This window comes from Mesoplodon densirostris, chromosome 1 (genome assembly GCF_025265405.1).
Source record: "Mesoplodon densirostris isolate mMesDen1 chromosome 1, mMesDen1 primary haplotype, whole genome shotgun sequence".
NCBI classification, from domain to species: Eukaryota; Metazoa; Chordata; class Mammalia; order Artiodactyla; family Ziphiidae; genus Mesoplodon; species Mesoplodon densirostris.
The window spans coordinates 85,328,085-85,616,442 of NC_082661.1; the positions used below are offsets into that span (position 1 = coordinate 85,328,085).

Genomic DNA, 288,358 nt, shown 5'->3' on the forward strand with positions numbered 1-288,358 from the left:
TTTACATCTTTATTGGAGTATAATTGCTTTACAGTGTTGTGTTAGTTTCTGCTGTATAACAAAGTGAATCAGCTATATGTATCCCCAGGTTTCAGGTTTTTTTTTAACATCAAATGCATTTTAAAACCCTGCATTTGTATTCTCCTCCCTTCATGATTACTGTTTTTGATATCATATTTTACATCTCATTGTTCTGTGTATCTCTTAATTGCTTATTGTGGATATAGGTGATTTTACTACTTTTGTCTTAACCTCCCTACTAGCTTTGTGTGTAGATGATTTCCTAGCTTTACTGTGTGTTTGCCTTTACCAGTGAGCTTTCTCATTTTGTAATTTTCTTGTTTCTAGTTGTGGCCTTCTCTTTTTCACCTATAAAATTTCCTTTAATTGGTTGTAGAGCTCGTTTGGTAGTTCTGAACTCTTTTAGCTTTTGCTTATCTGTAAAGCTTTTGATTTCTTCCTCAAATTTGAAGGAGAACCTTGCTGGGTAGAGTATTCTTGGTTGTAGGTTTTCCCGTCATCACTTTAAATATATCATGCCACTCCTTCTGGTCTGTGGAGTTTCTGCTGAAAAATCAGCTGATAGCCTTATGGGAGTTCCCTTTATGTTATTTGTTGTCTTTTTTTGTCCCTTGCTGCTTTTAATAGTCTCTCCTTATCTTTAATTTTTGTCATTTTAATTATGGTGTGTCTTGCTCTATTCCTCTTCATGCTAATCCTGTATGGGACTCTCTGCACTTTCTGGTTTTGGGCAACTGTTTCCATTCCCAGATTAGGGAAGTTTTCAGCTATTATGTCTTCACGTATGTTCTCAGCACCTTTCTCTTTCTCTTTCTCTTCTCCTTGGAGTCCTACAATACAGACATCAGTGGGCTTGATGTTGTCCCAAAGGTCTCTTAAACTGTCCTCATTTCTCTTCATTCTTTTTTCTTTTTTCTGTTCAGTGGCAGTGATTTCCTCTACTCTGTCTTCCAACTTGCTGATGTGTTCCTCTGTATCATTTAGTCTACTGTTGATTCCTTCTAGTGTATTTTTCATTTCTGTCATTGTATTTGTCACCTCTGTTTGGTTGTTCTTTATATTTTCTAACTCTTTGTTAAAAACTTCTAACTTCTTGCTCTGTGCATCCATTCTTCTCCCGAGTTCTTTGATCATCTTTACATCTGAACTCTTTCTTGGGTAGGTTGTCTGTCTCCACTTCACTTAGTTCTTCTGGGGTTTTATCTTGTTTATTCATCTGGAACATAGTCCTCTGCTGCCTCATTTTGTTTAAGTTGCTATTTATATTTTTATGTATGTGGTAGGTTAGTTATGTTTCTCGACCTTGGAGAAGTGGCCTTCTGTAGGAAATGCCCTATACCTCACAACAGCACACTCCCCTCTTGTCACTCAAGCTATATGCTCTAGGGGTTCCCCCTAAGAGGGCTGCATGGGTCCTTCTGTTTTGATGGGCTGACTATGTGGGTGGTCTTACAGGTTTGGTTGACCCCCAGCCTGGTTGGTTGCCAGGCCCTGCCTCATGTGGATGCTGCTGGCTGCTAGTTAGTGTGGCCTGGTCATGAGGCGGCTGGCTGTAGAACCCTAGGAGGCCCTGGGGCTAGTCCTGGCTCACTGGTGGGTGGAGTCTGGGTCCAGAAGACTCCAGGGCTGGTGCCAACTCATTGGTGGATAAAGCCAGGTCCTGGGGTTAGTGCCAGATTACTGGCAGGCAGAGCCAGGTCCTGAAGTCTGGCTGCAGGGCCCAGAAATCCTGGAGCTGGTGTCAGGTCACTGGGGCAGGGGCAGGGGAGGGGGCACTGGTTCCTGACACAGTTGGGTATGGGGTCTGGGGAAGCTTGTGCTGGCCTGCTAGTGGGCACAGCCAGGGCCTAGCTTGTCCCAGGGTGGGGTCTGTCCTGCGGTGGGTAGGCTGTGTCCACAGGCTGTGTGAGTGTGGTTTTCTTGTGTCTCATGTCTGCCCCCTGATGGTTGAGGCTGGTCTAGAGGCTAATACAGGCTTCCTGGAGGGTACGGTCAGTGCCTGCCCACTGATGGATGGAGCTGGGTCTTGGCCCTCTGATGGGCAGGGCCATGTGTCGGGGAGTGTCAAGAGATGGCTGTGGGCTCAGGAAGTCTTTAGGAAGCCTGTCTGCTGATGGGTGAGGCTGTGTTCCTGCCCTGTTAGTTGTTTGACCTGAGGTGTCCAAGCACTGGTGCCCTAAAGGCTGTTGGGTAAGGCCAGGTTTTGGCACTAATGAGCTAGAGGGAGGCTCCCAAAATGGCGGCCACCAGCAGGCATGTCCGTGTGGTAGAAGGAGCTCCCCAGTGTGGCTGCCGCCAGTGTCTGTGTCCCCAGGGTGAGCCTCAGCCACCCCTGCCTATCCAGGAGACTCTCCAAGACCAGCAGGTAGGTCTGGCCCTGGATCCTATCAAATTACCGCTTTTACCCTGGGTCGTGGTGTGAGATTTTGTGTGTACCTTTTAAGAATGAAGTCTCTATTTCCCCCAGTCCTGTGGGGCTCCTGAAATTAAGCCCCACTGACCTTCAACACCAAATCCTCTGGGGGCTCATTTTTCCAGTGCAGGATCCCTGGGCTGGTGAGCCCCACATGGGGCTCAGAACTCTCACTCCTGTGGGACAACCTCTGCTGTATAATTATTCTCCAGTTTGTGGGTTGCCCACCTGGGGCTATGGGACTTGAGTCCACCCCTCCTACCTGTCTCGCTGTGGTTCCTGCTTTATGTCTTTAGCTGTAGAAGATCTTTTTTGGTAGGTGCAGTCTTTTTCATCAATGATTGTTCTGCAATTAGTTGTGGTTTTGGTGTGCTCATGAGAGGTGATCTCAGGGTCTTTCTACTCTGCTCTCTTGGCCAATCCTCTTCCAACCAAAAACTGCTCTAAAAATGGTCTATTAAAAGAACACACCAAAAAGTATTACATAATTCGTGAGTCCATGTGAGAGTGACTGTGTTAGACAGAATAATGGCCCCCAAAGATGTTCACATCCTAACCCCTGGAACCTGTGAATATGCCACTTTCCATGGCTAAAGGAGCTTTGCAGATGTGATTGTTAAGCATTTTCAAATAGGAAGCTCATCCTGGATTATATGGGTGGGCCAGATGTAATCATAAGGATCCTTATAAGAGGGAGACAGGAGTGTTAGAGAAGAAAATGTGAGGATGGAAGCGGGGGTCAGGGGGAGTGTGTGTATGTGTGACTGTGAGAGAGGGAGAGTGCTTTGAAGATGTTATGCTGTTGGCTTTGAAGATGGAGGAAGAGGTCATCAACTAAGCAGTGCAGGCAGCCTCTGAAAGCTCAGAAAGGCAAGGAAATGGCCTCTAAATGGAATGTAGCCTTGCTAACACATTTTAGACTTTTGATCGCCTGAACTGTAAGATAATAAATTTGTGTTAAGTTAGTACATTTGTGGTAATTTGCTACACCAGCAGTAGGAAACTAATACAATGTTTTTTTCAATGAAAATTTAGGAAATTGAATACAGAAGAGATATTTACATATTTCATTACCACATAAAAATCAATTCATGTTGATAGTGTTCAATTTCAGGAACCACCTGCTTGTGTTCTTTACTGTCAAATGTGTTCTTTGTCTCTAACTTCATAACTCCCACTGACAGAAGAAAATAGTGACTGTTATACTCACAGTGCTGTGGTCTTTAAAACCAGTTGTACAAAAATAATGTAGACCTTCTTGCCTCTGCAGTTCCCTGATACCATTTATTTATATTGGTTATATGATTACTTATGACGCTGCCTCATTCATTGTGCTGCCTGTGAATACTCGCTTCCAATGACTCAAAGTTTCTTCGTGTGCTTCAGTGCTGATTATCACAGATGCAAGTCTTAAACAGGATAGGCAGGAAAAAAATGTGAATGATAATTTCTGGTCGTGTGAAATTTACTTTTCAGAATTTTCCAATATAAAATAGAACAACATATCTTCCAACTATGCTTCTCTTGAATTCTTTAGTGAATTCACTGCATTCCTAAAATGGGATCTCTTTCAGTGTTGACTTCACTCCTGCCTTCTATACAGCCACCAGCAGGAAGGAGAGAGGAGGAAGATGTTCTTATTTGCACATTCTCTGTGCTCTCAAAGAGCACAGCTTACAAGCAGGCCCAGGAAGGCACTGATTTACCACATTCATCAGACGCAGGAGAGGACATTGATTGAAAAGACCCATTGGTATGAGCAACAGTCTCTAAACCCTAACAGGAGGTAGGCATAGCACTTCAAGAAAACCATGGCGACACTGGCTTGTGTGGAGCTTTGTGGAGGTGGTCCTGTAAATAAGTTCTTTTGGAGAGCATGCTGTGGTCAGATGGGTTTACTGACACTCCCTGCCTTGACCCCACCCCTCTGTAGGCTAGACCTTGGGACAGCTCACATACCGAACACACTTACCTAGGATTTTCAACTTGCACTGGATCAGGGTAGAAAGAAACGAATCCCCAGTGTTTACTGTTTTTATTAGATTAACCACACCCATTTTAGGACTGTGGACTGATGGCTCTCACCCTCCAGTCACATATCTGACTGGGTTAAAGGTGGAACAGGAAACCAAGAGTGTCATTTTAGGAGTCTTCCTTCATTTGGAAACACCAGAGTGAGGAGTCAATGATTCCTCCCCACCACCTCTATCAAAGAGTTCTGTTGCCTGAATTTCTTGGGTATCTGATCGTACAGTCTTGTGGCTTCTGACTTTGTACACTGTGAATTGTTTCCTCATGTATTTTGCAATTAGGAATTATGAATTTGTCTTTAGTGGCATTATTTCTGTGGGAATTTCATGGGCCTGTTTGAGGCTGTGTCCTTCCAAAGACATTTTGCCTTTGCTTTTGCCAGTTGTTCAGGGATATTACCTGCCTGAGACTTTCTTTTTCTGCTATTTATCAATAACTTGGGTAGTCCTGCATCACATTCAAACCCCAAATCTGTGTTAATGTGAGGATGGGCTCAGTGTTACAGTTTTGTTTTTTTTTTAAACCAGAGTTCAGATTAAGACAGGCATGCTTCCTTCAGTTGTCCTGTGTCTCTGAGTGAATTTTCCCCCCTCCCCTTTCTACGTGTTGAGAGCACAGCTCTTCAGAGTTTTCAGTCTTTCTTGGAGGGCCATTCCTCAAGTGCTTCACTGGATCTCAAGACCATGTTTCCTGGTCTGATTTAAAACCCCTTCATTATATAGATCTGCAAATATACCCAGGCCTGACATAGTATCAACTCACATGCTTGCTGATTGGGTTTTTAATTTGCTTTATTTTGGCCTGTGGGGATTTCTCTTATTTTCTTAAAGCTCAAATATACATTTAAAGGACATTAGCTGGAGTATAATATATAAAAATACTGAATCATCATGTTGTACACCTGAAACTAACATAATATTGTAAATCAACTACACTTCAATTTTTAAAAAGAGGACATTTGCTTTATTTTATATAACATTCATAAGTATTCATAATATTTGTAAATATATTTTTAACCCTTATCATTTAAAAATATAAAATTTATAATTATTTAAATAAATTGTGAGAAGGCTTTCAAGTTCTCAAGTTTGCTACTTCTAGGTCTTTACATGTTTTCTTCTGCCTAGGAATACTCTTCTTCCTTTTCACTTAGCTATAAACCAGTTGTCACACACTTAAAGAACCATCTGTAAACCCTCCACTCCCATCCTCAGTGCATAGACATGGCTGTCTCTTTGCCCTGGTGTGTAGCCTCCTCTGGACTAGATGCTTTGTGAGACCATGCCTATTAGTTTACCCCAGCCTGACACTCAGGAGAGAGTCAAGTATTTATGAATGAATGAACATCTTCTGTTGACTTTTGTTTGCTTATTTTTATTTTTAAATGTAAATCTTGTCTTTTCCGCAAGATCACTGGCCTCTAGCCTTTGTGAATTTTCCTTGGCTCCTAGCAATATGGTAAAACTCCCTGGGAGTAACTCCACCAATGGTTATCATTAAAGCCTGGTAACTAATTTTTCACAATAGAAAACAAATATTCTTACCCCAAATTGTTTTATTCAGTTTTTTTTTTTTTTTTTTTTTTTGCTGTACGCGGGCCTCTCACTGCTGTGGCCTCTCCCGTTGCGGAGCACAGGCTCCGGACACACAGGCTCCGCGGCCATGGCTCGCGGGCCCAGCCGCTCCGCGGCATGTGGGATCTTCCGGGATCGGGGCACGAACCCGTGTCCCCTGCATCGGCAGGCGGACTCTCAACCACTGCGCCACCAGGGAAGCCCCAGTTTTTTTTTTCATCTTAAAATTCAGCTCTTTTCCAACTGAGAATTTCTAAAAATGCTGTATTGAGTTTTCTGTTGTCCTTCATTGGAATTACCTTCTCCTTTATAAAAAATTCAATTTTACGTCAAATGGGAAAGGATAGAAATCTAGTCTTTCACTCAGTGTTTGTTGAGTACCTTCAAAGTACAAGACAGAGTACAGAGATGCTGGTGGGAGGGCTGTGTGATTCAGGTAGGTGTTCTTAGGGCAGGGGAGAATCAAGTATGTTTGAAGCCCTTATAAATGGAGCCAGAACAGAAAAAGAGAAGCAGAGGTTTAAGAAACAGAGGAAATAATGATAGGGCATGGTCCTACCTTTATACAGTCCTCCAAGTGCATTACTCATTCTAACAGACTTGGTAGAGCACCCTTAGTAACTACTTCTGTTGGCTTTTCTGGGGAGAGAGCAGCTGTTGAGCATGTTTTATGCTTTTCCTCCTTGGGTCAAGGTGCATCAGCGAGATCAGGGAATTTTTGACTTTCAGAGAGCTGGTTGGTAAAGGGGGAAGCTAGTGTCTTAGAGGAATATATGCTGGATTGGTGTCATATAAAGCCTAAAAAACACTCCTGTTGGGTAGGGGAAACAGTGATATGAAGTGAAATATGGCTCTAAAAGTAATATAGGGGATATTAACGTTTAAAGCTATTGTGATAGTTCATGTTCATTCCTTTTTTCTCCCCCTTAGCCATGCAATCTTGTCCCTTAAATTCACTTAGAAAGATGAATCCTAAAATGTGCCATTGGGATTCTGTCAGATGACTGAGTCAACTTAGTTCCTGAATATTTACACACCACACACATACACGCACATGCACGCTCATACGTACACTTAAAATGAGGCAACCATACCATTTAATTAGATTTCTTTTGATTCAAATAATTATTTTGATTCCATTCATAATTCTTGTGGATGTTTATTTTGAAAAAATGGGTTGTAAACTAGAAACATAGAGTTTTTCTCCTGCCAAGGCTGAATATAGCTTAAAATCAAGGAATATTCTCTGCAGGTTCAAAGTGTTTCTGTTAATTTGTTATATGCCTTAAAAAAACAGAAAATTATATACTGACATTTGCATATATCAAATATATATATCAAATATATCCCTGTTTGCTGAGAAGGCAGCACAGCTGATAGCAAGAATGTGGGTTCAAGAGAGTTGTCAAATGCCTCCCTTTTCTACAAGAAGGGATGATGTCTCTGTGGCTGGAATATTGAGTATCAATCAGAGAGACTTAAGGTGATCAGTTATTGTTTGGGGAAAATCTTAAAGAAATGATCCTGGACAAAGGAAAGTAAGCAAATCTTAATTCCCCATTGATTTTTTCCATTTGTTTTTCTTTAGCCGGTAAAAATCTTTTAAAAAGCAGTTTTATTCATTGTTTGTACCCAGTAAGATTACTTCTTTAAATACAACTGAAACTGTGGCGCACTCTAGTGATCAGAAGATCTAAAATATTGTTTTACATGAGCTTTCATTTTACTTTTGCCTTTAGCTTTGTGAATTAGGCATAGCCTGGATATTCTGCTCCACGTGAAGAGGGCTTGTCTAGTGGCAAAAGTAAATAATGAGTCAGAAATCTTGCATTTAATTATACCTCCATGCCTCTAGACTAGCAGCACTGAAGCACGGTGGTACCTGGGATTCTGTGACGGCATGGCATTAGCTATTACTAGATGAACTAAAGGAACATTAATCCTAAAATCCCAAACAAAACCAGATCTGCTGGGTGTGGGAAATCTTGTATCTAATGCTTCTAGGTAGCCCATTTGATCCTCTAAGAGTGGATTTGGGACCTTTTACTATTAAAATTCAAAAAGAGAATTAAGTGGAATAAATACCTGCTTTCAAACTAGACAGATCTGGGATTGAATCCAGCTCATGCCATTTGGCAAGTATTTAATTCCTAAGCCTTAGCTCCACATGCAACCTGAGGATGGTAACAATCATCACCCTCTATAGAATTGTTAGGGACTTGAGAAGTGGTGAGGTGTATGGAAAATGTTGCCCTCAAACTGGTAGCAAAGAATATTAACAAAAAGACTATTACTGAGGTGTCTAGGCTGAGGAAAGAAAGGAGTTTATTAAACCACATCTTTTTCAGCTAATAGAACCACAGGTTAGCTTGATTAAAGTCTCTCAAACTATTGGGCCCATTCTCCCTGCCTAAAATTCAGAGTCCCTAATAATCACACAACACTCATACCTGCTTGTTCACTCTTCTTTTTATTCTCACAAAGCATGGCAAAATGAGGAGGCAACTGACAAGCGAAGAGTTTGCGCAGTGGAAAACCACCCTGACCATCTCTTGACTTTATAGGGATCGTAGGTGGGTAAGTGTCCCTTTAAAGTGATCTTGTCATAGGAGAGTCACATGAAATGGTTCTCATGGTGGGGGGAGAGGAAAGACAAGAGATCAACATTCACAATTATTTAAAATGACTTAAAAGCTAAACATAATATACATAGTAACTCCTTTATCCTAGTACAAAAATAGTGCCAGAAACTATATATTTGTTCAAAGGTATTGAAAAGGTGTAAGAATACAAATAGATATTAACAGTGGCTAGTGATGATTCATAAGCTTTTTCTTAAACTGAAATAGAAATTTATATTTTCAACTATTTACATGGTGTTCAACATCTATTAAGATATGTTTACACAGACTTTTGAGAAGCATATGGAAGGGCAAAGTGAGCTTTAATACTTTCTTCCTCACTCTCCTACGCTGGAGCAGAAGGGGTCCAAAACTGTGTGCAATTTAACAGTCTAAGAGAACTCTTGAGTAATCTCTACCTGGCTAGCATATGGAGAAATAATCTACATAGTGGAATATATGACTCCTTACTTACATAAGGTGTTCTCTAAGCTATCAGCAGGCTAAGTGATTCATGCTTGCAAGAAGACAAGATGTTCACTGACTGACAGATTCTTAATAAGTTCCAGGTAAAGAAGGTCCTTGGAAAACTAAGTAATACATATGTTATAGATGGAAATGAAAGTGATAACTGTACCCTATATTTTCACGTTAAATCGGCAGGATCAGAAGCTGGTAAGTCTCTTATCCAGCACTCCCTGCAGAGACTGTGAGCTCCTTGAGGTCACTGCTCTCTCTCCCCAGTGGAGCACAGTGCATGACATGCAGCAGGAACTCAATAAAAGGTGGATCGAGGCATGTCTAACGCTGAGCAGTTACGTTATACCACCTTGTTTTAACTGGAGGTGTTCCCAGGAGAGGACAGCAGTTACATCCCTCCCCCCCCAACCCCGGCCTTCTTAAATCAATCTTGTAAAACAAAACAAACAGCATTTCTTTTTCTTTTGATGGCCTGTAAAGCTTTAGGAGTACAATCAGGTGGAAAACACAGGAAAATTGAACATCAGATTGGAGTAGGTCTAACATTTGTGCTCTGTGCTGAAAATAAAGGCACTTCACTGCTAGGCAAGAATATATCTGTAACTGGTCTCCTCCCACAATCCATTATTTCCAGTACACTTTCATACACTTTCTTTTCTCCAACACTCCTTTGGAAGGAAACCATTCTTCATAGTAAAGAGATCAGTGGTGAAACATCATCGTCCAGGGTTTGTACCGTGAGATGAGGTGCTCAAACAGCTCTAAATCTCACACATCTAGTGATCTGCATGAGAAGCCAAAGAAACGTACTATCTTTTTCTCAGTCTTGGAAACTCAACACAGGAAATGACTTAAGGGATTAGATACCTTGCTCTGTGGCCTGCTGTCCCATTTCTGACAGTGGTCTCCAGGGCCCATTAGGGCTTACACAGTAGCTGCCTTCTGTGACATCCTCCTCTGAGACAAGGCTTAGCCCAAATATAACTCCTTCAACAGCACAACTTGTTCACACTCACAGAGGTTAAAGAGACTTACACAAGTTCACACAGGATTGTGGCTGGCAAAGGCCAATCCTGTGAAAAGTACAAGACCAGGCAATTTTATAGACATCTTCTCTCACAACTTAGTAAAATAGTGGGAACTTTTGGGGCTGAAAATTGAAATGAAATGGTATCATGGTACTCAGCTATAATGAAAACAAACAAACTAATCTAGAGCAAGAACAACTTCTTGCTAGGTTACAGGTAATATAAACATAGGGTAGGGTGAGAGAAGACTACATATATATATATATTTTTTTCCAACTTGAGAAGATACTGAAAAGGAAATATTCACATAAGAAGAAAATGTGTGCCCATGTACCAGGTAATAATCCATGTATGGAATGATTTTCCTAAAAAATTAAGAATTATTTGAACCAAGTAACCAGTCTTAAAGAAGCACTCTTCTTCTGTATGAACTAAAATACCCAAAAATGAAGTAGGTATGGCACTGCCCCACTTCTTTCAGTTTCTAAACTAGTAAGGTAAAATAAGCCATTATCTAAAAGTAAACCAAAAATTTATAATCTAAATACACCTTCTTGCTTGTTAAAGTGACACAGATACAAATCCTCCATACATAGTCTACTGTGTCTTTAAAAATCTCAGTGACATATATTAGAGGGCACTAAACAAACTACTAAAGTATTTGACTACAGACTTTAGCATAACTGCTAAATCACAATGTGTACGGCAAAAAGATAGGTTATTAAAGACTGCTATTCTTCAGACAATTTTTCTATACTAAGGAATTGTGTCTGCATGCATAGGTGTATACCAGTATGTAGATACGTTACTCTAGTGACAGTCTTTGTAAGTTATACACCAGTGCCACCAAGAGGCAACCTCACAGATCTCATATGTATTACATAAAATAGAATAACATCTTGAAAATACAGGCGTCACAACAGTAATACATAGCCCTTACCGCTACAAAGTAATGGCAATACAATTTGTTTTGCTTTCTTTTTAAAACCTGAAGGGTAAGAATAAAGCCACTTTATGTCAAGATACATATACACACTCAGAATTTTAAAAACTTAACGAATATGTTGAATTTTAGGTAGTTTAGGGAACAAATGGTTATGAATGGAAAACATATTTTAACGAAAAGTCTTTGAGAATGCTGCATTACCATATCCCCAAGAGCTTTTCTATACAAACTAGTTATAGAAACTCAGAAACGTTATTCAGGGGTGGGGAAGCGGGGGTGAACAGATCAAACAAATACCTCTCTTCCTACTCTTGCCCACAAACATTATTGCATATTTAGAGCAGATTTTCTTTTCCTGAACTAGGTTCTCAGTTCATTATCTACTTCTCCAATATGTAATAAAAGTGTCTTTAGGGGCACACATGTACAGTGGGAATACAATTAAATGGGCTCAAATTCTAAGAAAATGTTAACATTTTCTAAATGTACTAAAAGCTGTGAGAAGTAGATACCACTACCTACAAGCTCAGGGCCAGTGTTTAGGGTGCATACCCAAACTTCTGTGATTCTGGGTTGACGAGTCCTGTAAACCCCAATATGGCAGTTTCTCAGTCACAAACTCAATACTGCTAAGTTTACTCAAGCTTAAGGTTTCTTACCATATTGTTCCCTCGATTTAATTTTTGACCCTAATATCAAGGATAGCCCTTTGCTGTTTGTACTTTTCTCTGTACTCCATTTAACAAACAGAAAAAAATATGATTCATTTTGTACCCTCTTATCCTATACAGTCATCTCTCACTTCAGGCCAGTGCTCCCATGATCACTTTTTCTCACTCTCCTGTTGAGTTTTAAAGTGTTGACTTATAAGCTGTGGCTTATAAGGTGAACGATAAGGAAGTTACTTTAAAAAGGAAGTTCAGTATTCAAAACACTCACTGACTGTCAGAAGTATCTTCCAGCAGAACGTTCTCTTCACTGGCAGCCATGCTCGGCTGTTCCATTTCTGCATCACACTCATCCCTCAATAAAGTCAGTGACTGGATCGTCTCCCAAGGTTTCCCCTGCTTTCCATCAGGTAGGTTAGATCAAAGCGAGTTTATGGGTAGCCTTTGGATAGATTTATTGCATTGAAATGAGAAATTTCTCTCCTGCCTGTTCTCTAACAACAAAAAAAGCAAAATAATTAAATAATGCCTTTTCTTTACAGTACTACCTTATAGTACTTTCCATTTGTTTAGAGTTTTAACTTTGTTTGTTAAGGTAATACAGTGTTGACAAATATACCCCATTCCTCTTAAAATCCACTCAGCCAATATTTTTCTCTATTCTATGAAGGTTTTAAATGTCACAGAATATATTCACTTTGCTCCTAGCCTGTTTTTAAGAAAAACGATTCCAAACGTTCTTGAAAGATTGGTAATTCAGAAAACACAAAACCAATTATTTAAAATCCCCAGCAAGAAAAAACAAAAAAAACCAGCCTCAGTGCAAGAATGCAACTTGTACCTCGCAGTACACAAAATATCACGAACTGAGCTCTTATCCATGTGCTAAGAGTAGGTGTCATTGATAATCTCAGTTCAGTGGCATAAAACAAATATACAGAAAATATGCAATAGTCCTCTAAAAACATTTCATGCTGTGTTGTCAAAAGTTGTGCAAAAATAAAAGTACAGCAGTGGCAAAGTATACACCAAATCTGTACAGTGTACAGCAAAACTAGGCATACTGCAGAATACGCCATCTGTAAACTTCAACTCTGCATGAATAGGCCACTCAGTTCCGCTTGGCCTGGCTGCTTTCCCCATTAATCAATGTCTTCTCCTGCTGTTCTGCAAGAGCCTGCCATTTTTGCCTGTTCTTTCTGCAGCCATCCAGCAAAGGGAAACAGTCCTCCGATACGTGGGTCAGGGCCTAAAGAAAGAAAAGAAAGCCAACAACTAGATGGCAGCTAGGAAATAAGCCCTCTCCCCAGGCCTGACGCAAAGGGCCACATTGTACGCTCACTTCATAAGCAGGCCCACTGTTGGGATTCTCACAGACTGTGTGAGCACAGATCGTTTATGAATGATTCCTCTTAAGCTATACAGACAGGGAGTTCATGCTGAGAGAGAGAGAGAGAGCAAACACACACATTCCAAAATAACATTATTGAGCTATGGAGGCAGATCTGTGTGGAATCGGCTTTGCAGAGAAATAATCCATTTGCTTTTATGTAGTGCAAATGGTTCTCCCGAAGTGTTGACTGCCTTGAGAGCTGCTTAGTTTTTCTGTTTTTCTATAAAATGACTTTATTCAATGTACTTAAGTAGATTTTTATCCAAGATTATAATAAAGGTTAACTTATAACTATATGTATATGTTTAATGTAACTAAACATTATTATTTACCAACTACAGTGCCATAAATATTTAGCTACAAGAATGTTCACTGCAGATTTCTTTGTAATAGACAAACATTGAAAATGACTTAAATACCCAACAACGGGGTTAGGAATATCGTGTTACTATTTGGCAGCCATTAAAAATGTCATAGAAACACATTTGAAACAGAAAGATGTATCTTATATTATGGATTGCAAAGAGCAATTTTTGTTAAATGAAAAATATATGAAAATGTCATAAAGCATATGCACTGAAAGGAGATAACAGTGGTTATCTCAGAGTAGTAGAATTATAAGTGATTCTATCTTTTTGCTTCTTTGTATTCTGATTTTTCTATAACAACATATTACTTCTGTCATAATGGTAAAATGCATGTCTATATCAAATAGAATTCAACAGGAGAGTCAAATAAAATGAATCCTTGCACAAATAGGAAATGTAGAAGGACGAAATCTATAATGGGTGATTTGACTGTTAGTTTGATTATATTTACAGGCATGGGGAAAAAAAGAGAGACATTAGTGTCTACAACTGAGGAACTATTAATCCAATCCACAAGAAAAGCATCTGTTATGGAAAGAATGAGATATTCAGGGATGTTGGAGACACTGCTCTGAACACACTTCTGCACAGATTGCCGAGAAAGGTGGGGAGACAGTGGTGCGGAGGCCTGACACCAGTGTTCTTCTGTCCTGTTTTCTTTTGCTGTCTCTTCTGTCCTTCCCTCCTCAGCCACAGCTTCTTTCTTAAATCCATCCACTGGCTAGAACCCTGGACTCAGGCTGAGAACTGGATTCTAGGTACAGTTCTCCCACTAACTACCTGTTTGGGACAAATATTTCATCTCCCTGGAAGTTGGACTTTTTACAGATTCAGTGATGGAATCTGTGAAATGTCTGGATTAGAAGATTTCTAGGGTTTCTTCTGGTCTTGACAGTCTATGATTACACCATGATAAATGTTCTTTTCCCAAATACTTAAAACTTAAGACAGTTTCCTGTTTAAACTTATGAAGACAAGGACAGCATCTACTTTCTAAATTTGGGGCATGAACATCTAAACTAGTAAATTGGATGTTTTAGGGAGAATATCTTTACCAAAAAAAAAAAAAATCAAAAAAAAAAAAAAAACCCAAAACAAAACTCCAAGCCAACAGGTATATGGAAATGGGAACCTGCAATATTCTTCTAGCCACCTTCTTTTAATCGTCATAAACATTTTCTTAAGCCACACTATGACAATGAGAAAAAGTCAGATAACTATTTTTCCTTATTTAGGCCAAGAGTCAGACTTACAAAGGATATGCTCTTAAGAAGAACATAGAGTATGCACAGTATACCTCCTTGAGAGTAGCACTGGCACGTGATTTTTCTTAGCATTCCCGACACCAAGCTGCTGGAGCCCAGCACGTGGTAGGCACGAGAAACAGTAAATATAAAATGTGTTCCTTATTCAGTACAAACAGCATGTTCATTAGCAAAAGAAATTATCCTGATAATTTTATTTCTAGTTTGTTGATTAAGATGCAAAAAATATATGCCTGGTGTTAGCCGCTTCAATTTACTTTAGGTTTTAATTCATAACTTGGTCAAAGTTTAGCAAGTCTAGTAGTTTTCATAAAAAATACCTCATACAGTTGCAAGCAGATGGCATCTATGAATCCAACTTGCATGCTTGGGATTTTGTTTTTCTTCTCCCTGTTCATTAGGTCCTGAAAACAGAAACAGACACACACAGATCTACATTTACTTAAAGAACACAATGCAAGTTGGCTCTAAAAAGATGAATCACTGGGTTAGCTGAGGAAGGCTAAATACCTGCCTACCTGCCTACTTACCACATTCAGGAAGGCCCTGGTCCTCTCTCCCATGTTCGCCCCGGCTGTGACTTTTCCCACATGACCCCCAGAATTGATCACTGACCTAGAATCAACTGCTGACTAACAGTCAAGCACTGACCTAGAGTCCACTGCTGACATGTATTTGGAGAACACACATGCTTTCAAACTGTCTACTGATGTGGAATCAAACACTCTCAGCTTTGTGGGAAAAGCCACTGAGGCCACAGTTGATTACAATTCAATTCACACAGAGAGCTTTTTGAGTGAAGATTATGCAGATGTCACTGCTGCTTATTCCCAGGAGCTCATGACTGGTGCAGCAAACGAGCCCAGCACCTCCATGGGGAGCAAAGAGTCTGTGTCAGTGCTTGTTTAAAATGAAGCAAATTCTCCATTAGCTGCGACCATCACTCTGCTACCCACCATTTTCTGAGAAGATTCTGAACTTCTGAACAAGCCCACTACTACATAATAGGAGACTGAATAACTGCAAAAGACTAATGAGACATAGGATGTACCCAGTGGAGGATAAAAAGCAGAGTGGAAGGAATGGTACACAGACGGAGGAGGGGCATCTCGTAACCATGTCCCATTTAATGTGGGCTCAATAAATGTTCATTTGAATTGAAAAAAAAGACTCTATGCTTCATTTCCAGGAAAAACTTCCCCAATGGTTTAAGAAGAATCTTCTTGTATTCGAGATTCCCTACACTATACAAAAAGGCAGTATGTATCAAAAAATCTTTAAAATCTGTGTGCCCTACAACACAGCAATTCTGGAATTTATCCTAACAAGGTAATGAAAAATGGCCCACAGATGTTTAGCAACAAAGATGTTTATCAAAGTGCTGTTTGTAAGAGTGAACTCTGCAAACATTGTACCAAAAAGTAAATTATGGTTACATCTATTTCATGTAACCATTATATATGATATATAAGAGAGCATCTGTTAGAATGAAAAATGGCTTATGATATTTAAATGGAAAAAGTAAATTACAAAATATAGGTACAGTATGATGACTTGTTATTTGCTTGTTTTCTGTAGCAAACATGTATAATCATCTAGTAAGAAAAGTTTTTAAAAATGAGAAATTCTGTTCCTAAGATCTCATAGAAGCATAAAAAGAGTCTACAATAAAAAATGTATATGAATAATTCCTACCAGCAAGGTCTCATACTTACAGCAGGCTCTATGTTGAGTTCTTTTCTCTCTCTGTCTCCTTGGTCAAAAAACTCAGTGGCAACAAGTTCTGCTATCTGAAATCAATAACAGACTAAGTTTGGGTAAATAAAAGCATATTACTCTGTAAAACAGAGACTTTAAATGAAGATAATAAAATCTATCAGAGCTGTAGCTTTCGACCACATCAGTAAAATTAGAATAAAGCAGTAACAACTAATAGAAATTTTATTTGTTTTAATGTGTACCTAATCACAAAGGCTAGAGTTTGTAATATTCTGTAATTACACAGAAAAAAGCAATATTATTTCAACTTCAGCAATCAGTGGAAAAAAAGTACCATGTGCCCATCTGTATGCATAATCAATGATATACAGTATCAAATAGGTCCATATACTGAGACTGATTGATATGCCTTTTAGGTTTCTTCTAATCCACCAGTTCCTCCTCTTCTCTTTTTAAAAATATTCCTTATAATTTTGGTTGTTGTTGAATAAACTGGGTTGTTTATCCTGCAGTATTCCACTGTCTGGATTTTGTTGATTGTGTTTGCATGATGAAATTTAATGTTTCCCTGTACCCTGTATCTCCATACACCAGTAATGAGATCTACACACTTGATTAGATTGAGACTTGAATTTTTTTTTTTTTTTTTGCCACGACTGTTTCACAGGCAGTGCCCTGTACTTCTCTCAAGGGTTGTATAATGCTTGGTTGCCTCTCTTTGTGAGATTAACAACCCTTCATGATCTTTGTCTAGATTCACTAATGAAGAGGCTGCAAAAAGGTAATATGCAAAGCAATCATTCCTTTTTCCTTTATAGCTGAAATAAAATAAAGTTCCCCATATCAATTATTTAGTTACCCTAAAGCAGCAGTCCCCAACCTTTTTGGCACCAGGGACCAGTTTCGTGGAAGACAATTTTTCCACGGACCAGGGTCGGGGGGGATGGTTTTGGGATGATTCAAGTTCATTACATTTATTGTGCACTTTATTTCTGTTATTACATTGTAATATATAATGAAGTAATTATACAACTCACCATAATGCAGAATCAGTGGGAGCCCTGAGCTTGTTTTCACTTGTCACTCACTGATAGGGTTCTGATATGAGTCTGCAAGCAACTGATTTATTATGGTCTCTGTGCAGTCAAACCTCTGTGCTAATGATAAACTGTATTTGCAGCCACTCCCCAGCGCTAGCATCACCTCAGCTCCACCTCAGATAATCAGGCATTAGATTCTCATAAGGAGCATGCAACTTAGATCCCTAGCATGTGCAGAGCATAGTAGGGTTCGCACTCCTATGAGAATCTAATGCCGCCGCTGATCTGACAGGAGGCAGAGCTCAGGCGGTAATGGGAGCGATGGGGAGCGGCTGTAAATACAGATGAAGCTTCACTCGCTCACCCGCCGCTCACCTCCTGCTGTGAGGCCCGGTTCCTAACAGGCCATGGACCAGTACCAGTCCTTGGCCCGAGGGTTGGGGACCCCTGCCCTAAAGTACAGTTTGTATAAGTAAAGCACAATAAAAACTTGATATTCTCTACTTTAGTTACTATTAAAAAAAATAATAACTTGGTTCTCAAGCATCCACCAAAGATGGCTATGGAAGGTTTTGTTTTATTGTTTTTATTATTATTTTGAACTCTTGGATTTAAACATATAATGTATTTCAGTCCTCACTGACACTCAGACATTGTTCCATTTTGGCCAGTTGAGAGCATATTAAGTTGGCTTCTTTGTTCTTTTAACATGGCTTCATCAGTCTTTGATAGCTTCCTTGCTTTCTGCTATAACAAGATGTTCTAGGCTCATCTTGTACATTGCCTGCTTTGGAACCGCAATCAGCCATTTCATTGTGGAGGCCTAATTCCTTTAAACTGAGGTATTTTGAAACCTCAATCTGGGCACTAGGTTCATTCATTATTACCAGGGTGATCATTATTTTGAAGCCCTTTTAATGGATGGAGCTAAGATACAACATAAATTCGTACAGTATTTCCTATTCAAATTCAGGACTACAGGATTTCTGCAAAACCTTATCCACCTTAGATCTTTATCTTTCCACTCATGCTGAAAATCCTACTTCTCAACAATACCAATATAATTTTTCATTTGCTTTTATCCCACATCACCCACAATGGTGACTGAATATCTATACAAAATTACCACTAATATGATTACAAACAGTTTTAAAGGTTTCTTTTTTTTGGAGTTCTTTTTGTTCTCAGTGTACATACATCTCATGAGAGTTATATGGTCAAATTACTGTTTTAATGTCACTTGGAATAAAACAGTCCCTCTCAGTGTGGTTCTACAACCAAAATCATTTTGTTTCATTTTACTTTCAAGGTTAAGTGATTTTTTAAAAATTCAATTTATTTTATAACTATAAGAGCAATTTACATGGTTCTAAATTAAATCTATAAAACAAGTACATGCAAGCAACTCTAGCTTATATCTCTGTTCCCTCTATCTTATTCCCTCCTTCCCCTGAGGGAAATAATTAACTTTTTTGTGAGTAATCCTTCTGTTTTTTTAAAATATAAGCAAGTATGTACATATATTATTTCATCTCCTTCTCAGATAAATGGTAGGATACCATACACATTTTTCTCTGCCTTGCTTTTTTTTTTTTTTTTACTTATATCTTTGTAATCATTCCCTAATAGTATATAGAGAATTCTCATTTCTTTTTGCTGTTGCAAAGGATTCATCATGTAAATGTACTACAATTTATTCAATCAGTAACCTATTAATGAGCATTTGGGTTATTTCCAGTGTTTGCTATTACAAATAGCACTAAAATAAACAGGCTTGTGTAAACGTCTTTTTATATTCTTGCCAGTACATTTTTGGGATAACATTCTTAGGAGTAATGGTAAATGAAAAACAGGTAAAAATATTTGCAGCTTTTATCTGATAGATAAATTGTGTATTCATATACTTTCAAAGGGTTATCGTATTTTGCATTCCTTTTTTTCCCACAGCTTCCCCAACAGAGTATGTTGTGAAACCTTTGGGTGTTTGCCAATCGGACAATTGAGAAATGGTGTCTCAGTGCTTTTTTTAAATGAAGTATAATTTGCATACTGTGAATTGCATAGACCATGGGTATATAGTTCAGTATATTAATAAATGCAAGTAACTAGGTAACACACACCCCATCCAAGAAACAGAATATTTCTGTCACCCAGAAGGTGCCCTCAGGCCCTTTCACAGTGAATCCCTGCACCTTCTCCCTTCCCTCCCCACCCAGCTGCTATCCTATCAATTAGTTTTGCCTCTTCCAGAACACCACATAAATGACATAACAGTATTCTTTTGTATCTGGCTTCTTTTGTTCAGTTTAGTGTTGATGAGACTAATCCATGTAGTTGCCTGTATCAGTTTCAGTTTCTTTTCACTGTTGAGCAGTACTCCACTGTGTGAAGGAGTAGTGTATTACAATACATTTATCCACGCTCCTGTTGAGAGACTTTTTGGATTGTTTCTAGTTTCTGACTATTAGGAGTAATGCTGTTATTGTAATGAGATTCTGTACAAGTTCTTTTGTGTCAGTGTAGTTTTTGTTTGTTTTGTGTTTTGTTTGTTTTTTTGTTTTTCATTTTTTTAAGGCCATGCCACATGGCATGCAGGATTTTAGTTCCCTGACCAGGGATCAAACCCCTGCCCCCTGCAGTGGAAGCACGGAATCTTAACCACTGGACTGCCAGGGAAGTTCCATGTGTCGGTGTAGTTTTAACTTGCGTCTTTCCTTATGATTGAGGTCCTGAGAACCTTTTCAAATGAGTAAGAGCCACTCACATTTCTTTTTCTATCAACTTTTTGTTCAAATCTTTGGCCCATTTTCCGGTAGGGTTGTTGGCCTTTTTCTTCTCTATTTTTAAGAAGTTCTTTAATATTAGGGATATTAACTATCTATCAGATAAAAGTTGCAAATATTTTTACCTGTTTTTCATTGTCTTTCTTTGCTTATAGTGTCTTTGCCATGCAAAAAATTTTCTTAATTTTTTAATTTTCTTGTAATCAAATTTGTCAGTCTTTTCCTTTATTGATTCTGCATGTTGAGCCATGGTTAGGAAACTTTTCTCACTCCTTGTTTATAAAAGAATCTACAAACGTTTTTATTTAGTACTTGTATGGTTTAATTCTCTGCACTGAACTCTATGCCCCATTTGGAAGTATGCAGAATAGATCCAATTTCGTCTTTTGCCATCTGGCTATGGAAGATGGGAAAATCATCCTAACATCCTTTATTTAGTAAAGTCTGTTTTCCCCCCAGTTATCTGAAATGGTATCTTTATTGTATACTAAACCTTCTATGCAATTCTCAGTGTTCTATTATGTTCCACTGGTCTGACACCAATACCAAACTGTTTTATTTATAGAGGCTTTATAGTGTTGCTTTTTATGTCTGGACCCCAACTTCACTGCTGTACTTTTTCGGGGTTTCATTCAGAAAAAAGAAAGAGTAAATGAAAAGACAAATTCTTCCCTCTTCCATTCTCTTTCCTATTTGGAAATGGGCATATAGTCTTATTTATTATGGAGCAGGAAGGTCTATAAAGACATTTCTTGAGTGCTTGTGGCATGTCAGCTTTGGCACATTGGAGAGTGCATTCCTGATACTGTTTTCTCAGCATTTGTTTCATGAGATGAGCCTGTCATTACTGGGCTCCAGGACTATGCAGCCCAGAGCTGTGACCAACAGCAGTGGTCAGTAATCTCAGGTAGTACATTTAGGATTCAAGTTGTAATCTCAAAAAACAAAACCACAACATACACATCATTGCATATATACCCACCCCTTCTTTTAGCTTAGGGCCTTTATCGCCACTGCAAAATGTTACAGCAGTTACTTATTTAGAGAGAGGATGTATTTCTAGCCTCCTAGCCACAGGCCCTGATCAGATCCTTCCTGACATCTTATATCAACACGTCCTATACTTCTAAGCACCAGAAGTGTTTAAGTTCTACTTGTTAATGCCTATTTAGAGTTGAGGTATAGCCTAATACGCTAACCATAAGAAAATTAAGTTTGCTTCTTCTAAACTTTAATATTATTAAAGGGATGTGTTAAAAAAAAAATCCCCAACTAAGCCAGCAGTAGTATTGGAATTAAGCTTTATCAACAGCTAGGTTTTGCTGTGTTAATATAGACGCTTTCTTTCTTAATATATCTTACAAATATTATTAAGTGCTAACGAGTCCTCTAAAAAAAAAAAAACCTGTTTATGTCCAATTATCTGCTTTTAATACTACTTAAAATTTAGATTAAAAGTTCCCCAAATACTTCAAAAACTACATTTAAGAGCAAAGATTTTTCTTATTTTGACTTTTTAATTATTACTTTTATCATCACTAAGCAACATACCCGTTGTTGGACAGGCCAGGGTTTTGTAATTGCAGAAAGATCACAAGCTGTCATCAGCATCGCTCTGTTAAGGGAAAAAGAAGCCCAATACTCCTGTTTACTTTTATGTGAATATAAACCCTAGTAAATAGTTACTAATAAAAAAGTTAAATTAAAACCCTCTAAACTACGAGGATGGCAGTTTATAGACTAAAGAAACAGAAATAGACTTTACCTAGAAGCAGGGCTGATACAGTGATATCACAGTGTCATTGTTTTGGTTACGCAGTGAACTACTGGAATTTGCATTCACACTGCCTCATTTATCTCCAGATTAGCAGCAGGAGGGAAATTATTAACCTTTGAGCAAAAACTTGCCTGCTATTATTATTTTTTTTACTTTGGTCTTCCAATCTCAGTGACAGTATGATGAAAACACATGATTACTAATAATTAACCATTAAAGGATAACTTCACCTGTCCTACTGATAAAAGTTCCGTGACAGCAAGAACTATGGTGGGTCATCCTAATTCACTCAACACATGTAGTGACTCCTATGTGAAAAGCCTGTGAATTATTGAACAGTATCTGCTGGAGAAAAGAGGGAAATGAAAGGATGATGCTGGTTATTCCTTTGCTCGTTAGAGAAGTTGAAAACCATACTGGAGTCTGGAGTCTGTGACAAGGCGCTCTAGAACTCAATACTATATAAAACTACTGTATGAAAATAGTTCTCTCTTTAGTGCAGTGTTTTCCCATGTCAGGTCCAAATACCTGCCATCGAATCCTTTTAATTTGTTTGAAGACACAGGCAAAAAGTCCATCAGTGTCATATAGAAGCACTCAAGGTAAAGGACTGTATCACTTGTCCCTCTAGGGAAACCCAACCTAAAAGTACATTCTCCCTAACCGTATTAGGCCACAAAGAAAATGGTTTTCTGCCTCTAATTCTATCTCTTATACCAACTCTCTCGCAAGTAATGAGTGCACCAGAGAAATCTTTAATCGTGAAGGATTTCAATAATACTTGCCAATACAAACTGCCTCCCCCAAAGAAGACTATGCACCTGTGTGAGCTTAACTACAATCTGGACTGTGAAGAGTGGAAGAGGCAACGCAAGCACTAGGTGTCCTGAGTGCTTGTCTGCCGAGAGGTCAGAAGTTAGGAGAGTGGAGCAGTGAAAACTGTGGCACAGACTTGGAATTGTGGTCAGATTCCACTTTTGTCATTGAAAAAAACTGTTCACGAATCACAGTAGCGTGTCTGTACTTTTCTAAGGCACTGTTCTAAAAACATGTTGAGACTCTTAGATGAAGCATGACTATAGAGAATAGACAGCTAGGCATTTGTATGTTTCCTTATAATTTGCATCTTTGTTTGCATGTGAAGTAATACCAATCTATTTAAAGAAATGTTGGTTATAAAACTGTAATAGAGCACTATCCTTAGTATTACTACCTCTATCTTTTCTTTATTATTGACACTTAGCTCTTTTTTATTGATCCAGTTCTTGTCATGACAAAGGCAGTGATAGCAATAGCAAGGATGGGAGGGAGGGACAGAGGAACAGGTGAGGAAAAACAGAAACCCTTAAGTTCTGACAGCACTACTCTGCTATCACGTAAGAGAAGTAAACACTTCACAGCCATGTTCTCGCTCCTACGTTCTTTAGGATGCTATTTTCCGGTCTTCAATTCCAAAGAATTGTGAGTATGAACAAGGGGGAACTCTATAGCCTGGTACTGATACACTACCGCATTTTAAAGGTCCTTCTAGGACAAAAGTGATTCATTCACTTGAATTTGCAAATGCATTTCTTTTCAAGTAAATCTTCATTTTTGTACAACACTCAAGAATTCTGACAGCCTCTGAGATCATCACATTGTAACAAATAATTGCAATAAAATTAATAAGGTAGCAAAACTTCAGCTTTAAGGATAGTAATCCTACTTACAAAAACAGTTCCTTTTGATGAGGATCTTCCAAGTTGAATTGATTTTTTCTTATAAGTTCAAAAAATTCTCCTCTCCTCCTTTAAAATAAAGAAAAATATTTCGTAGTTATGATGAGTCCCCCAAGCTCTTATCCCTTTGGTTTAGAAAGACTCATGGAGTAAAATTTTTGGGGAAAAAAATCTCTAATGGTTTTTTCTCATTAGAATCCAATATAAAAATCATCATTTAAAAATCTTAAACACCTTACCTTCTTCTCTTCTACCATATTCTTTGGTTGAAACATTAAATCCCACCTCGTTTTTAACTACGAATCACAAATAATGGAAATTTCAATTCTTGAACATGATTTTAAGAAAATGAACCAATATGAGTTAAAAGTCTGATGCCAAGAATGATTTAAGAAATTTTGCGTATGGCATAATAAGATCTATATGCTTTCAGTTTAATTTCATATACCTCATTCACATATATTATGGTATAGGGTAAAAAATGTTCATAATAATTACTCTGTCACTATAAAGTTGTGAAGTCCTTCTGAAGCAAAGAATGACCAAGTAAAGTATAAACTAATATTCATTCACTGTATAGTGAATACCTCTATGTGCTCAACATTGTTAGGTGTCTTGGGAAATTATTAGACATCAGTTCCTTTCACAGTGTTTAAAATCTAGTCAAAGACACAAACATAAGAGAAACTTACATAACAAAACTGCCTGTCTGTGACTAAGTACCAAAAATGAAAAGAGGTTTCAAAAGCGTTCAGAAGGGAGACCCATGTGGCCTGGAAAGGTCGGGAAATCTTTGTGGTTACAGGTATTTTTCAAATTCTTGGTAATTTGATAATCTTTATTCTGCAGTCATTTTGAATACACTGAAATTTATTGTATTTTCTTTTACCCTAATTAACTTTAAAGTGCTCCAAAATCCAAGGAAACAGACTCTTAGATGTAGTTACTTTCAGATGCACAGCAGTGGATATCTGGTATGTGGTTTTGTGTGTTTCTTCTGTTTGTTTTTACTTCTCAAAAGAGTGGCCAAAACCATAATGCACATCCTTGTACAGAGGGAGAGAGGCCCGTGTTCCTGGCAAGTCCCTTGAGTGTGACTGCCGGACTCCCCTCACTCCCAAACGTGCAGCAAAGACCTCGGTCTCTGTGTGGGAAATGAATGCTTGCCTAAAGGCAGCAACGTCTTTCCTTGCTTTTAGAAAGGCAGTTTAATGATGCAAACATACCTACATCCCTAATACACTCTAATGCATACTTTAATTTTTGAATCATTAACTTCATTAAAGTTCTGCATTAATATCCTTCTTTTGCCAAAATCCAATAAAAAGAAACAAAATTTACTTGTGTGGCACTCAGCTCCTTTTCCAGCCCATGTAAGCTTGGATGACAGTTTAAAGGAATTGTGAAATGGTCAGAAGTTGGGGGAGAGAAGGAAAGGAGGAAAAGCAAATGGCCTATATTAATCTTTAGGTTGGCCAACCCAGCTTGGAATGACCTTGAGAGGGTTATTTGCGCATTATTTCAGAGACAAACATCAGAAATAACTCTGTATTCTATAATTTCTATAGCATTAAGTAAGCAGAAGGAGTAGACTTTTCTGGCTTCCTTTGAGAAACTGCTCCATAGTTTGATAGCTTTGCCAGGACATTTGTCCTTATAATCTAAAAATACCCCAGTGTGGATTTTTAAAGTTTGAAACAATGCAAACACATCCAAGACCTATTTATCAACATATTTCTTAAAACTTACTTAATGTACAGTGCTAGGTCTGTGGCTAAAATAGCTTGCTTGATTATTTTCAGCGTGGTCTTATATTCTTCAATGGAGAGGCCACTGAGAATCTGATTGCCCTTTATTAAAAAAAAAGAAAACCATCATTAGCATTCCACCTGGAGAAGCTGCTGATAAGAACAAAATCTGAAAAAATAGTCACATCTCTTAAACACATGCCTAGTATTCTGCACTCAGGAAGATAGAGGACACCTGCTTACATAAAGTAAATACTGTGAAATAATGTTTCCCCTATATGCACCCACCCTCATCACCTTGTCATACAAGAAAAAACAGCTTCATGATGGTTCATGAGCCAAAGTATGCATGTTTCTCCAACTCTTCTACTCGTTAGGCTTTAGTCCAGGCCCCAAATCTAATAACTATATACCTTCTTCCTTTGGGCAGGCTAACTGCTATGATCTGAGAACAAGTAAAACTTTGAAAAATCAAAAACTGTATTAATAGAACAGGGTGAGGAAATTGTAAACGATTATTTTAAAAATAATTTCTCTATGGCTTCTGTAATAAATCCAAAAACATTTCTGGTGCAGATTTATATAATTTTAACTTCATATTGAGAACAGTGTGTATTCCTCAGGAACATGCCAATACAGTCGGGTAGAGGGTGTGAGCAATGATGTGCTTACTGGTGGTATAAAGAAAGCAAGAGTTGAAACATATATAAGGAATATTTCAAAGGTGGCTAATCCATGTGCAAGTTATCTAAAGTTTTTGCTATGTAACCATTTTTTATTTCTTGCCTGTAATTTAAAGCACAGTGACTCTCTAATCTTGAACTAAGTAAAACATACCTCGGGTAACCAGAATATACTCAAAACAACATCTGTAAATTGAGTCAGATGTGCTTCCTAAACCTCAGGGCTGAGAAAAAAAAAAGAAGCTTAGAAATAGGGTCTGGAGGTAAAGGATTTGTTCTGAAGAAAGGAAACTGCTGAGCCAGGTTCAAACATTGGTTAGAGGATAACTGATGCTGAAATTGTGGTATACGTCTAATGAATGAATCTGTGATTACAGAAGAAACATTATTTTAAAATATTAAGCCACTTTAGATTCTGGGCAAAACAAAACTATATTCTGATACTTTTATTTACTTTAAGACAAAACTATCTCAAGTGGAAAAGTAGAAATGTCTTTTGGTATTGTATTTTTATTTTCCCTTCCAAAAACAAAGGCTGTACATTCTTGTGTATTGGTGCTTACAAAGACGGAATATAGATGGGCCTTATAATGTGAGGCCAGCCATATATACAACCAGATTCCTTTTATGTTAAGTAATAATATATCACATAAGTTTTATGTTATCTAATAACAGAGAGAGCTGCGATAGGCATACTGTAAAATATGTTTTTTTTAAAAAGGTTAGCATATTTTCTTTAAAACTAAATAGGATATTAAAATGAAGTTTGAGCTGAAGGGCAAAGACAGCAAATTCCAGTGAAGGTACAGATATTGCTGCTATAACTCGACACACATGCCTGAGAAGTCTCAGTGCAGAAAAACCACACACTAAAAATAACATGGTTTGGGGGAGAAACAGTGTTGGGGCAGACCACTCAAAGCCTATGTAACTTTATAACCAGAGCACAAACCAAATCAAGAACTGGTACCTCTGGAGGTAACTTGGACAGGCCAGGCTAGCAAGTCTGGAGGCTTTCTCTGAGGACATTAAAGAAGCACAACAGCTGAGTGGAAATGGTGGTTTGTGGAGGCCCAGAGGCAGCACAGGGGGAACTGGATCGCGGAGACAGTGGGGTTGTATTAAGGGAGGTGCTGAAGGAAGAGCAACCTCCTTCCCGTGGGCCCAGAGCAGCCCAAGGTGAGGGAGGGCGCCTCAGGGCTAAGTGCCCATTTTCAATATTCCTAAAACAGAACCGAAAGGGTTGCTCATGCAGGAGCCAAGCAGAGGGCTTCTTCCTTCCTTGCTGAAGGTCAAAATTCAACTCCCATAATTCTGGCACCTTACCCAAGAGAACTTGTTCATGAAACAGTACAACTTATACATTTTACTGACATCATTCCCCTACCTCCCAATCATACATCAACTAATTCACGTTAAACAGTCCCATCTGTAGCAGTCTGTACTAGAGCATGTGCAGAATTTATAAGGAGGTGCCCAAACTGGCCACATAACTCTTATCCCTTCACCTGCACCAACAGGTGCGATTGCGTTCCCCTTCACTCAAGTAAGAGAGAGCAGCTTGAAGTCGCTGCGTATGCCTGCTGGAGTTTGCTGGGTGGGGTGGGCTCCAGTACCCTTGTGTCCACTTCCTGTCTGGAAAATCTACAAGGCAAGACACAGGCTGGCTAGATGCTCTGATGGAGCAGTGAAGGAGAGGTTGCTACCTTACAGGACGGCCTGCCTTCTCTGAGTTTTGCAGGCATGGGGTTGGTTTAAGCCCTGTCCTGTTCAAGAGGACCACAAAGAAGGCAAAAGAACCTTAGCAGAAAGCAGCTGAAAGCCAACAATCAGAGTTCCAGGAGCTGAGGAAGGAGCCATAAGGTGATAAACAGGACAGAGACGATCACTCATATTAAGGCGACGTCAGTGGAAAAGCCACACAGTTAAGGCACTCGGCCAGGATCATGGAATTACTCGTAAGAAAAGAACTTGGTTTAAACACCTACCAGGCACAAACGGGGATGCTCATCACACTACCAGCCTGTTGAAAATGTTCTTACCCCTCTTGTTTCCTATTCTCCAAGTCTGGGGGAGTAGTGAGAGACATGGGGGTTTGGGGGTGAGGAGGGAGTCAGAAGAAACAGAAGGGAGGGATGAAAGGAGCCAACCAGGGTGGGAAGAGAGAACCTGAAACTTTAAATCAAGCCCCCAGTCTGGACTACTACATAGGGCTGCACATTTTGGTTTCTAAATTGAGAACTGTATGCTATATTTTAGGACCTGAAGTAGTAACTATAGGGTAAAACTTATCAAAGAGTGATCACAAAAGTCATGGGCCGCCTGCATTTTCTGGGGCTCAGGGAAGAACTAGTGCCACTGGGCAAATGTAAAGACATGGAGGTAAAATTGCTTTAAAATTATATACCATGTGCTTGTGCTTGTTCAACGTAATCGTCTACAACTTTCACTGTTTTCTTATTATAAAGGTAATACACGCATACAATGGGTAATGTGAATAATGAACAACAAATCAAAATCAGAAAATAAAAAAAACATTAACAGTTTAACTAGACAAAGACAGCTGTTGCGAACATTTTGGCATATATCATTTTAACCTTATTTTCCTTAACATACATATGACTAGAGTAACGTATTATATGCTTTCTTACATTGATAAATATTCATTTAGCCAAATTGTTGAATAGCTTTATTCCTTAACGAAAATGTTTATTAGTGGTCAAAAGTTTCCATAAAAAGAGGAAAAGGTATTGCCTTATGAAAGAAAACCTTTGAGAGTAGTATAAACCATTTCATTTGACAAAAACAAAAACAAAAACAGAACTGAGAGCCATAAGATACCAGTTTTGTTTGTTTCTAATTTGGAATAACCAAATGGAGGTGAGTAACCAGTTTTCCCTTTTCAGGCAACATTTAGACAGTTTTGGTTTCTAGAGAAGTGAGGCTGCGAAGATCTCAAATGTTTTGGCTTTGCCCTTCTTACCCAAAAAGGAATAAAGCATGCTCAAGAATTTATGTTGCTGGGAATAAATCCAAAACTTAAAAATAAAACTGAATTTATAAAGCTCTCTGTTAAAATTCTACAACCATAAATTAGGTACTTACAGGACTATTAAGGATCATCAGGCACTGGTCAAAATGATGATGCTCCATGATTGAATGGCAGTAGAGCTGAGCAAGTGGGTGTTCACTTCTGGGTTTGTTGAAGAAAGGAAAAAAGTTTAAAAAAATTATCAATTTCCCCAGTATATCAGTTATCAATTTCTTCTTCTTATTGGTTAACTGAAAAAGAGGCTACTTCACCAAAATTAATCCAGCTAACAATTTTCTCTCCTTTTGCTAAGAAGAGTGAGGGAATCTCTGGGAAATACATATAAAGAGTCAAATTGTTTTCAAATACCAATGTTAACTGATGCCGGTTCAAAGTATGAACAATTTCATTGGTTTTAATATTTATTAAAATAATAGAAGGAATAAGGACAAAGGATTACTTTCTCTACACGTGAAAAAAATCTCTTCCATAAATTTCCATGCAAGCCTTTCTTCTGAAATAAGGCTGAAGGTCAGTGTTCCTATGTGTGCCTGTATATAAGAGTCAACTGAGATGGAATTAGCTGAGGTGTGAGTGATGAGAGGCAAGGAAATGGGGGACAGTGGGCGCACATCCCCTTCTGGAGGAAGGAAGGAGACAGCTGAGTCAGAAAAAGTTCCCCACGTGGGATCCAGGTTATTTCAATGCAGGACATCCTGGCAGTGCTCTAAAATGAACTTGGGGAAAACAGTTAAGACCATTTGGCTGAGTGAAGTGAGGGGAGGAATATTATAGTCAATTCATTATATGTAACAGTCACAAATCAAGTTCTAAAGCATGACAAGCAGAGTCCTCCACCTCCTATTTCTCATGACCCTTCACATGTGAACACAAAGCACCATTTCCACTCTTTTTTCTTTAAAAGAAAGACAAAAAGTTATAGTTCCTGAAAGTCTCTGTTTCTTGAATTAATAGGACAGGGGTTTATGAATTGTAAAGCACGATACAAGTGTTAGATGATACAATTGATTTGTTATTCCTCTGTACTAGTACATGAATCATTATTTTACTTTGCATTTAATTTGTTGAAGATAGAGAACCTACCCAAGACAAGAAATGTAACACAGGAAAAAATGAGTTGGAGTGAGAGAAGCTTAAGGGAAAACAAAAACAGTAAAATGAAAATAAAGGGAAGAGAATGGGTGATCTCATCTACTCCTAGTGTTTAACCCACCACGGATATTGCTGACTTCCAAACTGCCATGTTTTGTTGTTGTTGTAACCTTTCCCAAGTGAACTCCTGCCTTGTCTTTTTTGTTCCTTCCATATTTATTGAGTTGTACCATGGGTCAGATACTGTGCTTATCACTGGACAGTGGGAAGACAATGGATGGACTAAAATGAGCAGATTTGTAAGAAAAGATAAATTTGCTGGAACCAAGACTGGAGATGCATGGAGACTACTGGGATTTAGTTAGGAGACTAGTGGGAAACCGTTCTAGTAACCCAGGTAAGAGACAGCCTGGGTTAGAGTGGTAGAATCCCAAATAAAAAGAGCTGCTTAAGAAGTAGATTAGTTAGGAGTTGGCAATGAACCCTGATGTTGGGAGCTAGTGGGGATGTGGGAGATGAAGGGGGAAAGTATGGAGGCTAAGCCTCTGCTTTGTCATTTCTGACATAGGAAAAAAGGGAGAAGATGATTAGAGATGGGGGATGAAGGAGGGGAAGATGGACTAGTTGAGTGTTGGATCTATTAATTTTAAGGTGCCTGAGGTACAACCAAATGGGTATAACGGTCTGAACTCGGGTCTGGGCTGGAGAGAGAGATGTGGATCCCATCAACATGCTTGGAAATCCAAGCCACAGGAGTAGATGAGGTGCTCCAGGGAGACGGCCCGGGATAAAAGAGGGCCTAGCATAAACAGAACCGATGATCTCCCTCCAAATCCTGCCTGTATTCTATAGTCTCTATTTTGGCAATAGCATTTTCTCATCACTCAGACTGGATAAGCTCAAGTCAACTTCAGTACAGCTACTGCCTTCCTCATTCCCTTCACTTAGAAAAGGAAAAGCTTCTAGAGTATCTGTTATTTTCATTTATATGAGGAATCCAAGCACATCCAGTATTAGCTTAGTATCAGTTTTATTCTGCTAGGTGTTTATAAGTCTGTTACCTGTTAGACTGTATTCCTTTTGAGTTTGTTATCATTAGGGAAAACGAATCTACCAATTACTATTTACTGAGAGCCTATACCATGTCCAGCACTGTGCTAAGTAGTTTACATTTAATTTTTACAACAGTCCTCTGTAGGACGCTTCAGCTCCCCACATCAGAATCTTCGGTCCCACCTCTTCCTGCAGCCACTGATGTAGTGTCCAGCTTCACGCCTGCTCTAACAAACTGCACGAGGAGCCCGTCAGAAGGCGCCTGCCCTGGCCTGCCGAGAATACCTCTCACTTCTGCCCACAGGAGGGCTCTCTGCACTCACACTCGCTCAGCCTGGAGCGTGTGGAGTTAAGGCCTCTGGAGGTCCCCTGTGACCAGTGGGGTATGGCAGTCTGTGGAGCTGCCCCTCCCCCTGCAGTCTCTGTCCTTTTGCGAACGGTTCTGGGTTTCATGTCGTAAGACTTCTCAAAAGCGCCTGGTGGGACTGAGCACCAGCTGCCTGCATGGGTGGACAGCTGGATACCTCGTCCTTCTCCTGGCTTTCCCTTTCTTCTCTGTTTCCCACTCTCAGGCCTGCATTCCTGCTCCCTGGGATTGCAGGCGCTAATAAGCTACATGCACGCCAGCTTTTGTCTCAGGCTGTGCCTCCTGGGTGACCCAGGCTGAGACCTCTAAAACTGGCATTTTAGCATTTGTTTTTTAGATGACCAAAGGTTCAGAGAGATTATCTAACTTGTTCAAGGTCAACAGAAAAGGCAGAGCCGGGATTCACATGCATCCTTTTCACTGCATCCACTGGCTTGTGACCCACAGCACTGCACACAGTATCCACTCACCAACCCAGTTAGAAGCTGGACTAGAAATGCGATTAGGTGGATATAACACAGACATGTTTAAAACTTCGAACACACATTACATTTTTAGACAGTGCAGAAAGGACGGTTTCACATTAGAGAAAATTCTTGGCTTGTGAGATAGGTGAATGCAAATTATGTGTTTGCCTTTACTTACATTCTAAAACTATGGATTTATGAATCAATGAAAGGGTGACAAATTCCCCAAATTTCCCATTTACAAAGATATTCATGGAAACCAATGCATTCTATATCCTGCTACTTTTTACTCTTTCGAACACAAGGCTTCGTTGCCTCTCTATTTGAGGGTGTGTCACAAGGACCCATTAAACCACTCCTGCTGCTGGGTTATTCCCACACGTCAGTGAGCAGTCATGGGCTAGCACGCCCTCCCTGCATCTCCTCTTGTCCTGCAGTTGTTGGTCCATCTCTGAGAGTGGCATAGGATGCCAATGCAGAAATCAAACCAATGTCTCAGAAGTACAGAGCCTTAGAAATCAATAGCAAATGAAAGTTCTGTGAGAAAAACACAGCCACCCCAGCACAGTACTCCTTTTCACTGATTCTAACAACTGTCCTTAATCTGGCTTCTCATCCATGTATATTGCTCTGGGCTCAAATCTCTTAGCTACTCTTTGTGACCCATGTCAACCCATTTAATTTTTTTTTTTTTTGGTAATGTATTTATTTATTTTCAAATTTGGCATTAAAAATTTTTTTTATTATTATTATTTGGCTGCATTGGGTCTCTGTTGCTGCACACGGGCTTTTCTCTAGTTGCAGTGAGCAGGGGGCTACCCTTTGTTGCTTCTCATTGCAGTGGCTTCTCGTTGCAGAGCACGGGCTCTAGGTGCATGGACTTCAGTAGTTGCAGCATGTGGGCTCAGTAGTTGCGGCTTAGTTGCTCCACGGCACATGGGATCTTCCTGAACCAGGGATCGAACCCGTGTCCCCTGCATTGGCAGGCTGATTCCCGACCACTGCGCCACCAGGGAAGTCCCAACCCATTTAATTCTTAACTTCACAATTTCTATCCACATCATCACTATTGCCTTCTATGAGTCAGGGGTTATTTTATGTTCCTATTCTCTGTGATCACAGATATTCAAGTTGATGATTCATTTGACCTTGTGATCCCAGTTCTTGGCCCTCCTTGACTCTGCTGATTGTCCTTTTTTCACATCAACAATAGACAATCCCTTCTTTGTTCCACAGCTCCTAGCTGCTACTCCCTGTCCCTCCCTGGGGAAAAAAAAGCAAGATCTTGAACTCCTATCTGTCCTTAACAGTATCCCCCTGTGAAAATAGCTAAAACGTGTTGAGCATGTAGTCTGTGCCAGGTACTGTTCCAAGCACTTTACATCTACTTATACTCCTTAATCCTTATAAGGAACCCTGTGAGACAGGCACTGTCATTATTCTACTATACAGAGAAGGAAACATAGAGAGGGAGTTTAAATGACTTGCCCAAGGTCACCAGGTGAGAGGAGTCAGGGTTCGAATTTGCACCATAACCATCACAGCTCCTGCGTGGTCGTCTAAGGACCAAATGAGCTCATGTACATAAGTGCTAGAAGGAGTTCCAAATGCCATGGGATAAGAGCTATATTAAGTGTTAGCTTCTATTATTATTACTATTATTACTAGCGACTAGCTGAACTTGCACTTTATTCATATTCAGATCTCTAGTCTCTCAAGCCCTCCGACCTCACCAAGGATGATCTCACTGCTAAAACAGACTCTCCTCAGTGTGAACTTCACAGACTGTGATTCCTGTGCTGTCTTTACTGCTCTTTTAATTAAGCCTCTAGGAGCCTGCTGACCCTGTTACCACCGTGCCTATTCATGACCTTAGCTCACTCCCATTCCTCTGTCACAGAGCAGAGAGGACCATGGTACAGGGCAAGTTCTTCCAAGACAACTATACATGATCTGATTGTCGTTACCAGGAAATTTTTTATTGATTTTGCTGAATCTCTAATCTTGAAAAAAACATTCATTTGGTCATTGTACCTCTTCTAACCACCATACTATGTGTTACTTTCTCCTCATTTGCCAAAACTCCTTTCCCGTCCATCCTCCTGCCCAAAGGACACACACATGCATACACACTTCTCAGTTCTTCATGGTTATCAGTGACACCATCATTGTTAACTTCTTGGACCCGGAGTCATGATTTTCCCCCTTCCTTCCTGCATATAACTAGCTGTTCAATATTTAAACAATTTTCTCCTTCAGTCTCTTCCTTTCTCTAGCTAATATGTGATGTTCACACACACCTGGCTTCCCCTACCTAACAGCTTTCTGGCTTAACTCTGTGGTTCTAATTATTACCCATTGACCTTGTACCTTAACTTACAGACTTTTCTTCCTAAACAATGTCTTCATTACCCATTGCAGCAATGGCTCCTTGTCTTTCCACTACACCGAATATAAAATGCACGGCTTGGTTTTCCAGCTCTCCCTTGGAAGGGTCTTCTAACTTCCACTTGTTCATCCTCTTACTTTCCATCCCTAGTCAGTGAGCCCAAGACCAGTCAGACTAGCCATCACGTCTGTTCCATGAATAGGCCCACTTCATGGTGTCCCTGGAGTACCTTCATGCTCTCCCCTCTCCAAATCCTACACACATCAAAGACCCGGTTGCAGTCTCCCTTCCTCCATTAACAATAAGGATGGGCTACGTTGATCATCATCAGTCTCCTTCTCTACTGACCACGTACAGCCCACGTTACCAAACAACACAGGACTTACTAGATACTTTCTGGCATTAATCACCATTTTCATGAAACTACGAAAATTCCTTGATAACAGAAGCCGAATCTTATACTTTTATAGCTCTCTTTCTGCCTAGCAAAGTACCAGGCCCCAGGAACTGCACATTATCTCTTTGCCTAAAATGTAGGATAATTTCACTACATTTATAAAACACCAATCCTGAATCTAACCAAATAACTGCATCTACAAGAGTCCTCTTATATTGACTGCAGGCCTAACGTCGGGAAATTTCTCTACATAAGCAGATGTCTGCGCTTCAGCCATTTTGTTCCTATGACTGCCTATTTTTAAAAGAATAATTCAATAACTATCTGGAATCACTCTTCCTTTCATCCACCCATGTGGGAGAAGAAAGCACAAGCAATGAACTCTTCTCCCAAATATTTCACTGGCGGACTTGAAGCGCTCTTCATAATGGCAATCTTCCTAAGCCAAGAAGGAATCAAAGAATTAGATAATGAATCAAAACACAGTTTCCTAAACAAAGAATATCTTACTTCAATTTAATTTTCTGAAAAGATGTTCAACAAGAACAAATGACACAGTCCAGTTTCTAACTTTGCTACCATATGAGGGCTTTTTGTCTTTTTGATATATTACTTTTTGTGTCTTACTGTTTTGGTTTTCTTTACAGAGTGTTTGAATATCTGATGAGGTCTGGACACAGTACACCTTTTTAGAAGTTAGTTCTTTATATGGAAATGTTTCTAATACTCTTAGTCTCCAAAGAGTTCCCTGGTTAAGAAAATCCTACTGGAGGTATCACTCGTTTACCACTAAGGAAAGCAAAAAAAGAAACATCCCTGGGAAGTTCTTGGTTTCCTTTACTCAAACCACAAGGATGTAGGAAGAAATAAATATCTCTGAAACTCCTTTAATTTTTTTAAAAGTTATTATTACTTAGTGTAAGTCTGCTCTGCGGTGTATGTGAAAGCAAGATTGTGCAGTCTGACTTTTTCCCAGGACTTTTTTTTTTTTCAAAGAGAGGATGACGTTTCTCCAGATGTTTTTCCGGGTAATTATTTTTAAATAAACGAAGGAAAAAATAGCTTAGTGGTTTTTTTCACTCCAAAGCAGGGCAGTATGGCAATCCGTACACTAATAATCCATATCCTAATGATATGATGTTCAGTGCTGAGGTAGGAAGAGAAGGCAGCACCGCTGGCTCTTATCCTTAGGCTGTGCTTGACTCTGCACTGTAAATCTTTTCACGTCTGTTGTTTCCTTCCATAATTACTCCTGTGTTGATGTGAGGCTCAGGACCACAATCACATGACAAAGCACAGGGTACAAAGGACATGTCACCCAGTCAGTTCTCCAAAACATTAGACTTTAAAGAGGAGACAGCAAGCCTCTGATAGTCAGGCAAGAGCTTGCTATCTTTCCCCATCAAAGGTCAGCAGAGGACACGGTTGCTACATCGCTACAATTCTTTTTACATGAAGTTTTCCATTTACTGTATTTAGATAAAGGTAATGTGATTAGAGAGCTTTCTGAAATTCCCTCAAGATATCAGACATGTGGAATTTCCTAGAGAGATCTATGCATTAGTTGAATCACTTGCATACCTTGAAAATGCTCTGTAGTAAGAGATTTCACCATTAAAATGTATGCCTTTCAACTAACTTGCTTCAAGAAAATAAAAATGTCACAGTGGCTCAAAAATCAGATGAAAAGTGATATCACCTTTATTATCTCATTTGTCATTGCAAATGTTACTTAAGCGTGGTCCAGAAGGGAGCCTGAAAAGCTTGTCTGAAGAGTTAGTATCTTACTCACCAAATCAGCCAAAATGCAGGCTTCTGATGATGACAGGACTATCACTAGCATCTGCTCCTAAGATTTATTTAACACTTAGATATGTACCAGGCATTCTACCTGGTAGTGATGTGTGTTATGTCTTAAAACTTGTATGAACCCTATGAGGTAGGAATGCTGTTACCTCGATTTCACAAGCCAGGAAATGGAGGTGTAGAGAGATGAGTGTCCTGCCCACGGTCACAAAGGAACTCTGTGGCAGAGGTAGGATTTGAATCCAAGTCTGACCCCAGAGCCCAAAGTCTCCAACACTGTGTTCCACTGCCTTCACTAAGACCAAAAGTCTCTTTTTAGGCAGCACTTACTAAGTACTTAGGATAGAGCTAAGCACTTTTCAAATATTATCTTTTATCCCAGGGTGAAATTCTACCTTTTCTGATCTACTCTTAACAGTTTTCCAATGAAGCTCCTAAGCTGGGTGTATATAAACAAAAGCAAAACGCTTGGTAATTATCTAATGAAATAAGATTCTCAACATAAACAGTTTTTGAACTTCAGGCCAGAGATATTACTAACACAATATTGGACTTGCATTATGTTTTCCATTTCCCTTAAATAAAACCAGAGTATGCTGTGGGACCTTGACCAACTGAAATTTTGTACCATCAAATTATGCTGTGGCTTTTACTTTTAAAACTACAATTTAAAAGAAACAATCTCTTCTGTTGCTGGGGTGAATGCCTTACCGCTGTATGTAAGAGTTATTCACACCGCGGTGATCCAAATCGTGGCTTAAGGCAGCAATCAGCAGTGCGAGTATCTCCAGGTCAGTCAGCCTGTTCTGCACGACCGAAGAGTAGAAGAAAGAAAGAGAAAGAACAATTTGGTAAAGTGCATTTTACCACCTCTTCCCACCGATCACCTGGTTTTCTCCTTAGTGCTTTACATATGTGCTTTCTAGTCACATAGGACTCACGCTAGAATCCTACTCTGCAGGCAATCAGTTGTACTTTGTTTTCAGAATGGGATTATCATTATCAACAGAAAAAGTTCAAATGCCTCAAATAATCAATAACCTGTCCACCTATATAGTCAATATTTTTTTTTTTAAAGAAGATGTTGGGGGTAGGAGTTTATTAATTAATTAATTTATTTTTGCTGTGTTGGGTCTTTGTTTTCTGTGCGAGGGCTTTCTCTAGTTGTGGCAAGCGGGGTCCACTCTTCATTGTGGTGTGTGGGCCTCTCACTATCACGGCCTCTCCTGTTGCGGAGCACAGGCTCCAGACGTGCAGGCTCAGCAGTTGTGGCTCACGGGCCTAGTTGCTCCGCGGCATGTGGGATCCTCCCAGACCAGGGCTCGAACCCGTGTCCCCTGCATTAGCAGGCAGATTCTCAACCACTGCGCCACCAGGGAAGCCCTCAATATTTTTAATACTTAAAAATCTATATATATATATATATATATATATGTGGAATAATCCAAATAAACTTTTTTTTTAACATCTTTACTGGAGTATAATTGCTTTACAATGGTGTGTTAGTTTCTGCTTTATAACAAAGTGAATCAGCTATACGTATACATATATTCCCATATCTCCTCCCTCTTTGTGTCTCCCTCCCACCCTCCCTATCCACCCCTCTAGGTGGTCACAAAGCACCGAGCTGATCTCCCTGTGCTATGTGGCTGCTTCCCACTAGCTATCTATTTTACACCAAATAAACTTTAAATAATTGTTTTCTCTGTGATTTTCAGTTCCCTGCAGATTCTGCTGCCTTCGCTCTCTGTTGTCAGTTGTTATATCCTTCACTCTCTCCTATTAGAAACATAGACAATGTGAATATTAGCAAACAATAGGGAAAAAAAAGAGGATTAGGAATGAAAATTTGGCTTTGAAAAGTTGTGCAATATATTCCAAAGCCAAATAGAGGTTATTTTTTAATACCTGCCATTTGTATTATCTGCATGACTGTTCTCCTTCATTAGAAAGAAAACACAAGGTAAAACTATTATCAGCTGTATTCTGCTGCAACTCTCAACATTCTGTATAGTATGTCTACAACATACACAAAAATCACCATTTTGTTATTCTTCATAAAAATCAAGGACAGACTTCAGTGGTATAGTCCTTATGACCATCCCATACCACAAAATAGGTTCACCCTATTTCTTTCTTTTTTTTATATAAATAAATTTATTTATTTATTTATTTTTGGCTGTGTTGGGTCTTCGTTTCTGTGCGAGGGCTTTCTCTACTTGAGGCAAGTGGGGGCCACACTTCATTGCGGTGCGCGGGCCTCTCACTGTCGTGGCCTCTCTTGTTGTGGAGCACAAGCTCCAGACGTGCAGGCTCAGTAGTTGTGGCTCATGGGCCTAGATGCTCCGCGGCATGTGGGATCTTCCCAGACCTGGGCTCGAACCCGTGTCCCCTGCATTGGCAGGCGGATTCTCAACCACTGCGCCACCAGGGAAGCCCCACCCTATTTCTTATAAATGTTTGCTACGGCAGGAAAGTACTACTATGGTATCTGATATGGCTTCTTGGACAACAATCACTTTTTTTAGCTCTAGCCAGCTGAAATGTGTACTCTATGAAAGTAGAGACAGCGAATAACATTTTTAGAATTTATTAAATAAAAAAGAGCATGGAAGCTCTGAATTAAAAACAGTTTTATGATGTATGCCCGGAATCACTGACATAGAATAACTTGTCGATTCCCACTGAAGTTAGAATCTAAGGACAGAGATATGAAAAATTTGGCCCGGAAAAGAACGAATTACTTGAACGTTTTCTGCATTGATCTTCCTGTAAACAGTCTCTGGTCAATGTATATGAAACCGAAACCTTTTCCATGAAATAGTACTTATAAGATTAACAGAGTGCTCCAGAGAAAATGTGACAGAGAACCCTGGACTCATCTATGGAGCCAAGTTCAGGATCTGAGTGGTTTTTGAGGAATTCTACTATGGAGCAGGTTGAATGTGAACATGAGAAATTTGATACTTTTCTTATATTGTAGAGTTTTCTTCTGAAGGAAGCATTTATTTGCCCAAAGGCTATTAAAAGTTTAACATGAAGCTATTTTAAAGATTTTTAAAAATAGGCCATATATATTATATATGAAAGAAAATTAGAAATTATTTTGCCATACCAGTGTTCCCTAATTAACAAAATGTAATTTATTTTGTAAGTGGCATTAAATATTATTCTCAATCGTCATTAGTGCACATTAAAAAACACTTGAAAGAATATGCCGTATTCTTGCAGCAAAGCAACAGAATGTCTTAAATATATAAATGGCTCTAAGAAGTACCTGAATTTTGCCTGCTTTTAGTGCGGCAAACATGCACTGAGCTGTATTAAAGGCATGTCTCCAATTATGATAGGCGACATTCTTCCGATAGTTCTTCTTAACACTTAAAATCCACCTGCAAAGAACCTTTAGGAAATAAAGCGTAAGTAGTAAAAATAACTGCTGACGTTTATCACACATTTATTAATCTTCACGCACTGTACAAAGCATTTACATCTAACTCCCGGGACTCTGAGGGAGGCATTACCATTTTGATTATTGTACAGATGAGGAAAGTGACATTCAGAGACTTGCCCAAGGTCACAGTGCTTGTAAAGGGTGGGCCCAAAAGTCAAACCTCAGCAGTTTGACTTCAGAGCCTACCATGCAAACCACCATGCTAACTAAATTAGATGTGAAATGCAAGGCAGCTCAAAGAAAGGTACTTTTGTCATGGGTAGGGCACAGACTAGCTTTCTAAAAGATATTATGTCCATGTGTCATCAATTAGGAGAGTCCAAGTAGGCAGTCACACGTGCATGAATTCACTCTCAGGGAGCCATGCAAGCAGCCAGTCTCCAGGTCTTCTCATGCTCCCATTCTGTATGTCTGCAAAGGTAATTGTGCGAGGCTCTGGTGATGGCTTGGGGGCAAGGCACACAGCACATGTCCAAGGACAAACTGGAGCTCCAAGTCCCAATCTTTGTCCCTTTTAAACTATGCTTAAATATTCAGGCAGAGTTACTGCTTGGTTACCAAGAAGTAATTAACAAAAAGTAATATATGCAACATAAAGCCCTGGTGTGTGTGTGTGTGTGTTATACACATATTTTAAAAGATGGGGAAAAAAAGGATAGATTTCAGAAAAATCTCACAAGCTGGGTTTAATTCAACTCCTAAGTGGTGTATTCAGTAAAATCCCCAGGGACTCATGGGCTGTAAGCTTGATAATTTTGTGTTTGTGTTAGCATCAGAGTCTGCCTCTCTTCAATACTGAATGATTTACTATACTTTTGGGGATCTCTAAAAATAAATATGTGCTTCTCCCTACGTGTATCACTGGAGATATTTCAAACACAAAGGGCATTGCCCTGGGGAATAGAAAAAGTACCAGGGAAACGAATGTTGCTTTAACAATATTCAACACAGTTTGATTGGCTGTAAAAGTAGGCCAAAAACAAGGTTTCTTCTTTGTTGGTAGAAATTGTTTATAGAGGATTTGGCAGAAAAATCAATGCTTTCATATCCTCCCTTTTCTTTTCAGGTCTCTTTGTTCCTGTTCTATGACGCAGTTCACAGGGAATTCTGATAAAAAGAACCCAAATGTCCCCTAGCTCTTGCACCCCTGAGTAACCATATTTCCCAGAGGATTTCCGTATGCCTAAGGTTGATGTGCTAACCTGAAGTACACTGCAGCATGACCATTTCTCAACAAAGTCGACCCCGAAGATGATAGATTCATCTTACTAGGAGCATTTTAAGTAAGAGCAATTAACTTTCTTTGATATGCTTAGAAAGTGAAGTGTCATAGAAAATTACTGGTGATTAATTAAAGAGTCAAGGAAAATAAGCAGGAAAACCCAAAAATTTAACCTATGGACATCTCTCTTTACTAATCATAAATCTGTAGATATAATTAAGTAGGCACTTATGCATATAATGTGAAATAATGACCAAAATGACTCTATGAAACCTAATTCCTGATGGACTACTCTATTCTGCTTCTTCTTTTTTTTTATCTGGCCACGCTGTGTGGCTTGTGGGATCTTAGTTCCCCGAACAGGGATAAAACCCGGGCCATGGCAGTGAAAGCGCTGAGTCCTAACCACTGGACCGCCAGGGAACTCCCTATACTGCTTCTATGGAAACGGGCCTACTGAACTAGGTAACCCAATGGATACCCCACTGTATCTACTTAATAACTAGATTCAAGTACAGTTTTGGATTCTGTTATCAAATGTTCTTAACAGCATTTAGGAAAACTATGGTCAGATCTGCTTAATGCTTGGTGGATATGCCTGGTGTGTTCAAACTGTAGTACAATCTTTTGTACAGGACTACTGAATAATTATGTGCAGTTTGGAAGACCCTAGGGAGCATGCTCAATACACTGAATCAGTCTCCAACATTACAAAGGCTCCCTAAGTCCTGCACGGCATCCTTAAGATGCTATGGGAGAAAGCGAAGAAAGAAAAAACATAGCTCAGCTCCTGCCTTCAAGAATTTCAATCAGTAGTGAGTGAAAGTAACAAAAGTGCACATATAAAGGAAATAAGTTCACATAAAAATGGGAGCACAAGTTTATAAACTGTCAATAGCATTCCAAGTGGCATGAAGTCAATCCTAGGGTTCTCCCAGAAATAGAGATTTTGAAGTCAGGCTCTGAGGAAAAGTATGTTATGGCACAACATACTTGGAGCAGACTTGGAAGTGGAGCCATCCTGTCCATTCAGGGGAGGAGTGACATGTAAAAGACAGAAGGTCAAGGAAAACAAGTACAGCACACGCAGATTTGTTGGAGTAGAGTTGAAGAATCTGCTTCAGAGATCAGCAAGAATTACAGGAGAGTAACTCAAGATTTGGAAGCCAAGCAGAGACAGGAAGATCTAACATAACTTTCAGTAGGAAATATTCTTTGTCGGGGCACTTCATGATGCTTAACATCCTCTCTAGCAGTAACATTTTAATTTTATCATCCTAAAATTATATCTGAAATGTACAGTGACAATAATATCTGAAATAAACAAAACAGAAGAGTCACTAAGGCAGGAAGGCCAACCAGAATAATAGCAATGTTCATGTTGATGTTGGCCGGAATTAGAATAGTAGTTATTCAAACAGAAAAGGAGAGTAGATGAATGAGACATTGAGGAGAAATATCTGCCTAATGGATAAACATTCAAGGAAAGGTAAAAATAAAGACTGTAAAAGAAATTCTCAGTGACTATCTTCATACCCAACACTCAAATGCTATCTAAAAGCTTATGTTTTTAAGAAATAAGAAATAAATCAGCTTATATAAGAATTTCATAAATAGGTACAAGGATCGTATTCCTGTTCTGTCCAGGCCCTTTCAACAGAATCAGCACTAGTGTAAAGTATGGGCGATCTCAGGAATGGAAAGGGATTTGAGTCGCTATCTAGGTTTTTAAGTCCCATGACTAGCAAGAAGCATAACTGAGATCTGCATTTAGAACTTCTGGCTCTAAATGAGATCTTCATTCCATTAATAGAAAAGGCTTTTTAAAATGAGCCCTATAACCTATAACAGAGAAATCTGATAGGGAAATATAACCATGGTCAAATTTGGTCTAAGGAAGGGATAACTGACATGTACTCTACACCTGTGTATTAATCGAAATATACAAGTGTGCACACATACACATGCATGCAAATAGACAATCTCACAGATGCATGTGTAATTCTCACAGGACTCCCATAGGGGAGGTCATACCACTATTCCCAATTAACAGATTACAAAACTGAGAATGTGAGAGATTAACTGCCCCCCAAAATTAGAGGTAATCACTAGTTGAGCTATGACTCAAAATCCATGAACTTTCTACTCCACCATGTTATGTCAATTTCTTCATTTGTAAAACAGGGACAATAATAACCAAAGAACCTTTCTTGAGAGCTTCTTAAAATAATTAAATGATATGATATCTCTTAATCAACACGCTCTTACAGGAGTGAAGTATTACTAGAGAAGAGTCTACAGACAGTTGGTCTTTGTTTTCACCCAAGAGTAATATAAACTTCCGTTAAATTACAGAAAGAACTAGATTCGGGCCCCCAGTAATACCAGAAATGACACTGTATTAACCTTAGCTATATTAGCTCTCAGTTTTCATGCCTCAGTGAGGCTTTGAGAGCAGGGACGACTCATCACTGAAATGTGTACCTAGCACAGTACAGGATACACTGTTTTACTGTTAATAAATTTTCATATTATGAATGAATGGATTGTTGGATAGTGGAGGCCTTCAAGGTATTTACATTTCCAGATAGGAAATCTGTACAAGAAGAATAGACATTCAACTGACCAGAAAAAAGTAGTTTTAAAGGCAAATTACTGAATTTTTTTTCATATCGGCCTTTCTATTCTTCCTTATTCTTTGATGAGATACACGTAGCCATTATGAAACAGAATAGAATTCCCTGATATCTCCCAACTGGTATTAGAAGGTATTGATTTCAGTCTTGCTATTTTCTGAGAGGCAAATAAGGTAATCGACGGGGGTTAAAATCAGTTTTCATCTTCACTCCATATGGGTGACCCTGTTTGAACCAAGATCTTGGCTTCACATCAACCTCTTCACTCCCTCATTTCCAAAGGAGTTCACTCTGTTTTGGTCCTTCTTTCTACTGTGTTATCGTAACCTCTGCAATCAGATCATGTTACTTCCCTGCTTAAAATTCCTCAGTGACTCACCATTGTTTTCAGGATAAAATCCAAATTCCTCTGAATAGTGTACAAGGTTCTACAGAATCTGCTTCTTGGTTGCTTTTCTCACCACTCTCACCCCCTCAACCAGTGCTCCATGCCTCCAACCTCCTCTTTCTGTCATCCTGCCTTTGCACATCCTGCTCTCACTGTTGGGAATATTCTCCCCTATTCTTCAACCTGGTGCTTGATACATGTGGGAACCCAATACATGTCTTTTTAATGGTTGATAACTTTTCTTTAAACACCCTGGGTATGCATTAGGTGACAGTATATGAATCTCTGAAACTTAAAAATCCTTATTCCATACTAGCGTCCAAAACTAATTCTCTCTCTTACACACACACACACACACACACATACACACTTTCCAGGGGACATCACTGCATTCCTACCTCATGTTTCATCTGGAAGTTCTGCACAAGGTTGAGGTCAGTGAACATCCGGATTGTGCACAGTGCCGTTTCCAGGTCAGATAGCTCAAAGTCACTGAAGCTGAAGTCGGTGATTTTAAGGGTCTGGGCAGATGGTACCATGGCAGCCTTAGGTAAGGGGAGAAGAAGAAAGTGAAATAAAGCTGTTAAAGCAGCAGTGATTCACAGAGTTTTCTTGCTTTGCTATGGGGAAAGAGCACACTGTGTTTATTTTTTTTCCTTTTAATGTCATATACTCGAAATCTTTTAATGTAAAGTTACTCCTTTTTCTTTTCTTTTTTTTTAAACTGAGCACACATGTGGGTAACTAATAGGGTTCCAGGTAGGCCAGGTGGAGGAGAGAGGGTAACTGTACCTAGAACAGTAGGCAGAACTAAGGACTCCAGTGATCCTGCCCTTTTATACCTCCTCAGTGTTCAACAGATACTTATTGAGTAATTATTAGCCCCGTCCCAGAGGATAAGTGGTGAGCAGGATAATGATAATGTTCTAAGCATTTTACATTTAATTCTCAAGACAACCTTATGAAATCGATACTCTAGCTCCATTTTTCAAGTACAGAAACGTGAGCATGGATGAACACTTCCTTACCCACGGTAGCACAGCCAGGAAAGGACTGGAGCCTGGCTTCCAATGCAGACAGACTATGCTGCTCTCAGATTTGACACAATCTCTAATCTAGAGACCAACAGAACCTACTTTACCCAAGCCTGACCACAAGAATCACCTAGGGTGCCTATTAAAAGTAGAATTAGTGGGCTTCCCTGGTGGCGTAGTGGTTGAGAGAGTCCGCCTGCTGATGCAGGGGACATGGGTTCGTGCCCCGGTCCGCGAAGATCCCACATGCCGCGGAGCGGCTGGGCCCGTGGGCCATGGCCGCTGAGCCTGCGTGTCCGGAGCCTGTGCTCCGCAACAGGAGAGGCCACAACAGTGAGAGGCCCACATACCGCAAAAAAAAAAAAAAAAAAAAAAAAAATAGAATTAGTGATTCTGATTCAGTAGGTCTGGGATGGGTTAAGAAACTGGTTTTTTGGAGGGGGATCTGTTTTTTAATTAACATCCTCAGTTTTGATTTATTAGTCATTTAATTGTAGTAAAACACTTGCAATTTCTTCAAATACACCTTGCTTTTTTTTTTTTTTTTTAAATCAACGTTCCTTTTACCTCCTGCTTCTCCTACTTTCTTTAACTAAAGGACTTAAGACACAGTTCCCATCCAAAGAAGAGTTAAATGCCCTTCAGAGCTAAGCCCACCTTGGGAATACCTGTTTAATTACACGAAGTTCACTATAATGTAATTTTTGTTAATCTGTCTCCTAAGTACACTGCGACTGACAGGTGGGGCTGTACCTTATACATCTTTGTATCCATTGTGTCTACTGATGGATAGTTTTGATATGTTAATACGAATATTTATTAAATGAATGGAAGGGGAAAAAATCTTATTCCCTTCACTTAATTTGAGTTATAAGTTCTGGTTTTAAGGTCCCAAAACTTCTTAGGAGGGTAGAGCCCATTAACTTGAGTTGGAAAACTAGCAGACCTGGCAAATGCATTCCAATTTGTTTGGTTTGGTACTGAATATTTTTTAAAAACCACCGAATTTGTTATACTATTTAAAAATTGGGAGAGTTTTAACAATAAAACAGGATTTCTGGCGTCTCCTGGAAAATCCGGCCACGTTGAGCCCCAATTCCCATGAAGCAATGCTGGCCACAGCCGAGGCCCCCCGGCTCCCTCATACTGAGCAAAGCTGTCAGGCTTCTCTCCTAGATTTCCTGCTGCGCCCCTGCCAGCATGAGAACTTGTAAGAACCCCACTCCTCCATCCCCTTGACTATTCACTCTGCCAGAACTGTAACTGCCTGAGCCAGATGTGTCTGAGATTTACGTGATGAAAAGAGGCTTTAACTTGGTGTGGGGCAGAGGGAAGAAAACCAGGTTCTTTCCAATGTTTTTTCCTTGATTCCCTCCAAACCCCTTAAGTTTCTTCTGAGAATCTGGTATATCACTTCTCTGCCTTCCCTCCATCTTTTGTGAAGTAAAAAGGTCAATACTACTAAAACCTTACGGAGCAATCTAGAACTTTCCCTACCAGCCTGAGGGCGCGCGCACATTCTCTGCTCATCGGGACCCTCGCGTTTTACTTCCATATACCAGACCTGATTAAACTTTAAAAGAATGTCACCCTCTTCATACTCCAAACCAAGATTCTTTGCCCAAGCCCAAAATTCACGAGGAAATACGCCTTCTGTGCAGTCAATTCGACAGGCTAATGCGTGGGCTGAACTAGGGGAAGAAAGGAGGGCTGAAAATGCTCCGAGAAAGGGTAGCGCTGTTTACACCAGCCTCCAACACCGAGATGGAGCCGATAGCTTGAGGGGTACGGGGAAGTGTGGAGGTGGGAGTAGGCCCACCTTTTAACTCAGAGCAGATGACAGCTGCTTCCCTTAAACATTGCACAAGAGAACAGATGTTTGTTCCTTAGGGCATCATTATTCTTAGAGCAGGAAGTTTTCTCTCTTTCCTTCCACAAAGGATATTCTAAACACTACGGGATGAAGACGGCCAACATGGCTTGTGCCTCGCTCCATTATACACTCTAACTCCCGACCGCTCTCTCCTGAGAGCAAAGACGCTTTTCTTCTGCTTGTTCAGCCATGTCACACCACGACTCAACTTTCTAAGCTGACCTAGGGGGGATGTGCAGACATTTTCCTTCAGAACCTTGTGGTCAGTGATACAGAGGTTCGGAATTCTTGGGATCGATTGCTAATAAGCCATGAGAAAGTCACACATCATTTAAAGCTCTCGTAAACTGCTTCTCTGACCATCACAAGAGAATTCAACTTTCTGTCTGCCCTGACAGGGCTTGGGATAAAGGGGATTTTAAGTAAAAAATATTGCCTGTCATTCTAACTTACCATTTTATAAAACGAAATAGTCTACATCTTACGAATAGCACGGAAAAAAATATGTGGTATTTCTGGGAGAGGTTATGTATATACAATTCTGGATTTTTATAGCTTCTTTCACTGACCGTTTGATTTGTTAGAATTTGCAAAGTGAGACTTCTGACTTTGTTTTTCTTTGGGGGATAATATAACTTTTGCATCATGATGTTGAAGACAAACAAATAACATATTTTATAGATTCTGTAAAGCTATAAATGTGTATATGTATTATGGTTGACTAATCCAATTCGAACTTCTGGAACTACGATACCACCTAATACTGCACAATACTGCTTATTTCCCCACATGAAACCACAGTGCCTGTGAATTCTCAGGCAATAGCAATTAGATATTTTAGTGCTTCATCTGAATATAGTTAAGCCTTTCTAGGGTTGGGAGTTCTAATTTGTGTCAAATTAACCAAATATGGAATATAAAGAATATACAAAGCTCCCTGGGTTAAAGATTCAACCTGTCAGTTTGGTAGTATAAAGTCATTTTTCTTCTGAGTTCTTTAATTATATCTGCCACTCAAACTAATAAAGAAACTAGTTACCTCTCGTGACTCTTTAGAGGAAATTCTTCATTTAAGTCCCTTTTTTATGACTCTTTTTTCTAATGTCTTGATCCCTTTTCACCATTCTTGCAAAAATTTAAAAAAAAAACAAAACTCTGGAAGTGAAATTCACTAAGGGTGGAACTGGACATATCCTTGGGAATAGGACTGGATTGGGTTAAAGGAAGCAGTATTCAGAGCTATAAAAATACTTCAACTGCTCAGTGATCTGTAATGAAAACCAGCTGTTCTGAGTACCATCTGACTGATGAGGAGCTATATAATAAACTGATCACCAGCCAGCATTATCCTAGATCAGCTACCACATTTGCATTTGGCATTAGATAATGATCATAAAAAGAGAAACCTGAAAGCAAGGTGAAGCACATGGTAAAGGAGTGTTTGCTATTAGGGGTTCTAGTCCCGATGCCCCACTGACTTTGTCACCCTGAACAAGATGTTCAACCTCTGCCCATTTTCTCACCTGTAAAATGAGGGGGTTGTCTCTAAGGTTTAATTTATCTCTGTGTCCACAGGACTCCAGGATCTATAACTGCCTTCTCACTTTGGAATCCAAGGCCACCCTGTGAGTGGCATCTAAATCTTGCCAGTGACCTTCCTGTACAGGCCCAAGCTCCATCTCTGACTCTCTCACCATTTAAAAAAGTAAATGGATGGTGCTCCTTAGCTGTTACGGTTATACTATGCTTTTCATGCTTGATTCCTCACACGTGAGAGAAGGGATATTCCACTCCTCCTGGTTTAAACAGAGGACCCTAGCCTCTCATGAGTGCAGAGGAGGGTTAGACTGGGTACGTGGTAGCCTCTATACTTACTGCAATAATGCTCTAAATGAAAAATTGAGTTTTTGGAAATTGCCATCATTTGATTTTTTTATGCAAGGTGGGGAGAGGTGTCTATGTTTTTGCCATTTGTTTTCAAGGTTAATTAATGCTCTCTCTTTCACTTCTGGGCCTCTTTAACTGTTTCTCCTCCTCTGACTAGAATACACCCCCCACACACACACAAGTTTTCATATAGCTAGTTCTTTTCCATTTTTTTATGTCTCAGCTGCACCAGAGAAACATTCACTGGACTCTGTGGTAGATACTGTAGCAAGACTCCATTAACATAACATCTATTTCAACCTTTTCCTAGTGAGCCTTCATTTTCTGAAGAGTCAAGAAAGCTCAAAAATATATTTCCCTGACTCCCTTTCAGCTAGGGTTCCAGATGAAATTTGGTTTCTTCAATGAGGTATACTTGAGTGAGACCTGAATTTCAAACTAACACAGTGCCTACCACATGAGGAACCCGTTTTTCTAAAATGTGGTTCCAGCGGGTGTTATGCAGCTGTGGAGACTTCAGTTCTGGCAGCAGCTTTCTCACTCCCAAACTATGCTGCGATGATTGATTCTGGAAGGAGATGGCCTAGTAGCTTTCTGATTCTGGCTTACATGAAAGTTTCCAAAGTGAGCCAGATCTCGAAACCCACACACAATCTTATCCTGTAGGCTGCTGAATGACGGTGTAGGATGAAATCACAGACTTGCCGTATCTCTTATGTGAACATTAGAGCATTGATCAGGGGCAAGTGGGGCACCAAGAATGGAACTGAGACATTTAAGCAGATGTGGATAACTACACATATCCCAGACCATTCACTCTAGAATATGTCTCTATAGTATATAATTTCATGATGCCTATACTTTACAGTCATAGCTCTTTTTTTCTGATAATTATATAGTATTATATAATTAAGTTATACATATAGTCCTTCACTATTCTTTAAGTTCCAAGAGGACAGAGATTGATTACTTATTGTTATATTTGGAACACCTAATATAATGCCCACATAAAACAGGAGATAAATGTGAATGTATAAATGAAAAAATTTTTGTGATCATCAAGCACCTAATCAGTTCTTCATAATATTTAGTTTAATTTGGCAGAGCTATAACACAAACATTAGTAATGAACCATGCTGAGTGAGACACAATGGATAAATTACAGACTATGCCTTCTTCTCTTCAATTATTCACTTTACTTTTGAAAAAGTTTTTATAGCTGAATTCCCTCTTTCATCTGCACAATGAATACTTCGCTACTGTAATCTTAAAAACTCAGCTTCAGCTTGTTTTAAGTGTCATTAAATTTTGATTCATTCACTCGCAAGAACACTGGAAACTCAGGATGGGAAAGCAATGATCAAAAGTTTTCCACTTTTTGGCAGCTCTGGGTAGGACGTTACTTAAAATGGTCAACTCAAGATAACTCCCCTCAAGTAGAGAATTGGTTACACTTCACAAACAAAAGGTTTCCATTTATTTTAGAACACATGGTGCTTTTTCCTTCCTACCTGTTTTCCACCTACCTGTTGTTCTTTTTTGGCTAATTCGAAAATGAGTGCATACTTTTGTACAGTTGTTAGCATAACTGACACCATCTTGGGCCCAAACAGTTCCTCCTGTCCTTCCACTGACCCTCCCCAGGACTGTACTATATGGTAAATCATTTCTCCGTCACCAAGGGCTTTGTAGTTAATAGATATTTTTAACAATCATTAGGTCCAGGTGGCCTCTATGCTCTGTTAGCTCCAAACAATGATGAAGACCTTCACTGACGAATTCCCAGCGCCCCTGAGACTAGCTACCCATTCATAAATCTTGACTTAGGAATGCACTCCCTGTTTCCAAGCACATACCCATATACCCTAGATTAACCATAAAATTGTCCCAGCGGCCCCTCGGTGGTATGGAGTGCAGCTGTGAATGCTTCCAAATTGTTGTCCATCCGATCCTACCCCGTAAGTTACCCTACAATGAACTGATCCATTGATTGTATGGAGCTGCCTGCCTTGTTTTTCAGTCTCAAGATACCTTCTCAGTTTGGTGGGCACTTTTCATTCCCTCCATCCCCCAACAACTTTCTTGATAGTGCATAATTAGAATGGCTTGGGCAAAAAGGCTTGGAACATGACGGAGAAGATGAAGGCCTCAATGTTGCTCCTACTACATTAGGAGAACTGCTTTTCCTCCCACTATCACCACTACTAATAATAACTGACACATAATAGGCGGGGGAGGCATATGTACCAGGAACTCTGGTCACTACAACTCTCTGAGGTAAGTTCTTTCATTATTCTCCTTTTACAAATGAAGAAACTGAGGCTCAGGGAAGTCACAGATATGCCTGAGATCACAGAGCTGGAATCTGAACCTAGACATCTCTCTCTAGACTCACATTCTTAACCATCATGCTATATTCATGAAAATGAAAGCTCTGTGACCAGTTAGCTGCTGTTTTATTCATTTCTTCAACTATTAAGTTATTTCTAGCTTCATAATCACTTTAAGAAAAAAGAAAGCATAATCTTGTTGAATGCACTGAAGGATCGTGAATTGTGCTATTTCATGCTAGATTATAGGCTTCCTAAAAGTCTGAATTTTCCAGAATCATTCATTCAGTTATTCAACAAAACATGTAAACCAGGTTCCTGTTAAGCAATCACTAAATAGTAGCTATTATTATTATGACTCAAGAACTAACAGTCTGATGGAGAAGATAGACACACAAAAAATTGAAATATATCGTTTAAGTGCAACAACACAAGGATGCTTATAAGTTTGCGTAAGTGATCCCTAACAACACAATGACAGAGAATGTAAGTACACATTTAACTACCTTTTTTAGTCACTTGTAATAGTTAATTTTATGTCTCAACTTGACTGGCCACAGGGTGCCCAAATGAAACATGATTTCTGGGTGTGTCTGTGAGGGTGTTCCTGGATAAGACGAGCACTGGAATCTGTGGACTCAGTAAAGGAGACTGTACTCCCCAATGTGCGAGGGCATCATCCAATCCACTGAGGGCCCGACAGAACAAAAGGTGGAAGGAGGAGGAACGTACCCCTTGTTGCTTCCTCCAAGCCCGCTGGAATGGGGGTATCTCCTATCTTCTCAGGCGCTGGGCCTGGGATTTCAACAATCAACTCCCCTGCTCTCAGGCCTTTAGACTCAACTCAATGACATCGCTGGTCTTCCTGGGTCTCCAGTCTGCAGACAGCAGACTGTGGAGCTCTCAGCCTGCACAAGCATGTGAGCCAACTCCTCAGAATCTCTCTCTCTCATTTACGCACATATAAAATCTCCTTCTGGTTCTTTTTCTCTGGAGAATCCTGACTAGTAAAGTCACCTATTTTTCTAAAGTCAAAGAGGATCATTCCTGAGCTTTATCAGTACCTTACTTAAGACAAATGACAGCCCTTCTTTTATTCAACTATTTCTTATTATGAAATAAGTCCATTTACACAACAAAAGGGACACACTGGGGTCCCTTTTACACAAGCGTGGAAATGAAACTTGATAGGAAATAATACGTTTATAAAATGTATAGTCTCCTTGAAGCCCACAAATCACATGTTCATGGAAAATAATACACTTGGGTATGGTAAATATAAGGGTCATTTAAAAATTATTGAGTTTCATATTTTTGGTGGATGTCTCATGAAAAAGGTTTATATATTTAGCCTGTGGCAAAGTCTCTGGTAACCTTGGAAGAAAATAGACATGTGGCTACACAATTTGCTCAACTGTATAATCTTTACACAAAAAAGGTCACACTGCAATCAAAGGCATTCTGCCTGCCTGAGGTCTGAAGTATCAGATCTCAAGAGCTAAAATAGAAATTACAGAAACAACTCCTAATTGTCAACTCTTAAGAAAGGCCCTTATTCAGAAAGTTAGTTATTAAATTAAGTCTGAAAGAAGGGCAGTCACTGAACTTGGTCTTCCATAAAATGTCAAATTCTTCCAATTAGCTTCACTGTTTTATGAAGGCATTTTGTTACATTACTCCTTGATGTTTATTCAATACAGATGTTAAGAGGGAAGGAGATTTTCCTCAAGGATCCATTCTTTAAGGAAATTATTTTCAGGAATAAAGTTAATGTAGGTATTTGATGAGTTTATTGGTAGCCACAAGGAGAGATGCTCAGTCAGGTATTTTAAGTTCTCCTTATCAGTCCCCATCACTAGCCTGCCTATTGGGGCACTCTTTTATGCAGAGCAGTTTGGGTCTGGGTCTTTGAACAAAGCCACGCTGACAGCCATAAAATTACACTTTACAGAAGGCTAATGTCTTTCTTCCCCATATTTAACATGCACAGAAAATGTGTTTTCAAAGAAAAAACCCCACACAATTAGTTTACAAGGCTGTTAGAATATATCTTTCTCTAAGAAGGAATTGGATCCAAATATGAATGAGAAAGAAACCTACTAATACAAAGAGAGGTGAATATTCCAACTCAGCATGTGGAACCAAATCTTAAAGAGAATAAAGAAGTGAATAAGGCATAGCAGGACTAGATTAGTATATTTTCTTCAATAACTATATTAACATATTTTATTATTTTTCCTTCTTTCTAACATTATACAAATGGATTCCTTTAAATCTCAATAGGGAAGAGGCACAGACTATAAAAAAAACTTGAATAATGAGCATAAGGTTTTTCAAAACCATGTAAAGAAGGCACATAATAATGTCAAGATTCCAATAAAATACATATATGCTTATAAGTAAAACTTCAGAGAAAATGTATGACTACAATTGGGACTAATACACTCAGATGTGGTTAGCATCTAATTAGTATATAAGAAGCTCAAGAACAGTGCCACCATACTTTGGAGCTAAGACTACCATTGGAAGTAATCCACTAGTAAAATCAAAGCAAAATTGTAAGATTTGCTTGTCAAATGAAAGTAGGAAGAATCAAACAGAATCTATTAAATCTTGCAACGTGGAAAAGATATAGCCCAATTCATGTTATAGACGTCTATAAAAATGAATGCATCAACTGACAGTGTATGGGAAGTCCAAAGGACCCAAATTGTTCCAGAGTATTTCTAGCACTTTTTAAGGAAGAAGATGCCTTACTGGATGCCTTGTTGCTACAGTTCGGTGACACTAGTTATCTAGATCATAGGGTCAACTCTTCTTTATTATTATCTGTTCAAAATTTTCCATTTATAATTTGACTATCCATAGAGATTTTTCCCCAAAGTGAAGGAATGTGATGATCATCTTGACATAAGGAAGTGGCTCTATACTCTAACACTGCCTTAGGCAATACAGATTTGGGTCAGGTATCTGGCTCTGCCCCTTACTGCTGTTACCCGCAGCATTCACACACATGCCTGATCAGGAGGGTTCACGTGAGGTTTCTGGCTCTGAAAGGTTAAGGTCAAGATGAGGTATAAATTCTGTCCTAGGAAACCCTGCCTAAGTGGCCAGCTTTTCCCTCTCTCTCTGTTTGGATACAGAAGACCTTTCAGGATCACAACAGGGTCTCAGTTTGCTTTGAGATACATTATGTGTGATTAAAGAAACTGCTATAAAGCAGAAGCTGTAGGGATTGAAACTGAATCAGCACTGACTCCATGACAAAACTGAGAAGTTTATTTTAAAAAACTAAACTCTAAAACGTATTTATTTACTGTTCGTCTAGCAAGAGAAGGCAGAAAAGGCAATTAATCAATCAAATATTCAGTTACTTGTAATACATAAACATTTATTTCAATCTGATATCTTAACTAACAACTTTCTAATAATCATAACCAGGTCAGCTGGGGTCCTTTTATTTTTATCTCAGTAACTTGTAAGGATCATTAAAAGGTATATGGCAAAATGCTTGTTTGAGGCCCTATTTCTGCTACACCCAATTTTAAGCCAAGAGAAAATAAGATTAAAAATGGGATAAAAACTCAAGTTAAGCAAGGGAAAAAAAGGATTCTGAATTTCCTATCAACTTTGTTATACTTTTATGGCTAGAAAACTTTTCTGAACATAGGCATAAATATTTAGTATCCTTAAGCACATTATTTAATTCTTTCAAGAACTGATTTCTAAAAATAAAAATTGAGAAGCATTTGACAGCTTTTCAATTTATTTTAGGTTTTAAATTGAGATAAACCATCAGACACATGACTAAGACAGCAATTTTGGTAATTTCTGGATGATGCAGACACCTGTGTATTTGGGGCTGCAAAGGAATTTTTATTAGGATGATAGAAAACAGAATTGAAATCAGTTGCTGAATTCCAACCAATTCAAATGAATTATTTGACCTACAAGCTATGTTATCCTAAATTTCTCAATGCAGCTGCCAGAAATCTATTTTCCAAACAGAACAACAGATGGTTTTGAACAATACTGCAATATAGCAATTCTCAGTTTTTCCAAAGTGTTTTTCTCTGGCTAAAATTATTAACATAATTGAGAAAATAATTTTCAAAATTTTCTGAAAGACTATGCTATTTTCAAAGTAAAAAGCAAAGTTTAATATCCTAATGGATTTTTTAAAGCATTATCTTTAGAAATGACTCTATTTGCTAGTTTTTCTTTATCTAAAACAACAAAGTGTACCCTTGCCCTCATTTTAGAGCTAACTTAATAATCCCACAAAGCCTGCGAGCACTTCAAAATGTATCTCTCCATGTGATCATTTCCAGCTCACAGTATGCAGTTAGTTCAAAACTTTATCACTCTACGAGGATTAGACAAATGGGCAATTAAGCCTGATGTGAGAGATACTTTAAACCTCTAAACCTTTGTAAAAAATTGAAAAACGTCTCATTCCTTCAAACATCACTGTGAACAAAAGAAATACAGTCAATTCGAATGAGGCTAGCCCCTAGAGAAGCTTAATCTTTCAGATGAAATCATCTCAAGTTCCTTCAACTGTTCTTGGCAGATGACTCAGCTTCCTACTTGGTGATTTAATCAAGAACATCTATTAAGTTCTAATTCTCTTTCCTTCTTTCCTAGCTCACTCTCTCCAGTGCTGTGCAATGACGTGTGGGCTTTGGGTCTGGACTGCCTGGATTTAGTCCAGGCACCATCACTCACGATCTGGGAGATCCTGAGTAGGACAATCTAAACTCTCTCAACCTCAAATTCCATTTTCAAAATGCTAATACTGACCTATAGGATGGCTGTGGATTTAATACACTTAAGTTAACACACACAAAGAACTTCAAACATGCCAGGTAAGTGCTCAATTAAGTGTAGCTATTATTATTTACTATTACTATTATTATTATTATCCCTTTTCTCTCAGCTTGGCCAAAGAAATGTCTCTTTAATACCTAGGCCACTTCAAGGTCCAGACCTCTTTCAATTTCTTGAAAGAAATTGGCTAAATTTCTTAGTCTCACACTCACCCTGGACCTTACGCCTTTGTCCAAGAACATGCTGGCTTTCCTGCTTGTTAGCAAACCCTGCTCACAAACACAAAACAAAACAAGTAAAAAACTTCACATGATGCAGCAACACCTGTCTTAGCTATTTCACTCTCTCTTTCATACAAACCATATTTTTAAAAGTAGTCTGTATTCATTTCCTCAATTTTCTCACCATTTACTCATACCCTTTGCAGTTTCACTCCTGAAGTTGCCTTCTAAACAATCACCTAATCACTGAATCCAGCAGCCTTCTCAGGCCTATTTCTCAACCTTCCTATAACAACTGATGGGATCTCCTTTCTTGTAAAAACTGTTCTACCAGCCTTCTGTGCCACTGCCTAGCCTAAACCTTCCTCCCAGTTTAACTCCCACTTCTCTGCTTTAGCTGGTTTCTTTTCCTACACCTTCCATCTAAACCTATACCCACAAGAGTTCTGCCCACAGCCATGCACATCTTTCTGCACTGTCCCCAACTTGCTCCATTCCCAGTCTTTCACTACCATGGGACTCCCCCAGATCCCATGATTTAACTTCCAAATCACCGCCTGTAGTTCTGCCCACCAGCCCCTTCCCACTCTAGACCTGCCCTTCCTGGTTGTTGAACATGTCTATTTGGTTGTTCACTTACCTCAAACTTACCATGTTCTAAATCAAATCTATCTATTTTCCTTCTTAATATTTCCACTTTTGTTAATGAATGGGATGATTATTCTCTGAATTACCAAGGTCAGAACATCTGAAACATCTTTAGCCTTGTCTCTCCCTAACAGCCCATCACAGACAAGACAGTGATTATATGCATGCATTCTGGAGAAAGACAGTGTGAGTTTGTATCCTGACTCTCCACTTCCTGTCACTGTGACCATGAGCAAGTCCCTTGCTTCATAGCACAGCTGTCCCGTTTACGTGAGAAAATGTACGTAAGGGCACGGAGGGTGAACATTTGGTAAGCCATGATCATGACGACAAAGAAAAAGAATCTCAATGATCTCAATGACCCTTCTCATTCCTTACGTGACTCTCATCACATCTCATATAGACTTTATGTTGTCTCAAGTAAATTTAAACTCAGAGGGTCAGTCTTGGTTGTCAATGTGTAAGTGGCTCGAATTTTCATGAATCTCATCCAAGGCAATCTCAATCAAGACCTAGAACACGTGACATTCCACTTACATATCAATGTGGTTTTCTCTCATAGTATCCTAAATTAAGAATGTAGTGAGAATTCAGGAACTGACCTCATTTGAACCCAATTTCAAATAACATTCTGTAAGCCATATGGTCAGAAATTAAAATCACTCTCAATTCTTAATAACACAGAGTACATTATCAGTTACAAGCTATAAAATCTTTGTTGTTATTACTCTAACCAACCAACCACCTTGCAGTCGCCTGTCCACACTTCCCCATGAACTGAAAACTAAATTTAATTTTGGCTTAAGAAAGATGTAAAGAGTATAACAATTATTGGAAAAATATCAGAATCATATAATGTATTACAAAATCAATATGATGCTATCCTTTGCTCTGTGTTATCAGTGAGTTTCTAGCCCTGCAAGAAAGTAGATTTGATTAGATATTTTTATAAATGTCCATATAAGTATTTACCACATTTAATTAAATGTCTAGGGGACCATTACCAGTAGAAGCAGTTGTCCTGAGAGAAGCATATTTATGTATTAATTAGATGCCTCTAGTTAGTCATTTCTACAAAGAAAGAGGAGGATTACCGCTAAGGATTGGAGCTCTCTTGTTTCTTCCTCTGCAGCTGAAGCATGATATGACAGAACCTACAGGGCAAGGAAAGAAGGAATGCAGGTTATACAAGAGAGGACTACCAAACATAGACCACAGTTTCAAGCCTGAGATTCTGCTAAAACTTCCTGCAGAGACAGCTAGACTCCTCAGAACATCGTATCTTGTTTGCTGCTTTCTTCAACAGAGAGAAAATCCCAGACTTTGATTCAAATGCTTATTACGGAAACAGAAAGTTATACTCCCTATGTTCAAAGAAAACTGTCACTTTTTTTCTGACATTGTTGATATAACAAACACATTATTTGTAAGCCACACTATTAGGTCAAACTTGGCAGAAAATTTTGGGTCACTTTCTTTTAAAAATAACTGACTTTAGTTATTTTTACTTGTGTACAGAATCAAGATAAAAGACCTTTGCATAAACTGACATATTAACGTTGATATTTGGAAAGAAAGTAGTCTAGAAGTGGCTCTCAGATGGAACGTGTAACCACTGCAGAATTCATAAGGAAAAACTGCACAGCGGAGATATAATGTCACACAGATTCAAGGATCCTTTTACACTCATAGGATTCAAGAACTGAGAAGAGTAGGGCTGGTCTATAAATCTATCCATTAACAGCTGAGGACACCTAGGCTCAGGGATCCTCATGACTTGGCTGTGAGCTCACACTCAGTGAGAAGACAAGAGGGTCTAGAACCCAGCTTTCAACTCCCAATCTAGTACACTTCCCATCGCCCTAGTGAGTTAAGTTGTAAGAAGATGGTAAGGCAGGTTTACTATCTTCTTATAACTTAAAATGAGAATCATTCATTCCTATTTTCAAAAGTGATAACTTCTAAGTAATGGAATAATATTTTAGACATTCTTTTAAACCAAGGTAGTGATTGCATTTTAAATTGTCTATCATATTTTATTTTATTTTATTTTTTATTTTATTTTATTTTTTGTGGTACGTGGGCCTCTCACTGTTGTGGCCTCTCCCGTTGCGGAGCGCAGGCTCAGCGGCCATGGCTCATGGGCCCAGCCGCTCTGCGGCATGTGGGATCTTCCCGGACTGGGGCACGAACCCGTGTCTCCTGCATCGGCAGGCGGACTCTCAACCACTGCGCCACCAGGGAAGCCCAAATTGTCTATCATATTTTAAAAACACATTTTTAAAACTTCATTTTTGACAGAGTCAACACAGATTTACTAAAATCCCTCAAAGTTTTAGAATCAGTGATAAAAAGGTATCCCATTTTCAGACTTTAAACGGTGAGCCAAGTAATTCAGCAGCCCAAACTAGTTTTCCTTGAACTAGTTTTTAAATTTTTAAGCAATTCAAAATCTAGAGCCAAATGGTATATACATCTACTATCTTGTGATTCAGAATGTTATAATACTATGATACACCTGATTTGTCTTAGTGTTTGAACCATTAATCACTAGGAAACCTCAGGAACCTTGGAGTTGCTGTCTCCTGCTCCTGTGAAATTGACAGGTCACAGCTAAGCTGCTGCTGACACCACAGAGGTGGTTTGCTGAGAAAGGCTAAGACTATGACCATGAATTAGTCTAATATAAATCAGTGAAATGCAACATGGATAAGTGAATAAAGGAATAACATGACATTCTAAGTTAAAAAAATTAATTTCATCACACACTGAAGATAAAAATAGCACCTTACTCATAGGGTTGTATGTATTAATTTTGTTAACACAAGTGAGAACACAGAGCAAGCATTTGATAAAGGTTAGCTATTATTGTTGTTATTTTACTTTCATTATAATGATGTTTTCCAGGTCAAAATAATTCCGTCATAAGAAAACATGAGGGGTTTATGTCCCTAGCTTTTATCCGATACCTCAGAAGAAAAAAAATTTTTCAAGGTTAAACCTGTGATTGTACATATACCTTCCTATAATGAATTGAAATTGAAAAATGTATATATTAAGTGAAAGCCTAATTACTCATATTTAACTGAAGTAAAACTATAGTGTAAAAATAGAAATAAATCTCAATCAGGAAAATATTCAGAGATTTTGAACAAAATGATATGATATGTGGAATTTGCTTCAAAATAATCAATGGACTAATATGGAAGAAGAGTGCAGAGAAGTGAGCAAAGGTATGGATGGAATAATAGTAGCCATAGGTCAATAATTACTGAAGACAGCTAATGAACACATGGGGGTTCATTAAGCTATTCTCTCTACTTTAGCATTATGTTTGAAATTTTCCAAATAGGAAGTTTTTTTAAAAAGAGATAACTTCTAATTGATAGCTGGCTTAGATTCAATTCTTCAGTGCAAAGCCATGGAAACAGTAAAAAAAAATTCGCTTAAAAATTGTATATACACATGCAAACACACGTACATATATGTACATGTGTGCATATATGTAATTTGAAATATATGTATATTTATTTGTATATATACACACACATACATATGTGTGTGTGTATTTGAAACAGATTTCTACTGGTTTCTAAGCCAAGGTCTCTTATGTAACACTATAGCAAAACTATTAGTGTCATATATTCACATTAGAAAGTAAGGCATATCATCTTGGTTATTGGTAAATCGTGACATATATCTTTCTAGCTCTTTAGGTTAGGTATCTGTTTATTAGGGGTTGGAGGAAAAGTTAATGATCCATATCCCAAACATTGATTTCCACTGATCTCTACTAGCTAAGAGTAGGCAAACATTGAAGTATATTTCACACCAGTGTATGAAGGACTAAGTAATGCCCTTTATGAAGTCTATTTCCCTAAACTGGTCTATGATGTAAGAACTTTCCATGTTACACGAAGTGAATATCTTCAGGCAGTTAGTGAAATACATCTGGAAAGGGTTGGCCCACTTGAGTAGGCTTGTCCTGCTTGGGAGGGAGTCTGCCTGAGGTCAGTGCCCTAAGCCAGTGGTTCACATTCACAATCACCTGGGGGTGCTCTGTAATAATGCAGATTCCCAGCCTCTACCCAAGACTTACTGAATCAGAATTTTCAGTATTGGGATCCACAAATCTGTAATTTGAAAGACTTTCACTTTTCCTCATTTCTGATTCTGAGTGCTTAGGATTTCTGTTTCTGTTTTTTTAAAACGTGTGAATACAACTGCTCACAAGGAGAGATGGGGAGGCTCAGGCAATGGGGAAGGGATAGATGGGGTGCAGTGGCAGTAGACATCTGTGTGAATGGATTATTAAGGTCAAGGACTGCTTTTGGCTGAAAAAGCAGAGGACTGAAGGGACCAACGGCTGGAGCTTTGGTTTGGTCATAAGACCCTTGACAAGTTTCTAAAATATTCTGGGTCTCAGTTTCCTTAGCTGTTTAAATGAGGAGAGAAGGATCTGATCATCTAAAGCACATGATTGTCGTAAGGCTACAGTGATATAACAGACACCAAGAGCTGTTACAGGGAGAGGTGTAAGTTGAGAGTTTGGCCATAGAGACTGAGAAGTCCTGTTAAGTGTCAGCCCACCTCTAATGTGACCATCTGCTTGGCCATAGCTCTCTCCACTGCTTCGTACATCTGTGTGTTCTGGATCCCCAAGCCACAGAAGATGACAAAAGCTTCCAGAAACTGTTCATCATTTCGGTTGAAAGGCTTAATTTTGCCAGTGGCCTCCTCCATCTTATTAACAAGTTGGCAAACCCCTGTAACAATCCAAGAAATCAAGCAAATGTTACTATTCATCATCACAGTTCTCACTGACTTTAAGACCCCCCCGCCAAGACTATCTTACACTTTTCTCTTGGGAATGCTTGGTATCTCCAAATAAGCAAACGAATCCTCACAAATATAACCTAGAAAAGTCATCTGAATCAATTTACATGAGAACTTGTTTCACATAGTCCTAAATGTATGTTGTCTGTGTTCAAAAAATCCTAGAGTACTATTTTCTTCCAGACTCGGTTGCGAATTTCAGATCAGCTGAGTCCCCAAAGACAATTTGTCCTTTGGAGACTAATTGGATTTTTGTACACTTGCCAAGAGAGCAATTTTGATGCACATCAGAATTTTGGGTCACACAGACTGCCTTTCCTTACTGAGAAACCAGAAGTTAAAAAAACACAATTACATACAAAATAGAATGTATGAAACAGACAATTTACATAGACAGTCTCAAGTTTCAAATATGCACCTCTGCATCCAGGAGAATCATATTTCCAATCATTTTTGATACTACAAATAAATGCACATAGAAATAAATGACTATTTAGTTAGAAATAAAAGCAGAACTAATTTTTGGAGACAATTGTAACCTAACCTCCCAAATCCTGGCCTTTCTTAGAAAGTCAAACACGTAGTCGATATGAATGGAAGATTACATCAAATCTTGATTGAACTAGTTGTTCTATGGGACTCTGGGCCTAGTGGTCTCTGTGAGGAGTTTGATGACCTCCTACCTCTGGGTAACACACTGTTGTTAAAGTCCTCATCTCTTCTGTCTCTGCATATGTAATACAGACTTCCATCATGTGCATGTAGTGCACATGTGCTTTAATACACACAGGAACTCTAGTCTGCAGTTTTCACTGTGAGGAAGGTGTGCCCATGCCCATTTTTACAGATGAAGAAACTGAGTCTCAGGAAGGTTAAGTCATATGCTCCAGGTCGCTTAGCTAGTATGCTTATGTCTAAAATTGAAACCCCAGCTCAGCCTAGCCCCAAAGGCTAGCTTATTATCACACTGCTGCTCTGTGTCTTTTTACCCCCGTCAGATCATTGCTAGCAGTTCCCTGACTGCATTTTGCTTGTCCACACCTTTGCCTATGCTTTTCTGCTGGCCTATAATGCTCCCCACTGCTCTCTTTCCTGTTGTCCAATTGATCCCTTCATGCCCTTCACAGCGAGCTCCCACGAGCCTCCCACTTCCCGGGTGAGGCAGGCACTTCTCCTTTCTATCTCCTTAACTTTATCATTTGGAGTACCATGGGGGATTTTATTTCTGTCTTTCTTTCTAGACGTACATATCTTGGGCTTAGAGATTTTATTTTTTCAGTTCCACTTCCCCAGCCAGCAATGCCTGGCATATAGCAGGACTCAAAAAATGTTTACTGAGTTAATGAAAGAATGAAGGATTGCGGCTCTGACCAAACCACTTTCCCATGAAGACTATATTCTGTTATCTCTTATTTTTCCTGGAGCACAAAAGGATTTTATAGCGTCCGTGATGATGCATGGTTGCACATGAAATCCCTTTATTACCACTGGTGTGCACTTTATTTTTAACCCTACAAATTATCTGTATTCTCATGTTGCTCTTTTTTGTTTGTGGGAGTTTTTCTACTTTAGACAGTAAAGGCATCCTTATCTATCTGTATTAGTATGGCAGAGATTACTTCTCTAACACATTCCATTATCAAGGAAAATTTTAAACAAGACATAATAAATCTGGACACTGCAAGTAAAAACCGTGAGTAAATATGGCAATCGGTATTCATTATCTTAAAAGACCATGTCCCATGTACGGTAAAAACGCCTGGGTTATGTCCTCCAACCTTTGTGAATCCCCAAATTATAAATATGGAACTGTTTATATAGGGCTTCTGGCTACCTCCCAAATCACATTTTCTTGAGGGTCATGCATTCTGTGCCTTATCCTCACATCACAATGTAACTGCCTTTCAATTTTTACTAAAGTTTTCTCCTAGTTGATGGCCATTTTTCATAACCAAGATTTTTCATTTTATCACTGCATAAGATTGATTGCATGTATGGCAAGGAAGACAACCCTGAGGGGTTGAGACGTGGCCATCAGGCAGTCTGATGGGCCTGGGACCGAGGTAAGGAACTCTTTCCTGGACAGCGGTTCAAATCTGGGCCTCAGCCAACAGTCATTGAATGAATATATTAAGCGGTATTAACTAATACCGCAGGAATTGAAAGGTACTAAAATGGCATGTTAAGTGTACAAGTAGGAAGAGTTGGCTGTAACAACCACAGCTCAGGGCAGAACAGCTAAAGTGTGTCTGTGTCACAATCCACCTCTATAGATACAGACACGCAGACACAGAGTTAGGCTCAGGGCAAGAAAAGGGGTGAAGACAAACTATCCTTTTAGGAATATAATTTAATTCTTCTTTGAAAGCAGTCACATTTATACAGCATTCAAGACAATCCTGTTGATCTCTTTACACCCTTCATAAAATTTAATTCTATCAAACAAAAATACCCAAGTCGGAAAAAAAAAAAAAAGCTATGAAGAAGAAAAAAGTTCATAACAAACAAATAGGGTTCTTTGAGAAAATGTAAAGCTTGGGCCTGTTTACAGATAGTTTTCACAACTTACTCATTAAAGATCTGGAAGAGTGGATAGAGTACAATAATGAAATTTAAAACTGGTCATTTGAAATGCCACATCTACTAGTAAGTCATATAAAATCAGAATCACTTATATATAAAAACAAAGTAGTTATTGCAGAACCAAAAATAAAACAAAATCACTCAACAAAAACCAATAACTATATACAAAAATAAAACAAAACATTCAAAAATATATTAGGAGAAAACCAAGAAGTAGTACAGTTAGATAGCAAAATATCAGTGTTAATATTATTAGAGTTCACAAAGTACTTGTACAGACATTATTTCACACGGTCATCACAGCAGCTCTGAGAGCTAGTTGGCACTGAAGGCATCTCTGGAAATTATGCTGAAGGGACTAGACAGTTTCTAAACACACACTTATGTTTCCTTTTCTATAATTCCAGGGATCAGATGTTGTTACCAACCACAGTTTTCCTTCTGGCCTCTTGGCAGAGCAGGGGGTCAATTCTTATATCCTGCTTGTGGTCTCCTGTCCTCTCTCCTGCACAACATGGGCTCCAAAATTAGCATCCTGTCTTGTTAATGTGTAAGACTTACCCTTATACCCTTGTCACCTACCTTGCAAATAAGTTTTTCGCACTTGTTATTTGCCAATTATCTTAACTTAGGGAGAGTTTTGGTCGTAGAAAAGATTTCATTTCTCAAGTAACTCAAACAGTTATCTTTTAAGTTTTCAACTATAGTGTCTTGCTTTCAAAAGAAGCTTTCCGATTTTAAAATTACATACAAACCTATATTTTCCTCTGGCACTTTTACAGATTCATTCTATCACATTTAATGTTTTAATTCTACTTAATTTTTTCCCTAAATTGCTACTGGATTCTTGCAAAACTTAAATAGTTATCCATTCTTTAATAATTTGAATTGTCACCTTAAATAATAAATTCATACTTATTTCAACTATGTACTTTTTTCACATTTAAAGGTTATGAAATCAGTATGCATCCTAATCAATTGCTTGTCATTATGTAATTAAAATCATTTTTTTCTTTCTTAAAGACATACAAAATGGTGTCTTTCAACCAATGGCATCTTAGAAACAATGAAATATACTGTATTATGCACAATAACACAACTGTTTTTTCAGACTTGGGTCTGCATTTAGACTTTCTACTGTGTTCCATCAATCCTGCCATCTCTTCTAGCACACATATAATACTTTTAATAATGTTACTTATACAGCATTATTTTAATTTCTGACAAGGCAATTCTCTATCCATCAACTCTGATTATTTGATTATTTTTATGCTATTCTTCCAGATGAATTTTATGTATGTTGGTCAAGAACTCCTCTACCCCCTGAAAAAAAAAATCTTATGAGGACATGTATTAAAATTGATATAAATCTGATCTGCAAAAAGTTAACATCTTAAATAATAGATTCTTATCATCAGGAAATGTTATATCAGTTCACTTACTTAAAGATAACTTAAAGATTTTCAAGTTATCTAGTAGACTTTTATAGTTTTCCTCATATAGATGTTCTTATTTCTGACCAAGTTTATTCCTTGTTACTACTGTAAATGGGATGCTTTTTCCAGTATTATTTTCTAACAGATTTGTCTTGGCTTGTAAGAAAGTTATTTTCTTTTAATAATATGATAGCCAGGAACTTCTGCAACTCTCTTTTTAGATAGGTACCTTCAGCTGATTCTTTTAGGTTTTTTCATTCAACAATCGTATCATTTTGTAAGTTATTTTGCCTTTTCCTTTTCCATGCCTCACCTTATTTCATCCTTTCCTGTCCTCTGATTGCTTTGGTAAGAATTTACTTTGGGCAATAGTTGTTTTGTTTTGTTTTGTTTTTTTAGTGACTTTAAAAATATAACTTTCTCAACTACTTCTATTAAAAAAATTTAACATCTTTATTGGAGTATAATTGCCTTACAATGGTGTGTTAGTTTCTGCTGTATAACAAAGTGAATCAGCTATATGTATACATATATCCCCATATCCCCTCCCTCTTGCATCTCCCTCCCACCCTCCCTATCCCACCCCTCTAGGTGGTCACAAAGCACAGAGCTGATCTCCCTGTGCTATGCGGCTGCTTCCCACTAGCTATCAGTTTTACATTTGGTAGTGCATATATGTCAATGCTACTCTCTCACTTCGTCCCAGCTTACACTTCCCCCCTCCCCGTGTCCTCAAGTCCATTCTCTATGTCTGCATCTTTATTCCTGTCCTGCCCCTAAGTTTGTCAGAACCGTTTTTTTTTTTTTTTAGATTCCATATATATGTGTTAGCATACGGTATTTGTTTTTCTCTTTCTGACTTACTTCACTCTGTATGACAGATTCTAGGTCCATCCACCTCACTTCGTTTCTTTTTATGGCTGAGTAATATGCCATTGTATATATGTGCCACATCTTCTTTATCCATTCATCTGTCTATGGACACTTAGGTTGCTTCCATGACCTGGCTATTGTAACTATTGCTGCAATGAACATTGGGGTGCATGTGTCTTTTTGATTTACGGTTTTCTCTGGGTATATGCCCAGGAGTGGGATTGCTGGATCATACGGTAGTTCTATTTTCGGTTTTTAAGGAGCCTCCATACCGTTCTCCATAGTGGCTGTATTGATTTACATTCCCACCAACGGTGCAAGAGGGTTCCCTTTTCTCCACACCCTCTTCTATGAAAAATTTTAAACTCTCCTTGAGTTAGTATTGGTTATTACCAATTTTTATAGAATTTCTCCATTTCATCAAAACATATTATTTTTTTGGTACATTGTATTATCTAACATCTTTTAAAGTTTCTTCTGTATCTGTAATTACATTTCCTTTCTCATTCCTATTTGTGTTTCTTTTATTTCCCTCATTATCTGTGTTTATTATTATTGTGTTTGCCCATTATCTCTTGTTTTACTATCCCCTCTCATTTCATAAATTTATATTTCCAATTTCTTTGCTCGCTTTCTTCCTATTTATTTGTTCACTTTGGGGGCAGCATAGATGGTGAGAAAGAGAAAGGTGCTGTCTTTCTAATTTCTTCAGTTGAACACTTAGTTCAAATAACTTCATTATGTCCTAATTAATAATGGCAAACTAGTTAAAGCTATATAACTCCTATATATATAGCTTTGACCTTGTACCTTGAGTTTTTATGTTAAATTGATACAACCACTAATTTTCTAAAATGCTCTACTTTCATTTTGACTTTTGATTTCTTCTTTGTCATTTGGGAGAATGTTTTTCAGTTTCTAAGTGAGCTTTTTCCTTCCAATTTATCCTTTTATTACACATTTCTAGTTTTAATGCACTGTGATCCATGACAGTGGTTGTCAATTCTACTTTTCAGAAATGACTAAGTTTGTGTTGTATGTGTGTGTATCACAAATATTGTAAATTTCTGATGAATATTTGATAGGAATTTGTGTTTTTAAATTATGAAATATAAAAGTAAATATTTATATGCCAATTAAATCCATTTCATTTTCTGTATTAATCAATTCTAATGTTTCCTTATATTTTCCTGTACTTTAACATTCTATGAAAGACTCTCACTATGATCACCATTTTGTCCATTTCTCCTTGTATTTTTTTTTTTTTTTTTTTTTTTTTTTTTTGCTGTACGCGGGCCTCTCACTGCTGTGGCCTCTCCCGTTGCGGAGCACAGGCTCCGGACACACAGGCCCCGCGGCCATGGCTCGCGGGCCCAGACGCTCCGCGGCATGTGGGATCCTCCGGGATCGGGGCACGAACCCGTGTCCCCTGCATCGGCAGGCGGACTCTCAACCACTGCGCCACCAGGGAGGCCCTCTCTTTGTATTTTTAATAGCTTTGGTTTTTGTATGTCAATGATGTTATTTATTTACTTTATAGAAGCATTTATGACAATTACACTTTCCTCTGTGAATTTAACTTAATCAATGCAAAGTGATTCTGTATATTATATGTTTTTACCTTAAAATTTACGTTGTCTGATATTGATATTATTATCTCTACTCAAATTTTTCCCATTCTGTGTAAAATGTATTCTTACAAAGAGTATATTCTTCCTGTCTTCTAGAAATTCCTCAATGTTTCTGGTCCAATAAAGGTAAGCGTCTCTGTTTTCCAGGGCTACTATGAGGTTTCTCTTATTTTTCTATTTCTTCAATCAATTCTTGAAACTATAATCCTTATATTTATTTTTATTTTATAGATTTTCACTTTTATAATTTCAAGCTATAATCTCCTAGTTTTATTTTTTTCTCATTTTCTTCCCATTATTACTGCCCCTACAGCCTTATTTCCTGGCACGTCTTACCACTAATCATAATTAACAATTCTTTAATTGGGAAAACTGTATACTTTAAGCAATATAAGCAGTATGTACCATGGACGACACTGCACAGTGTAATTATATTTGCATTAGGAAAATCCTAGCAAATATTTTTAAAAACAAATGAATAGTTAGTGATATTGCCAAATGATATAATTTAATATGAAAAATAAAATTAAGAAGTCAAATTTAAACTTACATAATTTTACAATATTTATTTATGCCCTGGGATCATATTGCAACACATACATGAGCAGAGCATTAGGATGGTAATCATTTTAGAAAATACATTCAGTAAGAAATACATATTCCTCTCTCATACTTCACTGTCAGAAAACGTGTGGTATAACACTATGATTTTTATTACTTTTTCACTAAAAAAAAAAAAAGAGATGAAAATGTAAGCTATTTAAAGTGGAGATGTTCTCAACAGTATTTTTTGGATGGGAATGGAACTAATTTTGTCAAAATATGCCCTGAAATTGACAAGGAAAATAGGCATAAGAATTTCTAGTAAATATGATATGAGAAAAAGGCAAACTTAGTCTAATAAATAGGGGATATAATTGGTTAAAATAAGTGAATTTGAATGAGGAAGTATTTTCTTAATAGTGTTGAAAACAAAGTGGTGGAAACACTCTGTGTTAGCCAGAGCACTGAGAAAACATCTGATATGAAAAAGTACCTCAGGGAATACATTTGGTGATACAACAGGCCCCATACTGGTCTAATGTCTATAATTTCATCTAATTGTCAGTAATGGGAAAAATAAGGAAGGGAAAGAAGATTACCAAAAACACATGGGCCCGTCTGTCTTTCTGCATGGAACTCTGTGGGGATTCTGTATTAGAATTACATACTAGCATAATCTGGTCTGTGACATGTAAGAAAAATTATCTACGGCCATGATGTTTTTTCCATGCTGCATCTGTGAGTACAAAGTATAGTCAAGAATTCAAGTTCACTGTTTTGTCACACTTATAAAGACAGCAGGGAACACTGGAAATTTTCCCTCTTGAAATTAACCTGAACCCCCCCACCCACCCAGAAACCCCACCAGGGAAATCATTTTTTCTTTCTTTCTTTCTTTTTATTGGCAGGGAATTTTTCCTTTCCAAAGACAACATTTACTTACTTTTGACTCTGTTATCAAGCAGGGTTACACAAAATGTATGCCAAGAGAAGTCTGATTATTTCAACTGGTATTTCTTTCTTTGTTCACTTGTCTGAGACAGTGACAGGAACACAGAATGTGGATTCTGAAGGGATCTGAAAGGTTAGTGAGTTGAATAATGTGCCCATAACCTTTTTTTTTTTAAATAAATTTATTTATTTATTTATGGCTGCGTTGGCTCTTGCTGCGCGCAGGCTTTCTCTAGCTGCGGCAAGCGGGGGCTACTCTCCCTTGAGGTGTGCGGGCTTCTCACTGTGGTGGCTTCTCGTGTTGTGGAGCATGGGCCCGAGGCGTGTGGGCTTCAGTAGTTGTGGCACAGGGGCTCAGTAGTTGTGGCTTGCGGGGTCTAGAGTGCAGGCTCAGTAGTTGTGGCGCACAGGCTCAGTAGCTCCGCAGCTACTGAGGATTTTCCCGGACCAGGGCTCAAAGCCCATAACCTTTTAAATGCTTAAAGGGAGAGTGGAGCCAGCCGGATGTTGTGAGCCCTATTCCCATCCAGGGACCTTTGCACTTCCCCCAAATCCTCTTATTTATCACATGTGTAAAGTGATGAAAAAGCCTGATGTATAACTTCCTCCAGCCACTCCCCATTCCCAGTTATTCCAAAGAGATGCTGCTGAGAAAAAGCGAAGATGTGCCTTGATGTGGCAAGTTGCCACTCTGTCCTCCTTCTTATCAGAACTTATTAGTAAATGATGCATCACTTCTGGAATCCATTTCACATTTTCAAAGGTCAAAGGCAGCTGTGGTAAGCTCTATATCAAAAAGCATTTTAAAGAAGTGTAACATGGGAGATTGGGATTGACATATATACACTAATATGTATAAAATAGATAACTAATAAGAACCTGCTAAAAAAATAAAGTCAAAAAAAATTTTAAAAAAAGAAGCATAACATTTATAAAGTAGTTTTCACCTAACTCCTAAAATATAAAATTTTGTATCCTAAACATTTATGTAGTTTCATATTGTAGGGCACCCTTGTCAGTTTTCTTCTGTTGTTTATGTTAGAGATCTGATCGGTGATAATCTTGAAAAGAGAGCTGACATATGGGTTCACTAGGCCCTACTTTTTTCTCTGAGAGCTGAGAAGCGTGCAGGTGATGAACAGCCTTCAGAGAATCGCCAGGCTGGCTTCCAAGAGGCTTTATGAGGCAATGCACTGGAGTCAGCAAGCCCAGCCTTGTAGGCTTCCAAACTAGTTTACCATGCTGAGGACAGATCCCACTCTCTGGGGTAGAGAACAGTACCTAAGTTCACAAGACTGATTTATAAAACCAGAATAGTATCAATGTCCAACAAAAAATAGAACTGTCCCAGGAGCCCGAGTATGCACACCTGCAACTCAGCCCATTGTCTCAAGCCCAGTTCACCGATTTACAATAAGAAACAACTGGCAAAGTGGGCAATGTATTCGAGAGGGTATGAAGAATGCATTCTCTTCCTATGAGTTAACATATATTGGAAAGAAAATAATCAGAACAAGGGAAGTCAGACTGGTGGCTTGTTTAATGGCATAAGCCCGTGTATCCATCGCACAGTGAGGACGCATGCCAGCAAACGGACTGGAATCACTGAGCAGTACCAGCTACAACCTGCTGCATCCATCGCCACGCAAGTGCTGGCCTTGCTAAGTGGTCAGCATACCCTATACACTGCTACAACCTTCTTCATCCATCTCCATGTGAGAGGCAAAGGTTCCCTGACTACTGCACACAACTGGAGAGGCACTTTCAATATTTGTCCTTTTCCCCCCAATTTTCATGTACGATTACCGCCCCCCGTACCTTTCTGACCAACACTCTTCTTTAATAAAATTACAGTCAAATCTTACAACCTGGAAACTCATCAGAATTTTTAAGGTAAATTTATATAGCTAAGCCTTGCTTCGTTAGGGTTTTTATTTAAAAGTTTAGCCTCTGTTCTAAGTTCTTGGGAGAATATTTAACAGTTCAGACTGTTTTCAGTGTCAATCATGCATGACTGGCATATAAAACCTCACGTTTTCTGTTCTATGTTTAATATAACCTGCAATGCCAAGAAATAAATATGTCGATAATAGGAAACATCATCTCATTTTTCTGAGAATGCCTTCCATCATTCCCGCAGTAGACATATTTTACTAACCTTCATGTAAGAATGTAAACTCCCTGAGGCAGGGGTTTTTGCTTGTTCACTGATTTATCCCAAGTGCCTAAAGCAGTGGAATGTTCAATGAATACAACCTACAATCTAAACCATGTATTCAAAAAAGAAAAACCAGAAACCAAGAAGTGAGGCCCTAAAACAATATACATTATCGACTTCATCTCTCTCAGTTTGCTAACTTTCAACATGTCATTCTTAAACCAAACTTCTGTTGAAACAGGACTAAAATTACCAAAATACATCATAGTTAATAAGATATTTAACAAATGTTTGTTGACATTTATCAATATAAAATTATTTCAAAATTATTTTATCATTCCAATTTTTATCTTTTTTTCAAACATTTTAGTCTTTAAATTTACACTTGAAAGGAAGAAGTTTCTGAGAATACATGTTTTTCTTTAATAAGTGCAGAGTAGAGGTCAACAAAAAGGCTTTACCTATCACTTTATTCTTCTTTCCATTTTTTATAGGTGTACAAAGCAAACTTCTAATGCACTGCTGTTTTACATTTCCTGTGTTTTCATTCTAAACAAAAACAAAAATAAGACAGCTAAATATTATGAGAAGACTGTCCATTAGATGCTATAGAAACTGTATTGGACCTCGGAAGCCACTAATATATTCATCTTTTATTAGCTGGAGATAACTATATAGAGTGCAGAAAATGTGCAAATTATAATGAAGTTCACATAAATGTACTATAAAGCAATTAGTCTTTATATTATTAAAATACTAAATATCCTATTTTCTTTAAAAATTTTTTTTTCATATTCTCCATTTTATTTACTTGTATTTCTTTTATTTTCCATTTTAAACTCTCCAAGCAGCTTACAGTAATAGTAAGCAAAGTATTTATTCAGTTTCTACTATCCCTGTGTAGTGGATGTCTGAAATAACTTAACAAGAGGGGCAGAAGTCAAAAGTATTACACCACCTAGGACTCTACATGCTACAAATTTGTCCTTGTTTAATTTTACCACTGTTATCTATTGCCCATATTGCTAAAGTTCTAAAAAGGTCTCCTAGATAGGCAAATAACAAAGTCAAGGCAGCTGCCTCAAACTGCAATGCTTTTCTGAAGTTAGATGAGAAAAAATACTAGAATTCAAAGTTTTCGATGTCTGAGAAACTGACCGTTGTAGCTTTGCTCTCAAGGAAAACAGATATTCAGTTTTCCACAGAGCTGTTCACTGTGGTAGATTACCAATTACAGGCATTTAAGCCATATGAAACTTAATTTTTGAGGGTAAACTCAAGAACTCCAGCCATACTATCTAAAGAATGTCATTAAGTAGGTAATAGTTAAATTACCTCAAAATTAGTTTATGATAGTTCATTAATACATGTTGAAAAAACTAATAAAAGTACAGAGAAAAATACTCAAGTACAGCTGATAACCTCTCAACAGATGTTATAAGCTGTTTTATTCTCCTTCCTCAGATCACGGAAAGCACAGATCACTCCCAAAGACCCAATTCTAGGGCCAGTCCTTCAGTTAAGAGTAACTAGTTTGGGACTTCCCTGGTGGCACAGTGGTTAAGAGTCCACTTGCCAATGCAGGGGACACGGGTTCGAGCCCTAGCCCGGGAGGATCCCACATGCCTCGGAGCAACTAAGCCCATGCGCCACAACTACTGAGCCTGTGCTCTAGAGCCTGCGAGCCACAACTACTGAGCCCATGTGCCGCAACTACTGAAGCCCGCGTGCCTAGAGCCCATGCTCCGCAACAAGAAAAGCCACAACAATGAGAAGCCCGGGCACTGCAACGAGGAATAGCCCCCGCTCACCGCAACTAGAGAAAGCCCACGCAAAGCAATGAAGACCCAACGCAGACAAAAATCAATTAAAAAAAAAAAAAAAAAGAGTAACTAGTTTAAGTGCAGATCTGATAGGAAAACAGCCTTCAAGCTCCAAATCTAAAATTGGGTTACTTACTGTCCAGGGAAACCTTTTATCTTTACTGACATCTGGGATATTAAGTGGTTCCATAGTATTTTTGACATACTGAGCATACATGTAATTGATTCTGTTCGCATCACGTTCCCTGTGGAGATAACAGAGATGAGTTATTTCTGTGCAGTGAAAAAACGCAGGCAAAACAGAGTCAAATAGATGATTATAAGAGAAACATACCAGTCTTAAATTATAGAGCAAAGTGTATATCTTAATTGGAAAATGCAGCTTTAAACATATTTGATGATTTACAACTTTGGTAGTTACTATAACTGAAATGCTTTGAAAAAACAAAGACCCACAATTTTTCAGCTATCTAAAACAAGCTTAAAATGTCATTAAGTAACCTTATTACCACTGTTAATGGGCATGTTGATTTTTGTGCTATTTAACGTAAAATCCATATGAATTTTCCCTATGTCTTATTTTCTCATCAGATTATAGAATGACTAAAGTCTAGTGTCTGTTTTTGCTTCCTCAGTTATTTATTTAGTCTATCCATTCCAATAAAACAATCTTTTACACATTTCAGACCAAGGGAAAAATCGAGCAGGCCTAGAAGAATTTTATTAAGCTCTTCTCTCTTCTGCTTTAAATTGAAAAAAAATTTTTTTGAACTTACAACATTTTCCCAGTTTCTTGCTTAACAGGTTGAACATAAAAGGTTAACCTGATGTCACAGGGTTCATAAGTGCAGTGCCAGTAACGGAGTTGGGAAAAGAGAACAGAACGCATCTTTTCATCAGGAAACTTCCTATGTTCCTTGGTGATGGGGATGAATTCCGCAAAGAGGGTCAAGTTATAGAAATTTACTCCAGCCATAAGTATGTGTCTGTATTAACTGTAAGATCACTAACTGAAGAAAATAGGAAAGCCTAATAGTGGGAGACATTTCAAAATAAAATATGTGCCTCAGGAAAAATGTCCACTTGGTCTGAGTTCTCCAAGTGCTAATCTTTTCCTGTCTTCCATCATTCTCACTCAGCCTGCCAAACTGCTTCTAGGACAGTGGTTTCAAATGATGTTCTCAATCACTGTGATTCCACAAAGATTCCTGATTCCTGGCCAAGATAATTGAGTCTTTCTTTTCTTTGCTGTACATTTTAGGTTAAGCGTAATTTGGTCCAATCAGGTACTGACCATATGTCCAGTACTATATACAAGCGATAAAGAATGAAAGGGAAATGACAATAGTAACACAGGAATACATGAACTTCAGACTGAACATTTTCTGAGCCTAGATTGATAATGTGGGAAGGCATGCAAAATGTCAGACACATCAGACCTAGGACATTCCTGGGTTTCTATTTCATACGTATTATTTGGGTAGAATCCCAAGAAAAGGTTATAAGTGTAGGATTTAGGTTAACAAAACTGTTTTAAAACCACAAATATTTCATGGACAGCAAAAGTTTCACGAAAAGAAAACAAGAAACTACAGTAAAGATAAGAAAAATGAAAAGGTAGTTACAGAGAGAAAGAAATACACTGGAGAGGATATCTTTGTCCAAATCTCTTTTAAAATGATCATGATGATGATGATGACTTTTATTGTTCTTATCATCATCATTACGTCAACAGTGGGAGCCAGATGAAACCCAAATAGTTAAGCAACTTGCCAGAGACCATAAATTCAGATGTACAGGCATTGATACAGAGAAGCAGATGTATTAAAATTACTTTTAAATCAATAGAAACCTAACTCTTTTTTCAATTCCCTGAAAATTTTAAGTTTTCCTGATGGTTACTTTAGTGAAAAATTAGTATTCGATTTATTAAGGTTATGTGATAGCACCTTATTTCTTACTCTGTAAAAAGTGCTAATAAATTCTTACTTCCTCCCCTCAATAACAACAGACTGAGCACTTCGTCCATGAGAGGCACCCTTAGCATCATGGGGAGACAAACTTCTAGAGGTCAGTAGCTGTCATAAGGCGCTTGTAATCTAGCAGAGGACTGTGACAGAGAATGAATAATAATACAATGTCTAGTTGCATGTCCTCTTTGAGCAGAGTCTAGTGCAGAAGCCCCCAGCTGTCCCTCAATAACTCTTCTCCCTTTCTCTTTATCTAGACATATGGCCGCTGAGGATAAAGACTGCATTTATCAGCCACCCTAGTGGCTTGGGATCATCATGTGACTAAGTTCTAGGCAACAGGAAATGTGACTGCTTCTAGAAAGCTTACCTAAAAGGCAGCTGATGTATGCTCTCTGCCCCTTCTTTCCCTGTCCCCCATCCTACCATTTGAAACGTGGATATGAAGGCTGGAGCTGCATCCTGGACCCTGAAGGGAAGGGCCACTCCCTAGAGGTGCAGAGTAGAAAGCTTGCAGGTACCTGGGTCCCTGAGGCCTTTGTAGAACAGAAGCAGCAACACAGAGCCTGAACTGCCTGCCTCTGGGTCTTTACAGGAGAGAGTAATAATATTGCATTCTTATTTAAGCTATTTTTACTTTGGGTTTTTATGATTCACACTCAAACCTAATCCTAAGTAATACAATTGGTGACAATGAAAGCACCACATGTGGAGAAGATGGACAGATAACCCCTTGGTGGAGTGGGTTGGAGAAGAGGGGGTATTAGGGAAATGCGCAAAAGGCTGGTAAGATTTAAGGATGCATAGAAAGACATCAAGAATGAAAAGGAGGGGGAAAACAGTATAAAAACATTGCTGAAATGGAAGAGTTCTAGGTATATTTGGGAAACTAAATTAAACAGCTACAGATTGTTAGGAATAAAGTGATGGTTTCAGACTGAAGATGTTAGGACAGGTAGTGGATGATTTTGAAGGTGCAATGCCAAGGGATAGGATCTTTCTTTAAATAACAGGAATATTTTGGTAGCCTTGCAAATGTGCCTCTCAGACCTGCAACTGCAGGAGACCTAAATGACCAGTGTCTCCAGTCACTGTGCTCTGAAACCCAGGATGGTACTTGTACTGCAGACACACTTCCCAGGGCTGCTCCTGGAAAAAGATGGAGCACACACAGCAGGGACACTAAGGTAGCCCAGGCTTGGGAGACTCAGGATGCTTCTGACAGGAGGCTTTGGCTACAGAACTCCCCAACAGCCTGGCCAAACTTTCCTTAGAACTGCTCGGCTGACTAAGACACTTCCACACAATGCTCTTTCCTTCTTTACCCTCTTTTTCGCTCTGGGTCAGACTTGTGTGGAGAGCTCACGGCTCTCTCATCCCCTACCAGCTCCCTCTCCCTTTACTCTCACATGGGGTTTCCCTAATAAATGTCTTACACATTTAATCTAGTCTTGGCATCTGCTTCTTGGAAGGCCTGGGCTAACTCAGACCTCTAAGGTTTTTTGCACAGTGGGTATCAAGGGAGGTGTCCATGAGTACATCCTTGGGAAGACAGTCAGGGACACGAAGCTTGGAAACACTGAGAAATTTCTGTGCTTTTAGATGTAAGTGGGAATCACTTCAGGTTATGTGAACCAAAGACAGAAAAACACATCAAAGAGACACAGAAATACTAGCACTTACTGACTACTTACTATGTGCTGGAAATTTTCTGAAGCATTTTATGTGCATTAATTCATTTGGTCCTTTCTAAAATCCTGCCATCAGTATCTCCATTTTACAGATGAAGAAACTGAGGCTTTGAGAGGTTAAATAATTCACACAAAGCGCTATAGCTAGTAAGTAGTGGAACTTAAGTTTAAATACAATCAGTCTGATTTCAGAGTCTACACTCTTACACTCTGTAACTACCATTTTTTAAAGTAGTAAAAACCTTTCTACTATTTTAAAAATAGTAGGTGTTACTATATTTAACTATAATTGTTTTCCAATATAGTTATAACTAATAAGCATTAACTAGTATATGTATTCCAAGAAAGTCAGCTTAAAGGAGTAATTCTATGTATTTGTCATTTTATGACAAAATGTGCATTTAAAATTAATATGAAGTTAACTGATATGGAATTATAGCACTAAAATACCTATTTCTTAAAATTAAGAGCTAATGTAAACTGTACCCCATCACACTCACTTTTTCCTTCTAATTAGGTGGCTCTTTGAATCGAAGCATAGAAACTCTAAAACCTCCCACCATCTGGAAATGAGCTTCCCTTCTGAATTCTTGGGTGACCCAAACTCCAATAGTTTACTGTGCTTTATCCCGGTGATGATATGATTCTAACAGTTATGTATAATGTTCACCCTGAATATTTTTTATTTTTACACTTAACATTTCAAAACTGTCTTCAATAAATTATTTTAATTTATAAAAGGTAATTAGTGGGTTGGTTGGAAAAGTACCAAACTGATACATAACTGCCTAAAAAGGACGATTTGCTTACTGCTAACATCATCAAATTGCCTAGCACTTCATCTCATGGAAGAGTGTTTGGATTGACAAAGTGTTTAATAATGAGAATTGGAGAGGCCTAAATTCTATCAATAAGCAATTTTAGAAACATAATACAGAATCTGCTGGTCAAGTGTCAATACCAGGTAGTCCTTCAAAAAGCTGAAGTTACTAAACACCATTTTAATTTGGAGTTTTCACAAAATTAAGCCTGAAATCTATTAAAATAAAACCATATTTACATCACTAAGAGGACTTTTATTGAATCATTATAATAAAGGCTAACTATTAGCTAATGTAAGGCACTGGTGTTGAATGATTTTCATTATTGTAAAATCAGTTAATGAATCAGTTTAAATGATCCATGTAAATTAGTCTCTTTTAAGGTAACCACACTGACCTATTTATCTTTTATAAAACAATCTTTATACTAAGACTGTCTTGGTATAATTTTAAAAAGTGGAAAGATATCTTCCATTTTTCCTACAGAGAAGGAACGTGATATTCATCAGAAACAAAGTAAAAGTGCTAACAAAAGATCAGGATGAAAAAATAAATAAATAAATAAATACCAAGACATATATATAGTAGGACCTCAGTTTCTTTTAATTCATATTGACCAGTAGAGGTCACTATCATACCAAGTCACAGGCTTGTTCAGCTATCAGAGAAATAAGAGGACTTGTCTGACTTCACAACAAAAATCAAATGTGAATACATAAAATTACAAAGGCATATGCTGCTATACAAATATTCCAAGGTAAATGTAGATAATTCATCATTTTATATAAATATTTTTCTTTTTGGCCATGCTGCACGGCTTGCAGGATCTTAGCTCCCTGACCAGGGATCAAACCCAGGCCCCAACAGTGAAAGTGCCGAGTCCTAACCACTGGACCGCCAGGGAATTCCCATCATTTTATACATTTAATATGCATTATCATACTGATTTTCCTACTGTCCTCTGGGTATATGTAAATTCATAAATATACATGTATATTTTTTGTCTATATAGCAATTTATTATTTATGCAAGCCAAAAAGTAAAATAATCAAATATTTACATGTTTAGAAGCTTTCTAAAATGTTCTTTATAAAATTCAACAAAAATGTATGGTATCATAAAATCAAAATAGTATCTATTAATGCTCCTCCTGAGAATAAGACTTCATAACTGACCTAGGCAGTATAGCCCAATACCAGTATTTAAGAAAGATACATACATACTCACCAGGACATGTGCATATTATCACATATTCAAAAGGATTCAATTTCAACTAAAACAATGTCATATATGCCAGAAAATACACACACAGAAGCTTAGAAAAGAATAGATGTGGAGACGGGATATAAACTTCAGTTCACGACCAGCAATGCCAAGAGGGAAATAAAGATCAGCTATTCTGTTATAACTTTGTGAACCAAAAACTCCAGCATAGCAGAAAAATCTCTGGGTACAGATACCATGGTTTATGTACCCTGACTACCCATCCCATGCCCAAGTCACCCATCAAGGCCTAAGTCAGGTGTACCTTCTGAGTCAAACGCATTCCCCATCTGTCCCCAAGTTACATTTGCTCCTTTGCTAATTCCTGAAATTCTTTTAATAGAAGAAAAGGTCTTTCATATTGTTAAAATAATCATATTGTTAAAATAATAGTCTTGAAATAATGAGTTTTGATTTAAATATAATCACTTAAACTAACAACTCTAAATCACTGTAGTCAACGGTTTCTCCATCTTGATGGGGAACACGGAAGAGGACAGGAAATGTGAGAAAACATAAGAGGAGAAGAAAGGAAAGGGTACAGAGGGCAGAAGACAGCTTCTGCAGACCTCACACTGATCCATGGGGTCAGTCTTAATTAGGAGGGTCAGAACAAAACCAGGCTGTGCACTTAGGTATTTTGTTCTTGCAGTTGCAAACTCAGGCAGTTCTGCTTTATATGATCTACAGAGATGATTTTCATTTTACTTTGTTTCCAAGTTTTTATCACAAACATTTTCTTCCAATTTTTTATGATGAACTTTTGAAATACATAAGAAAGTTGAAAGTAAAATGAATATCCTATTCCTAGATTCAACAATTTTTAATGTTTTGCCATATTTGCTATATCTATATATGTATGTGCAAACATTTATTTGTTTAAGTACATAAATTTAGATATATTTACTTATTTATTTTTGGCTGAACCATATTTTATTTTATTTTTTGTTGGGAATTTTTAATTGAAGTATAGTTGATTTAAATGTCATGTTGGTTTCAGCACAGTGTACAGCACAGTGATTCAGTTATACATATACATATATATGTATAACTGATTCTTTTCCCTTTTTCAGATTCTTTTCCCTTATAGTTTATGACAAAATATTGAGTATAGGCCCCTGTGTTATGCAGTAGATCCTTGCTGGTTATCTACTTTATATTTAGTAGCATGTATATGTTAGTCTCGACCTTCTAATTTATCACCCCCACCCCCGCCCTGGCAGACCATTTTAAACTAAGGTGCAGACATCATAACGCTTCATCCTTAAATACACCAGCCTGAATCTCCTAAAAATAAGAACATTCTCCTACTAACCACAATATCTTCCTAATTCCAAAGAAAAGGTACCAATAATTCCCTACCAACACCTAGTATCCAGTCCATATTCAGATTTCCAACTGTCCTAACAAATGTCTTTGATAGCTATTTGTTTTTAACCAGGATTTAATCAAGGTTCACATACTGCATTTGGCTGTTAGGTCTGAGAACAGTCCTTGCCTCCATTTTATTCAATGACATTGACTTTTTGAAGAGACCAGGCCAGTTATCTTATAGAATGTTCTATAGTTTAGGTTTGCACAGAGGTTATTTTTAAAGTATCACCACCAAGGAGCTTGGTTACTGAGGACATTACTAACTGTGGCATCATTCACCTACATGAAATAATTCTCTGATAAGTCAACTGAAGAGTAAAAAATCTGGAACTTTAATGTCAAATAGTAAAGCTAAAATAATGTTCTATTTCCATGATCATATGAGGCTTTTAAGTTATAATATCAATAATTAGGAGTAATATAAATTGACACAAATTATTTTAGGGAGTGAAATAATTTGAAACAAATGAATAAGGAATAATGTGATAAAACCAGCATTATGCCCAAGAGTTCCTGACGCTTTACCCTAGCAGACTTATATTCCTTAGACTATCTTATTGCTTAAGCAAAAACCACCACTGTTTTGCTAAGGGCGCAAAAGGAAATATGACAAGAACACTTGGTAATTTACTCTAAATCCTTTTTAAAATTCTTCAGAAAGCAAATATACAATTGGGCTAGTAACAAGTATAACCTTGATATGTTAATACTTTCTATTGTTTCTGCGTACCAGTTAAAAACAACCAAAAAATGAATACTAATTTTAAAATTAAAAAAAAAAACATGAAAAAGAAATGAACGACAACAGAGATCTGGTCTGATTCTAGCCATAGGGTACATGTATTGGTGTGACTGAGATCACAGGCTTCCTTCTGGTGTTAGTTAAATCCTATGGCTGATTCCAAAGCAGAATAGACTCATAGAAAAAAATGTGTTCAGAAGCCTGTCAAATTTCCAGTGAGGTTCTAATATGCAATGAAAAAATATAATTGAAATATACTACTTGTGGGTCTTAAATGAGTCAGTTCACAAAACACACTGTACCCAGGCCTATACTAATTGTGACACAATTCACTCTATGAAAGAATTCTCCAACATGTCAAATGTAGTGGAAAAAACCCTGGACATATAACATCAAAAAAGTATTTTCACAAATGAAATTATTTGTGGGAGGAAAAAAGCAGCTGTAGCTTCTATGTCTTAAATTAAATAGGTCGTGAAATAACTATGTAGCCAGAATTACATACTTGTGATAAAGACAGACAGATAATTAAGTTTTCTTACCTTGTTAAAGTATCTGATGATTTTTCTAATTCTTCACACTCCATGTGAAACACACTAGAAAAAGAATCCTGAAAACAGAGCAACGACACAGACTGAGAAATAAGTTTGAGAATGTAATGAAAACTATCTAAATACAGACATATGAGCCTGTGGAACTGACTGAAGGCACCAATCCTCGCAATTTCTTTTCACTTTTTCAGAAAAAACTAACCTAAGTGCTCACGACATCCTCAAGTCTACCTCCTATTACTTAGAACATGCTGCTGTTGTTTCTGATACTGACTTGCAAAAATGCTTATCTGAGTTTTTGTTCTTCTGCCAGCTGTTAATACTTCAAAGCTTCAAACTTTCTCTATATTCTTTCAAAATCCTCAAGTTTTAGCTTTTATGCATACATTGATTGCTATTGTTGGGTCTTTTTTTTTTTTTTTTTCTTTTTGCGGTATGCGGGCCTCTCACTGTTGTGGCCTCTCCCGTTGCGGAGCACAGGCTCCGGATGCGCAGGCCCAGCGGCCATGGCTCACGGGCCCAGCCGCTCCGCGGCATATGGGATCCTCCCGGACCGGGGCACGAACCCGTATCCCCTGCATCAGCAGGCGGACTCTTAACCACTGCGCCACCAGGGAGGCCCTGTTGGGTCTTTTTGAAAAGACACCTAATTCAGTAATATTTTATGAGATCATTAAATTATGAAGATTTTAACAACATAGAAGTATTTTTGAAGTGAAATTAAAAAGCAAAATACACATCTGAACCCATACTATATTTACAACTGAATAAAAAATTAGAAGGAAACACAAATAAAACAATGATATCAGTTTAATTTGGGGACAGAAGAACTGAGTACATTTCTTTTCCTGTTCACATTTGGATTTTTGCTCATGCGTTGAAATATTTTTAATCAAAAAATAATTACAGTCTAAATGAACATCTAGTCACTTAATTGCTACACCCACCAAATTAAGTCATTAAAAAGCGAGCAAAAATATTAATGGGCATACTGCTGAGCTATATTTTAAAGCAACACTGATACCAGTCAGTTGCTGCCATGATAGGGGTTAACTGGATGAGTTGAATGTTAATTAAAGTGACATTTAAATTGTCTAAAAAAAACGGAGTGCCCTTATGTATAACTTTCAAAAATTAAATGCCAAAGAGCAGGTCACAGAGCAAAATTGATAAATTGACATACTGCCTTAAAGAGTTCTGACCTGAACTTTAAAAGGATAGTTACAATCTTGTAATTATCTCTATATTAAGGAGTTTATAACTGATTGAAAATATTAAGTAATGTCCATGAGAATACTATCTCATAGCATAGTGAATTCTTATTTGATTTCCTATTAATGAGAATTACACACACACACACACACGATGATTCAGATAATGTTGCATCACATAGTACGGTCTTACTATCTAATAAAATAATTAAAAATTTAAAATATAAGTTTTAAATATCTTTTATTATTCTACTTCCCAAAAAACCATCAATTCAGATATCATATGTGGACTGTAATTGACGTTATACACTTGAGAATTCCCATTCTTTTTCCTAACCCACCAATGAAGAGCCTGTTCTCAGGGCCTAAATGAAAAAGGAAACAAACAACTACATCAAAAAGAAATATACCAAAAACAGTGGTTCATTGGTTGAGAAGGAAAAGAAACTGCATAAAAGAAAACAACCTTGGGCTAAAGACCCTGATGCTAACAGCAAACTCAGTTGGCCTGTCTAGAAGTAACCAGCACTGTATGAGAACACTCCATCTTTCCACACACATCCTGTCTCTTTACATTACAAATCAATGGCTTGAGATCTACCAACCAGAACAGTTTAGTGGCTTTCCACGGTGGGTAAAGAATTTGGGACTAATAGGTACCTTTAGTAGCATTGCCTCCATTGGGCCATGCCTTTTGGTTTCTACATAATCGCTGGTAAAAAGAAATTTTTATAGCCAACCCATTCAGAAGGTGGTCTACCTGTTCATAGCAAGAGAGCACAACTATTCTCAACCAAAAAAGGTCTGCACACTGTAGTGACAATGTATTTCTCCATCAAGGTAGTGTAGCCATTGACAAAAGCAACACACTGACATTACCAATGGTAACTGTAATATTTAGTGGAGGGTCAACAGGTGAAAGGGTGCACTGAAGGCATCCTCCAACCTCACCTCTACCCCTTTTCAACCAGAACAGCTCACACTTGGATTGGCTTTACATAAACAACCATATTCAGTTGGATTTGAGAGAGAGTTCTGAGGCCAACCTGAGGTTTAAAGCAGAGTTTTAAGGAATATAAATTTTTGTCTTTCTAAAAATAAAAAAGTCATACTCTGTACTCACGGAGCAATCTTCATCCACTATGAAAATGGTGCATTTCTGCACCTGCATGAAAGAGATAATAGTGGCAGCTACTTTCTTTAGAATTACTTCTAATGATTGTTGTTCTTCAAAAATTAGGCTAGCAAGGTCAAGCAGCACCTAGACAAAAAAATTATGAGCTTACTATTAGTAATTGTTTGTAATTATTAAAGCAATACAATGATTTATATGGGTTGTAAGTTGTTTACATATAATCTAACAAGTTACAACCAAGTTGCCATTCAAGTGTTAAATACATAAGTCTCTGCTTACTAACAAAATTTCCCTGTTGATTGTTAGTACAATTAATACACTGGTTACGATCACAGACTCTGAAGCCAAAGCCAACCGTTTTTAATCCCAGCTTCCCCTCCTGCTAGCTTTGTGATCTAGGGCAAGTTTCTTGAAAATGGGGATAATAATAGTACCAAAATCATGGAGCTGTTGTGAGGACTAAATAAGTTAACATTTATAAAGCACTTTGAACAGTGTCTGATACATAAAATACACTGTTGTTTTTGGTGATCCAAATTTCTGAGATCAACATTTATCAACATTGCCAACATTTTCACAGAGCACAGCAAATATTGTCCAAAATAAACAAAGATTTAAGAGTTCCTTTTGTGTTCTTCCTGATAATTTCTCTTTTCTTTACTTACACAGGATTTCATCTAGTCTCACAAAGTATTTGTGCAAGGAGCGGGGGAGAAAGGGTATTATAGAAAATTTATCGGAGGTGATATTATCCTTGCTGAGGCCTGAAAGATGAGCAGGAATTGTTCAGGTGAAGTGGGGAAGGAAAATATCTCAATCAAAAAGAACTGAATTGAGAGAAAGTAGCATTTTGCAAGTTTTGATCAAGTTTTATGAGAATATAGAGTGTAAAGAGGAGAACTAGGGAGATGAAATTGCAGAGGTAAGTGAAGAAAGAACCTCAAAAGCCCTATCTTCTTTTCAAGCAGTTTGGACTGTGATGGATTGCAGGAGAGAAGTGACAAGAATCACAAGTATGTTTGTAAAAATGAGGACTGGATTAATGGGTGGCAAAAATGGAGCAGGGAGACGTCAGGAAGATGCTGAAGTTGAAGTCCACGGAAGGTCCACAGTCTTATTAACATAAGTTCTAAGCAGAGAAATTAAAGGGTGGGGGAGATGAATTATCAAAGAGATAATGAAAAAGAATTACATAAAACCCAAGGGCTTAAGTCTCCAGACTGAAAGGAATGACCAGGTACCAGCATGATGAATGAAAAAAAGCATCATATGGTGAAATTCAGTTACAAAAGCAACAATAAATAAGTAATCCAAAAAGCTTATAGAAAAAAAAAAGCACCAAGCATCAGAACAATATGAATGCTAGTAGAAGACAGTACTAACTTTAAATTCTGAGAAACTAATTTTTCAGTGCAGAATTTTATACCCAGCCAAATTGGTAGGATGGTACAATAGATATTTTCATACATGCAAGGACTCAGAGAGCTTACCTCACCAATACCGGTTCTCAAGTAGTTAACTGAGAATGTGCTACACTAGAACAAGGGAGTAAACTGAGAAAAAAAGAGTTCTGGGATCCAGTGGATAACCAGTGGAGTCTTTCTAAGAAAGCATTGAAGGAAAGTTCTATGATGACCCCTCTGCAGCAGGCATGGGGAAAAATAGTTTTGCTTGAAAGAAGAAAGAGAGAGAACCTCAATTTGAGGATTCTCCATGAAAAAGAACTCAAGAGAATGCCTAAATAATGGAGAGTTTGCAGGGGGAGGGGGACCAACAACATGAGGCTACACTAGAGCAAACAGTTCAAGGAAAAAAGAAGAGATTTCAGAAATAACAAGAAAAACTAAGTTATATAACAAAGGTAATATGAACAACAACATTTACATAATTAGTAAGAACAACATTTACATCACGGTACTTATAAACCCTTTATTTTAAACTGCAACTTTAGAATTAACCTAGACAAAGCTTTAGAAAAGTCAAGCATGGTTGTAGCACAATACCAGATCTTCCTCGATTTACGACGGGGTTACATCTTGATAAATCCATTGTTCAGTTGAAAATATTTAAATTTGAAAATCTGTTTAATACACCCAACCTACTGAACATCACAGCTTAGCCCAGCCTACCTTAAACATACTCAGAACACTTATATTAGCCTACAGTTGGGCAAAATCATCTAACACAAAGCCTATTTTATAATAAAGTGTTGAATATCTCATGTAATTTATTGAATACTGTACTGAAAGTTAAAACCAGAATAGTTGTGTGGGGACAGAATGGTTTTAAGTGTATTGGTTGTTTACCCTCGTGATGGTGTGGCTGCTGGGAGCTCTGGCTATTGCCACTGCCCAGCATCATGAGAGAGTGCCATGACATATATCACTATCCCAGGAAAAAATCAATACTAAAAACTCGAAGTATGGTTTCTACTGAATGTGTATAGCTTTCACACCATCGTAAAGTCGGAAAATTGTAAGTTTAACCAGTGTAAGTTGAGGACCATCTATATATATGTTATCAATGTGGGCAATACAAATGAAAAAGTCCAGATAAGAAAAGCAGAGGTAAGGAGTAGTAATTGGGAAGGAGAGATGAGGGATGCTAAGATCATCATTTTATAAAGCATGAACTAAGAGATGATGTCTCTATCAGTGTTCTACAGTGTTTCCTGAGCTTATTCCCATGCTTCTAGAAGTTCTCTACAATAATTTTCACATTTTGTATCTTTTGTTTTAATATGAATAATAAAATACAGAAGCATATTCTGAAAAAAAAAGAGATGATGTCTCTAATTGATAGAATAAGAACTAAAACTCTTAATATTACATGCACAGCTCATCCAATAACTTTAAACAGTGACATAAAAATACTGGTACCATAATGGCAAAGTAAAGGGTGGTATAAGTTAAATAAATCTTCATCTGTTAACAGTGATAAAGCAACAGCTCATGGAAAATACAAAATGGAAAAAATAACTATTAGAAGAAACAGTTAAAATATTTAGAAATTGAATCTGCACAGTTTGGATTTCTAATAATATATATATATATATATATATATATATAAAACTTGGATAACAATTTAACCATTTTTTAAGAAAGAATTTCTACACTCTCTCTTTAGTAATCAGACTTGCCTGATTTCTCTTGTTCTCCAGCAGTGAAGTCTCATAGAGTTGAGCATTATGAAGAACAATTCCACAAAATGCCAAGTAAGCAGCAAAGTCCTAGAAAACATGCAAGACAACAGCCAAATAAGAAGTGTCAATAACCTGTCTTGTTATATTGCTTGAAACACAAACAACATTCAAAAATATTTACAGTTCAAATAAATATTTGGAAACCAACAGTGTAGATGTTTATTCTGCATAAAATTAGGAACTGATACAAAACAAGTGTTAGCTAAATGGTACAACCAGTAGATGACAACTGTTAGCACAGTCTCCTAAAGTCATACAGTAGTTGGAAATTAGCAAAGAGAAAGAGAGGAGACACAGATCTCTTTACACCATGTGAAACTGAAATTCACTCTATGCAAAATTTGGTGTAGTCTCTAAATGATATTAAGACTTGGGTTTAAGTTAAGACTATAAAAATAGCCTGTAACTTATTACTGGGGCAAACTGAAAGCTCATAATCTTGTTAGGAGAATATTGGCAATAACAGTCCCATACTAAATTGCAAAGTTAGTATTAGTTTAAATATATCATTTTAAAGATGATATATCACCCTCATTATACTATACTAAGGTGATATGCTCACAATTATACTAATTATTGATGAAAGGAAATCTTTACATGGCATACTTTATTCACAATCATGGATTTATTTTGCCAAGAGATGACACAGCCTAAGAATGCAAATCTTTCAAGAGGGTTTTACATTAATGGACTATAAACAAATAACGGAATAAATAGCCAATCTAGAACCATGTTCCCCGCCAAATATCCTCAGATGTCATTAACAGAATAGGAGACTAGATGTCTATTAGACTGATTTAAAAAGGTACTTGCTATGTTCGGAAGCAATTAAGACACAGGGACCAACACTAGTGCCAACACAGCCTACAACATGAGACAAAAATAACTCTGTCTTGTTGGAATGTCTTCCAAAAGCTCCTACTAATTTTCAGGGGAGTGACAGAAATAGCAATGGGCTTCAATAGGAAGAACTCAGTGGGCTCCATGATATACATATAATTGCATATTCAAGAAGAGAAATAATAAAACCTATTGACAGAATGAAGTTATAAACAGGTTTAAGGGCTTCTGTCCTTAAAAGGAAAGCATGTCGATGTGGTGTGAAGAATGTACTCCTTCAGAGTTGGACGAGAAGGGTAATAAAATAATGCTGACTGCCACTCTTTCTGAAGCTAAATTCACATCATTCAGCCTGAATTCACACCTTGGCGCCCCACCGTCTGCGTGCAAAGCTTATAAAACATTCTGCATTTGCTTCACCAGGAGGCAATTCTAATTTTAAGCTGACCTGGAGCCCTGAACTTGGAGCAGTGCTTTAGGGATTTTACGTAATGTTGAATTTCGTGATAGCAGTGATGAAAGGTAAATGAGAGAGTTAGAACACCGTATCACCCTCCGGATGGCCGCAACATGCACATAGCCCCGGGGGAGGCCTGGTGCCATAGTGGGGACGGGGTTCTGTTGCCTGAAGACCACAACTACTCCACAACTCAGGTCAGCACTGATTTAGCCAGAGGCAAGAGACACTTTTGAACGTTTCGGATCATTTTAAACCATAATGTTTTTGTGATCAACAATTTCAGCAATCACTAATTCCAGAGGTCTATACAACTCTAAAGAGAAAGCATCTTCCTAAATTGAGATCATACCAGGCCCAAGTTTTGGTACCTTTTCATCTTTTTCAGTGAATGTCCCACCATTTCCTGATTTCTTGTTGATGGCCTGGGCTACACCAACAACCTGGTATAAAAAGAGAACATTGGTAATTTCATTGACTGAAATTATTGGTATAAATTCACCAAAGCGTGTTTACAGAATAATTTCTACATGTGCTTTAAAATAACAATAAGCTACAAAATCAAAACAAACCCTCAGCATCTGAACTAGTTCTGTATCATTTTGTACATTCTTTTTTCCTAATAAGAGTTCAAATGTTTCTAACTTCTTGGGTCCCAAACTATATTTGATTCTGGGATTTCATGCTGCCCTGTGAAAGAAATTATTGGCAATCACTTTTTACTTGAATATTTTTCATGGCTTTTGAATAAAAGATAAACATTAAATTTATATCACATTTCAAATAGAATATATGATTAAATGAATATTTTATATTGGTTTTAAATATAATATTTCAAATGGGCTAAATGATCTTTTACTAAAAATGAAATAGGACCAATGGCCAGTCACAGAGTTTAAAATACAGGAGGACCAATTAGGGTAAAAATAATTCTTAATGTAGGGATGTTGTCCAACTTCTTTTGAAATTTCTGAACTTGAAAATTATCTTACCTTCAATAGACTTACTTTGGTGGAAAGAAGTTTTATTGAAAAACAGACTGAGCCTTATTTCAAATCAGAAGGTGTTTGAAAGATAAACTGCATCTTAAGAAGACTGAGCTAAACTCTGGGAATATGTCTAAAGTTTCCACAAGACATTTATCAAGACTTTTAAGAACCTTCTCATCTTCCTACTTAAAAGTATATTTTACTTACCCATTTAGTTCCAACTTGAAGTTTGTGTTATTACCTTATTAGTCTTTTAAAGACCTGCAACTTACTTTTGCTTCCTCTTTACTACTTAAAAATTCTACTTGTTTCCTCCTTCTACAATATAATATCAGTGTAAAAAGCTATTATCCTCTAAATGGTTACACTTTAGAAATATAAAGTCCTGAGTTTTGTGTGGATGGTCCATCCTTTTTTCTCAGCTCACTCTATCTAGCCCCTTAGCTTTAAGAAATGGATATAGGGCCTCCCTGGTGGCGCAGTGGTTGAGAGTCCGCCTGCCGATGCAGGGGATACGGGTTCGTGCCCCGATCTGGGAGGATCCCATATGCCGCGGAGCGGCTGGGCCCGTGAGCCATGGCCGCTGGGCCTGCGCATCCGGAGCCTGTGCTCCGCAACGGGAGAGGCCGCAACGGGAGAGTCCACAACAGTGAGAGGCCCGCATATCGCAAAAAAGAAAAAAAAAAAAAAAAAAAGAAATGGATATAAAAAATTCCCTTCCAAGATAGCAGAGCAAGGACAGAGAAATACATTCTTGTCTGATGTAGTTTTCTGTTCTCAACACATTTCCTCCCCACCCTACGACAGAGTAAAGAGATGTTGATTTTAAAAAGCAGAATCATCCAATTATCCTGTACATATTTTACACTCTTTAGCTCTTGGCTAACAGATTTCTTGATGCTCCAATCTCAATGACAAAATGCCTACAAAAGCTTTTGTCTAAGGTCAAAACGTCTGGACTGCAGCCAGGCACATTCACTTGAATATAACTGATGGGAGCCTCTTGAGGGTCACTGGGGTCTAATACATAGTGCTACCAGTATAACTTAGTGAATTTATTTTAAGCATTCATTCATCTACTCAACAAATATTGTGGTGACTACTGTGTACCAAGGAGTGATAAAAACTGGGAGAAAGGCTACCCGGAAGGAGCTCAAGAATCAAGAATGGGTGATACATAAACATATTTACAGCACACGTATGATCACTTTGATGATATAGGCGCCCACAGATTGTTAAGAGCACAGAAGGGAGACCAAATATGCATAAAAGAGAAGGTTTCTCAGAAATGATGACATTTGAGTTTTTATTTGTCTTTAATAAATGGTGTGATAGAAGAGTTAAATTTTTAAATCTTCATTTTAAGGAAGAAGAGATTAAAACAGATAAAGAGACTGTTATGCAAACCTTCTCAGATAATCATACAGTATTAAAAGAAGCATGTATTGATGTGCTGTTTGTACCTGGAGCCGTGTGAGTCAATGCACTATAAGCAAGACGATTTTCAACCAATACAACACTGTTCACGTAGTTCAATAACTGTTCTCCATTTCGAGAATTTCTATTTGATTCTTTTCTCAAACCCGGCTCCTCCTCCTCCTTCCCCTCTTCCTCTTTCTTTTTATCCTTTAAATACTAGTGCCAGCTGTCCTTCATCTCTTAGAACATACTGAGTTTTGAGTGTAAGTTCACCCATAGCAGGGACTGTTTTCCATGGGAGCCCCATGTCCCCTGAGTCATGAAGTGTCAGGCATAGCGACTTGCTGCTTGTCTGGCACTGCACTGGTGGCATGAACTTGAACTTCATACCCTGTGGGGCACAAGCCCTGCTCTCATGGCTCACCGGTGTCTCTTCTTTGTCTCACAGCTGCAGGCAGAGGCAAGCTTTCCTCGTTGCTGAAAAGTTTTCCAGGCCTGGTTCCATGGATGGAAACTTCACAGACCTAGGCTTCCCCTGGGAGTTTAGTTTCCCCTCCCTGCCCTCACCGTGCCTGTGGAGGGGACGCACCACCCCTGCCTGCAGATGTTACCCACAGGCATTCACCCTACCATCCTGAATCTCACATCTCTGAAGCCCATCTGGACTCTGGTCATTCACGCTGCTTACCTTGGGTTCCCCTCTTTGTTTCTGATACCTGGGGATTTCCCTTTCTTGAGCTCATCTGTAATTTTTAAAATCGCTTTTGGTGAAACTTTATTCTCTACTTGTTTGCAGAATGGGGAGGTGGGTGGTGTTCTGCACCTGTTCAGTCTGGCAAACTGATCAGAAGTCTTGTTCACAGGCTTTAAACCCTACTTTGTACCCCCTGAACACCAGCTCTTTACTATATTTAATTTTGTTCCCCTAACATTAGAGCAAGATAGTAATCATTAGGCAACTTCATGGAATGAAGAATTTTTCATCCTTTTCGGTGACCAATTATTTCTCTGACTAGTAATTTTATAGATTTAGATATCAGAGGTTAATTTGTTTAAGGGATGATTATTTAAATATAATTAATTATTTTTTTAAAAAACAGGCAAGGGACTATTAGATCAGGAAAATATATATGGTACTCACATGTGCCTCAATACTTAGCTGGATGACATTTTAAAAATACCACTGATAAAAACAACAGATAAAAATCAGAGAAAAGGTATAGTGTTTGTCCAAGGTAACACAAGACAGTAAAAGACAAAAAGACTTTGATTCTCCAAATTTCAAGGAGCCTAGCAAAGCTTGCACCCCCCGGCCTCCTTGTGTTGATAAAAAGTCTTTCCTCCTTCTACCATCTATTGGTCCTTTAAACAAATTAATTTTCTTCAAGACAAGGTTTTTTTGGTTTTTATTTTTTTGCGGTATGTGGGCCTCTCACTGTTGTGGCCTCTCCCATTGTGGAGCACAGGCTCCGGACGCGCGGGCTCAGCGGCCATGGCTCACGGGGCTCAGCCGCTCCGCGGCATGTGGGATCCTCCCGGACCGGGGCACGAACCCACGTCCCCGGCATCGGCAGACAGACTCTCAACCACTGCGCCACCAGGGAAGGCCAAGACAAGGTTTTTAAATGTCAGTTTTCAAGGACAGCTTTTATGGCAAGAATTTGTCAGACCTCATATCTGAGAGGCAAAGCCCCTAAAAATTTTAGCTTCCATATCAGAAGCCCAATCACTTCTGTCTACCTGCTATCTACCTGCAGTGCTCTCAAACACCAATACTTTATGCTATTTTTTTTTTAAAGCACAAAGAAGCTTCTCTGTTTTCTATTTCACTGGCACTTTTCAGAGCATAAATGAATATTATGTCCTCACAGGGTCAAGTGTTCTTTTGGGAATGCAAAGGGCAAGACTTGACTCTCGCTGGGTGATCAGTGAGGAATGTGACAGCTGGTCGCTTCAGGGACAAGTGATCACTGCCAGAGCGAGCAATTTCTTCTTCAATCAGCAGCTGCCCCGACCCTTACTGAGGCCATACATCAATCCCTACTATACATCTCCCTGTTCCTAGTTCCAGGGGATGCTCAGCATGGAGGCTAAAAGCCAGGGAGAAAAGCAACAAACTCTACACATCTTAGCTATCCCTCTGTCCCACCTGCAGAATGTCTCTATTATAATGACAGGATTCTAGACCGTCTGTAACCTGAGCTGAAAACCTTACTTCACCAGGAAAACAAGAACTTAACGTAGACAGGAGCCAGTGGAAAATTCTTCCCAGTGCTCTTTTCAAACTTTCTCTTGACTTGGTCATTCATTCAGCAACAAATATTTATTCAACAAATAATTAATACGCACCTTTAATACACCAGTCACTGTTCTAGACAATGAAGATGACTCAGTAGTGAACAAGACAGACACAAATCCCTGTACTCATGGAGCTGACATTCTAGTCAGAGTGTTAGGCTTGGAAGGGAATCCCACCCCCATCCTCTTGCCCATCCCTGTTTTACAGGTAAAATGAAACTGAGAGGGTTGACATGACCAATCCAGGCTTTTCCCCCTCTCTTCCAAATCCTAGGCAATCAGCAAATTATGGTCATATTCCATGTGGTAGGCAAAAGAATGGCCTCCAAAGATGTCCTCATCCTAATCCCTGGAACCTATGACTATGCTGCCTTAAATGACAAAAGGGACTTTGCAGATGTGATTAAGTTAAGGACCTGGAGACAGGGAGATTATCCTGAATCATCTGGGTGGGCCCAACGCAATCACAAGAATCCTTATGATAGAAAGTGGGAGGCAGGAGAGTCAGACAGATTTTAAGATGCAGCTGCAGGGTTTTGGGGGATTTTTTTTAAAGATCTTTTTTGTTATTTTGATGTCGACCATTTTCAGAGTCTTTATTGAATTTGTTACAATATTGCTTCTGTTTTATGTTTTTTTGACCTCGAGGCATGTGGGATCATAGTTCCCCGACTAGGGATCGAACTGAACCTATACCCCCTGCATTCGAAGCGTGGAGTCTTAACCACTGGACGGCCAGGGAAGTCCCACGGCTGCAGGTTATGAAGATAGAAAGGGGCCACAAGCTATGTGATGTGGGCAGCCCGTGGAAGCAGAAAAAGGCAAGAGAATAGATTCTTCTCTAGAGATTACACATAGAAACACAGCCCTGCTGACCCTCTGTATCAGCCCAGTGAGAACTATTTTGGACTCTGACCTCCAAAACTCTAAGATAATACATTTGTGTTGTTTTAAGCCACTAAATTTCCAGTAGTTTTTTGCAGCAGCAATAAGAAACTAACATGTTCCATTAGAATTACTCATACATGCTCCCATTCCTTGTTCAGTCTTCCTGACCCCACATTATATCTTGTGTTTCACCATCTAAATCCTCACTTTCTTTGAAAGCCCTGGCATCTCATTGCTAATTATTTTCTTGCCTCAGTCCATCTATGACACTTAAGTCCAAATTTCCCTTCCTGGAACACTACTTTGCACATACAAGTCATCTGATTACTCAAAGCTTTTAATAGTTCCATGCATCCATCTATAGGACAAAAATTGAAGACTCTGATTCCATATGCTCAACTTGAACTAAAATCACTTACATGGGTCTTTGAAGTAGAATACTACAAAGACCTTTGCTCACGTCATTCCTTGAAATATTACCTTCTAGTTTCTCGGCTGAGGCTGTCTCCAAAAAGCTTCCCTTCAAAGCCCTCTGAAATTCTGTGTTGCAGCTGAGGGTGCTATAATCTAACAATGAGGTATTCTCATTTTAAACCTCATTTTCTCTGTTCACATCCAACTCAATTGTTTCCTAAGGACATGATTTATATCTTATATCTTAAGGACGCATCAGACTCTGAATGTACTCAATGCTTCACAGATATTTGTTCTTCATAATAATGGGAGAAGTGTCAGATATCAAAGTTTTATTTAGGTGATGTACTTACTGGAAAATTCACATCTGAATAATAGTCAATAAAAATTGCCCATTTTGATGTGCTTGGTGAGGCCTGCATTAAGGGAGGGCTCTGGGATGTATGGAGCGCATTAAGGACAGGTTTGGCTCAGGCTTTCAGAGGGGTTGTCTTGGACAGGCCTGGCCCCTCCTCTCACGGTCGCCCGGACCTGAGCCCCCACCTTCAGTGAGGTCGTAGATTTCTTTGGTCTGGGCCGGAGTGGTCACCCTGCTTGTTGATCTAGGAGGAAGTGAAATGGGCCAGAGAATGCTGTTCTCTAAGACAGCTTCCTGATCTGTATGCATTAGATTATACTCCATTTAAAGTTGTTACAAAGGGTGGAGTCAAGATGGCGGACTAGGAGGATGTAGAATTCGTGTCTCCGCACAACTAGAGCACCTACCAGGCACTGGTGGGGGACCATGGACACCTAAGGGGACAGGAGGAACCCCCAGCAACTGGTTTGCAGGATCTTAGTTCCCAGGCTGGAGGTCAGTCCTGAGCTCCTGTGCTGGGAGCTCTGAGTCCAAACTGCTGGACTAACAGAGAACCTCAGACCCCAGGGAATATCAGTCAGACTGAGGCTGCCCAGATGTCCTAATCTCAGCACCTAGACCCAGCTCTATCTAACTGCCTGCAAACTCCAGCGCTGGAAACCCAAGGCCAAACAACCAGTAAGGCAGGAATATAGCCCCACCCATCAAAAAAAAAAAAAAAAGAAACGACAAAAAAGTATGTTACAGACGAAGGAGCAAGGTAAAACCTTACATGACCAAATAAATGAAGACAAAATAGGCAACCTACCTGAAAAAGAATTCAGGGTAATGATCGTAAAGATGATCCAAAATCTCAGAAACAGAACGAACAAAATACAAGAAACATTTAACAAGGATCTAGAAGAACTAAAGAGCAAACAAACAGTGATGCATACACAATAAATGAACTTAAAAATATTCTAGAAGGAAACAATAGCGGAATAACTGAGGTAGAAGAACGGATAAGTGAGCTGGAAGATAAAATGGTGGACATAACTGCCAGGGAGCAGAATAAAGAAAAAAGAATGAAAAGAATTGAGGACAGTCTCAGAGACCTCTAGGGCAACATTAAATTCAGGAACATTCGAATTATAGGGGTCCCAGAAAAAGAAGAGGAAAAAAAGGGACTGAGAAAATATTTGAAGAGATTATAGTCGCTCTGACATGGGAAAGAAAAGAGTCAATCAAGTCCAGGAAGTGCAGAGAGTCCCATACAGGATAAAACCAAAGAGAAACACGCTGAGACACATATAAATCAAACTATCAAAAAGTAAATACAGAGAAAGAAAAAATATTAAGAGCAGCAAGGGAAAACAACAAATAATATACAAGGGAATCCCCATAAGGTTAACAGCTGATCTTTCAGCATAAATTCAGCAAGCCAGAAGGGAGTGGCAGGACACATTTAAAGTGATGAAGGGAAAAATCTACAATCAAGATTACTCTACCCAGCAAGGATCTCATTCAGATTCGACAGAGAAATTAAAACCTTTACACACAAGCAAAAGTTAAGAGAATTCAGCACCACCAAATCAGCTTTATAGCAAATGCTAAAGGAACTTCTCTAGGCAGGAAACACGAGAAGGAAAAGACCTACAATAACAAACCCAAAACAATTAAGAAAATGGTAATAGGAACATACATATCAATAACTACCTTAAATGTAAATAGATTAAATGCTCCAACCAAAAGACATAGACTGGCTGAATAGATACAAAAACAAGACCCATATATATGCTGTCTACAAGAGACGCACTTCAGACCTAGGGACACATACAGACTAAAAGTGAGGGGATGGAAAAAGATATTCCATGCAAATGGAAATCAAAAGAAAGCTGGAGTAGCAAGTCTCATATCAGACAAAACAGACTTTAAAATATAGACTATTACAAGAGACAAAGAAGGCCACTACATAATGATCAAGGGATCAATCCAAGAAGAAGATATAACTATTGTAAATATTTATGCACCCAGCAATAGGAGCACTTCAATACATAAGGCAAATACTAACAGCCATAAAAGGGGAAATTGACAGTAACACAATCATAGTAGGGGACTTTAACACCCCACTTTCACCAATGGACAGATCATCCAAAATGAAAATAAATAAGGAAACATAAGCTTTAAATGACACATTAAACAACATGGACTTAATTGATATTTATAGGACATTCCATCCAAAAACAACAGAATACACTTTCTCATGAAGTGCTCATGGAACATTCTCCAGGATAGACCATATCTTGGGTCACAAATCAAGCCTTGGTAAATTTAAGAAAATTGAAATCATATTGAGTACCTTTTCCAACCACAACACTATGAGACTAGATATCAGTTACAGGAAAAAAGCTGTAAAAAATACAAACACATGGAGGCTAAAGAATACACTACTAAATAACCAAGAGATCACTGAAGAAATCAAAGAGGAAATCAAAAAGTACCTAGAAAAAAATGACAATGAAAACACGATGACACAAAACCTATGTGATGCAGCAAAAGCAGTTCTAAGAGGGAAGTTTATAGCAATACAATCTTACCTCAAGAAACAAGAAAAATCTCAAATAAACAACCTAACGGTACACCTAAAGCAATTAGAGAAAGAAGAACCAAAAAAACCCCAATGTTAGCAGAAGGAAAGAAATCATAAAGATCAGATCAGAAATAAATGAAATAAATAAATGAAAAAGAAATGAAGGAAACAGTAGCAAAGATCAATAAAACTAAAATCTGGTTCTTTGAGAAGATAAACAAAATTGATAAACCATTAGCCAGACTCATCAAGAAAAAAAGGGAGAAGACTCAAATCAACAGAATTAGAAATGAAAAAGGAGAAGTAACAACTGACACTGCAGAAATACAAAGGATCATGAGAGATTACTACAAGCAACTATATATCAGTAAAATGGACAACCTGGAAGAAATGGACAAATTCTTAGAAAAGTACAACCTTCTGAGACTGAACCAGGAAGAAATAGAAAATATAAACAGACCAATCACAAGCACTGAAATTGAAACTGTGATTAAAAATCTTCCAACAGACAAAAGCCCAGGATCAGATGGCTTCACAGGCAAATTCTATCAAACATTTAGAGAAGAGCTAACACCTATCCTTCTCAAACTCTTCCAAATATAGCAGGGGGAGGAACACTCCCTAACTCATTCTATGAGGCCACCATCACCCTGATACCAAAACCAGACAAAGATGTCACAAAGAAAGAAAACTACAGGCCAATATCACTGATGAACATAGATGTAAAAATCCTCAACAAAATACTAGCAAACAGAATCCAACAGCACATTAAAAGGATCATACACCATGATCAAGTGGGGTTTTTCCCAGGAATGCAAGGATTCTTCAATATATGCAAATCAATCAACGTGATACTCCATATTAACACACTGAAGGAGAAAAACCATATGATAATCTCAATAGATGTAGAAAAACATTTTGACAAAATTCAACACCCATTTATGATAAAAACGCTCCAGAAAGTAGGCATAGAGGGAACCTACCTCAATATAATAAAGGCCATATCTGACAAGCCCACAGCCAACATTGTTCTCAATCGTGAAAAACTGAAACCATTTCCTCTAAGATCAGGAACAACACAAGGTTGCCCACTCTCACCACTATTATTCAACATAGTTTTGGAAGTTTTAGCCACAGCAATCAGAGAAGAAAAAGAAATAAAAGGAATCCAAATCGGAAAAGAAGAAGTAAAACTGTGACTGTTTGCAGATGACATGATACTGTACATAGAGAATCCTAAAGATGCTACCAGAAAACTACTAGAGCTACTGAATAAATTTGGTAGAGTAGCAGGACACAAAATTAATGTACAGAAATCTATTGAATTCCTATACACTAATGATAAAAAATCTGAAAGAGAAATTAGGGAAACACTCGCATTTACCACTGCAGCAAAAATAATAAAATACCTAGGAATAAACCTACCTGAGGAGACAAAAAACCCGTATGCCTGTATTCAGAAAACTATAAGACACTGATGAAAGAAATTAAAGATGATACAAACAGATGGAGAGATGTACCATGTTCTTGGATTAGAAGAATCAACATTGTGAAAATGACTATACTACCCAAAGCAATCTATAGATTCAGTGCAATCCCTATCAAATTACCAATGGCACTTTTCACAGAAGTAGGACAAAAAATTTCACAATTTCTATGGAAACACAGAAGACCCCAAATAGCCAAAGCAACCTTGAGAAAGAAAAACGGAGCTGGAGGAATCAGGCTCCCTGACTTCAGACTATACCACTAAGCTACCGTAATCAAGACAGTATGATACTGGCACAAAACCAGAAATATAGATTGATGGAACAGGATACAAAGCCCAGAGAGAAACCCACGCACATATGGTCACCTTTATCTTTGATAAAGGAGGCAAGAATATGCAATGGAGAAAAGACAGCCTCTTCAATAAGTGGTGCTGGGAAAACTTGACAGCTACATGTGAAAGAATGAAATTAGAACACTTCCTAACACCATACAGAAAAATAAACTCAAAATGGATTAAAGACCTAAATATAAGGCCAGACACTATAAAACTCTTAGAGGAAAACATAGGCAGGACACTCTATGACATAAATCACAGCAAGATCCTTTTTGACCCACCTCCCAGAGAAATGGAAATTAAAACAAAAATAAACAAATGGGACCTAATGAAACTTAAAAGCTTTTGCACAGCAAAGGAAACCATAAACAAGATGAAAAGACAACCCTCAGAATGGGAGAAAATATTTGCAAATGAAGCAACTGACAAAGGATTAATCTCCAAAATATACAAACAGCACATGCAGCTCAATATTACAAAAACAACCCAATCCAAAAATGGGTAGAAGACCTAAATAGACATTTCTCCAAAGAAGATATACAGATTGCCAACAAACACATGAAAGGATGCTCAACATCACTAATCATTAGAGAAATGCAAATCAAAACCACTCTGAGGTATCACGTTATACCGGTCAGAATGGCCATCATCAAAATATCTACAAACAGTAAATGCTGGAGAGGGTGGATAAAAGGGAGCCCTCTTGCACTGTTGGTGGGAATGTAAATTGATACAGCCACTATAGAGAACAGTATGGAAGTTCCTTTAAAAACTAAAAATAGAACTACCATACGACCCAGCAATCTCACTACTGGGCATGTACCCTGAGAAACCCATAATCCAAAAAGAGTTATGTACCACAATGTTCATTGAAGCACTATTTACAATAGCCAGGACACGGAAGCAACCTAAGTGTCCGACGACAGATGAATGGATAAAGAAGATGTGGCACATATATACAACAGAATATTATTTTGCCATAAAAGGTAACAAAATTGAGTTATTTGTAGTGAGATGGATGGACCGAGAGTCTGTCATACAGAGTGAAGTAAGTCAGGAAGAGAAAAACAAATACTGTATGCTAACACATATATATGGAATCTAAAAAAAAAATGCTTCTGAAGAACCTAGGGGCAGGACAGGAATAAAGACGCAGACGTAGAGAATGGACTTGAGGACATCGGGAGGGGGAAGGGTAAGCTGGGACGAAGTGAGAGAGTAGCACTGACATATACACACTACGAAATGTAAAATAGATAGCTAGTGGGAAATAGCTGCATAGCACAGGGAGATCAGCTCGGTGCTTTGTGACCACCTAGAGGGGTGAGATAGGGAGCCTAGGAGGGAGATGCAAGAGGGAGGGGATATGGGGATATATGTATACATATAGCTGATTCACTTTGTTATATACCAGAAACTAACACAACACTGTAAAGCAATTATACTCCAATAAAGATGTTAAAGAAAAATTTTTGCCCATTTTTTTCTCTGCTCTTTGCTTGACATTAAGAGATCTGTCCACATACAAAAACTTCATGTGTGAGTAAGAAATACATACTCTTAATAAGCCTTTACTTATGGAGTTGAAACTTATAGCCTAAAACCGCTTTGGGTGAGTGGGAAAGAAAAGCTTGAGATTGTTAGTTTTAATTTTTAATTTTAAAAATACAGTAAGTATCCACGTCCTTGTCATCTAGAACAGTGGTAAAATGGGGCTTGTTAAAACACAGCTTGCTGGATCCCACCCCCAGAGTTTCAGAGTCAGAGATCTGGGTTGGCGCCTGAGAACTTGTTTTACTAAAAGTTCTCAGGTCATGCCAAATGCTGCTGGTGTAGGGACAAAAAACACTTTGAGAGCCATTGATATAGAACTACTAAGCATTAATATTTGTTAATGTTTCCTCTTTTTTTAAGTTAAATTAAGATAACAACAAACTGGACTTTTTCCTTCCCAGTCTCATTGTATTCCATGCCAAATTTTGCTCATTTGATCCCCAAATGTTTGGGTTGTTTGCAATTTTTTGCTATTACAAATAATCCACATTGAACATCTCTGTATAGGTCTCCTTGTGCACATGTGCGAGAGCTTCTTTGATGAAATCTTCAAAGGGTTACAGAAATTTATATTTATCAGCAATGTATAAGGGTTCTTGCTAACCTCATGTCCTAACCAACCCCTAGTATTATGAGGCTAAATTTTTAACCTCTGTCTATCTGTTGGGTATAAAAATGTATCTCATTATTGCTTTAATTTGCATTTTCCTGATTACTAGAGAGCTTTTTAATTATTATTGCTTTTTAGTTATTATTGGCTACATTGGTCTTCTTCTTCTGTGTTGCCTATGTGTACCTTTGCCAATTTTGACCTTTTTGTTGTTTTGGGTTGTCTGGCTTTCATTAATGAATTTGAGAACCAAGGTTTGATATTTCTTTAAACGGTAAGACTGACTTTACTTGGTTGGGACTCATTTTATCCCTCTGTATGTACAGGCACTGCTACACCTATTTCTCGCAGGAGTATGTTTATCGATCTTCCAGGATTGGAAGACAAGACAGGAACGTGTATAGAAGTGGATGATTTTAGTTTATTCTCACAGCCTGGGTGTTCCGGAAGAGGGAGCCAAGGTGAAGGGACGCTTCTAGGAAGTTGAAAGATATAAAGAGCAGTGCCCTGAAGATAACTGGCATCAGAAATACATGACTGATGGTCAACGGCCCTAATATAGTTCATTAATAAACTTATTCACAGCCAAAAAGAAAAAAAAAAAGAAAGAAAGAAAGAAAGAAAAAAAACCTTATAATGCCAAAAAGTTTGCCACTTAAAAAAAGGAAAAGGGAGGGCCTGTTACGTAACAGGCACTTTGTCTGTTAATCCATCTAACCTTTGTCACAACCCTTTCAGGTAGATATTATTATTCCCATTTTATCACAAGGGCAGCTGATGTTCAGAAAAGTTAAATAGGTAGTGCAAGAATGTGCAGACCCAGATGCTCTCCAGGTCTGATCCCAAAGCTTGTGTTCTTCCTGCTACTCCCCCGCAGGGGAAAGTGAAACCAGCACTAGTGTATATAAAATACAGGTTCATAAGCACTATTGTTTACACTAGAGGAATCATGAAGACCACTGGTTTTCCAGTACATCCAAGACTGTCTTCAGACTGCATACATACGCTTAGCTTTTTAAAGCATGCTTTCATCAAAGGGAATGGAACAATTTCAAAACTATAACTTTAAGAAACAAAGACAGCGCTTCCCGGGTGGTGCAGTGGTTGAGAGGCCACCTGCCAATGCAGGGGACACGGGTTCAAGCCCTGGTCCAGGAAGATCCCACATGCCGCAGAGCAACTAAGCCCGTGTGCCACAACTACTGAGCCTGTGCTCTAGAGCCCACGAGCCACAACTACTGAAGTCCACGTGCCTAGAGCCTATGCACCACAACGAAGAGTAGCCCCCGCTCACTGCAACTAGAGAAAGTCCATGCACAGCGACGAAGACTCAACTCAGCCAAAAATAAATAAATAAAATAAATTTTTTTTTAAAAAGAAAGAAACAAAGACAAATCCAAAGTGGCTGCTAAAAGTTCCGCTTTGACTTCGATTATAAACGTTAAAGCCACATTTTTAGAGCCAAGAACTACTTACGTAACATAAAGAATCCTATGTTTCAGGGGAAAACAAGTAATAATGCAGTTTCAAAAATAAGCAGATTATTCAAGAAAAAAGCAGAATTAGTCTATGATGATAAAAATCAGAACTGTGTTGCCCATGGGTTGTGGGCATTGACAGAGGTGATGAAAGTGTTCTCTGTCTTGACTGGGGTGTTATACAGATGAATAAACATTTGTCAAACTCATCAAACTGTACATGAAGATCTGCATATTTCACTGTATGTAAACTTTAATTTGGTTTTCAAAAAGTATTTGAAAGTCTTAAAAGTAAATTTGTAATTGCTGATGATATTTGAAAGTGGTGGTCCACGTACTGAGTTCTCAGCTGTCCTGGAGCACGCTGAGGTCCTGACCATCTGCTCTGTGCTATCAGGCAGGACGGATGCTCCCCAGATGGCGCCAGGACAAATCCACCGCTGGGGGTCAGTAGCTATCCTGCCCTGGGAAAGTCCAGTGGGAGAGGTGCCAACCTGAGACTGCATTCCTTCCAGACAAGGGGATGCTGGGAATAATTCTTAATCCTAGCGTTTATTCTTATCCCTTTGTGCACGCGCATGCACACACACACACACACACAATTTCCTCTTCCTTGCCAAATACCAAACTCTCTGCCACACCAGCTTTTAAGCAATGAGGTGTAAAGGTCTTAGAACCACAGGGACCTGCTGCCTTCTAATCAGACCTTTCTGTCCATTGGGATACAGAGATTCAGGCCTGAGACAGAGCAGCACATAACCATTGTGAGTAGAGCCTCCTTCTATGCCCTTTAAAAACTGCAGAGACACAAAGGGTACATAGCAGAAAGGAGCCTGCTGTCTTTCCCATGGCACGGTACGCTCAGTGTTTACCGTTTTTATTTAACTTTCCATTCCTCTGTTTGTCTGGCCTTGCAACACTCCAAAGCGGGGGAACAGCCATTTTCTGAACCTCCACTAGGTGGCGAGCTCTGTGGTGGACACTGTCACGTTCCTTGTCTCACTATGACCACCGTCAAACCCCCCACTGTGTGTCTGTACCTCATGTTGAAACTTCACAGACAAGTCACCTTAAGCACAGATTGGTGAAGAAAGTTGCTCAAGGAATCACTGACCTTAAACCAGCACTCAAAACAGTTGTTTTGCTAGAGTCAGAACTCTTTCTTTCAAACTCTATCTCTCTGCTTAATTGGGAATAAGTCCAAAATAACAATAAAAAAATTGTGTCCTCAATATATACTGTACAAACTGCACTTTGTATCAGAATAATTCTATCACTGTTATGCCCACCACTACACATGACATTGCCAAAAATGACTTCAGAGCCTTGGATCTATTTAATAACTATGATTTATTTTCAGGGTGGTGTCCTGCGTTCCGCCAGGTGCTGGCCTGCAAAGCACACCCTGGACAGTGTTGTTGGATTTGGACTCTGTTACCCAGGATTGAGTTTGTTCCAGTACTGCCTGCACTTACAACAGGTCCATGCCTCTATACCCTGGCCAGGTGCTGTGCTAGTAAAGCTTCCTGATAATTACAGGGTAAAGGGGTGTGCTCATAAATGTGGGCCTAATACAAACAGAGGAGAAATAACACAGCAAAAGTGGCCAAAAGCAAGTTTCATGCATCAAAACACTGAATAGGCTGAATCTCACTTGCAAATTAAAGTTGGTATCAAAGGACCGCCATCTCAATGGGAGTTGAACTAAATGTTCAGATCAGTGTTCTTGCCTCTACTGGACCATCTAACTGCATCATAGCCAGTTAGATATTCACATCATAGAAGCTAGATATTCCTAACATTTAACTTAAGAGATCCAGGGGAAAAATGTATGTGTGTTTACAATTTTTTTACACCCAACAAATCCTTCGTATAGAGAATATAACTTATAATATTTTACCACTAAGTGCTTTTTCCTCCAAATGGAAGATGAGCCTGAACAGATAATCACATATGAAAGCTCATATCACATATGAAATCACATATGAAAGATGCAGACAGACACCAGTCTCACTAGCAAAACTCCTAGCTGTAGGTGTTACCAGCACAAAAAGACATGTCCTCCTCCACACAGCTATGCCAGATAATATACAAAGCAATTAATTTGGAATCATTGTTGGGAACTCTAGATTTTATCATTCTATTATTCCAGTCCATAATTTGCATTTTCAAAAACTAAAACAGTAAAAAGAGTTGGTTGGTAGCTTTTCAGGTACAATCATTAATAAAGATGAAAGAAGGTAATTATTTCACAGTGAGAAAAACACAGTCTTAGAATAAAATGACATGAGTATCAATTCCAGCTCTGCTACTTAATAGATATGGAATTTAGGAAGTTTCCTTAACTTGATGAAGTCCATATTTTTTCATCTAAAATGGGGAGGATAACATCAATACAGAATAGTTATTACTGATCTCTAAGGGTCGGCAGGAAGATTCTAGTCCTACTACTATTTACCACATAGCCTTGATTAAATTTCTACCTGAAATCCCTTAATTTGTCAACGTACTTTGGTTTCCATGCTTCAAGACAGCAGAGAAACATTTTTGAAAAAGAAGTTCTCAGGTCAGCTAGCATTACTGCATACCACAGATGCAGTTGAAATGTCACCTCCTCTGTGAAGCATTCTTGTTTCACCTTGCTCTCATGGAGCCTACAGTCTAGGGAGGGGAAACAGAAATGAACCCGTAAGTTAATATGTAGTATGTCGAATGGTGATTAAGTGCTTAAGTGTCATGAAGAAAACAGCAGGGATAGAAATAATGGTAGATAGTCAATAAGGATGGCCGAAGAGAGTCTTCCTGAGATGTCATTTGAGTAAAAACCTGAAGGAGGTGACAGACTGAGCCATGTGGAGAACTAGGCAAAGGGACTTCAGACAAGGAAACAGCAAGTGCAAAGGCCCTGGGGTGCAGAGAAAACAACAGTATGCTAGAGAGGATTAGCAGGGGGAGACAATAGGTGAGATCAGAGGGGCTTCAGGAGCCAGGTCATGGGGGATCTTTCTTAAAGAGTGAAGTGGAAATCCACTGCAGGGTTCTGAGCAGTGGAGGGATGAGATCTAGCATGTTTTCCTAAAATTTTGTTGAGAATAGACTGAAGGGTGTTAAAGGCTTGAAGCAGGGACACTAGTTAGGGAGGCTACTATAATAATTCAGGTGCTCCATACTGATGGCTCCACACTGAAGCTCCAGTGTGGTAGAAGTACAGGTGGGGAGCAGTGATTGAAGGGAAAGTCAAGAGTGTTTCCTGATCAGCTGGATATCTACTGTGGGAGAAAGAAAGAAGGAATTTAGCCTGATTTTAGCCTTTAAGGAATTTAGCCTGAATAGCTGGGATGGCAGTGAAGTTAAGTGTGGTGGGGATGAGTATAGAGCAGGTTTAGTGGGAAGGAAGTTTAGCAAGTCTGAGGTCCTGGAGAGCAAGTGAAGACAATCTGTCCTGGAGGAATGAGTGATCAACAATGCCACATGCTGCCGACCTGCCGGGTAAGGTGAGTACTGAGAAATGATCATAAGCTCCTGCCCTATGGACGCCATGCGACCCTGCCAAGAGTGGTTTCCACAGAGCGGTGAGGGTGAAGGCTTGGGTGGATTATGCTCCGGAGAGTGGGAGGAAATGGAAATGGCAAACGTGGACAACTCTTTCAAAGAGTTTAGCTCTGATGGTAATCAGAGAAATTGTGATCTCTGAAAGGAGATATGTAGTCCAATGAGCATTTGCTTTTGTTTTTAAGATGGGAGAAATAACAGCGTGATTGTATGCTGATAAACCAGTTTGGTAGAGAGGGGAATTTTGGTGACTCTGGTCACAGAGGGGAGAGCTGCTGAGCCATGTCTTGGAGCAGATGAGATGGGATGAGATCTGGTGCACAAGTGTGAGACTGACTTTTGCTATTTCACAGATGGTTAACATAAAAGGGAAACCAGAGGATGTAAACTCAGATGCAAGAGCAGGGGGAAAGAGAATGGGGAAGTTCTCTTGTGGAATTATTCCTGTAACTGCTTTACTTTTCACTGAAAGAGTAAGCAAGACCACTGGATGAAAGTGGAGATGGGGATACAACACTGAGACTTGAGGAGAGCGGAGAAAGGAACAGACAGTAAAACAACACCCCCCCCCAAAAGAGCTAATGGTTTTGATCCCCACAAACCAATTCTCTCCGTTGCATGTTTTATTTTAGGGAATATCAAAATTCTCCCCACTAGAAAGTTTTCTAGATTCTTCCTTCTACTTAACCCTCCATCAAATCAATCCCTCAACCACCTAAACAGAAGTGTAACAAATCCACTCCTAGTCTGGATTATGCAAAAGCCTCCTTACCAACTTCCCTGCTTCCAGACCCAGGACTTTCTCCGTGTATGAACAAATATGGAAATCAAAATCTAACAAGTGTCAAATTATGTGGCTCTGGTTAGAGATTAAACAAAGAAAACTCTTCACCCTTAACGCTATGGCCACACAGATCTTTAAATGACAGAAATGTTTCTTGGCTTAAAAAAAAAAAAAATCCAGCACCTCCTTCGCATGGCAGTTTGAGGATGCTTCATGATCTTGCCTCAGCTTGGCTGCACAGCCTCGCCTCCAGTGCCAAGGTATTTACTAGACAGATTCCCTCCAATCTTGATCCATGAGGGAGGCAGAAAACAATGGTGCAGAGAAATAATAAGGATGCACCAGTGAGCATTTTCCATGGGCATTAAGAAGCAAAGTGCCTAAGCTACACACAAACAGTGATTCATGAAGACCTGCATTTGCGACATAACATTTTAGAAGACTTTTAATACTTCGATGGTTTGCCGCAGCTCAAACAGCATCTTCCTCTTCTTCTCAGCCCTCCTCTTTTAATTCTACTTCCTCTTTTCCCTTTGATTCAAGCCAATCTGGCAGAGCACACACCCCAACTTGCCACCTTATTTAAACCTAGTCTGTGTTACCTCTGGTAGTTCATATTATTTTTAGTATATGAAAGGTTGAGAAGCGCTAATTTTTAAGATATTATTTTTTTATTGAAGTATGGCTGATTTATAATGTTTCAGGTGTACAGCAAAGTGATTCAGTTTATATATATACACACACACACTCTATTCTTTTTCAGATTCTTTCCATTACAGGTTATTAGAAGATATTGAATATAGTTTCCTGTGCTATACAGTAGGCCCTTGTTTAAGATATTATTTTAATTAACAAGCAGAGTTCCTCATTTATCATCTGAACAGTTTGTTTGTTTGTTTGTTTGTTTGTTTTTGCGGTACGCGGGCCTCTCACTGTTGTGGCCTCTCCCGTTGCGGAGCACAGGCTCCGGACACGCAGGCTCAGCGGCCATGGCTCACGGGCCCAGCCGCTCCGCAGCATGTGGGATCTTCCTGGACCGGGGCACGAACCCGCGTCCCCTGCATCGGCAGGCGGACTCTCAACCACTGCGCCACCAGGGCAGCCCCTTTGAACAGTTTTTTAAGGAAAGAGACTAAAGCCTCAAAATGCATAGTACTTTTGGTGGTTTCATAACATCTCCACACATTCTTTGATACTCTTCTCTTCAAGAGGTGGAGCCTAACTGCCCTCCCCAAGTTTGGGCTGGACCTGATGCCTGGCTTCTGATGAATGGTTACCGTGAGGCGAAGGTGAACAGGTCTGGGGACTTGGTCATACAAGGCAGTGCCGCTTCCTCCTTGCTCACTCTGCCACGTGCTGAGGTACACGGAGTGACTTGTGGAGAGGTCCGCTTGGCCGGGAACTGAGGCCTCCTGCCAAAAGCCACGCGAGTGAGCCCTCTGAGAAGTGCATGCTCGAGCGTGAGTCAGGCCCCCTGCTGCCTCCTGAGTGCGGCCACAGGCAGGGAACCTGGGCCAGAAGCACCCAGCCAGCTGGGCCGCTCTGGCATTTCTGAACCACGGAAACTGAGATAATGAAGGCTGTTGTTCAGAATCACTAAGCTTAGGGTAACTTGTTATGCTGTAAGAGATCACTAATATACTTACGATCATCAAATAATCTGTAATAATCAAATGTATCTGGAATTCTAAATCCAGGTCATTTTCATTTTATCACTGCTACCAAGTGATACAAAAAAAAAAAAGAAAAATATGCTTCAAAAATTTTATAAGATAAAATTTATAATTTTATTTAAATTCTGCCTAGAATATTAATTTCCACTCTATGGTAGAAGAGAAACAAGTAGGAACTTTTAGATGAGGATTTACTAAGAAGGAATACAGAGTACATAGTTTATAAAGCACTTTACCTATATAATCTTGGCTCTTAGATGAATATAGATGTTTGCATATATATATATCATATATATATATATATATATATATATAGAGAGAGAGAGAGAGAGAGAGAAAGAGAGCAGCAATTTCACTGACAACCACCATAACTCTTTAAGAATGCATGAAAATTATTTAATAATCAAAATCCATCCCCAGGTCTAATTATGTGGTCTGGGTCAGATATTATACAAAGAAATTGTTTTTGCTTATCTGCAACTCGTTCCAGACCTCTACTAATCATAATTCAGGATCTATATAAAAATTCTCAAAATTAAACTTATAAATGCTCTATCAAATTAAAAATGCAATGCATTCCAACAAGTGCTGGAATGGTTACTCTAAAACTACCAATGAAGATAAACCCCATATTGAATAAATCATAGCATTCAGTCTGAACCAAATTTTCTGAGCATTCAAAATAACATTTGGGTAAATATAGCCTACCATTAACTTAACCTTCAGTCTCAAGCTTTTATTCACTCTTTCTTCTTCTCCTGGATCAGTAGTGTAACCTCAGGGATTGAACCTACTAGCATTATGTTTTTCATCTGATGCTCTTGAGAAATGTTTTTTTCCTTAGGAAAGCAGTTACCGTCTTCTTTGTAAAATACACGTGTTTATTATTTAAAGGGTAATGTGGAAAAAGAAAAAGAAAAGATCTTCACCATCACCATATCAAGTCCAGAACCGACGGAAACTTTTCGGAGTATTTTTGTTTTGTTGCTAAAACAAAGCTACAAGAAAATATCACAGGGGAATAAATGCAATGGACAATTTATAAATTTTCAAAAACATGTAACTAGCCAATTCTTTAAGACTAAAATAGATCTAGATCAACTGACAGTCTGCAATTAAACTCTGCTTATTCTTATAGCTATATTTTCATCTAGTCTGACTTGGAATTGTAGGATTATGTATAAAGCTGTGATGTTCTTCATCTGTTCCAAGCTTACATGACAAGTTTAAGAAAAGCCCTAGTCAGTAGTGTGAGCAGAATATCATAGGCAAGCATCTACCCTGTCTCCACCCTCTCACAGAAAGCATGTTCAAGCTTCCTCTCTTAAGCCTGTGGGATAAACACAGCAGGGGTCTGCTGTATGAAACCACAGCTTTCATTCTTCCTCTGTGATTCCTCCAGTTCTTGAAATCCACAGACTTTCCTTTGAACTTGGGTGCTGAATATTTAACTCATTTAACATTTGTTTTGTTACCTTGTATTGATATTTGCTTTTTGGTATATAAGATCTCCCTCTTACTGAAACTGAAAAAAAAGTTTCTAAGTATCTTCCTTGCTTCATTTTTTTAATATCCTCACTGCCTAGACCAGGACTCTATATATTGCAGTGATTCAACAATTACTTTCAAAACAAGATAATTTGTGGGGGAGGGGGGGATGAGAATATTTTTAACTTGGGGGGGGATGAGCAGATAAAGTTATGTAGCTTAAATTCTAGAAAACATTTACTTTTATATAATGTAGTTGGAATTACACATTTGATTCCATTAATGCTTTACTTTATGATTTTTGGCAGGCATTAAATCTCTTTGATTCATCAAAGTATTATATTTATTTCATAAAAATCTCATAAAATTAGCTGATATTTTTTGAAGTTTTTCACTGTTCTTTTAAAAGAAGATATAAACAATTGGATATTTAGATAAAAATGCTCCTTTATTACACTGTAAAAAAACTTACCATAAATCTTTTATTACAACTGCTATATTTGCATCAAAGAATTATATCATCAAATATGATAAAATAAAATCAAAATGATAAAAACAGAGAAGGAGGATAAGAGCTCTGATTCCAAATTAGATTTTTACTTAATAACTGGAGTTGACATTCAATCAAGAGAAAACAGGTATCAGCCTAGCCTGACATTATTGGATATAATCTCTACCTCAGATCAATATGAAATTTTCACAGAACTTGCATTATTTCACAATGTCCTGGCTTCTACCTCATTGGTGCAGCCCCTATAAATTTAATAAAAAAAAAAAAAAAAAAAAAAAAGCACTCATCTCCACCATGTCATAATAAGCAATACTTCAAGAGAGGGCAGTATTTCAGAAATAGGTCATCTGAGCTAGAGAGAAAGAGTTGAGTTTCCCTGCACTTCTTTACTAAACATAAAAGAACCATCTGGTTATAGAAATAACTAATGCATGTGACAAAAATAAAAAACTGATCCAAGTGCCCAGGTCTGAAAAATCCAGTGTTAAGCCTGAAAGAAATTTAACAGCAGCTCTAAAAATTCACACACTTGCTGCAAATTTTTTTCATGATGCTTCCTGTGCATATCACAGAGCACACTGGCCCAGATTAACATCAAACATGCTTCTGTAACTCTTTTATCCCTGGTAAAGATTTCTTCTTGCTTACTGGATGGATTCCTCTTAAGACATTATTATAGAGGATGTGACTCTGAGCCCTCTTTCTCTCCCCCACCCCTGCTCCCTGCCCTTCTTTCTCCCTGCCACCATTCTCTCTTATTTTAAAGAGTCCTTCTGCAGGGTGGTTGCAACACTGAACTTTGAAGAGCCATCAGAATATAGCCAGTTCTCCTTGTCTCCACCTTCAAGCCCTGCTTCTACATGGAGCCACATGTCACATCAGTGCACCTCCCACCCCCAAATCAACAGTAACCTAAATGTTTACTGCAGTGGCTCAAGAAAACACTGAGGGGGAAGAAAGGAGAGTGCAGTCATCATCCACGGCAGAATTTTAAGAAACCCTCTTGCCTAGGTTTGAATCTCAGCTTTGCCAGTTTTTAGTTACGTGACTTTGGCCAAGTTCCCTAAATGTCCCGTGTCTCAGTTTCATCATCTGTTAAGTGGGAATAAAATAATGACTATCTTCTATGGTTGTTATGAAGATTAAGTGAATTAATATACGTCCAGTCCTTAGAATAGTTTCCACAGGATAGGCAGTTATTTCCAAAGTCCTACTCTGTTGTCCCTCAAGCCATTCTGTTATAGAGCCTGGGCTGGCTCTCTTCTCTCCCCAGACCCCTTTACTTTTTGTCTTCATTCATCTTCTCTAGCCAGTAGCTCTGTGACCTTTCCAAAATAAATTATTTCAGCTTCCTCTAGCTTCTTCGGTCCCCACTCCCGCCCCCCCACACACACACACTTCGCCGGTTAACGCCATTGTCTTAGAAGGGAGTAGGAGAGGGGAAAATTGCAAAACCTTATCCTCTGTGATTTAAAAAAAAAAAATTCTGTCACAGAAGTTTTAGGAATGTCTATGATCCTAACTTCTAAAAAGGCATTGCACTATTACACTTATGATTATAACACTAATGAAAAGAACTCCTGAAAAAATTTTAATTAGTTAAGATACTTCATGAGAGGCGGATGAAGTGATTATACATTTTACTGAATCTTAAAAATCTTCCTGAATTTTCTGGACTATGTTGTAGTTCAGACTTTAGTGTTCAATATTCAACTGCTCCCTTCAAGCAGCTCTCCAGAGTTGGTACCTTAAGTAACTGGGGTCACTAAAAGGTACCAAGATGTTTTATAAACAGTCAGTAATGACATTTCTTCTTAGGTTTCTTGGTAATTAGTTGGAATCAGTGTTGGCTTACTCAATACAATTGGACTAATACAAAGAGAAGAAACCAAATTTACTTTGCCTCATTTATGAGGAAAAACAATGAAAAGTATTTTTCGTTTACGCTTAAAGTTTGTTAGAGGGTAACAGACCAGTTAAGTCACGGACCATGCTGCTTGTCATTTGATCCCAGCTGTTTGGTTATTATGTGGCTGAGGACCTCTGCATACAACTTTATACATTCCTTGTTTCTCATAAGAGTTCAGTTAGTTCTATGTCTCCTTTAAAAAATAACAGCTGACATTTACTGATCACTCCCAGTGTGCCAGAAAGTATGGTAAGCCCTTTGCAGGCACAAACACATTTAACCTTTACAACAACCCTGTGAGGCAGGTCCTTTTATAACCCTCATTTTGCAGATGAGGAAACTGAGGATCAAAGGAATTAACCAGCTCCATCCTGGTTACTCATCACATAAGTGGTGAGGGATTCAAGCTCAGAGCAAGCAATCTTAACAATTACTCCCAAAAGCCTTACTGTGACTCTCCATTTTGATTTCAAAAGCTTCGTGGGAGAAAGAGTACTTTCTATTACGTGTACACAACAGCAAACATTGCCCTGAGTTTGTTTATGTAGCTATAAATTTAAGGATAATTCTGGAAGTCATATATGGCATCTTCTTAGGGGCCTTGGTTCTCGGTCAGCCAAAGTACTTTTTATACTTCAGCAGCCATGCTGAGAGTATGCCTGTTTTTCTGACTGTTTCTCTTCATTCCTTTTTTTCTGAAGAAATAATTCTCACAGGAAATAATTTCAAACCAGGCAGGGTGAGCGTGGGAGGAGAGGGAACAAGGGGGAGAGGACAGAGAATAGGGAGGGTCAGCAAGATGTTTAAAAAGCTGTTTGGAAAGCTTCCCATCAGTAAAGTTACTAAGACTCCAGTGAAGTTACTGAAGGTTGTTTACCTCATGAAATGCTTCATGTGAAAAAACTTTTGTGGAAACCAGTGAAGAGCTCAGCCTTCATATCAAGTCATCATAGGGTGAAACAGAGACAGCAGGAGAGGATGAGGGAGCATGGAGGAAGATAGCCCTGAGGATGCTGAGGAACCCAGCAGAAATCTTAAGGAGAGCTCTGGACAATCACAATCTGGGGACCTGCAGCTGAACCCAGTTTAATCAGGTCTGTAAGTGAGCAGACAACCCCTGACTGAGAGTGGGGTTATTCATTCATGCAGTCAAATTTAATGGCTAAGATTTTTTAAAAATTGACCATACCACGCGTTGCCTCGGATGTGAAGCAACTGCAACTCTCATACATTGCTGGTAAGAAAGCAATATGGTACAGCCACTTTGGAAAGGAGCTTGGAAGTTTCTTATAAAATTAAACATACACCCACCATATGACCTGGAAATTCCCCTCCTATATATTTACCAAAGAGAAATGAAAACATGTCCACAAAAAGACCTGTATGCAAACAGTGGCTTTTCTTCTAACAGACAAAAACTGGAAACAACTCAAATGTCTATCAACAGATGAATGGATAATCAAATTGTGGCACATCCATACTATGGAATAATCACTCAGCAATAAAAAGGAACACACTACTGACATGCAATAACATGGATGAATCTCACAAGCATTATGCTAAGTGAAAGAAGCCAGACACACATACTGTATGATTCCACTTATATGATTTATATGACACTCTAGAAAAGGCAAAACAATAGTGACAGAAAACAGATCAGTGATTCTCAGGGGCTGGGGGTTGAGGGAGGAGGAGGAGGTCAACTACAAGGGAAACATCTGAGGGGACAGAAATGTTCTGTATCTTGATTATAGTGGTGGTTACATGACTGTACATGCATTTGTCAAAAACTCATCAAATTATACACTTAAAATAGGTGAATTTTATGGTACGTAATTTATACCTCAATACAGTGGGGATTTTTGTTATTGTTTTAGTTTACATCATCCTCACTGGTAGTCATAAAGACAGATACACATGTATCCAGAGGATGCTCTCTTACAGAAGGGCAGTTTCACCTACTTCACCCTGGTGATTTTGTTGCACATTCTCACACAATCATAATCCTTGGTTTATAACTAGGGCAGCCAGATAAAATATAGGATGTCCAGTCAACTTTAATTTTAGATGAACAACAAATAATTTTTTAGTATAACTATGTCCCCAATATTGCATAAGACATGCTTTTTATTTGCTTTATCTGGCAATCTGCTTAAGAAAGAACACCACTGGTCCATGCATGGTCTTTTCAATTTTATTTATTCATTCACAATTAATTAACTAATTAATTATTTAATCTCATATGCATGTTGTAGCTGCAGGAATTTTTAGTAACTGTGGCTGTAACTACCCTCTTAAAAAACCATGTAGCAACTCTAAGGCACTGAGAACTTACCTTAGACTACTGATAAGTGACTGATTTAGGATCCTGCTCATCAAATTATCTGTAGACCCGGTGCATCAGCATCGACTTGTTGCTTGTTAGAAAAGAATCTCACTCAGGTCTCACCTAGACCTACTGAATTCAGAATCTGCATTTTAAGATTCATATGCACATTACTGTTTTAGAAGCACTGATTTAGAAAACCATGGTTTAGGAAAATTCCCAAGGGCATATGCAGGGTGGATTAAAGGGAAATTGACTTAAAGTACAGAAACCCCTTACAAGAATATTTTAAAAGTTCAGGCATTACTTCAAGATCTGAATTATGGTACAGGCAGCAGGAATGAAAAGAAAGAGATCAAAATGAGAAAGAGTAACAGAAAAAAAAAATCGATGGGACTTGGTAAAGGACTGGATGGAGGACAGAGAGGAAAGATGTCAGAATCTGAATATAAATCAAGTAGAACCAGCAAAGTGTTTCTTGTATCCCTGGCAGTGGTTCTCAACCTTAGCACCACATGATAACCACCTGGGAGCTTTAAGAAATACTGATGCCTAGGTCCCAACACCAGAGATTCTGATTTAAGGTGAAACCTGGGCATTAGAATTTCGAAATGCTCCCCAGGTGATTCTAATGTGCAGCCAAGGTTAAGAACCACAAATATGGGCTCTTTCAATCTATTTGTTTTCACTTAGGAAAATGATTTTCAACCCTGGTTACACTTTAGAATTTATTTGGGGATCTTTAAAAATGTATCCGTATCTAGACCCTGCCCTTAGAGATTCTAATTTAATTGGTAATATTTTAGAGTCTCACAGTTGATTGTAATGTGTAGACAGGGCTGAGGACACTCAATTGAAGCATTCAGTTTAAATGATGATTAACTATTTTTTTTCTCAAATAAATGTAAAATGAAGAGAGAATTCAGTGCTTACAGAATCCAAACCTTCTAGTTAGGTGAAATATAAACCAACCTATTTTCATTTGCTTGTTACAATTTCACAATAAATTTTGCTTGGTGTTATATACAATTTCTATTTTTTCAAAACCTCATTTTGAATCCGAACAAAAATATCAGCTGATTACCACTGCAATTGGATAACCATTTATGAAATAAGCATTATTCAGATGTGTAAAATATAACATGAAATAAATTGATTACAACCACAATTATACATCTTAGGATTCAGTAAGGTCCTCAGGAAAGAGGGGTAAAGAAATGACATGTCTAGGGACTTCCCTAGTGGCGCAGTGGTTAAGAATCTGCCTACCAATGCAGGGGACACGGGTTTGAACCCTGGTCCGGGAAGATCCCACACGCCGTGGAGCAACTAAGCCCATGTGCCACAACTACTGAGCCTGCGCTCTAGAGCCCATGAGCCACAACTACTGAGCCCGTGTGCCACAACTACTGAAGCCCATGAGCCTGGAACCCATGCTCCATAAGAGAAGCTACCTCATTGAGAAGCCCGTGCACCGCAACAAAGAGTAGCCCCCATTCAACGCAACTAGAGAAACCCCATGCACAGCAACTAAGACCCAACACAGCCATAAATAAATAAATACATAAATTTATTAAATAAAAAGAAATGACATGTCTAAAATTTATTTCTAAGTCAAAGTAAAGTATCAGGAGTCAACCCTATTACTAAAGTCTAAATAAAAAACATCAAGCAGAACATTTAAGCACTTTATATAGTTAACTTGTCACTATAGCATTATTTCATAAGTGTACAAAGTAAAAAATTTTTTTCAAAAAGAAAAATGTTTCTAAATGACCTTTTAGAATAAAATGGAAAATTGGCTTACCTCTTCCCTATGATTCTTAATTGGCATACAAAGAATACTTTGTGTCTTGTAGCCTGTAATTTGGTCAACTTCTGCATTGAACCGAGGATCCTAGTAAGGAAGAAGAAATTCAATTTAGTGACTGACCTGTTCAAAGATTGATTTGATTTTTCTGATTTATAGGATTAGAGAAATCTAATCGTCGACTCACCTTGTTGTTCTGAATGACAATTTTATTATTGTAAAAGGCATCAAAGCATACAAGTACATACCATCTTTGACAAAGATAAATTTAAGGGTTTTTTAGCAGCTAGTATTTATGAAAAAATACAGATGTAAACAAATGTTAAGAAACAAAGGAAATTCAAAATATTAACCAATTTAGTTAGCCTCACTTAAACTCAGGAAAAAGTGGCAACTCTCCTCCTCTATAATACAATTTGCCTATTCCTATCGCACTGATTCTTCTGAAAAAGAAAAGCATCTTTGGTCTGAAACTTTTCCTATAAAACCCACCACCTCCAAAATGACCTTTTCAATACTGACTTGACTTCCCTCGTAATGAGTGTATATATATATATATATTTCCTCAGTATTCTGTATTTCTATCTCAGGTGTTTCATAAGAATTAAAATCTTATCTTTTCTTTCTTTTTGTATATAATAAAACTGCATGGTCTTCATCAGACTATAAACAATTCCTCAATCTTTTGAATCTCTTTCCCCTTTTACAAAGTACATCTTCCCACATCCAATAATCACAAAGGACTGCTGAAAGGTGTAAAAGTTCTAAATGTGGGTTAAAGAAAGAAAGATACAGGTTATTTTCCATTAAACCAGATTGAGAAGATCAAAGGTAGGCTGTAAATTCTATGAGGGGCTTTTTTTGGTTCACCACACTGTATTCCCAAGATTAGCACAGGAACTGAAAAACATTTGTTAAACAAATGAAGGAATTCATTAACAAATGATATCATAGTTATCCAACATGGTCACTTTTAGCTTACTATAGTTCAAAGCAAATCTTATAGGTAGGAGGAAAAACATACTCAGGGAAATGGACACAGACCAGTATATGAGATACAATTAGAACGGAAGCAAACATACCAGAACATAAACATCTGAATGAATATTGTTCCCTTCAAAGCAATAGCCTTGGGAACTTACATGCTCAACCTAATAATAGCATTATTGTTATAAAAACTCTGCTTTTGGAATTCCCTTCAGAAAATATAGAACAGTCACACCGGAAAAATCCTCATCTTTTAAGGTCATTTCTTTTTTTTTTTTTTAATTAGTCTAAAGTCATGCAAAGCCAAAGCTGTGAATGAAGTAAATGATTACACTAGATTCCATCAACTAGGGTCAGAAATGAGGCCAATTTTCCCCATAAGAGGACCAAACATGGCATTAAAGGCAATTTCAAAAGAAAAGTTATAAAATGGTAGAAAATCAATGTAAATATTTTATATTATAAATATACACTACTGCATTTTAGTTTTTCTGCAAACACGCTCAAAGTTACACTGAAAGACAGAGAAAACCTTGGCTCAATGTTTCCAAAAAACAGTTCTTAAATAGCATACTATATTGCAAGGTATCTAAAGAAAGCAGACAGGATACTGATACGGACAAATTAAAAGAAGATAAAAATTATGAATTTATATAGTGAATTATTCTACAAGCTAATAATCAAAATATGAATAGAAATGCATCCTCAGCAATTATTTTGTTAGTGAATATCTGAATTACAAGACCAATTTATAAAAAAGAGGATTAAACCCAACTATCTAATCAAAGCAAGAGTCTGAAATTAGTAGCACTTTCATAGAATTTTTTTGTGCGTACTGGAAGTTTAAAATAAACAGCAGCCCTGGATTTCATTCTTCATTGAAGGAGGTAGGAGTAATGTATACTTCAAAATCACTTTAAGTGAATTTTGGCATCTCAAAGAATTTTTCCTTTAATAATGTACCCAGTGCAGGGGCTATAAACACATAGAGAACTTCTAACCCCTCTAGGTCCAGTAAACATTGCAAGAAAAATGGAGCACTATTATTTCATTATTACTGTGATTATTTCTTTCACTGTTTATGAGAACATGACAGTGTAAAAAAACCACAAAGCTTAGATATCCATCGCCCATACTAAAACAACTAGTACCAGACTTGCCCTCCTGCTGAAAAATACAAGATTAGACCAAATACATGCGATAACTAAACTACACACAGTGAAGAAGGGAATACACATGATTGCCTTGCAATAATTCGGTTCCTCCTGGGGGCAGGCAGGTGGTATCCAAGTAGAGTAACAGTTCCAAATAGAACTGAATTCAGGGCTTCTAAAGTGGCTGGTATGTGCACGGCAAAGTACCTGATAAGAGAGGCTGTGCTTTGGGTGGGGTTAGGGGTGTAAAGGAGGAGTGGCAGAAGAGTGAGTGGCTCGTCACTTCACAGACATGTATTTGGCAAGACTCTAAGAGACCTAGCAAAGACTACCTGTTGAAGGCTGAAAGTGAATGGTGATAACCAATTCTAAAAATGTTTGAAGACACTGGGGTTCTACCCACCAGAAGGGATACCTCACTAGGCACCTCAGGCATTCAGTTGAGACACAGAAAGGCCCCTCCTTGGGGGGTAAGGACCTGAGCAGCCTTCCCTAAGACTAAATTTAAAACTAAAGTAGATCCATCCTAACAAATAATAACACCAAACCTGACAGGACCGAAAGGAACTTCCAGTAACTCCACTGTCTACAAGAACAAAGGTCAGCTCTGTTTTAAAGGAAGTTGATATAATCCAAATGCCCTGCAACAAAACATTCGCAATGTCCAGCATACAATAAAAAAATCACAACGCATGTGAAGAAACAGGAAATTGAAACCCACAGTGAAGAAAAAAAGCAGTCAATAGAAAACGACCCTAAGATGATTCAGATGTTGGAATTAACAAACAGGGACCTTGAAGCAGCTATTATAAATGTATTTAAGGACTGAAGAGAAAATATGGTAATAATGAACAGATAGAAATCTCTGCAGAAAGAAAAAGTATTTTTAAAAAGCCAAATGGAAATTCTAGAACTGAAAAGTACAAAGTCTAAAACGAAGAGTTCACTGATGGATTTAATAGCAGATTGGAAACAATGGAAGGGTAAGTGAACCTGAAGACAGATCACAGAAAGTATCCAATCAAAAGGACTGAGAGGACAAAAAAAAAAACCTGTAAAAAGTTAACAGAGCCTCAATGTTCTGTGGGACAACATCAAATAGTCTAACATATATACAACTGGCGTTCAAAGAGAAGAGAATGGAGCAGAAAAAATATTTAAACACATGACCAAAAATTTCCCAAAGTTAGTGAAAACCTTAAATATATACACAGTGTGAAAATGATATATACTATGAAACATATAAGGTGAAAACTGAAGCCGAGCTGACTTCTCATAAGAAAATTGAAAACCAGAAATTTAAATGTTGAAAGAAAACTACTATTAACTGAGAATCGTCTAGACAGTGAAAATATCTTTCAAGATTACAGGCAAAATAAAGCCATTTTCAGATAAACGAAATCAGAGAATTCATCACCACCAGACCAGTACTAAAGAAATGTTAATGAGAGTTCTTCACCTTGAAGAGAAAGATAAGAGATTCTACAGAAAGGAGTAAAGAGCTTGGAACATGGCTTGAGCACATGCACAAATATATGAAGAATAAGGAAACGAATCCACAAAGATATTGCTATGATTTATGTCAACGAGTGTACTGCCTATGTTTTCCTCTAGGAGTTTTATAGTATCCGGTCTTACATTTAGGTCTTTAATCCATTTTGAGTTTCTTTTTGTGTATGGTCTTAGAGAATGTTCTGATTTCATTCTTTTACATGTAGCTGTTCAGTTTTCCCAGCACCACTTATTTTTTATTTTTTATTTTTTTGCGGTACGCGGGCCTCTCACTGTCGTGGCCTCTCCCGTTGTGGGGCACAGGCTCCGGATGCGCAGGTTCAGCGGCCATGGCTCACGGGCCCAGCCGCTCCACGGCATGTGGGATCTTCCCGGACCGGGGCACGAACCCGCGTCCCCTGCATCAGCAGGCGGACTCTCAACCACTGCACCACCAGGGAAGCCCCCAGCACCACTTATTGAAGAGACTGTCTTTTATCCATTGTATATTCTTGCCTCTTTTGTCGGAGATTTGTTATGTGTGTGTGTGTGTGTGTGTGTGTGTGTGTGTGTGTATTATGGAATATTACTCAGCCATAAAAAAGAATGAAATAATGTCACTTGCAGCAACACGGATGGACCTAGAGATTACCATACTAGGTGAAGTAAGCCAGACATAGAAAGACAAATATTATATGATATCACTTATGTGTAGAATCTAAAAAAGAAAAAAAAAGACATAAATGAACTTATTTACAAGACAGAAACAGTCCCTCAGACATAGAAAACAAACTTACGGAAAAGGGAGGGTAATAAATTAGGAGTTTGGGTTTAACATATACACATTACTATATATAAAATATATAATGAACAAGGACCTGCTGTGTAGCACAGGGAACTATATTCAATATTTTCTAATAACCTATAAGAGAAAAGAATCTGATAAAGAACATATATATATTACATATATAATATATATAATATTATATTATATATATTAAGAAAAGAGGAAGAAAAAATATACCTTGAGGTGTTAGATTGAAGTTGGAGGTAAGAATTCACTGTTTATCATATAGTGAGTAGTTAGATATAGGAATAAGTAAAATATAAGTGTATGTGTGTCTGTGTATATTTTTTTTCTAGCTCTGTCTGCTGATAAACTAGCAGCAGTGAGCACACCTACTGCCTAGATCCTGGTTTCTAAATACCATCCCCTCCACTGAAAGGAACCAGGGCTCCTTGGGAAAAAGAATGATCATAGGGCTAGGGCAGGGAAAGTAAAAGATGAGTCTGGAACATCTTGTTAAGCAGTTAAAACTTTCAGCTCCCCTAGAAAGCAAGAAAATGCCAAGAGTGATGGGGACATAACAAAAAGACATAGGAGCCGGTAAATCTGATATAATCTGAGAATTTGAATAAATAAAGATAGTAACAGAGCATAACTCATTAAACAAAATAAAAATGTCCATAATGATAGAAATAAATAAATAATGAATGAATAAAGAAGGCAAAGCTCTTCTTTACATTGGAATGCCAACTAATATATATAGAAGGCATTATGAAGTTGGAAAATCAGTGGATGACAAAACTGGTAAAGGTGCTGATGAGGAATAGAATATCTACATAATATCAAAATATCTCCTCTTAAGATACTTAATTACAATGGGAAAATTATAACTTTATAGTGGAAAAACCTAGTGGATACCGCTTTAACCAAGTTATCAAATTTAACATCATCAATACTGGGGTGAAGTAACATCATATGCTACCTGGTAACGTATGCTAAGAAGGTCTGTGGTATAATAAAAAATATATTGGTTTAGCATAGAGCTCCTCAAACCCTTGGAATTTCCTGAGTGATAGGAGACTCTTTTTATATTCATAACAAGTTCCTTACAACCATACCTGAGTTCATGCTAATGAGAAGACTCACGGGGCTGGGGGTGGGGTGGGGGGGGTGGCGGGTGGCCTCAAATAGCTTCAGGATGGGGGCTGGCTGCCAAGTGATTAGAGGATTAGAACTTTCAGCCCCACCACTGACATCTGGATAGGAGAGAGGGGGCCGAAGCTTGAGTTCAATCACCAGTGGCCAATGATTTAATCAACCATGCCATCAGATCTGAGGGAACTTTTGGGTTGGTGGAGATAACCGTGTGCTGGGATGGTGGTGCACCTCTCCCTTCCCCGGCCCCCGCCGAGAGGGCATGGAAGTTTTGTGTCCCCCCGTCTCGCTCCTTGCCCTATGCACCTCTTCTATTTGGCTATTTCTGAATTGCATCCTCTATAATAAAACTAATTTTAAGTAGTGTTTTAGTGTTTTCCTGAGTTCTGAGTCATTTTAGGACATTATTAAACCTTAGCAGGGAACCCCGGAATTTGTAGTTAGCCAGACATAAGTGTGGCTAGCCTGGGTAACCTATTTAGGGCTGGTATCTGAAGTGGGGACGGCACTGTGGGACTGAGTCCTTAACCTGTGGGGTCTGCACGAACTCCCGGAGCTAGTGTCAGAATTGAGCTGGATTGTAGGACACCCCAGCTGGTGTAGGAGAAGTAAAGAATTGATTGCTGTTTGTAAAACCAAACTAGGTCTCAAGATCAACATCTGTCATATTCCTGCCAAAACTGCCTGACTTGAATCAATTCAAGAAAAGCATTCTACAAGATAACTGGCCTGTATTCTTCCAAACTACATGTAAAGAAAGATAAAGAAACACTGAGAAACTATTCCAGATTTAATGGAGACCAAAGAGATAGGACAAGTATGTGCAATATGTAATCCTGAATTACAGTCTTGATCAGAGTGAAAAAAATAACTATAAAGGACATTCATGGAACAGCTGACCAAATTTGACTATGGAATGCTTGATAATAGTACTGTATCATAAAATTTCCAGATTTTGATAAATGTATCACAATTGTGTAAGAGAATATTCTTGTTATAAACTATACACTGAAATATTTAGTAAAAATGTCTCCAAATGGTTCAGAAAAAAATAATATGCATATATTACTTATATGTATTATATATAGGAAAAGGAAATAATAAAGCAAATGGGACAAAATATAAACAATTGGAGAATCTGGGTAAAGGGTATACACAAGTTTCTGATGCTGGTCTTGCAACTTTTCTTTAAGCTTGAAATGGTATAAAAATAAAAATAACAGGAAACAAAAAGGAAATAACACAGTAGACTTGCCAAATTATATGCACTGGTTTTCTTCCACAAAGTGGAATACCTAGAGATTATTAGAACATTGAACAAAGATATAGCAGTTCCCAAACTGTGTTCCCTGGGGCACAATTACACCATGACAAAATTATCAAATTTAATAATTTATCAAAACTAAAGAATTTATCAAAATTAGAACAGTTGCTATTGTTATCTCTTTCCTCTGAAATTCATTTTGGAAATAATTGTATTCACCAGAAATTCACTTGAGCAGCAAGTGAGACCAGCAGGATGAGAGATGGTGAAGATTTATTTACCTGGAAAAGGACTGAAAAGGGAGGAATGAAGTGCGAGTGGGAGGAGTAGCAGCTCCACGGTGAAGGTCACATGAGTGACAATGTGACCCTTCCCTAAGATCCTCCAAGTTTTCTCCCTAGAAATCATAGTATCCATGGAGAGGCTGTCCCATGGAAACAGGAGAAGAGCCCAAGTTTGCATTCCAGTTGACTTAGGAAAAAGAGGGTTGTGTAGACAACAGAAATCCTTTGATATAGGAAATCTTGCGGAGTCTTAAGGCTTCCATAAGACATGGAACCAGGGGTTCAGGCAATCTGTGATGGTTAATTTTATGTGTCAACTTGACTAGGCTAAGGGATGCCCAAATAGCTGATAAAACATTACTTCCAAGTGTGCCTGTGAGGATGTCTCCAGAAGAGATGAACATTTGAATCAGTAGAATGAGTAAAGAAGATCTTCATCAATGCCAGTGGGCATCAGCCAATCCCTTGAGTACCTGAATAGAACAAAAAAGGCAGAGGAAGGACAAATTTGCTCTCTAAGACATCCATCTTCTCTTGCCCTCCTGCTGTCTATCAGAGCTCCTGGTTCTAAAGCTTTTAGCCTCAGACACAGACCAGAGTTATACCATTGGTCCCCCTAATTCTTAGGCCTTCAGACTCTGAATTATACCATCAACTTTCCTGATTCTCCAGCTTGCAGATGGCAGGCAGACTGTGGAACTTCTAGGCCTCCATATCCAAGTGGCTAATTCCTACAGTAAATCACTTCTTATTTATCTCTATTTATCCAGCTGGTTCTGTTTCTCTGAAGAACACTGACTAATACACAGTCCAATCTAGATACTGGATGATATCTAGTTTTTATATATGAGGATAATGCCAACACTTTTATACAGTTGCTCTGATTATTGTGTTAATATTTTATTATTATGAAATGCTCTGTCATATTCAAGAAAGTTGCATGAATGATAGGCTGATGAAGGAGGAGATGATGTGTGATTGAACATCACTGGTATTTGTGATCTAATTGAGACTCACTCATCTAAGTTGTCGATCTTGTCTTATATTTTAAAATATGAATGTGTTATTTTATTAGTAATAAAACAGTTGAATCCCCAAGTTTATATCATTCTGTTACAAAGTTTTAAAAAGTGAATCAAATGTTGACCATTTCTTACAATTCATCTATCTAGGAGACTATTATTTTACTCTTAGCTTCAATCTGAGCACTACTCTATTTCATGGCCACTTTTTGGTTTTCTACTGCTACATTATAACTTTTAAGTGTTCTATGGTCACATAAGCTAAAGAAATGTGTCATTTTTACAGACACATATTTAAAGAAGTAGGACTCAGAAAACAGAATACACTTTGATATTCTGATTATTTTCACAAAAGGCTATGAGACAGTATTTTGACTATTCAAGCTATGAGTGGGCTGAGTAATGAATTAGCCATTAGCCAACTGACTTCCACTGTTAATACCAATGTAGATTATGTCACAGATCAATCCCACAACTTCTAATGAAATTCCTGGTACAGGAATAACTTCTGCAAGGCCTCTATAAACACAGATCAAGGGTGTCAAGGGTGAAGCACCAACATGAGAAACCCACAGGCTAAGAGGCTTCACCCTGGAGTCACTGCAAATCAAGGACACTGGGCCTATTTCAGATGGCAGTACAAGAATTAAATTATTACTAACTGCAAGACAAAAATCACACCATAAAAACTCTAAAGATGGTAAACAGATTAAATAAATTGTATATAAATGAAGAAATCCTCAGGGCTGGAGAAACTTAGGACCATGCAGACAAATGAAGGCTTTCTCAGCAAAGCTGAAGCATATTTATGGTCCTACTGTACTTGGGACTATAGTGCCATTGAAAAGCGGAAACCCAGCTGTCACCTAAGACAGGAAGGGAATTCTGCAAACTTGGCAGCGATTCTGCAGCTGTGTCCTTAATACCCCTCTTGGAGTCTGCCATGGTGTGATGTTACTCACAGAGCTCAAAGAGGTCATGGAGATAGCTCCGTGAAGAATCAAAATGGAAAAGACTGCTGGTATAGAGTGGATTCTGAAACCTATCTCAGGATCTAATCTATCCGAACTATCACATCTCTCCCCAGATCCCTGCCCTCAGTATTCCCCACCAGTTACCATTATTTATTCAACCAACTTCAAAACCGGAGTCTTCTCCAACTCCTCTTTTCTCCTCACTTCCATCTCCTATTAGCTGCCAAGTCTAGCAGATGCAGCTTCTTCATCACTAATCCATTCCCTCCTTTTGGTCCTGAAGGCCAGTGCCCTGGTTCAGGTCCTTACTTCCTCAGACTATTAAAATAACCTATCCTCCCAGTTTCCAGTATTTTTCCCCAATTCATTTTATGACCACCATATTATTCATCTTTCTAAATCACAGTCTGAATCATGCCAGTTCCCCTTTCAAACCATCTCCAGTTATTGCTCATAGCTCTGAATCAAACATATACTCCTCAGCTTGGCATTCAAGACCCCAGTAATCTCCAGCAGCTCCTCAACTATCACCCACACACTTCCATATGAGCACCACACGGTCCAACTTCCTGTCTCTTCTGCAAACTTCTCTTTACATCTGGATCTCACTATGCACACAACTCAATCTACTCCAATCTCACCCATCTTCCAGGGTCCACATCAATCACTGCTTCCTCAAAGAAACCTCTCTCCATCTCCCCAATTATATGTGATCTCCTGCTTCCCTGGACCTAACACATTTTCCCTGGATCTATTATGACCTGCTTTCCATTCTACTTATTTATCTCATCTACTATAATTTTCTCCCAATCACTATTTATTAAGACTTACCTATGTTCCAGGCACTGTCTTAGGCATCAGGAATACAGGGGTGACTAAAACATCTATGACCCCTCAACTTACACAGAGGAGCCTCAAGCTAGTATTACTATGGAACCTTCATAGTGTACCACGTGATAAGTAGCTAGAACATAATTCATAAACATACTAAGTGTCATTCAATTAAGATGCTTTGTTTAAAACCTCTATTTCTAGTAATAAAAGATTAATTTTAAATGGGAAATTTCAAGAATCATATAGTGTAATCTTTAAGTCCATAACTGAAGCAAAACTGGAAGAAATATCAAATCTTTCCACCGAAATACTGTAGGGCAAAATTTTCCATTTTTTGAAGCTATCTGTAAATTTCTTTGTTTAATAAAACAAATGAAAGAGTGGAAATAAAGAAAATCAGACTTTGTTGTCAATGGGAGTTCAAATGAATGAATATGATTAACTGAACGAATGAATTTAAAAAGACTATGGGTTTGGTTTTCTGATGGCTTTTGGACCTATCATTTTAGAATATCAGTAAATTCCCAGAAGTTCACATGGAGATAACATAGATAGGGGATATGTAGAGTGATCAGGTAAAAAGATGAAAGAATACAACTATGAGATGACCTATGTTAAATTATCATTAAGGAGAAAAACAGGACAAGACTCCTCTCGGGCCTCTATCCTTGACCCAGACGTTAGCGAAGAAACTCTGACATTTAAAAGATGGGAAAGTTCTTGCCATATGTTCCCATTTTATATAAGTACACACATTATTACGTCTCAGTGTCAACTATCCCCACGATTCACAGTAGCTGTCCAATGCCCCACCTATGTTCCACCCCTCACCCCGCCTCTGTTCCAACAGTTTCTTATTTACCTCATATGCATCTTTGATGTTCAAGGGCTCACCAAGAGCTGCCACGTGTCCCACGATGCCTTTATTCCACTCTAAGCGGATACAGTTATTTGAAGCTTCTTCCAGTGTTGAACCTTCTGCAACGTCAAAGAGGCGGCTAATAAGAAACTTGTCGTTGGCGCTGTCCTCACAGACGAGGAACAGGGAATAGCGGTCAGCGGAGATGAGGCCATGGATATGCAAGAAAATTTTGTGACATAAGGCTGTGACATCCAAGTGGCTAGAAATATCTTTCACTAATTCCAAGAGTCTCGAGCACTGGTCCCCTTCATCATTATCAAACCGTGGGGAGGTTAGAGGCATCTGTTTCTTCTTTTCTGAGTCAGAGAGGAAGCTCACAGTTCCCTCAGAATCCTTGACAACGATGGGTCTAAGAGGTCGATCAAATTCGGAGGCAGAGATTTTCCTGGTTGGTGTTCCAGGGACACTGCTCTCTGCACGGGGACTCTGCTGCGAGGGGCAAGAGCAAGACTCCACGTGGCCTCTGATGCCTTCTTTGCACACAGGGATGGTGTGAACTCTCTCAGCAAACCATGCATTGACCATTTCTCTGCAGAAAAGAACATGTAAACACAGTAAATACTTAAGGAAGAACACCCCTCCTTAAATATCGCTACCCCTGAAAGCTTCTAAAAATCCTCTCATGGTAAACTGAGGCAGTAATGGTTCAATCTGTCATAGAAAACAAAAACAAGATGGTTTATTTAAGACAGTTTTATTCTGAAAATCTGTAGAGGACAGTTGCTTCAATGAACACTTTGATAAAGCCTGACTCCTATATACATGTATTTTCAGATATCTGATTTACCATACATCAAGTGTCAAGTCTGCTCCTCTCAAAATCAATTTGTATTAAAGTAAAAGACACTAAATTTAACAATAGTCTTAGGAAGACATAGATACGGAAATTAATTTGCTATTTAAAACACACAACTTGTTCTGAAGTTAAATATTTTTAAAAATTTATCTGAATTTGGCTAGCTAATATGCTTAATTTTAGATAACTGTTATCTATATTGCTATATATACATTAGATTTAGAAAGGGAAATGAAAAATATAAGCAATTTGATCTGGTATGTAGTAAAAAGATTGTAGATTTCCATTAATATCATCCTGATAATGTTTGTTCAGATAATGGTAAAAATGATCTCTTCTTCTAGATTATCTATTCCTTGTATAAAGGAGGAAAACAAAAAAGTAAGCATAACTAGTATAAAAAATTCAGTACAAGAAAACTTAAATTATTTATGTTGTTAATGTGCCATCCATGAAGAAACCTGTCTGAGATAAAGCCTTCACAGTGGGTGATTTTTTTAAACAAATATACCGGATCATATATATCCAAATGATTGTTGTTCAATTGAAATAATTCCTCTTGGGCAGCTGTAATCTTATGCCAATTGATGGTGCCATTACTTTAGACATTTTTGGAACTCTTCTTTTGAAACTAACTTCTAAAAAATTTCATAAGCCATATAAGAATATTAGTTTTATCTGAAAGTTAGATCTTCTTTTTCACTGAGCCTTCCTCTCAAAACAAGCAAATAAAACCGCAAAAAACCTAGAGTAATGGCTAACTTCATATATATCTTATGCATTAGACTTGACTTTTTCCAAAACTCAAATTTACTTTCAAAAGACAAAAACTTGCTACCATTGAGGATATTTAAAAGAACTGGCCTATAAGAGCAATGCAATCTCCGCTCTACAAATGACTTACTGATTATTTTCACCAAAGAGCCAGGATAAAAAAGTCTGACAGCATACTATTTTGGAGAGTGTAGGGATACAGACACTCTCTCATCCTTTTGGATGCAGCAGAAACTGATAACACCTCTTCAGAGGGCAAGTAGGCAACATCTAACAAGTTGTAAAATGCATTTATCCTTTGTTCCACAGATTTTACACATGTGGCAAAGGAAGTACCAGGGTATTTATTTACTGTGGTACTGTTTGTTACAGCAAAGATAAGAAGAAACCTAATACCACAAACAGAAGCCTGGAAAACACATCATGGCACGTTTATAAATGTAACACTAGACAAAGATTTAAAAATGGTCATGGATCCTGATATGAATAATCACCACAATTTATTAAGTGAAAAAAGAAGATCCAGAAGGGGGAAAGAAGAGTTAGCCTTTTTTCAGAGTCTCTACTAAGTCTTTCACTTACAGAATGTTCCCTTAATTATTTTAGTTTGAACAACACTCTATTGTTTGGTAAATATATATTACCCTGAAATGGCACCGGTCTAGAATGAAATGGGTCAGAAAAAGATGACACAGATATTATCAGGATTACTTCATAATTCCAAGTGTTAGATATAGTTATAAATTTTAAAGCTCGCTTTAAAAACTATGTAGGGACTTCCCTGGGGGCCCAGTGGTCAAGACTCTGCATCCCCACTGCCAGGGGCATGGGTTTGATCCCTGGTCGGGGAACTAAGATCCTGCATGCCATGCACCACGGCCAAAATAATAATAATAATAAACAAAAGTTTTTTAAAAAGCAATGCAGTAAATATATTGTACAGATCTCTGGTGTATACCTCTAGCACAGAGTCTTTTAAAATATAATTGCCTAATGTTTTATAAATGCATGCCATGGCTTGAGACAAAATTTCCAGTGATGAGAACATACATTGATATTAAAATAATGCTGTATCTCAAAAACTTCGATAGAAATGAGGGGAACATACTTTGGGAAATGCTTACATAACCTCCAAAATCACAGTAGTAGTGCCAAAGACACTGATGTCAGACACGCACGTGAAAAATGTACAGGAAGCATTGGAATAAACTGTTTTGTAAAATTTAAGACAGGAAAAAAAGCGATACATTTAAATTAACATATCATGTGATTTAAAAATATGTACATGCAACTTAAATTCTCAAATCAATATAAATAAAAAGAGGCATTTTAACTACTTCAGTTACAAACCTGAAACACAGCCTCGTCTTATTTCTTACCTTCTCATTGGAAAATGGTGATCAACTTTTTAATCCAACCACCTACTTGACAGCTCTATGTGAATGTCTAAACAGACACCTTAACATGATGAAATCAGAATTCCTAATGCCCCATCCTTCATCTTGCACCAGCCTCACTCCCTGCCAGGTTTCTTCATATTAGTAAGTAGCACCATCATCTCCCTAGTTACTCAACCAAACATCTAGTAATTATTCTGGATTTCTGTTTCCTTCGACTCTCTCTTCTAATCCAGGAGCCAAGTCCTGTCACCTTGACTTCTAAAACCCTATAGTCCAATCTGCTCATTTCTATCTCTTATACCACTTCCCTGGTCCAACCCCCACCATCTCTCACCTCGGACTGTGGCCACGGCCCCTTAACTGGTCTCTCTGATATTATACTAGCCTCCCTTCAATCCACTCTCCACACAGTAGCCAGAGTAATCTTCAAACAAAGTAAACCATAACATCTTAACTACCCTACTTGGCTTCTCACTGAATTGAGAATAAAACTCAAACTCTTTCAATCCCTTACCATAGACCCTCTCACCCATGCCTCCCTGATGCTCCTTAAGTACGTCAGGCTGCTCCCAGTCTGGAAAGCTCTCCTCACCTGCACCTGGTTGACCACAGCCTCCTCACCTCCTGTGCAGACAGGTCTTCCCTGATCACTCCACCTCAGGTGGCGCCGACACGTTATGTTCTCCCCCCACGCTATCTGTATTCTTACTATCATCTATTCTTCTGGTTTATTAATCTGTTGGTTTATTGCCTCCTCCGATGAGATGTAAATTTCATACTTGTCCGTCTTCTTCATGACTGCATTCCTGTACTTAGGAAACACCGGCCACATACTAAGTCCTTGATAAATATTTGAGTGAAGTGAATGAATAAATAAATGAAGACTCCTAAATCACCTGCATTAAAAGGGACAACAGTCTTTTGAAAATGTGAATGCTGATATATTTGTTATAGAAAATCAACATTGTGTTTTAGCTATTAATGTTCATCACCCCTTGGATGTAAGCCTCATAACTGACCATGGCTAATTTACCCTCATATATCCTGTAGGGCCTAATATATGTCTTAAACAGAGCCAGTGTCCAAAAATTCTTCGTTAGGTGTTTTGTATTATTATATTTCATAGTCTCACAAGTGTTGTATTTCTAGATATTCTCTTGGAGAGATGAACTCAGTATTAAATGACACAGGAACAGTAGACCTGGTATATTCAGTGATTCAATCAACAATTTTTATTAATCACCAGTCATGGGGGAAAGGGTTTTCTCATGACCACATTATTGATTATCTGAGTCCCTGTAGATATATCCCTGTGTATGGAAAACATATGTTATCATAACGTCAAAACAATCACTTATAAACCAACCGTAAATAAAATTAAATCATCTCTCACACCTCTCTCCCTTCAGGCATCCCTTGACGTTTTGCAGCGCATGACCTATGTGGCTGTATGAAGTGGCCGTCCTTCCTAAGACTAATATCTATCATCTCCTGTTGATTGTTTTTTAATACTTCAATCTCTGCAAATACAAATCACCTGCAAACTGAAATTTAAACTCTTATGTAAGATACAGAATTTCTAGCAGTAAACCAAAGTGATGTTGGAGAACTATTCTAATATTACATAAAGTCACTGATAATTAAGGGTTAAGCTCAATAAAAAAACTGCTAACAATCAAAAAATTAAAAAACAGCATGGATCATGACATAAAAAATACCTGAAAAGAGAATTCTATTCAAATAACTGCATTCTAGATTAAGAAGGGCTGCTGGAAAAACTGATGACATCTTCAAATATTAATTTTAAAAACCTATATTTGGGGAAAAAGACTCTCTTTATGATCCTGCTGCAAATGTCAAATAAGAAGTAAAGATATTGGTAAATGGCATAGTCTTGCCAGAAAATTGTGTATTTTACAAATTAGCTTGGAGTTTTCATTATAATCGAAATTTTACTAAGTCCAAAATAAGGTAAATTTACTTTCATAACCTGTGGTTCCATTTTTCAAGATAAAGTTCCAATCAAAACCTTTTCACTGATATTTTTCGGTTTTAACTGGATTCACTGTTAAGTGTCTTTTTTCTCTAGAATGGATTATTCTCATGAAGGTCCTTGAGAGTGCCAGGCGCTAACTAGGCTGGGCACCAGGGATACAGGAGTGAGCGAGCCCAGACCTCCCCTCCCTAAACTGAAGCTTACATTGTGTCCAGAAGTGAATTTATACACGTACTGAATTCGCTGTCATATGAAGTTATACGTAACTGCATGTGAATGAAGAAAGATGGAAAGATGAACGTGTCAAATACGAGGGTAAATATACCAGATGAGATTCAAGAAACCTGGCTGGTAGCTCTGACTGGAGCAAATCACTTCTATGGCCTGAGACAGGATTTCTATTTTCCCTTCTTTCTCTTCCTTGAGTCTATGAGATTTTGAAAAGTATTTACATGAGTGATACTGGAAGGAAAAAAAGCACCATTTTATTCAAACCTGGTGAGGCAGGCACTAACAATCCTACTTTCTCAATTATGCAGCTAAATTAAATGGCTGAACCAAATACATTCTGCTGGCTGGCAGCAAAATCAGGAATCAAATCTAGGTCTCCTATTCCAAGTCTTACAGCCTGTAAGACTATAAAAGTTCCCAGAACATCAATGTTTGTCATGAAGATACTTCATACTGTCTAGCTGCCTCTGAAAGAGTCAACAATCAAATTTAAACACACAAGGCATAGAGAGAATAAAATCACTTACAATACACATTCTCTAACTTAATTCTTTCCATCCAGATCGTAAAAACCACTGAGGTAAAAACACTGCCCCAAGGGACTCAGAGAACAAATGTTCTTAAGGATTGTGTCCTGAAAAATATCTAACTGAATCCCATGCCTATGTTTCTCTGAAAACAGGTCATGGTTTATAAACCTGAAATGATGCACTGAAAAGATGTATAATAAACGTGTTCAAGAGAAGAGTAATTCTCAGGGATGCTAGATTTAGCGAATAAAAATACTGGATACCCAGTTAAAACTGAGTTTCAGATAAACAATGAATAATTTTTTAATATAAGTAGAATCTCAAATTCAAATTGTACAGGTGTCCTGTATTTTAGCTGGCCACACTAGTCGTTCGATATTCTGTTTTTCCCAACTGAAATTATTGGCAGATAGACAACAAAGAAAAGGTAGGTTCTATGGAGCATACTAATGAGCTCCAGGCTATCAAACCACTAATACTAATTTTATCATCGAAAGAGCACAAAGGATCCTGTGTACCACACTGTGATCCTGTGTATGATAACTGAACCTTTTGAAAGCTCTTGGATTAATAATTTGTGGCATAAAATTCTTAAATCAAGGCCTTTTCATTTTACTGTCCAAACCATACCATATATTTAATAGAGAAAAATACAAACTGCAATCTACTTATAAAAGGGAGGTTGACTAATTGCTAAAAATTCTTGGGACTTACAAAGCACCCCGAGAAGTTGTGTTTTTCAGCCATAAATCCAAAATTCCAATCATTATTCTAGCATTTGCTGCCAATGGGATTTGTGACCAGTGGCAAACAATTTTCTTCTTCTGAGTTTCAATTTCATCCTCTACATAATAGGTGAAACACTGCCTGTTCTACCTTCTTCATGAAGTGCAAGGTGCTGACTGTCTTCAGCAGAGTATAAAGTCAAGAATACCAAACTGGCCATCAGGAAACAACTCTAGTTCCAACTATAAGAATACACAGATGTGAGGCTGAACCAATCACAACTTCTCTGGAGGTCATTTTCTCCAGAGTACAAGTCCTTCATTATAAAAATGGTCAGCTGTATGAACAGGTCATGAAGACTCCCACAACTTCTCATGTTATCAATAGGCCAGTAGGTGGTGATTATTAGTTTGGTCAACTCCTGTCACCTCCTTTTGCCCCTCATCTCCTTTCCCATTTTCAAACAGGGGAAAGACTTCTTACTGCTTCACTCACCACACAGGGTTGATGTCTGAGACAAGTTATAAAAGGCATGTGGGGCTTCCCTGGTGGTGCAGTGGTTAAGAGTCCGCCTGCCAATGCAGGGGACATGGGTTTGAGCCCTGGTCCAGGAAGATCCCACATGCAGTGGAGCAACTAAGCACGTGTGCCACAACTACTGAGCCTGAGCTCTAGAGCCTGCAAGCCACAACTACTGAGCCCATGTGCCACAACTACCAAAGCCCACGTGCCTAGAGCCTGTGCTCTGCAACGAGAAGCTGCCACAATGGGAAGCCCGCACACCGCAACGAAGAGTAGCCCCCTGCTTGACGCAACTAGAGAAAAGCCCACGAGCAGCAACGAAGACCCAACACAGCCAAAAATAAATAAATAAATAAATAGATAAATAAATAAAATTTTAAAAAAAGAAAAAGAAAATGCATGTGGAAGTATTTCAAAATCTCTTCCATATTTTTAAGATGTTGCTATCTCCTAGACCCTTAGTACTCATTCCAATGGAGACGTAGGGCTGGGGTAAAGAGCAATGGCTGTTCATTTCCTCATAAAGTTCAGCCAAGAGAATCAGAGAAAGTGAGGGGGAAAGAGGTCGTGTTCCAGGTGGTATGGGTCCACAGGCCGAGTGGGTCTAATAGCATTTGGAAATAGGCTGGCTACATGCATCCTGAGCATTCAAAGTCCTTGTCCAAAGCAGATACTGCAGATTGTCATTTATTATAGAATCCCACTAAGTTTTTCCCCTAAATAGAAGAGTTATTACATCATAACTCTCCATAAGTTACATCCTAGCCATTTGAGCAGAAAGAATGAAATGGATGCAAGTTCCACAAAGGTATTTTACCCTCTGCTTCAAGCGCTAATAACTTAGAGACTCTGCTTTCATGTATAAGCAAGTCCTTGTTAACTGTCCTGCAATCACAAGCAGAGCGGCCCTCTTGAAGTCTTTGAGTTGATTTAACTTTTACAAGGCAGTTAATGAAAAACAATAGGCCCTGGACACTTGAAATAAGGCCATGGCCAAGGCAAATATAATAAAAATCAATGCCGAGAATTTATAATCGATGACAAGATCCTGATGTTTAACATCCCATCCAAATCATTCCTTCTCACCAAGATCTGTTTTATTATCCTCCATTTATTTCCTTCCATATTTTATTACACAAAAAATTGCTTACCTCATAAATGAGTTGTATTATATATCTTTTTAAAATGGGTAAATTCAATTTAGTTTTGTTTTTAAACTTTTACAATATGTCTTAAAATAACTAGAGAAACCCTGGAGGGTACCAGAATCAATGCTGGGAGTTATTCCTCTCAGGTAACATGCATGTGAAAACCACCTGTGGTTTCAAACTTGTGGGTACCACAGCTGCTGCTCAGGGCTCACTAAGGAACGCTTTCCCATACTGAGCAAGTAACGAACCCAAAAGATTGATATTAATTAGACACCAGGAAATAAAGCCAAGATAAAAACGTGTCATGAGTTTACCATAAATGTGACTTGGATTTTAAATCTCAACTCTTTTAAAACAATGAATCCTTGGGATTCCCTGGTGGCGCAGTGGTTGAGAGTCCGCCTGCCGATGCAGGGGACACGGGTTCGTGCCCCGGTCTGGGAAGATCCCACATGCCGTGGAGCGGCTGGGCCCGTGAGCCATGGCCGCTGAGCCTGCGGATCCAGAGCCTGTGCGCCGCAACGGGAGAGGCCACAACAGTGAGAGGCCCGCGTACCACCCCCCCTCAAAAAACAACAACAACAACAACAATGAATCCAATCAGAAGTTTACTGTCTTAATATTCTACTTTACTGAAGACCCTTGCAGCTCAAACTGTCCATGCAATGCTGATTTAATATAAAAATCAGTGTCATGAGGAATAACATTTAACATATTTTATTTTCATGAGGCTTCTTTATAGCACTAACAGCACTGCATTCTTCAAGACAGTGCTTCAATGTGGGTGGAGCACTCTACAAAACTAAATGAGTTCATGCACTCAAAAGGCCAGGCGGCCAGGTTCTAGCAGCTGCTGCAGGAAAAGGCTGAGCTTGACATTTCCATTGTCAGACATTTGGGGTCTTGAGACCAGGGTCTTTAGCCTCTTCCTGAGTTAAATTCCTCATGACATTAAATCTATGAGTCTTTGCATTGCTTCCATTAACAGTGATACTGAACTTCAGTAGAAAATGGTGGGTAAGGGCCCTAGGTGGGACAGACTTAGGCTTCAACTCCAGAGCTGCTTCTAAGATAAGACCTCAGGTGCATTATTTACTCTCTCTATAAGATGGAGATAATGGCATTAACCCTCACAGGCTTCTTAAGAAAATTAAGGGAAATCATGCCTATAGAGTGATAGCACAGAGTCTGGTACACAGTATTTAATATGTGATAGTTACTGTTTTTAAGTTAATTGAACATTTTTTTTTGGCCGTGCCACATGGACTGCAAGATCTTAGTTCCTAGACTGGGGATTGAACCTGGGTCCTTGGCAGTGAAAGCAATGAGTTCTAAACACTGGGCCACCAGGGAATTCCCAAGTTAATCGAACATTAACTGGAATATATTTTCAAAAGCAATTAATTTTTTTGTAAAAATAAAAATAATTTATTCATGGGTTTCTACAGAATAATGATGTTAGCCATTGTTTCTTTTTAAGCTCCTAGTTTAAAAGCACTAATTTCTCTATAGAAACACTTGTGCAAAAAAAAAAAAAATGTTTTAATGTTGGTATTTTCTCAAATTAGAATTGAAAAAACATAGACTCCTTAGACCAATAACCACACTTACATATGACAAATTTTCTGAATAACACATAAAGATTAAGAGCTGAACATGTAGTTGAGAAAAATCACTTTCTATTACTACTCAGAACTTAATTTTAAAAAATAAGTTATAGAATTTGGGGGACGATTTTTTCAAAATATCACAGATATAATAAAACTGTTTGACAACAGATATGATATACAACTAATTATCTATAATAAAAACCAGGGCTTCCCTGGTGGCGCAGTGGTTGAGGGTCCGCCTGCCGACGCAGGGGACGCGGGTTCGTGCCCCGGTCCGGGAGGATCCCACATGCCGCGGAGCAACTAAGCCCGTGAGCCATGGCCACTGGGCCTGCACGTCCGGAGCCTGTGCTCCGCAACGGGAGAGGCCACAACAGTGAGAGGCCCGCGTACCGCAAAAAAAAAAAAAAAAACAAACAAAAAAAACATAGCAATATTTCATAATAACCATAATTCTAAACTGGAGAATGAGTTTAATACTTGATAAAACAATGCTTCAACACTCTGCTACAAGAGATCTGGGGATTAAAGTTGATCCATTTTAGTTCCTACCCAAGGGGGCTTACTTGGGGGAATTCTGTAAGTAGGTTGATGCCTGGGTCTCAAGGAGGTTACCCTGGAACAGTAACATTTGGGGAGATTTGCAGAGTGCCTCAAACAAAACAGAGGAAAAAGTTGCAAGCCCTGAATGATCCACAAAACACAATGCATGATCGTGATTTTTAAGTCTCCTATTAAAACTTCACCCCTTTCTCTTTCTCTCCAGTGCTTTTTTCATCATTCATATGAATTAACCACTAAAACCAGAATTACAAAGAGTGTGTTAGTTTCCTGTCTAAAAAGGGATGGTTGATAATTTATATGGAAATGTGCTTTATCTGTAGGAAAAACATAAAAATAACTCACATAAAATATAATGTTAGATATTTCTCCTGCTCTTGGATCCTTATTTTACACAGTTCTAGCTGCGTTGTTTGTAAAATTTGACCTAGATCCACCACTCACACTTGGAAAATACTTAAAGGAAACTATTCAATCTAAGAAGTTGATACTCTGCTCCTCTGGTGAGAATCAAGAATGCTTAGAGCTGAAAGAGATTTTTAAACTTATTTATGAATTTCTTTGCCTTGATTTCTCACCCCCTCCTACCTCCCATTTTAAAGCCAAGGTTTATTAACCTGGGCCAGTCACAAAGCTTGGGACACAGTCGGGAGGTCTGGACTCCCATTCCAATTCCCTTTCCAGTACCTTACACAATCCACAAAAAGTTCTGTTTAAACCATTAATAAGAATTCATCTAAAAAATGAGAAGGACACAAAGTCTATTAAACCCCTGTTCTGTTGTTCTAATTCCCACTTACCAGAATAAGGGGATGACTCTCAAAGTTTGCAATTATAATTAAGGTACTGATGATTCTCAAGGTAAAATAAATAGTAACCTACTGAAAATCACTCTATAGAAGATAAGGAAATACATATTAGTTCCTTTAAATTTCTTAAGAACCCTAGAAGTAAATGCTATTATTCCCATTTTACAGAGAAAGCAAATAAAGTACCTAAAGGTCATACTTTTAAGAAAGAGGTAGTTCTGGGGTTGAAGCTTAAATCTATCCTATCTGGGGCCCTTAACCACCATAAATTGAAGCAAATTTTAAAGCGTTCAGAACAGTGGCTCCCAACCAAGTAGTGGTGCCAGCTTTTGGGGGCATTTGGAAGTGTGTGTCACAATAATCAGGTGCTCCTGACATTTAGTGTCTGGTGCCCAGGGATGTTAAACATCCTGTAATATGTTGAACAGTTTCTCACAACAACAAAAAGTATCACTACCAAATGCCAAACAGCATCCCCTTTAAGAAGCAATGGTTTACTCTAATGGAAAAGAATACGAAAAAGATTAATCACTTTGCTGTAAACCTGAAACTAACACAACATTGTAAATCAACTATACTTCAATTAAAAAAAAAGAAAAAATGCAACAGTTTAGAAGAATAAAAGATTAACCTACTATAACAGTGTATCAAATGAAACAGGGGCTATCTGGGACACCTCCAAGTGATTCCTCCAATAATCTCTACTCTGATGTTACAGTGAGTAGTTCCCTTGCTTCTGGCATGGATTAGAGACAAATGCTGTCTCAAGTTATTTAATGTTCCCAAGTTTTCTCCAGCTATGAAAACATCTGAGAAGCTTACTGGGACCAAATATAAATAAAATGCAGAACTGCTTCACATGGTTTTACATTCAAATTTGACCAAGAGTTGGAAGAGAAATGTTTTGTAATTTTCCATGCATTCACAATCACATGTATGGAAAATGTTCCTTAAAGGAAAACTTACTTGCATCTGAAAGAAAACCTAATAACCAAAATCTATGCTGTAAATATGTAAACCGATTTGTTTAGCAGCTTAGAGATGGGAAAGATTGGACTAGATTGGCATGGCCCAATCAATATGAGGTAAGAGAAGCCCTGAGAGTCCAGAGCAATTATGTTTTGAAGATCTGTAGTTTTTCTATGGAAATGCTTTAATTTTGCGTTTTCACACTAATGACAATTAAAACCAAAAAAAAAAAAAAAAGTAAAAGATGTATACTTTAAATTACTGGGATGACCACCTTATAATCAAATACTATCCTGCAATTTTAGCAGTCAAGTTTATATTTGTATTTACAATCACACTGCCGCCCAATGGTTCTGGGATAAAGAGAAAATAAAAGAGGTAGATTTAATATGTAAATGTGCTTTCAAGCCAAATAAAAACCAAAACCTCGTGTATTGTGCTATAGGACTAAAAGTTTCATGATTGTTATGAGAGACCCAGTGGAAGAAATGAATCATCACAAGGCAACTGTAGCAAAGGCAAGCTGACCTTACCAGACCCCCCTGCATCCCAATCAGTGCCACATTCACTCTACAAGTATGATTTAATGAATGTTGTCAATTTGCATTTGGCTAGAGTTTTATCATTTTATTCATAATTAACTTATACATTTATTTTGATATTACAGTTGCATAAATGCTATGATTAAATTATACCTACTCTTAAGAATTCCTCATTTAACTCACATTAAAATGAAGGAAAGTCGGGCCTCCCTGGTGGCGCAGTGGTTGAGAGTCCGCCTGCCGATGCAGGGGATACGGGTTCGTGCCCCGGTCTGGGAGGATCCCATATGCCGCGGAGCGGCTGGGCCCGTGAGCCGTGGCCGCTGGGCCTGCGCGTCCGGAGCCTGTGCTCCGCAACAGGAGAGGCCACGGCAGTGAGAGGCCCACATACCGCAAAAAGAAAAAAAAAAAAAAAAAATGAAGGAAAGTCAATACTAGGTATGGCAGATATCTGGAACTTCTGGATGCACTCACATCACTTTCTTTTGGGAATTCCCCTCCCCCTCCCCCCCCCCCCACTGACATATCACACTATGGGTTACCTGCCCCAGCAAAGTAGTGAGACAACCCTATTCTTTCCGACACAATGACTGGCCCAGAGCAGGCAAATGATGCAAGCAAGGCCAAATAATTTTGAGAGGGCTGATATGGATAAGAAGGTACTTTTCAAACATGAGAAATTTAAGACCCACATAAACTTGCCAAGAAGAAACTTTTCCAGCTCACGAAGAAAGCCTACTGGAGAATAAAGCCGATGCAGCATAGGGCCAAAAGGACAGATGGAGGGAGGGAGGGAGGGTAGGAGGGAGGGAGGGAGGGAGGAAGACAGATTAGATAGACATACAGACAAAAAGAATGTTGACAAGATTATTTCACACCCAAACCAATCTCCAGGAACGTCAATCATGTGAGTTAATTATGTATGAGTTCAAGTTGAGTTTTTGTCACTTGTGACCAAAAGCTTTTTAACTGAGATACTGGGGATCAATAAGAATGTCCTTCTTGGGCTTCCCTCGTGGCGCAGTGGTTGAGTCCGCCTGCCGATGCAGGGGACGTGGGTTCGTGCCCCGGTCCGGGAAGATCCCACATGCTGAGGAACGGCTGGTCCTGGCCGCTGAGCCTGCGCATCTGGAGCCTGTGCTCTGCAACAGGAGAGGCCACAACAGTGACAGGCCCGCATACCGCAAAAAAAAAAAAAAAAAAAAAGAATGTCTTTCTTTAACAGGGGAACATTACTTAAATTTGAAAGACACTGAACTACATGATCTCCTCCAACTCTAAAGTTCAAAGATCCTGTGTGTGTTTTAATTATTTCATCAGCTTAAAAAATCAGGATCTGTATATGTATAGCTGATTCACTTTGCTATAAAGCAGAAACTAACACACCACTGTAAAGCAATTATACTCCAATAAAGATGTTAAAAAGGAAAAAAAAATCAGGATCTTTTCTTATGACCTCAGTATACTTATTCAACAGAAAGTAGAAGGATGTTTTTTTAAAAATAATTATTACCAGGGATATGATATCAGGTAGGGATCTTTTCTCTCCCAAATTTAGATGTAACAAAATTATTCAGAGAAGACAATTTGCAAAAAGTTAGTCTTACTTTATAATTCAGAATCAAGAGAAAGGTCTCAAAGAACACAGAAGTTAACAATGGCACCTAAGACTTCATAAAGCATGTTCACTACAAACTACAAATGGGGCACATGGATATATATATCTCCATATATATGGCTTTTTAAAAGCTTTTTAGAATATTCATCAGAATGATTCTTATGAACTTAACACTCAGTTTTCTTTACCTGCCTTAAATATTTAGTTGGCAATAAGTATAAATTCCTACCAGTTAGAGAAAATGAATAAAGCACTCACACCATGAAAAAAAATATGATTCAAAATAAAATGAGAATACCAAGTCGGTAAATAAGATTACAGAGCTAAATAGCAAATGAATGACTCACGTGGAAAGATTTTCTTCAATTTTTATTCTTAGGTTGTAATTCACAGGCACTTTTTTTTTTTTTCACTGAGAACCTGATTTAACAGATATTTCCAAGGCCACATCAATTAGTTATAACATTGGTCAACTGAATCTACATCTGTCCAGCTAAAGTAATCTCACAGGAAGTCCTGCAAAGTCAGTAGCTAGTCTGCATTCTAAACTCAAAAATTAGTCATTTTTCAACCCTCCAATATCAATCAACTCAGTGATTTATTTAATTGCCCTGCAATCCTTACCAAAGGCTTTTATCCTAAGATGAGTTTCTATCCTACAATTAGCCCTGAGAACAAAGAAAAAAATCTAACTCAACATAACAGTTACAGGTTTAATAAATTGTTAGCTTGAAAAATATTTGGGGGACAAACTAATAAATACCAAGCACTTTTTTAAAAGTCTTTTCAAGTATGAAAGAGCTCTTTCCCAAGCATTATTAAAATGTAGCAGGAAGTTCAAGCAGTTTTAAGTTAATTCATGTTTTCAAATATAGAGGAAGGGAAGCAACTTAGTAAGACATACTCTCTGTAATCAGATAAGGGTGAAGGTACAAACTTTACCCATACAACTTGAAAGCACTTTCAAATATTTTAAAAGAAATGATATCAGAGACCAGATTCAAGTCATTTCTTTAGGTGGAACTATTTAAAAAGGAAATTTTGTTGCACAACATAATCAAAATGCTAAAAACTGCTCATCTTTAGGTACTGAAGACGATATTAAGAAAATATTGGCAATTCCAATAGATCTTCAGATCAAACTGAAAAAAAAAGCTACTGAATTGTACCACAAGCCTATTTAAGTGTTATACTAAGCAAATAGATTTATTTTGAATGACTAATTGCAATGCATTAGTTGTACCACAGTTTTAGGAATCATGATCTTGTATTGGGGGCTTTAAAAATGGAACTGAATATGAAACTTGAGAACACTAGTGATAGAAGAGCAATGAGAAACATCATTTCAGGGGCTCCTATGGATTCTTCCAGATTCAATTCTATCCAAATTCAATCCACATGAGTACTTTTAGGGCACTAAAAGGTACCTTCGAGCTGGCTATAAGGACCCTGGTTATAAGCAATACAAGGATAAAAGGACATTATTACACCAGAATTACCATAATGAAAATATTAGAAATAATATCAAAGCCAGACTGAGTCAATACCCACAGGATTTGATTAACTTCATCACTAGTGACTGCTTAACAAAATATGCTTAACAAATCATGTCTGAAAATTGTGAGTTTATATTCCTATATGATCACAGAAACAATCATTTTTAAGATTGAATAGCAATATTTATTTTACACCTATCATCTGACTTTAAGATAATATCTTGCAAAAAAAAGTTACAGCTTTTAGAGATGAGAAAAAATAAGGAAAGAAGGAAAGAAAGAAAGAAAGAAAGAGAAAGAAAGAAAAGAGAAAGAAAGAAAGAAAGAATCCCAAACTCAGGACCTGGAACATCAACTAATTCACCACAGCTTTGCAGTGTCAAATAAAAGGTCTATCATTGAAAACTACATGCGAGTGTAAAACTTCTGTTTCTGGACTTTGATCCAAGTGGCCATAAAAAGTTTTCCTCGCTTAGTATCTCCTATTTCCAGTATATGCCAAATATTCTCAAGCTTTTGTCTAGTACAAAACAAAGCAATAAAAAGTTAATCATATTACCTCTACAATTCTAAATGATCTAAAACATCCATGCACAATCACAGAGCTGATTAGTAACTAATGAAAGGTAAGTTATTCTAATAAGCTGTCAAGAATAACAACAGCTGTTAAAGTGGCATTAGCACCAGAAAGGCTTCATCTGTGAATGCACAAGCATTAAAGCCCTTAATGAACACAGCATCTCAAACTCGTAGGACTGTAAAGTTTTCTATGATAGCGAGGGTGGAGGTTTTCCATAGGTTTTAGTTACTAGTCTCAAAGTAATTTTTATGCCTATAGATTATGTTACAAATTCTTCAACTGACACTCTCAAAATTCGCTTAAACAGGTTTTGATTGCTGAAAAGCATCTATTTGTGGGCTGCAAGCTATAGCGTTTAAGGAGGTGCTTAGCTCTGTATTTGAAGATAATTATAGGAAACAATGTAATACAGCAGCAATAATTGCTTTCAAGGTCTACCAAAATTCACAGGTGTTTAAATGAGAGTTTAGTGCCAGAACCTTCCTTCTATTCAGTGACTACTATTGAGTGCAGACCATTCAGTTTGGGGAGAGAATAGAGAAGCATGCATGAATGTCAAACAACAATTAAGGTAGAAATAGTACTATCAGTGAGACTGTTTACAGGCACAGATGGCCAATCTCAGTGAATTCAAATTTATTTAAAATCTTAAAACTCGTCAAATGCCTCTACAGAGCTATTCTGTTGCATGGGTTTCCTGAATCACATACAGTATTCATTTTTTACACTGTGTAACAAAAGGGAAAAAAGCAAAGTAATGTGATCTTCTTGTTAAAGCAAACAAACAAACAAACAAATGACTTAGCTGTAAAGTTAAGGTGTCTGTAATAAGATTTGACCACAACCATGTGAATCACAACGTGTTCAGCAGGTTGGCCTTTTTATAATCAACTAGTGCCCAATCTCTGATTCTTATTTTAAGTTTCCAGTTAATGCCATCAAATATAAGCCCAAACTGGAATACTGTTTCTTGAAAAACCTCTGGCTACGCTAAGACTTAGATTATATTCTTCACACTGACAACTTTCAGCACCTTGTAACTCCTAAAATTGAGGGCCTGCCCTACTCTTGAATGTCTTACACTTTCATTTTCCGGCTTACACTCAACATAAACTCTTATCTCAAGATTATATACACACACACATATATCACAGAAAGGGTTCAGCCTCTTGTCAACATCAACTGTAATATAAAAACCCTAAATGAAGAAAAAAGCTTTTAATAGAGTCTCAGATGGTCTAAATTTTACACTAAGCAGTGTACTTTTGAGAATTGGGATTTTAATCCTATGCTACTTGGGAAAAAAAGTAATGTGAAAAGAAATGTAACTTAACTCATTCAATTTATTTTCCAAAAAAAAAGTAACTCAAAGTTTTGGCAGGCTCTCAAAGTGAAGTGTTTTTATGTATGTGTTAAAACCTACTGCCAAACAATCCCAAGTTTATGTCTTTAAAGGGGGGGAGACAAAGGACATTTACGCTGATTTTAAAATAAGTAATTCTGTTCTTTCTTAATAATCTGCCTGAAGAACATCTCTAAAGAACATCCCCCTACACATTTAAAATATCAGCCCAGTTCTCCTGCCCATTCCCCATTCTACGCGCTATAGTTCATTAAGGGCGGAAGAGTGGAAGTGTGCAAGGGTGAAAGCAAACCGGGGACAGATGGCCTCGGAGGAGGTGACCTCTAAAAACTGTTGGCTCCCAGCAATCGATAATTCCAGACCTAGATGGTCTTAGTGCCTCACTCCCAACTCGCAGAACAGTCCTCTTCGAAAAGAAACCACTTTCCATTCAGGGTTTATCCTCTGGTTGCTCCAGATTTAGGATTTTGATAGAAGGCGAAAACGGCGAACAGGATTTTAAAAGGAGGGCGGAGTAATTAAACAGAAGAGAAGATTTGCGCCGAAGCCACCGCCTCTATTAAAAACCTCCGAAAGTGATCAAATCAACACCAACTCTGACCGTTCGTTAGAAGACGCGGAGTTAAAAAGAGCCCCATCTAAGACCTCAAAGTATTACATCCACAGGAAAGTAAAGGAAGACAAAAATCTCATAAAGTCCATTTTCAGTGAAGAGTCGCCCCGCCGGTGTGACCCGGGTGCCACCCCCCAGCACCCGGCCCCCACCGCGCCCCCGGGGAGAGTGGGAAAGACGGAGAGATGCTGAAGGAAGTACCTTGTTTTGTCCCCAAAGGGCAACATAGCAAACGTGGTGAGTTGGAGGTGCAGATCAGGCGGCCTCGACGGACCCTGGACTCCAGGAGGCGCCGGGGGGCGACGACGTGCCCAGGTGAGGACGGTGACTCGAAGCCGGCTCCCCTACCGCCCCCGCGGTCGCGCCACCGCCCGCCGCCGCCCGTTCGCCCCGCGCTGTCCCGCCCCCTGGCTGGGAGCGCCCGCCCGAGTCGCAGCGGCGCGCCGGCGAGTGGGAGCCCAGCGCCCAGCCCCGGCCGGCCCTTTCACCATCACCACCCCGCGTGCGTCTCCCTCCCGGCAAGGCGGCCAGCGTCAGCTGCCCGAAGGCCGCCGCCGGGAGCCGGCGAGGGCGAGGTTCGGGCCGCTTCTCCAAAGGGGTGCGTCTGGGAGTAAGCCCGAGGCCGAGCGCAGCAGCCTTGCCCGCGCCCCAGCTTCGCACCAACTCCTCCGGCTTCGGGGCACCCGCCCGCCACGCACTCTTCGTTCCACCCTCCTAGCCCCTCGGTTTCAGCCTCAATTCCTCTCCAAGTCTCCCGCGAGCGTTTCCCACGCGCGCCCCGACTGCTCGCTGCGCAGCCGCCTCCCAAAGGACAGGACCCCGCCTCCCAAAGGACAGGCTCCCTCCTCCCCGCCCTCCGCAGCAGCCTCCCCAGCGCTTGGCTCCGGACCAGGAAGAACTGGCCTCTGGGGTCGCCTCGGGCCGCGGGACCTGTCACCCGCCGGGGGCCGCTCTCCGCCGCGCCTCCCCACCGCCCTTTGTGTGCACGCCACGAACCCCTCCGCGGAGCCCGTTCGGCGGCGGTGCCGCCTTGCGCGCAAAAGCGAAGGAAAAGGGGAGCGCGGGACAACCAGGGGACTGGAAGGGGGCAAAAGGCGACAGCACTCACTTTGGGAAGGTTCCGGCATGTTGCTGCCTTTGGGCTTCTTCGTGGTCTCGCCGCTACCCTGGCTTCCCCGCCCCGCCAGGGCCGGGGCGAAGAGGGACGGGGGAGGAGCGGAGCCACAGGGAACGCGTTGGAAACGGTGCTTCCGGAGCTGCAGGGAAGGGGCTTAAAAACTGTTTTGGTTTCGCTAAGGAGATTTAGGGGAACCAGGAGGCTAGAGAAGGGCTAGAGGAAGGCCCGTGAGCGCAGCTTTATGAAAATAATCTCGCTCCCAGGGAATACCAGGGCTGCCCGTTTGTGTGTGTGTGTGTGTGTGTGTGTGTGTGTGTGTGTGTGTGTGTGTGTGTGTGTGTGTGTGTGTGTGTGTGTGTGTGTGTGTGTGTGTGTGTGTGTGTGTGTGTGTGTGTATGGGGGGGAGGTCGGCACGTTCAGTTTTGTATTTGAACTTTGTGAGCAAGTTGGATCGAATCCGACGGTTTTTCGACTGTACTCGCCTTAAAGTCGAGGTCTCCACACCGTAACAGGATCATGGCCCTACTTCAAAAGCAAAGGGCCTGAGAGTGGAGACGGTTTAATGGTTAACGAAGGGGAAAATTCAATAGGGGAGAGAGATTAGCCCCAGGTCACGCTCCATGGCCCGGCAGGGTCTTCCGTGGGTCCTCTTCTTACCTGGTGCCTTTCCTGACAAAGTAAGAGAAGGTAAAGTCCCAGTGATCGTCCAGCCACGCTTCGACCGAGTCCTGGTCCCACTGCTGCTGCGGCCGCCTGGAGCTGGGGCCGCTCCGCTCCATGATCGGCGCGGCACGTCTCTGTGGCTTGCTGGTGCTGATTTTACACCCCAGCTGGGGTCCCTCCCTTGAAGGAGCTGGACTCTGCCTCGAGACCCTCCCCGTTCGCCCTGCTCCAGTCCGGGCGGCTTTCGGCGAAGCTGCTCAGGCACCGGGCCACCCTTTTGCCGCGCCCCGCCTCTCCCGGTCCTCACCGCTCCCAGGTGTAGCAGGGTGCAGCAGCCCCGCGCTTTCCCTTGAGTCTGGCTGAGACTGGCTCTCGCAGTCTCTCGAGTCCCAAGATTCCGAGGCGGCCGCGGCGGCGACTGGCGAGCTCTCCGGAAGCCTAGTGGCCAGGACTAGAAAGATGCCAAGGCGGCCGCTGGGGTGCGCTGTGTGCCGAGCCAGCTCCAGAGGAGCGCGCAAAGGTGACTCTGGATGTGTTCGCTGGGCGTCCCGCTATCTAGGACAGGGAAGGTAGCGCTGTGGAGAACCATCCTAAGCCCAGAGAGCGGTAGCTGGGGTTATTTTCGTCCGAAAATGAGAGATGGTGGTAGCCCGGGCACTTTTCCTCAGGCCTGGGAGAACACTGACTGTCCCGCCTCACTTTCCACCAGCCCTGCGCACGGGTCTGGGAGGAGCGGGGACGCACCTTCCTCGGAGCTCAGCCAGCGTAGTGGCTCCAAGCGCCCCAGCTAAGGACCACTACTGGGTAAGGAGAGTTGGGGCGTGTGTCACCGCAATAGATTTGCAGGTCCTGGTGGGTACTTCCAACAAAACCATTCCCGTGAGTTAATGTTAATAATAATAACAATAATAATTATAAATTAAGTGCCTTCTCATCAAAGGCTTAATTTGCATTAAGCCCCTTTTCCTGACTGGAAAAAGAAAAAGGTAGATTGAAATACAATAATCACGATGGTTTGTGTATGAAGTCAGAAAACAAGGGCGTCTCCGTACAATTAGGTTAACTTGAGAGTACAGGCACTACCCAGGTACGAGAACAGCCAGTTAGCCCAATTTTAAGTGAATTCATCATTTATACTGAACTGGAATTAATACACACACACCACGAAAAAATCTGTTTAAAAGGGCTCAGCCTTACTATCCTGTTTTGTCCAATCCCTATCGTGCTTTACAAAAAAGAATTGGTGTCTTCCTTTGCTTTATCCTCATCCCCATCTCCGTGCAGTTTTAGTACGGTATTTTGCCATGATCTAATTTTTTTTTGGCAAAATTAAACTGGAGCTGTGTTTCACAACGTGCGAATGACACCGTTAGCAGTGATATACCAAAAGTGATTTAGCCGACACACTTTTAACAAACTCCTTTCAAAATATTCTTGGCAAGAATGTAAGACATTACTCACCACATAGAAACACATCATTAAACAGATAATATGAGGACTTTAAAAAATGTCTTCCAATCCCCCAATGCAATGGTTTATACTTCCTGCATTAAATAATTGTCCTTTTGTAACTTGTTTCTTTGAAACTTCATTGTTGTATGCAAGTAGCCACAAACCATTAAAAACCAAGCAAAGGAGTAGAGAATGAAGTAATGCATAATAAATTATATCAGATTTTTAAATGAGAGTTCTCTTCTAATTTGTTACTGTGATAGTGATTACAGTGCTCATGAACAAAAGTGCTCAGTTTTTCCTTGTGGAAAGCCATGAGTTTCTCCTCTCAAGAGGTCAATTATAATTTAAAACTCTACATCCTACTAAAGATGGAGTGGATTTTTGGCTTGAATTGCTTGCCTTGGCTGGCTACCATGATTAAATAAACAGGCATTATCCAAATGTCCATTTTCTCTCCTAACTTCTAAGGGTTAAATTATCAGAAACCAGGAAGGCTTCCAAAAAGTTTGTGCAAGACAAACAATCTGTGGACTATCCCATCATGAGTCTCATTTCTTTGTGGTGTAGATGTTGGGTTGAGGGTTACTGTGAAGGCCTGTTAACCTGAGTGAGTATATCTCAAGGGATGGGGGATGAGGCATTTCAAAATGTTCTAGTCTCTAGAAAACTCAGATAAAAGAATACCTCTTGTGACTTTAAAGTACTTTAAGTTAAGCATATTTTGAACGGGCCTCACCCTGGCCTTTTGTTCTCCAGCTCCATTTATTCTTTATCCCAATTTGCCCCATTATTTTATGTATGTTCTAACTTTTTGGTATGGATTGCTCTAACCATCTCAAATCTTGTTTTAGAATAAGTTGAAGAATGAGTAAATAATAAACATTACCAGGAAATAACTTGGAAAATGATGTGAATGCTACTTACAACAAACAAACATGCAATGACTTAACAGAAAGCTCTCCAATGTATTCCCATTGAATAAAACCCAAACTCTCTAACATGGCTTACAAGGTTCTGCATGATTTTTACTGACCTCTACTGCTAAAGGTTTTATTCAAACAACTAGAAAAAACAAACAAAACCATGGATGACCAAATTCCTTTTCCAAAAAAGAGAACACGAATTATAAAAGTCATGACATCTTTCCTGCCTTTTTTTTTTTCAAATACCACATAATATCTCTGTTTCCTTGCAGCAAACCTATATGTTCCAGGCTTGAAAAAACTGAGTAAATACATTTGCACATATAATGGGATCTAGGTTTCTCATTGTTGAATGGGAAGCCTAGAAGGTACATTGTGGTGTTGAAATGGAATTGGAGGTTAAAAATTAAATGTGTGTGTGTGTGTGTGTGTGTGTGTGTGCGTGTGTCATGTGGGGAAATCCCACATGACAAGGAAATGCAGGCAGCTTTTAAGAGCTGTGGGCAGCCTCCAGCTGACTGCCTACAAGGAGCTCTATCCAGAAAGAAAAATGAATTCCTCACTCTTATAACGACAAGGAACTGAATGCCACCAACAACTGGAGTGAGTGCAGAAGCAGATATTTCCCCAGTCAAGCTTCAGATGAGACCATGATCCCAGCCAATAAATTGATTGCAACCTTGTGAGATGCTAAGCAGAAGACATCTTCATAATTGACATCTTAATAACACTGAGTCCTAGAATCTATTAACATAGTATATTTATCCATTTATTCTGATCTTTTAAATTTCTCCCAGCAATGTCTTATAGTTTTTAATGTAGATGTCTTGCACATATTTTAATAAACTTATCTCAGTATATATTCCACTGTCACTGAGTGATACTAGAAGCAATGACATTCATGAGACAATGAGTACACTTAGTCCCAGATTTTGGTTTCTAAATACCACTCTTCACTTTAAAAGAAACCAGGAGTCTTTGGAGAAAAGATTCCAGGTTTGTGACAGGGAAAGTACAAAATATGCCTGGAAAATCTTGTTTTGACAGAAAATAAGAAAGACTTAAAAATGATACCAACATATCAGAACAGAGGACATATATGAAAGGGGCTTCCAATGTACAAGTCTGAAGCAATTGGAATATCAAAATATATACTGATAGCAGCAAATTTTAAACCATTGACTAAAATAAGAAACTGTGATTCCATACTGATATAAATAAATAACTAGATAAGCAAATAGATAGAAGAGAAAGGAATGTTCCTTACAGTAGAATGCCAACTGATAAATATAAAATGAATCAAGTAATTAGAAAATTATTAATAGTTGCTAAAACTAATTAATGAGACTGTGATGATGGGTGGGATATCTACATAGCTTAAAGTATCTCCTCATATAAGAATTGATATTGTCAAAATGACTATACTACCCAAAGCAATCTACAGATTCAATGCAATCCCTATCAAATTACCAATAGCATTTTTTCACAGAATTAGAACAAAAATTTTTACAATTTCTATGGAAACACAAAAGACCCCAAACAGCCAAAGCAATCTTGAGAAAGAAAAATGGAGCTGGAGGAATCAGACTCCCTGACTTCAGACTATACTACAAAGCTACAGTAATCAAAACAGTATGGTACTGGCACAAAAACAGAAATATAGATCAGTGGAACAGGATAGAAAGTCCAGCAATAAACCCACACACCCATGGTCACTTAATCTATGACAAAGGAGGCAAGAATATACAATGGAGAAAAGACAGTCACTTCAAAAAGTGGTGCTGGGAATACTGGACAGCTACATGTAAAAGAATGAAAGTAGGACACTCCCTAACACCATACACAAAAATAAACTCAAAGTGGATTAAAGATCTAAATGTGAGGCCAGATACTATAAAACTCTTAGAGAAAAACATAGGCAGAACACTCTTTGACATAAATTGCAGCAAGATCTTTTTTGATCCACCTTCTAGGCTACTGAAAATGAAAACAAAAATAAACAAATGGGACCTAATGAAACTTAAAAGCTTTTGAACAGCAAAGGAAACCATAAACAAAACAAAAAGATAGCCCACAGAGGGGGAGAAAATATTTGCAAACGAAGTGACTGACAAGGGATTAATCTCCAAAATATACAAACAGCTCATGCAGCTCAATATCACAAAAACAAACAAACCAATCCAAAAATGGGTGGAAGATCTAAATAGACATTTCTCCAAAGAAGACATACAGATGGCTAACAAACACATGAAAAGATGCTCAATGTCACTAATCATTAGAGAAATGAAAATCAAAACTACAATGAGGTATCACTTCACACCAGTCAGAATGGCCATCATCAAAAAGTCTACACACAAATGCTGGAGAGGGTGTGGAGAAAAGGGAACCCTCCTACACTGTTGGTGGGGATGTAAACTGGTACAACCATTATGGAGAACAGTATGGAGGTTACTTAAAAAACTAAAAACAAAGCTACCATATGATCCAGCAATCCCACTCCTGGGCATATATCTGGAGAAAACCATAATTTGAAAAGATACATGCACCCCAGTGTTCAATGCAGCACTATTTACAATAGCCAGGACATGGATGCAACCTAAATGCCCATCAACAGAGGGCATTAGATGTGGATATAGATGTGGTACGTATATACAATGGAATATAACTCAGCCACAAAGAAGAACAAAATAATGTCATTTGCAGCAACATGGATGGACCTAGAGATTGTCATACTGAGTGAAGTAAGTCAGACTTCTAGAGAAAGACAAATATCATATGATATCACTTATATGTGGAATCTAAAAAAAAAACAGTACAAATGAACTTATCTACAAAACAGAAATAGAGTCACAGATGTATAAAACAAACTTATGGTTACCGGGGGTAAGGCAGGGAGGGATAAATTGGGAGATTGGGATTGACATATACACACTACTATATATAAAATAGATAAGTAATAAGGACCTACTGTATAGCATAGGGAACTCTGCTTAATACTCGGTAATGACCTATATGGGAAAAGAATCTTAAAAAGAGTGGATATATGTAAATGTATAACCGATTCACTTTGCTGTACAGCAGAAACTAACACAACATTGTAAATCAATTACACTCCAATAAAAAATAAAAAATAAGTAAAATAAAATAAAATGAAAGTATCTCCTCACAGGTTTCTTATTACTTACCGTAGGAAAATAGTATCTTTACAACAAAGAGACCTTGTGGATGCCTCTCTAACCAAGTGATTCGATTTTTTATCACTTATACTGGGACAAACCAATAGTGTACACCTTTTAATGGAATATCCTGAGAAGGACACAACGTTACTTCTGTGTCATTACTGCCAAAATCATGAATCTAATCATGTGGATGAGATTGAGGGATTTACATACAACACACCTAGATTGAGAAATTCTACAAAATAACTGGCCTGTATGCTTCAAAGATTTCAAGGTCAAGAAAGACAAAGACTGAGGAGCTCTTCATTATTTATTGCTATGCAATGATATTACCACAACATTAGTGGCTTAAAGCGACACACGTTCGTTACCTCTGTTTCTGTGAATTAGGAGTCTAGGTTGGTTAAGCTGGATCCTCTGCTCAGAGGTGTCTCACAAGGCAGTTGGGGTGTCAGCCAGAGCTTCAGTCTCATCTGAGGCTCAAGTGGAGAAGGATCCTCAGCTAAGATCACTCAGGCTGTTGGCAGAATTCAATTTCTTGTGATTGTAGAACTGAGAAATTCTTTTTCTTGCTGGGTTCTGGCTGAAGACCTTTACAGGTTATTGGTTGGAGGCCAATCTCTGCTTCTCAAAGCCACTGTCAGTGCCTTGCCACACGGATTTTCCCAACATGGCCAGTTGCTTCCTCAAAGCCAGCAAGGGAGGCAGCCTCCATCAAGATGGGCAGTATAAGCTTATAATAATGTAATCAAACAGTCACATACCCATAATCACATAAATACATACATACCTTTGCCATATTCTATTTGTTGGAAATGTGGACAAAAAAAAGTTCCCTGCCATTTCAGTAAACAATGAATGTTGCCTGCCATCAAGCCATCAGCCACTGCAGCTGCCTCAACAGTGTGCCCAGAGGGGAATACAGGATGGAGAAAAGCAGGATACTGGCCCTAGATATTGATAGTTAAGATGCATAACAAAGGAACAATTTCTGTGAGCCAAGACTCTTGCATCTTCCCATAAATAGAAAAGCACTAAAAATCATTAAGATGAAATGTCTGGGTTTTGTCTGGTTTTTTTTGTTGTTGTTTCTGTGTGTGTATGTGATTAGTTAGCAGTAGTCTTTTGATGTTCGACTACATGGTTTTTTTGTTGTTGTTGTTTTGTTTTGTTTTCCAGCAGAAACTCTTCTATGTCCTAGTTCCTCCTTTGCGTCTATGGAATAGTTCCTCAGAGCTGTTTGAGAGGGTGTATCCTGGGATATAGTCCTCAGTAAGGCCACCAAATAAAACATAACTCTCAACTTCCATGTTGTACATTTTTTTCAGTTGAAAGAAGCAAGTCAAGGTTTTGCCCTCACATAAGGGAGGGGATCATACCAGGGTGTAAACAGCAGGATGAGGGGGTCATGGAGGTCCCCTCAGGAATCCAACTAGAATAATATTGTATAATAAAGCACAGTGATTGGGACATAGCATGTGTTCAGTAGATATTTGCTGGGTCAATTTAAAAAGAAATGTGGGCTTTTTCTTAGAGTACTTTGGCAGTACTTTTGCTTATTGTATGTATGTAAATATGTCAGCAGTTGATCTCTGGGGAAAGGTTATTTCTTTTAGTGGTCTTTAGAAGTCGTATCACGCTTAATAAGATCAGCTTATTCTTAGCAGCACTAGGCTCATGTGATATAGCAGTTTTCTGAGGACAGTGTTGGAGCACATGTTTCAAGTTGTTGCACAGTAGGGCTCAGCCTAATATTTTAAATGCGTGAATTTAAATCAGACCATAATTCTCAATTTCAAAGACAGAGCCAACCGATGAATAATAAAACTGTGTTATAGTTCAGTGCCATGATTCCAATCAGTACACAGCATTTTCCCCTCAAATCAAACATAGGGTTTTCTACCTAAGTCTCTTGAAGCAGCCAAGAATTCACTTTGATATACAAAGGCTGATCCATGTGAAAAGACATTACACAGAGGATGGCAAGCAGCTGTTCTTCATATCAAGGAAGGTCACACATAGAGGAAATGGACTTATATTAAAACAGGAGAGATTTTGGACAGATACTAGACACATTTTCCTGACAGAGGGATGCAACACAGATGGATTCATGATGAAAAACAACTGTGGACTTTTTCCCTAGAGGGGAACCTTGAGGTTCTTCACTGCCCTTTCACCTGCATATGGAGAATATGTTAAAACAGAGGAATGATGTCGTTTTAATTGATATATAATATTAACCATTCACAGAAACATGAAATAACCTAAAACACCTACATCCAGAACAAATCTATATTTTTTCATCCACTTTCCTACTAAAGAAAAGATTTCATTCTCTAGAGAAAATATCCTGTGCTAGTCAGAATGACTAAAAATAAAATAATTAGTTTAGAAAGAAATAGCAAGGAGTGAAACACTTTTAAGTTAACTGCATCCAGGTGTGACACACTTAACTAAAAACCAGTTTAAAAGTAGGTCACTTAAAATAAACTCTTTGAAGGTTAAAGGAACAAAAATGTGTATTTTTACAAGAAAGCCAAGAGATACAGGTTTGTTGATCTTGATTCTAGCCTAGAGAATCATTTGTCTTTATAAGTTATAGATAAAAATTTTTTAGTTGATGCTCAGCCTCATTTAAAAAATATCAGATGGATGCATAGACATCATTGTGAAGCCTGCCTCTTTCCAAATATATAAGGAAAAGTGTGATTTAATTATTATGCCAGAGAAAAAGAAAGAACCTCATGACTGGAGATAACATTCATCTTTTAGGAGTAACTTTTGGATAAACTTTTTTGACTCAATTCTTTGAAAACAAAAATCAACATTTTATAATTTAGTAAAATCAATTAAAACTCAAACAAGACTGCCAAATTAGGGATACTTAAGGTGTGCAAAAATTTTCACTCCACTTTGATACGTGCCTTGAAAATACTCCATTTTTTAAATAAACAAAGGTTGTACAGAAATCTAGATGAAGCTAGAAGTTCGGTCTTTTTATTGATAGATATAGTCACAGTGACTCAATTTTCCCATTCCTTTCTTATAGGAAAATGAAAACTATATTTAAAGGTGATAACATGCAGTCATAATATCTGGAAGTTCTAGGATAAAATTTCTAGCTATGCTTACATAAAATGTTGTCTTTAAATAATAGCACTTCCAAGAAGAGTAATCAGTAAATCAGTCAAAAGAAGGAAATACTCCACAGAACAGGCCCCAATTCCTTCAGTTTATTTGTTTTCATTCTTCTCTGTCAATGAAATCACTGAGGCGGTGCATATATTAGAAGTATTGTGCAAGATATTCCAGAATGAGAGTAAAGCCTGCAAAATTTCTTTCATATTAGGTCTGAGAACCTGAAAAACATTTCAATAATGTCTTAAAACTCTAGAATTGATCAATGCAAATGATTTTCTCTTTGCAATAGTTACCTTGGAAGGCCATATGTTGGGTTTTTTAAATATTTATTTATCTTTGGCTACATTGGGTCTTCGTTCCTGGGCGCAGGCTTTCTCTAGTTGCAGTGATCAGGGGCTACTCTTCCTTGTGGTGCATGGGCTTCTCATTGCGGTGGCTTCTCTTGTTGCAGAGCATGGGCTCTAGGTGCACAGGCTTCAGTAGTTGTGGCACGCGGGCTCAGTAGTTGTGGCTCATGGGGTCTAGAGCACACGCTCAGTAGTTATGGTGCACAGGCTTAGTTGCTCCACAGCACGTGGGATCTTCCCGGACAGGGGCTCGAACCTGTGTCCCCTGCATTAGCAGGCAGATTCTTAACCACTGTGCCACCAGGGAAGCCCGGCCATATGTTTTTATAAACTGTGTTGCCATTGCTCAAAACATTTTGGGAAATTCCTCTTTGAATGCTTTCAGAGTCTGCATTAGACTTTTTGCATCTCTTCAGTAGTGACATTATTTTGGTGTTTTTATTTTATGCTGAGAGTGAATTTGTGTTTTGTATATATATTTTTTAATAAATTTATTTTATTTTTGGCTGTGTTGGGTCTTCGTTGCTGTATGCGGGCTTTTCTCTAGTGGTGAGTGGGGGCCACTCTTCGTTGCGGTGCACAGGCTTCTCATTGCAGTGGCTTCTCGTTGCGGAGCATGGGCTCTAGGTGCGAGGGCTTCAGTAGTTGTGGCACGTGGGCTCAGTAGTTGTGGCTCACGGGCTCTAGAGTGCAGGCTCAGTAGTTGTGGCGCACTGGCTTAGTTGCTCCGCGGCATGTGGGATCCTTCCGGACCAGGGCTCGAACCCGTGTCCCCTGCATTGGCAGGCGGATTCTTAACCAAGGCGCCACCAGGGAAGCCTTGTTTTTTTGTATATTTTAAATAGCCAAAATTACTTCACCTATGATCTGGTGGGAAACACATTTTTTTTTCTTTGTAAAATGAGAAATGTTTATAAAGTAATGGCACTGATTTTTGTAGTCTGGATTGGAAATTTATATAACCCTGTTTGCCAGCTGTGTGACTGCCCAATGCCTCAGTTTCCTTATCTGTAGCAGTAGTAACAATGGCTCACATAGACTTGTTCTATTATGGGATATAATAAATATACTTTAGTAGTCAGAGTGCCCAGCACACACAGAGCTCAATAGTTCTTACCTGGAGAATAGCTACATGAAGGGATTTCTAGCCCTTTCCTTTCTATTAAACTCCTTATTCCATCTATTCAAATCCAGCACATCTTTCAAAACTGACTCCAAATCTCTTCTCTGAAGTCACCTTTTTGGTGTAAATAATTCATTTCGTAATTTTCTCTTTTTCCAACCAGTCATGGAGTCCTGAAGATTGATCGTACATCATGACTCTTAAATCCATCCCTTTCCTCCAGCCCACTTCCTGTCTTCTATCCTTGAAGCCATGCTTTCTCCATGTTGCAGGCAGAGTGATCTTTCCAAAGTGTAAGCCTGATGGAGTCACTTCCCTCTTAAAACATTTTAGTGTTTCCCCATTATCCTCTGGATAGAGGACAGTCTTCTCAGTGGGATATATAAAGCCATTTGTGATCTGAACCTGGTTTATTCTAGAAGCATCAGTGCCACATTTCTTTAAATGTAGCATATTCTCACTTTCCCAGGACTTTGCAAGAGGCTGAAATTTGCTCTCTTTGGCTTCTGGGTAACTCCTACTGTTCCCTCTGGATTTAATTTAGAGATTAAGTTCTCCAGGAAACTCACACTCCCAGGCCCTCTACGGGTCCCACTTCCCACCCAAGGCTCATTTAGGTATACCTCTTATGTAATCTCATAGCACCTGCTCAACCATTGCCCTGTATTGTAATCCTCTACTTGAAATTTATTTCCACATCAAGACATGAGCTTCTGGAGGGCAGGCCCTGTGTCTTATTCATGCTAGTCTTAGTTGAACACCCCTGGGGCCTTGTGTTCATATTTATATCCCTAGGAACATAACAGGGCTCAGTAATCATTTACTGAATGAATGAATAATGTTTCTGATGTCTTATTTACTCCTCTTGTAACTCATTAACGATTTTTATTGTTATTAAGATAAAATAAATCTCCCAAATTTGGGCTTTCACACCTGCCCTCTCTGACTTGAAAAAACCCAGAGTTGCATAGTTCAACCTCTCACTTAATGTGGATCTTTGCTCACGTATCACCTCGAAGGGTCTTCTGAGTAAGTAAATAGGACACACGATCAGACCATTGTCAAACACAGCTATATTTTTCTTGATACACTTATCTACTCTGACATTATATTCTATATTTATTATTTGTTTGTTTATTCCTGATGTCTGTAAGCTCCATAAGGTTGAGTTTGTTTTATTCACCACTGGGTCCCAGCTCCCACAATACTGTCTGGCACATGCTAGGTGCTTAATGTTAAGTAAAGTATTGAATACCAGATTATAAGGTCCTTGAGTACAGTAAATTGTGTATGCTCCACATAATAACCTAAAATATTATAGTATGTAATTGATAAATATATGTACATGTTTTGCTGTAGTCACCTAAAAAAAGTAACAGGGTGCCTCTTGAGGCAGGCAATACCTGTAGGTAAACTTTGAGGGGGGGGAATTAAAATTAAGTAAGCACTTCCAACCTGTGAGAAAGGAGGCAGACAGTTTCTTTGAATCAGGTCTTCTGCTAAAAATCACGTGATGTTTTGCCTTTAGTTATGTACATGTGGTATAGGAAGGTTTCCCTTGTTTGAAGGGGGAATGACAGTTGAAACAAAAGGCTGCCATGCCCTAGGACCCCTTGAGTAAAAAAGGTCCCTAGGATGGAGTGAATTTGTATAAGGAATTTGGAACATATGGACGAGAGGAACTAAAACATGTATCTTTATTACCTGTGATTTAGCACTGGGAGGCGGCTGGGGGCGGCAGGACTTGGCGGGGTACAGTGTGCCAAGCTGAATCAGGATGCCCCTGATCTAGGTACAAAGGCAGAGAAGGGCAATGGTTCCCCCTGAGGAAAAATCATCTGCAAAAGGGACAGAGGTGGATTTATCCTGAAGTTACAGAAGCTTCCAGGATCATTCATTTACAGGACCCCTTCTGAGTCTCTGAGTGGGTCCCTAGCAATGTGACCACATCATTGCAACTATTTAACTGCTGACTGATTAAGACAACTGACTCTTTCCACCCAAAATTCCTCCTCGGACTTCTTCAGTAATATCACTGGAGCGGCTGAAGGCATTTTGGGGATCCAGCTAAGAGGAAGTTCATTGGTATACATTTAGTTTGGTTTAAGGGGGATATCTTTATCTGGTTCAAAGTCAATTCTTTTTATTGTTAAGTTTTTGCTAGCTGCCCTGCTGGAGGAATGAATTATAAGAATATTCCTACCACCCATTCTTCAGAATCACCTAATCTCAGGACAAGAAGGGTCAGACATCCTGTTGAAATATGAATGTGTCTTACACCACCTGTCACTAGAAGTATGTGGATAGTTCAGGAGAAAAAAGTTCTTTCTGACTTGGGGAATCTGGAAAACTGTGATGAGACTTAGTTTAAAATGAAACTATAGGGCTTCCCTGGTGGCACAGTGGTTGAGAGTCCGCCTGCCAATGCAGGGGACACGGGTTCGTGCCCCGGTCCGGGAAGATCCCAGATGCCACAGAGCGGCTGGGCCCGTGAGCCATGGCCACTGAGTCTGCGTGTCCGGAGCCTGTGCTCCGCAACGGGAGAGGCCAGAACAGTGAGAGGCCCGCGTACCACAAGAAAAAAAAATTAAAAAAAAAATGAAACTGTAATATGTTTTAAAATTACTGGATAGCAAAAAATTCTGGAAGTTATAGAAGAAGAATGATACTTTACTAGTCTTTGCTGAAAAAGGTATTAACTATTTGATTCCGATGATAAACCAAACAGAAAAGGATATAGAGTATGATTTTAAGGCCTTCACCTGATACTCTACCATTCCCTGCCTTACATCAAAAAAAAAATTTTTTTTTTAAATAGAACCTCATGATGGAAGGGGACATAGTAGCTGACATTGCTAGACTCTTGGGGTACAAATGCACTGCATCCCAAACCTCAGCATGCTAGCACACACAGACTAACATGTTGCTACCCACCCTGTGTAAGAACGATTTGCCAGGAATATTCCAATGGTGGGATTCCAGTTGGAGGGGAGTCTAACTGGAGGGGATATTGAAGCACCAGAGATTGAGGGTATGTAGGGAATGAAATTCTAGCCCAAACCAAAGAACACTGTTCTATATGAACACATTAAGACTGCAAGAATGAAAGGTACAATAATAGGAAATACAAATGTAGGTAATGAAGGGCTTATATGATCCTCTCCTCTTGGTCATTCCTATGTTCTCAAGAACACACTCCTATATAACTCTAGCACAGTGCTTGAAAGCCTTAAAACAAGTATTTGAGGATTAAGAGACTCATTGGATATGCTGGATATCTTCTGTTTGTTCCTCCAGGTCCTACTCTGTTCCCCAGGAGGCTGACCTATAAGGACCATATAAACAAGTTCCTTTGGAGCCAAGAATATACACTGGAGAAAAGACAGTCTCTTCAATAAGTGGTGCTGGGAAAACTGGACAGTTACATGTAAAAGAATGAAATTAGAACATTCTCTGACACCATATACAAAAATAAACTCAAAATGGATCAAAGACCTAAATGTAAGACAGGATACTATAAAACTCCTAGAGGAAAACATAGGCAGGACACTCTTTGACATAAATTGCAGTGATATCTTTTTGGATCCATCTCCTAGAGTAATGGAAATAAAAACAAAAATAAACAAATGGGATGTAATTAAACTTAAAAGCTTTTGCACAGCAAAGGAAACCATAAACAAAACAACTTACAGAAAGGGAGAAAATATTTGCAAATGATGCAACCAACAAGGAATTAATTTCCAAAATATACAGACAGCTCACACAGCTCAATATCAAAAAAACAAACAACCCAATCAAACAGTGGGCAGAAGGCCTAAATAGACATTTCTCCAAAGAAGACATACAGATGGCCAACAGGCACATGAAAGCATGCTCAACATCGTTAATTATTAGAGAAATGCAAATCAAAAGTACAATGAGGTATCACTTCACTCCAGGCAGAATGGTCATCATCAAAAAGTCTACAAACAATAAATGCTGGAGAGAGTGTGGAGAAAAAGGAACCCTCCCACACTATAGGTGGGAATGTAAATTGGTATAGCCACTATGGAGAACAGTATGGAGTTTGCTTTAAAAGCTAACAATAGAGTTACCATATGATCCTGCAATCTCACTCCTGGGCATATATCTGGAGAAAACTATAATCCAAAAAGATACATGCACCCCAATGTTCATTGCAGCACTATTTACAACAGCCAAGACATGGAAACTACCTAAATGTCCATCGACAGATGAATGAATAAATAAGATGTGGTATATATATATTATATATAATATATATATATATTATATATTATATATATTATATATTATATATATATATTATATATATATAATATATAATATATATATATACATACAGTGGAGTATTAGCCATAAAAAAGAATGAAATAATGCCATTTGCAGCAAGATGGATGGACCTAGAGATTATCATACTAACTGAAGTAAATCAGACAGAGAAAGACAAATATATGCTATCACTTATATGTGGATTCTAAAAAAAAAGGTACAAATGAACTTATTTACAAAACAGAAATAGACCCACAGATATAGAAAATAAACGGATGGTTACCCAAGGGGAAAGGGGGAGGGAGGGATAAATTAGGAATTTGGGATTAACATATACACACTACTATATATAAAAGAGATAACCAACAAGGACCTACTGTATAGCACAGGGAACTATACTCAATATTTTATAATAACCTATAAGGGAAAAGAATCTGAAAAAAGAATATATACATATATGTGTGTGTGTGTATACACATACACACACACACACACACACATATATATAAAACTGAATCACTTTGCTGTATACCTGAAACACATTGTAAATCAACTATACTTCAATTTTTAAAAATAATATGAATATGACTATATTGATATTAATAATATGTGATTATAAAAGTATAATATAAAGTTGTATATTTATAAACTTGTAAAATTTCTCAGTTTATTAGATTTTAGCAGAATTAAAAAAAACAAGCTCTTTTGCCCTCTGGCTATTGGCTGCCTTGATTTATAGGGAGCATCAGAGATGGCAGGCATGGAGGAAAATGAGCTCAGAATCTTTAATAACCTGATACGGTAAACTAAACATGATGTCAATTTTTTTTGCTATTTCTCCCATGGAAGGGTGGAGTCTAATTCCCCTATCTCCTTTAATCAGGGCTGGCCTAAGTAGCCTGCTTGAACAATTGAACGCAGTGGCAGTGACATTTTGAGACTCCTGAGTCTATGGCATCACAAGAAGCCTTGAAGCCCCCACTACCTAGGTCTCTTGGAACACTCACTCTTGGAGCTCTGTGCTGTCTTGTAAGAAGTCAACTACCCTGAGACTTCCCTGCTGGAGGGAGCCATAGGAAGAGACCGAGGAGAGAGAGCAATGCTGGCCATCCCCTAGCTGTTCCAACCTTCCAAGGCAGACATGTGAGTGAAGACAATATCTTGGAGGATATTGCAATCCCAGCAGATATATCATGGAGAACTAAGGAACCCAGCCAACAACCATACTGAGGCCCCAGATATATGACCCCTGTCAAGCTGTCTCAAACATCTCCAGCTGTTCAAACCACCCCAGCCGAGACTCCAGGCTTTTGTGAAGCAAAAATAATCCATCTCTGCTGTGCCCTTGCCAGAGTTAGTGACCCACAAAATTGTGAGCACGATACTTGATTATTGTTTCACAGCAATAAGTAAACAAACACCTGGTAACCTCCCAACTGGGTCAGCCCTGGTTGGCTGTGTCCTTCTGCCAAAGTCCCTTCCAGACAACCCTCTCCATAGAACTACGCTTGCCTTACAGCCTGTGGGAGCTAACGGCTCCCTGCCATTTCTAGCTGTACTATCCTTTGTTATTGCTTTTTAAAAATCTTCTCCACCTTTCAAAAAAAAAAGTCACTTAATTAAATTCTCCGAGTGTCATCTGCTTCCTGTCAGGATCTTGGCTTATATACCAGACCTGATATACAGGTCTCAAGATTTATTAAAGAGCAGGGGAGAAAGCTATGGTCTATGTAAGGAGGTTCAAAATTATGCTTTAGAAAGCCAGAGACAAATTAGCAAAACAGTATGTGTATATAGTCATATCAGGTAATTAGTATGTTACCCTTAATGAAATACTTTAGAAGAGACTAAATGCCATCCTTTACTTTTTCTGGATTCAGTGACTCTTACCCATCTTTTGCTTTTTGAGGAAAGTGGTCATTTTCTGGCATAATATCTTATATTTTATTTAACAAACAGTTATGTCACACTTTCTATATTTAAGGAGCTCTGGAACAATATACAAATAATAATTCATTTGATCCTCCTAATAAACCTATCAGCCATTTTACAAATGAAGACACTGGGGCATGTAGAGATTATATTACTGGTTCAAGGGCTTACAGCTAGTAAGTGGCAGAGCTAGGCTAGTACTTGAAGCCACACAGTTCAGCTAGAGGGTGTACACTCTTTACCACTGTGTTATGCTGTGAAGTCTTGCCAGGAAAGACTTAGGAAATGGGAGAAATGAGTCACCCTGCTCTGCTGTGTGATTAGGGTGAGTGCTGGTACCACCTCTTCTCACAGGTGTCAGAGATGATGGACAGCGAAAAAGAGAAAGAGGTTGGGAGCTCCTCAGTGGATAGACACTGGAGAGGACTAGTGTACTAGTTATCTGTTGCTGTGTAACAAGGTGCCTCAAAATGTAGTGGCTTAAAGCAACAATAATACGTTTTTATGTCTCATGGTTTCTGTGGGTCAGGAATTCAGATGGGGTACAGGAGGGTTGCTAATCCACTATACCTGGAGTCTCAGGTGGAAGATGTGCAGGCTGGGGTTGGAACCATGTGAAGGCTCATTCACTCCTACGTGGCCCTAGCTGGGTCTGTAGCCTGGAAAACCCCTCACAGCCCCCTACCCTCTTTCTGATTCCAGAAGTGCTTAGAGGAAAGGATACCCACAAAATGAAATGTGGTTTTACCTGCAGGAGTTACTATTTTGGAGAACCTGGCTTGAGTGACTATTTACAATTGTTTCAGTCAGGATCTCTGAAGAAAATAGAGGGTAAACTCAAATTGATTAAAAGGATTATTATTTAAATTTTTTTTTTAATTTATTTTTGGCTGCGTTGGGTCTTCATTGCTACGCACAGGCTTTCTCTAGTTGTGGCGAGCGGAGGCTACTCTTCATTGCAGTGCGCAGACTTCTCACTGCCGTGGCTTCTCTTGTTGCGGACCATGGGCTCTACGCAAGTGGGCTTCAGTAGTTGTGGCACACGGGCTCAGTAGTTGTGGTTCGCAGGTTCTAGAGTGCTGGCTCAGTAGCTGTGGTGGTGCACAGGCTTAGTAGCTCTGTGGCATGTGGGATCTTCCTGGACAAGGGCTCGAACCTGTGTCCCTTGCATTGGCAGGCGGATTCTTAACCACTGCACCACCAGGGAAGTCCCTTATTTTTATTTTATTTTTTTAACATCTTTATTGGAGTATAATTGCTTTACAATGGTGTGTTAGTTTCTGCTGTATAACAAAGTGAATCAGCTATACATATACGTATATCCCCATATCTCCTCCCTCTTGTGTCTCCCTCCCACCCTCCCTATCCCACCACTCTAGGGGGTCACAAAGCACGGAGCGGATCTCCCTGTGCTATGTGGCTGCTTCCAACTAGCTATCTATTTTACATTTGGTAGTGTATATATGTCCATGCCACTTTCTCACTTTGTCCCAGCTTGCCCTTCCCCCTCCCCGTGTCCTCAAGTCCATTCACTACGTCTGCTTCTTATTCCTGTCCTGCCCCTAGGGTTCTTCAGTACCTTTTTTTTTTTTTTTAGATTCCATATATATGTTAGCATATGCTTTTCATTATTCTTTTTCTTACTTCACTCTGTATGACAGTCTCTAGGTCCACCCAACTCACTACAAATAACTCAATTTTGTTTCCTTTTATGGCTGAGTAATACTCCATGGTATATATGTGCCACATCTTCTTTATTGATTCATCTGTCAATGGACACTTAGGCTGCTTCCATGTCCTGGCTATTGTAAATAGAGCTGCAATGAACATTGTGGTACATGACTCTTTTTATATTATGGTTTTCTCAGGGTATATGCCCAGTAGTGGGATTGCTGCATCATATGATAGTTCTATTTTTAGTTTTCTAAGGAAACTCCATGCTGTTCTCCAGTGGCTGTATCAATTTACATTCCCACCAACAGTGCAAGAGGGTTCCCTTTTCTCCACATCCTTTCCAGCATTTATTGTTTGTAGATTTTTCGATGATGGCCATTCAGACTGGTGTGAGATGATATCTCATTGTAGTTTTGATTTGCATTTCTCTAATGATTAACGATGTTGAGCATCCTTTCATGTGTTTGTTGGCAATCTGTATATCTTCTTTGGAGAAATGTCTATTTAGGTCTTCTGCCCATTTTTGGATTGGGTTGTTTGTTTTTTTGATATTGAGCTACATGAGCTGCTTGTAAATTTTGGAGGTTAATCCTTTGTCAGTTGCTTCATTAGCAAATATTTTCTCGCATTCTGAGGGTTGTCTTTTCGTTTTGTTTATGGTTTCCTTTGCTGTGCAAAAGCGTTGACGTTTCATTAGGTCCCATTTGTTTATTTTTGTTTTTATTTCCATTTCCCTAGGAGGTGGGTCAAAAAGGATCTTGCTGTGACTTATGTCATACAGTGTTCTATGTTTTCCTCTAAGAGTTTTATAGTGTCTGGCCTTATATCTAGTTCTTTAACCCATTTTGAGCTTATTTTTGTGTATAGTGTTAGGGAGTGTTCTGATTTCATTCTTTTACATGTAGCTGTCCAGTTTTCCCAGCACCACTTATTGAAGAGGCTGTCTTTTCTCCATTGTATATTATTGCCTCCTTTATCAAAAATGAGGTGACCATAGGTGGGAGGGTTTATCTCTGGGCTTTCTGTCCTGTTCCATTGATCTATATTTATGGTTTTTGTGCCAGTACCATACTGTCTTGATTACTGTAGTTTTTAGTATAGTCTGAAGTCCAGGAGCATGATTCCTCCAGCTCCGTTTTTCTTTCTCAAGATTGCTTTCACTATTAGGGGTCTTTTGTGTTTCCATACAATTTGTGAATTTTTTTGTTCTAGTTCTGTGAAAAATGCCAGTGGTAGTTTGATGGGATTGCAATGAATCTGTAGATTGCTGTGGGCAGTAGAGTCATTTTCATAATATCGATTCTTCCAATCCAGGAACATGGTATATCTCTCCATCTGTTTGTATCATCTTTAATTTCTTTCATCAGTGTCTTATAGTTTTCGGCATACAGGTCTTTGGTCTCCCTAGGTAGGTTTATTCCTAGGTATTTTATTCTTTTTGTTGCAATGGTAAATGGGAGTGTTTCCTTAATTTCTCTTACAGATTTTTCATCGTTAGTGTATAGAAATGCAAGAGATTTCTGTACATTAATTTTGTATCCTGCTACTTTACCAGATTCATTGATTAGCTCTAGTAGTTTTCTGGTAGCATCTTTAGGATTCTCTATGTATAGTATCATGTCATCTGCAAACAGTGACAGCTTTACTTCTTTTGTTCCGATTTGGATTCCTTTTATTTCTTTTTCTTCTCTGATTGCTGTGGCTAAAACTTCCAAAACTATGTTGAATAATAGTGGTGAGAATGGGGAACCTTGTGTTGTTCCTGATCTTAGAGGAAATGGTTTCAGTTTTTCACCATTGAGAACGATGTTGGCTGTGGGTTTGTCATATATGGCCTTTATTATGTTGAGGTAAGTTCCCTCTATGCCTACTTTCTGGAGGGTTTTTATCATAAACGGGTGTTGAATTTTGTCGAAAGTTTTTTCTGCATCTATTGAGATGATCATATGGTTTTTCCCCTTCAATTTGTTAATATGGTTTATCACATTGTTTGATTTGTGTATATTGAAGTATCCTTGCATTCCTGGGTTCATGAACCCCACTTGATCATGGTATATGATCCTTTTAGTGTGCTGTTGGATTCTGTTTGCTAGTATTTTGTTGAGGATTTTTGCATCTATGTTCATCAGTGATATTGGCCTGTAATTTTCTTTCTTTGTGACATCTGTGTATGGTTTTGGTATCAGGGTGATGGTGGCCTCGTAGAATGAGTTTGGGAGTGTTCCTCCCTCTGCTATATTTTGGAAGAGTTTGAGAAGGATAAGTGTTAGCTCTTCTCTAAATGTTTGACAGAATTCGCCTGTGAAGCCATCTGGTCCTGGGCTTTTGTTTGTTGGAAGATTATTAATCACAGACTCAATTTCAGTGCTTGTGATTGGTCTGTTTAAACTTTCTATTTCTTCCTGGTTCAGTCTTGAAGGTTGTGCTTTTCTAAGAATTTGTCCATTTCTTCCAGGTTGTCCATTTTATTGGCATATAGTTGCTTGCAGTAATCTCTCATGATCCTTTGTATTTCTGCAGTGTCAGTTGTTACTTCTCCTTTTTCATTTCTGATTCTGTTGATCTGAGTCTTCTCCCTTTCTTTCTTGATGAGTCTGGCTAATGGTTTATCCATTTTGTTTATCTTCTCAAAGAACCAGCTTTTAGTTTTATTGATCTTTGCTACTGTTTCCTTCGTTTCTTTTTCATTTATTTCTGATCTGATCTTTATGATTTCTTTCCTTCTGCTAACGTTGGTTTTTTTTTGTTCTTCTTTCTCTAATTGCTTTAGGTGTATGGTTAGGTTGTTTATTTGAGATGTTTCTTATTTATTGAGGTAGAATTTTATTGCTATAAACTTCTGTCTTAGAACTGCTTTTCCTGCATCCCATAGGTTTTGGGTCATCGTGTTTTCACTGTCATGTGTTTCTAGGTATTTTTTGATTTCCCCTTTGTTTTCTTCAGTGATCTCTTGGTTATTAAGTAGTGTATTGTTTAGCCTCCATGTGTTTGTATTTTTTACAGATTTTTTCCTGTAATTGATATCTAGTCTCATAGCATTGTGGTCGGAAAAGATACTTGATATGATTTCAATTTTCTTAAATTTATCACGCCTTGATTTGTGACCCAAGATATGATCTATCCTGGAGAATGTTCCATGAGCACTTAAGAAGAAAGTGTATTCTGTTGTTTTGGATGGAATGTCCTATAAATATCAATTAAGTCCATCTTGCTTAAGGTATCATTCAAAGTTTATGTTTCCTTATTTATTTTCATTTTGGATGATCTGTCCATTGGTGAAAGTGGGGTGTTAAAGTCCCCTACTATGATTGTATTACTGTCAATTTCCCCCTTCATGGCTGTTAGCATTTGCCTTATGTATTGAGGTGCTCCTATGTTGGGTGCCTAAATATTTACAATTGTTATATCTTCTCGTTGGATTGATCCTCTGATCATTATGTAGTGTCCTTCTTTGTCTCTTGTAATAGTCTTTATTTTAAAGTCTATTTTGTCTGATATTTTATTTCTTTTGATTTCCATTTGTATGGAATATCTTTTTCCATCCCCTCACTTTTAGTCTGTTTGTGTCCCTAGGTCTGAAGTGGGTCTCTTGTAGACAGCATATATACAGGTCTTGTTTTTGTATCCATTCAGCCAGTCTATGTCTTTTGGTTGGAGCATTTAATCCATTTACATTTAAGGTAGTTATTGATATGTATGTTCCTATTACCATTTTCTTAATTGTTTTGGGTTTGTTGTTGTAGGTCTTTTTCTTCTCTTGTGTTTCCTGCCTAGAGAAGTTCCTTTAGCATTTGTTGTAAAGCTGGTTTGGTAGTGTTGAATTCTCTTAGCTTTTGCTTGTCTGTAAAGGTTTTCATGTGTCCGTCAAATCTGAATGAGATCCTTGCTGGGTAGAGTAATCTTGATTGTAGGTTTTTCCCTTTCATCACTTTACATATGTCCTGCCACTCCCTTCTGGCTTGCAGAGTTTCTGCTGAAAGATCAGCAGTTAACCTTATGGGGATTCCCTTGTATGTTATTTGTTGTTTTACCCTTGTTGCTTTTAATATTTTTTCTTTGTATTTAATTTTTGATAGTCTGATTAATATGTGTCTTGGTGTGTTTCTCCTTGGATTTATCCTGTATGGGACTCTCTGCGCTTCCTGGACTTGATTGACTATTTCCTTTCCCATATTAGGAAAGTTTTCAACTATAATCTCTTCAAATATTTTCTCAGTCCCTTTCTTTTTCTCTTCTTCTTCTGGGACCCCTATAATTTGAATGTTGGTGCATTTATTGTTGTCCCAGAGGTCTCTAAGACTGTCCTCAATTCTTTTCATTCTTTTTTCTTTATGCTTCTCTGCAGTATTTATTTCCACTATTTTGTCTTCCAGGTCAGTTATCTGTTCTTCTGCCTCAGTTATTCTGCTATTGATTCCTTCTAGGGAATTTTAAATTTCATTTATTGTGTTGTTCAACATTGTTTGTTTGCTCTTTAGTTCTTCTAGGTCCTTGTTAAACGTTTCTTGTATGTTCTCCATCCTATTTCCAAGATTTTGCAACATCTTTATTATCATTACTCTGAATTCTTTTTCAGGTAGACTGCCTATTTCCTCTTGATTTGTTTGGTCTGGTGGGTTTTTACGTTACTCCTTCATCTGCTGTGTGTTTCTCTGTCTTGTCATTTTGCTTAACTTAGTGTGTTTGGGGTCTCCTTTTCACAGGCTTCAGATTCATAGTTCCTGTTGCTTTTGGTGTGTGCTCCCAGGGACTAAGGTTGGTTCAGTGGGTTGTGTTGGCTTACTGGTGGAGGGAACTAGTGCCTCTGTTCTGGTGCATGAGGCTGGATCTTGTCTTTCTGGTGGGCAGGACTGAGTCCGGTGGTGTGTTTTGGGGTATCTGTGACCTTATATATGATTTTAGGCAGCCTCTCTAATAATGGGTGGGGTTGTGTTCCTGTCTTGCTAGTTGTTTGGCATAGGGTGTCCAGCAGTGGAGCTTGCTGGTTGTTGAATGGAGCTTGGTCTTAGAATTGAGATAGATATCTCTGGGACAGCTTTCGCCATTTGATATTATGTGGAGCTGGGAGGTCTCTGGTGGGTCAGTGTCCTGAACTCAGTTCTCCCACCTCAGAGCCACAGCCCTGACACCTGGCCGGAGCACCAAGACCCTGTCAGCCACATGGCAAAAACCACCAATATGATTTGTCTGGTCCCTTACATGATGTTGAATAAGAATATACCGGGAGATTCAGGCAGCTTCCTTGGGATTTCTCAGTTCAGTTTTTGGAGTGCCCTTTGAGGCAAATCCTTTCCAGTCTTGAAATCTGGATGCGACAGGCTAATGGTAACAAAAGCTTTGCTTAAGCAAACTTCGCTCCTGATCCAGGATGCGTAACTCTGTTATACATGGCATACCTCTCCTCATTAATCAATGAGCTTTGGCCACTTAAATGTCTTGGGAGTCTTTTGCTAAGGGCATCTGAAATGAACAAACCTCCTCACTGAGCCCAGGAATGGCTGATCTCTGCTAGGTGACCTGATGCAAGTTGAACTCCGAGGCAGAGCACCACTTGGACGAGCACGGGAAGGAATGGCATGAGGACCAAGCCCTGACCTTTGCCAGGGCCTTCACAGCAGGGCCTGGGGCCTGGGCGCTGCTTGTTCAGAAGTGGCTCATGTTAATGTGCTCTGACCTAAAGCTGCAGCTGGTTTCTAGAAAGGGAACAAAAAACACTGCATTTAAAAACAGCAGCCAAGCCCTCCCTTAATCTTGCCTGATCTCTGGGGAGTTAGTTCTAACCCCCACCCCATCCCTGTCGCAAAGAAATCTGCAATCTCCCCTTATTTTTAAAAGTGTGGGAGTGTTTAAAGAAACCAAACACCTCTCCTTCTTCTCGTCTTCTGGCTAAGTAAGCCAATAAATATCTGATTATTTAAGTTAGTTTGAGTTGGGTTTTCTGTCATTTGCTGCTGAAAGTATCCTAATCTATACACTATCAACACTTTATTCTGGTGCTGAGTCAATAAAACAAGTAAAAAATATAGTCCTTGCTCGTTGTATCAAAATGGTAAGACCTACGCAAGCCCAGAAGTCTATACTTAGGGGCCCGCCAAGCCAAATAAACACCTCCTAAGGACCGCATTAGTTTAAAAACTTGCCAGTTCAAATATACCCGTTCATCTTAAGTCATCAAGTTTCAGTTCCCTAACATTGTACATTGTGTGTTTTGTGAAATTACAAGTTTCCTGTGATAGCAAGAAGTCCAAGTAATAATTTACCTGGCAAAGGAAGGTGAAGAGTGAAGATGGGTATATATTTGTGTATGAATTGCTGTAGAGCCTCTGCATATTTTTAACACATGACATGATTAAAATTTTTAAAAAATTAGCTGATTTTTAAAAATCCAACAAATTAAGAAAAGGCCATGAGTTCCTTTACAGGTACAGTTAAAGAGAATCACTAGAATCAGAGCCATTAAAATTTGTTTCAAGTTGTTATGGTGCCTTAAAAAGAACATTTGATCCTTGAGTAGATGACAGCAATACATACAATTTTTAGCAAGCATTCTGAATTGAAATGATCACAGAACTATCAACATGGGATTTCAAAGTGAGACTGCCTCAAGCAATTAACCCAAAATTATGTGTCCATGTTATTTAAAGATCTAGCAGAGAAGCCTAATTGGCACTTATGAAATACCATTTCACTTACACTCAAATTTAAAAGTATGCTTGTGCCTTGAATAATGCTCTTGAGTATAAAATAGGAATCAGATTTACTTTTAAAATTTAAATGAATTTGTTTAAGTGACTATTTATGGTCTACAATCAAATTATTAACTTTTTTTAAAAAGCATTTATTTTTTGTGTAAAAAAAGATTAAGTTTGCTTGCTTTCTTTCCCAACTAGCATTTATGGTACATTTATTTGGTATAAAGGGGTAAAAACAATCCAGCTCTTATGTAAGCTGGAGAATTGACTTTTGGCATCCCAGAGAGATTTCTTCTTTGCATTTTACATTTACTTTGTATTTATGTATTTTGAAAAAAGCAATAATTCTATGTTTTTAAGTAGCAAGACATCTGTTCTTTTTTTTTTTTTGCGGTATGCGGGCCTCTCACTGTTGTGGCCTCCCCCGTCGCGGAGCACAGGCTCCGGACGCGCAGGCTCCGGACGCGCAGGCTCAGCGGCCATGGCTCACGGGCCCAGCCGCTCCGCGGCATATGGGATCCTCCCAGACCGGGGCACGAACCCGTATCCCCTGCATCGGCAGGCGGACTCTCAACCACTTGCGCCACCAGGGAGGCCCAAGACATCTGTTCTTTTGGTCAGAATTTGTTCATATATAATCACAGTATCGTCCCCAATTGATCTTTTTTTTTTTTGCGGTACGCAGACCTCTCACTGTTGTGGTCTCTCCTGTTGCGGAGCACAGGCTCCGGACACGCAGGCTCAGTGGCCATGGCTCACAGGCCCAGCCGCTCCGTGGCATGTGGGATCCTCCTGGACTGGGGCACGAACCCATGTCCCCTGCATTGGCAGGCAGACTCTCAATCACTGCGCCACCAGGGGAGCCCTCCAATTGATCTTATAGTAACTATTTTCTAATCTTTTCTTGGATTGATGGTTTATTATGTTAAACATTTATTACTTCATGTGAAATAGGTACAATCTTTAAACCAAATTAACAAATATTTATTGAATATATATATGCAAAGTGTAATATTTAAATATTATTATTTTCCCTGTTGGACATACAAATCCAGGTTGTTTAAGTCACATTATCACCTGATAAGGTGCAGACAGTATCCCAACTGCTTTATTTACAGTAAAGAAAAACTAATCACTAACTGTAAAGAAACTTTAGTTGCAAAACAAGTTAGTGAAAACATGAATAGTGATAATTATAATCATATTCAACATTCGTTGAGCGTTGAATTTAGAAAATAAATCTTTCCTAGTGCCTTTTGAAATCTCTATTACCTTGCCTGCTCAAGCCTTTTTCCACTATCTAATAAAAATACAACTCTATTCAGATAAATTTATCCCTTATATTAATTAGTTCTACAAAAGCTAATTGACTTAGAGCTTATAATACTTTTTTTCTTTTGCTGTAGGACCCAAACAGGCAATGTTCTATTGCCCAATATAAGGGAAGGTAACTCAGGTTTTGAAGAATAATTGGACTATTCATAGGATCCAGAAAACTCCTCAATGTTTCTTCATCCATCTGTGTATTCATTAAAAAGGATTTTTTTGAATGCCTACTATGTAAAATAAATTCTAATTATTTGTAAGTGTTTTGTGAAAGTATATTAATAAATTCTAATTATTTAAAAGTGTTTTGTGAAAATACACTATTACTGGGAAGATAGCTATTAGGGCATTTATTTTCTGTTTATTTTACAAGGAAATGTACCCCTCTGAGTTTGATTTAGATACGTATTCCTAAAGTAAATATTGCTATTGATGGCTTCCTGTTTAATGTCAGGCTAGTTAAGTGACCCTAGAAATCTTCCAGTTGTGTTAAAGTTTCCTTTACATGGATTCCAATATAATTGCTGTCATATTATTTGATACGTAAAAACCAGCTACCTCCTATATTCAAACTTTTATAGAATTTTATTTTTACACTTACTAAGAGACAAATTACTTTATGAAAATAATAGTATTATTTTTAAGGAATAATACTATGTCTCATTTAGGCCAATATTTAACGTCACAATTTTTAGACAGAAATTAAGTTAACTATCCTGGCTTCCTGGTTCTTGGGAAGTTATTTATTACTATTTTTTTTCTTATCTGCAAAATTAAATTCTACCAAATCTAGTGAGTTTCCTACATCTGGATCCACATCCTCTGCTTTTCCTGCACTAGCATGGCTCTTACCAACCACCTCCCCCTCACCCCCCAGCTTGAATACTGGGTCCTGTTCCTCCTTAACCTCTCTGAGGCTAGGCTGATCCCTTCTCTCTCTTCTGCATCATCCTTTCTTTCTGCACTAAATTATTCCCACCAGCTAAAAGCATGTGGAATACCTCCCATCTCATTAAAAAGAATCCCTCTCTTGACTCCTCATCCCACACTAGCTCTGCCATTTCTCTACTTGCTTGTATGCTAGAACTCCATACCTGTTTCTATGTTCTTCACTTCCTAATTCTCTGCCTGGATCTTTTATTTGAACCTACATATTTGACTCCTCCACAGAAGACTCTCTTAAACCCACTCATTTAGGTTTTCTCCCATTTCAGCTTCATAGAAGAACACTTGTTAAGGTCACTAACGACCTCTACCCTGCCATATCCAACATAAAATTCTCAGTTGCATCTTGACTTATCGTCAGCATTTGGCGCAACGACTACCCCTTCTCTGTTTTCTTCATTTGGTTTCCAAGACACCACTCCCATCTCCCTTTACCCCCATCCCACTGGCTGCTTGTGTCTCTTAGTTGCTGGATCTACCTCCTCTTCCTGATTAGAACTCAGTCTTCAGCCTTCTTTTCTGTTCATACTTATTTCCTCAGCAATCTCATCTCTTCGCTTAAAATTTCCAAAATTTTATGCCCAACCAATGTAGAGCACTGATTTTTATTTCTTATTGTGACCTACTAACAACTAGGAAAGAAGATTCTGTGGCATCCTTCTTTCTTGATTCCATATTCAATCCTTCATCCTACCTGCTATCCTTGGGAGCAAATGTGATGTTCACTTGTCCACTCATCTGACAAATACTTACTGAGCAATGTGTGCCAGGCTCTATGCTGCCTTATCCATAATCTAGGCTTCTAATGGTTTCTGGCCTTTGCCCTCTTTTCTTTTTTCTATCACTTCTTCTTGCTCAATCTTATCCACTCCCATTAGTTCAGTAATGTTCTAATGACCCCTCAAATATATATCTCCAGCCCAGACATTCTCCCCCTCGCTGAAAACTCAAAATTCTACCAACTAGATTTCTAATCCTGGAGCAAACACTTCAAATTCAACATGACAATTTAAATGTAATTTTATTAGAAATGGAAACAACACGAAAAAACACCTTCCTGCCTAAGTCAGAAATGAGTCATTCTCAATTCCTCCTCTTCCCTCAGCTCACAGTGCCTTTCTAAGTATCACCATACCTGGTCACCTTATCTCTATTCCTGCCAATAGTGCTTCATCATTTACTTGCCTTAACCATTTACTCTCTAAGAATATCTCAGCCTCTAGCCTTGTAGTCCTCCAATCCTTGACCCACATTGCTGCCAGCATGATCTGCTTAAAATTAAATCTGAATAATTGACTTCCTTGAGTATTATCTTTTTTTTTGCGGTACGCGGGCCTCTCACTGCTGTGGCCTCTCCCGTTGCGGAGCACAGGCTCTGGACGCGCAGGCTCAGCGGCCATGGCTCACGGGCCCAGCCGCTCCACGGCATGTGGGATCTTTCCGGACTGGGGCATGAACCCGTGTCCCCTGCATCAGCAGGCGGACTCTCAACCACTGCGCCACCAGGGAAGCCGTATGATCTCTTTATATGAAGGTCAAAAACATGCAAAACTGATCTATAGTGTTATAAGTCAGAAGAGTTACTTTTGCAGGGCAGGGAACTGCCAGGGGCTCGAGGAGGACTTCTGGAATCCTGGAAATGTACTATTTCTTGATCTGGATGGTGGTTATCCAGGTGTGCTCATTTTATGAAAATTCACTGAGATGTATATTTAGGTATATGTAGGCTAATGCATATATTTTCCTATATGTATGTTATTTTTTTCAATAAAATGTAATATATGAAGGAGTAAAATTGAAGTCTGTGTTTTTGATGTCATCTGTTACTAGTTTTTTTCCCTCTACAGCAAAGAAGCAAGCATTTTCTTGATTTCATTCCTTTGCCTTGCAAAACTGAAATCTATCTTTTAAACAAATTTTTATGACATTTGTAAAATACATTTCTATTACTGCTTTTTTGTTCCCCAGGTTTTGTCTTTTCAATATCAAATCCATTCTGTGATGGGTTTTTTTCTTTTATTTTTTTGAGTTCTGACCCAACCCTGTTTTTTGTCCCTTTTCCATTTGCTTTTATGTTTCAGTATAGTTCTGGTAATAATCCCATTTGACCTTAAGACAAATGCATTATCAAACATTAAACAAAGACTGGTTGCCATGAGCCTGATGTGTGACCTCATTCCACCTAACATTTAAGGAAATAACAGTCCTCTAAGAATGATGGGACAATTGCTTCCTGAGGATGTGAGGCTTATGACTGAATAGATGCTCTTTGAAAAAAAACATAGATGATGGGAGTATAAAGGGAGTTTATCCTGTCAGAAGTGAAAAACCACGCTGTCATCATAGCTGTGCACACATACTTTCCACTGCCACCACCCAGTGTAACTCATGCCAGCACATGGTGAGAATGATTTGGAAAAGACTTCAGTTCTGGGGTCATCAGATAGGGATTCAAACTCTAGATCTTACTAACAGTGTGTTTTTGAGCAAGTGTTCAATCTCTCTGGACTTCAATTGACTTCTCTATAAAAATGGGGATAAAAATATCAACATCACAAAACTGTTGCAGGGGTTTCAATTACATAAACATATAAATGTCTCTAACATAGTATTTAGCACATCTAGATGTTCAAAAGACGAAATTATTCTCTCTTCTATCTTTTTCCTTTTTAGGCAAAAATATGTCACTGCAATGGTTTGCAATCATATTTGAGTTTTTGATTCACAGCAATTTGGCTTTGGAGATGATAGGCCCTGGAGTATTTATTTCATGAATACATGCTGGATCCATATATCTTTTCATACAGTATTTTTTTTTACCTTTGAATTTTCTAGATGCAATCTTTACCCTAAATGGAATAAAAAAACATACATTGTGAAATGGTTATCACAATAGGTTCAGCTAACATCCATCTTCTTATATAGATGAAACAAGAAGAGAAACAAAAAAAGAAAAAAAGGGGGAAAAATTTCTCCTTGTGATGCAAACTCTTAGGATTTACTCTCACAACAACTTGCCTACACAGGCACACCTTGGAGATATTGCAGGTTTGGTTCCAGACCACTGCAATAAAGGGAATATCACAACAAGGTGAGTCACTCGAATTTTTTGGTTTCCCAGTGCATGTAAAAGTATATTTACACTATACTGTAGTCTATTAAGTGTGCAATAGCATTATGTCTAAAAAAAATGTACGTATCTTAATTAAAAAGTCTTTATTACTAAAAAATGCTAACCAGGGACTTCCCTGGTGGCGCAGTGGTTAAGAATCCGCCTGCCAATGCAGGGGACACGGGTTTGAGCCCTAATGCAGGAAGATCCCACATGCCGCGGAGCAACTAAGCCCGTGCGCCACAACTACTGAGCCTCTGCTCTAGAGCCCGCGAGCCACAACTACTGAGCCCGCGTGCCACAACTACTGAAGCCTGTGCACCTACAGCCTGTGCTCCGCAACAAGAGAAGCCACCGCAATGAGAAGCCCGTGTACCGCAATGAAGAGTAGCCCCCGCTCGCTGCAACTAGAGAAAGCCTGTGCACAGCAACAAAGACACAACACAGCCAAAAATAAATATAAAATAAATAAATAAAATTTAAAAAAATGCTAACCATCATCTGATAATGCAGGGTTGCCACAAACCTTCAATTTGTGAAAACACAATACCTTTGAAGTGCAGTAAAGCAAAGCACAATAATACAATATGCCTGTATATCATTCTTCAGTGTTAGCCATAGTCATCATGTTGTACATTACATCTCTAGTCCTTATCTTATAACTGGAGGTTTGTGCCTTTTGACCATCTTCCTCCAATTCCCCCTCCCTCACCCTCTGCCTCTGGTAACCACAGGTCTGATCTCTTTTTTAAGTTTGGTTTTTTGTTTGCTTTTTAAGATTATAAGTGAGATCATACAGTATTTCTTTCTCTATCTGACTTATTTCACTTAGCACAATGCATTCAAGATCCATCTGTGCTGTCACAAAATGGTAGGATTTTCTTGTTTTTTTTATGGCTGAATAATATTCCATTGCATATATACACCACATCTCCTTTATCCATTCATCCAACAATGGACACTTAGGATATTTCCATGTCTTTGCTGTTGTAAATAGTGCTGCTATGAAGGGGGGGGGGGCGGAGGGTGATGCACAGATATCTTTTTGAGTTAGTGTTTTTGTTTCCTTTGAATATATTCCCAGAAGTGGAATTGCTAGATCATGTGATAGTTCTGTTTTTAATTTTTTGAGGGTCTTTCATTTTGTTTTCCACAGTGGCTGCACCAATTTACAGTCTCACCGATAGTACACAAGGGTTCCCTTTTCTCAACATCCATGCACATTTGACTACTTTTGATTACAGCCAGCTGCAGCTGGCTTTAAAAAATGTGTTACTTAGTAAAGTTGAAATAGCTGAAGGGACCCTTAGTATTGAGCATTTTATTCCTAAAAAATATAGGAAGGTGAAGCAACTTGCCTAAGGTGGCCATTGAAAGTTAGGACTCAAAAAAAAGTTAGGAGTCAATGAGTCACCCCCTCTCTTCTCTGAGTTCCAAGTGGTAAAAAGTAGACACAAATGTTGAGAAAGAGTTAGTGTATTAATGGCTGCTAAAGCTGAATTCGAAAATGGAGCTGAGACCCAAGGTTGAAACGGCAGTGTTCCGTAACTTCGACTCAAAATGGACACCTTGGAGCCCTTCTGCAGGTGGCGTTGGCTCAGCAAAGCTGACTCCACCGACACTTTCCCATCTGCCTCACGGAGGAGTCTAGGTCTGCCGCACAAGCTCAGACACTGCGGATTGCAGGTTAAGAGGGAAAGATGAGCCCTCGCGATTTCTGTGCAATGACCCTCCTCAGATAACACTCCCCCGCTGAACAATGCCTTGTAGATCATCAGATGCTTTTACCACGCCAGAAAATATTTATTTGAAATACTATTTGCTCTGTAATCTTACCCAGAGTATTAATTTGTTTAGCCTGCCTCTTCAGACTACTTAGGCTAGGGAAAATGACAACCTAGAACCTGCCCAAATGATCATTAACGACAGATTATTCTTATTCTTATTCTGGCTATCACTTTTCTTATCGTTTGGTAGATTTTCCCCTTAGCATCAAACAACTTGGTATAATACCTCGCAAATAGAAGTCTTTGAAGGATGATACAGAATGTTGTCCTTTGGCTTATTCATATTGATATGGAGCTAGTCCTCCAAATTCTCGAGGAGCTCTTTTATAGTTTCAAACAGTAAAACTGCTCCAAAAAACTGTAAAGCCTGAAGACAAAGAAAGGAAAAAATCAGCCACATAAAGGCTAAGGGTTTTTTTACCACATGGCAGTCAAGATAAAATTAGGTGAAAGAATGCGTTTCTGGGCACAAATAGCAGTTTATTCCCTAAAGTTAAGAACCTCATAGTGAAATATAAGTAGGGAACTATAACTACCATTTCGTTGTCACCTCATTAGCAAATCAGGTTGATATCAGAGCAGGAATAAACACGGGAGCCTTTGAGCACAGATAATATTAATTTACTTCTTTATACCCCCACCACGTCCCAAAAGATCTGAAGCGTCTAAACATTATTGAGAAAAGAACTACCTTTCTTTTCAGGAATTTGGCACCTAACACAATTGAATTTAGCAGTGTGGATATGAATGAAATACACCAAAAACGCCCAGTGAATAATTCACATATGTAGTTTCTGTAATTTGTTAAATCCTCTGTGCCTCTGGAAAACTCCAGGAACTAAAAGAACTGAAAGGGTTTGGAGGGCTGACACTGAAAGGCACTGCACCATGTCTCCATGAGGAATCAACAACTCTCGAGGTAAATACACACGTTAGTTTTAATTTACTACTTTACTTAGCCTCTTTCACTTAATCTCTTCCTTGCTCCTTTACTCTTGCTCTCTCTCCTCCAAATAAAGTCTTGTTTTTAAGTACAGAATAAATTAACTTAATAAATTAACCTTCAATCTCTGTGATCTTCTATCACAAATTTAAAGATATTTCACAGAGTTTTGACCATAAAACATAGGTTAAAAAGGATATTCTTTTTCATGTAGTAAAAATGGAGTATGCAGCTGTATATTTAGCTTGGTGGGTGGCTACCTTACAATGGTACTTCTTTCCATTTCTATTAATGGAAAGTGTAACCTACACATGCTGTAAGAGAGGTATTCCTTGGTCTGCCTTCCTTCACCTCTGGACTTAAATTTCTGTATTCTCTTGAATATAGAATCTAACTCCCTACTGCTGCAACTGTGATGTCTTTTGTTGACAGGAGAGTGACAGCTTGGGACCTGTATGTATGTGGCTTGGTTTCTTTGGGTTGTGATTTTTCTCATAACTGTTTTACTGTTTTTATCACTGTGACACTGCACTCATTTTAATCATTCCTATATCCCAAAGATTTTGAAAAGCCTGCTCAGATAGAGTAATGAGAATAAAAACAAAAATAAACAAGTGGGACCTAATTAAACTTAAAAAGCTTTTGCACAGCAAAAGAAAAAGAAAAGAAACCATAAATAAAATGAAAAAGACAACCCTCAGAATGGGAGAAAATATTTGCAAATGAAGCAACTGACAAAGAATTAATCTTCAAAATATACAAACAGCTCATGCAGCTCAATATCACAAAAACAAACAACCCAATCCAAAAATGGGTGGAAGACCTAAATAGACATTTCTCCAAAGAAGACATACAGATGGCTAACAAACACATGAAAAGATGCTCAACATCACTAATCATTAGAGAAATGCAAATCAAAACTACAGTGAGGTATCACCTCACACCAGTCAGAATGGCTATCATCAAGAAATCTACAAACAATAGATGTTGGAGGGTGTGGAGAAAAGGGAACCTTCTTGCACTGTTGGTGGGAATGTAAATTGGTACAGCCACTAGGGAGAACAGTATGGAAGTTCCTTAAAAACCTAAAAATAGAATTACCATAGGACCCAGCAATCCCACTCCTGGGCATATACCCAGAGAAAACCATAATTCAAAAAGACACATGCACCCCAATGTTCATTGCAGCACTATTTACAATAGCCAGGACATGAAAACAACCTAAATGTCCATCAACAGAGGAATGGATAAAGAAGATGTGGCACATATATACAATGGAATATTACTCAGCCATAAAAAGGAGCAAAATTGGGTCATTTGGGGCTTCCCTGGTGGCGCAGTGGTTGAGAGTCCGCCTGCCGATGCAGGGGACATGGGTTCATGCCCCGGTCTGGGAAGATCCCACATACCGCAGAGCGGCCTGTGAGCCATGGCCACTGAGCCTGCACGTCTGGAGCCTGTGCTCCGCAACGGGAGAGGCCACAACAGTGAGAGGCCCGCGTACCGCCAAAAAAAAAAAAAAAAAAAAAAAAATATTGGGTCATTTGCAGAGACGTGGATGGACCTAGAGAGTGTCATACAGAGTGAAGTAAGCCAGAAAAATATCGTACATTAACACATACATGTGGGATCTAGAAAGGTGGTATAGATGATCTTATTTGCAAAGCAGAAATAGAGACACGGACGTAGAGAACAAACGTATGGATACCATGGGGGAAAGGGGGGGTGGGATGAATTGGGAGATTGGGATTGACATATGTACACTATTGATACTATGTATAAAATAGACAACTAATGAGAACCTACTGTATAGCACAGGGAACTCTATTCACTGCTCTGTGGTGACCTAAATGGGAAGGAAATCCAAAAAAGAGGGGACATATGTATACTTATGGCTGATTCACTTTGCTGTACAGTAGAAACTAACACAATATTGTAAAGCAACTATACTCCAATAAAAATTAAAAAAAAGAAATAGTGAAAATAAATATTTGGAAAAGTTTTGTTGAAAAAAAAAAAAGAAGCCTTCTCAGAACATAGACTATCCCTTCAAAGTCCTTGCTGCTCTTTAGTTTACAAACTGAAATTGATGGTTCATCTATTTCAGTAGTTCTTAACATAGGGTGCAAGAATAGAATCACCTGTAGGGATTTTAGAAAATATATGTGATGATTTCTGAATGGGGCCCATATATCAGAATGTGTATTAATCTTCCCTCACCCCTCTCCAGGGTGATGCTACTGAGCCTTCAGGACTGAGAATCACAGAGCTACTTACACAACTGTCTTGTGCTGTTTGGAGGGGTAATGCAGCCTAATTGTGTAATAGACCCCGTAGCCAATCTGTCTGGCTTCAAAGCCTGGCTGCTACTTTTTCCCAGTGTAACTTCAGGAAAGGTACTTGGCCATTCTGATCTTCAGTTTCCTCATTTGTAAAATGTGGATAGTGGTAATAATAGAATATACATCATACATGTAAAACAACCAGCACAGTGTATGGCACATAACATGTAGTATAAAAGTGTATTAATAAATATTTGATTCTCACTCCCAGCATTTTTTTCATTTTAAAGTTTCTCCCAAATGTTAAGGAGAGCCTTATTTATGTGTACATGGTCTATGCATTTTAAGTGGTTAACAATCTGGTGTTCCTAAATAAAACACTAAAATTTTCTACTGTTTCCTTGTTTCATCCCTGTAATCACTTAGCATGTGCTTAAGAAAATCCAACTAAATGATTATACTATTTAATTAAAATTTGATTATTTATACCCTCACTTTATTCCAAAAGGGCTTGGGCAGGTTCTTTCAAAATACATATATAACATAACAAGCTAAAAGAACTAAGTAATGAAATCAGGGCAAAAGATAAACAAGTGGAGGAAGACAAATTAACCTTTTAAGTTTGGCTCCCAAGAAGGCACCCTATAAGGTCCTGTACTCTTTTAGTTCAGGCCCACATCATTCATTCAAGGCTAAATTCATACCAGAGGGGTATTTTACACTATCTGCGCAATAGCTTTCCTGGTAAGACAAGAAACAGAAAGATGATTTTTATTATTGCTATTTTCATAAGCAGGAAAATTTAGGCTCTAAAAATGAAGCAAATTATTCTAGATGATTTTATAGGTTAGAAACATTGAAATACCAATATTCAGATGCTATTTGTTTTACCTAAAATGGCTTAATTTATATAATAATGTTAAATAAAATATAAAGCCTTTAAAAATACCTGTTAGACATTACTGCCCCATAGAAGACAATGGTTTACATTCAACTGTCCAAAGAAATGAGCTTAAAATGTGTGTCAAATATGGCATTTATTTCCATTTCTATGATCCACTTTTATCAAAGCATGCAACTGCTTGTGGTTAGCTCTTAAGTCTATAAAAGGAGACTAATGAGAAGTTGAGAAGTTTGGCCTAGCAGTCACCCACAATCTCCTCTGGACATCCTTCCCCTGTGTTGTCAAACAGCTGACACAAGTACACCCTACAGCCCCATCTGCAGGGCATCCATCCTGGATGGCTGCCTGCAGGCAGATAGGTTAGTGTGTATTTCCCTCAGCAGCCAGAAAATGTTTGGAGTTCTTGTGGACTAATCCACTAAGACAAGAAAAAGAGAAAATAACTGTCAAGTCTAAATTTGTTAGAAAGCCACTTAGTGTTTCAACACTATTACTGTCAGGCTTGATTATGGTAGCATTTCATTCTCTGTGTCAGAGGAGCCAGGTTTGAGATAGTGCACATTAGTTACTGACGATGTTAAACTCTTTAGGATTGTTTTCTTGGTGAATCTACTTCAAGACTAAAAATTTCCAGGGATCTTAAAAGTTATGGTGCCTCCCAGGACTTCCCAGGAGAATTCATGTGTATTGGTGTATATGTAATGTTCCCCCTCCCAGACAGCCAACACTAATCTTAATCTCGCTGAAAATGATAGGTTGGCAGGAAAAGTTAGAATCTGAGGTGAAAGTCTCCTGGTTATTCTAATTTTAGTTTTGATCTCAAGTTTTAGTGACTTATATTTCAGGCTGATAATTTTTACTTATATTCTTACCAATCCATTCTGAAGGGTGAAGGATGTTAGAGCATAGAAACCCCATCTGTGTTTTGTATTCAGCACACAGACAACTATAGCTTTTAATTTCTTTCTTTGACTTCAGGGTAACTGGTGGGTTGTACTTAAAGATATAATTATCCTTCCTTACATGCCACTCACTCCTTTATAAGATAGCTGTCGTCATCAGAAGCATTGTTCATTCACGCATTGGTTACTTATTGACTGATTACTAGGTACATGATCCTGGGGTAGGTATTTTGGAGAATACAGAGAACAACAACAAAAATTAAATGGTAGTGGGAAAAACATGGATTTTCATGTCTGATCTGGGTTTGAATCTCAGCTCCATAATTAATTTGTTGTAAAATTCTCAATTATTTTCCTTTAATCTGTTTGTCTATCCTCACGCCAGTTCCACACTGCCTTAGTTACTGTAGCTTTGTAGTACTGAAATCCGGAAGTGTGAGTTTTCTAGCCTTTTTTTTTTTTTTTTTTTGCTATTTTGGTTTCCTTGAATCTCCATATGAACTTTAGAATGAGCATGTCAATTTCTGAATAAAATGTCAACTAATATTCTTGATAGGAATTGTGTTGAATCTGTAGGTCAATTTGGGGAGTATTGCCATCTTAACAACATTGAGTCTTTCCATCCATGAACAGGTTTTTCCATTTATTTAGGTCTTCATTGGTTTCTTTTAATGATATTTTGTTGTTTTCAGTGTACTTATGCTGCACTTATTTTGTTAGATTTATTCCTAAGTATTCTTTTTGATACTATTATCAATAGAATTGTTTTCTTAAGTTCATTTCCTAGTTCATTACTAGTGTATATTAATATAAATGATCATTTTTGTAAACTGGTTTTGTATCCCGCAACCATGCTGAACTTGTTTATTAGTTCTAGTTGTGTGACATAAAAATCATGTAACTTTCAAATAGAGATGGTTTTACTTCTTCCTTTCCAATCTGGATGCTTCTATTTCTTTCTCTTATCTAACTTCTCTGGCTAATACCTCCAGTTTAATGTTATACAGAAGTGTTAAGAGTGAACATTCTTATTTTTGATCATAGAGAAAACATTCAGTCTTTCACCATTGAGTATGATGTAAGCTGAGGTTTTGTTTTTGTTTTTTGTAAACGTCCTTTATCAGGTTGAGGAAGTTCCCTTCTATTCCTCATTTGTTGAGTGTTTTTATCATGAAAGAATTTTGGATTTTGTCAAATGCTTTCTGTGACTCTATTGAGATGATCATGTAGCTTTTATCTTTATTTAGTTAATACAGTATATTACAATGATTGATTTCCATATGTTGAGTCCACCTTTCATTTCTGGGTTAAATCCCATTTGGATATTTTTATTTTTAAACCATTGGTCTACAGCAATATTTCCCCAATATAAGTTTCAGAGCAATAATTGCATTGGATGCTAATAGCTGCTCCATGAAAAAAGAGTTACATTAAGTAAATTTGAGAAATGCTGCATTAGAGGTAAATAGGTTTCTTTACAGCATACTATCTCAGAGACTATAATATACTAATAGACTTTGCAAATCTCCAAGAGGGAGGTATGGTATGCCATGTTTTATAAACTTATCTGGCAAGGGCACTTTGTGAAATTAATTTTCCATCAAATACACCTTGAGAAATATTGGTCCCAAGAATGTTTTAGTTTGTTTTTTTTAGAACTAGGTGTCTCTCTTTTTCAAAAACAATTATTTATTTATTTGGTTGCACCAGGTCTCTTAGTTGTGGCAGGCAGGCTCCTTAGTTGTGGGAGGTGGGTGCCTTAGTTGCGGCTCATGGGCTCCTTAGTTGTGGCATGTGAACTCTTAGTTGTGGCATGCACGTGGGAACTAGTTCCCTGAGCAGGGATCGAACCTGGGCCCCCTGCATTGGGAGCATGGAGTCTTAACCACTGCACCACCAGGGAAGTCCTGGTCCCAAGAATTTTGATTAAACTTCTTTAGCATGTAATAGTGACCTAGAAAAGCTTTAAAACTGACAGGATCATAAATTTCTAAAATTATATATTGCTGTCTAGAAAAATTCATTCAACATATAATAAATATTCACAGAGTGTCTATTATGTGCCAGGTACTCTTCTAGGCACTGGAAAGGTATCAATAGGAAAAAATGACAAAAGAAATCTCTGCTCTGTGGAGTGTATATTCTGGAAGAGAGGCAAACAATGAACATAAAAATTATGTAAATCATATGATATGTTAGAGAGTACTATATATTACATAAAAAAGAAAAATCAAGTAAGCTCCTTGACACCAGTCTTGATGATGATTTCCTGGATTTGACACTGAAATCAAAAAGCAAGAAAAGCAAAAATAATCAAATGGAACTACATCAAACTAAAAGACTTCTGCACAGCAAAGGAAACCATCAACAAAATGAAAAGGCAGCTTACTAAATGACAGAAAATATTTGCAAATCATGTATCTGATAAGGGGTTAATATCCAAAATATATAACTCATACAACTCAACAGCAAAAAAACCCAAACAATCTGATTTAAAAATGGGGGGGGGGTAGGATGATCTGAATAGATATTTTTCCAAGAAGACATACAGATGCCGAACAGGTACATGAAAAGTTCACCAATTATCAGGAAAATGCAAACCAAAACCACAATGAGATATCACCTTACACCTGCTAGAATGGTTATTATTTAAAAAAACAAGAAATAATGTTTCTAGGTACTTTTGCTATAAGCATCTGTTCCACAAGCATTTTTGCTGCATAACTAGTTGGCTGTAAGGCGATTTTGTTGTAAAAGATAAAATAACTGGTTGATAGCTTGGTTTGACATACAAAAAGCATGACAGATGATGATGATTTTACACCAAGAATTGTTTTTTTATTTTGAAACACACTACATGGGAGGAGAAAGAAGCCAGGTCCACATTTCCCATAGAACTTTGTAATGTCTCTCAATGGACATGTGACATAATATTCCAAGACCAAACAACAGTGTGGAAGGCTTTCACAACACAATACAAAGCTCAGTTATAAATATGCATTCTAGTATTTGGAAAGTCTATCTTAATGAAGGAAGAAATTTTAGTGAAAAAGAAAAAGTGTGATGCTCAACAAGGAGAAGGATCAACAAGCAAAAAAAAAAAAAGAAGAAAAAAGATATAAAATACTATGAAAAAAGACTTTGAAGACAAGTGCTTAGGTACAAACCACAAAATAAGTTATTTGCACAGTATTGCCAAGAATCTTCACAGATTTTAAATGTATTCAAGTATTTTGTATTTTGTGATAGTCTTTTTAATTTTATTATTTATTTTTGATGTTTCCTGTTTATGTCCCTTTTAATGTGCCTCTTTTATTTTTTGTTATTTTAACTATTATGGCAGAACTGCCTTGTGGCTAAGTAGTTATGTGGCGAAAATATTTCCAGCAAGAATGCTTGAGGCAAACACTTCTTTTTTTATTTTATTTTTTATTTTTTTTATTTTTTATTTTTAGATTTTTTTTTTAAATTTTATTTTACAAATTTAATCAGTTATACATATACATATGTTCCCATATCCTCTCCCTTTTGCGTCTCCCTCCCACCCTCCCTATCCCACCCCTCCAGGTGGTCACAAAGAACCGAGCTGATCTCCCTGTGCTATGCGGCTGCTTCCCACTAGCTATCTACCTTACGTTTGGCAGTGTATATATGTCCATGCTGCTCTTTCACTTTGTCACAGCTTACCCTTCCCCCTCCCCATATCCTCAAGTCCATTCTCTAGTAGGTCTGTGTCTTTATTCCTGTCTTACCCCTATGTTCTTCATGACATTTTTTTTCTTAAATTCCATATATATGTGTCAGCATACAGTATTTGTCTTTCTCTTTCTGACTTACTTCACTCTGTATGACAGACTCTAGGTCCATCCACCTCATTACAAACAGCTCAATTTTGTTTCTTTTTATGGCTGAGTAATATTCCATTGTATATATGTGCCACATCTTCTTTACCCATTCATCCGATGATGGACACTTAGGTTGTTTCCATCTCCGGGCTATTGTAAATAGGGCTGCTATGAACATTTTGGTACATGTCTCTTTTTGAATTATGGTTTTCTCAGGGTATATGCCCAGTAGTGGGATTGCTGGGTCATATGGTAGTTCTATTTGTAGTTTTTTAAGGAACCTCCATACCGTTCTCCATAGTGGCTGTACCAATTCACATTCCCACCAGCAGTGCAAGAGTGTTCCCTTTTTTCCACACCCTCTCCAGCATTTATTGTTTCTAGATTTTTTGATGATGGCCATTCTGACTGGTGTGAGATGATATCTCATTGTAGTTTTGATTTGCATTTCTCTAATGAGTAAAGATGTTGAGCATCCTTTCATGTGTTTGTTGGCAGTCTGTATATCTTCTGTAGAGAAATGTCTATTTAGGTCTTCTGCCCATTTTTGGATTGGGTTGTTTGTTTTTTTGCTATTGAGCTGCATGAGCGGCTTATAAATTTTGGAGATTAATCCTTTGTCAGTTGCTTCATTTGCAAATATTTTCTCCCATTCTGAGGGTTGTCTTTTCGTCTTGTTTATGGTTTCCTTTGCTGTGCAAAAGCTTTGAAGTTTCATTAGGTCCCATGTGTTTATTTTTGTCTTTATTTCCATTTCTCTAGGAGGTGGGTCAAAAAAGATCTTGCTGTGATTTATGTCATAGAGTGTTCTGCCTATGTTTTCCTCTAGGAGTTTGATAGTGTCTGGCCTTACATTTAGGTCTTTAATCCATTTTGAGCTTATTTTTGTGTATGGTGTTAGGGAGTGATCTAATCTCATACTTTTACATGTCCCTGTCCAGTTTTCCCAGCACCACTTATTGAAGAGACTGTCCTTTCTCCACTGTACATTCCTGCCTCCTTTATCAAAGATAAGGTGACCATATGTCCGTGGGTTTATCTCTGGGCTTTCTATCCTGTTCCATTGATCTATATTTCTGTTTTTGTGCCAGTACCATAATGTCTTGATTACTGTAGCTTTGTAGTATAGTCTGAAGTCAGGGAGCCTGATTCCTCCAGCTCCATTTTTCGTTCTCAAGATTGCTTTGGCTCTTCGGGGTCTTTTGTGTTTCCATACAAATTGTGAAATTTTTTGTTCTAGTTCTGTGGAAAATGCCAGTGGTAGTTTGATAGGGATTGCATTGAATCTGTAGATTGCTTTGGGTAGTAGAGTCATTTTCACAATGTTGATTCTTCCAATCCAAGAACATGGTACATCTCTCCATCTATTTGTATCATCTTTAATTTCTTTCATCAGTGTCTTATAATTTTCTGCATACAGGTCTTTTGTCTCCTTAGGTAGGTTTATTCCTAGATATTTTATTCTTTTTGTTGCAATGGTAAATGGGAGTGTTTCCTTGATTTCACTTTCAGATTTTTCATCATTAGTATATAGGAATGCCAGAGATTTCTGTGCATTAATTTTGTATCCTGCAACTTTACCAAATTCATTGATTAGCTCTAGTAGTTTTCTGGTAGCATCTTTAGGATTCTCTATGTATAGTATCATGTCATCTGCAAACAGTGACAGCTTTACTTCTTCTTTTCCAATTTGGATTCCTTTTATTTCCTTTTCTTCTCTGATTGCTGTGGCTAAAACTTCCAAAACTATGTTGAATAAGAGTGGTGAGAGTGGGCAACCTTGTCTTGTTCCTGATCTTAGTGGAAATGGTTTCAGTTTTTCACCATTGAGGACGATGCTGGCTGTGGGTTTGTCATATATGGCCTTTATTATGTTGAGGAAAGTTCCCTCTATGCCTACTTTCTGCAGGGTTTTTGTCATAAATGGGTGTTGAATTTTGTCAAAAGCTTTCTCTGCATCTATTGAGATGATCATATGGTTTTTCTCCTTCAGTTTGTTAATATGGTGTATCACATTGATTGATTTGCGTATATTGAAGAATCCTTGCATTCCTGGAATAAACCCCACTTGATCATGGTGTATGATCCTTTTAATGTGCTGTTGGATTCTGTTTGCTAGTATTTTGTTGAGGATTTTTGCATCTATGTTCATCAGTGATATTGGCCTGTAGTTTTCTTTCTTTGTGACATCCTTGTCTGGTTTTGGTATCAAGGTGATGGTGGCCTCATAGAATGAGTTTGGGAGTGTTCCTCCCTCTGCTATATTTTGGAAGAGTTTCAGAAGGATAGGTATTAGCTCTTCTCTAAATGCTTGATAGAATTCGCCTGTGAAGCCATCTGGTCCTGGGCTTTTGTTTGTCGGAAGATTTTTTATCACAGTTTCAATTTCAGTGCTTGTGATTGGTCTGTTCATATTTTCTATTTCTTCCTGATTCAGTCTTGGCAGGTTGTGCATTTCTAAGAATTTGTCCATTTCTTCCAGGTTGTCCATTTTATTGGCATAGAGTTGCTTATAGTAATCTCTCATGATCTTTTGTATTTCTGCAGTGTCAGTTGTTACTTCTCCTTTTTCATTTCTAATTCTATTGATTTGAGTCTTCTCCCTTTTTTTCTTGATGAGTCTGGCTAATGGTTTATCAATTTTGTTTATCTTCTCAAAGAACCAGCTTTTAGTTTTATTGATCTTTGCTATCGTTTCCTTCATTTCTTTTTCATTTATTTCTGATCTGATTTTTATGATTTCTTTCCTTCTGCTAACTTTGGGATGTTTTTGTTCTTCTTTCTCTAATTGCTTTAGGTGCAAGGTTAGGTTGTTTATTCGAGATGTTTCCTGTGGGATTGTATTGCCATAAACTTCCCTCTTAGAACTGCTTTTGCTGCATCCCATAGGTTTTGGGTCGTCGTGTCTCCATTGTCATTTGTTTCTAGGTATTTTTTAATTTCCTCTTTGATTTCTTCAGTGATCACTTCGTTATTAAGTAGTGTATTGTTTAGCCTCCATGTGTTTGTATGTTTTACAGCTCTTTTCCTGTAATTGATATCTAGTCTCATAGCATTGTGGTCGGAAAAGATACTTGATACAATTTCAATTTTCAAAAATTTACCAAGGCTTGATTTGTGACCCAAGATATGATCTCTCCTGGAGAATGTTCCATGAGCACTTGAGAAAAATGTGTATTCTGTTGTTTTTGGATGGAATGTCCTATAAATATCAATTAAGTCCATCTTGTTTAATGTATCATTTAAAGCTTGTGTTTCCTTATTTATTTTCATTTTGGATGACCTGTCCATTGGTGAAAGTGGGGTGTTAAAGTCCCCTACTATGATTGTGTTACTGTCGATTTCTCCTTTTATGGCTGTTAATATTTCCCTTATGTATTGGGGTGCTCCTATGTTTGGTGCATAAATATTTACAATTGTTATATCTTCTTCTTGGATCGATCCCTTGATCATTATGTAGTGTCCTTCTTTGTCTCTTCTAGTAGTCTTTATTTTAAAGTCTATTTTGTCTGATATGAGAATTGCTACTCCAGCTTTCTTTTGGTTTCCATTTGCATGGAATATCTTTTTCCATCCCCTTACTTTCAGTCTGTATGTGTCTCTAGGTCTGAAGTGGGTCTCTTGTAGACAGCATATATATGGGTCTTGTTTTTGTATCCATTCAGCCAGTCTGTGTCTTTTGGTGGGAGCATTTAGTCCATTTACATTTAAGGTAATTATTGATATGTATGTTCCTATTCCCATTTTCTTAATTGTTTTGGGTTCGTTATTGTAGTTCTTTTCCTTCTGTTGTGTTTCTTGCCTAGAGAAGTTCCTTTAGCATTTGTTGTAAAGCTGGTTTGGTGGTGCTGAACTCTCTCAGCTTTTGCTTGTCTGTAAAGGTTTTAATTTCTCCATCAAATCTGAATGAGATCCTTGCTGGGTAGAGTAATCTTGGTTGCAGGTTTTTCTCCTTCATCACTTTAATTATGTCCTGCCACTCCCTTCTGGCTTGTAGAGTTTCTGCTGAGAGATCAGCTGTTATCCTGATGGGGATTCCCTTGTGTGTTATTTGTTGTTTTTGCCTTGCTGCTTTTAATAGGATTTCTTTGTGTTTAATTTTTGACAGTTTGATTAATATGTGTCTTGGTGTATTTCTCCTTGGATTTATTCTGTATGGGACTCTCTGTGCCTCCTGGACTTGATTAACTATTTCCTTTCCCATATTGGGGAAGTTTTCAACTATAATCTCTTCAAATATTTTCTCAGTCCCTTTCTTTTTCTCTTCTTCTTCTGGAACCCCTATAATTCGAATGTTGGTGCGTTTAATGTTGTCCCAGAGGTCTCTGAGACTGTCCTCTGTTCTTTTCATTCTTTTTTCTTTATTTTGCTGTGCAGCAGTTATTTCCACTATTTTATCTTCCACCTCACTTATCCGTTCTTCTGCCTCAGTTATTCTGCTATTGATCCCATCTAGAGTATTTTTTATTTCATTTATTGTGTTTTTAATCGATGCTTGATTCATCTTTAGTTCTTCTAGGTCCTTGTTAACTGTTTCTTGCATTTTGTCTATTCTATTTCCAAGATTTTGGATCATCTTTACCATCATTATTCTGAATTCTTTTTCAGGTAGACTGCCTATTACCTCTTCATTTGTTAGGTCTGGTGGGTTTTTATCTTGCTCCTTCTCCTGCTGTGTGTTTTTCTGTCTTCTCATTTTGCTTATGTTACTGTGTTTGGGGTCTCCTTTTTGCAGGCTGCAGGTTCGTGGTTCCCGTTGTTTTTGGTGTCTGTCCCCAGTGGCTAAGGTTGGTTTAGTGGGTTGTGTAGGCTTCTTGGTGGAGGGGACTACTGCCTGTGTTCTGGTGGATGAGGCTGGATCTTGTCTTTCTGGTGGGCAGGTCCACGTCTGGTGGTGTGTTTTGGGGTGTCTGCGTACTTTTTATGATTTTAGGCCACCTCTCTGCTAATGGGTGGCGTTGTGTTCCTGTCTTGCTAGTTGTTTGGCATAGGGTGTCCAGCCCTGTAGCTTGCTGGTCGTTGAGTGAAGCTGGGTGCTGGTGTTGAGATGGAGATCTCTGGAAGAGTTTTGCCGTTTGATATTATGTGGAGCTGGGAGGTCTCTTGTGGACCAGTGTCCTGAAGTTGGCTCTCCCACCTCAGAGGCACAGCACTGACTCCTGGCTCCTCAATTTGGGATGATTTGTTGTCTATTCATGTATTCCACAGATGCAGGGTACATCAAGTTGATTGTGGAGCTTTAATCCGCTGCTTCTGAGGCTGCTGGGAGAGGTTTCCCTTCCTCTTCTTTGTTCTCACAGCTCCTGGGTCTCAGCTTTGGATTGGGCCCCGCCTCTGCGTGTAGGTCGCCGGAGGGCGTCTGTTCTTCGCTCAGACAGGACAGGGTTAAAGGAGCAGCCTCTTCCGGGGCTCTGGCTCACTCAGGCCGGGCGGGAGGGAGGGGCATGGAGTGCGGGGCGAGCCTTTTGGGAGGTCTGGGGTCTTTTGCCATTGTTCAGTAGGTGTTCTGTAGGAGTTGTTCCACGTATAGCTGTATTTCTGGTGTATCTGTGGGGAGGAAGGTGATCTCCGCGTCTTACTCTTCCGCCATCTTACCCGGAAGTCGAGGCAAACACTTCTACAGCAAAGATGGTTATGAAGAAACTACCGGATGTGGAAATAGCAAGTGTTGGCGAGGATGTGGAGAAAAGAGAAACCTTGTGCACCATTGGTGGGAATGCAAGTTAGTGCAGCCACTGTGGAAAACAGTATGGAGGGGTCCTCCTAAACTTAGACATAGAACTACCACGTGATCCAGCCCTTCCATTTCTCCGGTATTTACCTGAAGAAAACAAAAACATCAATTCAAAAAAATATGTGCACCCTCATGTTCACTGCATTATTTACAATAGCCAAGACATGGAAACAACTTAAATGTTAATTGACAGATAAATGGATGAAGAAGATATGGTATTATACATACAATGGAATATTATTCAGTCATTAAAAAAATGGAATCCTGCCATTTGCTACAACATGGATGGACCTTGAGTGCATTACGCTAAGTGAGGTAAGTCAGACGGAGAAAGACAAACACAATATGATTTCATATGTGGAATCTTTAAAAACACAAGCTCATAGACACAGAGCACAGATTTGTGTTCGTCAGAGGTGGGGGGTGGGGGCTGGCAAGTGTGTGAAGGGGCTCAAAAGGCACAAATACAGACTTCCAGTTATAAAACAAATAAATCACAGGGATGTAATGCACAGCATGGGGACTGTAGTTAAAAATAGTGTGTTCCGTATTTGACAGTTGCTGAGAGAGTAGATCTTAAAAGCACTCATCACAAGAAAAAAAACTGGTAGCTATGTGTAGTAATGGGTATTAATAGACTTCTTGTAGTGATCATTTTGCAATATATACAAATATCAAATCATTATGTTTTACACCTGAAACTAACATAATTTTATATGTAAATTACACCTCAATTTAAAAAAAGAAAATGAAAAATAGGCTTAGGAGGTTTTGGAAATTCTGGGTAGGAGGATGGGAAACACAATGAAATATTTATAGGACATTCAGGCTAAAGTGGACTGATTGAGAGGGAAGGTGGTAGGAGCATTCATTGCCTCTTATCTGGATTACTGCAGTAGATCCTAACTAATTTCACTGCTTCAACTTTTGCTTCTTTCCCCCACCCCATGGGTTGACAGAGTCTCTGTGTGTGTGTAGGGGGGATGGAGATCTAGGTGATGGGGAGTAGGCAAAAGTAAAAGCAGTGAAATTAGTTAGGGGTCTATTTCAGTAATCCAGGTGAGAGAGGATGGAGGCTCAAACCAGCAGTGAAGTGCTCATATACTGGGTATTTTGAATATAGAGTCAACAGGATTTCCTGGATAAGAGAAGAGAGAAGCTTGGATAAGAGGTATGAGAGAAGGAGAGAAGCCAAAAATGACTCTAAAGTTTTGGTCTTGTGCAACTTTGGGATAAAGTTACATCAACAGAGAAGGGAAAACTTCCCGTGGTGCAGTGGTTAAGAATCCGCCTGCCAATGAAGGGGACACGGGTGCAAGCCCTGGTCCAGGAAGGTCCCATATGCCTTGGGGCAACTAAGTCCATGTGCCACAACTACTGAGCCTGCACTCTAGAGCCCACGAGCCACAACTACTGAGCCCACATGCCACAACTATTGAAGCTGGCACGCCTAGAGCCCATGCTCCGCAACAAGAGAAGCCACTGCAATGAGAAGCCTGTGCACCGCAACGAAGAGTAGCCCCCGCTCGTTGCAACCAGAGAAAGCCCGCACACAGCAACGAAGACCCAATGCAGCCAAAAATAAATAAATAAATAATAAATAGATTTATTTTTAAAAAATACAGAGAAGGGAAGGTATGTGGGCAGAGCAAGTTTGTGAAAGAAAGTCAAGATTTCAGTTTTGGAACATACTGCACTTACAATTTCTACTTTTATATATGCAAACTCAGCGTAGGAATTAAGACACATGGTCTCTATTGTTGACTTGATGAGGTACATCTTTTACTTAATACCAGTAGAGATGCCTATCTGCCAGTACTTTACATTGTGAATAGCTAAAGACATGAGAAAAAAGCCAGAATTAAACAGATGCTATTTATACTACCTATTCTTTCATTTGTATCCTCCCCCCAACCATTTTCTAAAAAATTGACTGGTTTTTAGAATTTGTCTTTTTTGTGGACTAAGGTGCTTGCTTAAAGTATTTTTTTATACTGTTTTACCAACCAACCAACCAACCCAGCCCACAAAATAACAACCAAAAACAAAACAAAGAAAACATAACTCCTCCATTTGTCTTCTTATGGAGTTATCATTCTCCAGTCTTCTGCTTTTAAAATGCACATCCAGGGCTGATACATAACTGTGAATTAAATAGACTACTTTCCTCCAGCAATTGAAGTGGTGATGGAAACAACTAGGAGAGCACTAGTGACTGAGGAGAGGAAACTATAGTGTGCAGGGTATAGATTATCCAGAGGAGGGTGGCACTGTTGCCTGTCATCCTGGGCATATCTTGGGCTATATTTCCCAGCTTCCTTTGAAGTGAGCTGTGGCCATGTAACTGAGTTCCAACCAGTGGAATATGAGTAGAAGCGGCCTGGTCTACTTCCAGGCCTGGTCCAGGAAACCACTCCACTTGGTGATATTTATTCCATCCCATTTTGATTAGCTGAAGACTAGCCTGACATATTGAAACAACATGTTGAAAATAATGGATCCAAAACTGGAAGAAGCCTGGGTCTCTGAATTCTGCTCAAAGAAGACCATCTGTCAACCAAGAATTCCCATTTTGGACTTAACATGAGTGGGAAATAAATGTTTACTGTATTTGAGCTATCATACATTTGTAAGTTTATTTGTTATAGCAGCTAATGGTCTCAAAATTAATGCAAAGAGAGAAACAGGGGTTCAAAAGCACACTTACTGCTCACATTTCCCTATTTAGCTCTCCAGTTTGTAGCCAATTATTATTATTATATTTTTTAAAATTTACTTTCCACTTATTTTCTATGCATGTACTTTTAAACAGTTAAGATCAATCAGGGCAAATAGATTATATCTGGAGCCAATTATTTCCTTCAAATGTCCTATAAGCATATAGTTTGAGGAGTGGAATTACAAGTGCATGTCTTATAATATAGGGCTTAAACTAAACTCATGGAACATTCCATATACTATAATACTGACTTAAGCATGAATTTAAAGATATAAATCTTTGAGGCTTGAGAAATTGGCAAGCATTACTGAGATATTCAGTTTTCCCAATTTGATTTGCATTGCCAGCTAAATCTGTTTACTGAGTGCATGGTGGCATTTAGAGATCTAATTCAATGCTCTATTTGAAAATTTCTGATCATGCTTTTGGATCATAGCCTTTCTCAAATATTACATCCTTTCTAGGACAGTATTTATTATGGAAAAGTTTTCTTAGAAGTTTTTCATATTTTTAATATATCCACTCCTTGGCTTTAGAGGCATATAGGGTAAAGACTACATTTTCAAATTCCATATACACATGTCCTTAAGAGAAAAATAAATTTGTTTTCAACATGGGAGACATCTTCTGCAATGACTCCATGTTAAACATACATTCTTTAAAATAAAGTACAGGGCCTCCCTGGTGGCGCAGTGGTTGAGAGTCCGCCTGCCGATGCAGGGGATACGGGTTCGTGCCCCGATCTGGGAGGATCCCATATGCCGCGGAGCGGCTGGGCCCGTGAGCCATGGCCGCTGGGCCTGCGCGTCCGGAGCCTGTGCTCCGCAACGGGAGAGGCCACAACAGTGAGAGGCCCGCATACCGCAAAAAGAAAAAAAAATAATAATAATAAAAATAAAAAAAATAAATAAAGTACAAAATTACAAAAGTGTGGAATTTCTAACCTTGTACTGTGAGTAAAAATATAAGTAAATTAACTTCCTATAAGGAAATGAAAATATTTGAAGATTTTATCTAAAAATTTAGATACCTAGAGTAAAAATCTTCTGATATTTAAACTCTGGCTTAGTTTCTGTGAAGACAGATACTACCTGGTATACTATAATAATACATGAACATTGGCAACTCCCCTTCCTCAAATATCCCCTCTAAGTAGGTGACACAGGGTCTCAAATGTATCTATGTCTTGCAATACTCCCAATAGTAGTAGCAGTAAAAAAAATAATAATAAAGATAAAGTTTTATTGAGCACTATCATGTGTCAGGGACTATGTAAAGCACTTTTTATGAATCTTTTAAGGTAATTCTCACAAGGACTCCATGAAGAGGCAAATATTATTTTCTACTTTTCCAGTGAGGAAGTTGAAGCATGGATAAGTTTAATGACTTGTTCAAGGTTATATTTAGTATGTGAGAGAGCTAGGAACTGAACAATTTGGCAGTCTGGCCCCATAGCCAATGCTCAATATTCCTGGAAAGGCTAACATATTAAGTCCCTTTCATTAAATGCAAATCAATTCATCATTTTTATTAATGATAGCACATATAAGGTGTTAAAATAATAATGCAAGAAATTAAAAGGAGAAATTACTATTATCTCTATATTAATACATGTAGTTATTCTTATTGTTATATAAGTATAGTTAAACTTATAGTACTTATTATGAGGAATATAGTACTTACACTAGTACATTAGTGCTATATACTATATATAAAGCTAAATCATGGTTTAAATATTGGAAAGTTTTAAATTTATTGTTACCTAAAAATGTAGCCAAAACTTTAAATATGGGAGATATATATTATACACACATATATACTATACTATATGCTAATATATTAAAGAAATTATAAATCATATAAATAATAATCAGTATGAAGTACAATTAAATGAAATATTAAAAAAACATTACTTTGTACTAATCTGGAAAAAGCTCAGAAACCTATGACATACAATAGATAAAGTGCTGGTGACATCTTTAAAAATGAGCTTTTTTGGGGGGGACATTAAACGGTTTAATGTCCTTGCATATCTTCAAGGTGGTAAATATATTAATATTTATGTTAATATTAAACTATAATAAGTCAAAGATACATATTTAATTTCTAGGACAAAAATGAGCTTCTTGAAGGCAAGTCTTTTAAAAAATCTCCAGCACTAGTCCAGTATCTGGCATACAGCTCAAATAAATGAATAACTATTAAAGAGTTGTATTAGGCAGGATTCTCCAGAAAAACAGAACCAACAGAATATATACAGATATATATAGGAGGAGATTTATCATAGGAATTGGCTTACGCAGTTATGGAGAGACAGGAAAGCTGGTGGTATAATTCTGTCTGAGCCCAAAGGCCTGAGAACTAGTGGAGCTGACAGTTTAAGTCCCAGAGACATAAGGTTCAAGAATCAGGAGCTCTGATGTCCAAGAGCAGGAGAAGATGGATGTCCCAGCTCAAGAAGAGAGAATGATGCCTTCCCTTTACCTTTTTGTTCTATTCAGGCCCTCAACTGATGGGATGATTCCCACCTGCTTTGGTGAGGGAGGATCTCTTTGCTAGTCTACTAATTCAAATGCTAACCTCTTCCGGAAACACCCTCACAGACACACCCAGAAATAAGTTTTACCTGGCCTTCCCTTAGCCTAGTCAAGGTGACACATAAAATTAACCATCACAAGAGTGTTTCCAAGTAAAGGTCCATTTAGACCTGTTTCACATCAATGAATACTAAAAGTGATTCATCATCTAACAAATTTATTATCTATATTAACTTATAAATAGTTTTAAGAGTTCTAAACTAGGTCTTGTAATGAGTTCCTGTCCCTATAAAAGTTGAACTTTTGATCTATAAGTTTTTTACATTATTAATCTGATTATCAGCCATTTTCTTCATAGTTCAAGAAGTCAGTGATATACTAGTTCAAGTCAAATAATCATGGTTCCTAAATTGGTAGTTTGGGAATTAATGAAATGACATTGTATAGCTGAGCATGATAACTGAAAGGCATATTTGAGAGCTGTGCTGACTAGTACAGTAGCTATTAGCTACATGTGGCTATTTAAATTTTGTTTAAATTTTTATTGGAGTATAGTTGACTCACAATGTTGTGTTAGTTTCAGGTGTACAGCAAAGTGAATCAGTTATATATATAGTGACTATTGAAATTTAAAATAATTAAAATGAAATACAATTAAAAATTTAGTTACTCAGTTGCACCAATGGTAACTGCACTGAACAGCACAGATACAGAACATTTGCACCATCACAGAAAGTTCTACCAGACAGTGCTATTCTAGAGAAAGAATGTATAATATGAATCAATTATCTTCATAGATAATTTAAAAACCTCACTTTTGCTGGTAATTTCTTATTTTCCATATCTTTCTCAAAGTGTTCATCTAATAACATAACTGGCATGAATTTGAAGTCTTGCTCTAGCTCTGGAGAAGGCACTAACCATGGGAAAAGTATGCCTAAAGGAAGCAAGGAGAAAATCAAAAGCAAGAAGCAGAATAATGTACAAATTGTGCCATCAGCTTTTTTTTTTTTTTTGCGGTATGCGGGCCTCTCACTGTTGTGGCCTCCCCCGTTGCGGAGCACAGGCTCCGGACGCGCAGGGTCCGGACGCGCAGGGTCCGGACGCGCAGGCTCAGCGGCCATGGCTCACGGGCCCAGCCGCTCCGCTGCATATGGGATCCTCCCAGACCGGGGCACGAACCCGTATCCCCTGCATCGGCAGGCGGACTCTCAACCACTTGCGCCACCAGGGAGGCCCCCATCAGCTTTTTTGAGATCAAGAAATCTGTGTATAATACACCATAGATAAGTCATTTAGTCTTACAGCTTTTGTGAGCAAAAATTTCCTTAGAGGAGACCTAATAGAACTATGGAGCACTATGTGACTCATCAGTTGGGTGAACAGCCTAAAATCAAATAGTACAAATAGAAAAAGAAATTAGAAACAGTAAATATAAAAGGACATAGGTAAATTCCAAACCATTTAGTAACAATGTCATCCAACTGCTGCAGAAGATGGAATTTTTCCTTGATGCTTCCACACTTACGGGATTGGGGTTCCTGCTGCTTTCTCCCTTTCAGCAATCAGCAATGTCTAGGTTTCCAAGCACAACTCCTAGCTCGTCTCTAGATACTACCCTTCTGCTCTGAACTTTTCAACCTGGGATTCCTTTCTCAAACCTAATCTAAAAAAATGACTGATTACATCCAAGGCAATGGCACAGTATCAGCTATTTAAATGTTCCAGAAAAGTTCCTATTTCCATTACAGACAAATTCATTCCTAGCCTCTTGCTGACCCAGTTATGGGAGGTTCATTGTAATTAGATCTCTTACAGTTACCAACTTCTCTTTTTCAAGCTGCATTTTAACCTGTCTCTTTTTCAAACACAATGTAATAAATATTAGATTTCAAATATTCACAAAGACAAGCAAAAAGAAAAAGATGTTTGCACATGAGCGCAGACGTAATTCACTGCAGTGTTTAATCTTTATCTTTTTAAAACAAACTCTAGCTTTGGGAGGAATACTGCAGGAAATAGAAAAAGGAAACAATGTCTCACATGCTTCTAAATGTAGCTGAGACATTTTAAATAAAATATTTAGCCATTTAACCACAACTTTCACTTTTCATCACCAAGCAATTCTGATAATATGAATTGTTCATACATTGCATTGTGTAAGATGCATCAATTTCATTTTGACTAGAATTAATACAGAATATTTACAAGTGTATTTTGGGAAGTCTTATTTTGGTGCCTTATTTTGAACCAAGCAAAAATAATTAAAAATTTTAACTTCTAATTGTACCTTCTTAGGCTGCTGTTTACAGTCACCTGCTGGTCATCCACCTGGCATAAGACACATGCAAGTCACACTGGGCATACTCCAAAGAAGAACTTTGAGCCTCCTAGAGTTAATTTCTGGCACACTTTTCTTTAATAGAAGGAGAGCTACAATATTTTCTAGAGGTAAGACTTACTGTGGTGTTAAGCTTGGGAGTATGACAATTTTTCCGGAAAGTCAAAAAGTTATAGACTTGACTCAGAGCTAGTACATACTTCAATATTTTTGCTAAAATGGAGGAATGGATGAGATAATAAAATGACTGGATAATGTGTAGTGGAAGTCCACATGTGAGCTATGCTTACTGCCAGAGTTCAGATATTTGCTGGAACACATCTATAGATTGTTTGAAGTCTCTTTCAATGAAGAATTTAGAAATCTCCTTGGAAAGACATTATCTTAAAGGAAAGAGAAATTTAGCTATGACAAAATTATCCCTATAACAAAATCTTCACTATTGGAGTTTCAGTTTTGAATACAACCATGCTGGTCTGGCTCTAACTTAATTCCTGGGGGCAATGAGGGACATGTTCTCTGCACCTCCAGATTGCATGTTTTTTAAATAATAAAAGTCTTTTCAAGGTTGTTGCTCCCTCAGTTGAGGTCCAAAGGGTCAGTGTTATACACAGTCAAAGGAGCAGAAAGACTGACATTTATGTGTAGATAAAGTTCCAATTCCTTCTTTTTCATACTAGGTGACATCCTTCAATCAAATCAGACAACATTCAAAGCCCTTAATCTGTTATGGAGTGCATGACAGACATAGTCTCTTCCTTGAGAACAGTTATGGTCTTGGAGGAGACAGATCTCAAAAACAAGTACATCAGTAATTATGTTGTTACAAGAAGGTGAGCGTTTACGACAGCGATCTAACAAGGGACAGGTAAGGAAATCCTCTTAAGGGTGAGATTTAAGTTGATAGCTGCAAGATAAGTCCAGTTAATCAGGTCAATGGAGTGTGGAGAAAGCATTACAAATACAAAGAAGAGCACATGCAGACTCTGGGGGCCAGAGTGAATCTACTGTGTTTGAAGAACAGAAAGAAGCTAATGTAGCTGTTGCAAACAGATTGAAGAGGAGAACAGAGGGAGATGAGGCTGCAGCGGTAAGGCAGGAACCAAATCATAGAGGGCTCTGTCAACCATGATAAGGGTTTTCATTTAATCCTAAGAGTAATGGGAAGTCATAAGAGGGTTTTGAGTAGGAAGTGACATGATTAGATTTGCCATATTACAAGTCCACTTTGGCTGTTTGTTGGTGAATAGATTATACAAGGTAGCCAGAATGGATGTGGGGAGCCTACTGCAATAACCAAACCAAGAGACATTTGTGACTTTAGACTAGAGCGGTAGTTCTCAAAAGTGTTGTCCATGGACCCCTAGCAGGCCCAGAGATGCTTTTATGACGCCTGCAAGGTAAAAATTATTTTCATGATAAAACTAAGATATTATTGGCCTTTTAAATTGTTTTGACATTTGTACTAATGGTACAAAAGCAATAGTGGGTAAACTTCTGGAAATTTAGCTCTAAATAAGGTTTATAGTCATTGAATTCTTTTTTTTTTTTTTTTTTGCGGTATGCGGGCCTTTCACTGTTGTGGCCTCTCCCATCGCGGAGCATAGGCTCCGGATGCGCAGGCCCAGCGGCCATGGCCCACCGGCTCAGCCGCTCCGTGGCATGTGGGATCCCCCTGGACCAGGGCACGAACCCGCGTCCCCCGCACCGGCAGGCGGACTCCCAACCACTGCGCCACCAGGGAAGCCCTGAATTCTTTATTTTAATATATTCTCATTGAAAACTGCAAGTTTTATTTAAGAATTTCCTTGATGAAGCAGAAACATTTACTGATTTTATTAAATCTCATCCCCTAGTACACCTCTTTTTAATACTGTGTGACCAAATGGTGGAACATATTGCAGAAGTAGCTCAAAGTTACTGCCAGCTTCCCATAGCAGAAGCTGTTTTTCTCTTTGTGGTAGCAGAGGTCAGTTGCGCAGTGTAGCAGAGGGCTAAAGAAAGACAGCTATTAAGACTGGATGCTCTAAAAGAAGAGAGATAAAAACAATGTAGGCATATATAAATATATCTATGGGCATGTATGAGTCACTTGGCAAAACTATTTCACCTCCCAGTTCTTCCTGTTATGTAGTCATAGATAGGCTCTCAGGGTGACAGCGGAAAGTCATTGTTGAGTACTAACAATGATGTGCTAGAGTGGGCTCATAAGGGATCAGGAGAATGGATTATGTTTGTCTCTTCCCAACTCCACATTCAGTGATGTCAGGTTGGTAGACTGAAATCAAATGTGGTGGTGGTATTAACACCACATTAATTAACAAACACTACAAATGGGGCCTCCCTTTTTTTTTTTAAACCCTGGACAGCCAGTTGTTAAACATTTATCAGCACACCTCTGGTCCAGCCAGGTCTCTAAATTCTTTCTCCCTCTCATGTTCCTAATACAAATAAGTCATCTGCTCTCTCTATTAATCCCCATTTATTTAATAATCTTTGTTTTAAAAGAGAATTGGAGATAATAGTTGGCATTGTTAGATGGAAATATTTGGCATATAATATGTGCTCAACAAATATTTGTTTTATGCTGATAGTTGAATAAAATGTGGGTCAAAAAGGCTAAGAACATACAGCTTAATTGCTACTGATATAATTTATTGCCTGTCTTCCATAGCACATATTTTGAATATAGCACTTACATCGTATTAGAGTTATTTGTTTAAATATAAATGCCCAAAATCCAGCCATTGAGACAAGCAATAAAGTCCCTGAGTTCTTTTATTTCCAATTTATTTTCATGAAAATATAGTTAGAGAAGAAACTAAAATCTTAATTTCTTTTCTCAGCGTTATATGACTTGTATAGTTTTAGTGTTAACATCCATTTAGGGAAAAAATAGGGACTTGAGCCTTTGAGAGAGCCTCTGTTCAATTATGCTTTAGGATGCTCGGCAAAGCCAGCCTTCTCTAGTCAATAATTGAAACAAAAAAATGAGCTCAATAATAATCAATTCCCAGTCATTCAAGGATTAATGGGATATTTGTGGAGTTGTTTTTAATCTTCATCTCTGCTTTTCTTTATTCTCTTTTTGGCTTCCTGCCACTGAGGTTTTTTTTGCATTATTCATTAGAACCCACACTAGTGCACGATTGGGGAAATAAAGGGCTCTGAAATGCAAATCTTTCTTTTACTGTTTGTTAGCAGTTCTTCAAAAAGTGCTGTTGCAGGAGGAGGAGGTCAAAACAATTAAATGAAACTTGTTTGTATTTATAGGTTTCATATAATCCATTTAACATAAAGGTGGATCTGCTTAACTTTAAAGAGGGGCTGGAAACACTACTTAAAGTTAAGTTGTTTAAAATCTCTAAGAATCTTATATTTTGTCCACTCGTACAAGGGATCAAAAATCTTAAAAAATTCAATAATAACCCTTCTTCCTCCAAAAAAAGTCTTCATGTCTCACAATTGTAAAATGTATTTCCAGAGCAGGTACTTTGTCATGATGAGTACATTTGAGCATGTTCCTTGGAAGATAAACAGTGGAACATAAACAAAATGTTGGGCTTCAGTTATAGTAGAGCTTTCCAAAAGAAATAAAGTGACTAGTTAATCCTCAGAGTACTGGAATTTGCTGGACTGTTAGCCAAATGAATATTTAGGAGATTGCCCTGTGTTTCTGTGTACATATGCTCATATCTTGACACTCTGGTCTGAGGAAAGAGCAGAAAGGAGACAAATGTGGGACCACTCACCTCAATACAGAAGGTATTAAGGATTATAGAGAAACAGTTCCTATTCATGAATACACGTGGGTATATGTGTGGATGTGGTGGCAGGTGAAGGTGAGGCAAAGGCGGGACAGCTAACTGTTGATTAACATCACTGTCCCTGGGGCTTCCCTGGTGGCGCAGTGGTTAAGAATCCGCCTGTCAGTGCAGGGGACACAGGTTTGAGCCCTGGCCTGGGAAGATCCCACATGCTGCGGAGCAACTAAGCCCGTACACCACAACTACTGAGCCTGCGCTCTAGAGCCCGTGCTCCGTAACAAGAGAAGCCACCTCAGTGAGAAGCCTGCGCACCGCAACGAAGAGTTCTTCCCACTCGCCGCAACTAGAGAAAGCCCACGCAGCAACGAAGACCAACGCAGCCAAAAATAAATAAATAAAGCAATGCAAAAAATACATTTTAAAAAAATAACATCACTGTGCCTGTTGACGCTTGGAGCTAAGCAGCCAAAGTCTCTAAGAGAATTTTCCTGATTATCTCCAAGGCTGCCATGATGAGGACCTCTGGCCTGGGTGAGGTTTCTGGCAGTCTGACTGTGAAGGTTTTTTTTTTAAATTGATGGTGATGTCATTTCTCTAGTTTGAAGATTAAGCTAAGCTTTACTACAGTTCAGTTGGTCTTTCCGCCTCTCCACTAAGTGTGTATGGGTTTATGTGTATGTGTGTATTTTTCAGCACTCTCTCAGGATATTGGAAAACACCTAGCTACATACAAATAAACACACAGTTACCATTAAATTTCCATTAAATTTACTGTGCAGCATCTAAGAGTGCAAAAACATATTGTTCTGGGCACAGAAGAGAAATCTACCTCCCCAAATCCTCTCACAAATCCAGTCTCGATTATCAGACTTAACTGAATCAACATCATGTCCCCCAATCACTCACTTCTACAGCAGCCATTCTGGGGCTGTGCTGGGACTAGGAAAAAAGCCTCTCTGCTTGCACTGGTTTGGAGGGCATAGAAAAATAGGAGCTAAAAGAGGCAAACCTAGACACCATTGATGCAGTTATCAAGAGACTTATAAATGCTGTATGATTCCCAGGAGAACTGTTTCCTGCCCTGGTCAGGTCAACTTTTGGGGGTGATGTGTGATTTCTCTTCCTGAGCCAACAAATAGTGAAGGTCAACCTCCTACTGTGGGGTAGGGGTCAGGAGAAGAGGAGAAGAAATGGATTTTCTATATTGGTATTAGGTGCAGGCATTTTAATTTCACTTTTTAATTTATATACTTGTCTCTGAATAAAATGCTCTTTCAAATATTTAATTCAAGGCACACACTGGTGCCAAAATGCAATAAGGTGCAACTTTTGATTTTTTATTTAGGCCCTTAGATGTCATTATTCTTTATTCCTGAAATTTCCCTTGAGTCCTTGGCATATTTCTGTTCCTTTGCCTGCTCTTTAGTTTCTTTTCTTACCAGCAGTTCCAGAGTTTGATTCTGTGAATCACACAAATTCACATGGAGTCAATGGAGGTATGCATTTTGAAAACTTACCTTTCAGCTGCTATTTTACCATGTTATTTTTCCTGTATCAACCAACATCCTCTAATGGAGACTTATTTCCCCTAACCTCATGAGACACAAAAATGTCTCAGAACATTTTTCAGAAACATGTATGTATTAAAGATCAAAACTAACATGAGGCAGAAACATCCTCTGTGAAAACAAAAGGGGGGATAATTAAGTATAGTTTTTAGTCAAAAAAAGACCTTATATGTATAATTAAAATCAGAATTCAGAATCCTGCAGATGGCTTTGCTGGAATTATATAATCACATAAGTAAATAGGAAAACAAAACAAAAGAAAAATAATATTGAATTGCAGTATTTATTTTCACTTACTAAAAAACTATTAAAGGGCTTCCCTGGTGGCACAGTGGTTGGGAGTCCGCCTGCCGATGCAGGGGACACGGGTTCGTGCCCCGGTCCGGGAAGATCCCACATGCCGCGGAGCGGCTGGGCCCGTGAGCCATGGCCACTGAGCCTGCGCGTCCGGAGCCTGTGCTCCGCAATGGGAGAGGCCACAACAGTGAGAGGCCCACGTACCGCAAAAAATAAATAAATAAGTAAATAAAGACTATTAAAGGAGTCACCCCAAACTGCAACAAATCAGAAATAATTCATGCTCAATCAACAAATAATTTTTAATATCTATCGTGTCAGTGTGCTAGGCCTAAAGCTTTTATGAAATACTTTTATTCTTCCTATTGATCAGGATGGAGGATTTAAGCTTTATCCTCTTCAAAATGACCTAAAAGTAATTTTATTTGGAATTTAGTAGATATTTAATAATCATTCTAATTTCTCTAATTACTTATATAAATGTTAATTACAGAAACTGATTCCTAAAAATTCAGTCTGAATAATATTCCAAGTCAATAAAAAGTCAGCAATTGCATCACTATTCCTACTGTTTCATAACCACAAAGTGAAGACTAACAAGACCTGATCTATTTTATCTGTCTTCCCTAACATGCACCTTTAAGTAAGTTCTACCTCCTGTACCTGACCAAGTACCAGCTGACCCATGAGGGCATACAATTCACACTCCAACTCCACACCCAGTAATCCCAGGACTTTGGATCCTGTTCCATTCCAGTTGGATCTGTTTGTTGCCCCCTTGGATCAGCCTCTCATGGTCAGCCCTGCTCTAGGCTGTCGTTCTATTACACATACTTGGTTTCCCCAGCTGTGACTACTGTGCTTCTTAAGAACAATGGTTTGCACCCTCCATTTCCTTTCTGGATCTTGGCTCCTTCTTGTTGAATTCCTAACTGAGCCCTAACACGTCAGGCTCTAGTCCCTAAGCTTTGTGGCATCTGGCCAGTGCCCTTGTTGAACCCATTCAAGTTATAATGTAGTTATATATTCAAAAGAGTAAACTCAATAGAATTGATAGTAGTCATGGTATATGCATTTTTATAGTTAAATGAAAAACCATTTTTCTGACATATTTGTTCATAACCTGTATTTATTTCTTCTGGTTAAATGCTCTATCTCATCAGTAAAATACTAATAAAAGTTATTTGAGATATAAATTTAGGGTTTTTTCTACATTTTGACCAAGCCAAAAAAATTTATTGAAGTCTGTAACTATTTGTGATTAAATGATAAATGATAATGTAAAAGCACTTTCAATAGTGTAAAGTGTTCTACAGGTGCTTATGGTTACATTATCATTACACACACCTGATAGTCTCAAGATAAGCCAATGTCTCAGCTTATCACTAAATCTATAGTTGAGTTAGATTTCTGCAGGAGGTAGCATTTTCAGTATATGAAGTTTCATATATGAACATGTCACTTTGGAAATAATTTTATAAATGCTCTAAAAGAATAGTATCAAAATGAATTATAAGAATGAATGTCACTTTCAAATATGCTTACCTTGCTTTTTTTGTGAATATGCTGAAAAAACCTGACTAAATATTAAAGATTTGGATATGGATTTTTGTACTTTCAGAATCTCCTACCCCATACCTCATATAAAAACAATTTCTTTTAAAATAATATTATATCTGGGTGAGAACACAAGGTTAGCCAACTAAAGCAGTCACACGACAATTATCTTGAAGAATAACATGTAGTTTACTTAGCAAAAGAAACCTGAGTTTTCCTACATTTTAAAAAAGCTAGGTAAATGTGGGTTTGTGTGTGATTCATATTATTCCACAGGGAGAAATCTGAATGCTTTTCAAAATATGGGTCAACTGAGTTCACTACACATTTTGAAAACTATATAACTTCCTGACTTGCTTAAGATGTAATGATCATGTCATGTCATGTCATTGTCTACAGAATTTATAACCCAAGTGGGAATGTATTCAGTAAATTTAGTTTTTGTTCTAAATAGTATACTCTTAAAAGAAAATAGCTCTCATTGGAAAAAAATTGTTCATAACTATGTAGTTTCTAAACATAAGTGGACAAACATGCTGAAATCAAAGTCACATCAGAGAAACCGACCCAAAATAATTTGCTAAAGGGAAGTTCATGTATACTCAGAACTCATGGAACTCTCGCTCTGGCTGAAGACTTTGTAAATAAATCTCGTACAGCATAGTGAACTGGAGGTTAGAGGCTATTTAGTATAAATAAGCAAAAACAGAGCTTGTATTTGACATACCCTATTACAGAGGACTTTCCCCCAAGGTTTTCAAGTATTGGAATTCATAATAGAAAGCCAAGTATGTCCTTGGAAGTCTAATGGATGTCATCAATTATGTGACATTTTTAAACATGTATATTGGAACCATGAGCTATGAACTATTTAAAAAATCCTTACAATGCTAGTCCTAGGGATTTGTGTGCAAATTTAATTTCCAAATTTGGGATATCGCTGAGCTTTATTAAGGGAAAAGATAACTGCCTACTCTCTGCCAAGCAGAGTATAAGGTTTTTCATTTCTAACTCTGTTTCTTGTGACAATCAACAAGGTAGGCATTCTACCCACAATTTACAGATGAAGACTCTGAGACTCAAGCTGTAAGAACCAACTTTGTGGGGAGTTCTCAAACTTCATTCATTTATTTATTTATCTTAAGCAAATAAACTCATGCTTCATTCATTGAGAGAGATATGTTTATCTACTACAGATTGAAAAGGAAATGGTGTGATTCCCAAGTCTGTGGAAATTCCAGGAATGACTGAGTATGTGATAGGTCACTGATCCAAGGGGTCCCTTTCAAGAACCGAATGATGAAGCAGGAGTTTAGAATGTAGAGAAGACAATCAGGGAAAGAGCAGAACATAGACTTAAGCGTTTGGAAGAAGCTACTGTATATATGCATATAGATGTATGTTTCACAGCTCCATTTTGAATCTCAAGGTGCTGAGAAACACCATTTTCCTTCTGTATTCTTTATCCATATCCCTTGCCTAGTAGTTACTCCACACTTAGGAGCCAACCCATTCACCAGCTACCATATATACATACAGGTTCAGAAGACATGAAATAGTTCTAGGAACCAGAGGAAATACTACAAATTTCTCATTCCCCAGTGTCTTGACCCTCAGATTCCTGTGGAGGAGAACCTGGAATGGGAGTGGGTGTTAAATTCAATTCAGTTCGATTAAATTATAAAGTATAATCTTTCTAAGAAGACCATTTGTTATGCCTCTCTATGACTGTTCCTTTCTCCTTTCTTCAGGGTTAACATGAAAAACATGATCCATCACTTCCACTTTTGGAAACTTGTCCCCCCTAACCCGTGCCCATTTGAGACAAAGATAAGATGAGTGGTGCTTATATTAAATTTCTTATTTCAGTTTGTTTTAAGGCTTGACTTATCTGAAGCTCTGACTCTTTCCTTTTGACTCCCTAGCCTGAGCAATCCTTCAGCAACCTATGACCCAGGAGAAAAAAGACGACAGAGCTGGGGCTGGCAAAGTGTAATATGTAGACAAGAGTAATTTTTATCATCTTTGACATAGCCTAATATGAGTCATATCTGTATCCATCTGGTTCAGTATTTTATTACCAATAGAAAATCTCAAGAGTATGGCATCAAATTTAAAATTTAGGTACATCCCAGCTTCTTTTAGTAACATACAATCATAGAAGTTTAGAGCTGAAAAGGACTTTTGTTTTTCCATTTAATCCAATGCCCTCAATTACCTTAGAAAGAAAAAAATAATAACTTCTGACACATGCCAAGTAAAGTATCAGGCTTTTTATATACATGTTGTCTATACATATATTTTACATTCTCTCAAATTACTATAATAACGATCAGTGTAGAAATCATTACCCTCAATTTATATTTGAAGACTCTGACATTCAAAGGATTTAGGGAGATTTTAAGATTTTTAATAGGGAGGGAAGCAGACATTTAAAGAAATTACTCCATTTGTACCACAGAAAAAATTTTCAGGGTATGAAAGTGGACTTGAGGAAATCAGTTGTGGCTTATTGCATTAGTTTCATGATGTCAAGTCTGGACTAGAGATGGCGGGGATGGAGAAAAAGAGACAATAGAGTCAACAGAAATTCAGAGTATAATGGGACTTGGTGACATGGTGATAGATCTGTTGTGGGAGGTGAGAGGAAGGAGAAGGAAGAGCCAGATTTTTTTTTTTTTTTTTTGAGGTACGCGGGCCTCTCCCGTTGAGGAGCACAGGCTCCGGACGCGTGGGCTCAGCGGCCATGGCTCACGGGCCCAGCCGCTCCGTGGCATGTGGGATCTTCCCGGACCGGGGCACAAACCCGCGTCCCCTGCATCGGCAGGCGGACTCAACCACTGTGCCACCAGGGAAGCCAGATTTGACAACTAGCTTTTAACTTGAACAGCTGGCTGGATGGTGGAGACACTTGCAAAGGTAAAAAACCCTGACAAGATTTGGGAAGTGGGGGTGAAGCAGGGAGCAAGGAGGGGGCAAGGAGATCAGGAACTGATGACATGATACAGGCAATTTTTTGTTTTGTTTTTTTAATATTTTTTTTCTGTTTCTGTAATTTATTATTTTTTTATTGAAGTATAGTTGATTTACAATGTTTCAGGTGTACAGCAAAGTGATTCATATATATATATATTCTTTTTCAGATTTTGTTCTATTATAGATTACAAGATACTGAACATAGTTCTGTGCTATACAGTAGGTCCTTGTTGATCTCTTTTGTATACAGTAGTATCTATTAATCCCAAATCCCTAATTTAGCCCTCCCCCCTCCTTTCCCCTTTGGTAACCATAAATTTGTTTTCTGTCTGTGAGCCTATTTCTGTTTTGTAGATAAGGTCATTGTATCATTTTTTAAAGACTTTTTCAAATAGTTTTTAAGATTGGAGACCTGAGTGTACATTTTCTACCCAACGCCCTCTCAATCTTTTTCCCTCCCCTTATCCATGGAGCAATCCAAAAGACACTTGGTCCTTGGGTTTGAAAATACAGATGTTAACTGAATTTTCTGGGTAACAACAGAGGTTTAACAACTCACTTGATCTAAGATCTTGTGATCCCCTTGGACTTAGCTAGATTTTAGGTAACTTGAGAGAAAGGGTATTGTTGTAAAAGAATTACTAGTGTAATAGGTATCTCATCTCAACCTAAACTGGGATTTGGAATTTTGGTATGTGTTTGATGAAGAGGTGCAGCTAAAATTTCAAAGAGGCTATTTTGGTGAGGTAGTTTACATAGAAGGAAAGTATCTTCAAAGAGGAGGGTGTCTGGAGATAGAAATGGAAAGGGATATGGGTGGACAGGAGGCTGTCTCTTCTATTAATGGGTCCCATGGAATTAGTATGAACCCTGATGGTGACATGGACTGCAAGATGAATCTGTTTCCACTGGCACCAAGGCACCTATCATGTGGCTTAGGGGCCAAGGTGATGAAGCAGGTTAAAGGTTAGGGAAAAACATCATTTTCTCTCAACACTGTAAATATTATGCTCCATTCTCTTCTTTCTTGCATGGCTTCGGAGAAGTTGGCTGCGATTCTTATCTTTGTTCCTCTATAGATAAGGTGTTTTTTCCCCTCTGGTTTTTTTCAGGAATGGTTTTTCGTAATTTGCAAATGATATGCCAAGGTGTAGGGTTTTTGTTTTTGTTTTTTGTTTTTTGCATTTATCCTGCTTAGTATTCTCTGAGCTTCCTAGATCTGTGGCTTGGCATATTACATTAATTTGGGGAAATGTCCAGTCATTATTTCTTCTGTTCCTTTCTTTCTTCTCCTTCTGGTATTTCCATTATGCATGTTACACTTTTTGTAATCGTCCTAAGTCCCTGGATATTCTGTTCTGTTTTGTTCACTCTTTGTTCTCTTTGTTTGGTTTTTCTTTCTTTCTTTTTTTTTTTTTTAAATCTCAGCAGTCCTGAAGCTGAGCAGGACCCTAGGGGGCCTTCCCGGGACAGACCCCTCCCCCCTATTCTCTGCTTTAGCTCCTCTCGGAAGTACCTAGTTAATTGTAACTGAGGCACATTTCCTGAATTTTTTTTTTTTTTTGCGGTACACGGGCCTCTCACTGCTGTGGCCCCTCCCGTTGTGGAGCACAGGCTCTGGACACACAGGCTCAGCGGCCATGGCTCACGGGCACAGCCGCTCCGCGGCACGTGGGATCCTCCCGGACCGGGGCACGAACCCGCGCTCCCCGCATCGGCAGGCGGACTCCCAACCACTGCGCCACCAGGGAAGCCCATCTTTGTTTGGTTTTTGAGGACTGCTCATTTGTTCTTTCGTGCTGTCTTCTTTATTCATTACAACCCTTAGCACATTACTCATAGGTGTTTTAAATTCCTGGTCTGATAATTCCAACATCCCCGCCATATCTGGTTCTGATGCTTGTTCTATCTCTTCAGACTGTGTTTTTTTTTTTGCCATTTGGTATGCCTTGTAATTTTTCTTGAGAGCTGAACATGATTTAGTGGTAAAAGTAACTGGTAAAGGTAAATAGACCTTTATTAATATGGTGGTGAGGTGTGTGGGGAGGGGAATAGTTCTCTAGTTCTGTGACTAGGTCTCAGTCTTTCAGTGAGCCGGTGCCTCTGGACTGTGAAGGAGCATCTTTTCACCATGTCTAGGCATAACACAGCCTTGTTCTGAGATAACAAAGCCTGTTTGGGTTTGAGGGGTTTTACTTTGCAAGAACCAGGATGGGAGTCAGCACTCTGAGTAGGGAGCCAGTGTTAAGTACCACTCTCAAGTGACTCTGCTAGCCAGAACCTCAGCAAGGGAGGACAGGCAGAAAAATCTTGGAGGAGTGCTCTTCAACCCTGTGCTATGCATTTGGGTACTATGGAAATGGGTGGATGAGACCCTCAATTACACCTGGAGGGCGATCAGAGTTGTTATTGTGGTTTTGTTTGTAAGCAGAGTGGTGAGGCCTGGGGGAAATATGGACTATATGAGAAAAGTAGTTCTTAAGCTGAAGTATGCTTCAGAGTAACTGGTGGAACTTTTTTAAAAAAAAGATCTCTGCCCATGTCCCACTTGCAGGGTTTCTGTTTCAGAAAGCCTAGGGTGGCATCTTGGCAACTGTGTAATGAAAAAGCTCTGTGAGTAATTCTGATGCTTATGCCTGATTAAAAACTACTGCCTTAAATTTATTAGAGTTGAGTCATTTGACGCTAGTCAAGTAGCTAGCAAAAGAGAAAGAATTTAGATTTTTGGATGTATTTCCCTTTTAGACTTTATTGTTTTATATTCTTAGCCCCTTCTCCCCAGCTTTCCACATTCCCACTAAAACAGCTTCCTTTCCCTAATATTGGTTTTCCTAATTCCTCACTGAAGGCTTCTCTGAAGGAGAATTATAGGGAGATCCAGCCAGCCTTAGACTCTTAGATTCTCTATACTTGGACTCAGATAAAAAGAGAAATTAAGAATGTAAACATCCTATTTTCCTTAGAAGAAAATGGCTCACAATTTTATTTTGTTTGATCAGTTCAATATTAAACAATTGTGTGAATATTTTTCTTGAGACATCCACTCTCTTCCACTGCTATTTCCACAACTCGTTCTACTGTTATTTTTGTTCAAAAGTTCTCAATGGAATTTAGACATCAAAGCACCTTCACTTCATTTGTCCATTCTGGCTCCACAGGCTCCCGAGTTGTGAGCCACAAAAATGATCCCTCACCATACATAATTTCATAAACTGGAGGAGAATGTTTTTCTCTTGTAGAATCTACAGTATTTAAAATAAACCAGGTTAGTGACAATTCCTGGTAAATGAATCGTTTATTCCCCAATTTTACCCATAATTTTCAATCGAACAGAAGTCTAGTCTTCTTGAAATAAAGTTAAAATAACTGTGTAACAATTTTTTTCAGTGCAAAAATTTCAAATGTCCATTCTATTAAATGGAGGTCAAAGTTACATCGGGAATTAAACGTATTTTTTCCATTTACTCTCCAGGAATTAAAGAAGAAAAAATAGATCAAGCTCCAGTTTGAAAGCGCCATAATTCAGCAGACTTTCGTATTACTTCTCAGAGGAAGAAGCCTGAATTTCTAAAGAAAGAAACGATGCATTAAGTGCTGGGGAAAGAAAAGGAGGGTCTTCAGTCTTGGGAATGTAATAACCTGTGGTCAACTGAGTGCCCTAAGGCAGACTGACCCAATCAGCTGTTGAGAAAGTTACATCACTGCTCTGCTGTAGGGAGAGACACATTCTATCTAATAAGACACAGTACGCCATGCAGGGAGCTTTTGGCATCATGAGAAAAGGAAGTGCTGTTCCTTGCAACTGAGAAACTGTAAAATGTCTCACCCGTCTTCCTTATTTTTTAAAAAATGCTCTCTCTTCTTTTTTATAAAATTTTAATTTAAAAATTGATTATACAAAAGAGAAGTGCTTAAAAATCATCTACTATTTAACACTTGTAGATGACATTTATTTCTCATTTAAAAATTTTTTAAATAAAATATATCTAAATTAGAATTTAATGTTTATTGCATACAAGATGAAATGAAAACTGAAACTCTTTATTGAATTTTTTTATTTCTTAACTTATTCAGTTGATTTGGATTTACTATTAATAAGGTGAAAAGAAACTTTCCTTTTCCTCAAAACTTTTGTCCTTTGAGTGACTTTAGACAATTGATTTGCCCTATCCAAACCTCAGTATTTTACTTGGACATTAGGAAAAAATGTGAGTAACTACCTATTATTATCATAGAACGGATTTTTCAGGTTAAAAATATTTTTTAAATTACTCAAATATATTCTTTGGAACTATTTAATAAAAACTAAAACAGAGCTTCCCTGGTGGTGCAGTGGTTGAGAATCTGCCTGCCAATGCACGGGACAAGGGTTCGAGCCATGGTCTGGGAAGATCCCACATGCCACAGAGCAACTGGGCCCATGAGCCACAACTACTGAGCCTGCGCGTCTGGAGCCTGTGCTCCGCAACAAGAGAGGCTGCAATAGTGAGAGTCCCGTGCGCCTCGATGAAGAGTGGCCCCCGCTCGCCGCAACTAGAGAAAGCCCTCGCACAGAAACGAAGACCCAGTACAGCCAAAAATAAATTAAAAACAAAACAAAAAACTAAAACAATATATGATTAAACTGATTTTGCTGTTTGAATGAATTCACTTGACAACAGTTATAAGATGCAATTTAAAGACTTTTATGGGCCAAAGTTAGGGCTATGCATATACTTTCTACCCTGAAATCTCTGGTATCTTCGTATTACCCAGAATATGTAGCATGGTCAATGTATATACCCTTGAAAAAAATATTAAAAAGAAAGAAAAGAAATGCCTTCTACTTCTCAATGCTTATTAATTTAAAATTCAAATTTTATTTACATTTTCAGTGGCGGAATCATGTGATTTAACATATAAAGTAGCATATGAATGGTGGCTACACCAAACAGAGGCTTGGGGAACCATCTTTTAGTGCCCTAACCCTCCCTCCAGTTACCTCCACAAATTTATTAATATGTTTACCAGCTAAACAATTACCATTCTCTTAATCGTATGAAAATCATCTTTTGAAAAAGTTTTTATTTTCATTGATCTGTGATATGTAATTTAGATAAAAACAAATGAGCCAAGCCTCCTAATTTTCCCACCCCCCACTTCCTGCTGCCCCTCAATCCTCCCATGTGAACATGCTGATCCCAGCAGATATTTAAGTGAATATGGAAACATAAATTTGAGTGTTTACTATCCTAGAATATTGCCAGTATCCCACAAAGACCCAAACTGTCATGCAAATAAAGTCCTTACTAAAGGAAGAGACAAAGATGGTTTTCTGGAGAATAGAAAGACTCAAATTAAATGGCTATATAGCATATGCTCCATAGATGACTGGGATGAAGTTGTATCATTTAAACAGCTTTTATTGTATCATTTTTATATAGGTGTGTTTTATAGGAAAGCTATACTGAAAAATAAAGAAATGATAGGGATTGTTTGTGGATTTCTTTTCTTTTTTAATTCTTGAATTGACTTGGGCTTAATTTTTGAGGGTTTCCATCCACAGCCTATTTCTATACATCTGCATCCTACACACAAAACTGGAGGAAAAGGGAGTGCATTTTATAATTTCGGAGACTGGAGAATAGGAATAATTAAGAGGATGTTTGTCTGGAGAAATACTTACTATACTGTTTAAAATGTTCTTTTATAGTTATCTGACAAGAACCTCAGATTCTTCTGTTTCTGGGAACTCAAAGGAATGTAAGGGCTGTAGCTGATTTTGAGACTGATGTATGTGTAAAATAAGGACACAGTTGAGGCTGAAATGCCAGTCTGAGATTTCCCCTGAGGTATTGCTTTAGTTTCTGTTTCATCAAAAGCATATCAAGAAGTCACTATGTGTAAAACATTGTAGTTTGGGGATGGATAGAAAGAGGAATTAGACATGGCCCTTGGTTTCAAAGGAGATTTTAATCTGGTGAGGGTGACAGACTGGAGAGAGTACACAAAAAGGATTTAGGGAGGGAATAAGATAGAGGTTGTGGGGAAAATGCTGAAGGTGAGCTGAGAAGAAAAGGTTACAGCCTTGTATGTTGTTGGAGACGTCTTTTAATCCCCATTTCACAGAGTCAACAATGTTACACTACCTAGGTTGGAAGGTGGACTTGCAAATATATCTCACTTGAATCTAGAATCTGATTGTACTCATTAATCCTCCCCATAATATCTACTGTTTTAATATCTATAATTTCAGTGGTTCTTATGCTTTGGAACAGTTTGCATCCTTTAGAAAACATGACTAAACTATGATTCTTTCCCACAGGGGCAGAGGGGAAGAGGAAGCACAAGAAAAATTTCAGGGACTTCTTTCTAAAGTATTGGGCAATCATTTAACCTCTCCATGTCTCAGTTTCTCAGTCTGTAAAGAGGGAATGACAAGACCTACTCCATAAAGTACTTGAGAGAATTAAATAAGATAATTATATACCACGCACCTGTGGTCAATTAATTTATGACAAAGGAGGCAAGAATATACAATGGAGAAAAAGTCTCTTCAATAAGTGGTGCTGGGAAAACTGGACAGCTACATGTAAAAGAATGAAATTAGAACATTGTCTAATACCATACACACAAAAAAAATTCAAAATGGACTAAAGATCTAAATGTAAAGCCCAATACTATAAAACTCCTAGAGGAAAACATAGGCAGGACACTCTTTGACATAAATTGCAGCAATAGCTTTTTGGATCTGTCTCCTAGAGTAACAGAAATAAAAACAAAAATAAACGAATGGGACCTAATTAAACTTAAAAGCTTTTGAAAAGCAAAGGAAACCCTAAACAAAATGAAAAGACAACCCACAGACTGGGAGAAAATATTTGCAAATGATGCGACAGACAAGGATTAATCTCCAAAATATACAAACAGCTCACACAGCTCAAGATCAAAAAAACCAAACAACCCAATCAAAAAATGGGCAGAAGATCTAAATTGACATTTCTCCAAAGAAGACATATGGATGGCCAGCAGGCACATAAAAAGATGCTCAACATCGCTAATTATTAGAGAAATGCAAATCAAAACTACAGGATTTGCACTTCACACAGGTTAGAACAGCCATCATCAAAAAGGATACAAATAACTAATGCTGGAGAGGGTGTGGAGAAAAAGGAACCCTCCTATACTGTTGGTGGGAATGTAAATTGGTACAGCCACTATGGAGAGCAGTATGGAGGTTCCTTAAAAAAACTAAAAACAGAGCCACCATATAATCATGCAGTCCCACTCCTGGGCATATAACTGGAGAAAACTATAATCCAAAAAAATACAAGCACCCAACGTTCACTGCAGCACTATTTACAATAACCAAGACATGGAAGCAACCTAAACGTCCATCAACAGATGAATGAGTAAAAAAGATATGGTATATATACACAATGGAATATTGCTCAGCCATAAAAAAAAAAGAATGAAATAATGTCATTTACAGCAGCATGGACAGACTTAGAGATCACCATACTTAGTGAAGGAAGTCAGACAGAGGAAGACAAATATCATATGATATCACTTATATGTGGAATCTAAAAAAAAAGATACAAATGAAGTTACATACAAAACAGAAACAGACACACATACACAGAAAACAAACTTATGGTTACCAAAGGGGAAGGGGGGGAGGGAGGATAAATTAGGAGTTTGGGATTAACATATACACACTACTGTATATAAAATAGATAACCAACAGGGACCTACTGTATAGCACAGGGAACTATACTCAATATTTTTTAATAACCTATAAGGGAAAAGAATCTGAAAGAGAATATATATATATATAACTGAATCACTTTGCTGTACACCTAAAACTAACACAACCTTGTAAATCAACTATTCCTCAATAAAAAAATAATTATATAAAGTACTTAGCACTGATCCCAGAGCAAATACTCAACAAATGACAGGTATTATTTTATTCTTTCTTTCTTCCTTTTTCTAGGAGGCTGTGTTCTTTCATTCACTGTGACTTGATGAGACAGTGACAAGGCTGGGGGATCAAATAAGGGACTGTTCACCAAGGAAGGTGGCGGAGATAAAGGGGATAGCCAAGTTTCATGCCCAGGCATAAAATATGATGGAATAAGGAAATCAAGGAACTTCATAGGAAGTTATCTGTGAGACTGTCTAGGAGAATACTGTAAAGGAACTATGAAGCTGCTGCTCTAGATGTAAATATTTTGTGGATTTACTATAATAGTAATACTAATGGTATTAATTTCAATAACAATGACAAATGCACACTTACAGAGAAGTTACTATGTGCCAGGCCTTGTGCTTGACTTAGCTTACATAGACCACCTCATTTAATCCTCAGAACAATATGAAATAATACAGTCCATAATACCTCATCTGAAGTCTAAAATAAAAATCTCTGAAAACTAAAATCTTGAAATAATTGATTCAACAGCAAAATCTGACCTGAACTGACATGAGGATATTTTTAGTTTTTATTTATCCCATTAAAAGTAAATATTTGTGCATTTTGCTACAGAAGTCTTAATGTTTGGTCAAGGGGTGTTTCTCAGACCCTGCTAGGGTAATGTTCCATAATGCCATTCTAAAAAATGTCTCCAAATTCTAAAATTTGCCTCATCTCCAGGATTTCAGATAAGGTAGGGTGAGACTTTGAAAAAAGCTAACATTTATTGAGAACTTGTAATGTGCCATGTTTGGGTCCAAGTCTCTACTTATGTTAATGCATTTATCCTCATAATAATCCTCAGAGGCAAATGCATTTATCCTCATAATAATCCTCAGAGGCAGATACATTTACCATCCTTCCTGCTTTATAGTTGAGGCAACTAAAGTACAGAGAGCTCAAGGAACCCAAGGGTACCAGCTAGTAACTTAGAGACAGAATTTGAACCCAGGCAGTCTGGATCTGGGAAGCTTTTGCTTAATTGCTATACATACTGCTTCATTTATATTATTACAATTGTTATCCTCATTCTACAGATGAAAATTCTGAAAATTAAAGGTTAAGTAATTTTATCCAAGATAAAGTGTCTATGTGATCTTGGGCAAGATACTTTACCTCTCTGTGCCTCAGCTTTCCTTTCTGTAAAATAGAGGTAATGATAATACATGATTGTTATGGGGATTAAGTGAAGTTAAAACACTTAAGAGAAGTGCCTGACATAACTTATGCAATCAGTACATTTGAGCTCTTACTATTATTACAACTAGGCCATGTGGATGCTAGAAGAGAGGAAGAGGATATGATGAAAGCCAATCCTCATGCAAAGATTTACTATAAAGAAGGTAAAAGGGATAATATTTTTTCAGGTATTAAATCAGTGTTTATTTTTTGTTCCCTAGTCCCTGGGTGTTTAACGGCTGCCCTATCTGTTGACTCAATGGCATTTATTGCTTCAGAGAGTAGGTACAGAACAAAGAGGTCTTTTATTCCTCCTTGAGTCTAAGAGCTGACATTTTTTAATCCATTGCAAGGCTTTATTCATGAAGTCATGCTTTGTTAAAGAACAAGAGTGTTTTATAAGGCTCAAAAGCTTCTCTTTGCAAGTAAAAGTCTGGGCTTGGTTCACTCAACTTTTATAGTATTGTATTTATAAGCCACAGCATGAAGAGAACAAGAACTATACTGCAAGGAAAGTTCCCTTATAACAGGATGGGGAGTTCCTTTTCACTAAGAACAGGATTTGAAAACTAGAGAAAGAGAAGTGGGAGAGTATAGATATGAGTGACATACTCACCTGCTTGGGTGCTAATGCCCTGGGGAGAGGGAAGAGGAAATGCTGTAAGCTCTATAGCAAACCCTGCATTTAGCCTTGTGTTGGTGCTATGTAGTCTCTGGGAAGAAGAGCAATGTCTGAGGGAATGTTTGAAGACTGCCTCAAAGAATTCTGCATATTGTGAAATGGTGAGGAAAGTCTGCTGATGGCTCCTGGGCCTCCTACAAAGGTCACAGATTCAGACCATCCGTAAAACAGAAAAGAATCACTATAAGGACCTTAGGATGAGGGAACATGATAAGATCCAGAGGCAGCAGTGGCAGATGAAACCATGGAAAAAGACCAGACCGGTCATACATCAGCAGGCATTGGTGTGGGCTATTCAGTGATAAGGGAGGAAAGGAAAAATTGCTTAAGACAGCATGGGGACCAAAGAGCTTTCTCTATACCACCATGTTGGCCTGGACCCACAGCCAGTTGTAGAGGAAAGAGATTTAGAGAAGTCTCTGTAAGAGGGGAGAAACGGTTGTGACTAACCTTTAATTGACTTATTTTTTTCCCCAAAATATTTTAAAATGAAAAGAAGCTGACTTAATTTTATTAGTCCAATTTTATTTCTATCTTTTCCTGCTTATAGAAGGAATTAGACTTCAGAGGATGTGTGAGATTAAATAATAAAGGTAGCTACATTTTTTTAAACAGCCAAATGTATGTTTTAATTCTATTTCAAAGGTACTAAATCTCAGAATTTTCTAAAACCAAACCCCATTCTAAGTTATGTCAGATTTTGGCCATGAGAGATAACAAGGATATGTAATCACCCTCCATTCAAAAACAATTGGAAAACTGGACAAATTTTAGTAAATAACTATTTTAAGATACTTGATGGTAGGCAACACAGGACAGTAATCCTGGATGAAAGAGAAAGAAATGGGTTAGGTGAGCCTTACTGTTGCCCAGGCTTTCTGCCTGGAAGTAACTTCCACTGAAGTACAGGAAGAAGGGGGGAATACAAACAAAACTTGGGTATGTCAGTGAATTGAAGAGACAGAAATTAACACTTGGGAAGCCAAGGCAACTAGAATTTGTGGAACAGACTGTCTAGGAGGAAGGAGCTATGGAAAAGTGCTCCAGATACCTTCAGAGGAGTCCCACTGAATCTTTGGCTGAATATCAATCTAGAAATATATCATTGGACACGAACAATATCCGAGGACAGAACAATTATCAGGGAGCTGTAAGCTGTAAAAATTTCTGGAGTTCATAAAGGTCTGAGAATCATTCAAGTTCCCATAATCTAAAGTAAAGAGACCTTCGTGAATATATGATGCATTTAATAGAGACCCCAGAAGAGCCTCACCTTAAAAGTGGGGCTAAATAAGCACTATAGGTAATTCAGATTCACCCTAAAAGATATAACAAAATGCAACACTCAAAAACATAACACCATGAGGTCCAGCATCCAAACAAAATTACCGCATATTTGAAGAAGCAGAAAAACATGACCCATAACTTGGAGAAAAGTCAATAAAACAGATCCAAAATGAAAAAGATAGTAAAATTAATTAACAGACAAGAACTTTTAAACAGCACAAATCCAACATACATATTGAACAGTGGTAGAAAGTATTCAGAATGAAGCACAGAGGAAAAAAAAGATTAAAAAAAGTTAGTTCTCAGTGACCTGTGAGACAATAACAAATGATTTAACATATTTGCAATTGAGTTTCCAGGGAAGAAGGAAAGGAAGAGAAAAATATTTGAAGAAACAATGGCCAAAAGTTTTCCAAATTTGATTTAAAAAAACTATAAACCCTCAGATCCAACAGGCAAAATGAAGCCCAAGTGAAAGAAACATAATAAAATCTCTGCAAGTTTCACTATAATCAAACTGCTGAAAAGGTGTTAAAGAGGGAATCTTAAAAGCATCAAGGAAGGAAAGATACACTGCATCCAGAAAAACAAAGATAAAAATAACAGCAGACTTCTTGTCATAAATTATGCAATTCTAAAGATACGGGACTTATCTCTCTAAAATGGTGACAGAAAAAAGTGTCAACTTAAAATTGTATATCCAGTAAATATATCTTTCATAAATGAGTGCAAGTAGAAATTGACAAGCTTATTGAATAATTTTTAGGAAAATTCAAAGGATCTAGAATTTCCAAATGATTAAAAAAAAATACAGTTGACCCTCTGTATCCATGGGTTCCACAACCACTGATTCAACCAATTGTGGATCAAAAAATATCCATGCCCCCCCCAAAATCCAGAAAGTTCCAAAAAGCAAAACTTGAATTTGACGTGCACCAGCAGCTACTTACACAGCATTTACAACCATTTACATAGCATTACACTGTATTAGGTATTACAATTAACCTAGAAATGATTTAAAGTATATGGGAGGATTGTGAAGGTTATATGCAAATACTATGCCATTTTATCTAAGCACCTTGAGCATTCATGGCTTTTGATATCTGTGGGGGGGCAGGGGTCCTGGAACCAATTCCCTGTGGATACCTATGGACAACTGTAATAAAACCGGAGGATTTATATCATCTGATTTCAAGGCTGACAAAGCTATTGTAATCAAGGCAATATAATAATGGTGAAGAATAGACATGGATCAATGGAACAGAAATGATAATGCAGAAACAGATCAACACACATAATCAACTGATTTTCAACAAAGGTATCAAAAAATCAGAGGGGGAACGGACAGTCTTTTCAGAAAACTGTACTAGTATAACTAGATATCTGTATGGAAAAAAATGAATCTCAGCTCTTTCATTAAACCATACACACACACAAAAATATTTCAAAATAGGTCATTTATGTAACTATAGGAGCTAAAACCATAAATCTTTTAGAGGAAAACATGTGAGAAAATCATTATGATCTTGGGTTTGCCACAGATTTCTTAGATAAAACAATCATAAGCAATACATGAAAAATTTGATAAATTGGATTTCATCAAAACCAAAACTTCCACTTGTCAAAAGACAGTTAATGAAAAGGCAAGCTGCAAAATGGGAGAAAATATTTGCAAAACATATATCTGACAAAGTGTATAAACGCACATGTAACACAGAATATATGAAGAACTCTCATAACTCAATATTAAGACCATCCCAATTAAGAAATGGACAAAAGAAAAAGATTTGGACACTTCATGGCTAACAAGCTCAAGAAAAAATACCCAACATCATTAATCATTTGGAAAATGCAAATTAAAATCACCATTAAACATCACTATACACCCATTGAAATGGCTTACACTGAAAATGCTAACAATTCCAAGTGTTGGCAGGGACATAGAGAAACTGGAACCCTCATATTGCTGAATGTAAAATGTCACACTCATTTTGGGTAACAGTTCAGCAGTTTCTTAAAAAGTTAAATAAAAATTTACCATAGAAGCTACTGTGTCTGAAGAAACAATTAGTAACATAGAGTAGAAATAAATTGCATGAAAATTATGGCACAAGGAATGAGAGAGAAAAATGGAAGTATATTCTTAAAATTCATATATTATATTGAATTTGTATAATACCGTTTGAAGGACGACTATATTAATTTAAAAATGACTGCTCCTAAGGACCTGGGTAAAGAAGAAAGGATCCCAGGGTCTTTCCTTTACAGTTCCAAAAACAATTTCCTTTCTTGGATCTGCAGGGAAAGCTTCTCCTATGATACTGCCCCAGCCTCTTCCCTACATCTCTGCCCCTAAGCAGCAAGCCCAGCTGTGCTGGCGTCACCATCATCCTCCTCTCCCGCAGCCCGCTGGGCCAGACAGCATTGACCGCTTCCTGACCTCTGTTCTCCTAGGGGATGAGACATCGCGGGTACCAAGCTCTCTAGCCTTTTCCTCCTGTTCTCCCAAGGGGAGATTCCCATTTCTCCTCGGCGCTTGTCCCTAGCTGCGTTTCCGTGGACCACGGGTTTGACGGACTGACGGTTAGGTATGAAGAAGACTCTCGATAAGGAGGGAGGCACGCCAAGTACTGTGAAAACCGTTCCCTCTGCTGGGCCGCATTGAAAGCGGGGACAGCACAGTAAATTTGATGTTTAGGGCAGTGGCCGCCACACACACATCCAAATGGGTTCCAGTTTCTCTACATCCCAGACAGGGCAAGCAGGGGTCTGGCTCAAGCTATCCTGCCAGCTGCGCCGGTCAATGGGTAGAAGGGGCTTAGCGCGTGGGGTCTAGCTCCTGAATGAGGCTCACCTGTGCCGAGCCAGACTCTGGTCCAACAGGCCCTGACAGGATCAGACCGGCACAGGCCGGTTCCCGGAAGCCGACTGCACATGCGCAAGCTGGAGGCTCTCAGCAACCGGGAGTCTCTGCGCCCCCTGTGGGCAGAGAGCGGAGCGGGCGCCCACATGCGCCCCTCAAGGAGCGAGGAAGGTCTCAGCAACGGGAAGGCCACTGTTCCTTCCCAATATCAGAAACTTAGGGGCTGTGGGGCAGGAGGCCACCGGAATGGAGCCCGCCTGCAAGTGCCGGTGCTGTCTGCTTTTACAGCCCTCCCGCTGCGGACCCAGGCCGCTGCTCTCCGTCTCCTCTTCTTGCTGCTTAACCGAGGACGGCTCCCTCCAAACACCACCCGCTCCTGGGCACTCAGAAACCACTGTCCCTGCCACCCTCACCTGCCCCGTGCCTCCTGTGACCAAGGTAAGTCTGGTGTCCTAGCCCTGCCTGCCCCCGGGGGATGGGGGAGGGGTGGATATCAGACGAGTCTAGGGAGCAACACAGCGAGCTCGGTGACGGAATGTTCCAGGGGAGGTGGGTAAGGGGTACCGTGATGGGGATATGTGTTTTTGCAAGAGACTTTGACAAGTTCAGGCTTGAAGAGTGAATTGAGATAAAAAGGGCATACATGTTTTAGAAGGAGTAAGTTCACCTCGCAAGTCCTTCGCACGTTGAGGAAAATAGAAGGGAAAACCGAATCTCTGGCAAAACACCAGTTGGCCATTCCTAAGCAACTCCTCCAAACAACGGTGCATTCGAGGGCATCCTCCGCCCTTTCGGTGCCCTCGGATACAGTCACAGGCGTGTGGCCGCTGTAACGCTGTCTGTAATGGTCCCTAACTCTGTTGGAATTTGATCGTTTTCGGACTTTGCCTTCTGTCATTTAAGTCACTCCTGAAGTGGGAATGGGGGGGGGGTCGCTGGGCGGGGGGCGGGAAGTTCAGATTCCTGGGGTAAAATACGAAGAAAATTCACAGAGACCAGGAGGACCAAACAAACAAAAACCAAACAGAGCAAAACAACAGCAACAAAACACTGGGACCCAGAGTTTCCTTCAAAAAGGCAGAAATCAAGAAATCGGAGGAGCTTCAGGACTTAAAGATGACCTGGTTATGGGGGGGGGGGCATGGTGGGGGTGGTTAAAGGGACAGGCTCACTCTCAGCGACTAGGAGGGTCGCAGAAGGAGCAGAAGCCGTGCCCTGGCATAGCCAGTGGGAAAACCACCTGGGTCACTAGGCGCCTTCAGTCCTGGTTCAGCTCATTATTACTTACACACCATGTTGCGATAGACAACAAGGAAAGGGAAATGTCACTAAGGCAAGTGACATTTAGAAGTAATTGTAAGGGGATATTTTAACAATGGATTTGACCACATTAGGACTTTCATGGACTAACTCTTGTTTGGTCCGTAAACAAGCTGTTTATAAACAAACTATTATTTCCTGTTATGCTTTCCATTCTTAGCTTTTAGAAATCTTACCAACAAGTAAGTCCGGGGTATGTTCTTTCTATTGCTTGAGTGATGGCTTCATGTTTGTGCTTCCCCCCCACCCCATTCCATTGGGCTTAAGGTTACAGAACTAGATAGTATGGAAATAATTTCAGAAGTGTGCATGAAGTGAAAGAGTATGTGTTGATATGCGTTTCACAGTATAGATATTTGTTATTACTGTTTGTTCTATCACATGTTGATATTTGGAATTATAAAAATAAGACAGATCTTGTTTTCTGTATTCTGGAACTCCACATGAACGGCTTCTAGTGTTGGTGAAATGCTCTCTATAAATCACAAAATGTCTTCTTTTTGAACCAACAAACTAAATGTTGATCAGTGAATTTGCTTCTTCAGTGACCTCTTTGGACAAAAGAGTCTGAGGCAGAAGAACCAGGAGTGCTTAAGAATGCTGGGATCTGTAAGGTGCTTTGTGAACACAGGAGACTGTTCACTGTAGCTTCATGACAGCAGCTGATACTGGTGATGGGGAGGTTTCAACTTTTCTCAGTATAAGAAGAAAGATTTAAATAAAGGCATGTGGAACATTGGTAAATAGCAGACAATAAATCTTAGCATGAGAACTTGGAAAATTTCCTACCCTGTATTTTGTTTTGAAGTAAAAGTCAGACTACAAGAGTCACTGTTTGTCTGAAGGGCATCTTATTATGGGACAATTTGAATTTGCTGTTGTTAGGGTCTGTGCAAGTATTCATGGAGTCATGTACTTCACAGGATCAGAAGGGCCTTCAAGAAGTAAGCTAGGGTCTGATCTCCAATAGGATCTCACCTTCCATTCCAAAAACCAAAGTAACAAAAGTAACAGATTAGTACACACACGAAAAATGTCTTTTGCCTCACTTTCCCTTCAGTTTTTGAAAGACCGAAATGATCTTTCCGATTCCAAGGCCTCAATACTTAGTACAGATGAAAATATACATAAACCAACATCTTACCTGTCTGAAACAGGAAGTTCTGTTAAATGCCTTGTATTTATTTTTTATTTTTAAATTTTTTATAAATTTATTTATTTATTTATTTTTGGCTGCTTTGGGTCTTCATTGCTGTGCGTGGGCTTTCTCTAGTTGTGGCGAGCGGGCCCTACTCTTGGTTGTGGTGCACGGGCTTCTCATTGAGGTGTGGCTTCTCTTGTTGTGGAGCACGGGCTCTAGGCCCGCGATCTTCAGTAGGTGTGGCACACGGGCTTCAGTAGTTGTGGCTCGCGGGCTCTAGAGAGCAGGTTCAGTAGTTGTGGTGCACGGGCTTAGTTGCTCCACGGCATGTGGGATCTTCCCGGACCAGGGCTCAAACCCGTGTCCCCTGCATTGGTAGGCAGATTCTTAACCACTGAGCTGCCAGGGAAGCCCTTAAATGCCTTTTAGAGAGAAAAGATACAGGTCAGTAGCTTGTCTGTGTCTTTAGCTGCTTTCCCAATATCTAGTCTATTCCATCTAGGAAGAATCTAGAGCAATGTACTAAATCAAGGTAAGCGATGTTCTTAAGCTAGATGGTAACTTGAAAGTTTAGAGAGTTTGACTTATATGGTTGTTGTGTGTATAAATGATGTGTTTTATGAACCTTAATGACAGGTGATAAAATCTTATAAACATCTATAGAAGCACTCAAATCACCTTAGATTAGATAATGAACTTTTAATTAAAATCTTCCTACATTTTCTCTTAGACTTCCTGGTTGATTTCTTGGAATCCTGGAAGCTTCTGAGCAACAGTTTTCCCAAGACTCTGAGGCAGTAGTTATGTCATTTAAGAATCCAGTCAGTAATTTTATCTTTATTCTGGTTACGTTTCCACTGTAAACAGTTTAAGCGTGTACACACGCACAAGTCTATACATAGAAGACTCCTTCCCTCATAAACTATTTTTGCCTTATGCATAAGCCAGGGCTGTGTACTGTCAAGGATCAGATAGTTCTCCAAAAAGCTATTAGGGAAAAACTTTGGATTTAAAGGGAAATAATTATTCATTAAACCTTTAGAAAATTCTCAAGCTACAGTTCACCCTTAAGTTTAAAGAATGGCAAACTCTAATACCACCAGTTTTTATCTTATTTTTTCCTCTAGTCTTTGTGAAAAAAAATCCAACAGAATTTGTCTGGTGGTGTTTTGCTTATTCTAATAAGGTTGCTTTAGTAGCATCACTTATGTTCCTATTCTCTTATATTACATTTCTGAGTTCATTTAAAATATATTTATGTTGTGATTTCTCACAATTTCTTTATGGAGTGTGTTATTTCTAGATATCTGATCATATTTAAATGCTTTAATCTTTCTGTTCAAGTAGCAACTTTTTTTTCTTCAATGTTCTGCAGAGGAAGTAAGCAGATTCTCACAAGTTGAAATGTTTAAATGTGTCTTCCCACATTCATGGGAAAAAGAAAGTATAACTGTCACATTTTTAGCAGCAAAATACTTAAAATAAGTAGGTCAACAAAACTACTTGTTGTGAAGCCCACTAAGAGATACCCGCATCCTAAATTACCCAACATATAACTATATTCCTATGAAAAAGAGCAAAACATAACAGGAAAGTAAGATAAGTATCTCTGAAACATGTCAGGTCCTACTGTATATTAACAAATATCAGTCACTTTCTAATTTAGACTTTTAAATTACACAAAAGGAAATTTGTTTGAAAACTTTCTATGTTATATTTGGAAATTTTAGAGTAGTTTTAGAATAGATTATATTTAGAATAGGTTTTTGTTTCCTGGCTTGAGGAAATAGTTGGGAAAAATAAACAGTAACAGTCTGCATAGCTACCCCTTCACCAGCTGGGTCTCAGAAACAGTGCTCTGTTCTCACCAAGCTTTCTGTACTTTCTGCTGCTCGATAGACACTAAGGATGGACAGTGAGAGACAGAAGGAAGAGAATACACCAACTTCTCTTTTTATTTTAGTCCTCTTATCGCCCATCAGCCACTGAATTGACCAAGCCTTGCTTCTTCCCACCTACAGCACCCTGAAATGAAGCTGGAGGAGATAGCTCCCCCAGTGGTCACGGACTGATAGCCTGTGATCATATTGGAGTGCTTTTAACTTAACTTTGCTTTATTTTGGTTTTTCATTTTTGCTTGTTTTAAAGTAAACTTTGTGTTCAAGTACATATTATACTTTAATGCAGAATAATATACAAATCAAAGTGTATAGCTCAAGGAGTTTTCACAAAATGAATATCTTTGTGTAATCAGTACCCAGTAATTAATTGCCAACACTGACAAATTGGGATATTGCTACATAAACATCTAGATTCCTGATTTCTCTTGAAAAATTGGAAAATCTCACCATATTGAAAATCACTAGCATCAGCTAAGAGACCTAAGCAGAGAAGCAGCTGGTCCCATAAGTGGAGCATATGCTCTTCATTTTTTCCACAGTCCCTACTGCTCCCTAATATCCCACCTGTAAAAGCAAGTGTTGGTTGCTCTTGATGAGTGTAAAATTATGATCAAGAGCCAACAAAAATGTGAGGGGAATTCAGGAACCAATGGAATATTATTAAAATGACAAACATTTGACTGAGCTGGATGGAAAGGAATCTAAAAAGAATGCAGATTCTAATCGGTTAGCAATTATTTTAATTGGAACTGATCATATCGTTGAGAAAGTTGGCTGGAGCCAGAGTGGTGGTTACAGACACCAGCTGGCTGAATCACATGATGGACGTTGATCTATGAGAGGTTTTAGGGTTAAGTTTTGCCAAACTCTATAGCTATTCTCAGACTGTGGTATGTGCCTTTAATTCTGTAATTACATTTTGGCTGCTTCAAATCTATAGTATGCCAATGTTTGGGTTATACGGTCACAGTCAGACTCTCCCAGTTATACGGTCACAGTCAGACTCTCCCAGTGTTATCTGTTTCTTGAAAATTAATTAGCTACCTTCAGCTTAACTCTGGCTGATGAATGGGTTATGCTTTATTAGTGACAACTTGCTAAGTACAAATTCCAGTTGCAGTATTAGTGTTGTTTGACTACTCAGTAACTCCTGCACCCTTCCTCCTTCCTTCTTTCCAATATGGGATTTTTGTGCAGATAATTTAACCTCTTTAATATGGCCATATGCTGTCCCATTCTTCTTGGCTGTTCATATTTTAGCAATAGGTATGATGCATTTCTGGTTAGTGCAAGAAGTGAAATATTCTGGGGAACTTTGGGAAAATTTTTGTCACAATTAAAAGGAGACACACAAAAAAAGACATTATTTTTACTAGATGGTATTTTGTGTGGTTATGATATAAGGTAGTTAGCCTAAGGACAAGCCTACATCCTGAAGAATGCAGTATAGAACTATGGAAAGATCCTTAGTACTTCATGATGTTGTTGAGACATTGAATTTAGCAACCCCCAAGCTGCCTCACCTCAGAATTCCTTATATAAAATAATAAATTTCATAAGGCTTCAGCTTGTTAAGCGAGGATTTTCTGTTTCTTGTAGCTGAAATCTTCCTAATTAATACACTGGGGGAAATACTTCCTTAGTGAATGATTTACAGTTAAAGGATTTGTCAGATTAATTAAAAAGGTCTTTATTTTAGCCTGTCTCACAGAACAAATTATCCTAGAAAGGAGAGAGAAAACTGAATGATGGTAGAAAGATAAAAAAGAGTCAATAAGGTAAAAAAAAAAAAGTATATATAAAGATGTGGCACTAGCCTAGACCAGGAGTCAGAACCTATTCTAACAAATTCATTCAGGTTAAAAATTTTAGATATAAATGTTTCCTCTAAGATTGTTCAAATAGTTCATATAGTTTGTGGTCTTGATGAATTTTGAGTACTTTCGTGTTTCTTAAATTGCTGATCCTAAATTATTAATGTTATGTTAATTCAACCAAGACCTCTTATCTACCCATTACTAGTGACAGGTCTCTATTGAACTCAACTTCAGTAAACTTTAAACATTAATTAAAGGCTTCTATGAATTAAGCTTCTTTTATGATACTGATTTGTTTAAAATCTCAGTATATCATAAGGTTTGCATATCAAATAAGGAGTCTTGAACCCTGACGGCATATTTAGAAATGCTTAATATGGTTGGTTCAAATTTAGGGCCAAAGAGTTCTTCATCAAGATCAATTTTTCATTCCTTCAGAGGCAGGTGTGTGTGTGTGTGTGTGTGTATACACACACACACACACATATATATGTATATATATATGAAATCTATTGATAGGTAGATAGATAGATCTATAAATATCTCTTCCTAGCTCAGCTTCTCTGTGCTATGTTCTATTCTGCTCATGAAAAAAGATGTAGTATACCATCACATCATTTGACAGAAATATTTACAGAAATATATTACAAGTTAGAAATTATATAGGAGGAACAGAAATGTATTCTAGGATAAGTCAGATAAGTAACATGTAACTTCTCTAAAGCCACATGAGCTAGAAAATGTAAATAGGTGTTTAGAGTCTTGGGGAGAATTAGTGGGGAGGGGCAAAGTATTGGCTCAGCAGTGATGTGCCAGTAGCCTAGACTAAGACTGCAGACTATGGGCCAGATCCAGCCTGCTGCCAGTTTTTGTATGGTCCATGAGCTAAAAAAGGTTTTAACATTTTTTTTTTTTTTTTTTTTTTTGTGGTACGCGGGCCTCTCACTGTTGTGGCCTCTCCCATTGCGGAGCACAGGCTCCGGACGCGCAGACTCAGTGGCCGTGGCTCACGGGCCCAGCCGCTCCGCAGCATGTGGGATCTTCCCGGACCGGGGCACGAACCCGTGTCCCCTGCATCGGCAGGCGGACTCTCAACCACTGCGCCACCAGGGAAGCCCAGTTTTAACATTTTTAAATGTTTGAAAAACATTTAAAGGATATTTTGTCACATAAGATAATTATATGCAAGTAAAATTTCAGTTTTCATAAATAGTTTTATTGGTATAGAACCATGCCCATTTATTTACATGTTATTTATGGCTGCTCTCGAATTAGAAAGGTAGAGTTGAACAGGTGCAACAGAGATGCATCGCCCCAAGGGTTAAAATATTTACTATTGGGCCTTTACAGAAAGTTTGCTGACTCCTGGCCTTGACCAGTGCATCCCAACCTTTAATGTGCATGTGAGTTACTTGGGAATGTTGTGTAAATGTGCAGATTCTGGTTCAGTAGGTCTGGGGAGCCTGAGTGTCTACATTTTTGACATGCTGAGGTAGCAAGGGCCTGGTGCAGGATCAGCAAATGTATTTGTTTATTTATTTATTTTTATTTTTATTTACTTATTTATTTTTGGCTGTGTTGGGTCTTTGTTGCTGCGCGAGGGCTTTTCTCTAGTTGCGGCAAGTGGGGGCTACTCTTAGTTGAGGTGCGTGGGCTTCTCATTGCGGTGGCTTCTCGTTGCGGAGCTCGGGCTCTAGGTGCACAGGCTTCAGTAGGTGTGGCACACGGGTTCAGTAGTTGTGGCGCACGGGCTTAGTTGCTCCGCAACATGCGGGATCTTCCCGGACCAGGGCTCGATCCTGTGTGCCCTGCATTGGCAGGCGGATTCTTAACCACTGCACCACCAGGGAAGCCCCATAGTCTTGGATTTTCGATGCTCTAAGAATGAAATTGTTTTACTTTATAATAATGTGTTATTTTAGGCACAAATAGTATGGCATTCTGCCTTCCTTGTATACTTTGGAATTTTTAGTTATACAATGACTATCCCTTCTAACAACAATGACTGAAATTACATTTCTCGTTCCAAATTCTTCTAGGTTTTTTTCTGCCTCTTTCTTAGCTACAGTTTCTAAAGTAGAGAGTAGACCTTGATCCTGGCCTAAAATATAAGGTTAGTTTTATCTGTCTTTACACTCTTATTTCTGTGTAAGTTAATATTTTTAGGTGTAGGGCACGTATCAGCATAACACTATAATAGATTAATAGACCACTAAGAGCAAATATGTTGTAAGTAAAAATGCTTTGAGAAAAATTTTCTAGCATCTCAGACGCAATATCCTTAGATTACAGATAACATATAAAGATGAATAATTATGTCATTTTTATGAATCATCTGTTGAAAAACTTTATATCACTGCCTTGATGATTAATAATAATTTTCATTTTATGAGTAATCAGTGTAGGTTACAGGGCAAGGAGGAATGTAGCAAAGTTTTGAAAGTCTTAAGAATCTATCATCTTAGAAATTTTTAGATGGGGAAGTTAAAATATGACACTAAAATATGAAATTACACAGAATCATAGATTCTTAGAGCCAGAATTTTTGATGATCTAATATAGCCATCTACATATGCTCCTATTTTTCTTTGTAAATCCAAATTGATTAAGTGAAATTCTTAAACCCTTTTGTTTCTTCAACACAAATATATTGGAGTTTTTTCCCTAAATCTGGGAATATGTGTTAGTTTCCTAGGCCTGTCATAACAAGGTACCACAAACTGGGTGGCTTAAAACAACAGGCATTTATTGTCTCACAGTTCTGGAGGCTAGAAGTCTGAGAGCAGGGTGTTGGTTGAAGGCCCTCAGAAAGAATCCTTTCTTTCTTCTTCTTAGCTTCTGGTGAAGGCCAGCAGTCCTTGTCATTCCTTGGCTTGTAGATGTGTCACTCCAACCTCTGCGTCCACCTTCATATGGTGTTTTCTCTGTCTCTTTGTCTTCATATTGCTGCCTTCTTCTAAGGACACCAATCATATTGGATTGGAGCCAATCCTACTCCAGTATGATCTCATCTTAACTAATTATATCTGCAACAACCGTATTTCCAAATAAAGCCACATTTTGAGGTACTGGGTATTAGGACTTGAATATATCTTTTTTTTGAGGGCACAGTTCAACCCATAATACAAGGATGCAAAGATATTATTGTTTCCCATGCAGATCTTACAGTGTAGGGGAGAAGGTATATATAGGTCTAGGAAGATGCATGTTGTAATAGTGCAATATGCACAAAATGCTGTAAGATTACCACAGCGGGGGCAACTACCTTTTTCTAAGTGAAATGGTACAGGAAGGCTTTCAAAGAGAGTTGCCATTTGAACCAGACTTTGAGGGACAGATAGGAATTCATTGAAAAAAGGATGCCAGGTGGGAGGGTCACATCAGGCAAATAGCTTTGGGTAAAGGCGTGTAAGTGAGAGTGAATAAAGTGTTAATTTGCTGTGATTAGTACTAGCTACTCTTTATTGAGTAATTATGTCATTTAATATTAACAGCAACCTTTTGATATCAATTTTGCAGATGAGAAAACTGAAATTTAGAGAAATTAAGCGCTTAATTTTAGCTTTCACGTCTAGAAGGTGGTACTACTGGGATTAGAACTGAGACAGTCTGATCATACAGTCTGTGTTTTAGCCATTGTGGTAAAAATTACAGTTCAGGGTATTTAGAATGCATAAGGGATGGTCAAAGATAAGGCTGAAGAAATAGGTTAAAGATGAATTGTGAAGAAACGGGTTTATCACTTAATTTACCTAATAGAAAATTGGTTTACTTAATAGAATCAAGTACAATAGGCAGTTGAACAATTGCCAAAGCTTTAAGGAAAGGCGTCAAATGGCCAGATTCCTGCAGAGTAGTGGGTGGGTTGGGGGAGAGGGAGACTGGAGGCCCAGAGCCATAAGAGGAAGCTACTGTCGCTGGCCATGTTAGAAATAATGAAGGTTGGAACTAGACAGAGATAATGGGGTGAGAGCAGTGATAATAGACAAGAGAGACTTGTCAGTTAAGATCAGTCACGTGTTAATGCTAAATCAGTGTACTCTCTGTTGCGTTGCCATTCCTGCTCCTTTGCCTCAAGTGCTGAAAGTAGAGATGTCTCAACTCAAGTGATTAAAGCAGTAATTTCAACCCATAACTCTAATGTTGGAAAGAGTCCAGTAAGTACTAATGCTAATGCTATTTAAACAGTTACATTATAGAAGATATTAAGATATTTTTTAAAATTCTGAAGACTGAGTTAACATATTTTAAAACAAACTACATGAAAGTGGCAGAAAATACTTTGCCAAAATGCTTTGATGCCATCTCATATATCTTTATTAAGTTGTAACTCCTTTGGGTTAAATTCACCGCAGTGTTGCTCTAGGTATAGCCGCACTTTGATAACTCAGCTTATTCTACTAAAGCATTGTTATTATTATTTTTTAAATTAATTAATTAATTATTTTTCTTATTAGTCATCCATTTTATACACATCAGCGTATGCATGTCAATCCCAGTCTCCCAGTTCATCACACCACAACCCCTACCCCTTGCAAGTGTGGTTATTTTTAAAGATCTATTCTTTCTTTTTTTTTTTTTTAACATCTTTATTGGAGTATAATTGCTTTACATTGTTGTGTCAGTTGCTGCTGTATAACAAAGTGAATCAGCTATATGTATACATATATCCCCATATCCTCTCCCTCTTGCGTTTCCCTCCCACCCTCCGTATCCCTCCCCTCTAGGTGGTCACAAAGCACTGAGCTGATCTCCCTGTGCTATGCAGCTGCTTCCCACTAGCTATCTATTTTACATTTGGTAGTGTATATATGTCCATGCCACTCTCTCACTTCATCCCAGCTTACCCTTCCCCCTCCCCGTGTCCTCAAGTCCATTCTCTACGTCTGTGTCTTTATTCCTGTCCTGCCCCTAGGTTCATCAGACCATTTTTTTTTTTAGATTCCATATATATGTGTTAGCATATGGTATTTGTTTTTCTCTTTCTGACTTACTTCACTCTGTATGACAGTCTCTAGGTCTGTCCACGTCACTACAAATAACTCAATTTCGTTTCTAAGATTTATTATTTCTTATTGATAGTTTTAATTTATTCCCAAGTTAATGCAACAACAGTTAGCATTAATTTGAAAGCAAAGCATTAATCAAGAGTCCCAGGTTGCCTTTGTATAGGGCAGAGGAGACCAAGTCTGTGTCTCCTTGTGATTTATGGCCCTCATATGAGAAGCTGCCCAAACAAAAATGACTATCCAACAGTATATTATTGAAATTTCAAAAGAAGAAGTATACCAGAGGAAAATTTCTTAAAATAAGCTGCGTTTCCCTTAAGTGAATTTCTTTTATTTTGAGGAATTATTTTAAGCAGGTGTTTGGTGCCACCACAAACCACTCATTGTGACTTGCTTATCTTTAGTGACGTTTGGCCTGTCTGTGTGTACTTGGCAGCCTTCCCCAAGCATTGGCCAGGGCCATGTGATACAACTGCCGTTAGTCAGGCAAAAGCAAACATAAACAATATTTGTGAATCTTTTTTCTACTTTTAGCCCGTAACTTGAAAGTATAATATCATGTATTTGGGGGAAACGAGAAATAAGCTGACATATTCATGTACACACTATGTCTCGCTAAATGAGAGTCTAATAATTAATGAAAAGAATGCTAAAAATCCTATTTGAATTGGTTTTATATTGCACAGTGGAAACTGAAGCTACCTGAAAATGGCAAACATTATTGTTCTAGTGTTCTCCCAGGCGCCTGAACGCAAAACCAAACATAAATTGTGTAGAAATTGTATGTCTTCTTCTAGTGATTGACTTTCAACTTCGTATTTTGCATCATTGCTAGATAAAAGAATCCTTGGAATGTTAATTTAGAATGTTGAGACTAAATTAGAATTCAGTGTAGTAAGACGTGAAACAAACATAGCAATTAAGGGGCTTAAAATTTTTTTATTTCATCACTTCTGAGAGACCATTCTTTTTATAAATTAGTGTTCTGTATAACAGCAGCCCAAAGGACGGGAGATGGAGGAGGAAATGGAAAAACAGGAAGAATTATCCTTCTTTGTTTAATTCAAAGGCACTCCCAAAGAAAAATATTAAGGATAAATAGTGATACAAAATGTTGACAGTGCAAACTCACTGGCATTGACTAAGCAGCACAAACATATTAATATTGTGATTATTAGATTACTAATAAAATATGTAATACAACAGGAGGAAAAAAAACCCGTCCTTGTTCTCAATATCTAAGCTATTGCTGCTAACGTGAAGAAAGGCCCTGCATCATATAATGCTCTGATGGCCTTACTGTAGCTTAGGTCTGTGGGGCTATCTAGAACTAACATGCCTGCATCAGAAGGTAAGATTGACTGGGAGAGGCTTCTTCCTTTGCTTAACAAAATTCCTGGAGTCTGACAGGGAACCAACCTGGAATCAGATGGCTAATTGGGGCCTGTGATGGCTTTTTCATAGTAAAGGATCCAAACACATAGAGAGAATGATCATACAGATGTGTGCTCCACATGGATATGCCATCTACCCAGAGTTTCCTAGCAGTTTAAAAATGGGTCTAGGGCCTCCCTGGTGGCGCAGTGGTTGGGAGTTCGCCTGCCGATGCAGGGGATGAAGGTTCGTGCCCCGGTCCGGGAGGATCCCACATGCCGCGGGGCGGCTGGGCCCGTGAGCCATGGCCGCTGGGTCTGTGCGTCCGGAGCCTGTGCTCCACGACGGGAGAGGCCACAAGAGTGAGAGGCCCGCGTACCGCAAAAAAAAAAAAAAAAAAAAATGGGTCTAGATGAGGGAGCTGGACATAGAGCCCAGAACTAAAGGGAGAGGTAGGGCTAAAGCACTTTCCGAGACCGTCAGCTCTCAGATCCTGGGGAAAGGGATGGACAGGGTTGGTTCTGCTTGGCCCACTCAGAGATTCACTTGATTAGGCTTCCATCTGGGTTAGACCCCCTCATACCTGGACACTCTTTGGTTTTAGTGATATAAAACAAGGGCCTCAAATAAATTATTTAGAATCAAGAGCATATGTTCAGGGAACCCTTGCATTTCAGTCCCCCTCTGGTCAGCTGCCATTCACTCAGAGAGAATCCAGCTGTGGTACGTGACATTTGGCCACTGCCCTAACAGATGTTAAAAAGTGGCGGACACAGCCAGATTCACACCAGCCGGCTCATACTCTATCCTAATGGATTCTTTTTTTTTTTTTTTTTTTTTTGGTCACACAAGATGCGTTTAATCCCTTCAGCAGTGAACTGTGACATCATGTGTGAAGTGTTGTCTACCAGGGAAGCTCATTAAAAACTTAATGCCCAAGGTTTTCACTGGAGCCTGGTCACATAGGCTCCCTCTGCCTAGCACAGATCAAAATTCCAGACACCCAGAACAGCAAGCATTCAGCATAAGCCATATTGTTTACACAGTTTAGGCACACTGAGCCACTTAATCCTATCAGGATTGAGGGGACACTTCTCAAATCTGAGTTCCCAGACTCCAGGCAAGGACCAACCTTGGAAGCAGGTCTTTCTAAGAATAGCAGCCTTAGGCCTGCAATGCCATCTTTTTTCTGCACAATATGAAATAGTGATTTTGGAGGGTAGGAGAGTGACCATGATAAGGAGAGATTTTTTTTTGTTTTTGTTTTTTTTTTTTGGTTAAAACAGTGATTTATTATTTCCTTTTTTTTTTTTTCTTTTTCATCTTTATTTCTTACTCTCTGTGGATTGAGTGGGAAGTTCCTCTGCTGGTTTCACTTGGACTCACTCATGCAGCTGCATCCAACTGGAGGGGTCACCTGGGGTAGAAGGTCCAAGATGGATTCAAGGCTGGCAGTTGATGTTATTTGTTGGTTGGTATGCCTTGGTTTCCCCTCCATGTAGCCTTCTCATCCTCCATAGGCTAGACTGACCACCACAGCAGTCTCAGGTCCAGTCTTGAAGGTTACACGCAGAGTCACTTCCGCTACATTACTTTGTCCAAACAGGTCACAATGTCAGCCCAGATTCAAGGGCTAGTGAAATAAATTCCACTTGACTCCGTATGACAGTCTCTAGATCCATCCACGTCTCTACAAATGACCCAGCTTTGTTCCTTTTTATGGCTGAGTAATATTCCATTGTATATATGTACCACTACTTCTTTATCCATTCGTCTGTCGATGGGCATTTAGGTTGCTTCCATGACTTGGCTGTTGTAAATAGTGCTGCAGTGAACATTGGGGTGCAGATGTCTCTTTGAATTATGGTTTTCTCTGGGTATATGCCCAGTAGTGGGATTGCTGGGTCATATGGTAATACTATTTTTAATTTTTTAAGGAACCTCCATACTGTTCTCCATAGTGGTTGTATCAATTTACATTCCCAACAACAATGCAAGAGGGTTCCTTTTCTCCACACCCTCTCCAGCATTTGTTGTTTGTAGATTTTCTGATGATGCCCATTCTAACTGGTGTGAGGTGATACCTCATTGTAGTTTTGGTTTGCATTCCTCTAATAATTAGTGATGTTGAGCAGCTTTTCATGTGCTTCTTGGCCATCTATATGTCTTCTTTGGAGAAATGTATATTTAGGTCTTCTGCCCATTTTTGGATTGGGTTGTTTGGTTTTTTAATATTGAGCTGCATGCGCTGTTTATATATTTTGGAGATTAATCCTTTATCTGTTGATTCGTTTGCAAATATTTTCTCCCATTCTGTGGGTTGTCTTTTCGTCTTGTTTGTAGTTTCCTCTGCTGTGCAAAAGCTTTTAAATTTCATTAGGTCCCATTTGTTTATTTTTGGTTTTATTTCCATTACTCTAGGAGTTAGATCAAAAAAGATCTTGCGGGTTTCCCTGGTGGCACAGTGGTTGGGAGTCCGCCTGCCAATATGGGGAACACGGGTTCAAGCCCCGGTCCGGGAGGATCCCACATGCCACAGAGCGGCTGGGCCCGTGAGCCATGGCCGCCGAGCCTGCGCATCTGGAGCCTGTGCTCCACAACGGGAGAGACCACAACAATGAGAGGCCCACGTACTGCAAAAAACAAAACAAAACAAAAAGCAAAACAACAACAACAAAAAGATTTTGCTGTGATTTATGTCAAAGACTGATCTTCCTATGTTTTCTTCTAAGAGTTTTTTTTTTTTTGCTTTATAACAAATTTAATCAGTTATACATACACATATGTTTCCATATCCCCTCCCTTTTGCGTCTCCCTCCCACCCTCCCTATCACACCCCTCCAGGAGGTCACAAAGCACCGAGCTGATCTCCCTGTGCTATGCGGCTGCTTCCCACTAGCTATCTACCTTACGTTTGGTAGTGTATATATGTCCATGCCGCTCTTTCACTTTGTCACAGCTTACCCATCCCCCTCCCCATATCCTCAAGTCCTTTCTCTAGTAGGTCTGTGTCTTTATTCCTGTCTTACCCCTATGCTCTTGATGACATTTTTTTTTCTTAAATTCCATATATATGTGTTAGCATACAGTATTTGTCTTTTTCTTTCTGACTTACTTCACTCTGTATGACAGACTCTAGGTCCATCCACCTCATTACAAATAGCTCAATTTCATTTCTTTTTATGGCTGAGTAATATTCCGTTGTATATATGTGCCACATCTTCTTTATCCATTCATCCGATGATGGACACTTAGGTTGTTTCCATCTCCGGGCTATTGTAAATAGGGCTGCTATGAACATTTTGGTACATGTCTCTTTTTGAATTATGGTTTTCTCAGGGTATATGCCCAGTAGTGGGATTGCTGGGTCATATGGTAGTTCTATTTGTAGTTTTTTAAGGAACCTGCATACCGTTCTCCATAGCGGCTGTACCAATTCACATTCCCACCAGCAGTGCAAGAGTGTTCCCTTTTTTCCACACCCTCTCCAGCATTTATTGTTTCTAGATTTTTTGATGATGGCCATTCTGACTGGTGTGAGATGATATCTCATTGTAGTTTTGATTTGCATTTCTCTAATGAGTAAAGATGTTGAGCATCCTTTCATGTGTTTGTTGGCAGTCTGTATATCTTCTGTGGAGAAATGTCTATTTAGGTCTTCTGCCCATTTTTGGATTGGGTTGTTTGTTTTTTTGTTATTGAGCTGCATGAGCGGCTTATAAATTTTGGAGATTAATCCTTTGTCAGTTGCTTCATTTGCAAATATTTTCTCCCATTCTGAGGGTTGTCTTTTCGTCTTGTTTATGGTTTCCTTTGCTGTGCAAAAGCTTTTAAGTTTCATTAGGTCCCATGTGTTGATTTTTGTCTTTATTTCCATTTCTCTAGGAGGTGGGTCAAAAAGGATCTTGCTGTGATTTATGTCATAGAGTGTTCTGCCTATGTTTTCCTCTAAGAGTTTGATAGTGTCTGGCCTTACATTTAGGTCTTTAATCCATTTTGAGCTTATTTTTGTGTATGGTGTTAGGGAGTGATCTAATCTCATACTTTTACATGTCCCTATCCAGTTTTCCCAGCACCACTTATTGAAGAGACTGTCCTTTCTCCACTGTACATTCCTGCCTCCTTTATCAAAGATAAGGTGACCATATGTCTGTGGGTTTATCTCTGGGCTTTCTATCCTGTTCCATTGATCTATATTTCTGTTTTTGTGCCAGTACCATACTGTCTTGATTACTGTAGCTTTGTAGTATAGTCTCAAGTCAGGGACCCTGATTCCTCCAGCTCCATTTTTCGTTCTCAAGATTGCTTTGGCTCTTCGGGGTCTTTTGTGTTTCCATACAAATTGTGAAATTTTTTGTTCTAGTTCTGTGAAAAATGCCATTGGTAGTTTGATAGGGATTGCATTGAATCTGTAGATTGCTTTGGGTAGTAGAGTCATTTTCACAATGTTGATTCTTCCAATCCAAGAACATGGTACATCTCTCCATCTATTTGTATCATCTTTAATTTCTTTCATCAGTGTCTTATAATTTTCTGCATACAGGTCTTTTGTCTCCTTAGGTAGGTTTATTCCTAGATATTTTATTCTTTTTGTTGCAATGGTAAATGGGAGTGTTTCCTTGATTTCACTTTCAGATTTTTCATCATTAGTGTATAGGAATGCCAGAGATTTCTGTGCATTAATTTTGTATCCTTTACTTTACCAAATTCATTGATTAGCTCTAGTAGTTTTCTAGTAGCATCTTTAGGATTCTCTATGTATAGTATCATGTCATCTGCAAACAGTGACAGCTTTACTTCTTCTTTTCCAATTTGGATTCCTTTTATTTCCTTTTCTTCTCTGATTGCTGTGGCTAAAACTTCCAAAACTAGGTTGAATAAGAGTGGTGAGAGTGGGCAACCTTGTCTTGTTCCTGATCTTTGTGGAAATGGTTTCAATTTTTCACCATTGAGGACGATGCTGGCTGTGGGTTTGTCATATATGGCCTTTATTATGTTGAGGAAAGTTCCCTCTATGCCTACTTTCTGCAGGGTTTTTGTCATAAATGGGTGTTGAATTTTGTCGAAAGCTTTCTCTGCATCTATTGAGATGATCATATGGTTTTTCTCCTTCAGTTTGTTAATATGGTGTATCACATTGATTGATTTGCGTATATTGAAGAATCCTTGCATTCCTGGAATAAACCCCACTTGATCATGGTGTATGATCCTTTTAATGTGCTGTTGGATTCTGTTTGCTAGTATTTTGTTGAGGATTTTTGCATCTATGTTCATCAGTGATATTGGCCTGTAGTTTTCTTTCTTTGTGACATCCTTGTCTGGTTTTGGTATCAAGGTGATGGTGGCCTCGTAGAATGAGTTTGGGAGTGTTCCTCCCTCTGCTATATTTTGGAAGAGTTTGAGAAGGATAGGTGTTAGCTCTTCTCTAAATGCTTGATAGAATTCGCCTGTGAAGCCATCTGGTCCTGGGCTTTTGTTTGTTGGAAGATTTTTGATCACAGTTTCAATTTCAGTGCTTGTGATTGGTCTGTTCATATTTTCGATTTCTTCCTGATTCAGTCTTGGCAGGTTGTGCATTTCTAAGAATTTGTCCATTTCTTCCAGGTTGTCCATTTTATTGGCATAGAGTTGCTTATAGTAATCTCTCATGATCTTTTGTATTTCTGCAGTGTCAGTTGTTACTTCTCCTTTTTCATTTCTAATTCTATTGATTTGAGTCTTCTCCCTTTTTTTCTTGATGAGTCTGGCTAATGGTTTATCAATTTTGTTTATCTTCTCAAAGAACCAGCTTTTAGTTTTATTGATCTTTGCTATCGTTTCCTTCATTTCTTTTTCATTTATTTCTGATCTGATTTTTATGATTTCTTTCCTTCTGCTAACTTTGGGATGTTTTTGTTCTTCTTTCTCTAATTGCTTTAGGTGCAAGGTTAGGTTGTTTATTCGAGATGTTTCCTGTTTTTTAAGGTGGGATTGTATTGCTATAAACTTCCCTCTTAGAACTGCTTTTGCTGCATCCCATAGGTTTTGGGTCGTCGTGTCTCCATTGTCATTTGTTTCTAGGTATTTTTTAATTTCCTCTTTGATTTCTTCAGTGATCACTTCGTTATTAAGTAGTGTATTGTTTAGCCTCCATGTGTTTGTATGTTTTACAGCTCTTTTCCTGTAATTGATATCTAGTCTCATAGCATTGTGGTCGGAAAAGATACTTGATACAATTTCAATTTTCTTAAATTTACCAAGGCTTGATTTGTGACCCAAGATATGATCTCTCCTGGAGAATGTTCCATGAGCACTTGAGAAAAATGTGTATTCTGTTGTTTTTGGATGGAATGTCCTATAAATATCAATTAAGTCCATCTTGTTTAATGTATCATTTAAAGCTTGTGTTTCCTTATTTATTTTCATTTTGGATGACCTGTCCATTGGTGAAAGTGGGGTGTTAAAGTCCCCTACTATGAGTGTGTTACTGTCGATTTCTCCTTTTATGGCTGTTAGTATTTGCCTTATGTATTGAGGTGCTTCTATGTTTGGTGCATAAATATTTACAATTGTTATATCTTCTTCTTGGATCGATCCCTTGATCATTATGTAGTGTCCTTCTTTGTCTCTTCTAGTAGTCTTTATTTTAAAGTCTATTTTGTCTGATATGAGAATTGCTACTCCAGCTTTCTTTTGGTTTCCATTTGCATGGAATATGTTTTTCCATCCCCTTACTTTCAGTTTGTATGTGTCTCTAGGTCTGAAGTGGGTCTCTTGTAGACAGCATATATATGGGTCTTGTTTTTGTATCCATTCAGCCAATCTGTATCTTTTGGTGGGAGCATTTAGTCCATTTACATTTAAGGTAATTATCGATATGCATGTTCCTATTCCCATTTTCTTAATTGTTTTGGGTTCGTTATTGTAGTTCTTTTCCTTCTGTTGTGTTTCTTGCCTAGAGAAGTTCCTTTAGCATTTGTTGTAAAGCTGGTTTGGTGGTGCTGAACTCTCTCAGCTTTTGCTTGTCTGTAAACGTTTTAATTTCTCCATCAAATCTGAATGAGATCCTTGCTGGGTAGAGTAATCTTGGTTGCAGGTTTTTCTCCTTCATCACTTTAATTATGTCCTGCCACTCCCTTCTGGCTTGTAGAGTTTCTGCTGAGAGATCAGCTGTTATCCTGATGGGGATTCCCTTGTGTGTTATTTGTTGTTTTTGCCTTGCTGCTTTTAATAGGATTTCTTTGTGTTTAATTTTTGACAGTTTGATTAATATGTGTCTTGGTGTATTTCTCCTTGGATTTATTCTGTATGGGACTCTCTGTGCCTCCTGGACTTGATTAACTATTTCCTTTCCCATATTAGGGAAGTTTTCAACTATAATCTCTTCAAATATCTTCTCAGTCCCTTTCTTTTTCTCTTCTTCTTCTGGAACCCCTATAATTCGAATGTTGGTGCGTTTAATGTTGTCCCAGAGGTCTCTGAGACTGTCCTCTGTTCTTTTCATTCTTTTTTCTTTATTTTGCTGTGCAGCAGTTATTTCCACTATTTTATCTTCCACCTCACTTATCCGTTCTTCTGCCTCAGTTATTCTGCTATTGATCCCATCTAGAGTATTTTTTATTTCATGTATTGTGTTTTTAATCGATGCTTGATTCATCTTTAGTTCTTCTAGGTCCTTGTTAACTGTTTCTTGCATTTTGTCTATTCTATTTCCAAGATTTTGGATCTGGGAAATAGAATCTTGGATCATCTTTACCATCATTATTCTGAATTCTTTTTCAGGTAGACTGCCTAGTACCTCTTCATTTGTTAGATCTGGTAGGTTTTTATCTTGCTCCTTCTCCTGCTGTGTGTTTTTCTGTCTTCTCATTTTGCTTATGTTACTGTGTTTGGGGTCTCCTTTTTGCAGGCTGCAGGTTCGTAGTTCTCGTTGTTTTTGGTGTCTGTCCCCAGTGGCTAAGGTTGGTTTAGTGGGTTGTGTAGGCTTCCTGGTGGAGGGGACTACTGCCTGTGTTCTGGTGGATGAGGCTGGATCTTGTCTTTCTGGTGGGCAGGTCCACGTCTGGTGGTGTGTTTTGGGGTGTCTGCGGACTTTTTATGATTTTAGGCCACCTCTCTGCTAATGGGTGGCGTTGTGTTCCTGTCTTGCTAGTTGTTTGGCATAGGGTGTCCAGCACTGTAGCTTGGTGGTCGTTGAGTGAAGCTGGGTGCTGGTGTTGAGATGGAGATCTCTGGAAGATTTTCGCCGTTTGATATTATGTGGAGCTGGGAGGTCTCTTGTGGACCAGTGTCCTGAAGTTGGCTCTCCTACCTCAGAGGCACAGCACTGACTCCGGGCTCCTCAATTTGGGATGATGTGTTGTCTATTCATGTATTCCACAGATGCAGGGTACATCAAGTTGATTGTGGAGCTTTAATCCGCTGCTTCTGAGGCTGATGGGAGAGGTTTCCCTTTCTCTTCTTTGTTCTCACAGCTCCTGGGTCTCAGCTTCGGATTGGGCCCCGCCTCTGCGCGTAGATCGCCGGAGGGCGTCTGTTCTTCGCTCAGACAGGACAGGGTTAAAGGAGCAGCCTCTTCGGGGACTCTGGCTCACTCAGGCCGGGCGGGAGGGAGGGGCACGGAGTGCGGGGCGAGCCTGCAGCGGCAGAGGTCGGCGTGACGTTGCACCAGCCCGAGGCGCGCCGTGCGTTCTCCTAGGGAAGCCGCCCCTGGATCCCGGGACCCCGGCAGTGGCGGGCTGCACAGGCTCCCGGAAGGGTGGTGTGGACAGTGACCTGCGCTCGCACACAGGCTTCTTAAAGCGGCGGCAGCAGCAGCCCCAGCGTCCCACGCCCGTCACTGGGCTCCGCGCTTTCAGTCGTGACTCGCGCCCGTCTGTGGAGCCCCTTTAAACAGCGCTCTTAATCCCCTCTCCTCGCACACCAGGAAACCAAGAGGGAAGAAAAAGTCTCTTGCCTCTTCGGCAGCTCCAGAGTTTTCCCGGACTCCCTCCCGGCTAGCTGTGGCACATTAGCCCCCTTCAGGCTGAGTTCTCGCCGCCAGCCCCAGTCCTCTCCCTGCGCTCTGACCGAAGCCCGAGCCTCAGCTTCCAGCGCTGCGAGCCCCGGCGGGCAAGCAGACAAGCCTCTCGGGCTGGTGAGTGCCGCTCGGCACCGATCCTCTGTGTGGGGATCTCTCCGCTTTGCCCTACCCAGGTATGTGGGGAGTTTCTTGCCTTTTGGGAGGTCTGGGGTCTTCTGCCAGCGTTCAGTAGGTGTTCTGTAGGAGTTGTTCCACGTGTAGCTGTATTTCTGGTGTATCCGTGGGGAGGAAGGTGATCTCCGCGTCTTACTCTTCTGCCATCTTACCCGGAACTCTATCCTAATGGATTCTTAAATGATTATACATTGATCAAGTTCATCCTAATGGATTCTTAAATGATTATACATTGATCAAGTTCATGAACATCACTGGTTCACTGAAAGCAGCAATGTATCTGGTATCTTGTATGCTCTAAGAAAAAGCTGTTTGCCATTTATAACTTTTCAGAGTTAGTGTCACTGAAGTAATATTTTAACAAATTAAAGAAAATTAGTAGTATTATAATGTCTGTAATTTTACAAAGATACTTGATTTATTTTAAAAGAAACCGATTTAGAGAAAAATTGTACATAATGGTGATGTGAATCAGAGAAGAGGTAAGAGTTCACTCACTGGTGTGGAGGTCTTGTCCTGCCTGACCTAGGAAACTGTTCTTACGTGTTATGTGGAGTATAGCTACCAGTGCTCTGGAGGGCTTGAGTCTGAATCTGCTGCCATAAATTTGGTTCTGAGCTTAGATTATTTGTTTAAAGCAGTTATCTAAAATGAGACAGCATTTACAAAAGGTACTAGGACTGTTGGTTAAAGTTCCTGAAAAACCACAGAACAAGACAATTTATTGAGCAGAATAAATAGTGGGAATTTGGAATGATCTTTTTGAATCTACAGCAAGCGGTAGGGGAAAAGGAATTACCAATTTTCCAGCCGTTTGGGATGAAACAACACTTTTCTGGGATTCACATTTCATATCAGAGTTTAACCAGCAAAGTGCCGAAGTGATTAAATATGAACCCACAAAGCTAAAGCTCGAGAAAACTATTTGGTCAGAAATGTTTCTAGAACAAGCCTTTGGCTGTAGTACTTATTTCTGTTCTGTTGGTCAGTGATGAAATGTGCTATAATCAGCCTGCTAAATTATCCAAAGGAAGGTTTACTTTGATGGTTTTAAGGTATCTTCTTTCAGAATTTTGATGTGGCAGCACATCCCTTAACAGCTCATTTCCTGAGGGATACTAAGCAAGAGCCAAACCCTGGAAAAAAGAAGAGTTTACGCTCTCTCACCTCACTGTGAGCCCTGTCCACCTGTAAATGTAGAAGATACTCTCATAATCTGGTTTATATTGACACTGCCACAGAGGTGCTACGTACTTATTGTGCAGAGATCCAGGGCCTGTTTTTCACCAGAGAAATAAGAGAAGATGTCTTTACCAGCATTGTGCTTTCCTCAAATGTGAAACTAGGACTAGGGGAAGATGGTGGAAGAGTAAGATGCGGAGATCACCTTCCTCCCCACAGATACATCAGAAATACATCTACACGTGGAACAACTCCTACAGAACACCTACTGAACGCTGACAGAAGACCTCAGACCTCCCCAAAGGCAAGAAAGTCCCCACGTACCTGGGTAGGGCAAAAGAAAAGAGAAAAAACAGAGACAAAAGAATAGGGACGGGACCTGCACCAGTGGGAGGGAGCCGTGAAGGAGGAGAGGTTTCAAATGTGAAACTAAAGCCAAAGTGAATAAAACAACCTTGTTTTTTCTATAAAAATTTAGTTGGGGAAAATTTTAGTAGGTTCATGTGCAGGTGTATTAGTATCTTTTTATTGTCCATTAGGAATTTATGAGAGCTCATGTCTCAATCATTATAGTGTGGTGTCCCTTCAGATCTCAATCTGGTCATCACTTCATCCAGGAAGTCCTCCCTGACCACAGCTGTCTCCAAATAATGTTGAGCCTGGGAAGCTGTCTCCTTCTCTCCTCCTCAGGGGATTTTACATTTCACATTTACAGTCACTCTGATTTCTATCGATTTGACTACAATTAGTTATCCTTTGAACACATGGATTTGAACTATGAGGGTCCACTTTTACACAGATTTTTTTCACTGAATATATACTACAATACTATATGATCTGCAGTTGGTTGAATCCTTGGCTGGTTGGATCCGGATATGGAACCATGGATGTGAAGAGCTGACATAAAGTTATAAATGAATTTTTGACTGCTCAGGGGTTGGAGCCCCTAACCTCTGTGTTGTTCAAGGGTCAACTGTATTGTCTTCTGACTTTTTTTGGTCTTTCTTCAAGAGAATAATCCCAAATGGCTAATAATTTAAATACATTTTTTTATGTATAAAGTTACTCATAAGACAAATGTGTTCTGAGGATGTCGAATTGTGGAATCAATAGAGCTAAATCCTCAAAACAGACGAGGGACAGAAGGAAGGGATTGGAGTTCATGGAACTCACTTAACTGAATGCATCTGCGTAAAGTGGATATATTTCTTTGAAAGACATTATTCAAGCTTTAAAATAAATAGAATTATTTACAGATAAGCCTAATCTAATATGATTTGATTGGCCTATATTCTTTAAATTTAATAGTACCAATTCCTGAAATTCTAAAATTATTGGTTAAAAAAACCACATAAAATGTTTTAGAGAGCTTTTTCGTCAAAGCTGAATTATATAATTGGTTTTATTTTCCTTGGCATTTTATGAAAAAATCAAAGGATAGCTCTGGCCAGTAGTGTACTGGTAAATGTTTATTAACCATCTCTCAGGCTTGGGGGTGGGGGGTGGAGGGATGACAATTAACATGGTGTAAATACTCCCACATAGCCAATTTCAAACTACCAAGGTGCTGTCAGTTGGCTCCAAAACCTCCTGAAAGTTTAATAATCGGGTCTTACAGACAGGATGAGCCAGCTCTGGAATACTGGCTAAGACTAAATTTGTACTGACCATAAAATAATCCTCGGAGCTTAAGAGGTTGTCAAACTGGTTACCAAGTGTGGACATGGAATCTTAAACACTCTGCCTTATGACCCTCCAAATACCTGTAGGGGAAGGGAAAACAGTAGGGATAAGAATGGGATAGTTTTGCTTGTGGAAGAAGAATGTCACCTGCCATGTCAGTAAACAAGGGATATTGGGGCCATCTAGCCCTCAGCCACTGCAGCTGCCCTGACTCTGCACCCTTGAGGGGATTAGGATGGAAAAAAACAGGACACTGGCCCTAGATAGTTAAGGTGCATATCAAAGGAATGATCTCAATGAACCCAGACTCTTGAATCTTCCCATATACAGAAAAGTGCTAAATGTATTAACTTGAGATGTCTGGTTTTCTTTAATTAACAGTAATCTTTCGATGTTTTGACTACCTGGTTTTTGTTGTAAAAACTCCTATACATCCTGGTTCCTCCCTTACCTCTTCAGAACAGTCCCTCAGAGCTATCTGAGAGGCTGACTCCTGGGCTTAAGTCCTCAGAAAGTCCACTGAATAAAACATAATTCTCAACTTTTAGGTTGTGTATTTTTTTCAGTTGATACACTATATTTGCTATATCTAGAATTTTACATCAAATATACAAAAAAGTGTATTAAATTGAGTGAAGAGTTCCTTAAGACTTTGAGTAAATATTAAGTGTGCCTCTAAAATATAAAGATTTTAGTATTACTTATAGCATGTTGTTGGAAGTATGATATCAATAAATGACTATGAATAAGCAATTTACTGCTAGTCACTAAATCTCTTCCTTGTATTACTTTTTGATTTATATTCCTCCATTGTTTCCTCTTTGGCATCCTTTTCTCTCGAATCAGTTTCTCTGCATCAGTACCAATTTATTTCACCGAAACAAATATCCTTATGAAAGCTCTTTGTCAGCTAGACAGTTTACATTGTGTAACTAAAATGATTTTTTTCTCCTTCAGCACCACTCTTTAAATGAAAGAACATTATAGGGGTATTGTCAATCCTGTGCCAGAGTTTGGGAAATTTTTTGAAAAATAACCTCTGAATAATCTCCCTACCTAGACATGTTAATAATTTAGGGAAAAGAGATTTAGGTGTTTAATCTGGCAGAATTAAAAGTTATAAGTAAAAGCATCTTAACTTTATTCATTCCTTTCAGCAGGTCAGGTCTGAAACTCAGAAGGTCTATGTTGACTGAATTCATTGCCTCCTGAGATTTTTTTTTTTTCAATTGGCAACTGATAAAGAGTACTTTCACAATAGTTGTACTCTAACATGGTCCTTGGGTGTGATTTTTTTTTAATAGGTGTAGCCAAGAAATAGGTTTACTGAAGAACACATAATCAAATAATCCTTACCAAGTCTTCTTTTTTTAAAGTGCTTATTATTTTTAACTTGCTAAATCTTCTCTCATCTATTTGTGTTTGCTCTAACACAGGAGAGGCAAAATGGTGATAATCTAGAATAATGAAAAGAAAAGGTAGTTCTAAAAAAAATATTGTATCAGAGGAAACTTAGAAAAATGACACTTTTCTTTAGAAGGTCTTCAAAATGTGCTCAGATAGGTAAAACAAGTCGAACACATTGATTGTTTAAATTTTATTTTGTAAAGCACTGGGAACTCTCCCTTCCCCAAGGAACTTAACACTGGCAGAAAGACCGCCTTTAAACACACCATGAGTGATAATTTTTCTTTCTACCTACAAGGAAATTATTATCCATGTTCTTCTTAATCCTTCTGCATTGGCTGTTTGTCAGTTGGAAACATTGATAGCTCTCATTAGTGAGTAGGTGTTAAAATAGCACATTTGTTAAAAAGAAAAACAAGCAAATACACATTTTGCTGAGGTCAGCCTGTCACACAATGTGCTGTTGGGAATTTTCCATTCTCTTATATTTTTCTTCCTATGTATATAGAGATGGCTCTGATTCTTCAGGGACCTGTTTTTCAAATTACTCTATTAAACAAAATAAAGCACTTCTCTGTAGCTACTTTGGTAAGAAAGGAAGAAAAACAAAACTTTCATTTCTTGGTGGATATTAGAGGAGAGAACATGGTACAACATGAACTTGTTTAAAAGGAAAGAAGGTGGGGTAAGCTGGTACACTAAACTAGTGTATACAAGGACAAGTGTTAAGTGTTCAATGAGCTCTTCTTTTCCTTGAATGGAGAATCTCATGTTCTTAGAACTGTACCCTCTCCACAGTCTGACCCCTCTCCACCAAAACAAACAGTAAACAAACAAACTACCCATCTAGGGAGATTATTAATCAGGTGGTTAGCAGGTTATATGATTACAGGTGTGATTTTGTTCCCCTTTAATTTTCTTCCCAGATTTCCTTTAGTAGCATCCCTCATTATTCTGTAAAGCCTTTTTGAATTTCTGCTTCTCTCTGGAGTGTCATCAGTTAGAGAAATTATTATGTCAGTTGATAAAGGTTTGATCCTTCTTACCCATATCTGCATTATGCAGCAGGATTCCTGAAGATGGAAAGGCTTCCTTCCTCCCCCAGTAAAGCATATGAAACCAAAACTACTGTGTCTTCCAGTTCCCAACCCCCTGCTCAACATGAATGAGAGGAAAAAGATATAAAAAGGACACTCATTTCTAAGAGATTATTAGTCCCTGATCCAGCCTTTGCAGATTTTGAAAGGAATAAAAAAATACTGTAATTGGGGCTTCCCTGGTGGTGCAGTGGTTGAGAGTCCGCCTGCCGATGCAGCGGACACGGGTTCGTGCTCCGGTCCGGCAAGATCCCACATGCTGCGGAGCGGCTGGGCCCGTGAGCCATGGCCGCTGAGCTTGCGCGTCCGGAGCCTGTGCTCCGCAACGGGAGAGGCCACAACAGTGAGAGGCCCGCGTACCGCAAAAAAAAAAAAAAAAAAAATACTGTAATTGAAAATATTCTGTTACAGAAGAGGAATATCTGTTTTCCAGGTTTATCAATAATGGACATTAAATAATAGAGAGGAAAGAGGAAAGGTAGTTCTAAGAAGAATGGTAGGATCATAGAAAATGAAAAAAAGAAAGGCAAATAAATAGTTGTCTTTGTTCTCCTCTGCATCTGCTTATTTTACAGCTCTGCACATAGATTCCTGTCTATTGCTATAAGGGCTACACAGTTATTTCAGATTCTCCTAGAGCCAAACCTCTAGGCAGATCAGCAGTTAAACTGTATTGAAAAACCACAGAAAGTAACTTACCAAAAAGCAAACCAAAGCAAACCAAAATTACCGGAACAAAAAACTAATCAAGTGAAATTGTCTTGATTCCTGCTTTTCTGAATAACTATGTCATTACATAAACAGCATGAGCCTTTGTATCCTTAGCATGTGTTTGCATCTCTCCATGGACCTTAATCTTCAAATATAGTGTTTCCTTTAATTTAAAAGGGTTTGAATATTCCCATCCACTTATTTTCCAACGGACTTGCTGCTGGGAGAGATTAACTGTTGCCCTAGAAACGTTCAAAACATCAATTTCCCTGGAGCAATATCTCACTAATCTCACCACTTAAATCACAATGTTTAGTTAGAGCTAGTTCAACGAGTACTTTAAGGTTGATTAAATGACCATTAAACGTCCCAGAGCAACCAGAGTAAAAATCTCAGAAGTAGCAGATCACCCATGTTGGAAGGCAGCTCCTTCCATTCAGAGGAGACCAAGACCATTCTTTGTCAAGACCACCTGGAAGACACACAATTGCCATTTACTAATGGTAACTGCAGAATTAGAATTATTCACAGTAATCCCATGCTTAACAGGGATATAGCGTACATAAATTTTTCTAATACTTTCTAAATGTGGCATTTGGTCAAAACATAGATAAGCATCCATGTGTGTATGTATGTGTGTGTATGTGTGCTCAGTGTGTAGAATCTCTCTAATTTTTTCCCCTCTCATTTGTTGGGGTACCTTCATCTTGTTCATTGTTTACCGACTCTCAGGGAGAGGTTTGGCAATTTAGTTTATGTCTCTTGAAGAATGCAGAGAGGATAGATAATGGATTTGAGAGATATCTCTGAGCTGTTTGATTTTACTAGGTCAAAAATAAGATTGGGCATTTGTATTACAATTTAGATCAGGGATTAGATAATCTTCTGACAGTGATACGAAAGATGCAGTTTCAAAATATGCCTACAAATCATCACATTTGCTCATAAGAGCTCCTGGGTGAGGGAAAACTGAAACAAAAATAAATAAGACAAATAAGTATCAACACAGCAACAGAAAACAAAAACTTGATTCGTAAACCAGGAGTCAGTCAGAGATTTTGGAGCATGACAGTAAAAGTCACACGAATTCCCAAGGGAAATGCCATTCCATCAGTTTTGAAATGACTTTCCATTAGCTGTTAGACCATTGACAAGCACTTTTAGTCCCTACTTCCAGTTTACTTTGGTGGAATGTACTACTCTGTAAAGATTTAAGGAAATATGGTATTACTTTATTCCCATTTCATGTGTGAAACTCAGACATAAAGGGTTTCTCTGGGCTTGCATAGCTCTCTGAAGCTAGAATGTCCTGATGAGTTACAAGAAGTATAATTACATTGAAGCCTAGTTTTAAAAAAATGTATAATGCTTAGAAATTCACTAAGCCAATTAGCAATAATTCATATATATTTGTATGTGAATATACAAATATATGTATATATGTAAGTTCATTGGAAATTTTGGCTGTTATGAATTAAAATCTAATTTGAATGTTTGAAAATAATTCATAAGAAGGCTTTGCTTTCTGTAGTTGAGATTTACATGTAAAATACATTTTATTTTTAATTGGCGTATAGTTGATTTACAATGTTGTGTTAGTTACAGGTGTACAGCAAAGTGATTCAATTATGCATATAGATACATTCACTCTTTTTCAGATTCTTTACCCATATAGGTTATTACAGAATATTGAGAGAGTTCCCTGTGCTATACAGTAGGTCCTTGTTGGTTATCTGTTTTATATATAGCAGTGTGTGTATGTTATCCCAAATTCCTAATTCCCACCCCGCACATTTCCCCTTAGGTAACCGTAAGTTTGTTTTCGAAATCTGTGAGTCTGTTTCTATAAAATACATTTTATATACACCATGCTGTACTTTTTTTTTCACATGGTTACTCATCATGTATATTTTGAAAAGTTACAATTTTAAAAATGATAATCCTGAAAGTTCCATTTCTATGCTCAGGAAGATATTTAAGTACTGTTCTTATGTCACTTAATTTTGTCTTGACTCCAGATGTTAATTGCAGTCTATTTTCCTCCAGCCAGTGGCCATGAAAATGCCTTTCCAAGTTGCCTTAAACCACTGCTTTATTGAAAGTGTATGCTCTCCAAAATGATCATCTGCTTTAAAAATAAAAGATACCAAAAATAAATAAAAGATACCAAGTCGTTTATTCCATTTGCTATTAAAGCTGGAAGGAACTTGGGGGGTCCTCCAGTCAGGCTCCCCATCCTCTCATTTGTAAAGACAAGGATGCTAAGCCCAGTGAGATGGTGGGACTTGCCAAGGCCACACAGCTAGTTAAGGCAGAGCCAGCATTGGAGCCCACATGTCTTGGCTCACAGTCGAGACCTTTCCTGCTGTATTTCAAGGAGACCATATTTAGAAAAGATTAAAATGCTGAAATTTTCTCTCTACATCTGTATTGTTCAGTAAATCAATATCCGACATAAATTATACTCACAATTTCCAATGTTGATCTGAAAAGTCATGGAGCACTGAACATTTTGAGGTTTGCCCTTCGTTAGCTACATCGAAAATAGTGAAAGAGCCAATTTGACCTCCTGTCTTGAATATAGTACTCACCCTCTGCTGTATTGTGCATATAGCTGCTCAGAGCCTCTCTCCTGAACACCATCCTTTTTACCTTATTGCGAAGTTATTGGGGATTTGGGAATCAGCTGAAATTTTTCATAGTTTACAACAGTGTCATTTAAAGTTCACCGTTAAAGATCACAAATGTAAAAATAGTCATTTATAGTCTCTTCTCCCTCTGGTTATTATAAATAGCTTAAAAAGTATCATTAAGGTAATGTTTCAAAGGACATTTCAACTTTCAACATACCTGACATTTATCATCCTAATGCCTGGAAAGGAATGCTTGACTTAAGAGGAATTTTGCTATTTCGCTGTAGGAAATGCACTATCCTAAGGATATGTGCCTGCTTTAACCTCCTTGAGGATCAGAATAATAGTAATGATACTTTTCTTTTTTTAAAATTGAGGTATAGTCGATGTACAATATTATATGTTACAGATGTACAACATAGTGATTCATGATTTTTAAAGGATACACTCCATTTATAGTTGTTATAAAATATTGTCTATATTCCCTGTATTGTACAATACATCCTGGTAGCTTTTTTATTTTATACATAATAGTTTGTACCTCTTAGTCCCCTACCCCATCTTGTCCCTCCCCACTTTCTAGTAACCACTAGCTTGTTTTCTGAATCTGTAAGTCTGGTGTGCTTTTTTTGTTACATTCTCTAGTTTGTTTTAATTTTTATATTCCACATAGAAAAATATCATAAGTATTTGTCTTTCTCTGTCTGACTTATTTCACTTAGCATAATACCCTCCACATCCATCCATGTTGTTGCAAATGACAAAATTTTGTTCTTTTTAATGGCTGAGTAGTATATATATATATATACATACCACACCTTCTTTATCCATTCTCTCTGTTGATGGCCTCTTAGGTTGCTTCCCTGTCTTGGCTATTGTAAATAGTGCTGCTGTGAACATTGGGGTGTGTGTATCTTTTTGAATTAGTGTTTTTGTTTTTTTCAGATATGTACCCAGAAGTTCTATTTTTAGTTTTTTTGATGAATCTCCATACTGTTTTCCATGGTGGCTGCACCAATTTACATTCCCACCAGCAGTATTTGAGAGTTCCCTTTTCTCCACATCCTCACCAGTATTTGTTATTCATGTTTTTTTTGATGATAGCCATTCTGGCAGATGTGAGGTGACATCCAATTGTACCTTTAATTTGCATTTCTCTGATGATTAACAATGTTGAACACCTTTTCATGTGCCTGTTGGCCATCTGTATGTCTTTTTTGGAAAAATATCTATTCAGGTCTTCTGCCCATTTTAAAATTGGGTTGTTATTGTTGTTTTATGTTGAGCCCTATTAGCTGTTTATGTATTTTGCATATTAACCCCTTATCGGTCATATCATTTGTAAATATTCTCTTCCATTCAGTAGGTTGTCTTTTCATTTTGTCAGTGGTTTCCTTTGCTGTGCAAAAGCGTTCAAGTTTAATTAGGTCCCATTTGTTTGTTTTTGCTTTTATTTCCTTTGTTTTAGGAGACAAGATCCAAAAAATATTGCTGCCATTTATGTCAAAGAGTGTTCTGCCTAGGTTTTCTTCGAGGAGTGTTATGGTTTCCAATCTTACATTTAGGTCTTTAATCCATTTTGAGTTTATTTTTGTATATGGTGTTAGAGAATGTTCTAATTTCATTCTTTCACATGGAACTGTCCAGTTTTCCCAACACCACTTATAGAAGAGACTGTCTTTACTCCGTTGTATATACTTGCCTCCTTTGTTGTAGATTGACCTTAAGTGCATAGGTGTATTTCTGGGCTCTCTATTCTATTCCATTGATCTATGTGTCTGTTTTGTGCCAGTACCATACTCTTTTCCTTACTGTAGCTTTGTAGCATAGTCTGAAACCAGGGTGTGTGATTCCTCCAGTTCTGTTCTTTCTTAAGATTGTTTGGGTTATTTGGGGTCTTTTTTGTTTCCATACAAATTTTAAAATTACTTGTTCTATTTCTGTGAAAAATACCCTTGGTATTTTGGGTACCAAGGGATTGCATTGAATCTGTAGATTTCCTTGGGTAGTATGTTCATTTTAACAATATTAATTCTTCCAATCTGTGAACACAGTATATCTTTCCATCTGTTTGTGTTGTCTTCAGTTTCTTTCATCAGTATAATAGTTTTCAGAGTACAGGTCTTTTAACTCCTTAGGTAGGTTTATTCCTAGGTATTTTATTCTTTTTGATGCGATGGTAAATGGGATTGTTTCCTTAAATTCTCTTTCTGGTTGTTTGTTATGAGTGTATAGAAATGCAACAGATTTCTGTATATTAATTTTGTATCCTGAAACTTTACCAGATTCATTGATGAGCTTTACTAGTTTCTGGAGGTGTCTTTAGGATTTTCTATGTATATAGTATCATGCCATCTACAGTGACAGTTTTGCTTCTTCCTTTCAAACTTGGATTCCTTTTATTTCTTTTTCTTATCTGATGCTGTGGCTAGGACTTCCAAAACTATGTTGAATAAAATTGCTGAGAGCGGGCATTCTTGTCTTATTCCTGATCTTAGAGGAAATGCTTTCAGCTTTCACCATTGTGTCTGATGTTAGCTGTGGGCTTATCATATCTGGCTTTTATTAGGTTGGGGTATGTTCTCTCTAAGCCTGCTTTTTGGAGAGTTTTATCATAAATGGATATTGAATTTTGTCAAAAGTTTTTTCTGCATCTATTGAGATGATCATATGGGTTTTATTCTCAAATTTGTTGATGTGGTGTATCACACTGATTAATTGTGGATATTGAAAAATCCTTGCATTCCTGGGGTAAATCCCAGTTGATCCTTTTGATGTATTGCTGGGTTCAGTTTGCTAAAACTATGTTGAGGATTTTTGCATCTATGTTATTTAGTTATATTGGCCTATAATTTTCTCTTTTTATTATATCTTTGTTTTATTTTGATATCAGGGTGATGCTGGCCTCATAGAATGAATTCAGAAGCATTCTTTTCTCTACAATTTTTTGGAATAGTTTGAGAAGGTAGGTGTTAACTCTTCTCTAAATGTTTGGTAGAGTTCACCTATGAAGCCATTCGGTCCTGGACTTTTGTTTGTTGGGAATTTTTAAATTACTGATGCAATTTTGTTAGTGGTAGTTGGTCTGTTCATATTCTCTATTTTTCCATGGTTCAGTCTTGGGAGATTGTAGATTTCTAGGAATTTGTCCATTTCTTCTAGGTTATCCATTTTATTAGCATGGTAGTCTCTTATGATCCTTTGTATTTCTGTGGTGTCGATTGTAACTCATCCTTTTTCATTTCTGATTTTATTGATTTGGGCCCTCTCCCTTTTTTTCCTGATGAGTCTAGCTAAAGGTTTATCAATTTTTTTTATCTTGTTCAAGAACCAGCTCTTAGTTTCATTGATCTTTTATATTATTTTTTTAGTCTCTATTTCATTTATTTCTGCTGTGACTTTTATGATTTCTTCTACTAACTTTGGGTTTTGTTTGTTCTTCTTTTTCTAGCTCCTTTAGGTGTAAGGTTAGATTGTTTGAGATTTTTCTTGTTTCCCAGGATAAGCTTGTATTGCTATTAACTTAGAACTGCTTAACCTCTTAGAACTGTTTTTGCTGCATCCCATAGATTTTGGATCATTGTGTTTTCATTTGTCTCCAGATAGTAGGAAATGCACTACTCTAAGAATACGTACCTGCTTCAGCTCTCTTGGGATCAGAATAAGAGTAATCATATTTTCTCAAGGGATTAAGATTACAGAGTTTATAAATGGCAGAACTGTGATTAAATCCAAGCAGTGTCAATTCAGCTCTGTGCCTGAACTTAAAATCCCCTGAGGAGGAGACAGCTTCCCATGTCCAAAATCATTTGGGTGCATCTGTGGTCAGGGAGGACTTCCTGAGTGGAGTAATATCCAGGTTGAGACCTGAAGAAACACTATACTATAGTGATTGAGAGCCTGTGCTCTAGACGCACAATGCTGGAGCTGGTATCCCTGCTTTGCTACTTACTAAATCTCCCTAACCTTTAGTTTCCTTGTCTGTGTAATGGGGAATATACTACTATATTTATCTATAGGTTTGTTGTGAGCACAGGATGAGGTAATCCATGTAAAGTGCTTTACACAATGCTGGGCACATAATGTGCACTCAGAAAAGCTTAACTATACATACACTTGATTGGTAACAAAGATAAAAATGAAATTCCTAGCCCATTATCCATTTTTCCAAACCCCTCAATATCCCATGAGAGAAGAAGACCTAAATGGTGGTCTGGGGGCTGGGGATGAGAGAGGTTTCTTTCTACTTTGAATAGCTCAGATATCATTAAGCCTTGCTTGCCAGAAAATAAGTTAGCCAACCAGCAGGTGTTTATGATATGATAACAGAAACTAAAACAGGACAGAACATAAACTGGACGTGGTCCTAGCCCTCGAGAAGCCAAGGATACCATGAACGGAGGTTCACACAGTTGTTACACAAATGCACTGTTGGTGGTGAGGTGTGAGATTCTGGGTAGAGGCTAAAAGGAGGTACTTTAACGTGGCATCCTGGAGATGATGAAACAGTTGTTATGTGAAGCAGATGGAGAAGACCTACTGTGAGTCAAAGAAGCTGTTCTCTGCACCTAGGATATTATGGTAAAATTTATGATAAAATTACTAGAGACCTAATGAGAAAGATTTTATAGTCTGTGCTTCTCTCTCTCTGTCGTACACACACACACACACACACACACACTTACAGGATTCTCTATCTGAAGTATCTCTCGATCCCTCCTTTCTCTACGTCCCTCCCCTTGCTTGACTAACCCTGGCAGAGTGTTCAGGTCTCAACTTTTGGTCTTCTTTCAGGAAGTCATCCCTGACCATGGGCTGGGCTAGGTCTTTTCCTCTGTGCCCTAATATCCTCTGGTTACCTCTGTCAAATCTATTTTCATTGTTTATTGCTGTGTAACAAATTACCACAAATGTAGCACTTGAAACAATTTTATTTTCTCACAGTTTCTGTGGGTCAGGATCTAAGGCCAAGATCAAGATGTTGGCTGGCTGTGTCCTCATCTGGAGGCTTGACTAGGGAGAATTAGGCTTCCAAGCTCCCTCGTGTTGTGGCAGAATTCATTTCCTTACAGCTGTAAGACTGAAGTCCCTGTTTTCTTAATAGCTGTTAACTGGGCCCACTTTCAGGTCAGATCCTTGACACATGGCCCTCTCTACAACGCGGCAGTTTGCTTCTTCAAGACCGGCAGGAGAATCTTTCTTCTCAGTCTTCGAAGACTCAGTCTTATGTAACATTACATAATCGCAGGAATGACTACCCATTACCTTTGACATATAATGTAACCTAATCAAGAGAGGGACTTCCCCCTCATATTCACAAATCCTGCCCATACTTAAGGGGAAGGGATTGTACAAGGCATGTACACCAGGGGTAGGGGATTTTGGGGAATCTCAGAATTCTGCCTACCAAAACATCCTTTATCACACTGAATTATAATTACCAGCTTACTGAGATTTCAGAGAGACTGTATCATGGTAACCCTGTAGCTTACGGTTTGTATACTGTTTGGCAGATACTGCGCTCTCAAGAGATATCGGTGGCTTTATAAATTTGACAGATCAGTTTGGATAGTTGACAGCATGGAGGCCCAAAGAGGAAAGATTTTAATAATCTATACATTTAGTGGAATCATAAGTGAAAAGATGCTATTGAAGGGCAAGGAAGAACAGAGATATTATGAACTAAATCCAGAGTCTGCAGAATCTGTGAATGAAGATGGTATCATTGCTTGTGGTGATGGAGAAACGGGATGCTGTATTTCTGGAGTTGGTGGCTATGTGACACTCAATTAGCAATGTGTGGTCAATTATATTGCATTTGGTGTTGAATAGGTAAGAATGAGCAGTTCCCAGTAATTGTGTTACTGTGTGGAAGGCCATCACGATATTCATTGCTTTAAAAAAAGTTGAGCTTTTCTTCTGATTAAGGCACAGTTAAATATTACTGGAGAATGTATCAGGGCTGAATCAAGTAAATATAGGGAATTTAAAGCTGAGAATTGATTTACTTAGATGATGGAAGAGCTGAGAAGCCAAACAGGGGACAGTAAGGCAACATTAGGAAGCTGCTATCATCTAGGTGTGCAAAAGGAGAGGGTGATCATATAGGGGTTAGGGGGCCAGGGTTACAGAACTGGGATCATGGAGGAGAGTTGCTGTCTCCAGAGATGCTGGCTGACTCAGAAGAGGAGGAATGCCCTGGCTTCTCCCTTCCTCCCACTCTTTAATCTCACCTAGTGTTTCCTATTAATGGAACCCAGCTGGAGGCAGTTGATGAGGGAACAGGGAATTGCAGGCAGCAGGCATTAGCCCTCTTCCTCTTGAGTCTCCTAGTCTGGAGATAAGAAATGGACCTGAAGGGGCTTCCCTGGTGGCGCAGTGGTTGAGAGTCCGCCTGCCGATGCAGGGGACACGGGTTCGTGCCCCGGTCTGGGAAGATCCCACATGCCGCGGAGCTGCTGGGCCCGTGAGCCAGGGCCACTGAGCCTGTGTGTCCAGAGCCTGTGCTCCACAACGGGAGAGGCCACACAGTGAGAGGCCCCCGCCCCCCCCCCCAAAAAAAGAAAGAAATGGACCTGAGGGCAAACAAACTCAAAATCGGCACAGGGACATAAAGATAAATGTCAAGAATCTGTCCTCAAGGGGCTTACATTGCAGTAGAGGAAAGGAGACATACGTAGAGGTAACCATTATACAGGAGAGACCAACACTTTCTGGCATAAAAATTGCTGACCTTTGGTAATGGCGTCTGGGTGGCATGATTAATTAAAAAACAACTGAAACCAACTGAAAAACAAGATTTTGGGTACTCAAAATGGAGTTTGTGTAAAGAATTAAATCGGGTATTGATTAGACTTTTATTTCACACTTTAATCAGCAAAAACAAGTAAATTTTAGAAGAAAATTTGGAACATATGTATGGCTAAGGTGAGATGATTTAAAGAAAGGAAACCAAGAAACTATAAGATGGATAGACATAATTTATTATGCAAAATATTGTTAAAGTATGGCAAAATACCATAAACCATAAAGTCAGAATACATATGCTAAATGAGAAAGAATGTTTGTAATAAATGATACAAAAAGAGTCAATACTTGCAACGTGCCTTCAAAGTAAGAAAAAGGCAAACAACCAAATAGAAATGTTATCAAAAGTATTGGCAATTCACACAGCAAAGTAAGATAGTATGATTCCGTTTTTGTAAATAAAGGCTTTATCAAAAAGTCCTCCATGTGTGATTTATAAAAATGGAGATAAATTTGAAAGGTTGCATATCTGGCTGGCTTCTTGTGTTAGTTACTGGAAGGAAGGAGCAGAGGGGTGTGGGCTAGAGATCAGGTAATGGGGAGACAAACAAAAGAAAAAGGAGTAAATAAGAAAAGTTTGAACCACACGTACAGCATAGATATGGTGCCATTTCTGTAAAATAGTATAAGTACATGGCTATACCTGTATGTTTATATACTTCTTCCACTGCTCCACTCTAGTCCAAGCACCATCAGCTCTCACCTCGATTCCAACTACAGTCTTCTCCCTATTCCACACTTTCCTTCTTACAGTCCATCCCCCAAGCAGCAGCCGGAGTGGGTCTTTGAAAAGAAATCAGATCACGAGCCTCCTCTAATCAATACTCTCCGGCGGCTTTCCATTGCAATCAGAGTAGAATCTGGCCCCTGTAACTTCTCTAACCTCATGACACACTACTCTCCCCTTCCCTCGGGACACTGGTCCTCTGTCCTCACTGTTAGTCAGATACTCTCCCGTCTCACAACTTTAATAGCACAGCCGACCCCTTTGTCCAGATGTCCCCATCTTCCTGCTCTCATCACCACACCTTTGCTCAAATGTTACCACATCATAAAGGATTTTCCTTGATGATCTCATCTAAAATAACATCTTCACTCTCTAACGTTAATACCCTTCTTTATTTTTCTTCATTGAAACTATTACTACCAGACATAGGACTAGAGTAAAAGCACCTTGAGGACACAGACTGTGAGTCACAGGGCACACAGTAGGCACTCAAAAATTATTTGCTGAATGAAGGAATGAATGAATAAATGAATGGGGATGCTTGGGGAAGGATAGTTAGCAAAATTTTAACAGTGATACGTTTTAGTTGGTATTTGCTTTTTTTTAAGTTTTGAATTTTATTTTATGTATTTTTTTATACAGCAGGTTATTATGAGTTATCCATTTCATACATATTAGTGTATACATGTCAATCCCAATCTCCCAGTTCATCACAACACCAGCCCGCACCCCCCCACCACGTTCCCCCCTTGGTGTCCATACGTTTGTTCTCTACATTTGTGTCTCTATTTCTGCCCTGCAAACGGTTCATCTGTACCGTTTTTCTAGGTTCCACATATATGTTAATATATATTTGTTTTTCTCTCTCTGACTTGCTTGACTCTGTATGACGGTCTCTAGATCCATCCACGCCTCTACAAATGACCCAATTTCGTTCCTTTTTATGGCTAAGTAATTGTATTGTATATATGTACCACTCTTCTTTATCCATTCATCTGTCAATGGACATTTAGTTTGCTTCCATGTCCTGGCTATTGTAAAAAGGGCTGCAGTGAACATTGGGGTGCATGTGTCTTTTTTTTTTTAACATCTTTATTGGAGTATAATTGCTTTACAATGGTGTGTTAGTTTCTGCTTTATAACAAAGTGAATCAGTTATACATATACATATGTTCCCATATTTCTTCTCACTTGCGTCTCCTTCCTTCCCACCCTCCCTATCCCACCCCTCTAGGTGGTCACAAAGCACCGAGCTGATCTCCCTGTGCCATGCGGCTGCTTCCCACTCGCTATCTATTTTACGTTTGGTAGCGTATATATGTCCATACCACTCTCTCACTTTGTCACAGCTTACCCTTCCCCCTCCCCGTATCCTCAAGTCCATTCTCTAGTGGGTCTGTGTCTTTATTCCCATCTTACCCCTAGGTTCTTCATGACATTTTTTTCCCTTAGATTCCATATATATGTGTTAGCATACTGTATTTGTTATGCTCTTTCTGACTTACTTCACTCTGTATGACAGACTCTAGGTCCATCCACCTCACTACAAATAACTCAATTTCGTTTCTTTTCATGGCTGAGTAATATTCCATTGTGTATATGAGCCACATCTTCTTTATCCATTCATCTGATGATGGACACTTAGGTTGCTTCCATCTCCTGGCTATTGTAAATAGAGCTTCAATGAACATTTTGGTACATGACTCTTTTTGAATTATGGTTTTCTCAGGGTATGCCCAGTAGTGGGATTGCTGGGTCATATGGTAGTTCTATTTGAAGTTTGTTTTTGTTTTTGTTTTTGTTTTTGGCGGTACGTGGGCCTCTCACTGTTGTGGCCTCTCCCGTTGCGGAGCACAGGCTCCGGACGCGCAGGCCCAGCGGCCATGGCTTACGGGCCCAGCTGCTCCGCAGCACGTGGAATCCTCCTGGACCGGGGCACGAACCCGCATCCCCTGCATCGGCAGGTGGACTCTCAACCACCACGCCACCAGGGAAGCCCTATTTGTAGTTTATTAAGGAACCTCCATACTGTTCTCCATAGTGGTTGTATCAATTTACATTCCCACCAGCAGTGCAAGAGGGTTCGCTTTTCTCCACACCCTCTCCAGCATTTGTTGTTTGTAGATTTTCTGATGATGCCCATTCTAACTGGTGTGAGGTGATACCTCATTGTAGTTTTGATTGGCATTTCTCTGATGATTAGTGATGTTGAGCAGCTTTTCATGTGCTTCTTGGCCATCTGTATGTCTTCTTTGGAGAAATGTCTATTTGCGTCTTCTGCCCATTTTTTGACTGGGTTGTTTGTTTTTTTAGTATTGAGCTGCATGAGCTGTTTGTATATTTTGGAGATAATCCTTTGTCCATTGCTTCCTTTGCAAATATTTTCTCCCATTCTGAGGGTTGTCTTTTCATCGTGTTTGTAGTTTCCTTTGCTGTGCAAAAGCTTTGAAGATTCATTAGGTTCCATTTGTTTATTTTTGTTTTTATTTCCATTACTCTAGAGGTGGATCAAAAAAGACCTTGCTATGATTTATGTCAAAGAGTATTCTTCCTGTGTTTTTCTCTAAGAGTTTTATAGGGTCTTGTCTTACATTTAGGTCTCTAATCCATTTTGAGCTTATTTTTGTGTATGGTGTTAGGGAGTGTTCTAATTTCATTCTTTTACATGTAGCTGTCCAGTTTTCCCAGCACCACTTTTGAGGGGACTGTGTTTTCTCCATTGTATATCCTTGTCTTCTTTGTCATAGATTAGTTGACCATAGGTGTGTGGGTTTATCTCTGGGCTTTCTATCCTGTTCCACTGATCTATATTTCTGTTTTTGTGCCAGTACCATGTTGTCTTGATTACTGTATCTTTGTAGTATAGTCTGAAGTCAGAAAGTCTGATTCCTCCAGCTCTGTTTTTTTCCATCACGACCGCTTTGGCTATTTGGGGTCTTTTGGTCTCCATACAAATTTTAACATTGTTTTGGTCTAGTTCTGTAAAATATGCCATTGGTGGGCTTCCCTGGTGGCACAGTGGTTGAGAGTCCACCTGCCGATGCAGGGGACACGGGTTCGTGCCCTGGTCCGGGAAGATCCCGCACGCCGCGGAGAGGCTAGGCCCGTGAGCCATGGCCGCTGAGCCTGCGCGTCCAGAGCCTGTGCTCCGCAATGGGAGAGGCCACAACAGTGAGAGACCCGTGTACCGCAAAAAAAAAAAAAAAAAGCCATTGGTAATTTGATAAGGATTTCATTGAATCTGTAGATTGCTTTGGGTAGTATAGTCATTTTCACAGTATTGATTCTATCAATCCAAGAAAGTGGTATATCTCTCCATCCATTGGTATCATCTTTAATTTCTTTCATCAGTGTCTTATTTTTTTCTGCATACTGATCCTTTGTCTCCCTTGGTAGGTTTATTCCTAGGTATTTTATTATTTTTGTTACAATGGTAAATGGGAGTGTTTCCTTAACTTCTCTTACAGATTTTTCATCATTAGTGTATAAGAATGCAAGAGATTTCTGTGCATTCACTTTGTATGCTGCAACTTTACCAGATTCACTGATTAGCTCTAGTAGTTTTCTGGTAGCATCTTTAGGATTCTCTATGTATAGTATCATGTCATCTGCAAACAGTGACAGTTTTACTTCTTCTTTTCCAATTTGTATTCCTTTACTTTCTTTTTCTTCTCTGATTGCTGTGGTTAGGACTTCCAAAATGATGTTGAATAATAGTGGTGAGAGTGGACATCCTTGACTTGTTCCTGATCTTAGAGGAGATGCTTTCAGTTTTTCACCATTGAGAATGATGTTTGCTGTGGGTTTGTCGAATATGGCCTTTATTATGTTGAGGTAGCTTCCCTCTATGCCAACTTTCTGGGGAGTTTTTCTCACAAATGGGTGTTGAACTTTATCAAAAGTTTTTTTGGCATCTGTTGAGATCATATGGTTTTTCTTCTTCAATTTGTTAATATGGTGTATCACATTTTTGACTTGCGTATATTGAAGAATCCTTGCATCTGTGGGATAAATCTCACTTGATCATGGTTTATGATCCTTTTAATGTGTTGTTGGATTCTGTTTGCTAGTATTTTGTTGACGATTTTTGCATCTATATTCATCAGTGATATTGGTCTGTAATTTTCTTTTTTTGTAGTATCTTTGTCTGGTTTTGGTATCAGGGTGATGGTGGCCTCATAGAATGAGTCTGGGAGTGTTCCTCCCTCTGCTATATTTTGGGAGAGTTTGAGAAGGATAGGTGTTAGCTCTTCTCTAAATGTTTGATAGAATTCACCTGTGAAGCCATCTGGTCCTGGGCTTTTGTTTGTTGGAAGATTTTTAATCACTGTTTCAATTTCATTCCTTGTGATTGGTCTGTTCATATTTTCTGTTTCTTCCTGGTTCAGTCTTGGAAGGTTGTACCTCTCTAAGAATTTGTCCATTTCTTCCAGGTTGTCCATTTTATTGGCATAGCGTTGCTTGTAGTAGTCTCTTAGGATGCTTTGTATTTCTGTGGTGTCTGTTGTAACTTCTTTTTCATTTCTAACTTTATTGATTTGAGTCCTCTCCCTCTTTTTCTTAATGCATCTGGCTAATGGTTTATAAATTTATCTTCTCAAAGAACCAGCTTTTAGTTTTATTGATCTTTGCTATTGTGTGTTTGTTTCTATTTCATTTATTTCTGCTCTGATCTTTATGATTTCTTTCCTTCTACTAACTTTGGGTTTCATTTGCTCTTGTTTCTCTAGTTCCTTTAGGTGTAAGGTTACATTGTTTATTTGAGATGTTTGTTGTTTCTTGAGGTAGGATTGTATTGCTATAAACTTCCCTCTTACAACTGCTTTTGCTGCATCCCATAGGTTTTGGATTGTCGTGTTTTCATTGTCATTTGTCTCTACATATTTTTTGATTTCCTCTTTGATTTCTTCAGTAATCTCTTGGTTATTTAGTGACATATTGTTTAGCCTCCATGTGTTTGTGTTTTTTACTTTTTTTTTTTTTTTTTTTGCGGTATGCTGGCCTCTCACTGCTGCGGCCCCTCCCGTCGCGGAGCACAGGCTCCGAACACGCAGGCCCAGCAGCCATGGCTCACGAGCCCAGCCGCTCCGCGGCACATGGGATCCTCCCAGACCGGAGCACAAACCCGCGCCCCCTGCATCGGCAGGCAGACCCCCAACCACTGCGCCACCAGGGAAGCCCCATTTTTTACGATTTTATCCCTGTGATTGATTTGTAATCTCATTGCGTTGTGGTCAGAAAAGATGCTTGATATGATTTCAATTTTCTTAAATTTACTGAGGCTTGATTTGTGATCCAAGATGTGACTGATCCTGGAGAATGTTCCATGCACACTTGAGAAGAAAGTGTAATCTGCTGTTTTTGGATGGAATGTCCTATAAATATCAATTAAATCTATCTGGTCTGTTGTGTCATTTAAAGCTTGTGTTTCCTTATTAATTTTCTGTTTGGATGATCTGTCCATTGGTGTAAGTGAGGTGTTAAAGTCTCCCACTATTATTGTGTTATTGTCAATTTCCTCTTTTATAGCTGTTAGCAGTTGCCTTATGTGTTGAAGTGCTCCTATGTTGGGTGCATATATATTTATAATTGTTATATCTTCTTCTTGGATTGATCCCTTGATCGTTATGTAGTGTCCTTCTTTGTCTCTTGTAATAGTCTTTGTTTTGAAGTCTATTTTGTCTGATATGAGAATTGCTACTCCAGCTTTCTTTTGATTTTCATTTGCATGGAATATCTTTTTCCGTCCCTTCACTTTCATTCTGTACGTGTCCCTAGGTCTTAAGTTGGTCTCTTGTATACAGCATATATATGGGTCTTGTTTTTGTATCCATTCAGCAAGCCTGTGTCTTTTGGTTGGAGCATTTAATCCATTCACATTTAAGGTAATTATTGATATGTATGATCCTATTACTATTTTCTTAATTGTTTTGGGTTTGTTTTTGCAGGTCCTTTTCTTCTCTTGTGTTTCCCACTTAGAGAAGTTCGTTTAGTATTTGTTGCAGAGCCCGTTTGGTGGTGCTGAATTCTCTTAGCTTTTGCTTGTCTGTAAAGCTTTTGACTTCTCCATCGAATCTGGGTGAGATCCTTGCCGGGTAGAGTAATTTTGGTTGTCAGTTCTTCCCTTTCATCCCTTTAAGTATATCATGCCACTCCCTTCTGGCTTGTAGAGTTTCTGCTGAGAAATCAGCTGTTAACCTTATAGGAGTTCCCTTGTAGGTTGTCATTTTTCCCTTGCTGCTTTCAATAATTTTTCTTTGTCTTTAATTTTTGCCAGTTTGATCACTATGTGTCTTGGTGTGTTTTTCCTTGGGTTTATCCTGTAAGGGACTCGCTGTGATTCCTAGAATTGGGTGGCTATTTCCTTTCCCATGTTAGGGAAGTTTTAGACTATGATCTCTTGAAATATTTTCTTGGGTCCTTTCTCTCTCTTCTCCTTCTGGGACCCCTGTAATGTGAATGTTGTTGCGTTTAATGTTGTCCCAGAGGTCTCTTAGGCTGTCTTCATTTCTTTTCATTCTTTTTTCTTTTTACTGTTCCATGGCAGTGAATTCCACTATTCTTCCAGGTCACTTATCCATTCTTCTGCCTCATTTATTCTGCTATTGATTCCTTCTAATGTAGTTTTCATTTCAGTTATTGTATTGTTCATCTCTGTTTGTTTGTTCTTTAATTCTTCTAGGTCTTTGTTAAACATTTTTTGCATCTTCTCGATCTTTGCCTCCATTCTTTTTTTTTTTTTTTTTTTTTTTTTTTGCGGTACGTGGGCCTCTCACTGTTGTGGCCTCTCCCATTGCGGAGCACAGGCTCCGGATGCGCAGACTCAGCGGCCATGGCTCACGGGCCTAGCAGCTCCGCGGCATGTGTGATCTTCCCAGACTGGGGCACGAACCCATGTCCCCTGCATCGGCAGGCGGACTCTCAACCACTGCGCCACCAGGGAAGCCCTGCCTCCATTCTTTTTCCAAGGTCCTGGATCATCTTCACTCTCATTATTCTGAATTCTTTTTCTGGAAGGTTGCCTATCTCCACTTTATTTAGTTGTTTTTCTGTGGTTTTATCTTGTTCCTTCATCTGATACTTAGCCCTCTGACTTTTCATCTTGTCTATCCTTCTGTGAATGTGGTTTTTTTTCCACAGGCTGCAGGATTATAGTTCTTCGTGCTTCTGCTGTCTGCCCTCTGGTTACATGACTGAACCTTTTAATTGAAGTGTATGGTCCATTGACATTGTGCATATCGTCTGATACTTTTCATTTGTTTCCGTAATTTTTCCTCTTATTTTACTTTACTGTTTGCAATTTATTCTTATTTCCCTGGTTTGTTCAGGTTACTATTCTTTCCATTCCCCTTCACCACTTTAAGCACTCCTATTCGGCTACTCGAAGTCAGACACATATTTCTCTGCTACTACTGTTTAAAAACGAGATACCTAGGTTTTTTGTCCCCAAACTTAAGCACAGGAGGAGCTATATTGACTCAGAACAGAGAAGTACAAAAGGTACAGCAGGATGAAGAAATTAATACTTCACTAGACTCTTGTTTTCTTTCTCCCTCCTCTCTGTTTTCTCTTGCTCTTTTTTTTTAGCTTTATTGAGGTATAATTGACAAATAAAGCTGTAATATATTTAAAGTGTACAATGTGATTCTTTGATACACGTATACATTGTGAAAGGAGAGACCGGCCTTTTTTTCTATGAAGGCATTCCACTTCTAATTATTATCCCACTGACTCCGACAAGATATGCCCGTAAGCATACTTTCACTTGCTTATCTTCTCCACTGCATCCCACCAGATGAGAAATTTGGATTGTTTTTATTCCCCAGTCTCTTCACCTCAATCCCACCTTGCCCTGTCCCTAATTTCTAGGTTTTGCTGAGGTAAACACTTCTAAACTCATTAGACTATCATTTTAAGAATTCTTATTTAGTACTTTTAAAAACTCATTCCCATAGAGTCTACCATTATCTATTTAGATTTAAATACATATTTAGATTGTGTGTGTGTGTGCTGTACTAAAGTTCTCTGCCAGTTTTTTTGTTCAACTTGTCATTAATCTCCCCAGGAGCTGTATTTCACTGGCAACCTATATTTGATCTTTCTCTTTCAGGTTGTTATTTTTCTTGGTGTGGAGTTGAGTACAGACCTTGGAGTGTTAGTGGTTTCATTACTGATAAGCAAGGCATCCTGTGTCTAACTCTCTGGAGGATTGTACAGCAGGTAGACAGCCAGACTCTATCCAGACAGCAGAGAGAATCTTCCTGCTCCTCTTTCCACTCACACTTTCCTGCCCTCAGAAATATTGAAATTTTAGCCTATTCCTTAGTCAGGCTAAGAAATGTAACAAGAGACCACGTCAACCTTCGATGCTTGGGGGTGCACAGAACTTTGAAGCTTTCCCCAGCATTCACCAAGTGTGAACTTCATCTTGAGGGTCTCTGAGTTTGGTTTTCAGACTCATGCTTGCCCCACGTTGGAAAGGGTCCAACATTATTTCCTCTGCCAAGGCCTTTTCAGAACTCAGTATCTTACTTATACTCAGTGGCTCACCATCACCAACTGCTGCTTGACTTAAGATAGGCAAATAGATTCAAATTAGGAATAGATAGGAAATAAGACATTTAGATTTGATTGCTATCTTTCCCAGAATCCTCTCAGAACAGAATTCTAGTTTTTAAAAAATCAATTAATTAATTTTATAAATCATTAGAATGTCTTTAAAATGGGGAAGTAAACAGAAATGAAAAAGAGCAGGATTTGGTCATGTGTAATATATAGATTGTGGTGGGAGTTATTTTTTTTGACTGTCCAGAATCCTTACAGTAACCAGTGCCTCTCCCCTGACCCAGCTCATGTAATTTGAGCCTTGATAAATTGCACTGTTAGGAATATCTGTTTTGCAAGTAACAGAAAAATCTAATATGGCTTATATAAAACATGGAATTTATTTACTATTATAGCTATCTTGAGCCAAGCAGACTTCGGGGAGGATAAATAGAGGTCTATTGAACTTCAGATAACTGGTAATTCAGTTATGTCATTAGTGACTTATTTTTCTGCCTGGCTTCTATCTATTCCTCTGTGGCAAAACAACTACTTCTCAAGATTGTAAAATGTCTGCCAACAATTCCCAGTGATACTCATTTTCTTGGTCACATCCAGTGGCAGAACGTGTATCTTTCCATTGGCTTTCTGAGAACAGCATGTAAACATCTTTTGCAGAAGTCCCCAGCAAACATCAGCCACATTTCATTGTCCCTATTTGGATCATATTCTGTAATGAGCAAAAATCTATACTAGTCAGTGGCTTGCACGTAAGTGATCAAGGCCATACACATGTTAACATAGGACATAAAGGTCCACCAACCTGCTCTTGTCAAGGTCAAAGATTTCCACTTTGCTAAATCCAGTGATCAATTCTCAGTCTTCGTTTTATTTGACTTATTAGTATTGTTTAACTCAATTATCCTCTCCTTCTTGAAACACTTTCTGCCCTTTGCTTCCGTGAGTCTACTCTCTAAGTTTTCCTCCTACTTAACTGGCTGCTCTAATTTAGTCTCCTTTGCTGGTTCTTCCTCAAGATCCTAATAGCTTATAGCCCTGGAACAGTCTTTAGACCTCTTCTCTTTTCTGTTTACTGTCATTGCCTTCATGGTCTCATCCAGTTTCATAGCTTTAAATAAGATTTTACAAACTATGTATAATCAACATCATCACCATCTAGCAAAATATACCAAATCAACATCATCATTCTAATCACTTAATGCCAGAGAAATGTTGTCTCACTTACTCCTGGCAGAACTTTATTATGTAGATTGAGTTATTGTCTCCATTTTACAGGTGAGAAAACTGAGACTGAAGACAATGTAATTAACTTGGGCAAGATCACAGGTAAATTAGGCAAGGTCGCAGAGAGAGAAAGTGGTAGAGCCAGGCCTTGAACCTGGACAGATGGATTCCAGAGCTGTTCTTAACCACCACGTGTTACCACCTCCATGGTGTCAACAGCTTCTTGATATGTAGCACCTCTGAAGGCATTCATTTGCTGTTCATGCCAGTATGTGAAGTTATTAGGGTGCCCTGCTCTCCGATGTCTGTTTCTCTGCTGCAAAGGATTTCCTAAAATTTTATAGTTTCTGTTTTAAAACGCTTCAAAAATTTCAGCAGTGATTGTCCTGCTACTAGGAGAATTTTAGAGGTCAACCTGTCAGTGATTATATTTTCTTAAAACAAAGACTGAACTGACATTAAAAACATTAAAAAGAAGCCTAAAACCCTCTTTGAAACGTTTTTCCTATGGTGAATACCTCTTTTATTTCTGTCCTTCTTTAACATCTTACTGGAATAATACCTTTATAAAATAAAGCATAAAAATTTGATTAAATAAATAAAATAATAAATGGATAAAAGAAACTACCTTTGTTTCCTTGCCCTTAATTTACCATCTGAATTCTGCTGAAACTACCACTATATTACTTTTCACCTCATAGTTGCCAAATCCAATGAACATTTTTCAGTCTCTATTTTACTTAGTTTTTCTCTGGCATTTAACAGTGTTGATTATTTTCTCCTTGAAAGTATTTCCTCCCACGTTTTCCATGACATCATGCTCTTCTGGATTTCCTACTATTTCTGTGATATTTTCTTTAGAGTAACCCTTACTTGAAATATGATTGAGTTTGGTTTTCTCTTTACTTCTCTTCTCATTATATTCTCTCCCTGGATAATGTCATCTATCTCTGTCTTAAATTATTATTTAAAAATGAATAACCCTAAATATGTATTTTCAGCTGGAGGTCTAATAAGTCCCTCAGTCAGTATATCCGGAATTGAGCAATGTGGCTCCCCTTTCTCTCCCTTGAAACTATTGCACTTTTCTTTTCCTGTCTGCATTAGATATGCCACCACCACTATCCAAAGTCCAGAAAACTCTAAGTTATTTGGCACTTCCTGTGCTGTCCCACCGTCAGTACCCAAGTGGTCACTCACGTATCTCAAGTCTGTCTTCTCTGTTGTGTCACCAATGGCCTTATGTTAGTTCAATCTCTAGTCATCTCCAGACTGAACTATAGCAGTAGGTTGTTATTTGATCCTCCTGATTTCAGACTTGCCCCTGCAGTTTTTCCATATTGTTACCAGAGTGACCTTTCCACATTTCAGTCTGACCATATCATTCCCTAGGTGAGTTCCTTCAGTAACTCCCTGATGCTTAGAAGAGGTAGTTCAAGCTCAACAAAGCCCTTCCTAATTTGGTCCCAATCTGTTTCTCCCACCTCATTTTCTGCCACTTCTCAATTCTTAACTTCTTCCTTTTCTGCTTCTCTTTTTCTTCCATCCTCTTTCCCCTCCCCTTCTTTTTTCCCCCTTCTTTTCTTCCCACACCCTCCTCTTCTTCCTCTTCCTTCAGTATTAAATTGGTTGTTGTTCTCTGAAGATGACAAAGTTGTTTTATATGCCTAGACCATCTGAAAAATTTTTTCGAGCTTGTTCACCCCTTGAACTCCTATTCATTCTACTAAGGCCAGTTCATGTACCATTCCTTCTAATTTCTCCAAACTGAGCTCATTACTGCCTTCCTTGTACTACTTTTGTAATATGTCCATACTTTATTATACATAAAACTATCTAGTTACAACTTGTTTGGATTCTATGGCTCTCATCAGACTGTGAGTTTCTTAAAGGTAGTAATTCTCTTTTTACTATCTTTTTCTCCCCTTTTACAATGTTCAGCATATAATAGAGGGTCAATATTGTTGAGCTGAGCTTAATTGAAACCATAAGTTGTACAGTTTCCCTTGGGATATTAATAGTATTTCTAGAAATTCTATCATACATTTTAAAATCACCTTACTATGCACTGTGCATTCCTGTGCAACCCTCTATTAAGCCTAAGTAATTTTCATAAGGTAAGCATATAAGGAATTGCATTTACTATTCCACGTCATTAAGATACCATTCAGTATTATTAACAAAGTATGTATTTTATTTTGTACTAAAAATCCTTAACATTTTCCATATGGAAAAATCATTTCCATTTTCTCATGGAAATGACAGCAAAGGCAGTGCCATCTGGGATAACATTAATAGCTGAATCCAAACAAATGTGATTACATCATTCTCAAGGAATCTAAGTTTCATATTCTTGCATCATCTATTTTTAGTTTCAAGTTTATAGCACATATAGAGATAGATTATTTAATAATTATAAAAGAATTAATTCTGATTGTTATCAGAAAGAGCTCAGCTAAATTTAGCTTTTAAAAACAAATTTAAGAGCTGCAGAAAAATGAACCTTGCAAATTCGTCTAATTTGTTTTTATAGTTAGGACATACCAAAAATTAATTGCTATAGACCTTCTCTCCCAGTAGTTCTTTTTTTGTCATCTCCCTCAAACCTTTAAAACTGGACAGAAATAGAATATACTCATGAAAATTTAGCTATCCATTAATGAATAAGACTTACATCACATGTTAACTTCCCTCCCTTTAAATACTTGGTGTATGATGGTAAAGACATAAAATTAGCCCTTATGTAAGTACTTCTAAGTCATAAGCAGTTGGCATGTTTTTTCTTCATTGAGGTAAAATTCGCGTAGCATAAAATTGACCTTGTTAAAGTGAACAATTCAGTGGCATTTAATATATTCACAATGTTGTGCAACCATGACTTCTATCTATATAGTTCCAAAATGCTTTTTTTTCATGCCAAGAGGAAACCCTGAATACTCTTTGTTTTCCCCACCATCCCCCATATTCTGGTGACTGCCAGTCTGCTTTCTGTTTCTATGGATTTATCTATTTTAGTTATTTAATTTAAATAGGGTCATACAATATATGATATTCTGTGTCTGGCTTCCTCCACTTAGAGTAATGTTTATGAGGTCCATCCATGTTGTAGCATGCATCAGTACTTCATTCCTTTTTAAAGCTGAATAATATTCCATTGAATGAATACACCATAATTTGTTTATCCATACATCCACATTTGGGTTGTGTCTACCTTTTGGCTCTTGCGAATAGTGCTGCTATGAACATTTCATGTATAAGTAATTGTTTGAATACCTATTTTCAGTGGGTTGGTATATTTTTGACAAGGATATAAGAGCAAGTATCCTGAATTTTGGAAAGCTGTTTGCAAATTTGACTGAATATAGAGAGTTTTCTTATCTTGGGATGTATCTAAAAAAACTTGAATTTCAAAACTTTGAGCACTTTTTTCTTGTCAAACTGACCACTTCTGTTCCTGAAAAAGAGTACCAGGATTGATAGTCATGGAGAATTCAATTCAGTTGTTCATATTTGTTGAAATCTGTTGAATTTCTAGAATATAAAAACAATTTCTATTATATGTCAGGTACCAGTTCGGAGTACAGAAATAAATTTTACTTTCAAAAAGCTTGTAGGTAGTGGCACGGATACTCGAATAACATACTATAAAAACTCGTTGGGATGTTGCTATGCTCCAGAGTTTGTCCAGGATGCTGTGGAGCAGAAACGAGGAGCACCTAACCCAGTCTGGGCAGGTCCAGTCAGACGTCACAGAAGTGAAATATGAACTCTTCCCAAATATCATGAAGGTGAGGTAAAAATTCTCTGAACCAGTCCTTCTTCCATCCCACTTCCCAGAGGTAGATAATGTACCCTTTTGAATATTTTTGTGTAAAAAAAAGGATACATTTGGATTGAATATACACAGAGACAAATATATATTTAGACAGAATCAAAGTATATATACTGTTTTTTGAAATGCCTTTTGCATTTAACTATTGTGGCATCTTTCCTTAGACATACAGATGAGCTGAGACTGGAGACATATAGGTTAACCTGGTGAAGAAAATTGTGAAAGTTAAGCACCGTGGGTAAAGGCATGGAGATGAGAGAGAGCATGGCATATTTTAAACCTCTATTTAATTCAGTCTTTCTGTGTAGGGAACCTGAAACTAGCATTGAAACTTGATAAAGGTGAAATAGAAAAAAATTGATGTGTCTGGACAATCCGTAACTAGATTTGTATTATTTTAGAATTCTTTGTAAGCCTTTGCATTTTCCTTCTTACATTTCCCTTTTAGGTTCTTGGTGAAGCCTCATTTAAAACAGATTTTAAGTTCCACCGGGAAACAACTATTTCATCCTGTTTGTTTACCCAAGTATGGCCCTGAATTGTGTGCAATTACTCAAAACTTCAGTCTTGTTCAACATTCACTGTGCAGCGACTATAGCTGAAGCACTGTGATAAGGTGCTGGGGATAAACAGACAAAATTTTGTCTTTGTGTAAGACAAAATTCATGTCCTACTGGGATCATAGTCTAATAGAAGACCTACAGATATGGATATATAGGTAAAAATATTGTACAGATAATTAGGAAGTATACATCAAGACCCTTAGCTCTCAGACTGATGAGGTCAGGAAAGGCTTCTTGGCATAAATGAATATGAATTATCTAAGATAAAAAGTGTGGGCCAAACATTTCAGGAAAAGGATCAAGCAAAGTAAAGATTGCACACAGTTTCATCTTTCTGGAGCATGATATGGCACATTGTGTTGGAAGAGACAGAGGTGAGGAAATGGGGGCCCTCAAGTGTGGTGTTAAAGGGCTTATTCTTGATCCTTTGCTGGATAAGATACCACTGAATAATATTTAAGGGAGACAGACATGGTCAGGGAGTGTGGATTTGAGGGCAGATTACAGCTGGGGAGACCAGTTAACAAGCCATTACAGTAGTCCAGTTGAGAGATTGTGGGGCCTGAACAAGAGCAGTGACATGAAAGGAATGGGGAGGAGGAGAGGTCTGCATTAACAAATGTTCTAGGAGTAATATGAGAAGGACTTAATGATAAGAGGAAGTAGTGCTGACAGAAGAAGAGAAGCAATGGATATATGCTAGATCTTTCCTTTTGGTGAGGGGGGAAATGCCTGTGCTACTAGCTAACAGAGCCGAGAGAAGGTAAGAAAATTTTGGGGAGCAAAATGGTGAATGCATTTTGTCCACGAGGAGCATCCAAATCTGCTCCGAATGGACATGTGGCTCAGAGGTTTGAGGACAGGGTAAAGCTGGATAAACAGACTTAGAAATGATCCAAAGGGGTTGTTGAACCCATCACTCAGAGAGAATATATAGGCTAAGAAGAGAGATGAGCTGAGGATGGAAGTGTAGGGCAGTAGGTAGCTTATGAAAAAGAAAATATAATTATACAAGAATTACATAGTGACCAGAATTTTCAAAATAGAAACAGGTGTGAGTGTCATGGGAGTCAAGAAGGGGGGCAGTCAAGTGGCACAGGGGAGTCCACTTAAAGACTGAAGACTGAAAATGTCCTTCGGAAATTTCCCAGTTGCTGAGAATGCTTAGGTGCAGTCCAGATAGGCTGAGGCCACTGATAATGATAATGATGTGATAAAATAATAAGGATGGCAAATATTTATGAGGATTTGCCATATGCCAGGCATAGTTCTAAATGCTTTTTGTGATTTATCTCTAAGACTCTTCATTTTGATGTGTTCATTTTAGACCTAGTTCTCCACTGTCACCTGGAACTCTATGATTCAAAGTTAAATTCTTGCTTCTAACACGTTTTTGCTCTGTTTGGCTAGCCTGGAGCACACAGTGATTACTGCCCTTCTGCTTCTTCCATTATTTTATTTCTCTTTTTCAGTCTGCGTTTAGAGGATATCTCTGGTTCATTGAATAATAAACACACATTGTTTTAGGTTCTAGAAATATGATGATGTACTACAATTGACTCAAACTTGACAAGCTCTTCTTTAACTATAAGAATTTTTATATTATTTCTTTTCTCCTAAAATACATAGTTCTATTCCATTTATCCCACATCATGTCATCCTAATGTAATATATGCTTTTGCTTGAAAATCTTTTATTGATCAGCCTATTATACTTTAAATAAATTATGTCTATTAAATTGAAATTGAATTAAAAAAAATTACTTCGGCCATAAGGCTTCAAACATTAATATTTCTATTCTGGATTATGTTGCATTATAGTCATTATTATTACACAATTGATTAGTGAAACAACATAATTATATTTTTTTCTTTTTTTTGGCTGCGCCATGTGGCTTGTGGGATCTTTGTTCCCCGACCAGGGATGGAACCCATGACCCCTGCATTGGAAGCACAGGGTCCTAACCACTGGACCACCAGGAAATTTCCTATAAATATTGATAAATTATTATTGAACATGGAAACATTTTGTTGGGAATATATATCTTAATAAATATATAGATCTTGGGATGGAAGAGGAGACGGAGGTCAGAGCCTGACAGGATCTGCAAGTCATATGTAGAGCTTGAAATTTTACATAGGGTAGATGGAAGGCCCTGGAGGCTTGGGCAGGTAAAGAAATCTGTCACTCATTTGTGTATTGTCACTTACTTGCTGAACAGAGAGAGTGACAGATCCTGAGACCAGCTGCTACTCAATACCTGCTTGTTTGAATTTCTCAGCTTTTCGAACTTATTGGGAGTTTTCCTTAGCCCTCCCTAGGAGAATTTTTTTTTATAGAAAACGTTTCAGCCATAATAATTTAACAATATCACACACTTTAAACACATAGCAACAAAATAAAACAAAACAAGCACCTATAAAACAGAAGTATCTACTGCGTGGGCTACAGTAGAAATTTCCCTTTCCCTTAGGCTCCAAAAATCTTCCATTCTTTCTTGAAGCATTCATCTGGGGGAAACTGAATATTCAACATATTTTACTAAACTTCATGTCAGTCTTAATATGGATTTAGATATTCTTTCAATTATGGATACTGGATCCACAACATTATGTGTGAATCACCATCCCAGGCACTATAGTGACTTTTAATCCTGGTATCACAGGAGTACTTACACTTTACACTGCCATCTAGACAAAATTGATACTTTTATCAATGACTCTTTAAAGTTTATATTACTCATATTTAAAATAACTTTCAGTAAAACTGTTTAGAATAAACACTAAAACTGATAATGTTCTAGTCAAGATTAACTCACTTATGCACATTGTGAAGGAATTTTAAAGATGACCACTGAATATGCTAGAGCAATTTTTAAAAAAATTTATTTGGCTGCACCTTGTGAGATCTTAGTTCCTTGAACAGGGTTCAAACCCGCACTCTTGGCAGTGAAAACACAGAGTCCTAACCACTGGACCACCAGGGAATTTCCTGTGCTAGAGCAATTTTTTTTTTTAACTGCTGTAGAGCAAGAAGTTAAATTTTTTTTATTGGAGTATAATCGCTTTACAATGTTGTGTTAGTTTCTGCTGTACAACAAAGCGAATCCCTCCCTCTTGGACCTCCCTCCCACCCCCTCACACCCCCATCCCACGCATCTAGGTCATCACAGAGCAAGAGCTGAGCTTCTTGTGCTTTACAGTAGGTTCCCATTAGCTATCTGTTTTACACATGGTAGTGTATATATGTCAATCCTAATCTCCCAATTCATCCCACCCTCGCCTTCCCCCACTGTGTCCCCATGTCTGTACTCTACGTCTGCACCTCTATTCTTGCCCTGGAAATAGGTTCATCTGTACCATTTTTCTAGTAGGAAGTAGGAAGTTTATGCTACTCCCTCCCTCTTGAACTCATTTGAATGAATCCTTCTCATAGGTTTTTTGTTTGTTTGTTTTTTTAAGTTGATTTACTGGTGCAATGAAAAGAAGGAAAACTAAAAGAGAACCAGTTCTCCTAATTTTGCACCCCTGGTCCTAGGGAGGGTATTTTCATGAATTAAGCTTAATTTAGTGAAATAGGTGGGAATGGTGATGGATATTACTGATTGCAGCTGCATCTTTGTCAAGGATCCCTGTTCTAACAAAAGCCAAAAGGGTGAGGTGGGTTTTCTGTGTCCTTGAGTAAGCAGGACATACACTGCTGGGTTTTCTTTGACCAGGCCTCAGTTCTTCTTCAGTGATTCCTTCTTTGCTTCTATAATCAGGAGTGGAGCCCTGCTCCTGGCTGGTCTATCTTCTCCATGGCTGCTTCATTAAAAGAGGGAATTCCATTTCCCTCAGGACCTACTCTTTACAAGTCAGGTTTCTAATACTGTGGCTCAACTGGGAAACAAAGCTTAGAAACTGTTGGCACCAAAACATTCTTGTAGTCAGGTCAATTGTCTTCAGCACAAAGTTGTTATTTTTTCTAATGAGCTTATGAACACAATTGATATTTATTTTCCTATTTTTAACTCCCAAAGTGAAATAATTACAAAAGAAACCTTAAGAAGTTGTCTATACATTTATTGTTTTTCTCTTAGTTGCTTTTATCCTTATAGCTATCAATTGAAACCCACTTGAAATAGAATCAGTCACTATGTAGATCAGAACGTAGTAATCTCCATATCGAAAAGCAAATGTGTAGCAGTATTTTCCTTTGAATTGATGCCAAAAAAGAGGAACTTCCAAGCTTTTTTTTTTTTATAAATTTATTTATTTATTTATTTTTGGCTGCATTGGGTCTTCGTTGCTGCACACGGGCTTTCTCTAGTTGTGGCGAGCAGGGGCTACTCTTCACTGCAGTGTGCAGGCTTCTCATCATGGTGGCTTCCCTTGTTGTGGAGCACGGGCTCTAGGCACGTGGGCTTCAGTAGCTGTGGCACGTGGGCTCAGTAGTTGTGGCTCACGGGCTCTAAAGTGCAGGCTCAGTAGTTGTGATGCAAGGGCTTAGTTGCTCTGCAGCATGTGGGATCTTCCCAGACCAGGGCTCGAACCCATGTCCCCTGCATTGGCAGGCGGATTCTTAACCACTGTGCCACAAGGGAAGCCCGGAGCTTTTTAAGGTGTCTAAAAAGTGTATGTGAAGAAATTCTAGCTGATGAGAAAAAAATGGCTTTACCAAAGCCATTACAAGGATTTGGGGCCTGAAACAAATGCAGTAAATGGCCTTCCACCATACAGCTGTTAATCCACATGAAATCTGGAGTAATAGCAAAATATAAGAAAAATAAAGAAAGATACTTTAAAGAATGGTAACAAATAGCCTGAAGGTATATCTAACCTGGTAGTTGGATCCAGTACTGTCAATTCTGATTTTGTTTTCAATGCTTGTGTCTTAGGTCACTTTTGGCATCAACTGGTAAAATCACCTCTTGTTGGTCCTCCCTATAAACTCCCTCAATTTTTAATTCTTGGAGTCTACTTCCTTACAGTGGCAATAGATCCTTCAAATAATGGGCCAGAGCAATTACTCTTCTGCATCCTCCTGGAGCTGCGGCCCTGAGGTTTAGTTTGATGTTCCCATAAGTTGAAATGAATTCTGTGAAAAGACATGCAGTCTTGTTCTCTGTAGTTGAATGTGTGGTCTCTCTATTCTGCAGTGTCATCTTGTATGTGGCTGATTAGATTGTCCCCATAGAACCAGGATTGGTTAGGGGCTTCTTTCCTTCATCCTGCTTTTTATTAGAGATAATAAAATCAATTCAATTGTATGAATATTTAACGAGTGAGATTCAAGACACTCACTCACCAAGGGGTGCCCCAGAGATCCTGAGATGAATAAAACAAAATCATTGACATCAAAGATTTTGCTACTTGGCAAATGATTTTAATACAGAGTAAAGATAGAAGGGTTAGAAGATGAAGAAAAGTTTAATAGAGTGAGAACAGTATGTGTGAGATTTGCCTACATGAAGAAAGGAGGTGGGGACAGTAATATGTACTGAGTTCCTTTGCTGAATTTTCTTATTTAAAGCTCAAACTGGGCCTGAACCAAGATGGCGGAGTAGAAGGACGTGCTCTCACTCCCTCTTGTGAGAACACCAGAATCACAACTAGCTGCTGTACAATCACAGACAGGAAGACACTGGAACTCACCAAAAAAGATACCCCACATCCAAAGACAAAGGAGAAGCCACAATGAGACAGTAGGAGGGGCGCAATCACAGCAAAATCAAATCCCATAACTGCTGGGTGGGTGACTCACAGACTGGAGAACACTTATACCACAGAAGTCCACCCACTGGAGTGAAGGTTCTGAGCCCCACGTAAGGCTTCCCAACCTGGGGGTCCAGTAACGGGAGGAGGAATTCCTAGAGAATCAGACTTTGAAGGCTAGCGGGATTTGATAGCAGGACTTTGACAGGACTGGGGGAAACAGAGACCCCACTTCTGAAGAGCACACACAAAGTAGTGTGAGCATCAGGATGCAGGGGAAGGAGCAGTGAACCCAGGGGAGAATGAACCAGACCTACCTGCTAGTGTTGGAGGGTCTCCTGCAGAGGCAGGGGGTGGCTGTGGCTCATTGTGGGGACAAGGACACTGGCAGCAGAAGTTCTGGGAAGTACTCCTTGGCGTCAGCCCTCCCAGAGTCTGCCATTAGCCCCACCAAAGACCCCAGGTAGGCTCCAGTGTTGGGTTGCCTCAGGCCAAACAACCAACAGGGAGGGAACCCAGCCCCACCCATCAGCAGTCAAGTGGATTAAAGTTTTACTGAGCTCTGCCCACCGTAGCAACCCCACCTCTACCCACCACCAGTCCCTCCCATCAGGAAACCTGCACAAGCCTCTTAGATAGCCTCATCCACCAGAGGGCAGACAGGAGAAGCAAAAAGAACTATAATCCTGCAGCCTGTGGAACAAAAACCACATTCATAGAAAGAGAGATAAGATGAAAAGGCAGAGGGCTATGTACCAGATGAAGGAATAGGATAAACCCCAGAAAAACAACTAAATGAAATGGAAATAGGCAACCTTCCAGAAAAAGGTTCAGAATAATGATAGTGAAGATGATCCAGGACCTCAGAAAAAGAATGGAGGCAAAGATCGAGAAGATGCAAGAACTGTTTAACAAAGACCTAGAAGAATTAAAGAACAAACAAACAGAGATGAACAATACAATAACTGAAATGAAAACTACATTAGAAGGAATCAATAGCAGAATAACTGAGGCAGAAGAACGGATAAGTGACCTGGAAGACGGAATGGTGCCATTCACTGCTGCAGAATAGAATAAAGAAAAATTGAAGAGAAATGAAGACAGCCTAAGAGACCTCTGGGACAACAATAAACACAACAACATTCACATTATAGGGGTCCCAGAAGGAGAAGAGAGAGAGAAAGGACCTGAGAAAATATTTGAAGAGATTATAGTCGAAAACTTCCCTAACATGGGAAAGGAAATAGCCACCCAATTCCAGGAATCACAGCGAGTCCCATACAGGATAAACCCAAGGAAAAACACACCAAGACACATAGTGATCAAATTGGCAAAAATTAAAGACAAAGAAAAATTATTGAAAGCAGCAAGGGAAAAATGACAAATAACCTACAAGGGAACTCCCATAAGGTTAACAGCTGATTTCTCAGCAGAAACTCTACAAGCCAGAAGGGAGTGGCATGATATACTTAAAGGGATGACAACCAAGATTACTCTACCCGGCAAGGATCTGACTCAGATTTGATGGATAAATCAAAAGCTTTACAGACAAGCAAAAGCTAAGAGAATTCAGCACCACCAAACGAGCTCTACAACAAATGCTAAAGGAACTTCTCTAGGTGGGAAACACAAGACAAGAAAAGGACCTGCAAAAACAAACCCAAAACAATTAAGAAAATGGTCATAGGAACATATATATCGATAATTACCTTACACGTGAATGGATTAAATGCTCCAACCAAAAGACACAGGCTTGCTGAATGGATACAAAAACAAGACCCATATACATGCTGTCTACAAGAGACCCACTTCAGACCTAGGGACACATAAAGACTGAAAGTGAGGGAATGGAAAAAGATGATCCATGCAAATGAAAATCAAAAGAAAGTTGGAGTAGCAATACTCATATTGGGTAAAATAGACTTTAAAATAAAGAATGTTACAAGAGACAAGGAAGGACACTACATAATGATCAAGGGATCAATCCAAGAGGAAGATATAACAATTATAAATATATATGCCCCTAACATAGGATCACCTCAATACATAAGGCAACTGCTAACAGCTATAAAAGAGGAAATCGACAGTAACACAATAATAGTGGGGGACTTTAACACCTCACTTACACCAATGGACAGATCATCCAAACAGAAAATTAATAAGGAAACACAATCTTTAAATGACACAATAGACCAGATAGATTTAATTGATATTTATAGGACATTCCATCCAAAAACAGCAGATAACACTTTCTTCTCAAGTGCACATGGAACATTCTCCAGATAGATCACATCTTGGATCAAAAATCAAGCCTCAGTAAATTTAAGAAAATTGAAATATCAAGCATCTTTTCCGACCACAGCGCTGTGAGATTAGAAGTGAATTACAGGGGAAAAAATGCAAAAAACACAAACACGTGGAGGCTAAACACTACATTACTAAATAACCAAGAGATCACTGAAGAAATCAAATAGGAAATCAAAAAATACCTAGAGACAAATGACAATGAAAACACAACAATCCAAAACCTATGGGATGCAGCAAAAGCAGTTCTAAGAGGGAAGTTTATAGCTATACAAGCCTACCTCAACAAACAAGAAAAATCTCAAATAAACAATCTAACATTACACCAAAAGGAGCTAGAGAAAGAAGAACAAACAAAATCCAAACTTGGCAGAAGGAAAGAAATCATAAAGATCAGAGCAGAAATAAACGTAATAGAAACAAAGAAAATAATAGCAAAGACCAATAAAACTAAAAGCTGGTTCTTTGAGAAGATAAACAAAATTGATACACCATTAGCTAGACTCACCAAGAAAAAGAGGGAGAGGACTCAAATCAATAAAATTAGAAATTAAAAAGGAGAAGTTACAACGGACACCACAGAAAGACAAAGCATCCTAAGAGACTACTACAGGCAACTCTATGCCAATAAAATGGACAACCTGGAAGAAATGGACAAGTTCTTAGAAAGGTATAACCTTCCAAGACTGAACCAGAGAGAAATAGAAAATATGAACAGACCAATCACAAGGAAAGAAATTGAAACTGTGATTAAAAATCTTCCAACAAACAAAAGTCCAGGACCAGATGGCTTCACAGGTGAATTCTATCAAACATTTAGAGAAGAGCTAGCACCCATCCTTCTCAAACTCTTCCAAAAAATTGCAGAGGAAGGAACACTCCCAAACTCATTCTGTGAGGCCACCATCAGCCTGATACCAAAAGCAGGCAAAGATACTACAAAAAAAAAAATATTACAGACCAATATCACTGATGAATATGGGTGCAAAAATCCTCAACAAAATACTAGGAAACAGAA

The 288,358-nt window shown here is 38.6% G+C and overlaps 1 protein-coding gene across 4 annotated transcripts; it reads right to left on the bottom strand.

Annotated features, from left to right (window-relative positions):
• Positions 1-8,498: 8,498 nt before the first annotated feature.
• On the bottom strand, positions 8,499-149,310 carry PDE5A (phosphodiesterase 5A). Of its 4 annotated transcripts, none has more exons than XM_060105484.1 (21): positions 149,217-149,310; positions 128,783-129,371; positions 117,966-118,055; positions 89,885-89,956; positions 88,154-88,243; positions 85,003-85,140; positions 82,660-82,727; positions 74,393-74,501; positions 72,895-72,982; positions 62,013-62,188; positions 58,517-58,576; positions 44,998-45,144; positions 40,177-40,302; positions 37,611-37,705; positions 29,382-29,469; positions 25,595-25,695; positions 23,837-23,914; positions 21,902-21,965; positions 16,524-16,598; positions 15,129-15,212; positions 8,499-13,031 (listed from the first exon to the last, which is right to left on the bottom strand). In XM_060105484.1, exons 2-21 carry the CDS (start codon positions 129,365-129,367, stop codon positions 12,894-12,896), a joined length of 2,472 nt encoding a protein of 823 aa, XP_059961467.1. In that variant the 5' UTR covers positions 129,368-129,371; positions 149,217-149,310; the 3' UTR covers positions 8,499-12,893. The 4 variants fall into 4 exon arrangements, with proteins under 4 accessions (XP_059961467.1, XP_059961438.1, XP_059961458.1 ...); XM_060105455.1 differs by having other exon boundaries at positions 148,904-149,310; XM_060105475.1 differs by lacking the exon at positions 149,217-149,310 and adding an exon at positions 148,238-148,314.
• Between the last annotated feature and the right edge of the window lie 139,048 nt (positions 149,311-288,358).

Coding starts and splice junctions, on each gene's coding strand:
- PDE5A (XM_060105455.1), bottom strand. CDS start 149,025: ATGGAGCGGAGCGGCCCCAGCTCCAGGCGGCCGCAGCAGCAGTGGGAC. Junction 85,141..88,153: donor TGGAGAACAAGAGAAATCAG/GCAAGTCTGATT, acceptor TTTTTTGTCTAG/GTGCTGCTTGACCTTGCTAG. Junction 58,577..62,012: donor AGCAGATGGTCACATTAGAG/GTGGGCTGACAC, acceptor CTTGCCCTGTAG/GTTCTGTCATATCATGCTTC.